At 40.7% G+C, this 241,711-nt stretch overlaps 5 protein-coding genes across 13 annotated transcripts; 1 reads left to right on the top strand and 4 right to left on the bottom strand.

Moving 5' to 3' along the window:
- Positions 1–5,128: 5,128 nt before the first annotated feature.
- On the bottom strand, positions 5,129–23,383 carry SETDB2 (SET domain bifurcated histone lysine methyltransferase 2). The gene is made up of 14 exons (XM_084226901.1): positions 23,089–23,383; positions 22,074–22,130; positions 19,655–19,777; positions 18,169–18,234; positions 17,491–17,593; positions 16,315–16,881; positions 14,716–14,835; positions 13,542–13,711; positions 12,575–12,797; positions 11,604–11,688; positions 10,548–10,641; positions 9,564–9,892; positions 8,836–8,924; positions 5,129–6,831 (listed from the first exon to the last, which is right to left on the bottom strand). The coding sequence occupies exons 1-14, from the start codon at positions 23,102–23,104 to the stop codon at positions 6,714–6,716; spliced, it is 2,160 nt and encodes a 719-aa protein (XP_084083027.1). The 5' UTR covers positions 23,105–23,383; the 3' UTR covers positions 5,129–6,713.
- A 1,559-nt stretch (positions 23,384–24,942) lies between these two features.
- Positions 24,943–84,733, top strand: CAB39L (calcium binding protein 39 like). Of its 6 annotated transcripts, none has more exons than XM_084200939.1 (10): positions 24,943–25,063; positions 41,349–41,573; positions 50,596–50,744; positions 60,986–61,150; positions 65,341–65,459; positions 69,863–70,031; positions 73,508–73,567; positions 75,094–75,159; positions 75,648–75,791; positions 82,889–84,733. In XM_084200939.1, exons 3-10 carry the CDS (start codon positions 50,643–50,645, stop codon positions 83,066–83,068), a joined length of 1,005 nt encoding a protein of 334 aa, XP_084057065.1. In that variant the 5' UTR covers positions 24,943–25,063; positions 41,349–41,573; positions 50,596–50,642; the 3' UTR covers positions 83,069–84,733. The 6 variants fall into 6 exon arrangements, with proteins under 6 accessions (XP_084057065.1, XP_084057064.1, XP_084057066.1 ...); XM_084200938.1 differs by lacking the exon at positions 24,943–25,063 and adding an exon at positions 41,007–41,135; XM_084200940.1 differs by lacking the exon at positions 24,943–25,063 and having other exon boundaries at positions 41,209–41,573; positions 50,600–50,744.
- Positions 84,734–94,256: 9,523 nt separating this feature from the next.
- CDADC1 (cytidine and dCMP deaminase domain containing 1) lies at positions 94,257–108,267 on the bottom strand (the record flags this gene model as incomplete). The annotated part of the gene is made up of 9 exons (XM_084224221.1): positions 94,257–94,648; positions 95,827–95,887; positions 96,517–96,706; positions 97,765–97,934; positions 98,941–98,990; positions 100,931–101,509; positions 102,304–102,481; positions 103,996–104,090; positions 108,111–108,267. 9 exons carry the CDS (start codon positions 108,265–108,267, stop codon positions 94,575–94,577), a joined length of 1,554 nt encoding a protein of 517 aa, XP_084080347.1. The 3' UTR covers positions 94,257–94,574.
- A 12,061-nt stretch (positions 108,268–120,328) lies between these two features.
- Positions 120,329–123,273, bottom strand: MLNR (motilin receptor; the record flags this gene model as incomplete). The annotated part of the gene is made up of 2 exons (XM_084201008.1): positions 120,329–120,636; positions 122,502–123,273. The coding sequence occupies 2 exons, from the start codon at positions 123,271–123,273 to the stop codon at positions 120,329–120,331; spliced, it is 1,080 nt and encodes a 359-aa protein (XP_084057134.1).
- A 279-nt stretch (positions 123,274–123,552) lies between these two features.
- Positions 123,553–234,225, bottom strand: FNDC3A (fibronectin type III domain containing 3A). Of its 4 annotated transcripts, none has more exons than XM_084201464.1 (26): positions 234,169–234,225; positions 217,154–217,282; positions 197,049–197,124; positions 172,945–173,021; positions 168,047–168,284; positions 165,251–165,523; positions 163,127–163,185; positions 157,423–157,580; positions 156,205–156,264; positions 152,124–152,262; positions 151,613–151,666; positions 150,888–151,012; positions 147,462–147,636; positions 146,771–146,857; positions 141,560–141,698; positions 139,809–139,877; positions 138,390–138,508; positions 136,253–136,358; positions 135,986–136,161; positions 134,818–134,931; positions 133,051–133,200; positions 132,683–132,966; positions 130,572–130,781; positions 129,167–129,333; positions 128,472–128,599; positions 123,553–125,987 (listed from the first exon to the last, which is right to left on the bottom strand). In XM_084201464.1, exons 2-26 carry the CDS (start codon positions 217,253–217,255, stop codon positions 125,673–125,675), a joined length of 3,600 nt encoding a protein of 1,199 aa, XP_084057590.1. In that variant the 5' UTR covers positions 217,256–217,282; positions 234,169–234,225; the 3' UTR covers positions 123,553–125,672. The 4 variants fall into 4 exon arrangements, with proteins under 4 accessions (XP_084057590.1, XP_084057589.1, XP_084057591.1 ...); XM_084201463.1 differs by lacking the exon at positions 234,169–234,225 and adding an exon at positions 234,015–234,098; XM_084201465.1 differs by lacking the exon at positions 234,169–234,225 and adding an exon at positions 203,206–203,293 and having other exon boundaries at positions 217,154–217,274.
- Positions 234,226–241,711: the final 7,486 nt, after the last annotated feature.

Genomic DNA, 241,711 nt, shown 5'->3' with positions numbered 1-241,711 from the left:
GCGGTATCCTGCATCCCTCCCTAGCCCTGTGCTCTCTTTTCACAGAATCACAGAACTACTGTCCAACCTGAGCCTCCCCGGGTGCAGCTTCCCGTCACTTGTTGCCAGGGGGAAGACCCCGCGCTGGCTATGCCTTCGTTTCATAGAGGGGTAGTGTGAAAAGTGCATGTTATTTGGCTCTACGCCGATATTTACTACATGTATTATGTTGTAATCGTTAGTAGCGCTGTATTAACATTTTAATACTATGGTAAATGTAGTTTTGTAGTTAAAACGTAGCTTTTGTAGTTAAAATAGAAACTATATATGTGAGATATTTTTTAAAGAGAGGAATGAGGTACTCGCACCAGATAGCAGCCACAGGACACCTCAATTTTTCAGAGAAAAAGAATTTATTGCTCTCATATCAGAAGAAATGAACTTCTTCCTGCCTCACTCAGCTCTGAAGACGCCTCAGGATTAAGAGGAAGAGTTGACGCTGACCAGACAGAATCCTTTGTTTGAATGGAATTTATGCATCATGTATGAGATGTATGAACATGCAACAGGCTGTTGCTTTTAAGGGTTAATCCTCTGTTAACGTGTGTCCTTTTTCAGGTTTATTTTGCCCAGAAAGAGGTACCCGGACTGTCCATAACTCTTTGTTTTTATTGTCTTGTATCATCCTAATCCTAATTGTCCAAATGTTTATTACTCTAATTTTATTACTATTTTTATAACCATTTTATTACTATTAAACTTTTAAAATTTTAGAAACAAGTGACTGGTGCTTTTCACAGGTAGGGTCACCTGGGGAGCCTCCTTTTCTCCAGACTAAACACCCCCAGCTTCCTTGGCAGCTCTGCACAGGACATGTGCTCCTGAGCTTTCCCCAGCTCTGCTGCCCTTCTCTGGACACACTCCAGCCCCTCCACGTCCTTCCTGATGTGATAAATGAATATGTATCATGCTAAAAATTGTAACTATATCAATATTTTAGAAAATATTTGTTAAAAAGTAATAGAGGAAAAGGATATGTAATTAGTGTCACAAAACAAATGTTTTCGGATGTTCATGAGAAAACAGGATACAGGATGGAATATTGAGATAAGCAATATCCCAAAACAGATCCCGGCCTCGGGATAATTAAGGGATCAGCCTTGAAATGGACAAAATTGGGATGATTCCAGGTATCTATGAAATAATAAGGCTTATTTTTGGAATATAATGCTGGCTTCTATAACATAAGACTTGGGGTGCATGTGCAACCTGTGGGGTTGTTTAAAGGACAGTGACGATGATGAGAAGCCTTCATCGGAAGCAATCACCAAAGAGCCAAGAAGACCCCTTAGAAACAAGCGGAGCATGGGCTGTGCAGTATCGGGATGTAGATTTCAAGAATCAAAAATAGGAGGAGATTTACAGGAAAATATTGATGAATATGTATTAGCGTACAGTATATAAGTTGTGTTTGGATTCCTTTGTTTTTTTTGGTACAGGAGGCAGGGTGAGACCCCCCCCCGCCCCGTACCCCAGTCAGATTTGCACCCCAGTCTGTTTTGCTTATGCCTTATCAGAACCTTAATCAGACTTAAATAATCACTGCCAAATTTACTTTGTACATGCTTACCTGATTGTATTAATTCTATATAAAATTGCTGCTAAATTCTAATTTTGTGGTTTATTAAATTAGACATATAGGACCTCATTCATAACACTGATTTTAGGGGCTCAAAACTGAACACAGGATTCGAGATGTGTCATCACCAGGGTTAAGTACAGGGGTACAATCACTGCCCTGGTCCTGCTGGCCACGCTTGCTGATACAGGTGTGAGAAATTAACCCCAGTTTTCAAAATTTTTAAAAGCTTAATAAGGGATAAAAGGTACAAATCAATATAAGCACTGGATGCTTGGCTATGGCCAGAGGCACATCAGCTAACCATAGTAACTCTTCTTATAAGCTTTTTCTATTGCATTGGCCAAATACATATTCATAAAGATTATACATGCTCAAACATTTCTTTGAACTCGTTTACATGTTTTGGGAATTCTTTAGCTTGGTTCAACCCCTGAGCCACCTTTTTAGAGTACATGCAGTAATTGTGGATGTGGTTTTGAGGAACGACCCTGCTCTGTGGTTTCAGCAGGTGAGAGTTACTGAAAGTCAAAGGGTCGGTTAGCAGGGATCCTCATCCCATCCATTCCTTAAATGTTATCTGATCATGCAGACGGTTTTAGCTATTTCCACAAGTACTTTAAATCAACATTAGCTATTTCACAAATATATATGAGTTATTCTCATTATTGTCAGTTAGTTACAAAAATAAAAGTATTATTATTTTACAACTACAGCTATTTCTGCAAAAGTTAACACTGTAATGCACAACACAGCATCCACTTAAATGATGTGCAAAATCCAATACATAATTAGTGAAAGCCAACAACCGCATGGTTATTTAACACCAAGATAGCAAAGGCAGAGAACAAAATACCATAAAGGAGAATTCCTTTATGGTATTCTCCATAAGTTCTCTAAGTCTAGAGTGGCATCACAAGGCCACCCTGGACTGCCTCCCTGACAGATCCTTGGAGACTGTAGCTGTGGATTTATGCAGTGCGGTGACAACCTGAGGTGGAGTTGTAAACAGGCCCTGAGAAATGTGTGAGTCATTTGGCCAGAGTAAAGCAACTGCAGCAGTATAAAGGACTGCTTGCTAAAGAACTGGGTGTGCTTTTGGCTGTTGCCACACACACAGCGCTGTTAGTTTTGCTTTGTTGATCTGTCCCCTATCATCCCTTATTAAACTCTTAAAATTTGGAAAAATGGGCTTTGTTTTTCACACAGGCCAGGATGCCACTGGCCTTCTTGGCCACCTGGGCACACTCATGTTTACCTGCTCTTGACCAACACCCCCAGATCCTTTTCTGCTGGGCATCCTTCCAGACACTCTTCCCCCAGCCTGTAGGGCTGCCTGGGGTTGTTGTGACCCAAGTGCAGGACTGGCACTTGGTCTTGTTGAACCTCCTCCAGCAAGCTCATCAGCCACATTAATAGGCATATTCTGGCCCATCAGGAGGCTACACCAAACACAACATGGAGCTTTTAAGATCTGTTCCCTTTACCAGTCAGATCAGCTTTGGCTTTTCAGCACTGCTGGCATAATTCCAGTTGGTTTCCCAAATTCCTTTGCACCTGCCCACATGCCGCATATCAGAGCTAAGATCAACCCCTGTGTCCAGGCTTGCAATTACATTATATCTATTAGCCAAATACTGCTACACAATTCCAATTCCCAGATCTATTACCTAGATTACACTCAAATGAGTCAACATGATTCAAGCACCCACAGGTGCATAATCTTAAACTAGTTAAATCTTCCTAGGAGAAGTCTGTTCTTCAACACAGGAAAAATTATCTGTGGAGAATTTCCAAAGAAAGTCCAAAACCCTTGTGAGTTCTTCCTCCAAACTGTTGTGCTATCAAACCATATAGTTCTGTGAAAGAGCTGGAAATTAATGCTCAGTGCCTTTTTGGCAGAAAAAAAAAAAAAAAAGAAATCAGTTAATAAGCTCCAGTCCAGTTTCTGTTGTACTTACACTGTAAGTGATCTTCAGCTGTCTTTGTATTTGTATGCTTATCTAACACTTATTGCTAACTAACACTTATTGCTGTGGAGCCCTTATACATACTCACATCCCTGCTGTCCCTCCATGGGGACCATTTTGCTCACTGTAAGAGCTGTGATTCACATCTCAATGCAACTAATTCCCATCAGACACTCTTCTTTTATGATGCCCCCGACAGGCTGATGAGGAGTCCCAAATGTGTCATTCCACAGGTGCTTTGAGTACTTCACTTGGAATATTTTCACCTGGTTTTCCATCAGTGCTTGTGCTCGGTGCTTCTACACACTGCTCTGCTAAAGCACGGGTGACATGAAGGGCTGTGCTCAGAAATATCCTCATCTGTGAGCCGTGACAAGCAGAGGAACAGTCATGAGAGCAGAGAGAGAGCTCAGGTGAGCATTCCTGTGGTCATTACCCGCAGAGGATACTTGCAGGTCACACTCAGCAGAGCATGTGCTAGCAATGCTACAGAAGCAGGCAGAAATCACACCTTGTAAGGTGATTTTGCTCATGGATAGTGATGATCTCTGGTTTGGAGGAGGAAAATGAAGAAGCACCAGCCTGGAGACAGACCTGATGAGCCCAGCTAGCCAAAAAGTCCTGTCTCATACACATGCCTTCTGCAACACCTACACTCAGAGCAGGCTCTCCCATAGCTGCAGACCACATGGAGCAAGTAAGTGCTGCCTCTTTTGAAACATCAGGTCTGTTTTCCTGCATTAAGAAACAGGGCTCTTCCTCACCAGCCCAGTATCATTGATTCCTACCATTGATCTGGAATATATCATCAACAGCAGTAAAATGTACCTTCTTTTCCCCTCCTCCTGATGCTTTAACAACATTCCCATCTTCCTTTCTACATTCAAGTCAAGCATAAACACAAATGTTTTCTGCATTTTCATTTGTTTGAAAGGCTAATACCACTCCTGGGTTACCACTGGGTTTTGTCACACACATTGGCATGTTTCTGGTTAATACTGAAAAATTATACCCCAAGGCATATTCCCTCTGAGCAGAGACAGATCTTCAGTGAAGCAAAAAGCAATTCAGCTGAGTGCTGTCTACAGCTCACACAGGAGCTGCAGTGACAGAGGGGCTGTTCAAGGCAAGAGTGGGTGGCTCTGACCTTCTGAAGAGGTACTGCACCAACACTGGGGTAACTCTGCTCTTCTGCATTTATCCCTGAAGATGGGTGGTGAAAGCCCACACAAACCCAGAGTGTGATGACAGGGACCAAAGCTGAGGTGAGATCTGCTTGCTGGATGTGTCCAACTCTCAAACAGAGCTGAGAGAAAGAAGATCTGAGGTTTCACTGTAAGCAGAATGGTTCACAGGTCTGTTATCTCTCTGAAAGGTCCATTTTTAACAGGCTGTAACTCCTTATGCATGATGAAACTTGAAAAATCCAAGAGTATCATGCATTGCAATACAACCCCATGACTTTTAAGCTTGAAGCATGCAAAACAAACAAACAAACAAAAAAAGCCCACTTAGGGCCACAGATACCATGTTTGTCCACAGTTACACAGCACAGATACAATCCAATTAAAACAGAACCCTAAGCCATGTGTGCATTAGACATCCACTGCCTCTTGGCCTCAGGGCTGAGAACTGGCTCCTGCTTATCTTTCATTTTGCAGTATAGGCTTGGACATAACCAGGCCACGACCTTCATTTATTCCAACCATTTCTCTGAAAACCCCCACAGGAGCAGAGTGACACGGTGAGCACTGAGGCATACAGACTTGGAATCTGGGATACCAACCACGCCATTAACACATGAATAGTGGGTGGTTCTTCCAAGACTCATTTATCAAGGAACAAAGAAAGGTGCAGGTACAAGACTCTCATGTTTACCTTCTCCAACAAAGGCAATTTGACTTCAAGCCAACCACTTTATTTCATAAATGACAGCCTGAGTGAACCTTTTTTTTTAGCTCTCATGCTAATCAGCTGGCTGTATGGCAGTGATTTCCCTGTGACCTATGATGCTCTCAGTGTTACCTCGAGGCTGAGACACACCTGATCAGCTGCAGGTTTCTAGTAAGTGACCAATGTCACACACAGTCTTGTACTATAGTGCCTCTGGATTTTGTATTGGTAACTTTAAATCATTATCATATCCTCTGCAGTAACAGAGTAAACTTTGCTATCAAACTTCTTAAGTCTTACTTTAACAACATTTTTAATGAAATCCCTTTTTTTGAAAACTTTGGCAATGGTTCTTCAAGCATCTAAATTACTCACCGGTGCCACCTCCTTGCTTGCCCAAGGCTCCAACACATTCAAAAGCCACACACCTGCACAGCTATCCCTTGCTCCATTTCAGAGCCACCTCCTGCATCTGCACACCGTGTCTCCTAACGTAGCTTGTTTCTCTCTTACCAACAAACCATGTGGTAAGCAATTCTGTGACCCACCTGTCCCATACACACTATGGCACTGAGATGAGGTACACTGGATTTCTCAAGGATTTCTTTGTGTGTCACAAACGTGGAGAGGGCTGCAATTCGATAAAAACCAGTCATTTCTCTCCTGCTGCAGCAGGACTTGTCCAGCTCATTTGTAGCACAAACAGAGCTCTGCAGAACTGTTCTGTTTAATTCTCTGTTCAGGACAATCTGTCCCACTGGGTGCAACAGGCTTAGGTGTATTTGAACAATTCCTAGTGCCCAGATGGTAGTCTTGCATTCATAATGAATTTCAGAAACCTGAGTTTTGCTAACTCAACACTGTGGAGGGGCACAGAAAGCACCAAGAAACTGTTGCTCTCGTCATTTGTGTCTCCGCTGCAGATGGCATGGAGCAGGAATTCTTCCAGTGCACTATGAACATTGCTTGTGGATTAGAAGCAGGGAGGTGGAAGACCAGGAGAACAGAAATTACCTAGGAAAGGTTTGATGCCTGTTCTTAGGACAAACAGTTCTACTTCTGTAAACTACAAAAGTGACATTTAAATGTAAATTTAAAAAATCATCAGGTGAAAGGCATTTTAGTTGAATGCAATTAGCACCACAGACTTGAGGACCGTTTGCTGAGTAGTCATCCCTTCCAGCATATAAATTCCCAGGTACAAGATGTGTTGACAGTAGGAAAGCTTTTGCCTATAAGGTTTTTTTCCTGCACTTCTGAACTCCACAGTGACAGGAAATTTCTGTCTCTGGCATGCTTCCAGCTTCATAACCATAATCCCAGGTGAGTTCAGTTCCAGCTTTCACATGTCTAAGGAATAAAATAGGTAATTTGCTTGAACTAAGTGAAACAGTACTGTGCTAACAATTTGTCACCAACAACACACATGCAAACCCAAAAATTGTAGGGGGCAGGGAGCATCACACAGGCAGCTTGTTGGGAAGGAAACAAGGCATACAAGGAGTCGCTAGCACACTCATGCTCCTTTGGCTATGGAAATTGCAAATAGGGTTGGAGTCTAAACAATGTGCTCTAACTTAGAGGGAAATTCTGGGAAACAAAAATCAAACAAAAAAACCACTACAAAACCAAAGCCAACCAAACAAAAAACCAAAACAACAACCAAACAAAAAACCCCAAAAGAAAAACTCAAAACACCTTAAAACAAAACAAAAAAGGAAATCCACGTAAGTGATACATCTAAATGAATAACACAGTTTTGTTATTTTTCCTATGTACAATGCATCACTGAAGTTTGGACAGATCTCTAGCTATATTGTTGAAGACTGTCATCTTTGGTCTGGCAGGCTACCTTTTAATGCAATTGCACTATGTGCACCAAGCCCAAAACTCAGAATTAAACACATGCCTCTCATGAATCAGCTGCTCTGGTAGTAAAATAGAAGAAATGTCGAAGGCAGGAAATTAGTTGTCCAAAATGAATGCCAAACTAAATACCTGAGATTATGATGCTGAGGAACAACTGATGGAAAATTTAAGAAAATATGAATATTGTGATGAAGAGAGTAATTCTCTGGTGTTTGTCACTGGATATGGTATAGAGGACATCCAGTGAATTCCTAGGCAGCTGATGGAGAACAAACAATGAGGACTTTTCATACAGCACATAATTACAGCCTGGGACTTGCTGACTTGAGATGGTCTAGAGGCCAGACGTGTAAAACAAATAAAAAGGTGACTGGGCAAGTTCATGGAAGGCACACAATTAAGCTCAATGATCCAGGTGAAGTCCTTAATTTAGATATGTTGTAAAAGGGTGTTGCCCAGAAAATGGAAGAGCCAGTGAGGGGAACTCTCCTTCAACAACCTTCTTCCCTAAGTGTCTTTGCTGGTCACTACTATCACTCTCCAATGGCCTCAGTCCTCACTACACTTCTTTACCAAGTACTTGAGCAAGAAAGACACGAGCTAAAACAAAATCCTATTTTGGATGCTTTTCAAAACATTGTTTTCACAGTTCTTGGAGACCTCCCAGTGCAATCCAGAGCATCTGTGTCAGTGTGGAGCAGAGCTGCAAGGCTCCACAGAAGATCAGTGTTCGGTGGAACGGGTTTGTTGGCACAAATTCTCCCCTCTCTGTTCTGTTCTCACCTAGTTCTACTGCTGACATGCATGTCAGCCAACTTCATTCATACAATTCATCTTTCCTGTCTTGGGCTGAGCTGCTGCCATACTGTGTCTCGCCTGGCACCAGCTCTCTGTACTTCTCTTTCTGTTAGACACTAAGGAAATATCTGCATCTCTTATTCTCACAACAAATTTTCACCTCTGTGTATCCTATTGTCACATGCCCAGGACATCCTGGGCTACACAAAGTCCTGCTTGTCTTGACAGCTGTGAGGAAAAGGACTGAAGCCAGCTTGTTTGGCCCACAAAATGTCTCAACCTTAATATCCTGTGGGGCTCAATCCTGCCCTATGCGAGGCAGATCTGGTGGCCATTCCTTGAAACGCAACAGTGGGATGAGTGGATCTTGGCTTTCCAAATGACCATGCTGAGTAAAACCTATTTCTCCACTGAAGAAGATTATCACTTAAGTGGACACATTAAAATTAACCTTCCCTACTTTACATTTCAGTGCAAAACTGAAGCAAAACTCATTAGTGATAACCAGTCACTGTATTTCTTCTGCTTTTAGTGAACAATAAGAAGTCATCTATACGACAGTTGTGTGCTTTTATGATCTAAGCATCTGCCCCACCCCCCAGTGTAATTATGCTACAATAAGTGAGCAGTGGATTTTTTTTCCTCCTAGTGCCTTGAATGAAAAACATTAAACTTCCAGAAATTCACCTGTTTGTGAAGAATGCCACCCACGGAAAACTTCTGTTGTGAGTTTCTACAAACACACTTTGTGCAAAGAGATTTGGGCAGCAGCTGTGCTGTAAAACAGAAATTCTGAATTAGAAACAGTCCAACACCACATCATTGGCTGAAAAACAATGTCAGATATCATTTTGTGTCAGATATCTGTCACCAGTAAAGGTAGTTTCTTCCTTTCCTTCTTGAGCCCACACGGAAAGCTCATCACCCAACGCCATTGCCAGGGCAGCAGTGCTAGGGAGCAAGGAATGGATTACATGACTGTGTGTTGGCCAAGTACAGGATGTGAAAGGTCACTCAGGTGAGCTCATGGGAGCAGAAGGAAGGTTTCTGCGAGATGCACTAATATTAACACCATATCACCTCTGCAAGGAAGGCTTAAGAACAGCTTAAACATATACAAGGTCTTTGCTGTAAGACATCCACACTAATGAAAAGAAATAAATTATTTGCAGTGTACCTGCAGATTAGTCTATGAACTATTTCTCTTAGCTGGAGGTACTTGGCAATTGAACAGCCAGTGTGATCCAACCTACTGCCCTGCCACCTGTGATGGCAGGGAGCACCACATGTGCCTCTCCTGTCATGCACCCACCACCCATACTGTTCATGTGGAAAACCTTTCTAGTCTAAGCTTAAATAAGTAAATGATGCATTTGCAGAGGCAACGAAGAGAACCCATGCAATTTAGTACTTACATTTAGAAAACGACCCACATTTCCTTCTTTTGTGGCATCCAGTACATAAACATTTTCTTCATTACTGTTCTTGGGAAGCATCCCATCACCCTCAGACTCCTCACAAAGTGCGTCTTCTTTTGGCTGCCTGCTATTTTCTTTGCAGTCAGTTTTTAGGGGTGCATTGCTGGATGGCCTCACAACACACGTGTCATCCAGCACACTGGACTTGCCACACTCAACACCCTGCAGTGACAGACTCTTTCTTTCACATCCGGCACTCTCTACACCAGCAGAGTCAGTCTGTCCAATGTCCATCAGATGTTCTTCATTCTGCTGCTGGGTGGATTCTGTCAATGGACATCTATGTTATTTCTCAATACCAGCTTAAGGCCAAAGCCTTTCCCTTGTTGGGCCCCAAACTCTTATCCACCCACTTTTCCCACATCTTCCAAAATCTAAGCTTCCTTGCTACCTACAAGTCTATAACACAATTTTTCCATGTCTCTCATCAATCCTCCTACAAATGACTGTTTCCTGATGTGATGCCTGGAGCACTTGCTCAAGGTGCCTCTGAGTGACCTTGTGTCTCACTCTTCTCAAATCCCATTCCAGACTGACTTTTCCCACATAGCCTTTTTCATCATTCTCCACCTTAATACCCAAGAGAATCACAAACTGTAATTAAGACAGAAGCAAGATGCATGTGCAAATAGCGTCAGTTTCACACTTCCTCTCCAGCTTGACGTCCCCCCACCCAGTTTCAATTTTTGTTGGCTGGAACAGGTACTGGGTGTGACACAGCAAGATCTGCAAGGCTGACTTTCCCACAACTGCACAGTACTTGAGAAGCTGCTGTCTGGACAGTTCAACATGTCTCAACATCTACGGACGACACTGTTCTACTCTAAGAACTGGCCTGCCCACATTGTCTACATTAAAGTCTATCCCCTGATGGGACACAACTGTACAAAGCATGCAGTATATAGAGCTCTGCAAACCTACTTTCTTTTCCTTTCTTTCTTCCACTGGATAGTTTTGTTTTGCTTGGCTGATGAATCTGAGAACTATCATCTTCATCTGAGCTGGCACTGTGCACCTGTGTATCAAATGAAAAGGCTGTGATGTGCTGCATGCAACTCTGGGCTAAAAGGGCACAGCAAATGGCTTTTAGAACTCCAAGGCTGAAGGTTCAAAGCTATTGTAATGCATAGCTGTGGCTGAATTTGAGAAGTTAATACATTTACTGCAAAGCAACATTTATCTTAATTTCAAATTCTCTTTCAGAAAACCAGGAAAGAGTCCTCCAGTTACTAAGACATGTAAGTAAGTGCCTAAGTCCCAATAATTTCACTAGAATTTTAAGTTGCTTAGCCAAATCCCAAACATGCTTTTTACACAGTTTCAATGAAATTACCAGATATGGCAGAATTTCTCCTCTCCCATCACAAAAAGGCAATTAGTTATGGGACCTCTAGAATGGACAGCACTACAAAATGTTTGCATGAAAATTCCACGTGCATTTCTTAAGAGCAATGAATTCAGTAAAACCTACAGCTTAAGTTTACACCAGTTTTCCTCCTTTGCACATGTTTGCAGACATCGCTTCACACTCATGAAAGGTCAGGAGTCACATTCAGGTCAGTTCTCCCAACTCTGCCACGGTATGAGAAAACTGCATAGACATTGTGAAATTCCCTTCTCTCCCTGCTGTGCCATTCTTAGGGGAGACATCACAAAAATATTATCACTCTGACCCCCTAACCCTGTACACAAGGGGTGCAGGGGGAGAATAATTACTTCAGGCTCTTGAGAAGTGTAAGTGAAGGGGGAGAAGGGAAGGCTATGAGAGTAGATAGTGCTGGTCTGGGGGAATGTGCTGAAGGACTGATGATGGAGAGGGGATGGGATGCAGCTTCCAGCTGACAGCCTAGCTCACAGTGCAACCCAATCTCATGAACAAAGGTCATTAGAACTATCTAAACATACAAGATGAAAATGTCAAAGTTAACATACATATTCAACACAGTGAAAAATCAATCTGTTAAAGCCACTTATTACCATTTTTAGCTGGTGATTGCAAAAAACAAGTGTTCTAGTTCCAGGCCTTCTCACAGCTGCATTACTTGAGTTCTTTTGATGAACCCTGCACAGAAAGGTCAAAAAGAAATGATAAAAGACAAACAGACCCATAAGTGACTCTCACAACACACATTTCTCTAACAGTCTCTAGTTCCAGCCTCTCCTCTAGAAGGAACTACACCAGAGCCTGTGGTCTGGCCTCACCCCATGTTCTGTGAGTATTCTGTTTTTAAGAATTGAGAACCTAGGCTAGGTTCTTTATTGCATTTGTAAGAAAGCAGTTGCTCAAACTTTTTTGAGAGATCAGCAGCTGCTTTTATATTCTTTTCCAGCTGTCATGCTGAGAACCAAATTGTCTGTTGCTTTACTATTATTATATCAGATTATCTCAAAATAGAGCACCTACAGAGTTTTGCCTTTTCCTACTACTACTTTCAACAGTTTTGACAGTACAGCTTTCAACTAGGAAAACATGTTCACTGCAAAAGTGAGGTGTTGTCAGACTCTTAACAGGAGAGGTTAAGGTTTCTGGCAGGAAAGGTTATGTTACAAATAACAAAAGGTTTAGAGACTGGGAGCAAAGGGCAGAACAGCTGGTGGCTGATGTATTATCAAATGCTTCAGTGTCATCAAGTATCTTTAAACAATTTATTTCAACTATACTTTATTAATTCTTTCAAATTAGCATTCCCATTAATACCCTGAACAGATCAAGTACACCCAAGAGATGAACTGAATTTCTAAAAAATGCCAAATGGTACACATAAGTAAAATTAATGTAGAAGGAAAACTCTGTCCCACTAGAAGAAATAACTGGGAATTTAAAAAGAAGTTCAGAAAGAAAAAAACCACTACCCTCATATAAGAACATACTCTAAGTGATAAAACAGAATTCCTAGTTTAGCAGAATATTAGTTTTGTTATGCTTAAGCTTACTTTGATAAACTTACAGAGTTGATTTATTTTCATTATCCACAGTCTGAGACAAAGCATCCTGATTCTCAAGAATGTCATTTTTGTCAGTCTGCACTAGTTCAATCACTGAGTCTGAACGACCAAGGTCAATTTTTCTTTTTTTGGAAGTAAAGTCATGGCCTCTATCACTCACTGCACTTTTCTCCTCCAGCTCTTGCTCAGCATCTTCCAAAACTTCAGCTCTGCTCATTAATCTGCCTGAAAGAAAAAGAAAAGTTTTCTTGGTATTTTTTTTTAATGCTTGTGTACTGAGTCACACTCACTAGCAAGCACAGGTCAAACTTATATTAACAAATAGAAGACATTACTTGGGAAAGCAAAATATGAATGCTGTCTGTAATTCTATGATGTCAATATAGGCTGAAGTACAAACTGAATTAGAGAAGGGCATGTAGTAATAAGACAAAGGACAATGGCTTTAAACTAATAGAGAGCACATCTAGATTAAATATTAGTAAGAACTTCTTCGCTGTGATGGTGGGAGGCACTGGCACAAGTTGCCCAGAGAAGCTGGGAGAGCTCCATCTCTGGAAGTGTTCAAGGTCACTCTGGGTGGGGTCCTGAGCCACCTGGTCTACTGAAAACTGTCCCTGCCCATGGCAGGAATGCAACTAGATGTTTTTAAGGTCCCTTCCAATCCAAACCGCCCTATGATTTTATGATTTTTACCAAAGGAAAATTAGCCCTGGCATAGGATGCATGGATTTGTGAGGGAAAAAGTCAGCAGTCTGAGACAGCTTTTGCTCCATTTGTTTGTCTGTCATCATCTCATAGCAGAGCTTTTCAAAATTCTTATTCATATTGATCATAATGCAAGTTAAGATCACATTGACACACTTCTCTTTCAACCCTGTATTTCCCTGCTCTCAAAAAAATTCCAGGACACACACCATGGGAGAGGAAGAATTATGCTACATGTCTTCACAGGTCCCCTCCTGCTACCTGAGTAAGTACAAACAAATGTCCCCTTGTCGATGTCATCAAGGCAGCGGACACCCCAGCCCTTCTTCTCCGTGTTGAACACTTGCAGCCTGACTTGAATGCCATGCTGTACAACTCTGTTCTGACACATCAGCTTGTCACACCTGCACAACACACTACACTCATAAATCCTGTCAAGAGAAGACAAAAAAAAGCACAACATAAATGGATGCATTAGCACAACGAAGTTCCTGTTATTAATTCCCCTTCTAAGCATCAACAAGGCAGTGGACTGAAATATAAAGACTCTGGCTAAAACTGGTTGTGCAGCAATGCTCTGAAGCTTGTGACTTTATTGACTGTTGGGTCATTAATTTTAAGAGTCTGGCTGTCAGATTTTGGCATAAGTATACATAAGATTACATACATTTTGGCATAAGAAAAACAAATGCTATATTTTTGTTTTATGGGAGTAAATCACACAGAAACAGAAATCCCTAAGAAGCACCTAATTCTATACTGGAACTGATTTTAGCAAGACAGCATATGTCTGGACTTCATTGTAGCTGTCCATGCTAATGAAGCATTTCCAAAAGGACTCATAATTGTGGTTTTTTTGCATCTGCTTTGGGTTCTTTGACAACTTTAATTCTGCATGTCAGCCAAAACCTAACATCACACAGAGGACTGAAAGGGGCTCCTCAAGCCGGTAGATTCAAGCCTTTGGCTATTGCAGAAAGCTACCTTGCATAATTCCTCTCCTAGACACCTGAAGTAACTGGCATCTTCTCCAAGCCACTTATTAATCCACATGAGCTGAATAAGAGAAAGGGCAAACACTTGAAGCATTGGATGGCTTTTGGACATTCTTGGAAGAGTCACTCATAACCAAGTCTGGCAAAAGCAGCTGGCTGATGCATCTTTAGGATTCTGGTCACTCTTCACACTTCTCCTGGACCTTGACCTAAGCTGTGAAAACTGTAGGATCTGCAATACAAAAGTTTTTTTTTTCCTCCTTTTATTCAAGTCACATTAATTATTTTTTGTCATCTTGATCTATCACTAAAATTGTGACAAAAATAAAGGTTTCAGTAATCCAAAAACTCCAGTTATTTTAATTCTGTGGCACTTAGACTGAACTATTAACTGCTGTTTTATTTGTATGCCCTTATTTTACTCCTGTAGTCTTTCTTACCCACTAGGAACAGGTCCCTCCAGTCTTTTGTAACGGTACCCACGGGATCTTTTACTACTCGGAGACGGAGAAATTTTACTACAGCCTCTTGCCGTTAGCTGTAGACATGCACATTTTGACCTAAAAATAAGAGTAAAACATCTCAGAATGAATTTGAAGCAGTATAAATCAATCATAAATCTAGGTAATTTGAAATGCACTTGACTATACACATCCATAAATATACCTGTATTCCCCCTCCCTGCTCCATTTACTTCACAAAGCTGTTTCAGGCACCTTTTTCCTTAGTCTCTTGGCTGGTTACCTGTACTTTAAAACAACCATGTTCTCTCCACCCCAACCCCATTCTTCTGCCAAGCTCCTTAAATGGCACATGCAAACAGCTGAAGTACAACAGAAACTTATTACAGGCAGGACACTGTCAAATGGATCGAATGAATAAAAATCATCTCTTCTGGCACAGCATCCCAGCCTGGTTGCCACTACTCGGTTATGTTCCTCCCTCCCTAACCCCCAGGAAGTGAAGAATTTTACACTGTGGAAGATTCAAGCAACAGTGCTTGTCCTCACCATTGTATGTCATGACAACTTCAAAGAGTCACAGTGACTGTGCAAATCCTAAACCCCAAAATTGCACATCAAAAGCATCTCAATTCTTGTGGGACTTTAGTGCAAAGAAGTGGCATGCTGCGTGCTTGTCTTTCTCACCACTCAGCTGAAACTAAATTACTAAAATTAAGTTTCATTGTACCAGGCTGTGATTTCAAGCTTTTGCTGGGTCATGAGCAACTATGTTGCACAGCAGCATATGCAACTGCCCGAGCTGTCAATAATACAAAATGGATGCAACACTAAATAATGCCTACAGAGAGAAATCAGACAAACATCCTTCAAGAAAGTAGACAAAAATACCACCAAACTTGCATATGGTAACTGTGGCAGGTTTCCACAGTGTCTGTAGCTCAGAATTACTGGGATTTAGAAAAAGATGACAATGAGCAAGAGTATTGGAACTGCTGAGACCACAAATGTATTCTGTAACCACTGAGTTTTGTAGTTTCTGTTTAGACAAGGGGAAGGATGACATGTAGAGGTTGGGAACAGGGATGTTTCTTCATCTGCCCTCAGTAACCCTCTAAGTTCCAAATGATCTGATCTCTCAAGGCTGTCCCATCCCATCTACAGGATGCCATTTAACAGTAGGAACTGCAGCAGAAATTGTCAGGCAGGATCCTTCCCTGCCTGCCATGAAAACAAGCCTGCCTCTGTTGGCACAAGACTCCCTTCCCTACTCTTTTTCCAAAGCCAAGATATCTGCTTGTCAGCTCCACCTGGAGAAGAAGTACTGCCAGTTTGGAAGAACGGAAAAGGAACACAATAATCCGCCTATTGATTGCTTCCTTCCCTACAACAGAGGGTGGACCAGTGGGAGCACCCAAGCTCTGGAGAAAAGAAAGACACAGTGGTGTCAGCCAACACAAAGCATGGCACAAGATATTCCAGCAGTGCTGGTCTTGTTCGGTACTGCGCCTTCACACTCCACCACCTTGCTATTGAGGCATCATGTGTCACTGCCCAAGATGAGATCTTTCTACCTACCTATCGATGCAGCCATCTGTGCAGTCACAGGAATCAACAAACAGGCTGGAGAGATTGTTGAGATAATATCCACGTGGCCACGACGACTTCCGATACTTGAAATAAGGCAATCTTGCGTGGTCGAGATTGTTACAGAAGGAGATGGGCACAGACTCGGCTCCGTCGCTAATATCGAACTCAAACACCAGGGGCTCGGGATTCATGGTGTTCCTGCCCAACAGCACATAGGTGTTGAAGGAGAAATGATCAACAAATAAGAAATTGCACTCTGTTTCAAACAAGTAGTTTCGCACATCTCGAAAGCTTCTCAGACTCCGACCACAAGGAGCTTTGTAATTCACATCCAGTGGTTTCGAAAGGCAGTCTGCTTTTGCATGGCGTCTTTGGAAGTCAAACAGGATTGGGATCTTCAGAGGATTTTCACCCTTGTAGGAACCCACTGCTCTGTTGGCAAGACATGCACTAGAGCACTTGTGGTTCTGATACTGCACATTTAAAGGTAAACCTTGAATTTTGCTAGATGCTTCTTTACTCCCTGAGCAGGTTCTTTCCACATCCTCTTTTTTGCTATTTGAAGAGGAAAAAAAAAAAAAGAAAGAACAGCACCATCTTAGACAACCAGTACTGTGTTCAGTTTTTTAGCAGTTCAGTATTTTTAGCCCCATTGCTAGAAGGCCTAAGGTTTCCCATGGCGTAGTTTTCCTGACAACATATAAAGACATATTTAGTTGCATTGAAAAAAAAAAGCTTCTTCCCAGAACTTACATGCTAAAACACAGCAAGGAAATTTAAAAAAAAAGGAATAACGTATATACCCCTGTCTTTCAAATCAGTACCTGAGGCTAAATACTACACACAGAAAGACTAAGTTATACACCTGACAATCTGCACACTAAAGAAGGTCTGAGAACTGATGCTGAAATCCTAACCCTAATAACACTCATGAACCTTTATTCACAACCATGCCCTATTCTGCAATGTTTTCATGTGGGAAATTAGACAAGTCTATCCAAAACCTCAGGTTTTCCGCACAGGTCAAGTTAAAAACATTTTCACTTTGAAAACTCGCAGGATTCAAATTGGGTTTAAAACACTGACTTTAGAAATACAAATTTTAGAACTCTCTCAACTGTACTAGAGAATATGTTGAATAAGGAATTGAAAGAAGGCACTGACCTGTCAGAAGCTTCTACAGTGTCTGCAGCATTGTCATCTGGAAGAAGAGGCTGCATTTTGAGTTTGGTTTCCTGTGCACTATCTCCATTCAACTCATCACTTACTGAAAAAAATTGAATGTGAGCGAACTCTTAATCAATCCAGATTTCAATTTATGATTGAATTTACTTTAGTTACTAAAGCGATAATTAACAAAACACAATACAAACAAGGCATTGCTATGAACTACAGCTAACAAAAAGCTTGTTAGCAAGTGTGCTACTGAAAAATCTTCCATGTCATTTTCAAAGTGACCAGAAAGAACATGTACAAGAAACACATTTACAGATCTCCTTCCATTGTTAGAGATAAAAGGATGCCAAACTATTACAGCCAGTGGAGCCATGCACAGGATAACTGCTCACAGACAGCTTGGGTTCATAAGGGCTTACTAGTTCAAATTCTCTTCCCGTAGTACAAGTATTATATGTATACACACAAACCACAAAAATACAAACCCAGGTGAGAGTTCACAGTTCAGTATTTGAGGAAATTAATAATTAGGCTTTCCTAATTGTAATGCTAATGGCCTTCTCAGATCTATTTTATTGATTTCAAAGAAGGGAATTGAGCTTCTAGTGAGTAAAACAAGACAAATTAAATCCACATACCAAACAAACACAATGGAAATGCACATACCATTTGCCAAGGTTAAGAGATCACCTAGATTAGCTTCATTCACCAGTGCCCAAGCCTGCCAGCATTCTATGCAAAAAAAACCAAACCAAAACAGATACTAAGTTGCATTTAAGTGATGACAATAGGCAAAACAAGTCTTAAATCCTCCACAGACACTTGTTTCTCCTCACTTGCTCACCTACAGCATATCAAGACTGATACTACTAGAAATGTGCTGCACCACAGACCTGAGCAGACACATCCAGGAATTACAAAATTGTTACAGCTCACAGCACTAGTTGTGAATTGGCACTGAATATCCATTAGCTTTTGGAAAGCTGCTGGAATGTTTCCAAACACACAAACTGGTGGCCTACAGTGGCAGCAGTATATATCAAGACAGTTTAGTGTAAGCTTTTACCTTGGTCATCAGACTGATCATCTTCAGGCTAGGAAGTGCTGGAACTTGGCATACGAAATTAATGCTACTTCTAAATTGGTGGAAATGGGCTTCAGATAGAAGAATGCAAGAGACCTGTTCTGTCTCAACCTCTTACCCCATGCAAAAAATATTACAAGCTGGCAGACAACTCTCAGCAAAATCCACCTTAATATTTTAGCTTGAAACCTTTATAGAACAAAGCACTGAAAAATTCAAACTGAACTTTATCACAGATTCATTGCATCATCTGGAGATTCAAGTTCAACTTTTATCTCTGCACTGCTTTGATATTTTGTTGTAACAGTCAAGATGTGGGAGCTCAAAAACACAAAAAATTGCACTTCCAGTTTAGAGGAAGTGTTATATATATAATGCAGAGTGTGTGCCTATATTAGTTTAAAAGCATCTTACATGACTGTACGTTTTCTTGCACAAAAAACCCCAATAAGATCCACTGATTACATTTATAGGGGTGACTTAACAAAAAGAAGCAATTTTACTCAATTAAATAAACCAGTAAAAATAAATCTGCTTATTGCTCCAAGCTGATCAGAATTATGATTTTAGTGTATTTTGATGTAGATAGGGGAAGCTTATTTCCTTGAAAATCAGGAACAATCTGAAATGCATTAGTGTCACATTTTTCTACTATTGTTTCATGTTATAATGGTGTCTCTGACAAAAAAAACCAAAAACCTGAGGTGATTATTATCCTACCCCAAAAGCACTCAATTCACTGACAACAGCTTGAAAGGCTAAAACTTCTGATGATAAATGAAACACAAAGCACTGCGATATTTCATTACTTCTCAAAAATGAATATTTCAGTTCCATGTGCTTATGAGCCATTCATTGTTGAAAAAGTATACAGGCAAAACAAGGAAATAGCCAATTGTACCTGAAATTACTTTTCTTTTTTAAAAAAGAAAAGTCATCTTAAAACCACCAACAGCTAAGTTATTAAAATTCAGAGATATCTGGATTATGGCAGATATCACACAGACCTCCACAATGCAGCCTGCAGCTACTCTGCAGTACAGTTTAACTACCACAAGGATTTCAAACCTTGGTTTGTTGCAGTTCCATTCTTGATCTTTTCCTTTAGCAAGGACAGCACATTTTGCAGCTGCTCAAATATGACATCCACTCTTCCACCTCCCAATTGCGCCCAAAATGTCTTCACATCACCTGCAATACAAATTACCATTTACAGCTCCTGAGAAGTCTAAAAACATGCCTAACTCCTAGTGGAGTATTCAAAGGCTCCCACTCATTTAATCTGGAATCACTTCTGAAAAAACAATTAGTACAGCAGGATTCATTAAACCTCCAGAAGTTTATTCCTAAACCTAATCAAGAAAGTGAAACAGAAGTCAAGTGATGAACTGGAGTGGCTTCCAATGGTGCACAATGCTCCTTCAAGCAACTTTTTAAGCAGGTCACAAAGGGAGCTGTGGAAGCCTTTCTTCAAACACCAGCAAATGAGTCCCACTAAAAATTAATCACTGAAACTCACAAAAGCAAAACAGGAGAATATTTTCAACTGAATGAACTGAATACTTTACTTGACAAAAGACACTGGGATTTTTTTTTTATATCTCTAACCTCTCTTAGCTGCATAGGCTGACTATCCTGTCCCATCATTAGTTATGGTATGTTTTTTCAGGGAAAAAACTTTCAAAATATTTTCAGATAAAAGCAGTTTGATGAACTGTGCTCAGCAAGGGGTATCAGTTGAAATAACTAACACATCCCATATATCATGCTTCCTTCCTCTACTAGAAATATTTATAAAAAACATTTTGTTTAAAGAAATGTTTTTTAAGCTACTGGTTTAGAACCTCTTCTCTTTCAAAGCTATGTACCTTTGAGGTGCTAAGCCCATTCATGAAGGCTCTTGTTAAAACTGTAGCTGTGCATCTTTGTCAAGGGCTGTGAAAAGGAAATATGTTTCAGTGTGTCAAAAGATGATGGCAGAAGAAAGAACAAGCTCTTTCTCAGTTAATGTTGCTCTTCTTCAATGACCAAGCACAAAAGCATAAGCAAATCTGTTTTCCTACTCAATTTCTAGAGGCAGAGTCCACTGTCACCACACTAGGTTTTACATTCCACTTTCAGAAAGCAAATCTCTGGCAAACATCCTGGGATGACACCTTCCCAGCAGTCAAGAAATACTGCATTCCTGTCAGGCTCACAAAAAAATATTCCTTCATTTTTTGACTTAGTAGAGAATGACTTCTGTTGCCCAGGGTACCAGAAGCCCAGTGATGCTATGGCAGTGTGGTTACCCTCAAAAGTCCCATGACAGCAGTGAAAGAAGTAACAATCTTTTGTCACAACAGCCTCTGCTGCTCATGTCACCAGCAGCTAAATGCATAATACTTAATATCAACAGGCAATGATAAAAGTACTTTTCTCTTGTGAAATAGCTTGATTTGGCACTAACTCTCAACAAAATTCAATGACCTCTTCTATTAGCAGAAATTTTTTTAAAACATGTGGAAAGCTTGAAGTCCAATTACAGAAAAAGTCACAACAATTTTTGGAAACCTACACTACTGGTCCAAGGCATACCACCTGCCCTGTGCCATTCCCACCCTTTTGCTGTACACGACAGTATCACAAATTTAAAATAACAAAAAGTATATTTAATATTTGTGTTTAAAAATAAAAATTTAAAAATACATTCAATTGAAAATATGTATTTTGAACTTCTAGTAATAAGTTTCTCCACTGCAGATTAAAACTGCTGGTCCTTATTCATTACATGTTTTCAGCTATTTCCATACATTGACTAAATCTAGATTGCACTGGTGGATGGATTAATTCAGAGGATGGGTAACAGAATAGTTTCTTGTTTCTGGGTCCTCAGCTATAATAATGTGTAGGCCATAGGGAAATAAAACAGTCACCTTGGAAATGCCTCCCCAGTTCTCATGCTGAAGTGCCCCAAAACTCTGGCAGCAAAAGCTTTGTTTTGCATGGAGAAGCAAATATTGCATTTTTGTTCATAGTATAATTTTCATTTCAAAAAAGACAGCTGTCCACACCACTAATCTCTCCAGTGCTCATGCTGCTATCACCAACCACAGCCAGAAGGACAGGGAATGAGCAGACACCAGATACATCTACCTTGTCAGCATTCAGAACCATCTCTCCAGCTGATGGATCAGGGTGTGCACTGGCATCTGGCTGCAGGAATCTTCTTTTCCCTTTATAGAATCCTTGTGACCACATATCTCTTTTTTTCCCAGCATTGTGCAGGGGAATGATGCTACAGCAAGCAACAAGCAGCCAAGGTCAGGGCTACTTACTCCAGCCACAAGATAAACAAACTGGGTGCATGTTTCCTGTAGCACTGCTTACAAACTTCTTACACCATAAAAGACAAAACTGTTGTCTTCCAGTAGTAATTTTCATATCAGAAGTAGTGCCAAATATACATTCCTTTTCTCTTTCCCTCCATAAATCCAAAATATACTACCTTCAGCGCTCTCCTCCCTGGAACTGGTAAGGTTCTCCTCTTCGAAGTCACACAGCACTGCAAGAGATGCAGAATGGACAAGTGAGTAAGAGATGGGGTAAGAAATTCAAAACAGTTGCACTTACTCAGCTTTTCAAAATTTATTCTGGTAAATACTACAGTGGGCATCAGTGGAGGACCACTGTGTGAGAATATGTTGTGTTGAAATAGTCACTCCCCTTTCAAACAGTCATCCCACGCCTTGTCATGATCTAGCTGAGGAGCACTCAAACAAGCAATGTGAGGAAATTTTTTTACTTAGGTCATTTCTCACTGTCCTTCAAGCATGAAGCTGTCACAAGATGACCCAAACTTTCCAGCATATTCAGATGAGCCTACGCAACCGCCCTGCCCATTAACTCACGGTTGGTTTTTTTTATTTTCTAAATTGATGTGCTCACTACAGAAGTACTATAACTAAATCAATTTATTTAGGGGAAAAAAAGGAAAGCTGTTTTTAGGTAAATAAATTACTGAATCTGTTTCTTGACAAATGGAAGATACCCTTCACTGCAAGAATACTAAGTAAGAGAGCACTCTTCAACCACATTGAAGATTCCAAATTTTTATCTCTATGAATCAAATAGGTTAGAATCAAATAGGTTAGAAAAGACCTCTGAGATCGTCCAGGCCAACCTATGACCGAGCTGCAGGATGCCAATTGGACCACGGCACTGAGTGCCACATCCTGTCTTCCCTTAAACACCTTCAGGAACGGTGACTCCACCACCTCCGTGGGCAGCCCATAATGACACAGACAGCGTAAAACGTGCCTTATTTACGTTAGCTGCTTCATCTTTTCTATGCTGTAACTGAAAAAAAAAATCAACCCCAAACCTTGCCATTCATTCTGGATACTTCATTTGGTTGAACGGGAAAATGGGTTAAGACAGTTGACTCCTAAAAATGTTTCTTACAAGACTAATGGCTGCCCAAAACATGCATATATATGTATAAATTTTTTAAAAAGGCTTACTGCTTTTCTCTTCCATTCTCCGGGGGTGCTGCTCGGAGAGCTGTCACCCGCGCTGCGGCGGCGCCGAGCCCGGCTCAGGTCGGGGTCTCGCTGCGCTCCGCCACGGCTGCAGGGCCCGCGCCGAGGGCCGGCGGGCAGGGGCCGGGGTGCCGCTCGGGCTGCGAGGCTGGCATGGGGCGTGCCTGCGGCCAGGGCTCGGGCCCCAGGTCACTCCCGCACCCCTGGGGGCCTCGTCCAGGCCCCAGCCGGCTTCTTCTGCGGCTGCCGCTTCTTCCCTTCTTCCCTTCCTCCTCCTCCAACGCTGCCCCCGCGCTGCCCACCGCCAGGGGGCGCAACGCCCCCGGGAGAACCTGGATGCGGGCGGCCCCACATAAGGCGGGGCCACGCGCGCACCGCCTCTCCCTCTCTTTCCATTGGTTGCGGCGGCAGGAGGGGCGGCAGCACCGGCCAATGGAGAAGCAGGGAGGGCGGGGAGGGGGCGGGGCCGCGAGGCGGCGGAGAGGCGGCGCAGGCGGGGCGGGGGCACGGCCGAGGGACTGGAGGTGCGTCCGCCATCTTGGAGGGGGCGGGGCGGGGGGCGGGCTGTCCGCGGGGCTGTGGGGGCGCCGGCGCCATCTTGGGGCCGGGAGGAGAGCGGGGCGAGCGTTCGTCTGCGGTCTGCTCGTTAATGTACCGTAAATTAAAGCGTTCGGTACGTGAGCGAATTGCGTAACATCGCTGCTGGCCTCTGCTCTTCTTCCTTGCTAGCTGCCCTGCTGCCGTATGGAGCGCTAAATTGTCGCTGCCCTTTTCTGTTCGAAATGCGGAAATAAAGTTTTATATCTCCCTTTAAAATTTTCAGCTGCGTTGCCTTTGCGAGTGTTGGTGTTGTGGCTATGTAAAGATGTTTTTCACAGGGGCAAAAATCTCTTCTTAAAAAGCAGGGAGGGTGCTTTTTTGTCGCTTCTTTTTTGCCGCCACTTTAAAACTGTAGAAATAAACCTGCTTAAATAATTGCGAAAATACTTCCCATCTTGTAGATATTGCCGATCTCGTGGCGGGCGGTAGGAATGTGATTATTGTGGGGACAGGAATGCTCTGTTTATGTGACATGGAGCGCTCATCTGACCCAAGATCCTCCAGAAGATTTTGATGTCCAGCATCTGCTTTGGGCTTGTATAAAACCTTTTAAATGTTCACACAGACGTGCCTACATCTGTGGCTGAAGTTCAGCCCATGAGAGCTGCCCAGCTCCCCAGGTAGGAACGAGACAATCACACACAGCAGCATTGCTGGGAAGAGGGTGGCTCAGCACTCCTGATGTGCTGGCAAATCTCTCAATAAAATAGTAATGCATTAGGTTTTTAAAAAGAGACTTCTCCCTTGTAATTGTTCATTTTAAAATTGAGCACAGGCTTTTCTTGCTCCTGGAATATTCTGCCTTATGAGATGCTGCTTGCAGATTAATCTCGCTTTGCTGAATTATTAATACATGTGCTCGTGAATGCTGAATGTTAGGGAACACTTGTGCCTTTACAATTGTATATACGGAATAAACCAAATTCAGAGAAGATGGAGCCCTGTGCTGGAAGAATCTGAAAGAACATGACTGCCCGCCTTGGACAAATTTTGAATTTTATTAATATATTAGAAAGTACAAATAGATTTTGCTTGCTATTTGAAGCAAAAAGAATGGTAAATACATTTTTCTTAAAACTAAATTAAAGACTTAAAATTAATGAGGCACTTCTGAAATATGCCTGAGTTCCCTTCATTTTGCTTTTAGCCTGGAACTGTAAGATAGGCTTTCTGCAACATAGCAGCAAACTCTGCCAGTGAACCAGTAAGCTCAGTCCTTCCCAAACTTGTTAGGTGGCAGAAGCTCACAAGCGATGCTGAGCTGACGTCCCAGCAACCTGCCTGCAGCTCTCCAGCAGCAGTGTGAGCTTCCTGGGGCTCTGCAGTCTGGACCTGGACTGACTACCTGTACCCAGAGGTGAGGGCAGCGCTCCCACGGGGTGACAGCCAAAGGACCCACTGTCCTGGAGAATGGTGCTGTTGACTGAGTTGCTGAATTAAGCTTTCATTACATAGGTCTGGTCATATGTAGAGAGTTAAAATGACCAATCGCATGGACAGGCAGAGTGCAAGTAGCTCTATGGAGTGGGAGGAGGTGAGCCTGGTCTCAAAGGAATTAATCTAGTTCTCTTCTCCAGGGATGTTTTTTTCACTGTGAATGCAGTGGGGATTTGGGCTTTTCCTCGTATGACCAGATAGATTTGGGCGAGGTAGAGACACACCCGTCAAACTCCAGCAAACAGCAAAGCAGTCAAAGCCATAGACTTTGGAAAGCCATGGGCATTCAGAAAATGGGGTTTTTTTGTGGTTTTTTTTTTTTTTTTTTTTTTTTCATTCTGATAGAGCTTTCTGTTCTTTTCTGATAGGGTTGGCTCTTTGTTTTATTGACTTTAAGTGTCATCATATCCATTGAATACTTCTGCCAGCTCCCGCTCTGTCACATTCTCCCTGTTATCCTTGGTGATTTAACTTGCTCCCTTATAGATAAATGTCTGCACTTCATCCTTTCAAAATGCAACTCTAATATAATCTTCTCTTTTATTACGTTGATTAGTTTCTGTGGTTTATATGTAGTCTCTTGTTGTTCACAAGTCTGTCTTCAGTAAGGTAACAGAACAGGGAACAGGCAATTCACTGCAAATCATAGATCATTCCTACTTTACAAACAAAATGGTTTTAGTGAGGCAGCCTTTGGTTTATCTTAGAAATTTTGCTGCAACACATCATTATCTGTGAAGACACAGGCTAATATTCCCTGTAGGTATGTTGCTCACTAATTGAGTATTTACTGGTCCTCAGTATGTTTTGTTACTATGTTTTGTAGTTCTTTTGCTATTATAGATATGGTAGAAGGTTATTCAAATATTTTTTTCCCCAGGTATTAAATGAAAGAAAGAGGAGATTTTGGGTCTCTGAGAAGCCTGTAAATTTATTTTCTTCTACCTCTGGTGTAAGCATGTTTGCATTCTTGGCAACTAAAAGTCTAACAAATTGTCTGTTTGAGAAGTGGAGGTTCTAAAATCATAGGCTGTTGTAGTCCTCAGGGAATCTTAAAACACAGGCAGAGACTGGCTAGGAAAAGGAAAGGAAAAATTTGTGTCACTGTTTTAACAATAGACTTCTTTCATGTTGAGGACCTAGATGTCTGTTAATTACTAACTGGTTTGAGGGGTTTGGAATCTGGCCCAAAATGCTGAAACTCTTAACCATCCACTGGCTGGCATTTTCTCCAAGGTCTGTATTTGGAAACTGGTAGTGCAGTGAATTTAATCTGTTTAGTAGAGGTGTTTTCAGTTTCAGCCATATTTCTGTCTTCCAGTCTCGGTGTTCATTGCCAGCAAAGATTCCAGGCAACTGTGTGAGCACAGAGAGCAAGGACTGCTTTGGATGTTAGGTTATGTCAGACCGAGCTGAGCAGCATGTGTTGCCTTTGCTGTGCCACAGCATCACCACACTGATCAAGACCTAAGGCTCTGCCCTCTAATTTTGGGTGATGTGAGTGAATTAACAAGATCTGAAAGCCTGTGATTACAAGTGCACTTGAAAGGGCCTGAGATTTCTGGAAACCAGGCAGTAGATGTATATGATGAAAGGAATCCAAAATAAATGGATGCCTAAAACTCTTTTAATCTTCATTTTTCCATGTGAACACAGCAATATATTTGTCTGAAATAAATTTTCACTGGTACTTTCTGAAGTGAGGCTTGTGGTTGTAAAGTATTCTGACCCTTCTGATGGCTCTTTGTGGGTTTGCCTGCAGGGTAAAGTATGCACACAAACTATTTTCATTACATGAATGCGTAGGAGACATTAAGCAATCTGCAAGAATTAATGAATTTGTGGTGTTCCCACTCTGAAAAGATGATCTCTGGGGACCCCTACAACTTCATTTTGACTTTTAAATCCAAGTGTGGAGGCAGCTGCCCTTGTGATGCCAGCTGATAGAAGGTTGATGGGCTGGTGCTGGTCCTGGTAGCTGCTGTGCAAAGGCAAGAGAGGCAGTGCCTGGTGAAGAATTGGACTTGAACTAATAAAAGCCATCAAAAGGAGACACAAGGCAACAACCTGAAGTCATTATTGTGTGTGGCGAAACAACCTTTTTCAAATAAAACTGAAACATGTAAGGTTTCAAATGTACTAAAGGGAATTTGACTAAAACCTAAAAAGGGCAGATATGTGTTGTGGTGTGGAGGCTCAACAACAGAGCTCTTCATAAGAATATTCTGGACAAAACAGTCCTTAGTCACAGTTTCCTGTGGGGAAATTAATTTAGTTGAAGAAAATTCTAATTTTTTAGTTGATTTTTTTCCTTAACCCAGTTCAATGTGCTGCATCAGTGCTTGGTTTGGCTTAACTTTGTAGAGGTGTGAAACCAACAGTAAGGGGTGAGGAACAGGAGCAGCAAGAATGGGAGGGAGTATTGTCCTATTTATATTTATTTCATTTGGGTTTGTTTATAAGTGTTTTGAAGGGTCAGGGAAGCCACAGTCCCCTGAACGTTTAAAATTGGCACTGTCAAAGAAAGAAACAGTCCAGATGTTCCTGGACTTCTTGGACTGCCCTGTTCCTTTGTGTCATTACTCATGGGACTGGTTGGGGTTCAAAAAAAAATACAAAAAACCCCAACCAAAGAAAACAAAACAAAACAGAACAAAAAAACCACCAAAAAAACCCCAAAAGAAAAACCAAATCAAACAACAACAAAAACCAAACAGAAAACTCCAGCAAAACAAACAAACAAACCCCAAAAGAACCAACCAAATAAAAAAAAAAAACCAAACCAAACAAAGAAAAACCCCCAGAGAACCCACAAAAACTTATTTGGCTCAGCTATATTTAACTGAATAATTTTTCCCATCTCATTTGCTGTGCAGCCACTTGGTATTTGTGCTTTACTCAGGGAATTGGAGGTGGTCTGGGTGCAAAATGAGCATCTAGAAATCAATGGATTGCTTTCTAATTTTATTGTTGGTGTCATTTATCTCAATTTAAAATGTTTGAGCCAACTACTTTTACAGTATGAGGAAAGTGGTGGTATGGGCAGAATACTTACCATATCTAGGTTATTTTGGATGGTCTTATCACTCAGCAGAGCCTCGACCTCTCTGTGTTCTCAGTCGTGCTGGATCAAAATCCCCTCCTGCCTTTTTTTGCAGACAGTGCAGTCAAATGGGTTTCTCTTGTAAGTGCTTGGCTTTAACTTTGTTGTTACCTTTTTTCCCTGTAAAATTCTTGAATGACTAGAACCAAAGAAGCTGTGTTAAAAATATGGTTGACATTCTTTCACTAAGTGAACCATGGGCCCAAATCTTTGTAACCCTTTCTTCTTAAGAAAAAAAAAAGCCCTTTTTCTGAAGACGTGTTCCTCAAGTGATTCCAGTGTATGAATTTGGCATTCCTCTCACAGAAGTGGATACATATACTATTTGTTACAAAGTAATCACAATTTAGATTACATTCAGGCTGGTATAAAATAAAAAAAAGCTTTAATAAGATTAAATGCTTCTCGACACATAAATTTAATGTGCATTAAAAAAAATAAGCCCACCAAACACCGCTGTTTATCACAGTAATTTATGTGGAATTGGTTTCTGTCCAGTTTGTGATGAACTAGTTAGTTGAGAAGTTTTTTGGTAGCATAATTTGCCTTCACCTAAACTGAAGAATTGTTTTTAAGAACGAAATTATTTTGTTAACAAATTCATAGCAAGGTGTTACAACCCTTGCATTGACAGATCAGATGTGTGGTTGCAACCTGGGTGTAGAAATCAGCAGAAAGGGACAGGATTTTTTTAAAAACTGTTTTGCCTGACAGATATTGTAGAAATATTTTAAAATTGCACACCCCTACTAAGACTTTTGTAATTGGATGGATTATTTTTTCCTTTGTTCTTTTAATATTGTCCGTATTGATAGAGGTAGTTCAAAAATTTCACACAATTTACATTTAGAACGTCCTCCACACTTCTCCTCACTTGTCCAAAAGCTGCACTTTTAGGGGAGGTAAGAGGGGGTTTGTTTTCTTCTGGCTGTTACATTTTCATGGTGCCCAGCAGGCTGATCTGCCTCCCTCTGCAGTCATGTCATTCCTAGAACTGATGCAAGGGAGGTGATTGCAGTAAGGGCTAGAATTCTCATTTTGACAGCAAGGTGTCCTTAGAGCAACTTGATAAACTGTGAAACAACATTTTAAAATTATTTTACAACATGAGTTAAAAACACCCTTTCTGATATCACAGTAATGTTTGTACCTTGCTTTTCCTGCTGCAAGAGACAATAATTAAGATGGAAGAAAGTACTGCTGCATAACTGGGTTTTGAAATGTGGAGACAGCTTATCTTTGGGTGGTCTCTCTTAAAGATACTGTGTCAATGTGGCACAAAGACACTTGTACAAATTGATACATACAAATTTATTGCAGCAAAAAATGCAGTTTGTTTGCTCTTGAGTGTGGGAAGGAAGTTGTGTGCGGCTTTGTAAGTCCAGGCACTGGATACTGCTGAATGTAGAGAGATTAATATTATGTGGGAAGGGCTCCTGTCTAGCAGCTGTAGTGTCCTGAGCATTCAGCTCTTTGTTTTGCCTATTTTCATATGTCAGCAGGGAGGCATGGCTGTATCAGCTTTCCCTCTTCAAGTGTACCTTTTAATTGTGTACTCTCACTTTCTGCAGTTCACTGGCAGTCAGACAGTTCTTTTTCACTTCTGCAAATAAGCAAAACTTATTTTGGACTACCAGTTCATGGTGGTCATTCACTCCCTGTTGTTTATGGCTACAAGAGAAGCTGTCTGCAATATATGATTAATTTGTTGTTAGAAATAAGCACCAAATTGAACCTTATAGAGTGGGTGCAGGACTGCATGCTGGTTGTAGTCCTCTGTTAGGGCACATATTGTGTATACCATATAGTCCCTGGGAAAAATCTGTGGGGGGAGGGGTAATTTTTTTTTTTTTTTTACAAATTAGTTTAAGTAAATGAGCCAAAAAAGGCTGAATCTTCTAAATAAAAGCTTATTACTTAGGAATTGTGTTGACCTTTGGTCCTACTTATCTGCAGACCATTAATAGGGCTTGTCTTTTACATTACAATCCATGTTTAGGTCTGTATCTGCTTGCAACATCTGTACTGCTCTGTTTGCAAGCATCACACACAGCCTTGGGCAAAATATGGAAGTAAAAGATAAAGTGCTCTAGGTTGAAGGCAGTTTGAATGAGGACAGGATCGAATGTACTCTGAGGTCAAGCTGGCTTGGTGGTCTTTAGGTTGTGTGTTGGTTGGAAAAGTTTTTCCCTTCAAGAAAGCAGCATTAATGAGAGGAGATACACTCCTCTACAATTCTTCAGTGTTCCACCCTTTTGTCAGGGAAGGGAAGATGCTAGCAGAGGATTTGCTGAGATATTCTTAAGCTATTCTGGTTGCTCGGGCAGCAGTTAAGTGCTAGTTAAAAATGCACAGCGATGTCATCCATTGTTTTTCCTCCCTTGCTGAACTCTCTCCACACTGTAAACTGTTTCCTCACCAGGGTTCCTAATGTTCAGCACAGGTCATCAGGCCATGGGAGAAGACTGCTGCAAAAACTTGAGGGACTCAGCAAATCTCCTCTGTGTGATGTGATGTGATGTGATGTGATGTGATGTGATGTGATGTGATGTGATGTGATGTGATGTGATGTGATGTGCTGCTACATCACTGATACACTCCTAGCCCTGCCTACAAGAGTGTCCCCCAAAGCTGGGGTGCACCTGGGGATGTGGGAACATGATGGCTCTCTGGAATAGGTGCAAATACAAAAAGATGGTTTCAGCAAAGGGAGAGTCACATCTTGATTTAGAAGTGGTTCCAAGGCAGCAGCCAATACATAGGAATTAGTACAAGTAACTTTTATAGAGATGATTACAGAAAACTCACTGGATTTTCTTTAGGATTTAAGGCTAATAAGAAGTTTAAAAATACCAAGAGCAAAAAGAACAGTGACATTTGTCTGATGGCTGTGCTAAAGTTGCCAGCAATGATGCTGAAAATACAGAACTGTTCCATATTTCTGTAGTGAGAATGAAGATAAATATTGCAAATAATCTCATAACTGTGAACAAATGCATCATATTCCAGCAGTAAGTAAAGACTGAAAGAACACTTATGAAAATTTATGGAGGCTGAGAGGTTTTTTTTTAATGTCTAATGTAAAACTCCAAAATTTTAAGGATTGTCATGAAGTAAAATATTCAACATCGTTAATAGGAAACATATTATAAAATGTCTAGTATTTCTGATTATGGGTTTGATGTATTCTGGCTAAGAAACTCAATCTTGAAAATACTACTGTCAATAAGAATATTTTAATTTATATATAATTTTTTGACGTTCAGTAATTGGATGTTTGTTTGCAAAAAATAAATAAATAAAATCCCCAAATGAACACACAGTTGAAAGGAAATGCACAATCCTTTCTGACAGTTTTATCTAGGCCACACAGAGTAGAAAGATGATAAGTGATGGCATAGCCTCATGTATTTGATTGAATCAAAGAGCATCTTGGCTGACTCTTTCAAAAGATGGACTCAAAGATTTTTGAAGTTAATAACCATGGGAAGAGGCTGGATATGCCTTAAAAGATGAGGAACAGTATCTGAAAATACTTAAATGTGTCAAGACTCATGGGCAACAGGCAGTGGACAAGTGGACTGCACTCCCTGTAGATAAGTGATAGCCAAGAGCTGACAGGAGTTGAAAACACTGAATGCAGAGTGGGAGATTTCTTTTGCAGTATTAATGATCTTGCTTCCATAATACAATCAGGTTTGATTTCAAGACATTTTTTAATTGAAGTCAGTACTGGTTGTAGGTGTCAGAAAACTATGTGTACACTTCATGAAGGTGGTGATGAAGAAGTAAATTCTGAGTTTGTTGAAGTGATTTAGACACATACCTATGCATGAATAAAATGAAGAGCCTTCAAAGAGCACGTTTGGGAACACAAGAATCATGGCTTCAGGGAGCAGAAAGTAAAGCAGAATATGAAGTTTCAGAAAATGAAAAAAACCCAAAACATTGAAAGTGGTAACCAGTTAACTGTTGCACTGTGCTATTAATGGGTTTCACAGATTCTTCAGCACTTGAAATTAGTGTTAAAATACAAAATCTTTTAAAAAGCTGCTCTTGTTTAAGAAGCTGTTAAGCTTTGGGGAACCAGAGTTAATATTTGAATTTTTTGAACTCCTTTGCTGATAGTAACAACATTCATTTATTGTTTTGATAAGGACAAAAAAATCTATTTCAAACTTATTTTAAATCCAAATAAGGTCTTATTTTGTAAGTGTAGGAATCATATAGAACTGTCTTTAGTTTTGAAAGAAAAGCCAGTCTGTGTAAATTGTCACAGTGTCATACTATTTATTACTTTTGAACTTCTATGTCATCTGTTTTTAGTTTGTTTTTTTTTTTAATTGAAAAAACATGAAAATAGGTAATGTTGTTGTTGGGCTAAATGACAAGGTATTAAATAGCTTATGTTCACATCTTTGGTTACCTGGCTGCAATGCAGCTCTCTGGATACAGGCCTTTGTGTGCTGAAATATTTCAATGGAAGTTCTTATGCTTGTGAAAGTAATTTCATCCCATGATGACAGCTAGGGGAGACTGTCTTGCTGTGGTCATGGAAAGCTGAACTGATTCGACTCTTGCTGGGTGACCTTCTCACGGCGTTCTGCCTGCTCTCAGAAAACAAGCCATTTCTTTTCAGGGGTACTTGGGTGGAAACTCCAAAATTTGCCACAATGCCAGACATAATTTTATGTCCTTATGAGCATTGCAGTTCTGAAAGAAACAGTTTTGAGGCTTTTCTGTCTGAATTGTGCTATTGGGCCTAGAGCTGTCATAGATTCAAGGTGCTGCATGCAAATATATTAGAAAACATGTTCTGCAGGTGATCAGGCTCAGATAGCATCTAGCTAAAAATATTTTTTTGCAAAGATAATAGATAACTTCTCATGTCTGGGCTGCTACAGCTTGAGACTCTTTTTTCATTTGAGAGGCGTACACCTTACTTATTTTCAGTGCTAAACATGACTTTTAGAAGTGGACAGTAGCAGTCTTTTACCCTTCAGAAATGTAGATTTTGATGGCAGATAAATTTATTTTGTGAATGCACACTGCCAAAGCCCATGCAGAGAAGAAAATTATCAATTGCTTCTGTGGGAAGGGAACAGGTATGTGAGAAAGCCTGAGAAAGTCGATTTCTTAAACTATTTTCAGAGGGTGTGACAAAGTTTGTGAGTTTAGGTCTGTGTGCTGTGTGATGTTGAAGCTGCCATATTTCATTAGGAGATGTCTTGAGGAGTGATGTTTGCCAAGAAGATTTCTGTGAGTATATTTGACCTGTTACAATCTATATATCTAGAGCTTGCCATTTATGTCATGTGCTGAGTGGTTTTCTCCCAGGTATCCAGAGCCTGTGAGAGATCTCCACTGTTGAGGCTACACAGAAATGGAGTTGAATCAAAGCACACCCAGGTGCCAGAGCTGCTCTCCGTCCAGAACAGAAATTGTCTAGAAGATGAATACACTGCTCATGTTGGTCCTTGTTCAGAACAGACTTGGCTAAAAAATGCCAGTCTGCAGCATGCCTGCTGCCATTTAAGGACTTCAGGGCATAACCCTGGTTTATTAATTAAAACAAAAGGAACTCAACTCTTAATTGGACACTTTGTAGTTGTATGTGTCTGACATAATAATTAATTTGTAATGTCAGTTGTTGGGCAACAGGGATGGGGGGAACAGCAGATGGATTTTTAGTGGTGTGGGAATGTGCATGGACACGTTTTCCCCACTGGGGACTTCAAAGAATACCCTACAGGTTAATTTGCTCAATATAGTCAATTTTTGGCCAGAATGTACTACAGAGGTCTTTAGGAAGGCACTGGAGGTTCCTTCCTGGGACCAGAAAAATATGTTACTAAAATGTGAGACAGGGGCTTTGTGACTACAGGAACTGTTCACCACCTAACAGGAAGATAACATTAAAGTGATGGTAAAATACTTACTGTGGGACAGAGAAGTGCAAACACCCTTTGTTTCATCAACTGGCCATGTATCTGTCACATGAAGGCAAATATGTTTGCAATCTGACAAGCGATGAATATACTTAATTGTTTGTCAGGAGGAATGACTTTGGGGTACTTGTGAAGACAATCTCTCCTTGTGCAGCTTGAGCTTGATGAGTTCTCAAGGTTCCCTATCCTTTTCCAATATGTTAAATTGATGTTGTTGCAAGACAAAACTGGTGAAGAACAAAATGTGAGAAGATGTGGGTTTTCTTTCTCCAGGGGAGCAGTGTTGGCACAAGAGATTTTCTTGTGTGACTTTAGGCAAGTCAATTTAGGGCAACACTTGCTTAAGTATTACAGTTGTTTTTCAAGAATTATAGTAATGCTTGGCTTGACTTTCATTATTTGACACTGGGAAAAAACTGTAGTTCTTCATCTAAGAGTAGCAGTTTAGACTTTTAGCCTAGTATTGTTCTGGTTTTGTTTTGACTGTTCTGCTTGAGTAGAATTCTTAACCTGTGTGAGAAGAGACTCAGAAGTTTATTGTGTCTGTGGGCATGGTTTCTGGAGATCTGAATCACACAAACTTCAGGACTGTTATTCCAGCCTGCAGGAAAAGGACACAAGTAAGCTGGGTTCTGTCTGCTGTGTTTGTTTGGGTTCCATCACTGCAGTGTCAAAGCACCTTATGGTGTTGAATGCATAAATTTTCCAGTGGGGAGACTAAGTGGCTTTTCCAAGATCACATAGTGTGACATGAATAGGAGCTGACATTTCTTAGATCTGAACTCATCTTATTCATGGATATAATACCATGCCTCTGTATGGGACTTTCTGGTAGTACTTGTTCTCTTGTCTTGGGGTGACCACTTGAAAAATACAATGGTTCTGCAGGTAAATCCTGGCTTTGCTGCCCTGAAGAAGGAACTAACTGGAATGCAATAAATTGATGCTGGAGATTGTCTTGTTTGGTCCCTCATACACAGGAAATAGCAGTCTCTGAGCTGTCTTGGCCGCTCAGTCTTGACAGTCAGAAGCAATCTTGAGCAATCTGTTGTATCTGAGTATGCAGAAGGGATTTAAGAATCCCCCTAGAAGGGGAACAGTGCTCCTTTGGGATCTTTAAAGTGAAAGGTGTGTAACTATCCTTCATGGTGATTTTGGATGATGCTTCAGGAAACCTCAAAGGTGCTGATTGCCAGAAGCAGAAGAAGAGTAGAGTAGCCCTTCCTATGGCATATGTTTCTTTTTCTACTTTGCTCTTGGTGTCAGCCCCTCTTAGAGGTAGGATTTAATGGAGCTTTGTCTGATCCAGAATGATGATTCCTATCTCCTGGTATTCTTTAACAGTATATTTTGGAGTGCACACCTTTGGGTGTTTGCTTGATGTCACCTCATTTTCCTCATACTGAATTGGGTGTTTCAGTGAGCGCCTCACAGGAGCATTTAACTTGTGTTTTAAATTTAGCTTAATTTTGTTTGTCTGCAAGTCATCTGGAAAGCATCTGATGAAAGATGCTTTAGCCTTCTGTAGTAGTGGTCAGTAGAGGAAAAGTCTTAAATCCCAAACTGCCTTCCAGCTTGTCAGAAACATTCATACATTGTGTTTCAAGAAATTATAGACATCAAAGGGAAGTTGATCTGCCCAGCATTTTCACAGCATATCACCATTGCTGAGGTAAATATGCAATAACTTTCAGCTTTCAGCTTCAAGCACTCTTAGGAAGATTAAAGCTCTGTTGTCTTTAACCAGCAAGGAAGTTGTAGGGAACTTCTATAGAGCTTTTTGGTTAGTGAGCCTGGTGGCAGGGAATGTCTTAACCTGCAGTACTCTGCTCTGCCTAACATTAAGAAAAGTGCTTGGTGAAGTTATGTGGAGATCAGTAACTAAATTCAATACTTTCAAGGAGACTAAACACTATTAATATTGTTTGACTGTTTCAGAAAGCGGAGATCACAGATAAATGCTTTTATACACTTAAAATTCAATTCCATGAAGAAAAGTGTGTTTTTAGTGTGCTGCTATAGAAACTGCAAGATTGGCACACATGTGATGAGCAGTTTTAGGTCTTCAGCAAAGCTCTTTTTGTTGCACCTCTTGAAATGGTCTTTTCTCTTCCCATTTTTAATTCTGTGAATGGACCTTAAGGAAACAAACAAACAAACAAACATGGCCACTAAGGTGATTGACTGTACAGAACTGAGATGGAAGCAGTTTGGAGAGGTGAAAGCTTTAATTATTTTAAAAATACCTGCTTGGCTCTTCAGGCAGTCACTGATTTTGGGGGGCTAGTTTCTGTTTGCATGAGTCTGCAGGTAAAAAGCCTGATGTGGTCATCAGGCTGTGTTCCTCCACTCATAAAAGTGGGAGTGCAGCTATGGTTCTTATTTGTGTTTTATGTTGGGACACAGTAGATAAGGGACACAATTAACATTTTATAAGTGACTTTAGGGCAGACATAAAATTTTAATATTTTATATTTTTCAGCCGTTGGGCTGTAGTAACCTTCTGTTTAGACGCAATGCACTTGGGAGTGGGAATGCTCAAGGAAAGGGATTAATTTTAGTTGACTTTCTCTAATGATGGAACTGGATGCCTTTAAAATGACTAAACTTTTAAATACACTGGCCTGTAGATAAAGTTTAAATAACAAAAGTTTCTGGTTGAAAGGCCAGTGTCAGTGCTTGGTTTCTGGAGTGATTGCACACATGAATAACACATTCAGTAAAATCTCATGAGCAGTTTATAAGAGCTGTTGCAGGTCTTAAAAACCCCCCAAACCTCAGCTAAACCAAACATCATCTTAGCAACTGTATTTGCATTAAACAAATCAGGAGGGAAAAGCCGTATGTCCTTAAAAGCGCTAGAGGGAGCTAGGAGGAAGAAGAGGGGAACATAATTGTTGAAGACATGTCTGCATTTTTAGGAGTAGCTTATATAAAGCATCCATTTAAATTCTTCCACTCACTTCAGCTAAAATGCAGCTACAGGTCAGCCACTGCATCTTGGTGCTCTCTGTTTTCCACACTTCACTGAAGAAATATCAATTTTCTAGTCCTGGGAGAGGCCAGAAGCTTTGCTGCTTTTTACATGGCTGTAGGGAAAACCACCTGCTCCTCCATAGTCTGTATCCCTTCTTTTTTGCCTTATTTTTTATTTGGATGAGCAGCCAAATGTTAATTTGGCTTTTGGTGCTTGTAGCTGTTTTGGGGGGACTGGTACACAGGCTCAGTTCCAAGCTTGTGTCCCTCTGAGATTACACAGAGAGAGAAAGTGTGTGTGTTATGTGTCTGTATTTGGGATCTACTCCATGAAGAAAAATTCATTTGCATTAATCTGAAGTGGCCACAGTGCTCTTGCAGGGATTCTGAAGAAATTGAGTATCTGTGGACTCACAGAATAACACAGAAATATGAAGTTACTGTAAAGCATCTTATTTATGAGGTTTTAGAAGTGTTGTTGGGCACTTTTTATATTGCTCTGCCGTAAAGCTAAATGCTTTGAGTTAAAGTGTAACAGCTTTACGATATAGATTATATAATTAACTTGTTTTTAGTTCCCCTCCACCCCAATAAACTGCCAAACTATCAAAATGTTGATATCTTGGGATTTGTAAGAATAGCATGAAATCCTGTGGGGGATGTTCTTTAGTTTCCAGGTTTTAGAGGGTGGGGGAATCTTTTTAGTATGCTAAAGCTTCTCCTCTTGATATTCAGCATTGCACAACTAAACCTGTTGCTGTGGAGAACTGAATTTTGATGGCCTGGGGCATTGAGCAATTTGGGGGGAAGGAAGGATGTTGTTGTTATTATTATTAGAGGCTGCTTAGGACTTTGGAATGCTGGAAGTAATCTCAGAGAAGGTAGACAGACTGGAAATGGATGATTAAATAAGCAAAATTAATATATATATGCCATGTGTTTATCATCTGCTGCCGCAATTTATGGCAATTTCACTCACTGTTGAAGTTCCCTAATTTCTCTTTTCCACATTAGAAAATAAAGGGTAAGGGCAGGAAAAATCAATTGGGGGTTTTCTTCCTTTGGTCTGATGGAATGATTTTAAGTTATAAAATCAAGGACGAACATTTCTCAAATGTATTTTAACCATGCCTTAGCCTGAGGATTCTGCCCTCTTTAAAGGAAGCAAATATAATGAAATTTAAATATGTGGAAGCTGAAGTACTTTAGCAGTGCAGAGATTTTTTTTTTTCCATGTACTTTAGGACTGTAAAGATTTATGGTCTATTTATAATTACATCATTCTAGATTTTAGATGGCTACAAATTAAGAATTGAAGAAAACATATTTTGGAAATATTTAATAACCTCTTGGCAACAAAAACCCCCAACAAACAGATAAGAACGCAAGTAATTATGGCTTAATTCCTATTGAATGGTTCAGGGCCTTTTCCTGTCATCTGAGAATTAACTCTACTTAAGATGAAGCAGAATATTGTAATAGCAGAGAATCTTTTTTTCCCCTGCCCCCTTAGCTACCTTGTTTTGTGCAGTTTCTTGTACTGCAATGCAGGGATGGAGGCAGGTGGATTTCTTGCTCTCTAGCTCTCCAGAGGGCTCCTATTAAAGCCCTAAAAGATTTCCTCAGGTAGAAGATGGGAAAAGTTGAACTGTAATATTGAGTGCAAATTCAATTTATTGTTCTGAATCAGGAAAACGGGCATATTTAGTCTGAAACAAAGGATAGTTACTTTGTAGATAAATTTCTTATACTTCCAAAAAGCTGGGATACTCAGAATGGTCTGTGAATATTTTATGGAGTGCAGTGATACACAAACTATCCCCACTGGGGTGCAACTAAAACATATTTGTTGTGATATTTCAATCTTTTTTTGTGATAGTTTGGTTTCAGGATAACATCTACCACTGTTGAACTCCACGGTACAACAAAAAGTTGGGGTTCTACCTGTTGAAGCGATGGTGGATTTACAATAGCAAAGATCAAATTTTTCTTGGGACAGGTAGAGGAAAAAAGTTTTTCTCTTAAAAACACACAGGGGAAGCAGTGATGCACTTGGATTGTTGTGCTGCCTTAGGAAAAGCCAGCACTGTCAGCAGTAGCCCGAGGGTAGAGTGTTTATCATTTGACTTCCGCTGTTTATCCAAAGGCCGAGGTATCCAATAAAAAAGAAAGGGCCGATGCCAGAGTGGGTGTAAGGTGCCACAAGGCCCAGCTCCCCTTCCCTTCCCCACCCAGCTGGCACAGAGCAGGGCATCCATGACAAGGTGCCCAGTGCCAGTTTTTCTCCCCGAGTCCTTCATGCCACGACACATGTGTGCAGGTTGTTCGTGTGCCTCCTGAGCTTCGTGGGTGGCTCATCCTGTTCAGAGCTTGGCATCCACAGTGTCCCTTGCTGAGCTCTCTGTGGAGGTGGCCTGGAGAGGAAAACTGGTCAGTGGTGGCTGATGTGTAGCCTTTAATTTGGTGCTGGAAGAATATTTCACAAGGGGTTTGGAGCAGAAATTGCCACTTGGTGTCACTTGTTGCAGTGCTTTCTGGTGCAGCGGGAGCAGCACTAATTAATGCCTGTCCCAGTGCTGTTCAGGGCAGTCCAAAAACACGGGGCTGCAGTATCTTGATGATCTATTAGGTGAAGTGTGAGCAGAAATGGTGACGTGCTTTACTGATAAGTTGAGAGTACAAATCTGCTGATCTAAGGTTGGCTTGGTGCCTCCTGTTCAAAGGCAGGAGCAAATGCAGGGAGGTTAAGGGAGCAGGGGTGGCTCCTGCCTCTCTGAGCCCAGGAGTGACAGGCGAGTGGCTCTTCAAAGGGAGGATTTGGGATACTCCTATGTGCTTCAGTTCAGAGCTGGCATTGCAAGCAAAGGCTGGTAGCCCTTTAAAAGGTGCCTGTTTCATCTGTATTCCTCAGAAATTAGGTTTCTCGTGCACTTTTGGCTGCCTGTAATGTAGAGCTGTGAATAGCTGCTGCAGGTGAGCCTTAAATCAAGCTCTGATGCAACTGTAGCGCTGCTAACTCTGAGATCAGCTCCCCAAGCAAATGTAGCATAGCAAATGATTTTTAATAATGTAGGACTTTGGCTAGGCTATGCCCTGAGGAAGAAGTGATGGGAGGTAAACTTTTCCCCCCAAGCTGGAGAGCTTGGCAGGAAGACATGCTGGGCACACATCCCAGCTGGGACTCGGCCAAGATCCAGATGAAGATACATTTTAAATCCCACCTTGAAGAGCCTGTAGTAAAGCATCCTTCTTTCCCTGCTCTTAACAGCTGGGGGCAGAGGGGACAGCACTTGCCATTCCCTTTGGGAATGTGTGGCGCTTGCCAAACAATAGTTGCCGAGAGAGAAAAATGAATCACTAAAAATTCCTTTAATTACATTTTCCTGTATTTGTACGCTTGATAATAGCTGGTAGCACTTGTTTCAGAATACTTTATGCTTTTTTCCCCATCACATTAGCCTTTGAAAAAATACTTTGGGCTAATGCTTTTCTTCATCAGGATTTAAATTTTGCTCAGAATATACTGCAGATGGGTGGGTTTTTTTATCCCCTCAAGTATTATTGTGGAAAAGTATTTGGATCTTTGTGTAATATTATATAGTCAGGCAGGAAGCAGCTTATCTGCAGCTTTTCTGGACAGGACTTTATCGAAAGATGTGGTGTGTGAGCATGTTGATTTTTTTTATTATCTTGTAACAACAACTCGCTGTTGGGCTCCCTTATTTGCATTCCTAGCAGGACGGCAAGGTGAATAATTTAATTCCAGCAGTTTACGCCACGTGATGGTGCGAGGACCCGTCAGCGATGCCTCCCCCTGCACCGACAGACTTTGGAGAGGAATGGAAACTTACAGAAGTGATGCGAAATTGTCGCATGTCCTCCCTTAACCCAGGGGAAATCTCTCGGCGGAGCGATCACTTCATCCTTTGCTTTTCCGCGCGTTCCTCTGACGTGGAGTTTGGGGGGTGTGTGTGTGTGAGCCTGTGAGCAAGACGTGCGAGGGAGTGGGAAGCGGGGAGGGCAGTGGGGGGAAAACGCACACCCAGGCACAGAGCTCGTCGGAGCAGGAACAGCGAGGAGCCGGGAGTCCAGCCGCAGGCAGCGGGGAGTGGAAATTTACAGCTGCTTGTGAGCGCCTGTGCATGTCCAAGTGATCCTTTCTGCTCACGCTTTTCCAGAGGCTGACGGCCGCTCGGCAGGAGAGGAGCGGGAGGCCGAATCGCGGGATCCCCGGGCTCCGCCACTTGTCGGCGATCGGCGGGGGGAATAAAGCGGGATTAAATGGAAGATCACTGAAGGCGGCTGCTGGCGGCGCGGGCTGCAGGGAGGCGGCAGAGCTGTCTTCAGCACCTGGCCATGGGGCTGCGCTCGGCTGCCTAGGAGCCCCCAGCTTCCCACTCACGGTAAGTGTCAGCCGAGGTGATGTCCTCCGAGCCACGGAAAGTTGAGGGATTTAACGAAACTTTTTTTTTTTCCAGCTAGCACCAGCCTTTTGGTAACAAACCGCTCGCCTGCTTGTTCTCGATAGTTGGGCTGGTAGCTTTTTATAGCTTTGTAAACTGTGTTACCAGGAGTGGCTCTTTAACGCAGGCAACCCTAAACAATGCTCCTCCTGTTACATAAGGCGCTGGCTCTGCGACCAAGCACTCCGTGTCCATGGAATATCTCTGGAAATGGCTTTATTTACAGTGTGGTTTCCAAAAATAAAATATCTGCAATATATCATTTCTCCTGCTCCTCTCCGCGGGCTGCCTGCAGCTGCGGGCTGGCTCTTGGGATGCAGAGGAATGAGAGCGTGGCCACTTGCATAAGGCAGGGGGAAGGAAGGAGATGAAGGGAGGATGAGCGCGCGTGTGAACTGCCTCGAGGAACGGCCGATGGAAATGTCCCAGCTCCTCGTTTGCAGCCCATAGGTCCTGTCCGCTTCAAATGCTGATTCTGTGCCGTGGGCGATTCATAAAGTCTTTGTCAGGCAGAACTACAATGGAGCTTAAGGGAAGTTGGGGTCTTTCTTAAAAGCAAAGGCTCTTTCTTGGGCTAATATTATGAGTGAAGTGAAATTACTGCTATAGAAAATTATTTTAATCCATTACGAAGCTATTGAAAGTAACACAGCAGACTTGCTACGGATTTGACCAAATGAATGCTGTGTAGAGAGGTAAGTTTTGTAATATTGGACCAAATACAAAAATAGTATCCATGTTCCTCACTAATGAATTTAGAGGAAGTCCTATTCCCTCTTGGCTGCTGCCTGTGTTATTTAAATTATGTTACCCGTTTCCATTATTTCTACAGACACTATTCCTACTAGAAATGGATATTTAACTTGGTTTTCCTTTTACTTAAGTAAATGAAAAGCTGTTAAGGGCTCTTCTGTGAGAATTGTGTGTACTTCAGAGACGTTTGTTAAGAGAGCTCTCTCTGCATGACTGAGTTTGTGGGAGTTTTGCTATGGACTACAGTTAGGCATGGAATTGAATTCTTAATCTTTTAGGCTTTAAAGGTCTCTGTGGTTGCAAATGCAAATTGGGATTCCAAATATTTTTGACTCATCAATCCTGCAAATTTGGTGGCTGTAAAACCTCTGGTTTTGTATATTTCTAGTTTGTTTGAATGTGAAGTGATAACCTACCACTTCTAGCTAGTTCATCAGCATGACTGGGAGAGCCTATGTAATCCTGAGATACAGATAAATGATGGTGATGTGAGTGGGGTGCCACAGGTGCCATTTCTGCATGGGTGAGAATCTGAATGTTACCTGGCATTGCAGTGTGCAAATGCTGTTTTGTAATAAAATAATAATAAAAAATATAATATAATATAATATAATATAATATAATATAATATAATATAATATAATATAATATAATATAATATAATATAATATAATATAATATAATATAATATAATATAATATAATATAATATAATATAATATAATATAATATAATATAATATAATATAATATAATATAATATAATATAATATAATATAATATAATATAATATAATATAATATAATATATGTGAAAACACAAGACTTCCAATAGAAGGACACAAGGTAGCAAAATGTCCTTAACTTCAATTCTGTTCTCTGTACCCTACTCATGATAGATTTAGATTAGGTATTGAAAAGGAATTTTTTATGGTGAGGGTGGTGAGACTGGCACAGGATGCTGAGAGAAACTGTGAATGCTCCATCCCTGGAAATGTTCTAGGCCAGGTTGGATGGGGCTCTTTGCAGCCTGGTCTAGTGGAAGGTGTCCTTGCCCATGGCAGGGGGCTTGGAACCAGATGATCTTTATGGTTCCTTCCAACACAAACTATTCTATGATTAGTATTTTGTTTGTATTGCCACACATTTATACCCCCTTTATGATCATCACTGCCTCATTCTGGGTATGATTGGTGAACATCTGAGCTGTAGCATCTGGTCCAGCAGCCCTACCCTCCTCCCATGCCCTTCTTTCCCTCTTGTGCTGGTACAGCCCTAGACTGTATCTGGGCAGAACTGGACTGGAAACCTGTGTGACCTTTTTTTTTCCCCAGCAGGCTATTTCTTGTTAACCTGGGTCACTTCCCTGACCTGGCTCTCCATGTGGCCCTGGAACAGCTGAATGGCTCCCACAGAGGCTGTAGGGATGTGATTACATGTGGAGCAGGGTGTCACCATCATAGAACAAAGCATCTATCAAAATAGATTGCCTCAGTGGCCAGATTGCTTTTTGGTGTTTCATTTTATCCCCTGTGTTTGCTGAAAAAACTGTACATATAGGTTTTTTTTCCCTTGTTTTTTACTAAAGTGGCATTCAAGCACTCAGGTAAAAAGAGTTAACAATTTTTTCAAGTGCTTCCATAGAGCTACACCATAGCACTTGAGTGGAGCAGCACCGTGAGTGCCTTCAGTTTCGTAACAGTATTGAACAATGCTGTGATATTATTATTCTCATTCTGTAGAGGTGATCAGATTAAGGGCAGAGCTGCCTACTTCTTTTCCATGTCTGATCTTCAGGATGCTTACCATCTGCTAAAAAAGTGGCATTTGTGGTGATGGTAGGCATTACTGTGATGTTTTGTGTGTTCAGGTGAAGTTTCAGCTAATATCCATCTGCATTTCAGGTAATTCAACAAGTAGGCAACATCAAAGCTTATGATGAGTAAATTCTTGAGTTTTTGGAAAAATCAAGCTGCCAAACAGAGATGGCATTCATTCACCCTAACCATAAAACGGTCCCATCTTCTGTTAATCTTTTGTCTCATTTGCAGTGCACCTTCCAAAATCTGCAACTCATTGAGAATTTGCAGAGTAGTTGCTTGTTCCATAGCCTGGATTCCTTCTGCATATCAAGTAAAATGTGGATTGTGTGAGGGGACTGCACTGGGGAGGGTGAAAGGACAAACTGGGCTTCTTGAGCGCTCACCACACATGGGGGCTTCCATCTCCTGGTTTGAGGACTTTGCTCTGTCATTGCAACAGCTTTCCCAAATATGGCAGGAGGGAGAAATGAGGGCTTCTTCCATTATGTGGAGACTGAATTAGACAAAATGATGAAGAAAGTGTGCTAACTCGGGACCAGCACCTTTGTGGGTCATAGGCACACTGCAGTGACTGGGAAATGAAGCTCTTTCTTTCCATTCAACTCTCACACAATATGAGTTATTGAAGTGGATTGATTCTTTTCAATAACTTGATGAAGGTTGGGAGCTAAGGCAAGACAAATGTCTGATACTCCATGGGAAGGAAATTTTTTTTCTCGTGTATTTTTGAAGACCAAATATTTTGTCCAGAGGAGATCTGCAAAGAGTGCATGGATGGGCTCACGTGCTCTCTTCCATTCTTGCATTTGTGGACAGGAAGAAGCCTTTGTTACTGAGCTGCTTCACTGAATCTCTTCATAGTGGGATGGGCTGCTGAGCAGAGTGGTGTTGCTGGGTGCATTTTTCTTTCATTGTGCTTACAAATTCAGTTGCGCTATGATATTTTGAGGAAGCATTTGACTTAAAAGCAGAGAAATTGTGGAGAGTGCCTACAATCAGAACTAGATCTCTTTCTGTACTTTATAGCTGTGCTAAATTTTTTTTAGTACATTCTCTTTATGAGCAGATAAACTGGCAGAAGAGATATTTTGAAGCCTGATAAAGTGTCGGCTTTGTTGTCACATGATCTAGGTTGCATTCCTGACACAGCCACTGGTTTTTTTGTATGTGGCCTTGGGTAAGTCCTGTCATCTCTCTGTGTTTCAGCTTCTCCCTTTGCAGAGGAGACAGAATAAAAGTATGTAGATAGGTTTTTCGAAATTGTGTTTTCCATCTTTGTTGAATGTGTGTAGAGTGGGAGACCTCTGAGAGACTGTATGCCCTGAATATGAAGGGATGTTAACTTTGACAAGCTACTGAATACCCTAAAAGTCATGTCTTGTAAACCAGCTCTGGATTCAATTCACTGTTTTGGTCTGTGTGGTCTTTTTTTTTCCTTTTTTTTTCCTGACTTGAACAGAAACAGGCTGACATTTAGAAAGTGGTTCATTATTGTTTCATTTTGGTGTTTCTATGGCTTATCTAACATAAAATCAGCGCCATTTTTTTCTCCCAAACAAAGATGGAATGGTATTCCATGAGAGTATTTTTGTAAAAGTAGAGTTTCTAAAATGTGCTGGACACTGCAAGTCTGGTGTCTGAAATGTCATGTTCACACTGATGGAAACAGCAGGCTTAGGAAACTTCATTTCCTCCTACAGCACTGCCAAGGCATTTTCCTCATGACTGGGAGAGACAGTCTCTGAGACCAGGAGAGCTGGTCTGGTAAGATACAACTGTTTCTTTCCTTGGTCTCATAAGCTCCTCTCAAGAGCACCAGTGAAATAACATCATCAAAACTAAATGTTTCACAAGTTGGCTGGTTCTCCATTATGAGTTCAGGAGTGTCCACAATCCATTTTTGATGTTATGAAAACATATGTTGAATAACCATTAGATGGAAAAAAAATTCCTAGAAAGTGGGAAAGAAAGGGGTTCATTCAGCCCTGTCTCTTGCTGCCAGACAGCAGTGTCAAAAATTTATGAACAGATGCTCTGTAGTGTGCCTGGTAGATTAGGTCATTTCAAAACCTCAAAGCTCCAATGGGTGGAAACCTTTACATTTCCAGCTGAAGTTTATACATCAGCAGTTTTTAGCCATTTGCTTCTGCATAAATAAAGTGTTATTGTTATTTAAGCTGAAAGACCTTTTTCAGCTTTCCTGTATTTTTATTCTAAAGTTATGAAGGTGAGAACTTTTAGCCTCCATGGCATGCTGGTCTTCCCATTTTTCTGGCCATCCAGTGTGCTTCTCTCCACCCACTCTAACCTCTGTTGATTCTACTTGACTCTGGGTCTACAGTGTTCTGTATGAAGGTCTATCAACACTGTGTACAAAGGCACAGATGCCCTTTCCTTTCTACTGACCATTATTTTTGTGATTCGTCACAGATTTGCATCTTTCTCTCATCTGTAAAATACTTGTGTGTTTGTATCTGTCACCAGCTGCTTGTTTTCATCATTTCTCATGGTAAGTCCTCAGCTTGAAGCAGATATTCTTAGAATGGTTTGGGTTGGAAGGAACCTTTAAAGGTCATCTAGTTCAATTCCCTCTATCATGGAAGTCTTCAACTAGATCAGGTGGCTCAGAGTCCTGTCCAATTTGATCTTGAATGTTTCTGGGGATCTGGAACATCTACAAACTGTGTCTCATCTACCCTTCAGTATTATCTGACACTTTCTACTCTTAACTTTTATCCCATTTTTATTACCTTTGTTCTTGACTCCATCCAGTTTTCCAGGTAATGATACTCCTGTCCTGTTATGTGTTGATAATATCTTTTTATTTTCAGTCACCACAATTTTTGGATAGGCTCTTAATTCCTATGCCTCTCTAAATATGATACCATCCACAGATTGCTCTTGCTTTCTCAGTCAGATGACACAATAATTTTCTTCTTCAACTAATTTTTTGGTGCATTTTCATGTTTCATACATGGATTCTACTCTGTTTTCTCTGTTTAAAATATATTTAGAAGGGATTGTAGTATGACCTAACTTTGGTGAGCCTGTGTTGCATTTTTTTTCAGTTGTCATTCTTCTTAGTTTTTCAGTTATTTTTAGACTGAAGTTATGTGGTCACACTGTCCATTTCTCATCCCTGTTCCTTTCTCATGGTAACTTTTGAACTTACTGTGAAATTTCAAGCAACCTTGACAGAGGACTAGATAGATGCCTGGAAAAAAACAAGTTCCAAAAAACATACCAAAAAAAAGTTATGTAAATAATAAGGCTTCTAAACCAAATTATTCCCTCTACTGAACAGAAGACTTTCCAAGAAAAAGCTTAGAGAGCAGAGAGCTGGTACAGAGAGGAAGACAGGACAGAAATGCCCAGCTGCGATAAAAGCTTCTTTAATAAGAGCTTGTGCTTTCTTTGATTCTGGAAGCTCCAGTCATGGGGAGCAAAGCTGGAGGAGAGGAGTCCTTGTTTTGCCACTTGCCTTATTGGATAGCCAGCCATGAGACTAAGGAATACAGCTCCCAAATCTCAGCAGAGTGACTTTACCCCCATGTGCTTCTGCCTGTAGTTGTGAACAGCACATGTACCCCTAGAAGACTCCTGCATGGGCAACCAAAAGGTTCTGCAGCTGCCAGTATGTATTTTCTGAAGTGATGGATCATCTTTTGCCAGGTTAAAAACTGTATCCTGAGAAGGGATAAATCCAGAAGTGTTATTTCATGCACATCTGTGGCTCTTCTCCCTTGACTTTGTATCTAAAACTTTGTATCTAATGAAGTAACGCAGAGACTTGGCTCTTGTTCAACAGAGCGATGAATTAAAGAGTTTCTTGAGTCTCTTCCTGCCCTATTATTGGTGCTTTTGTTGTTGTGATTAAGCTGCTGGTAGGTTATGTAGTGGGGAAAAATGGTGTTTTATCACTGAGCAGTGTTCTTGTGATTTGCTGGTGAGACTGGAACCATGCAGTGGAAAAGTCCTGGTTCTATGGCAAAATTAGTGATTATTTGAAATACAGACACATTATTCTAGACAGCCATGTAAGTTATTTTTTAAGAGGAAATAATAGTTTATTGTCAGCATTTCTGTTAGAAATGTGAACTTCATTTTAAAAAAACCTCAGAACCTCCAGCTCATGAGTACTTAATTAAAAAAATCAATTTATCTCCCCCTTTTCTTTTCTTTGTGCAAAGACTTCTGAGAGGAAAAGATGAAGGGATGACTTTAGCAATCTGAGTATACCCACCCCACCCTGGATGAAAAGAATTCTTTTCTGAAATGCAACTCGCCTGTTAAGCTCCTGATTTCAGACTCTCTGTCTCTTGCATCATCACATCCTCATGCCATGCCTTCAGGATAATAAAAACATGCAGAATCAGGTCCTTCTCAAAGTGTATTGTGAATTATTAATCTTCTATTTGCACCACATTTGGGATTACGGAGTGCTTGGCGCTTGCTAGCAGCATCTAAACAACTTTATTGTGTAATACTGGTTTCACAGTCTTTGCCAGTGCTGGTGTGTGCCCCAAAAGGTGACTTGTGGGTGCACCTTGCACCTTGTCAGGCTGAGGTGGGACTCTGCTCTGGTGACTGGTGCTGCCAAAACTTGCACCTCTGAGCTGCATGGGAGCAGAACTCTGCAGCTGGGAGCTCAGCTGAGGAGTGAAGGTCGTGTAGCTAAAACTGGAGAAATAAAAATGAGTTTGAACTGGACCATGAGGAGCTTGAAAATGAGAACTCGAAAGTGGTGAGGTTTCAGGCACTGAATGTGAAAATATCCCTGTAAAACTGACCTAGCAACAAATGAGAAGCTATATACAAATTCACCTATTTTGGACACTGTAAAAGAACTTTTGGTTTAAATAAGACATTCAAAAATATTTCCTGTGTGTCATAGAAACTCTTCTTGTAAAGATACTCTGCAGAAGTGTTTTGAAATGATTTTAAATAAGATATTACGATAAAGTCTGTATAGATTTTGCTTCTAAACTTTGAATTCATTTTGTACTTGGCTGTTTTATATGGTTACTATTTATAGTTCCAGTAGAATGTATGCCTAATCTGGGTATTAATTCCATAGGTTATTTGGGGATTAGTAACACATGGATGTATGGCTCAAATGGGATCATATTTCCTGATGGACTCTGTAGTGTGCCCACAGTAACAATGAAGCATGACAGGAGTTGGTTCTTTGGGACCACTGGGTTTTCTTTACACTGTGTGTATTGTGCTTCTTTAGTTCTCTTGTTTGAAACCTCTCATATAAAGCTTTTTTTAACAGCAAATATTTGTTGGAGAATAATGGGGTTAAAGTGGTTTGTGTGTGTATTTATGTTTTCACAACTGATTTTACAAATGTGTGTGTGGAGGAATTGTGATGTTTTTCTTTTGTTGTGGAAGGAGATGAAAGTTTGAGATTATTTTTTGCTTTTTGTTCTTTTTTCCCCCCCTTTTTACCTCTTTTTTATTGTGCAAACTGGAATGCAGTCCAGAACAGTGCTGAGCTTCTAACCAGACCATATTCCCATCTGTAGTCGGTCATTGACTTCAATAGATCTTTGTATTGACCCTCAGCAAAACCCATAAGAATTCACAGCCTAAGCAGAAACTGAGCTACTTGGTTTCTTTCATATATAAATACAGTGATGTAGTATTTGCCTTTCTAACCATACAGAAGAAGAATGTTTCAAATTAAACAAACAATCCATTTTCATTAAAATGCTCAGTCTGTCATTTAAATGTAATGAATGTGTTGGTGTTTATATTTGGGCCTGATCCTCTGTTCCTTATTTAACTCAGGCAATGTTCTACACCAGTGAGATCTGACCCACGGATTCTTGAAGTCTGTCAGGCTTAGGGGATAGCTTAAACCATTTCCTCTCAATGTCCCCTAGGCTGACAAGGCAGAGCAACAGAAGAAGAAGGAGATGGCAGAGAGGCTGGGGCTCCATTTTGCAATGCTTTAAGCAAAAGGTGCTTTTGGAGTGCTGGCACCTGCAGTTGGTTTTCTGCACTGTGATGGAGCTGGTGAAGTCTGACAGAAACCCAAATGTGAAATCTAGTGGAGCCTGCCAGATGTGCAGTGTCCAAAATACATTGGACATGGGCATGGACTTGCTGGAGTACTGACCTGTAGGTCAGAGCTTCCTGCAGGAAGCATCCAGCTCCTGTGCAGGTGCTGGGTAGTTGCTTTTCATGTTCTAATGGTGTCTTGTGAATCCTCAATGAAATTGCAAGAACTACACATGAGAACTTTCACCGCTCCACTGGGTGGCTGAAGCAAAATGTAGTGCCTGAGGTGCAACATTATCTTGTTCATAGTGTCTATGTGTGTTTTTATTACGTTTTGGTACAAACCCTAAAAGCTGTTTTTGCTTGCTGTTTCATTTAAGGCAGTCCTCTTCTATCCTGAAGGAAGAAATCCAGGTGAAGGAAGACCATGCCTTTGTTTAGTAAATCGCACAAAAATCCTGCTGAGATTGTGAAAGTTCTGAAAGAAAACATGGCCATATTGGAGAAACAAGAAAAAAAGACAGACAAGGTATGAGGTAATGTTGTAGAAGACCAATAAGGTTTTTATGCTGGGAGAACAGCAGAATAAAGGGAATAACATGTTTGGTCACTGCCCTGACTCTGCGAGTGCTTGCCTGTGGATGTAGTTGTGTGTTTGAATGGTTCTGCTGAAATCAGGGGGCTTTTGCATAAATAAAATTCATAAAGTCTGGGGCTCAGACTGAAAATGCTGAGATCCAGGAGCCTCAGCCAAAACAAAGGGTGATCTCCCACTACTTTAAACAGTGATGAATCTAGCAAAACAGCTTGGAAGGCTATGTGAAAACTATTGTACTGTTAATGGTGTTAACAGAATAACAAATGGGGTTGCCAATTGATGTGTAGGTACCCACAGAGAAAAACTCTACTTCTGATGCACACTGTTTCCAAAAACCAGGAAAGCTGTATGTGTCCAGATGTGTATGAAAGAGATCTCACTCTGTTCATCCTTTCTAATATTCTGGGTGCCAGTGCTTCCTAAAAGAGCTGTGTTACTCATTTTCTATTTATAGTGCTACGCTTTTGCTAATATTACTGCTCTCTTCTAATTCCATGACACAGAGTCGAGTTACTTTTGCTGCTTTTCCAGTGACCACTTGGTAGGTCAACGCAACACACAAAATCCTCCCAGTTAGGAATTTGAGCTTGTATAAATTTTTTTAAATTTTTTTTTTAATTTTTATTTTTTGCATCTGAGACTGGCCCTCTACACTATTGCTGGAGTAGAAATATATGGTTTTAGTTAACAAATTGACTTTAAGTTAGACAACAGACTAACTTTAAGTTAAAAGTGATTGTCAGTGGAAGCAGAAATAGCTGATAAGGAACACTAATACATTTGCCATGGGGCTGATGTTTGCATGTGAGCATGTTGTGCTTCCCCCACCTTGTGCAGGAAGTTGTATGAAAACAAACCCAACCCAAAAAGTAGGCATGGAGCCCTTTGCACCCTTAGTGGAATCCTCTTGAAACTTTTTGGTTCAAAGCAAGTAGCTCAGAGTGCGTTAATTACGTAAGGTAAGTCACATGGATTTCTGGGAGTCCTCTGGTATTTGATGTTTCATTCTGAAATACCTTCAGTAACCTGAGGATGGAGAGAATTTGTCTCTGAACTAAAACATAAAATAAGTAACTAAATAAATCAACAGAATCTGTTCTGCCCTGCTGAATTCATCCTTTGGAGCCTGATTAAAGAAGACTTTCAAAGCAGAAGTTCCATACTTGGATTTCTTTTTGATCTGCTTTGCAGAGTGACTCCTCAGGGTTGTGGTTTTGAGAATTTTTGGCTTTGAGCTGGTTTGTATATTTGGGTGTCAGTGACAAGGAGAAATTCAGACTTAGAAAATTGAGTGCTCAATGTAAATTTTTCGTGAAAGTCAGAACAGCTGGTGTGTGCTTTCCTCACAGAGCAAAAGATACAGAATGTTTCCCTGGCGTATTAGATTGGAAACATCAATGGTGCCTATCAGGAAGAGACTGAATTTCACTTGGTTTTTGTGTACCTCATTGCTATGGGGTAGAGGCTGTTCCTGGGCTGAATGGGGGTGGTCAGGGGAGAGGAGAGAGAGAGACAAGGCAGTCCCTTAACAGCAATGCAGAAGGTGAGGAAAGCCTTTTTTGCATTGGTTTAAGCTTATGTGGCCTGTTGACTCAGGGCTTTGTACTGTAATGTCAAGGAAGCACATAGTGTCCTTTTCCTTGCAGAAGGAAAGGTTAGAGACTCCTTGGCAGTTCTGCCTTTCATCTAAAGTGTTCCACTGAGCTGTCCTGAAATAAATACCTGTTAAAGAAAATAGCTAAATTTATTCTCCTGAGTTTATGGAAGTAAATCATTAGGACTATCTTTACTACTGAGATGGTGATAAACTTTAAATACTGGCAGGAAAAATAGCTCTTGCAAAACCACCCAGCCCAATCCCACCTGCTGCTATCCATTCAGGTTTGTGAACTTAGTAATGCCATTTCTAAGTGTTGTTTGCAGTTTGAGTTGGAGAAGAAAAGACAATGGGAAGACTTTCAGTGGCCCAAAGGTTTTCAAAATATACTCAGTCATGCTAATGAGTAATGTCTTTTCATGAGAATGATTGGAGGAATGTAACTGAAAACAAAAGCAAAGAGAAACAAAGCACAGTGCTGTACTCTGTGCTCTTGTAAACCTAGCAAGGTTTTTAACTTTATCTCCAATTTGATTTCTGGAGGGAGGAGAAATTTGCAAACTTTCATAAAGCGCCTAGAGGTTTAGCTACTGCAAGAGCCACAGACCCTGGATGTCTGAGAGCTGGGTTTGGACCCTGTAGCCCTGTGACCTGAGAAGTTTGTGACTCAGGGCGGTCCAATTTTTCAGATTTCTAGCTCCTAGTCTACTGTAAGAACTAAAAGAGTATTGTTATGCCTCACCACAAAACCAAGGTTCCCAGCACTTCCAGGGTACAACTTCAGAGCATCCCTGATTTTGTGTGCAGAGTAGTTTCCAACTAGGACTTGCTTCAGATGCTTAAACAAGAAGATTTATCCTGTGACAATTAAGCTGTTATTGTAGTACAGCCAATGTGGTGTGTGGGTTGAGACAGCCAAAAGCTGCTAATACAGGCAGAATTGGCAGAGAAGTGGGACAAAGCCTGAATTAACTGCAGGGCTGGCAGAGAACCTCCTTTCCTTTCCAGCTGAGAAATCGTATGAGGTGAAGATGCTGTGGGCAGCCAGGAGGGCACAAGGTCAGACAGAGAGGGGCTTGATGCTTCTAATACAACTTTGTGCAACTTTCAGCAGGAACCATCCATGTCTTAGATGGGATGTTTTTAAATAATGCAGAAAGGATCATTCTTGCCAAGCTGTGCAGTGCACAGGTACAGGGAACTTTGCAGCAGAGCAGTTAAGCCTTCTCAGGTAATGGGAAGAGGGTGGAGGATATAACTTGATAAACAGCATGCAGAGAAGCCAGTTGAAAGTGCAAAGGAAATTATACATCTTTTCTGAGGCATTTACACATGCACACATAATATACAGAGGTTTGCACTCTTCCTTCATGATGCTTTTTGTTACTCATGGAATAGTACCCATTCAAGCTTTAGCTAAACTCTAGTGACTGCACTAGCATCTGTCTCCTTAGATAAGGATTGAATTCGACCCACTTTCTCCACGTGTCTAATTTTTTTTAAGCTATTAATGTGTGTTGTGTTGCCATAGTGCTTTCTGATGCTTTTTAAACACTCCCAACTTAAAAACAGGCCAAGTTTTGATGTTTGGTTCTTACTTTTTTATGTGGGCTTTCTTGTTTGTTTGCTTGCATGGATATATGCGTGCTTAAAGTGTTGCCATTTTCTCAGCTACATTTTGATGGTTGATAGACCACAGGCTGAGAAGTGCCAGCACATCTGGCTCCTTTTCTTCTGAAGTGCTCTTTCTAATACCTTGCTTTTACAAATTTTTAAAAAATAATATCTATTTTGAAGGGATTTCAGCACTGGCATATTTAATGCAATAATTGTGAGGTTAAGTAGGGTAAGACAGAGCTGATAAAGTGGACTAAAATGTTCTTTATCAACAATCCTCCTCTTTTCCAACATCTGAAATGAAATAAGGTGTGCTTTGAACATATACAATTGCTGACATCCTGTTTGGGCTTTGATGTGGAGAAGAACAATTAATTAAGTTTTATTGCAGTATTGTATAAATGTCATTACAATTTAATGTCACTTATGTAGAACCAATCAGTCATTGATTTTAATGAGAAATGTCCACTCTGGAACAACGTAGAAAAGCAGGAAAGTATTTAAATACATAGGAAAGAAAGCCTTCAGAGCTTAGGCTCTCTTCCTTCTTTCTGATACAAACTCCTATAGCATTTGGAGGATGCATGTAAATAGGGATGAAGAGAAGAGAAGACATGATACCGAGAGGTCATAGCTGTTGAACCTGAGGAAGAGTGGACAGCATGTGACACCCTGGTCACACTGCTTCATTTATTACTGCTGCGTCGCCGTGTCTTTGTTGATGGATCCTGTAAAGGAACATTGATAGAAAGGGTGCCTGACCAACCTCAGAAAAAAAGGGGTGTGACATCCTGACTTCTCAAAGCCTTGTGTTCAGCTGCTGAGCCCAGCCAGCACGAAGCAGTGTGGGTGGCATCCAGTTTGTCACTGAAGGACGTCCTTGAGCGCGTCGCCCTCCCGCTGCTAACCAAACACCTTGGGGTGCGGCAGCCTGACTCAGTGCCATCTCTGGTGCCTACAGGTTTGGTAACATTTTCTGAACCTGCCCTGCAGCAAAAGCCTTCCAAGTGTCACAGGCTTTTAATTTAGTGCAGCAAACGGATCTGAGGTTGGTTGAAACTTGGTCTAATCTTTGCATGTGGTCTAGATGGGCTGAAAGATTTGCAGTTTCTGGTATAGCTGATCCAAGACAAGGGTTTATTGTGGAAAATGAACCCACATGCATTAGAGCAGCTTCAGAGCACTGTGCTGAGTGCTTTCCTGTCAGGGCAGAACTGCAGGCTGCAGTGCCTTTAGTCAGTGCTCAGAAGCATAGTGAAGTGAGATGTAAAAATAACCTGCAGTGTCGCGCTTCTGCCCCTTTCACTTAAATCTCTCTAACAAGACTGCTCCTTCAGGTAGGTCACTGCAATCTGTCCTCTCTTTCATCTCCACGTGCTGTAACAAATTTGGTGCTGTTCAGGAGAGCAGCATTTTATTAAGGTTACAATTAAAAGGCTTCAAGATAACTGGAACAAATACTTCTATCAATAAATCCTGCTTTTTTACATAGCAACAAGGAAGCCATTCCTGGCTGCTGTTCACCTTGCTGGCTGCTGTGCTGGTAGAGCTCTGGGGACTGCTGTGTGAGATGAGGTGCACGCGAGGGCTCTGTGTGCATTTGCATGGAAGAACACTTGCGTGACTGCCGGGAACGGGAATACCCATGGATGCGATCCTGCGGCTGCCAGAGCCAGTTGCAAAATTGCTTTCCATTTCATTGCTGCACACTGAAACCAAGAGAATGAGATAAGAAGGGTTTGGCACCCCTTCCCCCTAGCTCTGCGTGTCCTGGGGTTTTGTGGAGCGTTTCATGTTTCAGCTTCCCTGTTCTGCTAAGGCCTGTTATTGCTCTTGAGGTGGGAGAAACTCCAGATACTATCAGGTTCTGGTGCCAAGAGTTTAAACCTGTCTCTTCTGGTTGCTTTTATTTTTTAAGGACCTTCAGAACCTTTAGTTCTGTTTTAAGTGCAGCCTTAACAGTGGGAAAGGAATTTATGTCCAGGTGGGGCAAACCTGTCTTGTCCATTTGATCATACATCCTTTAAAAAGGCGTTTCCCTGCCGTGCTTGCTTGCCCAAATTGTCTTTGCCAGCTTCCTTGAGTACAGGTCCATAATGTTTCGCTAACAGACGTCAGGCCTCCTGATCCAAAACACCCACAGTTTGTCCCTGTGGATCCATTCAGCATGAAATTTCATCAAGAATAAGTCAGCTGGGGTGATCCTGAAGTTGCTTGATTCAGATTCTGCTAATGGCTTTTCTTGGGAATCCTTACAGTCACATGTAAGGATTGAGAGCTGCATTGGCACTGCTTTTTAGGAGAAAAAATGGTTTGAATCACACAGTGGGAATATTTTTAAACCAGATAAGACCAAATCAAGGAGCTTTATGCTTTTACTTGAAATGTATAGCATGGAGTACTGGCAGATCACTGAATCACACATTGGAGTATTTAACATCGCACTGGCAGGCATCTCTGTGTGTTACTGTCTGCTGCTGTGCAAGAGAGAAACAGTTTATAGGGAGATTTTGGACCTGGAAATGTGCTAGGTACACAAACAGAACCTGTATGTGCCTATTTGCCATATTCTTGTGGCTCTCCCCTCCACAGCCTATCTCACGCTTGAAGATCAATCAGTCTTTCAGGGAAGATTTTTTTCATAAAGAATTTCAGGGAATCAGTTTTCCCTAAGCTCCTTTCTTTGTGTTATGTTCCCGTTATGTCAACAGTGACAAAACTTTGATCTGTGAGGAAAATAAACTGAGACAACAATCTTCAACTTATAAAATTTCCCCCTCTGGTTGAGGCTGTTGGTAGGTTTAAAAAGACACATAAATACTGACAAAAAATCAGCTTTACGAGGAGGGGATGTTGAACATGTTTATAATTTAACACAGAGAAGTTGTGCAGGCTTATCTCTACTGTCTGTTTTCCATCTCCAAGGCTCTTGTAGATCATCTAGTCCAGTAGGGTTGGCAGAGTAACCCAAGGACTGTTAGATTTCAACACTTACACAAAATCCTGTCTTTCAAAATGGACCCAAAAACCTCTTGTGGGTTGATGGCCATTATAAATACACTCTGTGGGTGCAGAGTCAGTTCTTGTTGGAAAGAGACTCGTTGGAAAGACCAGAAACTTGCCTTAGGAGGTTGACATCCTGACATCTGTGTGGGGACAGCAGTGCAAACACTAAACTCGAGTGTGTGCTGGGAATCAGCTTGCATTTCATTCTCACTTTTTTGTCCTCACCTGCAATTTTGACTGTCCAAAGTTCAGCATATCCCACTTTAGGCACTAGTATGTCTATATATAAACTGTTCTGTTTAGGATTGTGTGTTTGGTTTTCTCCTTTCCTCCTTTTTTCCTCTCTATTCACAACAGCCTCTCTAAATATAATGGCATAAATTCAGTCATGATGGAGAGGACTTGTACCTAAGGGATTAAAGGAAAATCTGCTGGAAATAAGATTGTGCTTAATTGCAAGAGCGAGGCAAATGGCTGAAATGCTTTGATATTTCATGAAATTGTTTCTCTTGCACTGTTACTTCTGCTGGAGTGATGGTTGCAGCACTTTGCTATTGTTGCTCTTGCCACTGATGGAAAATAAAAAGTAGCAGAGAAGTCAGAATTAGGGGTTTCTAGCGAATCCTTTTTAATTTTTTTTTGTCACTGAAATTCTGTTTGCGACACAGCTGGGGGGAGGATGTCTTGCTGAAGCTTTTTGTTGGCTTTTGCTATTTTTCCTAAAGAGGCTCAGGACTGGTCTGACTTCTTATGCAGATATGTCTCTGTCATCTTGTATTTTCCATGTATTTGAGTGAATAAATGTGCTTTGTTGTTTGTTTTGGACACTTGTTGGGTCTTTGGATCTTGGAATGTCTTTTTTCTCTGAGTATTAAGAAAGTTTCCATCCCAGGAACAGTGCTTATGTACTTAAAGTATTATTCTAAAATTGCTGTGAGATTAAGTGGAAATGTCAAAACGGAGGCTGTTAATTTAAGAATCTGTGTTAGGGATTATGGTTTTCCTCCAGATATATTGTGAGGGATATCCACTGAGGAGCAGTCCTTAGATTTGACCCTGAATAACTTTTGGTAGAGAGTTGCACTTCAAAACACAGACCATGGAGAGGCTGTGAAGGGGGAGGAAATGACACATGAAATGTAAATTGCATGTGGAAAAGCTGAGGAGATGAGGAGCGGATGGGATGGCAGGTGATTAGAGAAACAAAGCTGTGGGGGCCACTTCTGCCCACCAGCACCAGTATTCTATGTTTCATTTTCTCACATTGCACTTTTTGGCCTCCTTTTTGAGAATGAAACCTAAAGCTGAGTCCTGCAGACCTTTTTTCTACATATCAGAAACAACTATTTACACTTGAAAGCAAAGTTATTAATGTTTTTTTTAACTACAGAATGCCAGAGATATTCCCACCCAGCCCAGCAGAAAGGGTGGAAAGCCAAAAATGTATGGACTTTGCCTTTGAAATGAAAATATTTCCCTAGCTCTTATAAAGATTTAGAGCTTTAGTTTGTAAGACAGAGCCCCTGTTGTTAATCCCATCTGTACTCTGTGGGATATCTCAAGTGACACACGACTAACATTTGAGGTAAAAATAGGCTCTTTTGCTGAGTGATGGTAAAGGAACATCAAGATTTCTGCTGTTACAAGCTATCACACAGTCATGCTCATTTACACACTGCTCATGCTGACCTATCTCAACCAGCAGAAAACTGCAAGTAGGTACAAAGGGGCTGTGCAAAATCAATGCTTAAATCTTCCAGGTAGCTGCAATGTAAAAGTGGCTTTTTACTGTGGTTGGTTTTGGATTTGGTTTTTTTTAAGACTTCTAGTTTTTTGTATCATTTTTATTCACTAATGTGAATAAAATCTGTGAATGAAAGTGTTGGGAGATCAGCAGCAGGTGGGAGATGCCTCTTCAGAGCACTGTGGGGTTATGTTATGCAGATTGATGGGGTAGTATTTGAAAGCATGAGGTTTTTCCTTTCAGTGTGTGTGAGAGATATATAGAAATTATTGATGTGGCTTTGAACATCCATTAATTTCCAGTTAGCTTTTACAAATCACTCTTGGGTTTTCTGTGTTTGTCTTGATTTTTTTTTTTCACTTGCTATGCTAACGAAAGGCTAACTTCAAGTTAAGGTTTTTCAAAGATGTGAAATTCTATCTTCAGCATCCTGCCTGGCAGTTTGCTCTCATTCTCAGCTTTGCATTCAGACCTGTTCCTTACTTCCTTCTCACTCCCTGCCAAAGAGTCCAATTGGCCTTGCTGCAGGTCATGTGTGCATTAAATATAACCCGACCCAGAAGGAGCCATTGCCTCCGTAGCCCCGTGGCTGGAGCAGGTGGGATTTACAGCACACACATCCACATGAAAATAAAAAAGACTCCTTTCCTCCACAGAGTCTTTATTTGTTCAAAGTGGAGCATAGCTGTGAGGAGAGTGTGAGCCAGAGCTGCCATGCTGTAGCCAGTGGCCCTTTTCCTTGGGAATAGGTATTATCACTCACATCTGATTTTAACCTGCTGACTGCATGGATGCTGAGATATTACCTGTTTACAGACATGTCTCTTTCCTTTCCCTGTTGTAATCCTGCTGGTCAAGGCTCTTTGTAAGGTAATTCTGATTCAACCTCTACATTAAGTACCTGAAACATTGCACAGGATTAGTATACTTTAGGTGGGAGCAAAAGATGTGGAAGATCTATTTTACTTCACTTGGTGGCAGCTGTGGAGCTTTACTGAAGCAAATAGTTTAATTTAAATTTCTCAGCCTGGGACTGAAGTGCCTGTGTGCTCAGTGAGCAAATCCCTTGTGGAAGATGCTGGCTCAAACCACACCTGATGAGGAGAAATAGGGGGTGGCAATGCAAAGCTGTCAAGCTTGGCTGGGGTAGAGTTAATTATTTTCCTGGTTGCTGGTAAAGTCCTGTGTTTGGAATTTCGGATAAGAATGAAGTTGATAACGCTCTGATGTTTTAGGTGTTGCTGAGTAGTGCTTGCACTAAGTCAGGCCTTTCCTGCTCTTCAGCCCACCCCACCAGCGAGTGGGGCTGGGGGGCACAAGGAGCTGGGAGGGGACAGAGCTGGGACAGCTGACCCCAGTGGGCCAAAGGGATATTCCATGTCAATGGCATTATGCCCAGTAGCTGAGCTGGGGGGAAGGCTGGCCAGGGCTGCTGCTCAGGAACTGGCTGGACACTGGGTGCCAGCAATGGCATTGTGCATCACTTGGTGTTTGTTGTTGCTATTGTTGTTGTTATTGCTGCTGTTTCTTCCTTCCTTTCCTATCCTGTTATGCTGTCTTTATCTCAACCTAAAAATTTATTTCCTCCCCCCAGTTCCTTTCCCCATCCTACTGAGAGGGAGTGAGCAAGTGGCTGTGTGGTGTTCAGCTGCCTGCTGGGTTAAGCAGTGCCACAGGGCTCTGAGGATTTATTTGGGCTCCCAGCAGAGGAGCTGGGACAGCCCATCAGGAAGCACTGGATGGGGAGGCAGCCCAGCAGCCACCCCTCTGGTGGGAGCAGCCCCCTGGCTTGGCACCTTCATCTGGCACCTCTTGCCGCACGTGTGCCATGGAACCCACTGGGACAGGGGGAGCAACAGTGAAATTGCTGCTGCCTCTGCAGGGCTGTGCCTGCCTCCCAGCCTGTTAAAGGCTCTCACTGGTGCTGGTTGGTAATTGATCTCATGGCCCTGTTTTGTACCCGTGGTGTGTAAATGGTGGGATGTCATGTATAAATTGGATTTATCTTGTGTAAGGCCTGCAGGGTACAGTATGCATGCTCCAGCCTCCATGATTACCTAAAATGATGATATAATTTTGCAATAGATAGTGATCATTGTAAGTACATTTAGAAACATTTGTTTTGAAATGCATGCCTTTTAAAAGAACACTCTTTTTTTTCCCTGTTTAATTGTTTTAATACAAAACCCATTATCTGCTGGCAAAAAGGCTTCGGAGGAAGTGTCAAAGTCTCTGCAAGCAATGAAAGAAATTCTGTGTGGGACCACAGACAAAGAGCCACCCACAGAAATTGTGGCCCAGCTGGCACAAGAGCTCTACAACAGTGGCCTTCTAGTGACACTCATTGCCAACCTGCAGCTGATTGATTTTGAGGTAGGTCGGCATCCATAAACTTTTTTCAGCTCCTTGGTCTTGGTGTTGTCAGTGACTAGAGCCATATTTTTCTGAAGTCTAAATAACTTCATTGCATTCAAAACTGTTTTCCACAGGCTGAAGAAAGTTGCTGCTCTAGATTGGCTGGTGTCCTGAAGGACACTGGCAGTAAATCTGATTTTTTCAATTAAAACAAAAATATAAAGAAATATTTCCATTCGTATGCAAACAAGATAGGACACGGTGCTGGGAATACTGTCTAGGACCAGCCCTGTAAACTGCAGGGATGATCTTTGGGATGGTGCTACTAGAGCTGTCTCTGAAGAGTGTCCAAGTTAGAGAGGGTTCAGGGACATGGAATAAAAATAATTGGAAGCATGAAGAATTTCATGTGACAAAGACTGAAAGAATTAAAATGGTTTAGTTGAGAGGAAAGGAAATGAAAAACATGTTAAAAACAGACAGCAGGTCACAAGGTAATTTGGGTGTCCCCCACTTAACTGTTTCAATGGAAAGAATAAAGGAATATAATATTTTTTTCACAGTAGGAAGATTAAAATGAATGTATATTATTTAATTTTTATATATTTAAATATGAAATTATATATTCTGTGGAACTTCTTTCCAGCTTTGTTGTTAAACCAAAAACGTAGTAAACAACTGCTATGACAACTAAACTTGCTTGTAAGTGAGGAGAAGAAGGATTATAGTAGCAAAGATTGCAGTAATTCAGGGTAAATATCAATCCTGCTAATTTACTGTTGACTTGTAGGGATGAGACTAAACTCTGTCACTGTCAGGTCATTGTCATTCCTGTGGTTTGCAGTCAGCTGGGAGCGTGCCCCAGGGACTGCTGTTATGAGTTCCATGATTTCTGTGGCTCCTGGAGCTGGTGATTCCTCACAAGTGTCTGACCACCAGAGGGAAGTCCCCAGCGCCCAGGAGCCTCTGAGGCCTGGAACAGGAGCAGTGCCCAATGAACAGGCACCTGCTGGAGAGAAAAATCCGTTTCTCCAAGAGATCTGATGCTCTCAGAGACACCTTTTGTGGGAGTCATGTGTAAAAGTTATTGAAAAGGAAGAAAATGGGTGATTTCATTTTTCCCACTCCACCCCCTACCACCAGTAAATCCAGGATCAAGGACTGATTTATTTATTTTGTATTAATTTTTGAAAATGGAATATATCAGTTTTTGAAAATTTTTAGTGGAATTCTCTCACTCTGCCTGGGGTCTTAAGTTCAGGAGGTTTTTTTTAATGCTTTGTCTTCTGTGTGCCTCCTCTGGTTACTGTTAAATGTCTAATTACAAAAATACTCAAAACCCAACAACCTGAGCCCTTAAAATACCCTTTAAGAGAAATGGAGAAGGGGGGAGGAGAAGATACTGTAAGCACAAGAAGGGAGGCTTCTGCATTTTTTTAGTTACATGACAGTCTGTATTGCTTTTGCCAGAAAAAAGTTCTGTATCAACATATTGAACATACAGTCTTTAAAAGCAAGCACTAGATGAAATACCTAATCTGTTGCTGAATAACTGTTATTACAAATAATTCTTATTGCAAAATATATTTTTTATTAATTGCAAAAGCTTTCCAATCATTTAGCCAGGTTGTTATACATGTTCTTTGGACAAAACACTAGAAACCAAACGTCACTGAACAAGAGGACAGTAAGAGCATGTGCTGCTTTGTCTTCATGTCTTCCCACTGACTTCTCCAGTTTATCAACTTTTCTGCTTCCATTTTGTTATACTGCTGGCTACAGCTGGTATTTAAGTTCCTTCACTGAACGAGCAATTTCATTGCACTATAACATGCAAGTTAATTTTTGATCCGTATGTAATGGTAAAAAGCAAATCATAAACTACTGAAAATCTGATTTCTGAAGGCAATAATGTTACTTTGCTTTGTCCTGACTCCCTGTGTCCTCCTCACCAACCCTGCTGCCCACTTTGATCCCAGTTTTTCACAGCTGAACTTCCCTTTGAAGATGTGTTTTCAAAGACTGTGTAGGGGAGACTTCCATCACACGTCCATCACACATCACAGAAGACACAGGTTTATTGCTTCTGCCACTCAACAAACAAGATATAATTTCAGTGATGATATTGTTTTGAGGCATTAAAGTCAGGTTTGGGCAGGAGCCCAGAATCAAGATCTGGGCTTTTCAGAAATTTAAAATAGGAAATTTATTTTTGAACTTTAAAGAACTGAGGCAAATGTGCAAAGAGAAGAAATCAACTAAAAAAGTAGATATTACTGTGTGTAAACCTAAAGGTTCACAAACTGTAAAGCCCCTAAAATAGGCAGTAAATAACTACAAGCCTAGGACTGGTGATTTTATAATCTTTTCCCTACTTTGCCTTGAAACAGGGGCTAAATTATGGTATAGGTATTATACATTTTTTTATTTAAATAATGCATCCTTGGCAGGTTTTTTTGTTCTTGTCTAGCCATTTTGTCTTCATGCCTCCTTATCTTGGGCTTCAGTGGCCATATGCATTTCATTATAAGGCAAAATTCAGTTGCAGATCCAAGTAAGGAGCGTTTCAAAAGTGCTCCTACAATTTTAATATATGTCAGGTGGTGAGGGAAATCTGCCATGGTTCCCTTCTCTTTGCCTTCATTCCCTCCTGGAGAACCCATGGAGATCAACTCTGGCTTTCCCTATCACTGATCTCTAAAAAATGAGCTATAATTGGATGCACATATCTCTATATGTCTGTATCTACCTCCTCTCTGCTCATGGATATTATGCTGCAAGGCACTCAGTATTAAGTAACTAATAGAAAATTTGGCATAGCAGAGAGGATCACCCAATTTCTGGCCATCTTTACCTCACCCTTTCAACAGCTCTGCTCTGTCTAAATTGTTTTCATCTTGGAGTAACTGCTGAAGACTGTGGGGATCACAGGATTCCAAGCATATGATATGGGCGTTGTAAAGATAAGGGAGAATGGGATGACTTTATACAGAATTAGCCTATTTGAAATTGTGTCCAAGGGTCAAAAAAGTGTTGCAGATAAAGGCAGATGAACTGGCCTGCGCTGATTTGATTCTTCTGTTTAATTCCCAGAGTCTCCAAGTCTCCAAGCCAGCTGGGCTAGAACAAGTAGGAAGGCAGAATATTTTGTGTTTCTCAGCACTGATTTATTTGTAGAGGTGAAACCAGGGAATTTTCCTCTGTGTGAAACTATCTGCTCCTTGGCTTCAAACATTCAGTAATTCCTCTGCCAAGGAATGTTTGTCCTCCCAAGACAGATCAATCAGCATGTGCAGATTATGAGTGACCTTTTGCTTTAGCTTGCCCTGTGCATAGTGACCCACTGTTGACTCAGTGCCTTGGTTACTGGTCCTTAGTGCAGCCATCTCCCACCTCCCTTAACTTCACATCAATTTGTCTGCTGTGCCAGGGGAGAAGGTGGTGGAGGAGGATGTGGATTTCTAATGCAAGATGCATTGGTGAACCCTCTGACTGAACAGAGCATGATTTGGAAAGACCTTCTGGAAAGGTGTTTGCACAGGGAAGCATTTGAAGACAAACTGTGACTGTGTAGATGGGTGCATACAGCACAACATCAGGACAAAGAGAAGGACTTTAGTTTTGACTAAAGCAGGGACATGTACACGATGCAGCCGTTTCATTGGTAGTAGCTATTTCATTTTCCATGGTAAATAATGGGCACAGTTTAAATTTAACCCTGATTTTCAGAAATGCAATCACACTTGGAGTTGTTTGCACTGGACTGATAAAAAGCTTTAGCTTCTGAAGCGTAGGCAGTGTGGCAGTGGTTTGGTACCAGCTCTGTTACTCACATTTGGAGGCTATCGGAGCACCAGCACACACGGCAGCAGCAGACTTGGCTCAGGGTAGGGGCTTGCTTTTATGGTGCTTTAGTGTTGCTATTTGAAATAGCCAGAGACTTGGGTGGCAGTGTAAGAGGAATGCATATCTTCATTAAGGGAAAAAAAGGTGCAAATGGGAGAGGGGAAGTCGGGAGCCTTCAGAGCCTCGAAGGAGGAAGCCTTCTAGTGGCATTGGAGAAATAGCAAATATGAGGCAGAGACAGGAGGGAAAAAAAGGCTGACCTGTTCTGATTTCAGTTTCATTTGTACTTTAAATCAGTGTTATAGTAAATGGTCGTTTGCTCATGTGTTTCTAAGCAAAGATATATTTTGCTTCTTTAACAGGGCAAGAAGGATGTTTCCCAGATATTCAACAACATCTTGAGAAGACAAATTGGCACGCGCAGCCCTACTGTGGAATACATTAGTGCCCATCCACATATCCTGTTCATGCTTCTAAAAGGGTAGGTGCTTTAATTTGAGTTTCATTAAAGAGCATTGCCTGGAACATGCTGGCATTGCAGTTGATCCACTTTCTCACTTTTAGTTAAAAAAAAAAAAGGATTTTCAGATTTTGTTCCAGCTTTCTTACTTCATTTTTTGCCTATTGACTTTCTTTCTATGGAACTCTATACTTTTTAATGATCAGATTATTTCATTTGGCTGCTATTTCTCCACCAAACCTCTTGTTGAAATAATTATGTGCTGGTTTTTTTTGACTGCTCCCCATGTGATGTGGACTTCATTTCTCACCATGAACCCTTGTGTAGCATTGTTGGTGACTGCTCTGGTTCATTTAGACCTTTTTGCATTGCAGGAGTTACCAATAGTAGTGTCTGTAAATAACTGGAGTCAAACTGGAGCATTGAGTGGTAGGACAGAGAGAAGAAAAAATGCATTAAAAGAGTAGTTGTGCCTGTGGGACAGACTTCTCCAACACTTGTGGCCACTAGTGAACTTCAGCTTTAAATTCTTTCTGTAATTAACTCCACAACTTTCAGCATTAATTTTTTTTTTGTCTTTTAAACCTCAGGACAGTAATGATAATTCTCTCCATCATTATTACAAACTGTTTTTAATTTCCTATGTATATACAATAATTTTCTTCCCTTTTCTCTGTCTTTGCTTTTTCAGTTTTTCACTCATTTTGATCTTGCACATTGAGCATGTATCACTACCATATGTCTGGGCTTTATTTAAAGATAAAAAATATTTTTGGATTACGTCCCAGATTTTCTTTGGCATCTGCAGCAACCAAGAATATTAAGAAGATAGTAAAGTTTTTATGCAGATATGCTTCTGACAGACATTTTACAGTAAGTGACCTGAGCTGGTGGATGAATTTAAATAGCATCACTTAGATGCTTTTTTTTGAGAATCTTGCTGCATGAAGCAGCGTGCCTGTGGTCCTCAGGCTCCTTGTTCATGATGTCTTGACCAGCCCTCTGCAGCACTGCACTGGCTCAGAACTGCCATTTCTGGAATATCCTGTTAAAAAGCGCAGTTGAATCCATCAGTAGAAGCCCAGAGTCAGTCCTGCCCAGCCTGAGCAGCTGCTGCAGAACAGTGTAATGATGTCAGACATGATGATGCTGGGACTGTCTAAAAATGAGACCCAAAATCTGTGCCTGCAGCCAGGGCAGGGCCCTGAACACACAGACTGCTGTGTGCCCACAGCGTGGGCAGTGTGTGCAGTCAGCTGCAGGACTGGGAAACAAGCACCTTGTGTTAGACACCACCTCGTGAAAATGTGACTTGAGGACACATCTTCTTACTTATTTAATGCTGAATGAGTTATTTTTAATCCTATATAGGTATGTATTTATATAATGCTGTAGGAAATATAGGAAATCCAACTCTGCTAAAGGAAAGTGGGTTTGGCTGACTTGTGCCATTCTGTGTTTGTTACACGACATCATGACATTACCTGGAGAGAAAAAAATCACCTCTACCATGACCGTAAAAGAAATGGCCCAAGACTGTTGTACTTCCACTGGATGCAAAATTTCCTCTCTCCCCCCTGTCAGCCCCCAAAAGCAAGAGGTTGCTTTTTTGTGGCTTAATGTGAGCTCTGTTGGGTGGGAAGGATCTTCAATCAGAGCTCCCGCCCAGTGTTTCCTGTCTCATGCTGCAGTGGAACTGCCAACTTGAGATAACAGTTCCTACCTTTTAGGCTTCGTTTCAGTTGTTGCCTGCTTCCTTCCAGCTTCTCAGCTTCAGAAAACACACAGCACATAGTTAGGTTTTTTTTCCTTTCTTTCATTTGTGTAGCTTATTTGACTTTGCTGCTGCACTTGCTTTAAGGATTGCTTTGCACTTGCTTTAATAGCATCTTATGTTCTGTGTGCAGGCTTTGTGTGTAGGATTTCAGATGAGTGCAGCACTTGGTGTACATAGACATCCAGTTGTATCTGGGCCAATTTTTTGCTCTGGTAGGCTGAGGCCTATTGCCTTAGCCCAGAAATAACTTTGGTCCTTTGCAATTTAAAATATTTTCCCTCTAGGACAGTGACTGCTAAGGACTTAGTTTATGGCACTTGTATTTTTCCTCTCAAGGGACACCTTTAGAAGCTTCTTTGTGAATATATATCTATATATCTCTGTCTCATGCCACATGCTATCCCTACCCTAGACACTGCCTCAGCCTGTGTTGTGATGACCTCTTCATATCACAGCTCAGTTAAAGCTGCAATGGTCTATTGGCTGAGGTTGTAGAATTCCCCTTGAGTTTATCCAAGGATAAACTCAGGCTAAACAAGTAATGTAAAGTCAGATCAGAATACATCTGCTTAAGACCTTGTGTCTCCCAGGCTTGACGCCTTCCAAATCTCCTCCTGTGCTCCTCACCTTGCACCATCTTCTGCACTAACCATGGAAGAATGATTCCCTTTACACAGAAATGCATTTCTGCTCTCAGTCTTGCCTCTTTCAAACTTCACAATGAGTATTTTGAAATGCTGCAAATCCATTGTTTCATTTTCTAGTTCTCTCCAGTATTCACTGTGTGGGAGTTTCTTTAGGTTGCAAGTTCATCCAAACAGAGAAGAACTCAGTTGTTTTTTTTTTCTGCTGTGGAAATGCATCAGCATAGAGCACTAATTGCTCATTAGAAGTGATTTTGAATCACATTTCTATCATTCCTGCCTGGTAGCTTTGCATGTAAGTGTGGGTGCAAAGGACATGCTAGCTATGACTGGGCAGCCTGTAAACTTCTTCCAGGCACCAGACCCAACTTCCCTCACTTGTGTGAACAGCCAAAGGTCCATAACTCACTTCCAGATAATGGAGCATTTGACTAAGAATGATTCTGTTGATACTTAATGTTTTTAAAAGTTATTGTGCTGGAAACAATGTAATTTGCTTTTATTCCAACCAAAATATTCATTAGCCAACTATTAAATATTTTCCTGGCTGCACTCCTAGGAGCAGCTCTGCCTCATTTTCCTTAAAAATTAGTATTCCTGTTAATGGAGTTGATTCCTCAATGGGCAACATCAGTAAATTTTTGCTCTCTGAAGAGTTAGAAATTCAAGTTTGCAAATGCTTCCCCAGACCAAAACAAATAGGGGCTTGAGTGCCTGCATTTCCTTGAGGGTGGGAAGCTTCATTTGCCTGTTTGGAATAGCAATCCATTTTCATTAAGCCAACTATTGTTGACAGCAGGTTGAAGTATGCAGCTCTGGTATGCTTGCAGAACACAACTGTTCTTTTAAACTGCATGCTAGGGGTAAATTTGAGGGCCCACTCACTTACAGCACAGATGGCATTTTGTGTTTTTCTTCCTTTTTTAAAAAAAATGTATTTCTTTTGGCCTAGTGATAGGAATTAATTTTGCAAAGGAAAAACAATGCTGATAAGCTCTGGGTGATAATACACAGTTCTGATATAGTATAACCAGTTTATTGAAACAGAGAGTGCTTTCTGTTCCCTTGGACTTTACCACTTTCACATGATTTCTGGCAGACTGCTGGAAAAAAATTCATTTTAAATCCTTCTTGACTGCTGGATTTCATCTTTTTTGTTTTTTAATGTGTTTCTAACTGTTTTGTTTCAGATTAATTTCAGCTTTAAAGAAATCAAGACTTTATAGAAATTGAAGATGATCTGAATTTCCTCCCCCCTCCCTCCCTCCCTCCCTCCCTCCCTTCCTTTCCCAGGGTGAGATGTGTGCTGGCTCCTGGCTATTGCAGTGCCTCATGTGCCATAGCAGGATTGTAATTTGAGGAATGGATGCTTGTGTCCTATCACAGCCAGAGCCTCTGCAGAAGAGACATTGAGCAGAACTCCTCCTAAACTGAAGAAAAAAACCAAAAAAATTCAGAGCTACAGAAAGCTCAATCCTGTGTAGACTGCCTGGAGAGACTCTTCCTACCTTCCTCATTAATACTGCAGAGTGATGTCCTCTGGAAGAGGAGTGGGAGGTGATGGATGGTCATGAGGTGTTACAGTTTTCTTGGATAAACTGAGGAGCTCAGAATTGAATCTGAAAAGGGAGGTTATTATATTGTACAAGCTGTGCTTTCTCACAAATCCAAAAGGGTGAAGGATTTCTGTTGAAATGTTGCACACTCCCCACGGTCTTTCCACAGAGAGGGGGTGTAGTGCAAATTTACACCAAAATGTGTTTTGGCTTGGGAAGAGAGAGGTTTGCAATGAAAAATTCTGGCAGCCTTGTCTGTGTCTGCTCCTGAGCTTTGGGATGAGGTCCTGCAGCTGGGTACAGCACTGCAGCTGGGAGCTGCCCTCAGTGTGGGGTGTCCCACCTGGCAGGTGTTCCTGTGATACAAAGTTCCCTGTTGCTAGAAAGGTGCCTGTTTGTCTTCTTTCTCCTGTGTTTTGATGTTTTCTGTTTCTCTTTATTCTCCAGATATGAATCCCCAAACATTGCCTTACGTTGTGGAATTATGCTGAGAGAGTGTATCCGCCATGAACCCTTGGCCAAAATCATACTATTTTCAGAACAGTTCAGAGACTTTTTTAAATATGTGGAAATGTCAACATTTGATATTGCTTCTGATGCCTTTGCTACATTCAAGGTAAATTATTCAGTACATGCATCATAGTTTGTGTCAAAAGCAGCGCTCCATCAGAAGTCATCACTGAGCACTGTGTTGCTTTGAACTGGTGGCTTTTTATTGTTCAGTAAAGGATATAATTAATTAACCCTTGGTCTGATTGTAGCAGGATTCACAACAGCAATCAACTCTGCAAAGAATCTTTAGAGAAATGTAAATCTGTATTTAACAAACACTCTTCACCTTGACAACTCGCAGTCTTTCATGCTCCCATTCAAAACTCAAATAATCATGTATTATCTACAGTTCTTGTAAAATGCAAACCTTCTTCTCTCCCTACCTTCCCCCATGACAAACCCACAGCCCATCATGACCACATGAGTGAATAGAAGGCATCATTTAAAACTAACATTTGAAATAATTGTAATTTTTGCTGTCCCTTCTTAGCTCAGCAGTCAAGTATAGATTAATGCCAAGCCTGCTGATAATTTTACAGTGTATTCATAGTCTTATTTTTGTGAGCCATGGTTCAGTGTAAGGACTCTAGTGCTAAAAGCTAAGCAAGTGGAAGCACTGCATAGGCTCTGTAGAGTGTAGAGTAGAGAGTACTGTGTAGAGATTAAAAATAAGGTTGGGTGAAGATGCCAAACTACTTGGAGTTTGTATGTGACCATGATCCTTCCCACCAGGTGCTAGTACAGTCTCTGAGCAAAAAAAACCAAAATAAATTTGATGCCTGTGAACTTCACATACAGGGAAGATTAATTTATTTCTGAAAAACAGTTTAAGAAAGCTGAGGGAAAATCTTTTTAGTTAAAGACTCTTCTAAATATAGATCCAACTCCTTTTTTTCTTCTATAGCTGAGCTCCCTGCTGTCATAGAAACACATTGTTTATTCTTTCCTTTCAAAGCTAATTAGAAACATGATTAGATAGACCTCAGGAGTAATTGTAAGGAATGTTAGAGCTCAGCTCAGTGATTCTACATACACTGAAGCCTGGCTTTTTGCTGGTGTTTACTAACCTACTGAATGAGATAAAGATTTGCATAATGGAGATAATATTGCATTCTTCAGTAATGACTTGAGCAAGATTAGCAATTCAAATCACCCCTTAATCAATTGCAGAATCTTTCCATTATTTAAGTTTCGCTGTTGTGGTGTCCATTAGGTAAAGGTTATGCAATTCAAAGTAGCACAGAAACACAGACAAGGTATAAAAATGCAACATAACTAAGGTATTTAAATCTTCTGTTTCTGGCATGAAACATTTTACCCTATGCTCAGAAGAATATTTGTTTCTGGTCAGAAAAAGTGCTCATGAACTCAGTTCCCAGCTTGACAGAAGAGAATTGCATCTTGTCCCCAGGTCCTGCTTAAGCAGGACAGCAGAGTGTGCTGGTGGTGATGGACAGTCTTCACCCCAGCCAGGAGGCAGGATGGGGATAAGGGTCAGTTAAGCTGTGGCAGGGACTGGTGACTGCTACAATCCTCCCAAAAAGAAGAGAGATTGATGTTGTTCATAGGTCTACAGCTGTAGAATGTACTTCTGTCCCCTGTGAACTGAGTGTATTTTTAGCAGGATTTAAAAATAGGATTCTACATCCTCACATGCACTGGAAAGAGAGGAGTATGAGGGCAGTTCATCCTCAGACAAAGGACAGAATTCACTTTTAAAATGCTTGGGGGAAATGTTTAAACAGCATTTTTAGGTTTTTTTGAAATTGCCTCTTAGCACCTGATACATGGTCAGTTCTGGAAAGAAACCAGCTGCTCATTTAATCTCCTGTTTGTCAGTTACTCTGAATAGCTGGAACAGCAAGAGGTGATGTGGAAGTGACTGAAATATGGAGCTACCTCATTTCTAATACTGGGAAAAGAAGTGCTGTGATTGTTTGCTGGATTACTGAACTCACGTTTTCATTTCTGGTCTCTCCATGTTGGGTTTGCAGTTGCCACCGCGGTGTCTGGTTCAGAGCTGAAAGCCTTGGGTAGTCTCTGCACCAGAGGAGAGCTCAATTAAATGTGCATTAAAGTCTGAAGATATTTATAGTAGGGAAGCACTGGAATTATGATCTGGAGATGTACTTCTTAATTAAAGTTATCCAGGTGCACTGCAGAGAGGAAACAGAGCTGTTAAAAATGCAGAGGAAGATGGCTGGTATTTCAAGGTATAAGCTGTCTGTGGAGGGTGCAAGCAGCAGTTGGAATGTGCTGGCTGAATGCTGCTGCTCCACGCTTCCTCGTATTTCCTGTGAAAAACCCATTTTGGATTATGTTTCATTTGTGCCCCCTATTGAAGGACTTGTACTTGCCTCCAAGTGCCCTGCATAAAAGCTCCTGAATCATGTGTTTCACTCAGCCTTTAAAACTGCTGTCACTGCAGTCCTGCTGAATGAAGGGATGTATTTAAAACAGGCACTGGATTTTGTAGTGCTCTGCTTTCCTCTTATAATTGATGGTAAAAATAAATTAAAGGATTAGTATGTAAAGAATGTCTTTTATTTGTGAGGATGTGTCTGTGCATCTGCTTGAGCTCCTCATCAGCTTCAGCCTCTGCCTGGGCAGGGAAGCCAAGAAAAAGATTATAAAAAAGAGCATTGATTCGCTGAAAAATACCAATTTGAATGGACTTCATCAGGCATTTATTGAGATCAATGTTGTATTTTAAAAGATGCAGTAAGATAAAAATCATACTTAAATGCCTCACACTGGCCACTCATTTCATAGCTATTCATCCAGTAAAAAGACACAGTTTCTTCTGGAGCTGAACATTTGCATCTCTGTCACTGAACACCAGCATCACCATTCTGTGGGAGAGGTTCTTCTAATTTCAATTTGAATTAGTTAGCCTTCTGGAATGGGAGGCAGTCTGTCCAGCTGTCTGGAAGGTCTGCTGCTGCTTTGTGTCAGAAAGCCATTCCTGGGCAGAAAAAGCTCTACAGAATAGACTCATCCCACTTACCTTCCAGGGAAAGAAGTGGAGGTGGAGGGATCCTGGACGGCTTAGCTTAAGTTGCTGCCTAGCTTTCATTATTAAATAGCTATGTGTATGTACAGTGGTTGAATTCCAATTTTCCTTGTATTCTTGGAGATGAGCAGGCTTAGCATCATCCCCAGCTCTGGGGTAGCATGTAGGTCACTTTGGCTTGGAGACCATAGCTCATCCTCCATAAAGGGCTAGTTTTCTTTCTTCCTTCCTTCCTTTTGCCCATCCCTGTTTGATGTGAGTACTGTGCACTATGATCTATCAACAACAAGAAAAGGTGGGAGGGAAACAGCAATAAAAAGTATTAGAATAGGTCTACCTTGATTCTGTTAGCATTACATTAACTGAGTTCTCCCTAAAGTCCTACTAACCACTTAATGAATGCAGTGTTATCTATAGAAATCATGTTGTAAATGCTTTCTGGTCAAAACTGCTGAAATACATTTGAGAATCAAGGGACAATCACAGGCACTTGGTCTCTCAGGTAACCTTTCTCTGTTCTTCCCCAGGACCTGCTAACACGACACAAATTGTTGGTGGCAGAATTTCTGGAACAAAATTACGATGTAGTAAGTATCAGTGCTGAAAGGCTTTATAAAAAATCTATTTAAGCTTGGCTGCAGAAAAAAAATTGCACAGGGGGTTTCGTGCTCTGCATAAACTCCTCACATAGAACTGCAAAACCAAACACTGGTTTGTGCTGGAGCAGAATCCATGCCTGGCATGTGAAATGCAGATACCCCCTGTGCACACAGCTGGGGACACAGCCAAGGTCTCGGGAGAACTCAGAGGTTAAGAGCAAGTTTTATTCCTCACCGTGTGCATCAGATCTCCTCAAGTGTGAATGGAACTGAAACTTGCAAACAGATCATGGGAGAAAACTTTTGCATGGTTTTAAACAATTTTGTGATACCCCAGCACCGACAGGGCCATACAGGTGTTATTTATTCTTCTTTGGGACAGAAGAGTTACTGAAACAAGTTTTAGCATTACTGGAATTGTACCTGAATGAGAGACTGGGGTCTGAGTATTCCTATTATCTTCCTAAGGCAATTAGTCCCTTGGTTAGTTGCTATTTTTCACTTTGATTTTTTGGCTCCCTTTTGGACCAAATGTGGGTCAGAAAAATTCCATTGGATTCAACTAAAATTGGATTGATACAGGTCACGGGATTAGACTGTGGGTCATGTTTTTGTGTTACCTGAGGTATTCTTTATTTCACTGCCAAAATGAAAAGACAAATTTCTTTCATTCTGGTTACCATGAAGGTTAAATAAAGAGCAGGCTTATTACTGCTGAGTCACTAATGCAGCTTAGCTGGAGCAAAATAAGTGTCTCTGCTAATCTTTTCTCTTAATACTGGAGCACTGCACTGGAACAGTCCCCATTCTACATTTATTTGACATTTTGCATTTTTAAGTATCAATTGCCTACGTGAGTTGGTTTTTGGTTTTGGGTTTTTTTGTGACTATTGGACAGCAATGTTGAATTTTTCCTGCTTGTTTGGTAGGTAGTCTGAACATATTGCAGCCTTGTCTCTCAGTCTTCCTGACCACAAGATCCCCTTGATCCATCCCTGCAAAATCCAGCACACACTTTGCTCCTAGTGACCCTTGCTGGGCAAAGAGGTTTAACAAGTGACGGTGCTGAAGTCAGACGAGGTGGCGCCTCACAAAAGGAGCATTTGGGAATCCCCATCACCATTTTGGGGTGTTGCATTGAGTCACACAGCCAGGCATGACCAGGACATGAGTGAGTGGACGTTATGTGCTGGACCCACATGTCCTGGCAGCAGTCATCCTTCTGTAAGAGAAGGCTGTCCAGGCACTGGCTTACTTCTGTCCCAGTTGGCTCACACCAGCCCCTGTTCCATCCAGCCCATATGTGGTATTCCCCCTCTGCAGCACTTGGAAGAGGAGTGTTCCTGGGCATTAGTTAATTCCCTGTGTGATAACCAGCCAAGAGAAAACCACAAGAGCTGGGCTTGGCATTGCACTGAAGTGTTAGAGGGTGGCACTGCTGCAGCAGTGAGAAGGGCTAAGAGAAGGAAGGATGGACATTAATCTGATGCATTTGTGTTTTCTTGTTACTCTAGATCTTTGAGGACTATGAAAAACTCCTTCATTCTGAGAATTATGTAACGAAGAGACAATCTTTGAAGGTAAAATCTCTCAGCACTTTCCTCCTAAATTTGTACTCTGTGTTATGCAGAATATCAAGGTGCATGTATGGCAGTGGAGCAGCCATTTTTCTATCAGCAGAAGAACTAAGGGCTTGTGGTGCTCTTCCTGAAAGGCACAGGAGCTCACTGTGTCTTTTCTTTCCTGGACCTCTGGGGAAGCACTGGGCCATTTCTATGGAACAAGTGCTGTCACTTCTCTGAGCTCAGATCTGTGTTTTGATTCAGAACGTGTGTTACAGTGAGCTTGGCAGTAATGTGGCAGTCTCTGCCTGGGGCACCAAGACATGGCCTGCGCATGGAAGCAGGGGGCGTGTGAATGTAACATGGCAATTGAATGAAGGTGTCTTTATCTACACTTGCTTTTGTCCCAGCTACTCACACCAGCCCCCATTACACCCAGCCCATATGCAGGATCTCCATCTGCAGTATTTAGGAGATGGGCATTCTTTTTCTAATTTTGCTTACAGCTTCTGGGTGAATTGATTCTGGACCGACACAACTTCGCCATCATGACGAAATACATCAGCAAACCAGAAAACCTGAAGCTGATGATGAACTTGCTGCGAGATAAAAGTCCCAACATTCAGTTTGAAGCATTCCATGTGTTCAAGGTGAGCCAGTATGAGTTGTAGAGGGGGCAGACATTCTCTTCTCCTCATAAAAATGTGTTTCAAAGTGGACCAGAAGAAGTCCAGAAAATTAAGGCAAAGGTTGAGATTTACAGTCATCTGCAGTATTTGAGAGTGTCTTAGCTGAAAAGGGCTTTCGGGTGAGACCTAAAGCAGCAACATTTTGGTTTGAGCTGGGGGTAGTCAGTCAAGTAGACATGAGCTACAGGTAACAAAATACACAATTTCTAGGCAGTGTCCAGGGGACCTTCTCCCCCCTCCTGGATCATTTTACCATGTGATTCTGGGTAAAGATAAAAAAAAGGTCTTAAAACTCTACCTTAGATTAAAAATAGGTGGTGTTGGTGCTGGGCATCAGTGCAAGCACAATATGCTTTTAAAGGTATTAAAAAGGTTTGGTAAATCTGAGCTTGAAATGAGTTTTATCCTTCCATCATTTTGTGGTGACATTAATGCAGAATTAAAAAAATACCAGGCCCAACAAGTGTCCCTTTTTTCATGATGATCAATGTTAATAAGTTAGAAGTTTACAATTTTCCTATCAAAAGAGTTCTCTGCTCTGGAACAGAGGGTAAGTCAGATTGTTATGAAAAACTAACTCTAATTTGGAATGAACATGTTAATTTCAAACTGTAAATAGAGTTGTTAATGATTATCAGAAGAGGAATTTTGGGCCTCTAAGGATATCCCTTCCCTAAGCTGGCTAAGAAAGATACCAGATAACACCAAATGACTGTAGAAAGAGGTTACAACACCCTCCAGAAATTCAGGGTGACTTGTTAAATTTTGTACTTTTGCCATTGGGAAAAAAGCTTTCAGATCTTCAGTGTGGAAACTTAGAGAATGTGCAGCTTCTCCAAAAAGCTTTTAATTTCGTAAAAGAAAAAAAAAAGCTTCAAGGAGGATTAAAAGAAAATTCCTTTCGTGAAATAAGCAGCTTGGTAAGCTGTTCTCTTGCTGACTTCCTCCAGTCAACTGAACCACTGTGAGTAACTTGTACTCCTCCTCCTTATCAGGAGGTGTGTGGCTCCAAGATAAGCAAGCAGTCTGGCTCCAGACATTTGCAGCCTTTGAGATGCCAGTGGAGAGAAGGTATCAGAGGATTTGGATTTCTTAGCCACTCTGTGAATAAATGCAAGATTTCTATTTATGAAAGACATGAGCTGCTGTTCCTGAATTCCTGAATTAATGATAGGCAAGGACCAGGCCTTGGGAGTGGCTGATTTCACTTTTTTAGGAGACATTTAAAAGGACTTGGAATAATGTAAAAGGATCCCAGTGTGCAACCATGTCACACATTGCTGTTCCTCCCATTCTGCCTTCCCATTCCTCCCTTCCAGTATGTTGCATCCCATTTCCAGTTAGAGTGGGGATGTTGCAGGCTCATCCTTGCTTGACCACTTGCAGTTGCTGCCACGTGGACATAATGCTTGGACCTTGGAGCATCAGCAGAACAAACCATGGGCAACAGTGGTGTTGTGTCTCTTCAGTTCAAAGGGCCAAACTCTGTCCTCAGACACCTCTGTGGGTCTTTTCCAGTGGTGCCAGTCAGCAGCACTTCAGCAGGGCCAAGGCATTCCCATGGCATTCCTCACACTGCCTCTCATGCACAGGGCTGCAGGGGAGCTGCAGACTCAGACCAGAGCCTGATCAGCTGGAAATTGCTCACTCACAACCTCCACTAGCACACTACAGAGTAACTGTAGAGGTGCAGCAGCTCCCCTTTTAGGATCCTCCCCACTGAGGATCTGGGTTCCCTGGGTGTAGCAGCATCCAGGTCCTCCCCAGGGGGAAGGGTCTTTATAGGGTTTGTTACAGGAAATTGCATTGTGAATTAGCTTTGTAGAGAGGGTCAGAGAAGCTCTTTTCCCTCTGATTTCACTTGTTAAATTGAGTTCTCACTTCTTGAGAGCCACTGAAATCCTTACGTATTTAAGAGACTGGCTGTTTGTGCCCAGCTCTGCAGTCCTTGCCTTCTGTTTCTGGGTTTGTGTCCCTCAGCCCAGTTCTCTTGTCAGCTGTAATATTCCATGTTAATGTAACTGGGAGAGGAATCTTGTGCTCAGCTTTTAATCTCATAAATTTTGAACTGTGCTTGCATTTTAAATTATGCTTGCAAAATACCTATGCAGTCCTGGCTGAAATTACAGTAGACTAACCTCAGTGATTTGGAATCAAAGGTCTGCTGAGAAGTGGATACTTGCTGCTCTGTCTGAGCTGCCAAAAGATTTGGGTTTAAATTACCTGATTTAGATGTTTCACCAGTTAGACACAGTTGAAATGAAAAAGTGTTTGTTTTGTAAGCATCCAGATTCCAATGCTCCCGTGCCCCTGCTGACCCAAAAAAAGGCTTATGACTCTTACTGCCTGAGGCAATTTCTAATTATTGGAGATTTGAAATGGTAAGGTAGAGATGAAAGTGATGAGCACTTCTAGTGCAAATTTATTTTGGAGGAACATTTTGTGATTGAAAATATCAATACCCCCAAGCTCTGAGAAAATTTAATTCACCCAACTTACTGTGAGTGGGAAAATGAAGACAGAGTGCCCACTTGCAGTGCCTTTTTCCATTCTCCTTTTAGGAGATGGTTGATCTTCCTCCTAACTCCAGCCCCTTCTCTTCCTTTTTTCTTCTAAAAAAAGATGGATCTTCTGCCTTGCAGCACCATCCTAAATGCCTGCAGCTGCTTTGTAAAACTGGATGTCCCAGGCAACGTATGCATAAGGATTACCCAGTATTTAATCATGAGGAAAAGCTAACAGACCTCACCCCTTCCCTCCTCCTTCATAAATAATCCGAGGGGATCACTTGGAGTTGTGGGCTTTGAGTCACTGGCTCTTCTCTGCAGTGATTTCAGTGGAGAATCTCAAGTGTACACACTTTGGGCATCAAATACTGGGAGGGGCTCTCCAGCTCCTCTGGTGGGTTTGTGTTGTGTTCCATTAGTGAAGGCTCCTTCGAGCCTCCTGTATCTTTCAGACCTATGTGAACATGGTGCAGGGATTCCTCTGACCTCACATATTCAAAGACAAAGGATAGGAACAGCTCTCTTGGATTTCACATAAACAATTTGCTGATTTTGAGGAAAACACCCTGTAGCCGTGAGCTGGGATTATGTGACTTTCTTGCTCTTAAGGGGACATTTAGCAAGATATATTTTACTGTTTAAATCTAAAAATAGAATGGGTACACTGTGTTTTGTGACCTCAGTTTCATTTTTCCATTCTTGTTCATGCACATTACGAGCTACCTCCTGCAGCTTGCTCTGCAAACAGCCTCACATAATTTGACCATACTGACAGTTTGCTCTTGGTACGAAGCTGAGGCCGTGTTTGTGGGGATGTGTCCTCTCTGTTTCTCAGCTGGATAATCTAAAAGACAAGGATTATTATGTGAAGCACTGTGCTATAAGCAGCATGAACCCTATGTGTTCTGTGTGTGCAGTGTCCTGACAGTGACATTGTGCATTGACCCCAGAGCAAGTCCTAAAATATTCAGTCCAGGGCATCCTGTAATTGCTCTTGCTCTGCTCTTGCCCCAGAAGGTTGTAATGCCTGGTTATTAATTGAAAGGAAATAAGGTCAAATTCTCTAATCAAGTAATTTTGATGTTTGCTTGAAGAAATACGTTAAGACTTTTAGTGGAGAAGGTAACAACTATTGCACTTTAGACAATTTTGAAGCTTTTAGAGTTGATTTTCATTCTAGGTCTTTTGCAAAAACTCGTGAAATTGAGCTTTCTCTGTTTTGAGACAACTATATTTAGAATTGGAATTTTTATATGGGTACTGTCTTTATTTTGGGTCTCCGTCTCTCTCATCTATCTGAATTTAGTGCTCTAGAGCATATATCTCTTCGTAATAAAACCATGGGTCAAACCAAGTTCTCTGTGGTTCAATCCAACTTCATTTTATTTGAAATGTTCCAGATATCATTAATAATGTTTCTGGTTTTAGGGATTGATCTCATTCTCTATGCCAATACAGAGTTCTGAATGATGGGGACCCTTTCTGACATGAAGTCTCACGGTGGTCCTGCTCCTGGGCTCTGTGAAACTGGTCAGTTGATACTGACAGAATTGATTTTGTTTGCTCAGCCAAAGTATTGAATAACATTTCAGGAATTTTCTGGTCCTTGAACATTCTCTCTTTACGAGTCCCTGTTGACACTGAGCAAGACTGGCAGTTGAGATGATCTTTGTTTGAATGTTCACTTTGCCAGTTTTGCAAGGGGGAGATTGTAATCTATAAATAGTTGAGCAGGAAGATAAACAGGATGTGATGGCTTCTATGAAACGAAGTTCTTTATTATTTGCTATGGTAATACCAGGGGTAGGTCCAATATGAAATGCTATTTACTAGGTTTACCACCAACCTTCCAGTTCTGTTTGCAGAGTGGAGAGCTTTTACAGCAAGAATTATTTAGATTTCTTCATTTTGAGAGTCACCCTTCAGATAAATATTGGGGAGGCCTAATATTCATTGAAGGAAGATGTTCAGCACTTCAAGGTCAGGCCTTCTTTGATGGCTTCTCTTTGCATTGTCATCAGATGATTTCTGAACATGTGGGTCTTGCCATTGTATCTGATGGCTTCTTCTCCTCATCAGAAAGGGTGAACTGAACTCCAAAATTAAAAATTCTTATGAAGATCTGTAAATCCCTGCCTGTAGGCTTACATCCTGCTTTTCCCCACGGCAGCTCATCCAGATGACGGGGGGCTTATCATATTCCAAATCCTGGAAGTATCCAGCTTCCATCAGCATGATCATCTGTTGTAGGTCAGCACACAGGGAGCTGCTCCAGCTGAGAACATGAAGTGCTGCAGCCTCATCCAGAGCCACATGTCCACACTCAGGAGATCTCAAGATTCGTGCAGATAAAGCACAGAGTGGAAAGCTGTGAAGGACGCTCATATTTACATCCCCAAACCCTTTTTCTCCCAGTCTAAGGTGAACCAATGCATCAATAGCAGTGTATCAAAGTCATTTGCAAAGGAGGAGATGCTGCTTTCAGATGCTGCAGCTGTTGAGAGTGCCCAGGTGTAGTGAGAGCTGTCACCTGGCCATCCCACCGCAGGCAGGTGTGTCCCTGGTAGGAGGCTGCCCTGCAAGTACTTTGGGCGTGGTGCAGGAAAGGGGCTGCTCAAAAGGGATCAATCCTTGGGGGCTGTTAGTGCTGCACTTGAGAAGTTTTAGGTGCAAGTGGGAATAAAAAGGAATCATTTAAGATGATAGCTCAGGGTAATTAGAGAAGGGCAAGGTGGAGGCCTTTGTGAATAACTGGAGATAGTGTATTGTCACTGGGACCATGGTCTGGACACCAGATCAAGTAAAACTTTGTAATACACTTGGGATGGGTTCACCCACCATAGCAGAGGTTGCAGCTCTTCCCGCACAGCAGAGGGCAAAGTACCTTGCAGCAGGGGCTTCTAGGAGAAGCCTGAGGAGGAGAGATCCAGAGTAGACAAAAGCACAGACACAGATTAAGACTATTCCAGCACCAGGATGCCAGGGTTTAAGAGCAGGTGCTTTGTCTCACCTCTGTGAAAATAAAAAGTACTTCTAGCTTCCTGTTTGGGCAGAAGTGCTCAGTAGGCTGCTGTTGGTATGTGTTGAACCCCACTCCTTCCACATGTTCACTTGATGTGGCACTTTCCCCACCACTTGCATAACATCCTCTGATTTTGGAGAATGAAGCCTAATGGTGGGTACAGCCTGAGCCCTGCCCCAGCCTGAGCCCTGCCCTGGCCTTTACCAGGTGTTGTCTTAGGCACAGCCCCTCAGGACAGAGTGTGCATGATTCTCATCAGGTAGCACAGCTCCTCCCAGAGCAGCTGGACATGGCCCAAGTTTTCCCGTGGGCACAACCTCAGGGGAGACAAAAGGACCTGCAGAAGAGCCCCAGACCAGGAGCCAGCGGTGCTGCCTGTGCTCGGCAGGACAACATGCCATTCTGTACTGTCAGCAGATGTTTGTTTTCATTCTGCTTTGGACAGGCTTGGAGGGAAACTGGACGCTTTCCAGCTCTGTCCATCCTTAATTTCTTCTCATGGGGTAGAGAATAACTGGAGTTATTTCTGTCGTTGCACAAGCGCTCGGGCGGTGTTTGTTGCCCAGCCATGGTAACCTCGGTGCGAGCCAGATGTGGGAGCTGCTCCCGGGGTGGCCGGGCTGCGCTGCACGTGTGCTCCCACCGCAAGCCCCGCGCCCCATCTGCCATCCTGACCGACATCCAGGAAAGAGAGCTCCATCTCTGTGGCATCCCGGGGTCCCTGAAAGAGCCTTTCACCGCTGGCCTTTGCAACCAGCCTTAGGTTTGCACTTAACCCAGAGGAAATGGTAAAGGAACAGCGTTGTGGCATGAGGGGTCATGTTCAGAGCTGGAAAACTGCAGCTTTAGTGATTACAGGGGGAAAAATCAGAGCATTGAAGAAGGCCAGAAAGCTCACAGTGCTGGGCTGGCTGTGCCAGTATCTGAGTCTCGCCTCACCTTCCTGCATTGCCACCCTCCTCTGGTCAGCAAGGGCTGCAAAGGTGCTGGGCACACCACAATCCTCCTGCTCCTGCTGCTGTAAGTTTCCATGCTCCCATGAATGGATTAGGCAGAGGGAAGTGAGGCCTCTGACATATTTTCCAAACCAAAACAAAGCTGGCAAGTCTAATTTTAGGCCTGGTTTAATACGGAAATGATATCAATACTGACACAAAGCTTTTCCGTTCTCCTGATAATTAATTTCTGTGTATTTGTCTTGTGGGTGGGAAGAGGCTGAGAATTGATAGTTCCCTCTCAACAGCTGGATTTACAGTCAAAAGTTTTTATCACCACAGAGCAAGTGAAAGGAAAGTGATACCACATGCAGGCTAAGTTTTCCTTCAGTTTGCTGTCGAGCCAACATGTTTGAACTCGTGTCTGACTGCCCTGGGACAAGGTGTGTAGCAGTAGAGTACCTGCCTGCCAGCCTCCAGCCGACTTGTTAGAAAGTAACTGGTGGGGATGTTGTGACTGATGTTCCTCTATCTCTCTCTCTCTGTCCCCACCCCCTTGCTGTCTCTCTGTGCCTGATTTTGTTTGCATGTTAGGTTTTTGTGGCCAGTCCAAACAAAACACAGCCTATTGTGGAGATCCTGTTGAAAAACCAACCCAAGCTAATTGAGTTTCTGAGCAATTTCCAGAAAGAAAGGACGGACGACGAACAATTCACTGATGAGAAGAACTACTTGATTAAGCAAATCCGAGACTTGAAAAAGCCAACGGCATGAAGAAGACCTCTTGTTTTCCACTGTAGGCATTAATCTCAGTTGTTAAGTTCCTCTGTGTCCCTTAAACACCACAATAGTGCTTGAGAAGGCACAGCAAGTGCCTGGTTTTTATTTTGTCTTTGTTCCTAGATGTCAAGAGTATAGGGGTTTTACATGAGAACTAAAAAACCAAAAATCTAGAATAATATATTATTTTTAATCAAGATTATAATTATTTATGTCAGTTTAGAATCTCTCTGTAATAGAAGCTGGTTTGACAGATTTTTTTTGTGCTCAAGAAGAATGAACCTCTTTGCTTAACTTTATCAGCAAACTCAAGCACTGGCAAGTGCACAGAGCAGGTCTTCTGAGGACTGTGACATTGTTCCTTCACACGTGTAGTTGTGACTTGGTTCTAGCGCTGCACACACACAAGACTGTGAAAGAGTACATTGGTCTCTGGAGTTAGCTGCACTTATAGGTCAGGTTCTTTAGTCAAAACTATGGAAGATGAAAAAGCAGTAAAGGTCACGTTTTTGCTTCATTTTGTTTTCTTTCATCCTTTCTCCCCGCCCAGATCAGAGGTTTTCTATTCAGTGCTAGGGAATGGACGGATATATCAGCCATCTGAGCTGTTTCTGCCTAACACCCTTTCCTTGTGTGTGATCTATCTTGTGCTAGAGCACAGGCTTTTCCTACCAGCTCCCTGCTGTCTCATGAGGAGTAGACCCATGGACACGGTGCTCACGTGCCCTGTAATGGGAAAAGGCAAGAGCAATGCCCCTCCATCAAAGGCCATGCTGTATTGCTGATAAAGTGATCCTACACCTACAGAAACCATCCATGGTCAAGGATATTGGGTAGTAGCCAGAGCTACTTGGCTGAATTGTGACAAGAGCTGAGCCTCAGCATCAGAGTGAGAGGAGGGTCCTTAGAGTCTTTCCATATGAATTCCAGTCCTGGCTGTGCGAGGTGGGGTTGAGCTAAGTTCGGCAAGGGAATCATGAAAAGGCCTCAGCCAGATCTGCTGTGTGGGCTGAGGTCCCTGAGCCTGCAGGTGCTGCCACGGCTGAGCATTCACTGGATACTGAGCCTGGGAGGCCACTGAGCAGCAACAGGTACCAAAGGCCACCTACAGTTTGGCAGTTTCTGCTCTTGTTCATCCTGACCTGAATTCAGGTTCTGTGCTAAAGTTGTGGAGAGGAGGTTGTTGCACCATAAATGTTTTGAGTTTAATAAGCTCTATGGTACAGACAGTGTTTCCCTGGTGTGTTTGAAAAGTTTTTGGGGTCTTTTGTTTTCTAACAGGAAAATGTTATTCTGATGCTTTAGTAGGAAGCGGAGTCTGAGAGCAGAGAGTGGAAATTTCTTGAATTTTTCTGGACAGCCTAAGTTCTGAGTTTTCCTACTTGTTGTAAGAAAGTTCTCTAGCTAAAACTCTATCTAATGCTTCAGGTAACAGGTGACACTGAATTGTAAAAACAGAACAAGCCCTTTTCTTTCATTAGACTGTTGTATATTGAGGTGACTGATACTTTAATTTATGTGCTTTAGAAAAGGGAAGAAACAGAACTGATTGTGGTCTTGCCTTTGTTCAGATGTCAGATACACACAACAAATGTACATCTTAGTTGCCTGGAATTAAAAAAAAAAATTACAAGCTATTAAAGGCATGTTTACTGATCACTCCTTATTTCTGTCTCTGGGTTTTTTTCTCTCTTGCCTTTCTGGATAGCCAGATTCCATACAGTGCTAAATTCCTCCTCTCCTTTGCCAGCTTGTTTCAGCAGATGGAGAGGGATGAGCACTGCCTTCGAAGCCAATGCTCTCTGAAGCATCACGTCTGCAGCCCTGGCTGGCAGGGGTCTGGCAACTCCAGCCCCAGCCTGGCTTAGCTTGGCCATGAGCCTCACCCCTACCCTGCAGGTGATGTTTGCTGGCAGTGGTCACTTGCAGATTGATAAGAGAGTGTCTCCGGAATTGCAGTCCGCAGAGCCAGTCATTTCAGTCTGATCCTCTGAGATTTGGAGCCTGAATCCAAAGGGTGCTTGGCTGTGTTCTGAGCTCCTGGGGTGGGGCTGGTCTCCAGGGCTGGATTAACACAGAGACACGTGTCCATTGCCTCAGCCTCTGGAGTCACATGAGAACATTGGGCTTCCAGCCCGTGCTAGGAAAAAGTGTCTCATGGTGTGTTGCTGGGGAATGCCTGCCCTTGACAAAGTGAGCGTGACCCACACAGAGGTGCCCAGAGAATCGTGAGGGGTCACACTGGGAGTGCTTTGTCTGCACACAGAGGAGCACTTGAAGAGATCTAAACCTGTTGCTAACTCGAGGAGCGAGGTTCCACCCTGGTGTCTGCATAGGCAGAGAGGGGTCAGGCCAACAGGGAACAGTGATGGGCCCTGGCCCTGCAAAGGAAGCCTCTTCAAGGGCAAGGAGTCTTTGGACCACATGAGAAAGTAAGTGGTAAGGAGGACTTGTGAAAAAAGGGATCTCTGTGTGCGTGTCTGCAACGGGAAGGGGAAGAAGAGGTCTTACAGGTAAAATGACACATGCCAGGGCCCTTGCAGCTTGTCTTACCAGAAGCTGGTCCTGCAGTAGATCGCACAACACATCTCAAAGTAGAGTCTTCCCTAAGCTCAACTTGCTTAGATCTTTGAAAGAATAAAAAGCATAAAAATTGGTGAAGATGAAATTAAGCACCATAGTAATATTTCACAGCAGGTGAAAGTAACATCCCAAAGTAAACGAAAATGAGGTCTTTTCTAATGTGACTTTGAAATAATGACAGAACTCCCAATTTCCTTTGGTGAATTCAGTCAAGATGGTTCTTCTGCCTTAGGGAGTGCTCCCACCAGGAACTCACAATTTATCTGAAATTACTATCTGAGGGAGCTGTGTGATTGGAGGACGTGGTTCATCAGAGTGAAGGCAGGAAAGAAGATTATAAACTGGAAAGATAAAGAAGCTGGAGGAAGCCTTTCCATTCCATTCTGCACACAGCATTCAGGGGGTTTGGATAGCATGAATAAATCCCTGCCAGCATACGATGTAGGATGCTGCAATGTCAAACCTTATTTGATACAGCAGAGTGCCAGGAATCTTTGAACCATAAGCTTCTGTCATGGGATTTGGGTGGCTTGTGCTGAAATCAGGAAAATCTGATTAGAAGCAGCCACAGGCTCACCCGAGTGTCCTGGTGTGTACAACAGCAGGTGTGAACCCGGGAGAGGCCAAGGACTCTGGCCTTCCACAAATGTGGGCGTTAAGACCACTTGAGCCTCTTAATCTGCATTCTCCAGAGACAAGATCAGATGAGAAGGAAAGAATGACTTGGGCCTCTGCTGTTATCTAATGATAACAGCATTCACGAAAGGGAGAAGAGATCCAGATCCCATTTCTTCTCTAGCATGTGCTTTGCTCTTGCTTGTGAAATTGGAGCAGGGCTAAGAGAACCCAGGCCTCTTTCCAAGGGGTGCAGTGGTGTCTGGTCAGTAGAGAAGCTTTTTCACTGGGCCAACAAATGCTTCATTTCTCTTTCTGAAGTAGAAAGACTTCAACATTTTGGCAGAAAGCACCTTCCTGCAGAACATCTTATGCCTGGCAGTGAAAGTTGAGGCAGAGAGGATACAGGTTTTGGTCTCTGTGACATAAAAGGAATTGTATGTAACTCTCCCACTCCTTGACTAAGTGTTCTTGCATAAAGATGCAGGTCTCCATGGACTGAGTTTAAGGTGTCTGAGAGCCTCCAGTGGGAGTTTCAGACCCATGATGAGAGGCAATCCTGCGAGCAAGAGCTGCTGTGGCCTGGGGAAGAGAAGGAGCTGAAGTCCCTGCCCTTCCTGCCCATGCTGAAGAGAAGCCTTGCCTCCAGCAAATCCCCCAACGCCTCAGGGTCTGATGTGTAAGGCCACAAGGTACCAGCAGCCCAAGCCAGCTCTGAGCATAGTTGGTGCTGGGCAGGAAACATGGGATCAAGCTAAGGAGAAACCCAAAACAAGGTTAGCAGTTTTGGCCATGCAGTTCAGCTCTAAGCTAAGCGTCTCACAAGGCTGTGACTTGGCGCAGCTCCCCCAGGAACCCCAGGGAGAGGCAGGCGGTGAGCCCAACCCTCCTGACTCATGGTCCTGCTCCACAGTGCCTGCCTTGAGCTGGCCTCTCTTTCCAGGAATGTGAGAGGAGGAAAAACAACCAAACAACCCACCCCCTTCCTATGGCATTGCTTGAGAGGGGCTTTCCAAAGCCACAGTAAAAATTACCTTTCCCACCTCAGGCTCTGTCACATTGAGCAGCAGCATGGGGACAGCCTGTGCCAGGGGTGCAGTGCCAGCCATGGCCCAGCTATGGCAAGCAGCTCCCCCCCCAGCTCAGTAATGACAGAGCACTGGGGACAGGGACGGGTGGGGTGCCAGCATATCCTGTGAGACAGCAGTGTGCCTTGCACTGTCACCACTGCTACAAGAGCCCCATGGCTGTTTCTGTCGCCCTATGGGCACTGGCAGCAGCTGGGAGGGCTTTGCTGCTGAGCATTGGCCCAGGAAAGCCCCATGCTGCCCTTGCTGTCTGTGAGACTGCAGAGCCCTGCTGTGGCGCGGCACATCAGGCATGGCCAGGTGTCCCACACCGTCTCAACCTCCTGCCTCCCTTGGTGTACCAATTTTGCAAGTGATGGTAGTGATGCCCACAGGACCATGGGATATGGTGTGCTTTTCTTCAGAGCCACTCTCTCCGCCAAGCACAGATTTGGGAATGGAATTTCCAAATGTCATTGTCCCATGGCCAAAATGTAACCTGTGTATTTTAACTGCCACACTGTGCCAGCAGACACCTCCAGCATGTTGAGCTTTGACAAGTAATTGGACACAACCAGCATCTGACTACCAAGGTGACAGGCAGGAGCAGTTTTTTGGTTGCACGACAGACACCAGCCCAGCCATGGCATCATAGCCCAGCTCCTCCATAAAGAAACAAAACCCACCCAAATCCTCAAAGCAGCTCTCCAGGGAAGAGCTACCAGTATGCCAGTGAATAGAGTTATTTCTTCTGAGTGCATGGAGAAGACAGCACCTTGTCTTTGGGGCCATGAAGCGCCTTACTCAACTCTTACGAATAGAGGCCCTTTACTTCTAAATTGCTGGGTACGTTGTCTCTGCTGGCGCTCAGCTTTGGCAATGCCCTTCAACTCCCTTGTAGAACAGCTGGCTTGACAAGCATTTGGAGCAGATTTAAAAATACCCTTGTCAAAGCAGAGCCCGCTGCATCTGTTTGCGCAAACATGCAGTCAGGGCTGGCTTTTCGGCACACCCCGGCACAGCCCTGCCCCGGCAGCCAGCAGGGAACAAACAAACCCGGCCTTTGCTCAGGCAGATGGTCAGATGCCCAACAGGCTCTGTGTGCCTGGGACAAGCGGGAGCCTGCTAGGAGCAGGGCTCTCGAAATCCCATGGGGGAAGTGGAGAAAGGCATCTCCTCCCCATTTGAAAGCTGGGTGTGGGGGAAAATTTATATTCACAGATGAACTTGCCTTGTGCCCCAAGGAACGTCAAGGGCAGAGCCACAATTAGCGCATAGCACAGAGCAGGTTCTTGCTGTGGGCTGACAGCCTTCCTGTCGAAGGCTCAAAGGAAAGTGACACTGGGGACTAGCAGGCAAGAAAGCAGGACATCCCAGGGGACAGCAGGCATTGCAGAGGGAGGAGAGACATATGTTCATTCCAACAAAAGACCCAGCTCTCCTGCTAATACATACCACTTCTAGCCATGCAGTTAAGCTCCTCTGTTTCCTGCTGGCTTTTGTTTTCTCTAGCTAAATCTGTCTTGCCCCACAATAGGAATGAAAGACTAAGTGAAGGTGAATGCACTGGCATTCACATTATCTTACATAGGTCTTTCAGGTAGTTCTGAAATAACATTGGGGAGGAGGAAATGTGTCTGTGCTGGCATTTGTGTGACATGTCTCAGACGCATGGCTCTTGTTGAAGTTATTGTCCAAATGCTTCATGGTTTCCCCACATTTCTTCAACCCCTTGTTTTTCCTCCAAGTTAGAAATTTAGCTGCCCTGGTGGAAAATTTACTGGCAAAGCAGTGAGATGACCTCACTGGAGCCAAAGTACAGATGGTTGAGCAACAAGGGCAAAGGAGGAAAAAGTCAGGCTTAGTTTTTAATATATCTGTCTTGTGCCACTGAGGAACACGGTGAAGCTGGAACAGACCCCATCCCTCCAACAATGATCCTGTAGTTACAGGAAGCCACCCAGTCCTGAGGCAGAGCCTGGCTTCCTGGGAAATCAAAGTGGAAACTTTCCTGTACAAACAGCTGATACTTGGGGTGCAGAAGATAAACGTCACACCGCAAAATACCCCAGGGAAAAAACCATGCTCAGCATTTTCCTCTACATGTCTGTTCCCAGCCCAAGCAGGGTGAAGTCTGTGCTGCTGCACATCAAGTGAGAAGGCCCTTTATCTACACACCAGATGTGCCAGCCACAATTTTCCCTCTTTCCATTTATGAGCTTTGAGCTGCCTTGAGTGTTCTGATATTTATAATGACCGTCAGCACACCTTTGTCTTCTTTTGTCTGCAGCAGCAGGACTCTCTGGGTACTGGTCACAATCACAGAATCATGGAGTGGTTGGGGTTGGAAGGGACGTATGGAGACCACCCTGTCCAACCCCTCTGCTAAAGCAGAAACAGGTTGCAGAGGATTGCACCAAGGTGGGTTTTGACTGTCTCCAGGAAAGCAGACTCCACAGCCTATCTGGGCAGTCTGTTCAGTGCTCTGTCACCCATGCAATAGAGTATACTTTCCTCATATTCAGAGGGAACTCCCTGTGCTCCGTGTGGACCCATTGCTCCTGTCCCTGGGATCCACTGGAAAGAGGGTGGCCTCACTATCTTTACACACCCAGCCCTAAGACATTTGTTGCACTAATATAATATGTATAAATAATACAATACAAATTTTGTGTGCAGACGAGAGCTGGAGCAGCTCTTCAGCGGCACCGGCACGCCGCGAGAGCCAGCATCCCTGTGGAGCCCGGCAGTCCCTGGGTCCCGCTCCCCGGGCGGCCTCCCCAGACATTTCCCTGCCACCAGCGCCCTCTCCCGGCCTTCCTTCGCCGGCTGGCGGGGGCGGCCGTGCTGGGGAAATTAATTTATTGCCAATCAAATCTGAGCAGGGTAACGAGAAAAAAACACTTCTTAGAACAACTTCCCCTTACTCCTCTCTTCTTCCCGGGCTCAACTTCACTCCCGAATTTTCTACCTTCTCCCCTCCAGCAGCACAGGAGGAAGAGGAATGGGAACTGTGGTCAGTCACCACGCTTTTGCCTTTGCCGCTCCTTCGTCCTCAGGGAGGGGACTCCTCACACTCTTCCCGTTTCCCCGTGGGGTCCCTCCCACGGGCGAGAGTCCTCCATGAACTTCAACATGCATCCTTCCCTGGGCTGCCGTTTTTCATGAACTGCTCCATTGTGGGTCACAAGTCCTGCCAGCAAACCTGCTCCAGAGGGGCTCCTCTCTCCACTGACTTCCCACAGATGCTGCCAGGAGCCCCCTCCAGCACGGGCTTCCCACGGGGTCACAGCCTCCTTTGGCATGCACCTGCACCAGCATGGAGTTCTCCCTGGGCTGCAGGGGGACACAGGCTGCCCTATGGAGACCTCCCTGGGCTGCAGGGGGACACAGGCTGCCCTATGGACCTCCCTGGGCTGCAGGGGGACACAGGCTGCCCTATGGACCTCCCTGGGCTGCAGGGGGACACAGGCTGCCCCATGGATCTCCCTGGGCTGCAGGGGGACACAGGCTGCCCTATGGATCTCCCTGGGCTGCAGAGGGACACAGGCTGCCCTATGAACCTCCCTGGGCTGCAGGGGGACACAGGCTGCCCTATGGACCTGCCTGGGCTGCAGGGGCTCAGCTGCCTCCCCATGGTCTGCACCAGGGGCTGCAGGGCAATCTCTGCTCCAGCGCCCAGAGCACGTCCTGCCCCACCTTCTGCACTGACCTCAGTGTCTGCAGAGTTGCTCCTCTCACATATTCCCACTCCTCTCTCTGGCTGCAATGCTGCAGCTTTTCCCCACTTCTTGAATCTATTATCCCACTGGCACCATCAGGGTAGCTGCTGGGCTTGGCCTTGGCCAGAGCTTCATCCATCCTGGAGCTGGCTGGCATTGGATCTGTAAGATATGGGCAAAACTTCTGGAAGCATCTCACAGAACCAACCCCAGAAGCAACCCACTACCAAAACCTTGCCACACTAACCCAAAACAACAGTAACCCAGGTCTATTTGAAATCAGCATGTACTATTAGCCTTCTTTGCTTTCCTATTCTCCAAGCAATGTCACTTACTGGATCCAAGAAATTAAAGCCAGATATTTGGAATCTGGTTTGCAGGCACAATGGCTGAAACAAAAAACCTATTTCGAGGACTACAAAGCTTTTCAGTAGTCCCCACATTAAACATGGCTCTGGAAATCTTCTCCCTTTGCCAGCCTGGCTGTGTCTCACTGACTGCTCACTGTGGTCTACACTGACATTTCAGTTCAAGAGCACTTCTGAAAGGCATCTCCCATCTGTCCCCACACACTGTATGTGGCTCTGCCACATGAGCCAGTCTTGGAGGGCATTGAGTGGACTCCTTTCAGCTTAACAGGAAAACTAATAGTAGGAATAGCTGTAATACACTCCGGCTATCGGGCCCTCAGTTCAAATGCCTGGGCTGGAACCAGGCAGATGTGAGACCCCCGGTGGGCCAGAACTCCAGCATCACCCACTTGATGGTTCAGCCCCACCGCCCTACAGCCGCACTGGGGACGGGCACCGTCCTTGGCCCCCGTCACCGCAGCAATCCCACTCTGCTCTGCAGGGACTGGGAACTGGGGTCCCTGGGTATGCCCATACAGGCAATCCAGGGCAGCAAGGCAGGAGGTGAGGCAGGGACCAGTTTTACTGTTGGATGGTCAAAGCTTCATCCACTTTGATCCTCTCCAACCAAGGAACAGGCCGTGGAGGTGGCAGCTTGCAGTGCTCCCTAATGCAGTTCCCATTCTGCCAAGGAAAAGGAGATTAATCCTTACAGGCCAAGGAAGGGGATCCCAGCCCTTTCCCGGGGCTGGCAGGAGGCACAGTCTCATGTTGAGACAAATTCTTCAGGCAGAGCAGAGGAAGGCCTGTAAGGAGTGTGAGCATTCCAAAGCACTCTGTAATGTTCCTAATAACCCAAAGCACTTAAAAACACACTTCAGTACTTACTGTCAGACTAATTTATTAGCAGGAAGCATGTTTTGCTGTAAGGCAGACAGTTAACAGAGAATTTCTGTAATTCTCAGTCAGAAGGCCAAATTATTACTGATAGTTAATACCTGCAATTAAAATGATCGTTCTGAAATGAATGAATCTTAAAATGCATATGGAAATTTCATACACTGTATAAAATATATAACTTTTACATTTCTTGAGTAAATACCTTGCAGCTTTTATGTAAGAAACAAACATCGTAGAGTTGATTTGCAAAATAAGCACTGAAGGAGATGTCCAGTATTCTGTGGCTCTCCCTGCTAAGCAGACAAGCAGAGCAGCACCTACAGAGTCCAGAGGTTGAGAGGAACCCCATTTGCATTCCTCCTGTTGGTTAAGATAAAGTCCCTACTTCGTAATTCCAGTAAAAATTAAGGTAGGGTTATACCGACAATCAGAGCCTACAGAAATTTCTGAGCCTCTGGAAGAATCTGTAGAATGAAATAAGACAGAAATAAAGCCAGGCTTCCAAGTCTTCAACCTTACAAGGGATTCCAAGTTTCACAGAAAGTTTTGTAAAAAAATCTTTGTTTGAAAAAAACTAATTAAAAGTAAAGGTAGAATCTTAACTCCTCCTGAAGTGGAGACTAGCAGCAGCATTCACTGCAGTGTAATTATTTCATGTGTTTTGTAGTTATTTCATGTGATATTTGACCTAATTTACTTCTCTGTGTACCCAGGCCACCTATGATGTTTAAGGGACTTTTCAATTTCAGCTGTTTCTATGAAGATACAGATTTTACTGATTTTGATACCAGCAAACTGATCACTATAAAACTTGAAGGGCCCTTAAATCTGGCCCTGTTTTTTTTTCCTTGCTTCTACTTCAAGTAGATGTGCATTGCCAATGGATTATGGAAACAAGAAGGTTTCAGTAGGTGGACTATGGCACACTTTTTATTCTAATTTGGACAGTATACACTATCCAGTCACAGTTCTGCTATCCAGTTCCAAGCTTCCCCAAAACCTAAGAAACAGAAAGAACCTGCAGATGCATCTTAAGACATGATTCCCCTTCCAGGACTTTAAGAAGAGCAGCAAAGACAAGATGCATGAAAGAACTAGGAAAGGGCTGTTTACATATCCTACCAGCAAGAACAGAAAAAGATTTAAGGCATTTGCACTGGAGAGCTCAGCAGAGGGAGTGAACAGAAAGTCTTGGGACATCTGCTAAAACAAAGAGTTAGAGGTCAGATTCAAAGCAGGAAACAGATGGGAATCAAAAGATTCTGGGTACAACTCTATGTTCTGGTTATGCATTACTTGGCCCTTCAAAACTAGCAACACTAGACTGCAGTGACTGTTTCAATGTCACCCTTGTAGTGTAGTCATCCAAGAGACAGGCACCTAAAAAGACCTGCGCTATTCCACTGGTACAGATCATCCTATCTAAGAAACAACACGACACTGGTGGTTTATTAGCTTCTGTAGTCCTAGGAGCCTGTCAGTGAAGATTAACAAAACCTCAGTACTAGCAATCTTCACAGGCATGCAGGTACCAGTGAGATGCATACAGCGAAATGCTTTTATACCTGCCTCCAGAAACTGAGAAAAAAGCAAAGCTAATCTTTGTCTTCATTAATTCAGATGGACTGCATGTGAGGAAGCACACAGAGCAGCAAGGCAAGTACCACAAAATTAAACAGCTCTGCTGCTATGATAGGAGTGTGTATGAGAGACAAGATTGGTCTCCAAACCATTTAGCTAGCAATGACTGCTATCCCAATGGTTTTGTGCCCATTATACTGAGAAGCAGACTGAAAAGCAAAAGCTGCTTTCAAGAACAGAGATAGTTGCTGGTGATTATTTACCTACTATTTCCTAGAAGATTCCCTTGATGATTGTATTTAAAGAAGTACGGCCTATTTCTGCCATTTTCTAGCCCAGAAATTATAAATCCATTCCCTCAATCCATACCACAAGCAAATAAGACACCATTTTATTATTACTCTGATCTACCACCAATGAACTTTCAGTATATTTTTTTAACGTGTTAAAAATGATCAGCCACCCAGTTACTTTCACAGAAAATACAAGCAGCATTTTTTCGCCAGGAGCTTCTAAATTAAAAAGACCTTCAGGTAACGCTGCAAAACATTTAAGACATCATAAATAAACTTATTCTAAAATTCACTTTCCAAACAATAAATAAAACTCTTCCTTATCTGAAAGTGCAAACAGGCTGTATTATAAAAAGTACGAAGCAAGACTGCAGGAAGTGCTTAATTTTTCAGTAATGACCGAGACACAGTTTCTTGCTTTGGTGCTGCTGGTCATCCAGCGATTTTGTTTTCTGGACCCCATCTAAAGAAAAAAACATGCATGGAGCATTAATACAATAGTAAGAATAGCTTAATACTCAACATGGACAGGGTCACTGGAATAACACTGGGGTGGGGAACAGGGGGGAGATTGTATTCTTCCCCTTACAAAGGAACATGCAATAATCATAACCAATAGGAATACACCAAGGAAAGAGAGGAACTTAAACCAGTGCAGTGTTGAAAATGCAGGCAAATCACATTAAAGAAATCTGTTAGAGAAATGAGCCCGGTTAAAAGTTGTCAAACAAAGTACCCCAGGATTAATCTTTCTTCAGCTGGGTCTAAAAACCATTAAGAGAGAGAGGGACAAAAAAGCCCTAACATTTTGCAGTGATCACTAATGCCATAAACACTACTCTTAGCCCATCGCTCCCCCCCTTCCCCCAGCCCACAAGCTAACAACTTCTCCACTAAACTTATTTCAATACAAGTAGGAATTTGCTCAGAGTATGTGGCTATTTGTGTGCCACAAAAACTACCTTCAGTCTGTCTTATGCTCCTAACATGGTACTCAATGCATCTTTACACTGTGTCTTCATGCTTGAAGCACAAAAATTATTTAGCTGCCATTTTCCATGTTGTTTTCCACTCTGGATAAGTAACATTTCAAGGATTGATAGCTGACAGTAGATGCCTATGATGGGTCTCTTTGGTAGCACAAAAAGGCTTCAAAGTAAGATTTATCTAAACTCTGTTTTGAAAAGATGACAGCTCCCTTGCTAAAGGGGTGAGTGTCAACAAGGATTTTGTGACTCAAAGAAGCCCAGTCCAATTTATCTTGAAAAATAATAGTACTCTTTATAGAACACAATCTAAAAAGTCTTTCTAGAACAAAATTTAAAACATGATAAAGCAGTCTAAAATTATCTCCATACCAAACAGCATGTTACTGACCTTCACAGTAGCATTGCTAGATTTTGCAATGTGTGTCAATGCCAAGCATTTTGTTACAAGTTAGTTCACTTATTACAGTTACTTATTACTACAACAGAGAGCTCATCTATTCAAAAACCTCAGAAAACGTTTCATAGCAAAATTTGACTCACTGAAATCAAGACTAATTAAGACAAAACAATCTCAGAGGGAATCAGGTTGGTTTAAAATGAGATCTCACTTATTGATTGCAGTCATAAAATGAATTAATGAAAAAATACTTACTTTCCCTGGCTGTAGGGTCATGGAATTCAAGTGCATTAGTGTGCAAAGGACTTAACTGCCACTGGTAAAAAAAGAAGAAAATGTTTACTTATTCCAGAAGACAGAATAAGGAGCCAAGTGAGACAGGAAAAGTACCCTAGAGGCATTCAGTGAGAGGCATGACTTGTGAGGTGGGAAATCAAGGACTACCTCTTGAACACTCTTGCTTTGAGGACAAATAACTATTACAGGCATGCAGATGTTAATTCCCTTGAAACTGCTCACACCAACAGTGCTGCAGTCTGTCATGGAGTGCCCTGACTGCAGGTGCACTAGGCCACATTCAAAATACACTGCAGCTCCTTTGGGAGCTGCTGGAAGGGCCAACAAAATCACACAGTGACCTACAAAATCAGTTGTCATGCTGTGACAGGGGAGGCTTGGATAGAACTTCATCATGTGAAGAGACCACCTCCAACAACAGCAAGTTCATGGGAAATCCTCCATGTAGATAAACAGAGGGTCTTGGCCCCATCCTCTGGCACATGACACAGCACTGCTCCCCAGAACTGTGACAGAGCAATCTCTCAATTCCACTCACTTGACTAAACAGCACAGCACTCTTCTACGCTGGCTGCAGATGACTGCTCACTCTACTCTCCCATCAATGCTGTCCCCAATTTTTAGAATACAGTACATTTAGACACTTACTGTAAATTTGCTTACACCTTCAAGTTCACCGAACTTCATATAAGATATATCTGCCTTCTTTTTTCCAGCATCATCATCTCCTGCATAAATCTGCTTGATACCAGCTCCTTTAATTAAAGGGACACATTCATCACATGGACATTTTGTTACAAATATCATGCTTCTCTCATCTGGCTTTATTTCTCGACACCTACAAGTAGTCAGAAAACAGAATTTTCAGTTTTTGTCTTGGTCGTTTTCAATTGTTACAAATTTGATACCTCAAAAAGTAAGCAAAGAAGTGTTATTTACTCTCAGGAGAAACTTATTCCTAATTAAGTGCACAAGTACACAATGGAATCTGGTTTGGTATCACTATCTGTGAACAACACCCATCCCATGTCTCCACACCTATTATTGTTGGAAGCTTCACCAACTGCCACACTTCCTCATTTTGGATTATAGCATGGTTTAGCAAGAACCAGAGCCAGTGGCTTTTATCTGAAGGATAACTGAAGGAGCCAATATCCTTTAAAACCCAATTTCATATAAGAAATCTCAGGAAACCCCAGGAGATGACTGTGCCAATATACATCCAGCTTCTACATCACAGGCATAAAAAAGACTGTGATTGCAAGCCACAGTTCATCACAGTGACATCATACATTGTCCTAGTTTGGCCTGGAATACACGTAATTTCTTCTCAGCAGCTGGTGCAGTGCTGTCCCTTGGATTTAGTATGAGAATAATGTTGAAAACAGACTGATGTTTTAGTTGTTGCTAAGTAATGCTTACTCTGAATCAAGTGCTTTGATTCATATTCTGGCAGTGAGGAGCTGCACAAGAAGCAGGAACGGTGACCCAAACTGGACCAAAGGATATTCCATGATAGAGAATGTCACTCCCAGTATATCAACTGGGGGAGTTACCTAGAAGGGACATTGATCAGAGTTTGGTGATAGGGTAGGGCATTGATCAGTGGAAGGTGAGCAATTGTATTGTGCATTACTTGTTTTTACATTGGGTTTTATTCTTATTATCATCTACTATTATTAATAAATTTTAATTTGGTTCAATTATTAAACTGTTTTTGTCTCAACCTACAAGTTTTATTTTTGATTCTTCTCCCCATTCCACAGGGGCAGGAGGGTGAGCAAGAGGCTGCCTGGTGTGTATCTTCTGCACTGGGCTTAAACCACAACATGCATTTATTGTGGAATTGTTTCCAAACCATCTCATTCTTGTCTGTGGTAAAAATAAACCCATTACCTGAACGTCAGGGCGTTCTGCTCTGCATGGATAATGTATCTGAACTTTCTGATTTCCCGATCTTTCTGCTTATCATCCATGTGGGGAAAATCAGCATATTCAGATCCAACAGGAAAGGCATTGTAACCACAGCCTACAAAATACATTGCTCCTGTTCCATCACAGCCTCTCTGCAACAGCAAACAAAGCATCAAATTTGGATGGTATTTCAACTGAGTTCTAAGCCAAAGTACAATGGAATGTATACTTTTGCATGATCAGACAGCTCAGCTCTTGCCAACTGCTCCATGCCTGTCTGAAGCTTTTCCACTGAGCCCTGTAGGAGCTGCACAGGTAAAGTGTAACACCTCTGTTACCTGCACCAGGCTTTTGAGGCTTTCCTTTTGGCAAGTAATACTGACAGCAAGGACAAGAAGTCTGAAGGATTTAGTCCTTAACAATGTACATGATTAAATACAGCTGGAGTTCATCCCTGATGTGCCAGAGAAGGTGTTTTGCCGGTCTTTTAACAGACTCAGTAACCAGGGGGCTGATAGGAGGCAATTGGTCATTGAAGAAAAAGAAACAAAATAGCCATAAGCAACTGATGATTGAAGTGTTAACAACAAATTAAGAGTATGTTGCACCTTCATGAAGAATGAGGCCTCCTGGGATTGGCAACATGCATAAACAGAGATACAAAGAACAAATTTTTTCTGTTTGGATGGGAAAAAGCACTGTAACAGTATTCATAGAAAAACACAGCTTTGATCTAAAAAGGAATGTGCTAACGCCCATACAGCATTTAACTGCAACACATATCCTCAGGAGACTGTCAGGCTATAATTGCACTGAGACCTCTCCTAAAAAGAGCTGCTAAGAGGGGCTGTGCAGGGCACATGCTGCCTGATCAGCAGCTGTGGCAACACCTTGTAGCCAGGATACCTGGAATAACTGACAATGACTGGGGAAGCAGGCACACTGAAAATCCCGGAAGAGACACTGTTGTAGTTACTAAAATAATTTATACTTCTCCTTCATCTTAAAGCATAACAATAAACCAGTCATTAACTTAGTTACTAAAGCTCTGCGTGTGTGCATGAAAAACGGAAGTGTATAAACCTAAAGGAAAATAATAAGTGCAAATCCAGTGTATGAATTGTGAGCGCAAGAAAAAGTAACTTTTTCAATACTTACTGATTTTTCCTCTGCCCAAATAATAGCTCCAACTCCCGTTTTATGATCCTCTAAAACACATAACATTTTAGGAGTAAATAACAAATAAAGCACTTCTGAGTTACCTATACATAAACATACGACATCCTAGAGAAAGGAGTAACATTTATTGTTGCTTTGTGAACAGGAGGAAAGAAATGCAGAAAGATAAAAAGCTTGTAAATCATATGAGTCCACTGTAAAAGCTGGGTGTACTCTTACTGCAAGGCAGTCATTCTAAGATTCTGCTGTGTACATTTGTTCACAAGTGAAATGAAGCAACCAACACATGGATAAGAAAATGCATGCCAAGAATATGTGTGGACAGGTTCACCAATGTGAGACAGCTAACTGATAGAAACCTTCTTGTTTACTACTTAATTTAATGACTTAATTTCTGCTATTCTTGAAGTTTACGCTTTTGTGATCTGAAGTCATATAAAAATTAGTCCTATTTTATACCAAATTTAGAGACAAAATATTAACAATTGGATTTTGGGGGTGTAGTCTATCACCACCATAGGAAAACTGGTACAGAGCTTTCCTTATGTGACTTGGATGGTTTTTACAGCACTTGAAAATCTTCCCCAGTAGTTACTGATGAGAATCTTGAGCATATCAAAGAGAAAAACATTTCAGGCTTCCATTGATTAATATTGCAGAACACCCTGTTTCCATGAATCATTTCCATCATCCTTAGTATCACTACCATATGCAGTAACTCAAAGAGGGTCTTTCCTGCCAAAGATGTACTTTATCAAAGCTGTCTTCATCTATATTCTGCATATTTATTAGACACTGATGAAGAGATGATGATAATGACTGATTAAACCAGCATAGAAAACATCCTATATTCTTGCTCCCTTTAAATCCACCTATATAATAGTGTAAAGCACCCAAATATGTGTGTGAGCTGCTATTTATTTTCATTTCATTGCAGTGCAATAAAAGCTGGCTCAAACCCCAGACCTGAGTCCAGGCTGAATACTACAGCTAAACCTGAATTTTACTGCCCCAAGAGTACTCAAGCTTGGTCATTCCATCTTGTTTTGTATAACAGAAGCTGTACAAAGAACTCATAACTGGTTCAAAGAAACTTCTGAATTACATCTAAAAAATGTCATTTCTGCAATTTCTGGAGACAAAATTTGCTGAGGGTACCTGACTGAATAAGCTGGGTTTGGATGGGTGTGTGGGGGGATTAGTTTTGGTTTAAGCTTTGTACATGTACTATTTGTTTGCTTACAATGGTTTAGAAAAAGCAACTATCATATCTAGAGTACAAAAACATCTCTATGGAGTACCATCAAGTTTTAAGTTTTCTGTTCTCTGGAAGAACTTATCACTTTCCTGCATTGGTAGCCAGAGAGAATAAAGAAGCTAACAGAAGTCATCTCTATCAAGAGAGAATCAATAACTATCTTTCCTCCTCAGAAGCCTGGACATAAAACTCCAGCATCTGTGCAAAGAAAACCCCACCAGACATATAAGCACTTCCACTAACAACATTAGGACTAGGAGACTTAATATAATGGTACTTAATGTCCTACTGAAGGATATTATTTCACTGCTTTTTTCTGAAGTGTACATAATCTGCTTCAAATATTGACATTTATTTGGTAACAGAAGCATCTTGTGAGACTTCAGTAAAAAGAGCCTCAGAGCAGCTTGAAGAATTTAAATGTCATTCTGTTCTATTTTGAGTTGGGCGTTGGACACACCGGCAGGGCAGGGTTTGCCAGCACTGTATGTGAAACACCTGCACTGATTTCCTCACGGAAAGCTTTCACAAACAACACTGTGTGCCCCTGTGGAGTCTTTACTATTATTGTTGCATTCATTTCACACGTGTAGGAATGGTACTGAGCATTCCTTGCTCAAGGAAGTATTTGGAAGAATAAGACTGAAATTAGGAACTTGCTCTACTGATGAGACCCCTACTGATTGTTCCTGTGCTCTGGTAATGACTCACCTGTCCGATAGGCAAGTAGTCTGGCTTGTATCATACAGTGCCTTGCCACGTCCTGGGGCAAACACTGATCGTCTCCTTCATTTGTTCGTTGGGATCCACTCCTGTAAAACCCAAAGCATCCAAAGACAGGCACGCTGGCAGCCACTGACGCCAAGACCAAGACAAGATCTTTCATATTCTGTCTAAGGTTGCTGAAGTATGGGTTTTCACAGAGGTTCTCCAGTCCCATTGTCATCAATATTTGCTTGTGCATTTCCTCATTTGAAATTAGAAATAAACTTTCATACTCTTTTATTCTCTCTTGCCTACAGGCAGTATAAAAGTCAGTGTTATAGTCAGGCTGTGATTTTGCTATTTTCTGAATAAAATCAAACTTAGTGGAAGTTTCTTCAATAAACTGTACCATGTAGCACACCAAAGGCTGAAGCAACACACACACACGAGCACGGCTGTTTGACTTCAGTCTTTCCACTGCTTTGGCATCCAGCTTTGCATCCTCAGTGCTCATTGGATTGGATACCTCATTCTGCAAGCTGATTTCAGGATCTGCAGGCCAGTAAGAAATCCTGTTGACCCCGGCTGGAAGAGAAGATAATGCAGCAGAAGGAACCATGCAAGTGCAGAGGAACATACAGCTCATATTCAACACACTATTGTCTAACCCTGGTTTTGCTTCTCTAAGGCCCCAAGTCCTCCCTAAGGGGTGTCTAGACAACAAAAATGCTGGCAGATACAAGTATCAAGGGTTATCCAACTTGATAATCAGACTACAGATAAAAAATTGAGTTACCCAAGTTCTCAGATCTTTGTGACTGCCTAATTTTGCATCTTACATCCAACAGATACATTAAATAGTTAGCACTGATAGACATTGCTACTGAGATTAAAAATCAATATTTGCAGAAGGGCTGTACCAGCAGATCCCATTTCTGGAAGTGAATGATCTGGTTTGTCTTCCTATCTCATGGGTAAAGGAAACCCTGAAGTACTTCCTGTGATTTCTGCATAAAAACCCACTCTTCCCTGGTGTCAGGGACAAGCAAAGGGAAAGCAAGGAAAAATACATCCATCTAGGCCTTGTCATTAGGCTTAGGGTTGCTCTGGCAGAGTGCAAAAGGACAGTCAGAACCTCAGCAGTGCGTCCCAGCCAAGAGACAAGCACCACCAGTAATAAGTAATAAGCAGCAAACCCCAGTTTCTTGACCATCAGCTCCAAGAAATGCGCATTCATTTTTTCCTTATGGTAAACATCAATGCAGGCTACAAATCAGGGATTGGCATTCACAACTGGGACAGTCCAAAGAGAAAATAGGCTTTCTGTTTTCAATCACAAGTGTAACATCTACTCCTACTCTACTACAGTCATTGCTTACCATTTACAATCATTTTTAAACAAGTTGAACATGGTTTTCTAGAAAAATAAAGATCACAATTTTTAAGTCTTGATCCATGTTTAATGAGTGCAATCTGGCCAGCATGCAAGTCTGTACTGGAGCAATGAAGACCAATAATCTTCATATTTTTCACCACAACCAGACCACTCTTCTTCACCTACAGAAAAAGGCATTATTATTATTATTTTACTTTTTTTCAACATTGATTCCATAAAGATGTTGCACCTCTTCCTTGGATAACAGTAACCGACCAGCAGTAGAGCACAGAGCTCTTCAGTACAAATGAATTCATTAAGCAATCTGCACTTTCTTGAGCATTTTTCTTGTTGCTTTGCTTTCACATGTGACTGTTAATATCAGGCTGCAGTGTCTCTGTCAAACTCCAAAGAGGGACTTGTCACAAATTTCTGATTTTTTCTGGTCATTTCTTTACCCGTAACAGAATGCAGAAGCAGCATAGAAAATTCTGTCAATTATAGCTGAAACCTTCTCTGAATCAACCTGCATATGGAAATGCTCATGAATTTAACTTCTGTCTTAAGCCTGACCATCCTGGGAGCCAATAGCTTCTCAAGCTTTATTTCTGTCTCTTCATTTATGTAATGAATCCTGGTTCTAAAGAATCTTCCATGGAAGAAGCCTGCGTACCACAGACAAGAACTATTACATCTGGATTCCCACATATTTTGAAAAAACTGGATACAAACTAGTTTGATGAAGCTGGTGAAACAGATCTCTTTATGCAATCCAGCTGCTACTGAACATTGTTGCCTTAGATCTGCAAATTATTCAGCTGCTTTTTAGTTACAGGAATGAGACTTTACTAAAGCCCTATGCACAAGCCAAGTGCCATTTCTAACTCAATGACTAAATTTCAAACTGCTTTTGAAGGCTATAGGTGCTGCTCATCTATCCCTCCTTCAGATCTAGCCTGGGACATACCCAGCTCTGAAAATCAGGCCTTATCACTCAGGTTATTTTCCTATCTTTTTTTGCCCTGGCTGATCCATGTGCTATGGATCTTAGCACATGGGTATGCTCTGCACAATGCAGTTATCATTTTAAGAGCCCAGTAACAACTCTGATCACAACAGGAAACATCCTGTTCCAGGTCAGTCTGAAAACGCCTCTTGACTTTGAAGAGTAACTGGTTACAGTTTAGAAGACCCACTCTCAAGGGCAGTTTCTTTTCCTTGTCACTAAAGTAGTTACCTACAAGTTCTTGACCAGCAGACATTTCAAGTACTTGTGCACACCTCCACTGCATAAGAGAACTGCTCATCTACAGTCATGAACATTGTAACTCTAAAAGAGTCTCTCTACACCAACAGCCACACTGACTTTACCCACACTGACAGGGTACATACCACACCTCCTTTGTCGTGCTCTTTAAAACACCTGCTATTTTTTAGTGCTTGCTTCACCTCATGGGGTATCTATCTTGCCTTTCAAAGTTTTTCAGAAAGAGCATGCTGTTTAGCCATTTTGCTGTTTTTCTCCCACTACTGGATTTTTTTTTTTACTTCTACAAAATATTTGAAAAAAGTTTATTACATTTGGTTGGGTTTTTTTTTTTCATCTGGACTATGTGTCATCTAAAGAACAGTTGCATTAAATTCACTGAAGGAGCTCTTCAGAAAGACCAATTAACAATAATCACAGACATTTTACCTGGGATTTTTTCTGCTGCTCAGGTGAGGGAAAGAGCTCCATCCAGAGACTTAATAAAGTAAAAAGATTGACCTTAGAAAGTCTTGGCATTTGACCTGTTTTGAAGAAAAAAAAGATAAATATTTATAAAGAAACTCTGTTGGGGTCTCTAGCTTGTCAGAGTGACCCTGCGAAAAGTTGAAAATCTCTTTTCCCAGCCCGGCGCTTGAAGGAGGAGTCATGGCTCTTCATTTCTCGGTTTCAAGGTTGTTTATTGTCTCTTATCTATAAAATTCCTTCTCCTGACCTGCCAAGGTCCGCTCAGCAGGACAGACAGAGGCACTCTGACTGCCCCCGGGGTGGTGTTATGTCTTTATACTAAAAACTATGTATACAATGTTTACAGTAACTTTCCAGTACCTATCACCTATGTTAGACAGTGAGCTTCTACTCTAAACCAATCTAAAAGTGCCAACATCACAGCAGAAGATAGGGGCCAAGAAGAAGAAGAAGAAGAAAAGCTGGACATGCCCAGATCCCTCCATCTTGCCCCCCTGAATCCCCATTCTAAAAACCCCCAAATCTACTTTTTCACCTCGTGATAAATTCACTATCATTCTAATTAATTTGTCATGGCTTGCAGATCTTCATCTAAGGTTGGTAACTTGCTCCATGGGTCATAATCAAAACCACAGGCATTTTGGGCTCTGTGCCAGGGTCCCTGAGACCCCTGGCAGGGGTCTTGGCTGCTCAGGACAGCCAGAGGGATGTCCTAGGTCTTGACAAAACTCCATGTTGCTGAACATTATTTTTCAAGTCTTTTATACCACAGCTGCTATAGAAGCTGGTTCTGCTCTTTCAGCAGCTACATCCACACCATCCTTTTCTGGGCAGTCATTGCCAACTCAGGATGCTCACATCTAGATGCAGAGACCAGATCTGTGCAACAAGAGGAACTGGTGAAACTTTCACTGAAATTCAGTGAGTTAGTTTGACTAAGAGGAGTACAGCAGAAATCACAGATCAGATCATCAGACCCCACACAACTTAATGTGCTCAAATGATTCACAGATGCTTAGAGAAATCTGAAACAAGTTCTAATTCAGCTTCAGGCTCACCACAGAAGAGGGCAAAAATATCCAGGCACAAACATCATGATCTTACACTGATACCCGAGTGAGAGTGGACAAGCCATTGTGAAACCTTCCAGTTACATCGGTTCTGGAGATCCTGCTTCTGGATTCTTACAGTCTGCTTAGATTTTGGCTAGGTTTTTTTAAAAAAAATTTAAACCTTTTGCTCAGGCTGTTACTTCTGACAAAATATCCAAATGCAAAAATCCCTTCTCAGAGCACCACCTTATGCTGTGCTTCTACTCAAAATCTGGAAGTTGTCCTCTGAGGACCAGAACAACTCAGCATTACTGAGTGCCCCACAAAGGAAAAAGGAGGAAGCACTGTGCTGCTCGGTAAAGCTTGCACAGTTCCAGATGTAAAGCTATCTTGCCTCACACTTGGCAAGAACTTTATTAAGTCTTGGAAGTATCTCCAGTCCCCATTTCAGGGGTGCTTACAGAGAGCTGTAATGAACACATACTCCTCTGTGGGTCTCACACGTGCTGTCTGACAATAGCATTATTTCTATCTTTTCCCACAAATTTTACAGTTTTTGCAAAGGAGGTAATGGCAGCAGCAAGAATGGAACAGAAGAGAGAAAAACATTGTTTAAGTAGGTCTAACAGCTTGGAAGAGATATAATCAGATACTAAGATTACCTAGCTGAGGGAGGGGTTAGTTTAATGGCATGTCTGTGAACCCAAACAATTAGGACAACAGATAAACATATGCAATCCATGACTGAAACACCATTTTCAGACTGTATTTTAGCAGTTTTTTTCACAGGTAAGTGTGGTTTGGAAAGCAAATATGGGCCTGTCAGCAGCACTGATGCCACATTGTCCACTGTTCCTTAGGCTGCCCAGCTCTCATTGTCCAGTTCCTTAGGCTACTCCACTTGGCACAAGCACTGCAAGGGGCACCTGTTCAGCACAGTCAGATATATGTGCTAGAAATGGCAAGCAGCACACACCAAGATCTGTTGTCACTTGTACTAAAAGCAAACAGTAAAATAAAGTCTACAAGCCACACCTAAAGAAGAATCTATTTTGTTAAATGGGCACTTGAGTTCATTCTCATTACAGCCCCTGTTTACTCCTGTCATAGCACACACATATACAGTTCCCAAGTGGCAAGTTAAAACAAACAGTGCAATTTATACCAATGCACACACACACCTTTGTGTTTTCTAGAATGGCCTACAATGTGGCACACAGAGTAGACTTAAAAAGTTTTAATTACTCTTTGTTTTCTTGCACCTAACCCAAATGTGACCTGTCAAACGCATGGGAAACAAACTGAAGAACATCCTGACATGAATTTATAATGAGAAGCAGGAAAATATTCTGAAGAAGGAAAGATCTTCAGTTACAGTTATCATATCTGTGTGTTTGCATCTTCACTCCCTTAGATAGTTAAACACTCCCTTAGGTTCAACAGGGTGAAGAGAAGGCTGGTTAAAATGGACTGGAAAAAAGGCAGAAGATGCCTTACAGAATTAAAAGCAACTACAGAAGACTGGGGAAATAAAGGAATCAGGCTTGCTGCTACTGAAAGCAAAGCCACATATAAAAGGAGTGCTATTTCCAGGTGCATCAGGCCCACTTCACACAAAGATATGATTTTATTCCTCCTGGATCTTATTCCTCCAAGACCCTTATGGATCTTGCTTCAGTGAGGCGAGCCATGCTCCAGGGAAAGTGTGTGTGGAAGCTGGAGCCAAAAACCCTGCTGCACCTGGAAGCAAACAGGAGCAGGGCACAGCCTACCCAGATATGGATCAGATCCAGGATTATGTCCTGCCTATAACACAGGAGTTCCTAGTCCAATGTCTGAAAGGCTTCTCACAAGTGCTTGACACCAAGGAGGAAGCTACCAGTGACATGACTCTGCTGCCTGGGAAAAGGAAACATCCCATTTTCAGCTTTAATAAATTTTGTTTGCTTGGAAACTGGATTTCCACAAAACTGGGATGAAACAAAACTCATATATCCACCCAGGAGAGCTGGCTGCCCTGCCATGGTGCTCAGTCTGAGAACCATGCATACATCACATCTATGTGCACACACCACTCCCCTGGGACACAGCAGTGGGATCTGTGGAATCTACCAGCATCTGTTTCTCCTGGGCACCCCCAGCCCTGTGAGAAAGTTGCTCTCTACCAAACCCATACCATGGGGCTGCTGTGGGGTTAGTTAGAACACCCCTCAGAAGGCAATCATTTTCCTGCACATTGCATTGTATGCACATTAAATATACCTGGTATAGGGCAAGAAATTGCTGTAATGGGGCGGAAGGGGGGAGCAAAATACAAGCTTATGTTATCAAAAGGCCCTCATGGAGAAGGGTGTTGTCAAGAATGAGTGGGGGAGGATGGAGGAGATATATTATATATATATATATATATTTAATTTAGATATATGCTTAAAGATACTACACACAGAAGCATATATACTTAATGTATATATACACAGACTGTTTATATAGCATATATGTACACACAATGTATGTAGTATCAAGGGTGTATATAAATATATAAAGTATCTTATGTATTAGGCATATGCTACCAATATTTATATATATGTTTATATATGAAAGTATAGGTACATAATAAGTATACAGATCCTTTATATATACACACACACATACATATATATACACATATGTGGATATATGTATGTTTATCTATATGTACACTTTACTGCACTGTCTGTGACGGTCAGGAGCACTCTGTGAAGCATCACCGGCAGAGGGGGAAGGCGCGGGCTCTCTGAACAGCCCCGGGATGAGGCGAAAAGTGTCCCCTGAACAGAGGACGGACCAGGCAGGCCCTGGGAGGAGCCGGTGGGTGAGGCGAGACCCGCGAGGGGCCGGTCAGCGCACACCTCCCTTACACCCGTCCGGCCCGGCCCAGCCTGGCCCGGTCCAGCCCGGCGTCAGCGCGGCGGGGCCGCAGTTCCCTCACGGCGGGCCAGGCCCTGGCCCGCCCTCCCTCCCTCCCACCCCCGCAGCCCGGCTCACCGGTCATACTGTCGGTCTGCGTGCTCGCCGCTTTCACCCGCGGCCCCGCCGCCTCCTCCGCGCCGTGCATGGGTGCCGTTGCCGAGCCGTGCCGGTGCCGTGCCGGAGCCCCGCCGCCGCCGGCCCCGCACCTCCTCCAGGGCGGCACCGCCCCCATGGCCGCCCCCGGGGCCGGGCCGGTCGCACGGCAACGGCCGCTGACGGGCGGGCGCCTCGGCCAATGAAAAGCGCGAACGGCGCGGAGGGCGGGGCTCAGGGGGGCGGGGCGGTGGCTCCCAGCGGGACCCGCGCTCCGTAGCGGGAAGTTAACGGGGACACGGGGACACGGGACACGGGACAGGGGGTGTTGGAAGCGACCCGCAAGGATCAACCAGTCAGCTTCTGGCTCGGCACGGAACCACCCCCAAGATTGACACCATGCGCCCGAGAGCACTGTCCAAACGCTTCTCGAGCTCTGTCAAGTTCCAGGGTTCACCCGCCGTGTGGGTGAAGAACCTTTTCCTGATATCCAACCTAAACCTCCCCTGACACAACTTCAGGCCATTGCCTCGGGTCCCGTCACCAGTCACCACAGGGAAGGGATCAGCGGCTGCCTCCCCTCTTCCCCTCACCAGTAGCTGTAACTGCGATGAGGGCTCCCCTCAGCCTCCTCCGGGCTGTGCAGACCCAGTGAGCTCAGCCGCTCCTCACACGGCTTCCCCTCTGGGCCCGTCACCGCATTCGTAGCTCTCTTTTGGGCACTCTCTAATAGAACCACAGAAGAAGACTCTCGGAATATTCTGAGTTGGACGGGATCTACCAGGATCAAGTCCAACACTTGCTTGAATGGGATGGCAGGAAGTTACTTTCTGCTACAGGCGGCTCAGCTGCAAATGGTGCAGGGGAGCAAAGAGCAGAGCCTCTGCTCCTGTGCTGTGCTTGGGGAGGGACCTGGGGGCTCTGCTCTGACACATCATTCAGCTTTCACCAGAGGTGGCTAGTGGGACCAACCTTCATTAAAAAGCTCTGCTGGGCATCTGTATAAACCAAAGCACCTGCTTGTGACCTCTGGGCTTTTTGATCAGAGCCTCAGGGGTGGTGTTTAATGTCCCTACCATTTTTTTTTAAAATATCAGGGTATGTAAAAGCTTCTCTGTGGATACAGTTTTGGAGGTATATCCATAAACTGCTGTCATGTATAAAACCACAAATAATTATTCAGTCAGTGACAAAAAATCCCATCTTGAAGAGTTTCAGAAGTCTTAGACTATCTAGACTGAAAAGACTAAGGATTAGAAGAACTAAAAATTAATAAAAGAATTCCTGAGGATTTAGGTCAGGAATTCCTGACCTAAAGCAATATAGAATTTTTTGAGTCTCAAATCAAATAAATTGAAGCTTAAAAACTGGATAAGAGCATGAATTAGGTTATAAATAGTTTCTTCCTAAAGATGCTTTTGTTTCCTATATGGCCTAAAATTAATTTATTTGCTGTACATGCATTGCATGACTCTCTCAGATGAATCTTCTGTCTGGAAAAATTCCCTTCTAGACATCCTCTTTATGAAAGACTGCAAAAATTATTTGTGCATTTTCATGTACCAATCCCTCAAATGTGACCGGACCATTGCTGAATTCTGTGTTAAAATAGACTGCATCAAGGAGAAGGGTAACACCTTTCAGTACGTTTTTCTCCTGGTATCCCAAAACCAAACCAAGACTTGCCAGAAGTCTCTCTGCTCTGTTACATCTAGAAGTAATTTTTTTCCTCCTGTGTTAGAGAAACTTCTTTTGTTCACAAGTAGCTTGCTGATTCAGACACGGTATTTGACTTGTGTGCTCTAGGGTTTCTGTTCAGAGCTGGGCATCGAGGTAGGCTGTTCGAGGGTCAGTAAGCCTGAAGTCAGTGGAAATCAAATTTACAACAACATTCATCTGTAACTTGCAGTCACCTCTTTGTGGTGGAGTTGTCTTCATAAGAGGGGAAGCAGCATGAAAGGAGGGAAGGAAGGAGGGAAGGAAGGAAGGAAGGAAGGAAGGAGGGAAGGAAGGAGGGAAGGAAGGAAGGAAGGAAGGAAGGAAGGAAGGAAGGAAGGAAGGAAGGAAGGAAGGAAGGAAGGAAGGAAGGAAGGAAGGAAGGAAGGAAGGAAGGAAGGAAGGAAGGAAGAAAGAAAGAAAGAAAGAAAGAAAGAAAGAAAGAAAGAAAGAAAGAAAGAAAGAAAGAAAGAAAGAAAGAAAGAAAGAAAGAAAGAAAGAAAGAAAGAAAGAAAGAAAGAAAGAAAGAAAGAAAGAAAGAAAGAAAGAAAAGAAAGAAAAGAAAGAAAGAAAGAAAGAAAGAAAGAAAGAAAGAAAGAAAGAAAGAAAAGAAAGAAAAGAAAGAAAAGAAAGAAAGAAAAAAAGAAAGAAAGAAAGAAAGAAAGAAAGAAAGAAAGAAAGAAAGAAAGAAAGAAAGAAAGAAAGAAAGAAAGAAAGAAAGAAAGAAAGAAAGAAAGAAAGAAAGAAAGAAAGAAAGAAAGAAAGAAAGAAAGAAAGAAAAAGAAAGAGAAAGGTCCCATTTTACAAAGGCTTTTTATCTAATTATGATTTGAATGTGAAAGCTCCTAGTGACTGGATTGGGACTAAAGGATTTGCTGCTTCTGTTTGCCTTCCACCAACAGCTGCAGGTAAAAGCTAGAGGGCAGCAGACAACAACATCCCTGTGGAGCATGAAGTGGGTGCTCAATCACTCCAGAACCAAGAGAAATCATGCCATTCCCCAAAATTTGTTGGAAGGAGAATGGCACTAATCCTACTGCAGAAATCATCCCTGCCCAGGGACTAAGTGGGCTTCTTTTGGCAAGATTACAGTGGAGAAGAGGATGGTAGTAATGAGGAAAAGTGGGTCTTAGTCTTGCTGTTCTTTTATATACAAATCAGGGCAATTCAGCCTTTCCAGTTAACCAGCATGTTGCTCTCTGAGCTTCAATTTTTATAATTTACACGTTGGCAAGAATTTCTGGATGGGCCTTTTCTCCTTGAAAGAGACCTGCTGAAAAAACCTACTGCTTCTCTCAACAGCTGCAGTTTGTTCCTGCATCTGTGTCACACAAACCCAATTCATTCAAGTGATTGATTGCTTAACACCCCTTTCCCCTCACCCCTTTTCTCTTTACTTAGCAGACCTGTTAGCTTGGATGTCCCGTTTGGAGTGTCCCAGAAGGCTCTCATTGCTGATATGTTGTGTTTTGATCTGACAGATGGGAGAAAGCAAAAGCTCTCTCTGCCGTAATGCCCTTTGGAAGTTGTCATACCCCTTGTGTTCTCATACCTCTGGTATGTTCCCATTTCTGCAGGTACCTTCTGATGCACAGCTATGAAGCTGTGTGATCATCTTGGCTGATGACTTTCAGGATTTTAACCTTTGCAATAATTTAATAGGTATAGCAGCAGTGCTCACTGTTTAAATTTACTGAGATGTTTTGCTCAGCTTTTATGGTGCTTCTTGTACCACTGTTAGTACATTTTTACACCCTCATCTTCTTGGTATCGGTGAACTGAAAATCTCATTCCTCATCACCATCTCTTTTGGGGTTGATTTGCTGAGCAAACTTATTCCTGCATTGCAGTTTCCTACTTTGCAGTATTTTTCTGCACCTGTGCACTGTAGGTTTTAGATCCTGGATTCAGGTTTCAGATCCTGGATCCAGGTTTCCTGCACTACCATCAACTCTCTTAAGGTAGATGACTTCACACCTACCTCAAAATTCTAGCTGGATTATAATGATAAACAGTGAAGCTGTTAATCTGTTTAAAGACTAGTAAGAGGAACTTGTAGTGCTTATTCTTGGGGATTTGGATCTTTATTAATCTCTGGAAGTTCTACAGTTCTACTTCGACCTTTGTTTTGCCTTCTGGATTTAAAAAACAAACCCTGTCCTCTTAGAAAGTTTTATCTGTGAGCTGTTAAGCATCTGTAACAGCTAGGCCCATCAGTTCATGTAGGAAATATCTGGTATTTGTTACTACCATGCAAATACAACAAGGTGCTCTTTTTATCTCCTAACACCCCTTGTATAAGTGACCTTGGAAGAGACATGCTTGCTTTGCAAAGCAGCGTGCTGAGTACACACAGTGGAAAGGGAAATAGCTGGAGTGTGGGGTGGCAGGAGCACGATTTGTGATGGCTGTGCTGCTGAGCAGGGAAACCTGCCCTGAGCAGGAGCCCCTCCAAGAGCCTCTGTCTTTATCACTCACTGCCTTTTCCACTGTTTTGTAAAACAGCAAGATTAAGAATCATGTAAAGTCAGTTTGACAACAGTGAAGGCAGCATCTGTCAACTCTATGTCATGAAGGCAAAAAAAAAGGTTTTGCAAATTCTCTGCCTGTCTCCTGCTGTAGACGTTGTAGACCCCAGTCCCTGCTTTGTGAGGGGGAGTGCAGTGTCCTGCCATGTTGGTGGTGCATGACACCACTGAGACTTTTTTTATGAGCAGCTTTTTCCTCACTGGTCACTGAAAGCAGCCAGTGATGCCTCTTTCTTCCTTCCTCCAAGCAGGGCCAGGCTTGTGCAGCCAGCCTGGAAGTGATTGCTTCTGCAGTTAGCTACAGATACTTGGAGTCAAACACTGTCCTGCTGATACCTAAGGCACAGCAAAAGTGTTTTTTGGGGTGGTGAGTGAACATCTTTTGGCTGTGCCAGGGTTGCTCCCAAATGGCACCAAGCACCATCAGGATCCTTTGTAGCTCAGCATTCCCTTTGAGTTTGCTCCACTGACTTCAACATGACTGTGAGGTCCTGTTCACTCCACACCACCCTGCCCTGTGGGTCTGTGCCCAAACTCATTCATGGTCCAGCTTCTCTGAACACAGGTGTGGGATTTTGCTCCCTGTCATTTGTGCAATAAAGCTCGGTTTTAAAGGTTCTGTTGAGTAAATATCCCAAAGACTGCCCAGCACAAAGCCAGCACCCTTTCTGCTCTTCCAGTCTGCAAGCTCACAGAGGCAGTTTCTTCTAAGGTTGTCTTTTTTGATGACCATCAGTTGTAATGCAGTGATGTGTGCTGTCAAATGGTCTAACTTGGATATTTCTCCCTTTATGTAACAGAAATTATCTGTTAATTTTTTTCTTAGTGGCATGCGTTTCCTTTGACAGCCTTGTCCCATGTTTGGTTTACAAGGACGCAAGAAATCAATTTTGTTTCTTTATTTAGAAATAAATGCATTATTCCCAGAGCCCAGACTAAAATATAATACATTCAACTTTTCCACATAGAGGCATATTACTCCTCACACACGCTGCAGTTCACAAAGCAAGAGGTGTCTGAGAAGAAGGAAACCAAATGAAAGTGAGGACTCTGGCTATTACAAGCTCCTGATGAGCTGTAGTTTCTCATCAACAGCTGTAAAATGGACTGAAGCCCAAATCAGTTAGTGAAGGGAAAATACATAAGGGGGGAAGTGTTTATGGAAAAGAAATGGATCTGGGCGGATCCCATATGTGTGGTAGGGGGTTCTGTTCCATGGGACCAACTCCTGCTGCTTTTCTGTGTTTTTCTTTGCCTTTCTCAAGCTTGTCTCAGCCAGGACTATTTTCAGCCATGTCCATCCCTTCCCTGCTTGTTTCTAGTCCCCAGGCTCTGCAGGAGAGATCTCCCTTCACAACAGGCAGCATGGGAAGGAACAAACATTTCTTTGTTATGAGTCTGTCCCTTCTGCATCTTTGTGGTAACTTCTCAGGGGCCAGAAAACTGGCCTGCCACTCTGTGGGAGCAGCTTCCCTTGTCTCAGCTGCCTTACCTCACAGGCTTGCTCTGGAGGAGCAGAATGCTGTGGGCAGGTGGATGAGATGATTCCCTGGCACAGATATGGTTTGTCCAGGTCGGTCCAGCAGGCTCTGCTGAGCTCTGTTGAAGTCTGTAAAAAGGAAATGCCTACAAGCCTCAAATGAAGTCCGGGGCTGGGAATGCTGCCTGACTTGGCAAAACTGAAACCCTTGAATAAGAGAATGTTCCCTGTGCTGCGCTCAGCTGCTGCAGGACAGGGGGAAACAGCCTCTCTCCACATTCTTCTTCTGTGGTGGTGGACAGCTTGTGCTTCCACAGTTGTTCAAAACACAACTTGTCTTTGGGGTGTATTTGCGCAGCACAGACAAAAAGCAGACCTATACTCAAATTAGGGAACTGATTTCCTTGTTAAGATGGGGAAAATTTGTTGCACAGGAGCCACACATTTGTTGGGCATATGCTTCCCTTTATAATCAGTTTAGCTGCAAGCTGGGCAGTGGTGGTATCCTTGATTTATAGCAGACACCAGGTAATTTTTGTTGCTTTCAAGGTTTCCTGACATTGCTTTGCAACCTCTGCAAAGCTTCAGAGTGCAGAAACATTACACAGAATTACACAGAGTACTCTGAGCTGAAAGGCACCCACAAGGATCGTCGAGTCTAACCCTTAAGGAAATGGCCAAAACTGGGATTGAACCCACTTGCAGAGTCCTGTTGTGTTTGGATACCCCTGATACAGCAACAGTCTTATGGAACTATCACAGGCTCTGTGAGATGACACCACAGCTGAGTTTCTGAGAGCACTGACACAGAGCTGACTTGCTTTTGCTGTGGTGAAATGCTGCTCCTTGTCACACAGGATGATGGTAAATAAGTTCTGGAGGGGGGAAAAGGTTATTTTTATTCTTTCTCTGCCTTTTCTCTCTTACTCTGGCCAGGGTAACTGTCACCTCTGATACAGCAACTGCATCAACCTCTGCAGGGATTTGAGTGCCTCACGTTGCAACAACACACTGGTGGTGGTTCTTCATTCCAGGTAAATACACCCTCCCATCTGGCTTCCATTCCTGTCACTTCATACTGGTTTTAGTGATTGCCACTGGTTTAGTGGTGCATCTAAAACCGTCTCAGGCTGGTTCACTGTGCTGAATTTGGGCTCTTTGCTAAGGACAGTGATATTTGATGGAGTCTCAGGTTTAGGACACCTGACTTCAGCCCACACTGAAGGTTGACCTTGTGGATACATGCCTGGTTGCCTGCAGGGTACATACTGGTGTTGAGGGAAAACACTCTGAATTTCCTCTCCTGCCCTGCCTGTGGGCCCCAGGACAGTGTCCATGAGGGGCTATGGGGAGCGATGGGACCTGTGCAAGGGCTTTATGTGGCCTTCATATCTTGGGAAAAAATTGACCCAGCCCTTCTTAAGGGTTAATCTTTTTTTAAGATTAGCTCACACAGAAGTGCTGTTAAAACTTTAAACAACTTCAATGTGAGCTCATGCAGGCTCATGGCTGACAGGGACAGGCTGTGGTCAAAGCATCTGGCTCTATGCCAATTCCTGGCAGCCTGGATGAGCCCCTTGGCAGAGATATTTGTCACACACAGCTTCTGAAAGAGAAATAAATGAATCTGTCTGGTGAGTTCTGGCTGGGAGAAGGAAAGGGAAAAGAAGGGAAAGCAGACAGCATTATCTGTGCTCTGCAGCGGGGGAAGGAAGATGAAGTCCAAAAGTGGAGATAGAAGGAGCAGGGACTCATCTTTGAAAAGGGGCAGCATGCAAATGGGGGTGATCTGAGGGGAAGATGAGGCAAGTGAGAGGCAGGACAGAGCTGTCAGTCCCACTGTCCTCTCTGAGGACATATGCCACCCCTATCCTGGGTATATACCCTTGGAGTTCTGCTGTACCAGGGGACCTGGAAGCCCCCAGCCCCTGGGAAGGAGATTCAGATGATGTGTGGGGCAGCTCTGATCCTGGCTTTGGGGCTGAGGACATGGACTCTTGGATGTGTGCAGCCCCATGAAAAACAAAGCAGGGTTGCTGTTTAGAGCTGCTGCAGGAGGAGATTCCACCCTCATCTCTGTTAGGTGCTTCCCAACCTGGACAGCCATTTTCTGATCCAAAACTGGCTTTCTTAAACACTCTGGAAACCTTAGGCTTTGGTGGCATGCTTGAATATGTGTATGGCCCACAGAAGCACTGGATGATATCTACCTTAACATTTTGGGTCACCAGAGTAGGGTTCCCACAGTAGGGACACTGAGCAGAAGACAGCACTGCTTTTGCTTCCCAGTGTTTTGAGGCTCAGTTTGAGCTTCCATCAGTGACGTCTGGGCAGGCACCAGAGATCTTTGGTCCCTTGATATTCACCCAAATGTTGCAAGCCTTCATCTGCCTTGTCATGAGAAGCACCAAGCCTGTCTCAGCAGTAAACAACAATGCAACAACTGGACTTGAGCCTGTGGAAAATGCTGTGCTTTGCCTGATGGGAAAATCTTTTAACATCTGCTGGTACCAAGTGCATAAGTGGTTAAATTTTGTGTCTGCCCCCCAACTCCTCAAATGCAAACCTTTTTCCCACTTGCAGTGTTTCCCCCCAGTTTTCTTCTGAGTTCCAGGAAATCCCCACCAAAGCTCAAGTGCAGCATCACAGGTGACCAGGAGCATATAGCAACAGAAAACCAGTTTGTAAATAGTTCCCTAAAGCAGTGAAATATACTTTTGCATACTAATTTTATCATAGAATTGGCCTATTTTGGCAATGTTAAGCCTGCTTCTAAATCAAATAGGAAGTTGCACCCCAGGGATGCTGGGGCTTGTTCCCATCAGACTCAATTGATCCAAGGCCAAGACCATGTTTGTTGGTTTAGCTAATTCGGAGCAGTTTGGGCCATTTTATACTTATTTGCTTTCCCTCTTACTTTGTATAATCCCTTCGTTTGATTGCTGAGACAGCCTAAGGCTTTGTGTTTCCTGTGGGAGTGATGCAGCACAGTGACAAATGGAATTTTAAGGGGATGATTGTGGAAGGAAACGTGTCCCTGCACCTCTCTGTTTGCCAGGCCAACTGCTTGGAGACAGCATCACTCCAGCAAGTACAAGAGCAGCTTTAAACTTGAGAGGTCTTTGTTCACCTGAGTGCAGCAAACCAACCTTCCTTCCTTCCTTCCTTCCTTCCTTCCTTCCTTCCTTCCTTCCTTCCTTCCTTCCTTCCTTCCTTCCTTCCTTCCTTCCTTCCTTCCTTCCTTCCTTCCTTCCTTCCTTCCTTCCTTCCTTCCTTCCTTCCTTCCTTCCTTCCTTCCTTCCTTCCTTCCTTCCTTCCTTCCTTCCTTCCTTCCTTCCTTCCTTCCTTCCTTCCTTCCTTCCTTCCTTCCTTCCTCCCTCCCTCCCTCCCTCCCTCCCTCCCTCCCTCCCTCCCTCCCTCCCTCCCTCCCTCCCTCCCTCCCTCTCTGCCTATCAACTATGACCCGTGGGAAGTATTTCTTTCCTCCCTGTTAAGAAAAACCTGTTCATGTGTTTAGAAATGAATGGGTTTAGGTTCTGTCAAATTGCTGATTTTCTTTCCTGTGATTTTCAACACAACTACATGCATGCTTTAAAAAGAGACTATCTCACCATGTTTCCCTTTTTATCATCTGGTCTATGTGTTTTTCTTTTACATCCCTGCCCCATTTTTTCTCTCCTTTTAGTCCATTTTCTCTTGTATTTTAGAGGCTTCATGGTATGGAAACTACTTCTGAAATACTTAGAGATAGCCTGCCGGCACCTGGACTCAGAGTTCCGGGAAAGTGCTATTTTATTTACAACATCCCTGCTTACACAATCCAGTACTGAATGCCAGAGACAGCAGTGCCAGGCCTGGTTAAGTCTAAACACCCCAAACTTCATCTATTTCCTAAGCCTTTGTTCTGGTGGGGAGGGAGCATTAACAACAAGGCACTGCAAGCTCACAGGTGGGATTTTGCTGTCTCTGTTATTCTACTAAGCAATTGCAAGTAGAATCTAAAGCAAGGGGGATACCTTTTAACAGGGATACAAATGACTTTCCCAGAAAACCTGACCATTTCAATGGAGTCTGACAGTGGGAGCAGAAGCCTGCTGCTGCAGCATCTGAGGCTGGGCAGGAGCAGCCCAAGCCTGGAGCTCCCTGCAGAAATGCAGTCACTCCCTGAGCAGCTTGGGAGCAGCAAGCTGGACTCTTGGCTGAGAGGGACCCACCTTGCACACAGAGCAGAGCAGTGCCAGGGCTGTCTGTGGCAGGGAGGGCATCCTAGGAAAAGGGGCTCAGGGCAGCAGCCCACCAGGGCATTTCCCTCCTTCCTCCACTCATCTTGTGCTTCAGGTACCTATACAATTGCTTTTGGGGAAATTTCTGATGAGCAAGTGTTTCGCTCCCAGTGAAATTTAGCAGCAATTGATAAAGGAAAAAGGCATTATCAGGAGACAGCAGGCATGCAGAAGCAGCTCCACAGCCACATAACTATGTGATAAAGCTATTTTCCCCCCTTTGGTCTACATACATGTACAAAGATTACTGCTCATAATAACTTGTCCAAACTCCCCAAAAATAACAGCTGTTTTTTTATGATAACTGAACATCTTAATGACACTCCCCAGCAAAAGCAACCTAACCCAAGCCTTGCAGACAACTGCTCTTCACCAGTATGAAGCTGACAGAAAAGAAATCTTTATGTGTATGCAGTGAGATAATTTTTTTTCTGTCTTCAGATTTTTTTAGTTTTTATTCAGTGACTCAGAGTTACAGATGCTTTAGTGGAGAACTGGTCATATTTTTAAAACTTGGAGAAGACTTGGGTTCAACTCTGCTGCCCTGAGATCTCTGAGCTAGCTGTTGAATTCTGTTGAATTTATCTGGACAGGCTGGATTGACGGGCTGAGACAATTGTATGAGACTCAGTAAGGCCGAGTGCTGGGTCCTGTACTTTGGCCACACCAGCCCCAGCCCAGCACTACAGGCTTAGGGAAGAGTGGCTGCAAAGTGGCCCAGCAGAAAATGACCTGGGGGTGCTGGTTGATAGTAGGTGATCATGAGCCAGAGTGTGCCCAGGTGGCCAAGAAGGCCAGTGACATCCTGGCCTGCATCAGCCATAATCTGTCCAGCAGGGCAAGGATTGTGCTCCTGTACCCAGCACTGGTGAAGCCACACCTCAAATCCTGTGCCCAGTTCCATGCCCTTCACAACAAGAAGGACATTGAGGGGCTGGAGCATGTCCAGAGAAGGGCAGTGGAGCTGGTAAAGGCTCTGGAGCACAACTTGGGAGTGGCTGAGGGAGATGGGAGTGTTTATCCTATACAAAAGGAGGCTCAGAGGGGACAGTATCACTCTACAACTGCCTGAAAGGAGAATTTAACAGAGAACTAAGGGCAGGCATGGACAGTGATGGCAAGCACCAGTGATGCTTCTGTAAGTGCAGTGCCACATCATTGATTTTGGTCCAGATTTACACCACTAGAGCAAATAAAGTAACAAGTAAAATGTACAGAGGCAATGATGCTCCACAGAAAACACTGCTGCAGCTTCTTCTAGTTTTTCCTCACAACTAGCCTCCTTCCTAAGTTGCACAGTTGAAATTTCCATTTAAAATCTTTTGGAGCAGAATAAGTGAGTTGGTTTTTGACTTGCAGTGCAGTGTTATGCAGCATGAAGTCTTGGGCATAGTCCAGCACATTCAGTGATAGGTCTTGTTTGTGGCAAGGTGGGTTAACTTGATGTAATATTTGCACATGCAGTACACAATGTGGAGACACATCGCTACCAATTACCAAACATTGCTTATCTATCCAAAGGAAGTGATCTGGGATATCTCAAGTTTTACAACAAGTTGTTAATTTAAAAGTAAAAGACCTTATTTGATCCTGTGGGATCAAACAGGGTTAAGCCCAGAGACTGCTGTGTGCAGCAGATGCTTTCCTAAGGGAAATTAGTGAAACTGCCCAGGAAAGTCTCCTTCATGATTACAAGACCAGGTGCTAAAAGCATACGCCTCTTCTTCCAGGGCTGATTTTTTTTTTTTTTGCATCCATCTCCTTGCAAGACTGTTTTGTAAAATCTCGTTTATGAGAAAACCATTTTAAAATGGTGAAGGCTGTCTGGGAATTTTACCCATTACAGCTCCCAAGAAGTGTTCCTTTGCAGATCTTGGTGTTTTGATTTTTAGAAAATACTAGAAATGGCACAGAGCACGTGCAATGAACACTATGTAATAAAGCAAACCTGTGGTTTTACTGGCAATTTACTCCAGCTTTTCCTATTGACTTACCATCTTTCACGAGCTGCACATCATTCTCCCTACTTCATGGTGCCTGCTTGCTCTGTTATCAAAAATATAGGTATCCCAAAATACAGACAGCTATGAAACACCACATGCCCCAACAAATGTCCATCCTTTTGTGACTCTCCTGTGAGAAGGATGTTCCCTTCCTTAGGCAAGAATGCCTGAAGAAGCGCGGGGTGCAGTCTCAGAAGCTGGTGGTGTACTCGTGCCTTGTGCTGGTCTCTGTGCAGCCCCCAGCGTCTTTAGTCACGGTGAAAGCCCTTTCTGCAGCTCGGCGTGGCAGCAGCAGCTTGCAGGCTGCTGCCCTGTACTTCTTGGAAACGAGGTTGTAGAGGACAGGGTTGATGGATGCGCTCAGGTAGAAAAGCTGCAGGGCGAATATATTAAAGTACTGGGAGAACAGCATTGTCCTCATGTCCCGGGTGTTGATAAATATGATCCTGCCAATGTGGAAAGGCAACCAGCAAATTACAAAGGCCAGAACCACCACAGCTATAAGACAAAATAACACATGCGGCAGTTAAGGAGTGAGTTAACTTTTCAACCATCCAGTAAACTAAATTTCACGGGGCTGATTTTGCAGGTTCTCCTAACTGATACAAATGATATATAGAAATAATGGCATTAAATAGTTGGAAAAACCATGAAAATGGGAATAGCATCAAGTCTGACTGTTAAGTCTTTGAAGTAAAAGGTAACTGATAAAATTTTAAGCTAAACTGTGAGATGAGGTTTGCTGAGAAAAATGTGAACAGTGGAGTAACATCTGTATAATGACATCAGGCACTACAGAAATCCCCCCTGGCTATGTCTGTAACACCACAGATGAGACAGGAAAACAAAAGTCAGAATGAGGAGTTTTTGTGGAAGCTCCACAGCAGCTCCATTTGCTGCAGAGCTGTTGTTTAACTTGTCTGCATCACCAAAAAAGACCCGGGCTGCACCTCAGTCACCCAAGCTCCCACAGAATTCGCTCTGTTGTGACGAGATTGTATCTAACATGAAAGACTTTATAGTGTAGTTGAGCTATTGATTTTTTTCCACTAGAGCTTTTTCATGCATCCCCAGATCATTACTGCTGGAGACAGCTACTTGTCTAGATGGATCTCTAGCCTGAATCACTTCAGCTGTTCGCCTGGTCCTGTGTGGCATTTTAGCACAATGAGAACAAATACAAACCCTCTTGCAACGGCAACACAGCAGGAGCAGATGAGGAACAATTACCTAAGTGTATTACTGTATCCATGCTTTTAATTATTTTTGTTTATAAATGCACATAATCATTTTGTTTATAAATGCACACAATCAACTAAAACAATCATTTGCAGACCATCCTCCGTGTTCCTCACAGCTTAAATAAAAGGGATGCAGCCATAGAAAGTTTTCTTCTGACAAACACCACACACCTAGTGCTGCTGGATCTTTGAGATTAGGGGGTACTGGTCTCATTCAGTGGGTTCTGAGATCATGAATATGGGTGTTTCTGTTGGAAAACCTTGTCCCTACTTCAGTGTAAGTACCTTCCCCAAATAAGTTGGCGAAATTCTCTCAGGCTTATTCGTTTCTCTCCTTTGTGCTACGCTATTTCCATCCAGCTGATTACACTCTCAGTAAAAGAAGTCTCCCATGTTACACATGTAAAACCTACATTAAAGGTAGGCAATAATAATAATTGGGGAATTTTGTTTTATGTTCCTCAGTCTATAGCTGGATTTCTTTTTTCTTTCCCTTCAGATTGGCCACTACTTACAAACATTAAAGCCCCAAAGCAGATTAAGATCTCTAACTTTCCAGAGTCTGATGCTGGGTTACTGAATGTATGACTAAGAAAATGAACTATAATTATCAGCATCCTACACCTGTAGAAAGTGCTTTGGTATTATGGGATTTGTCTCCAAACAGCTCGTAGGGGCTAAGTTGCTGTTTTTCAGCCTCCTTGGGCAACCAGTGGATTTACTCCTTGGAGAGCTACAAATGACCACTTAGAATTTAGTTTCAGAAGCAGAGATTTTCTATGCAGAGGTGTTGCTCCCAACTGGAAGAAACTGCTGATGTTACCACAGCTTTTCTGAAATTGCAGGCTACCTTGTACTTGATTCTGCCTGGTGAAATTCAGGAAACGGCTATTTCTATGGAAGGCAGTTGTGCCGCTGGATGTGCAATGCCACGCGGGTGAAGCCTCAGTTGGGAGGGAGTGAAAATCCCGGCCGTGGCAGTGCCCGGGAGCGTGGCTGGGATGTCCCCCTGTGCTATTCCCTATCCTGAACAGGAGCTGCGGGTACTTCAGCCCTGCCATGGCCCCCTAGCCCCGATCCTTGCCCCAGCCATAGCCCGGGGGCGATGGCAGCGGGACTCACCCAAGATCCTGACAGTCTGGCGGTGCCCCTTCTCCCGGAGGAGCGAGCTGGGGCCCCGCAGGCGGGTGTTGCTCCGCCACAGCTGGCGGCCAATGCAGCCGTAGAGGACGGTGAGGCAGGTGACGGGCAGCACGAAGTAGCAGGTGGTGACCCAGAACATGGTGGCCAGCAGGCCGGACTGCAGCGCCTGCGGGGTGGGCTTGCACTCGCGGCTGAAGTCAGTGTGGTTGTCGGGCTGCTCCACGCCGACCAGGAAGAAGAAGGGGCTGGCGGAGAGCAAGGCAAAGGCCCAAAGGACGCCGATGGTGGCTTTCACCCGGCGCTTGGTGACGACCACCTTGGCCTTGAGGGGGAAGCAGATGGCGAGGTAGCGCTCCACGGTGAGGGCGGTGATGTGGAGGATGGTGCAGTAGGTGCAGCCCTCGCTCAGGTAGTGCGAGAGGCGGCACAGCAGCTGCCCGAAGATCCAGGGTCGGGAGCGCCAGAGGCGGTAGAGGTCGAAGGGCAGCCCCATGAGAATGAGCAGGTCCGAGACGGCCATGCTGCCCAGGTAGAGGTTGGTGGTGGTCTTCATGTCGCGGTAGCTGCGGATGACCAGCACCGTCAGGACGTTGCCCGCCACGCCGACCACGAAGAGCCCCAGGCAGACGGCCGTGATGGGAACGAGCACCCACATGGGCAGCGCCAGGCACAGCCGCTCGTCGCAGGGCGGCCACGGCCACGGCCACTCGGGCTCGCCCTCGCTGCCGTTCCCGCCGCCGCCGCGCCGCATCCCGCCGGCGGCCGCGCCGTGCCCGGGGCAGCGCCGCTCCTTCCTCCGGCCCGCCCCGCCCCGCCCGCGCAGGTACCGCGCCCCCGCCCCGCCCCGCGGGCCCGGCCGGCGCGCAGGGAGCCAGGGAGGGGAGGAGGAGAGAGGGGAGAGGGGCGGCGGCGGTGCGCGCACAGGACTGACCACCAGCAGCGAAAAAGAAGGTACTTTTATTGTCCACAGACTCTTAAAGGTACTTTGCTACATCGTTTTATGTATTTTCTATCAGACTATACAGGTTCGTCTTCATGGAGCCCGACGTTGTACAACCGTAAAGTGATATGTTTGGTAGTGTATCTATAGCGTTTTAAAAACTTTAGAGTTTCTCTTTTTCTTTTATTTATTTATTTTTGGAATGTACAGTATATGAGGTAAAATTAAGATTACATTAAAAACTGTCTTCAATGCAGTAATATGCACTGAGGCTCAAATGGCAAATACACTATTAAATGACTATCAAAAATAGGAGCTCATTTGAATTTTACTATGAAAAACGTAAGTCGCTGCAGGTTGCCTGCAGTAACAAATCTTACCGTTTTAGACATTCAACCATAAGAAATCTCTGGGCTGTGACACGCAACCTCATTTGCACTGCCAAACATGGCACTTTTAAGAAGGTTCTAGAAAACATCAGTTATCGCGGTATCCTGCGGGAAGGTATCAGCCTATACGTACAAATGACAAATTAGAAATAAAATGTAAACATACAGTACATTTTAAAGACAGATCGTTCTTGCCACGTGGAGGCCAAGTTCTTTGCCATTTCTTCTTTTTTTTTTTCTTTAAAAAAAACGAAACTCAGCAACATTATTCTACAGCACAGATCATTGGACGTATAAACAATTACAATACATGCCCGTTCTAATATAAGAGAAATTCTTCAGAGATCTTCAAAGCACAAGACAGAGGTTCCTTTTTTTATTATTATTAAGACTGACAGAAGTGTTTAATACTATTAAAAATGCTAAACTGAACACAACTAGAAGTCATTAATGATCCACTATCTTGTAACTCAAATAAATTAAAAGTAGCTAATTACAAAGTGTATAACAAATAACATAAGTGTGATGAGACAAGGATTTTTTTTTAAAGATAGTTTCACTACAAGCTTTGTGTCACTGGCAATCATTGACATCTAGCAAGATGTTCAATGGGATACTTGTTAAAATTCAGTCTGGTCATTCAAGAACTCACAAATGCAAGCTCACAAAACATTGATGAGTTATGCAATTGCAAAGTGCTCTAATGCAACATTAACTACATGCAATCAACAATTTGGTACAGTATCCAAAGAGACATTACATTAAACATTAGGATCTCAAGAAAAAAGCAGCTTTAAGTTTTCTGGTGCAAATTACTACACTTCGTCTTCTGATTTGGTGCCCCAAAGAAAGAAAGAAGAAAAGAAAGAAAGGAAGGGGGAAAAAAGAGAAAGAAAAATAGAAACAAAACAAACAAAAAAAGGCAGTGCTAATTTCTGGTGGATATGGCAAGTGAATGTTGGGGAAACAGCAAAAATTCAATAATGAATTTTATCTCAAAATTCTGTTACTAGCCAAAATCAGAGGGCACAGACATCTGTATAAACTGCATCCAATCAAAGGTCAACTTTGGAAATGTGTTTTTCAATTTAAATAACAAATCTAAGAAGGTCTCTCACACTCTCCCGTCTATATTCAGAAGTAAAAGAGGCATTTTTTTAAGTAAACACCAAATCCTGGGGGTAAGATAAACCACCTGTGCCATCTCCTTGTAGTCTTTCGAAAACATCTACTTGCAGTGAAGAACTCCACATTTATCAGATAAGAAGCTTCCTTCATGCATACTCTTCCATCCAGTTTATTATTTGCTGCCTGAGAAAAGCCCCTTCTGTTTTTCAGCGTAAATCCTGCTTCCCAAATAATTAAGACAAATGAGGAGGTAGAAATACAGCGCTAAATTGCTTTCACAGCATCAGATTAATATTGTGTACAGCACAAGTTTGTTAGTGTAAGTTTTAAATGCGATCTACACATTCTTCCCTGTTATGTTAGCAACCCTTAGAAGTGTGGGCCAGGAAGTCACCTTTACACTTGCGTTTACTGGTCAAACCCTTTTCCTTAAACACTGCGTGCCTGCCCCATATCGAGTTTGTACTGCATGAAGGCATATAAAGAAAAGATTATATTTCTGTGGCTTGCATTTTAATAACATGTGTCAGCCTATACCTACGAGTAAGCATTTTAAAGTGGCTGAGAAAGTTGGCATCAGTCCCAATGCCGGTGCTAAATGCCTGGTTTTGTAAAAGCAAGAGAACAGAATTACTTTTAGATTATGAGAAAGTAAAATGTAATGGGCAGCATTATAAAATAGAACTCTTTTCTTCACTTTATGACGAAGTACTGAATGATAACAGCAATCAGAATGGAAAAGATAGCAAAAAGTGCAAGGATGACAGCAGCACACACTTGGTCGCTCTGTGACCATTGTGTCCTTGTGGTTTGCACAGTGTCCTTGTTGGTGCTTGCCGGTGGCTCAGTCCTCTGAGAGATGAATAGCACTGGGGCGCTGTAGGGGCCCACCAGGTCCTGGTGACCCGTGGCCTCTTGGCACTGGCGAATGGCACATGCGCGGAATCGGTATTCACAGTTCAGCTGGAGGCCTGTGTATCGGAACGACCAGTCTGGGCCCTTGTAAATCTGGAAATAAGGGCAGAAAAGGGATACTTCGAGTAAGAAAGTACTATATACACACATGTATCTTAGTATGCTTCTGTTTATGGTGAAGGTAACTAAAAAGAATGACAACTCACCAGTGTTTTCACCAATGCAAAGAAGAATGGACAAAAAGCTCAAACACACAATTTAAATACCTGATAAAGTCTCCAGTTATTTTGATGAGACACAAGAACTACGCTTGGTTGTCTGGAATGATGAGTACCCACCAAATAAGCTCTGTCACAAGCCCCAGCCTTCAGGTGTTTTAGTGACCACTCACAATGTGATGCAATATTGTATCATGGGATTTTAGGCAGTTAACTCGATGTCAAGCCAATTCATTAAGTCTAATCCAATCCAATGTACTTTGTTGTAGTTATCTGTATTTAAAATATTATGATTTATCCCAATAAACACTGGAAAGCCACAGAGTCCTCTTTGTGATTCCTAATTTCATCATATTCCCAAGACAGAGATAACTTGTGAGGGTGCTCTTCAGAGGTGTCTCAGTTGGCAGGTTAACATGAGTTCACAATGCTTCAGCATGGAGTCCCTATTTCAGTGAAATCTGAACTCCAGTTTCTCAAATGAATTAAATCTGCAGCTATGTAAAGGTTCCGTGAAAGCTAACAAAACCTCACAGGGGTGCAGTTATAGGTACTTCAATAGGTAGGGAGGTATTAAGTGAGTAGCACAGTGCAATTTGATTTCTCTCTTTAAACCCCTTCACCCTCCCACCTCCAAATACCTGGATTTGCTTTATTTAACTGGTAGCACAATACAGAAATACCACATCTCGGGAGCTTTCCCTACAGTTACCATACTGTTAGACAGTATCCTGAAAATGCGCACTAGAAAAGTAAAGAAACAGGAAATCCCTTCTGATTCTGCTGTTCTAAGAGCTCTTGCTGTGCCTGAGGCAACTCTTAAGAGTCCTGTGACAAGCTGAGTTTTACTGGAATCTACAACCTAGAGACTTTCTCTCTGAGGCAGGACAGGCCATCAGAAGTGCAGCTTCCTCAAAATTTTGCTAATTTGGATCATGCATTTGGGAGTGAGCAAACAGGCCACTGACACACACCCGACTCCAGCTCCAGCTATACCACCTAGCAGGGGTTACCATCCTCAGCTGCTTGTCCCCAGTGCCTTGCCAGAAGTTGCCTTCCCTTCCAGTGTGTTTCCTGGGGTATTTATATGGTTGCTTCCTAACCCCTTTAAGATCTTTGACTGATGTATACAGCTCAAACAGCACATTAACTTATTTTGTCTGTAGCATCGAGGGAGCAATGACATGAGCAATTTGGATGACAGATTAGTAAGAAGGAGGAGAGGAGAGTGAAGTTTTGGCAGTGAAATAGCAGGGAACAGCTTAGAGCAGACTTCCAGGCAGTTTATTTTTTGTCCATGTCAAATAAAATTGCCACCATCATGTCTAAGTGTATTAAAGGCTGTTTTCATCCTGTTTACTTCTTGACTGTTCCAATTTTAATTTCTGCAAATTAGTCTTTCCATTTTATTCTAATTTACTACGATAGACTGCTCTGCAGAGGCAAAAACAATCACACACCTCAGTCTATTTTGTTATTACCATACTCAAAGAACCAACTTTATTTTCTTGCCCAAGTCATTTGGCAACACACACTGATAATCAAAGCGTGATTTAACTCTGTGTCTAAAAGCAACACAGACCACACCTTAGGTACCTAATGTTGCACTTACAATGTTGAAGTTACAAAAAACACTATCCACATGGCAAGACATCTCAGTTTATGGTTCATCTTTTACTGAAAAATTTAACAAATGGCCATAACAAACACAGTGCTACACTAGAAGTTATGAAAATATTAAGGCCTAATCTACCAAAGCACAGGTGAAACTTATTTAATATTGAACTAAAATAAAATTATAATATACTACAATTAACTGTTTCTGTCCTGGAAGGAAAGTTCCTTCGCTTAATAATATGAAACAGTTTTCAAGCCAAATTTCATGTCAAATATCAGGCAGTTTATAAACTGTGAAGCAAAAAAACCAACTGGGAAGCAAAATTAGCATTGAATGCAGGATAATTTGTACCTTGGCATTTTGAACTGCTTCTTTGCTCTTAGTGTTAAGAGAACCCTTTGCCCCTTTTCTCCCCAGTCTCAATTCTGTACTATTAGGTAAAAGATTTTTGTCCGTTGTTCCATTAGTGGATGGCTTCCTCACCACTTGATGCGTCAAGCTGTATTTAGTGAACATCAGTGTAACCTAGAGAGGCTGCAATTTAGTGCAGAATCTCCTTCTGAAATGAAGGAGATGGGTTTAGGAGATAGAACCTTATATTATTTAGTAATAAAAAGTTAACATGGTGACTAAAACCATCCTGGAACACAATAAACTTTACTAAATCTAATCTCAACTAGTTTTACTAAACTAGTTACCACAAAGAATAGTCAAAACTACAATAACTTAAACACATCATACCTGCTTGAATTCTGAGTCTTTTCCCACCATGACCTGAAGACAGTAGATAACTGGATCACCCTTCATGGGCTGCAGAACCTCCCATGTGATTTCACAAGTGTGATCGTTTATTCTCTCTATCCTTGGTGCTGAAGGAAGGAAGGAAGCATAAAAGTAACAGCTAGCTCTGCTTTCCCCATCACATAATGTCATATTCTAATACCTTTAAAATTACATATTCTACCTCCTATTTTATCTCAGAGAAACAAAAGATTCAGAGTCAAATTCATTCTTTCTCCAGTGTTTTCTGGAGCAACAACTAATAATTCATATAGGCCTCTCTTCCTGGTTTAGGTATCATCCAAGAGAAAGCAAATAAAATTCAGTAACTGTAAGTGTGCATCATAGACCAGAAAAAACCCAAACAATGCTTAAAATTATTCCAATCATGCTAGAAAGCATTTTCACCCTAACTTGCCACTCTACTGATAAGCAGGAGAACCAAGTACAAACTTCTTAGGAAAAAGAATGCATAAACCCCAAGTTTTCCATTTTTGGAGTGAATATTTTTGGTAACTACATGAAAGGAGCCTTCTCCCACTATCCCCACCTGCCCTTGAAAAGGGCTTAATATTCTCAATATCCCAAATACAACATAATACCAAAATCAACGTGCTATCCTCCCACCCCTCAAATGAAAAAAGAAGCACTCTTACCTTTCAAGGCAGCTGGAACAGATTTGGGAGTAGTGAAAATATATTCTTGAGAAAGGGGACCTTCACCAGCTTCATTACATGCCTGAATACAAAATTTGTATGATGTTGACTCACTGAGTCTTTGAACTTTATATGTATGACATGGTCCTCTGTATAAGGATACAAACCTGAAAATGGAACGAGCAGTTTATTTTGAACACAGACAAGAACTTCCAAAGCAGTATTGGCTTGAAATCTGTTCCCATAATTTCCTAGAATCTAATGAAAAGCCCAGAAACACTTATTTCAGAGTTAAACAGTGTTCTGGCTGCTATAAAACAATAAGCTCATTTTCCATGGGCAAGTTTTTATTTCTCATGTCTTTGAAATAAAAATCTCTTGCACAAATAACAGTACAGATTCTCTCTTTCCAAAAATGTTCCTAAGCATTTTAAGAAACTATTTTGCATTTGAAACAATAAGAAAAGACAGCAGTTGTGTCTCTCAATGAACTACATTTTTTTTTTTTTTTTGCTTGGGCATCTACTCCTCCAACATCTTTAGCTTTTCAAAATTAGGTAACTAGATTTTAGCTTTTTGCCCCTTTGCAACTCTCCCTTACTACACCTAAAAAATGTGCCATGGATCCAGTTGCTTTTGTACATCATTGTTGGAGATAGTCTCATGCAGACCTGCACAGGAGGGCAGAGTCACACTTGTAGTGCACACCAAATCTGTTTCTGGAAGTTTTGTACCCTGGCCACTGTCCTTCATGTGGCAATTCTTGCACAAACTGATCATGGCAACTCTTGTTTGATTTTCAGTCTGGGTGTCCCCAGGACACAGCACAAAAACTTCTCTCTTCCTGCAGGGGCTGTCATCTAGCTTTTTCTTGTCTTTTAAAATTAAAACAGATGGTACCTGCACATGATCTAGTCTTTAGGAATGGCAATGAATTTCCTTCCACTTAAACAGTCTAATTTATTTTCCTCCTTACAGCATAGCAATTTCACATAGTGGATCTCTTTTATCTTTTTGTCAAGCTAAAGCTGCTCATCAGACATGGAAAACTTTGAGCAGTACTGCTTATTTTACCATTCGGGCAAGGGTTCTTGCTGCACCACCTCAGCTGATATTCTATTTAACATTGGACAAGGAATCCCTCAAAATAAATTATATTAATTTCCACTAAAATAATTGCATATAAGGCAACAGGGAGTAAAGCATTCATCCCTTTCAATATTAAGTATATAAAATGTACTTCTCAGCACAGAACACTAGAGCCCTTCTTGCCTTGTCTGAAGAGATGATCTCCGGCATCTGCTATAAATTCACCAAAGCATAAAGGGATTTTGCCCTTTGCTGCCATCTCCCAAGCATCAGACCACAGTGACACTGGGCAGATTAAAGCAATGCCAAAACCAACCTTCCATTCTTATCCTCCATCTGAAGGTGGTACTGGATGGAGTCAGTTAGTGCTTTTGCAGTTCCCTCTCCCCACTTCAGCTTGAGAGTCTGAGAACTGTATGCAGCACATTCCAGGCGAGGTGGATCCGGGGGGAGAGGCTTTGTTTTCAGTTTTATGGTGTGGCTGAAAGGACCCGCTCCAAGACTATTTAGGGCTTGAATTCGTACCCTAGCATTTGGAAAAAGAGAGAATAAATTAACTTGAAATTAGATTCTAAAAATAACTGTCATTAAATAGAGAATAATGGTACTATCTGCAATAAAGACTTTTATCAATATTATGCTTTGATAGACTGTCAAGAATATGCAGGTGCATCACTTTCCATGCATTTTAAGGAGCTGGCTTGATTAGAAATAAAAAATATTCAAAGTAAAGTCACATTAGTGAAAAGATGCAAAAGCTCTGGGAGTTATTTCAAGAGTGGTCCATCTTTCTGACTGTGCAGGCCTTGAATCAAAATTTTGATAGCCACACTGCAGTGATGAGGAAAAGTAAAAAATCCCACCCCAAAGAGGGGAAACCATATCTGTGACTGCTTTATCAGGTGAGTTCAAGGATGACTAGCAGACATTTTTATGGACTTTTCTGAGCAGATCCTATTTGTGTGAAAATAAAGTGATGGTACCCAGCAACCTCTCTTGCTGTTTCCACCAGTAACACATCTATTGGCACTTGCAAACACAAGCCCTCCTGGGTCTGCCTGTAAAGTGAGAGGGGGAAACCAGAAGTCGCCAAAGGACACAAAGCTGAGGAAGTTGGAGAACTTGATATTCAGGGATAAAGGTAGGGTTTTGTTTTTTTCTTCTTTGATACTCCAAGGATGACAATGTACATTAGATTTGTAAGTAAAAATTAAAAGACTTAGCTAAGAAATTTATTTCTGAAAAGGAAAAAGCAGAAAACAGAGGCTCTTTACATATTTCACAGGTAGCCACAGGGAGCAAAATGTGTCTAATTTAATTTTGCAGACTTAACATTTGCTTGTCCAAAATAGTATCTAGGTAACTGGAAAAAAGTAATCACACTAATTAAATTCTGAAACAGTCAACCACACAACTGCAAAATGCGGAAACACAAATGTGTATGCAGGCTAAAGAATAAATATTTCTCCTTCACTGCAGTAATTTTTAACATTATGCTAATTTATTACAGCCCAGAACTAAGGTTAATACATGCAATTTTTCATTTGCACAAGGAGTTGACAGTGTATTCTATAAAAAAAGTATGTGGGCAGAAGTATAGACCTATCTCTGCAATGGGAATGACTCTTTTTTTTTCAGTCTACTGACACACAGAGCAACAGCTCTTCAGATTGCCAGCATTATTGTTAAATAATTATAAGGCACACAGAAACACTGTATTCTCACATAAAGCCATAAAACAGTAATTAAGGATTCAGAAAACTGCATAGCCACATGATATCCTAATTATACTGAAATCAGAGTGTATTAAAAGTCTGACTTCAGTGGGACTGCCATTCTCCTTTTACACCAAGGACATGTTTGTGTAGTGCCTTCAGGAAAAACTACTGATTTTTGCATTTATATTTTTCAGTAACTCTTGAACAGAACATAAGGGATGATTTCAGCAATCATCCCTTGATGATTCTTCAAAAGAGATGCATAGCTGGCTGATTTTTCAAACTGATACTGTTCATGCTGACTTCTACCCTTTCTGCAGATAAGGCGCTGCAAGTTGCCATGAGCTGTCATTAGATCAGATTGGGCATAGTCCTTCCTTGGATGGATTTTACCTTTTCAAACAGAGAAGCAACCAGTCCAAAATCAGTTATGAATCTGAATATGTGATGTGAATTCAGTTAAACTGAGACATTAACCATACAGATACAACAATACTGCAATAAACTAACATAAGTTATTTGTTGGAAAAAAATAAAAATAGCACGTCTATTTATGATGATCATCATTGCAAAACTTCCTTTTGCTCCATGGCTGTGCACTAATGTGTCTCTGAGAGCAATAATGAAGACAATAAAAAAACCTAAGGAAACAAAGCATGTGTTCTTGTGGAAGAAATAGTAGGCTGTGAAGTAGCTCTGCATCACATACCTGTAGGTAGTATCTGGCTGTAAACCATCTATAAAATAGGTCAGATCCTTCCCAACAGTTATTGGCTGCTTATCTCCAAAGTCTATGCTGTAGCCAAGGATTTCAGATCCATGGTCACAAGGTTCTTCCCAGCTTATAGCAAGGCATGTGGAAGGAGAATAGTGTGGACTTTCAACTTCATCTTCACTTAGTCCACGAAGACAGGTCACAACTGCAGGTACAGAGGCTGGAGTCATACATGCCACTACTTCACTGAAAGGGCCTGCACCTGCAACATTCACTGCCTGCAATTCCAAAGTAGACCATGTTTTTATGGCAGAGTCAATTCTTGTTTCCAGATTTCATTAACAACAGTTTTACATCTTTACCTGAACCCTGCAATAGTATATAGTGGCAGGCAAAAGCCCTTTCACTTCACAGCTGAGCCCAGGCCCACAATAGGAGATTTGCATGCATCCTTCCACACCGCCCCACTCCAGTCGATACTCCGTGACATCAGCTCCATTACTCACTGGTACCTTTAAAATGGATAGCAATAATTAGAAGCTAAATATACTGACAAAAGAGAAAAAAAATCAACAAAACTCACCACTTCTATATTTTTTTTTTGTTCCAGAGGAGTCTTACCCTCCCATTTCTTTGCTGATTTTTAATTTTGTACAATACAAATAACAGGCAGAATCTGATACAAACTTCAGGAAGTTCAACTCAGACAATTGCAAACACAAGTCCTGGACTGCTACAAAAAAGTACAGGCTTAGGAGCAACCTTTACCAAAAAAAAACCCCTGTGTGTCCTGGAGAGAAAGTTGAATAAGAATCAGCACTGTGTGTCTGATGAAGGTTAACTACATATTGGTTGTATTAGCAAATGAGCAGCAAGAAGGGTAAAAGGAATAATGATTCCCCCCTACTCAGTACTTTTGAGGTTGCATCTCCAGTACTATGTCCTGTCTTGGGATCCCCAAAAGAGATGGACATTGACATCATGGAGTAGGTCCAGTGGAGGGTCATGAAGCAGGAGTACAACACACAACAAAACAGTTAAGTTTATTTGATAGCCAGGTGATCCACCTAAGGGAAGATCTTATTGCTGCCTTAAATTACTTACTGGGAGGGTATAAACATTATTATGAAAGTCTTTTGTGAAGGTAGCACAGTGCTAAGGCAAGAGCCATGACTTGCATTAAAAGGTATTTTGACTAGACATAAACAAAAAACAAAAATCCTACAGAATGAGAGTTTACCCAGACAGTTTTACTAGGCTGAAACATCTTCATTCTTGGAGATAAATAAAAATTTCACTGGGAAAGGCCCTAAGAAACTTAACCTATTTGAATGGAAGGTTGAACTGAATTACGTTTAGAGGTCAACTCGTGCCTTAATTACTGTGTGACTCTGTAAAACAGACACCTAACATCACTCAAATTAACTCTACCTGAATGTCTTATGGTATTTTTTAAAAAAGGCTTTGCCTTGTAGATATTTAAGGAGAGCTCCTCTGACATTCCTCCAGTAGGAAGCATAAACACTCCTTTCCAAGTAAAACAGTTTAATTTTTTTTTCTGTACAGTTCTCTAACTCAGATACTTCACTACATCTTTCAGCCACTAAAAAGCTGTGTTTAAAGAGTATTCTCAGATAGATTCTATCTTTTTACAAGCTTAATTTTTATCTATTGCATTTTTTTAATCAGATATCTAAATACTGTGGGTTTATAGGAAGTCTGTGAGGCTTTTGCTACATTATTACTGATGTAATTATACAAAAGTAAATCAGATTATAAAACCAAGAAGTGCACAATAATCTATTGTATTATGTGGATACATTGTCTCCGAGGAACTGTAACTATGTTAAAGAAAAATTTTAAGAGAGACTGCATCACTCAGAAACGCAGAGCAGCAGCTGTGGCAAAACTTTTAAACAAAAGAACACAGTAAGATCCAGTACCTGCAGCCTGCCAACTCACTGCTGCCTTACAATGGCATGATGAATGACTAAAGTTTTACCTATTGGATAATCAGGTAAGTTTGCTTAGAAATAGAGTGATTAAAATACAGTATTAGACTTTTCAAGCTGAACTTAAAAATGCTGAAGACCATTACATTAAGACAGGTGTTAGCATGGCATACTTACCTCCCATGACACCTGAGCACAGGCAGCAGATCTGCACGCCACTTGAGGGGGCTTGCACTGATCTGGGGGTCCAGGTGCTGTAGTTATTTCACATTTTTCTGAGTAAGGTCCAAACTGTTAAAAAGGGAGTTGATACAACTACATTGTAAAAATGAAATTACTACTTTAAAAAAAAACAGTTTACCACAGTAGGGACATGTAACTGCAACCTGAAACACTGCATTACTTCTTTATAAAATAAATTTCTGTGGATTCAGGATTTATTTCAGTATCTGGCTATTCTCCAGAACAGCTATAAATTTTTTTTCACTCCAGCAAATGCAATGTGAATAAATTTGACACTTCAAACTCTTGGGAAAACCAGGAAAGTACTATCCAAAGCCTTATTCTGAAGCTCCATGATGGCTGCAATGGAACATAAACGAAATGGTACTGCCTATTTATACCTATGTAAAAGAAATAAAGGATTCAAGAACTGCTGAACAATGAGCCATTCTTTGCAGGGTGGAGAGAAGATAGAAGTTAGGACAGTCCTTTAAAGGCTTAAGCTGCAGACCTCTCCACAAAGTGTCAACTCACCCTGACAGTTTGCAATGAAGTGTACATTACTGAACAAATCAGGACATTGGGTACAAAACTAAAAAGCTTGTTCTACAGCAACAATTGATTTGAACACACTTAATACTCCAAAAAGGGAAAATATCTTGTATCTGATAGAACATGTACTCAGAAGTTGAACTAAATATAAAAATAGAGAGTCAGGAAACACTAATTATTATGTTCTGAACATCCACAGCTGTAAAAATAAAGGTCAATCAATTTACAAAGCTGTAGACAAAAAATAATTTGTTACCTTACTTCACATGAAAATAGTGAAGTTGTAACAGTGTTTTAATAAAGTACTTAGCATTTTCTAATAATTTCCTAATATTATTGTTCAGATAGACATAATTAGCTATTTTCTCTTCCCTTCATCTAAAAATCCCCTTAATTATAAACTGATGTTTAACTGTCTGTTCCCACACAACAATAAGCTATATAACCCAAATGACTCTACATTCGGAAATCCTAATTTTAAAATTACTGCAAAATGCTTCATTTGAAATAAAAAATCCTTAATAGTGATTGCAGTCTCAGTAATGAATTTCATTTCAGACTGCCTCCTTACCCCAGCCTTGTTAGCTGCTCTCAGTCTGAAGCTGTACATCCTCCCTGGAAGAAGGCTGCCCACTGTGCATTCAACATCAGAACCCTGGTAAACCTCTCTGTGTTCATCGCTTTCTGCCTGAAACATTTCCAGACCATAACAGGTAATGGGTGAACCACCATCTACCTGAGGCGGTCCTAGAAATAAGAAAGAAAGAAAAACTCATTTAATTTTAACATGTAATACATGTGGATCCCTTACAATCTCTAACACTTGCAATAAAATTACCCCAACGCAGCTGAATTTCTCTTGCCCTTGGTCTACCCTGTAGCCTTGGAGGCTGGCATGGACCAGGAACCACTGCTGGTGTCTGCACCAGTAAGGAATCAGTTACCTAAAAAAGAAAGATAGATTAATGAAGTTATCCAGACCAAACCAAGAACTATCAGTTATGGCATAAGTAAAGGCAAACACCTGAGTCAGAAACAAGATCATCCCCTTTTTTAATGACATCTTCAAATATGTGAAGATATTGAAGTGATTTGGTATGTATTTCTCATAATATAAACCATTTCAAAATAATCACACAATATGCAAAATTTGCTTTTGTATTTTGGTACAGAGGCAATGAGTAGAATTAAAAACAGTGGTAAATTATCAGTACAAACCTAGTACAGATGCTTGAAACATGACTTTTTTTAATGCAAACTCAATCTATTTTGCATAAGACTACAGTTTAATGAGTTTTAAACCCTTAGTCTAAGTGTTGTATACCTTTCATGGAAAAACCTCTCAGAAAACAAAAGCGGGCAGAAGTGTCAATCAGAAGAGAGTAAAAAAAAAAGAGATTTCAATTTTTCACTGCTTAGCAATATCTAATGAGCAACAAGTTTCCACCTCTGATTTGAAGTTTGGGCAAAAATTACCTAAGAACATAACAACGCATGCAGCAGATGGCATTGACTGTTCTGGATGCAGGCAGAAGTGAGGAGAGACAATGAGAGGTTATTAGCTTCAGCTTGATACAGAATGAATAGGAAGTTGGAAAGCCTTTAGGTTTACAGAAGAAATCAATCTCACAATCTCACTTCACAACTGGTTTCTATGTGTGTTCAAGAAAGAGTGGAGTGGATGATCTGGTGCTTTTTAGCTCCTTTGAATATACTGTTGCACTGAACAACTGCTGCTACTTTAAAGTTTTACATATATTAATGAGAAATTGCAGAAAAGTTAATTACATCTTTCTTCACAGATCTTCTGTTGATTTCTGACACCTTCAGAAAGTATAAGGACTTTCTGTAAATTATGTTGTCTTTGGTACTCAAGGTTAATTCTAAAATCATGGGGTTGGGCTGTAGGGAAGTACAGAACGAAAGGCAGAACAAAAGTCTCCACAGACTTGTGGACTGGTGACTGGGAAAGCACTGCAAGCCAAGCCAGCACTGAAGGAGTCTGGATTTATTCTTGAGGCAAGGTAATTGTAGTCAAGGTTATCTTTGCAGGAGACATACTATGTGAAGGAGGGCAGGGCTGGGTAGAAATCACACACACCAGGAATGGCTTTAAGGCTTTTGTGAGAGCAGCTTGACAGGAAAGCCCTGCTGGAAGTCTGCAGAGAGCCAGGGCTGGCTTTGTTACACTTGTTGCTGAGAAGGGAGAGGAAATACAGCAAGACATTTTGGCACTGGCAGCTGAACTACACCACAGAATTGACAGTGCATGTGTGTGTGTGTGTGTAAAGAAGCACAGTATGGCACAACAAATTGTTTGTAAATACTGAAAAACAGGGCAATGTAAACATTTTAATTGTGCTTGAGAGAGCACGGGCAGCATAACCCTGTAAAGCTTGAGTGAAGACTTCTTCCCCTGCCTGCTGGGGTAACTTGGCTACTCAGACAAGGTACTCCCCTGACTAGAGGAAATACATTAAATTCATAAAATCACAGAATCTTCTGAGCTGGAAGGAATCTACAAGGGTCATCAAAGTCCAGCTCCTGGCTCCAAGACAGTGACAAGAAGCACACTATGTGAGAAACCACCGTCCAAATGCTTTGTGAACTCTGTTATGCTTGGTGCTGTGACCAATTCCATCATTCCTTTTCAAGTACCCTTCTTAAACTGCTGTATTGGGTAAGGCCTTAATAAATGACATTGTATAAACATGTCACATAGGAAAAGTATCTGTTTCTGTAAATAAGACTATCATGTCAAACAAAATATCATATCAGAAAAGAATATTCAGATATTTTTCTTTAACAAATGAGCAGAATCTCGAACCACTGTGCAGCAGTACTGGAACTTCTCTGAGGTTCTAATTATGGCTATTTTGCTAGGCACTTCTGCACAATATTTGCTTAAATACCTACTGGACCAGATTTTCTTGCAGAGAGAAATTTTATTTAATAAAAATATTAGCTGATATTACCGTGCTTTGTCCTCCTTCCCCAACGCAATATACACGTAACCGGTAGGAAGAGCCCGGATTTAGTCGGTCACACACATGTTCCCTAGCGGCTCCGCTGTATATTGTATCCCACTTGTTTCCTGAAAGGTTAGGAATAAGTGTGCAATGAACCAAAGTGTAATTTGCCACACTTCAGTACCAGCCACAGCAGGTATCCTAATTTCACACTAAAATAAGCATGTGCCTGATGTTCATTAAAAAAAATAGAAATTGAGACTGCTTTGAATTTCCTGGAAGATCCTATAATTTCATAAAGATCGTTTCCTAGGTGTAGATCTGCTGAAGTGAAATAGCTTCCTCATTTGGGATTTACCTTAACTAGAAAAGAACTTACTGGGTCAGCAAGCACATTCAACATCACAACCAAATAAAAAGGAAAGATTTTACAAAAGTAAATTTTTTTATGGAAAACAAGCTTCAAATTACATTATCATTTTGCAGGCTATAACAACAGTTTACAATGGTTGAAGTTTGTTCCTGTGTTCCTCAATGGCCCAGAACCACGTGAAATTCTGATTCCATTATTTGCTACTCATAAATCAGAAACTCTTGAGCATTCTGTCTTTCTTTTTAAGATATTAAGCAGGGAACCTGGGGACTTTTAATTAAATCTCCAACAACTCAATATGCCACAGAATTTAGAAAGCTGGGAATGAAACGTAATGCACAGCTCACTAAATCTGCCTTAAAGGCTTGGGTGCATCATTCCAAAGTGGCTTAATGTGGACATGTGACAGAGAGAGGAAAGCAATAGACTAACAGCCTGACAGGGCTCCCATCATATCTGGGGGCAGTGCTCTGTCTTAAGCTGACACAACACTGAAGAAGTTCAAGTTAATTTTTGATGTGACTGTGTTTCTGAACTCAATAAGGCTACTTAACTAGATTTTTAAATAATTTAGCAAGATAGGTTTATGTCCAATTTAGAAATACTGTCAGTTTCCTTTCTATATGAAAGAACAGAAAAGCAAATAGCAGAAAGTTACTCCAGCTGCATCATTGTTCTCTTTTAATAGTGATAAATGGAGTACAAGCTTTTCTTTCATCTACCACGCAGACAACAAAGCTACATGTCCTTGTCTTCTTGCCCTACAACGTCTGAAATGTGTCATTTCATTTCCAAAACCGAACAGACCTAATTAATAAGTTAAACAAAAAGCATCTCTTACGTCACAGAACTTTGCGGCGTCTTTCTTTTCCAAATCAGAGAAAAAGAATTTCTTGTGTACAAGCATCAACATGCCTCTATTTTCTTTCTGATGTCAATCCCTGGCAATAACTTTCCCAGTCATAGTACACATTTTATTCTTCCCACATGCACACAGAGACAGAAAAAAACCCCCACACAAATGAATGCCAATGTATGATCCTAATACTTACCACTTAAGCCTTCAGACATTTCCACAACATATGTATGTATTGCTGCTCCCCCATTGTCTTTTGGTGGATCTATAAAAAACAGCAATATTCCAACTAAGTGAGGTAAGTTAAATGGCTTTATAGCTTTTGGGGAGGATTTCCCAATGGCAAAATCAACAGACAGCTGGAGATGGGTGCTTATTCAGATAGAGAGTGTACTAGTCCAGGGCAGCAGCAAATCATTCCAAGTCCTGCTGTGTGAAAGCCAGCTCTCAGCCCTTCTGAACACTCTACACAGAGAAGGGACATGGGAATCACCCCTGGGAGATGCCACAACAAACATTTCAGTCTCAAGTGCCAGAGTATGGATTCAGGAACACAGACTCTAATGGTCCTGTAATTTGGACTGCAGACAGGAAAAACTATCATATGGATTTGTATGTAAAAATATTTTGAAATTATTTAAGGAAAGAATTTAAAAAACCTAAATATTTTGGGACAGAAGAGAATGGTCAAGAGCTCTACACTGAAGACTTAACTTCTAATATATCACTGGAAATTAAGTGCACTATCCTCCCTGGTGCAGTATTCATGTACAGGATACAAATCTACTGACCTTTCTTTCACGTATAATCCTAATACTGTTTCTCAAAGATGACTTAGAAAACAGCAAAATGAAAGTAATGTGAAACAACATTTTGAACAAATATAAAGACAGCATTATACTTCAACACAGAAGGGTATTCCTGCCTAAATATCACATTATGCTTGTGCTGGATGAAATGATGTTGGCTCTTAGGCAAGAGTAATGTATCATAAAATACATATTATGTTATGTTTACGTATTAGGTTATGTATCATAAAATGCCAGCTAAATAAAATGAGACTTAGATGGCAGATAGCACTTTTTTGGTTGGAAGGAAATTATTCCAAATGGAAAATAAAATTGTCACAACAATTACCACATAGAAAGAGCATCACTGCTCCAAATAAAGACAATTAACAGTTTTATAGATAAACTGATATTTTAGGTAGCTTTTGATATACAAATCAGGTATTTTCAATAACTTCATACATTATGCATCGTACATAAAAGATCAAGCATCAGGTCCTGATGTAGCAAAGCGCTCTGGGAAGATATAAGGCTGGACCTGCTGAGTACTATTTGTACTCTACAAGTAAATTTCTTATTACTGATGCTAAAGAATTAAACACATTTTTAAATGGAAATAGGTAAGAAGTGACAATAAATGTAATATTTTACTGTTTGATTTTCTGCTAAAGTACTGCATAGCACAGTACTGTTTAACCTTCTCCTATTTTACAGCATAAGGCTAAAAATTCCTCAGCTTAAGGAAAAGTTTCTCAACATCCTTATAAAATTTTATCTCTCAAAACCAAATAGTTTGAATATACAAGTTCAACTTCAATCTTCTCTTCAAATAAGAATCCAGAATGTCATGCACCTACTTTTTGTGCCAGAAAAACAGAACTTCTTAGTACATCAATTAACCACACTTTAAATGTTGTAGTCCCCTGCAATAACAGTCCCTATCACAATTAGTACATTATTCTTCCCATATAATTAGCTGTACTGCCACACTGAGTATTTTGAGTCAGTATTTTTCAATATAAAGGGATCATAATGGCTCAGTTGACTAAAGTGTTATTAAATTAAAACCTGACCTTCTGTGTAAGAAATATTTTATATATATAATATATATTAAAAATACAGAAGAAATATTCTAATTAGAGCTGGAAAACATTCTTACCCCAGATTATTTTAAAACTCTGTGCATGAATTTTTCCTTTCACTGTGGGTTTTGAAGGTACTCCAGGTTTGTCTGGACAAGTAACGTACTCCACTGTCTCACTTGGACTGCTTTTCCCTTCTGAGTTATAAGCAATGACCTGCAAATATATGTGAAATACTATAAACATATCGGATAGAGGTAGGCTATTCACTGTTTATGGTAAGGACAAATTCATTTATATTGTATATATAGACAGACATATAATAAATTAACACAAAACCTAAAGTTATTATATACATTCATTTTACATTTTCCTTAGTCCCGTAGTTAGACAATCACTATACTGAAAATATAAATGCATGCAAATTGCCAGAAAAAACCAAATCCTTAAAAAAGGATTCTAGTGTAGCACCTTCTTTTACATAAATACTGAGATAGAAAATGTATTTATATGGGTAAGTTGTATTAACAACAGCAAAGGGATTTTATAAACTCTTCAGTCCCAAGGATCATTGTGGCAAAGGTTGTCATGAAAGTCACGTGAAGGACAAGGAATTTTATTTGTCAAGGGTAAACCGTGTTTAACCAGCCTGAGTGCTTCCATGATGAAACAACTTGCTTAACAAATGGGGGCGAGCTGGGGACATCATCTAACCTAATTTTAGTTTGATCTCCACAACATCTACGTAGACAAGCTGGTTAAGATAGAACAGATGGACCACAAGATGGCTGTAGAAAACCTGACAGAATGCCAGGCTCAAAGGGTGGCTAATGGTTTGAAGAAAAATTAGCAGCTGCTCATGAGTGGATTTCCTCAGCAGCCAATCCAATGTCAGATTCTATTCATTATCTTTAGAAGTGATCTGATGACAGGAGTGAGTAATGCTCCCAGATTTGCATATAGCACCAAACTAGGAGAAGACAAACATATGCTGGAGGGAAGAGCCATCATACAGACTTTGACAGGCTGAAATATTGCATGAACAAGAACTGTTTGAGCTTTGGACAAAGATACAGTCTTGTACCTGGGATGGAATAATCCCAGCACCAGTTCAGTCTGGGGTCTGACTCTACCCAGCTTTTCTTTTTTCAGTTCTGCTGAGAAGGACATTGGCATTTGAGTAGGAGCAAGCCAAATTAATCAGCAAAGCACCTTGGCCGCAGCAAAACCATATTGTTTCATGGGCTGCATTAGCAAGAATTCACCCAGCAGAACAAAGGATTTAATTATGTCACTTTACTCAGCACTTTTAAAACCATGCTTGGAAAACTGTGTCCAGTTTTGGTCCTCCCAGTTCAAGAGACAATGGGAAACTGGAAAGAGTTCAGAAGAGGGCCAGCATGATGATCAGAGGATTAGAGAACCTGACATTGGAAAAAAGCTTTATTTTATTCTGCCTGCGTAAAAAGAGGTTTCATTGGGAAGGATCTAATCACAGCCTTCCAACATCTAAGAGGCAGTTACAGAAGAGATGAAGACATTGCCTTCCAAAGGATCTGTAATGACAGGACAAGAGCCAGCAGACACAAAGTGTGTTAGAGGAAATTCTAGCTGGATATAAGAAAAGAAAATTAATTACCATTAGAACAGACAGCCCAAAGTGGTTGAATCATCCTTGCTGGAGTACTGAAATCTCAGCTCAACAGGGCTGGGACAGGGTTTAACTGCCTAATATAAGGCCTGGCTTTCTACACAAATTTGACCCAGATGATCACTAAGAGTCCCTTCTAACCTAGACTTTTCTGTGATTCTAGGAAAACAAATTCTTGCTACTCTTCACTTTGTAGTTTAGTTTAGTAAAAAGTTAAATCACCTAGGAAAAAATTAAAAAAGGAAAAAAAGAAAGAGGTTTTTTCAGCTTTTATATCTGTTTTAAAAATGAGCAGAATCTAAATGATAGCAGTGATGTTAGTAGACTGAGAAGAGGAAATGCAAGCTAACATGTCTCTCAGACATTAAGTCTCCCAATATAGTTTACAGGATTAATAATCATCTGGTTGTCTTTGTGCCCTCACAAATCAAGTTAAACAGGCAGTTAGCATTTACGTATTATAATAAGGTTTCCAATGGTTATAAAGCTTCTTTCAAAAGCCTTAAGGAATATTACTACTAATTAAGTCTTTCCCCTGTATAATAAAAATTAAAGACCTGATCAACATAACATTTGCTTCTCCTTTATGCTCCATGAATGCGTGAACAGACTTCTGTTTATTGTTTTGCTAATAAAAATAGGGCATAAACATTGGAGTTTATTTTAATGAGAAACTTAGGATGTTTAAGTAACTATACATTTACTAGTAACGAATCATGTGTCGTATTACTTTCAAAGGAAGACTCTGTTCATGTCCTGCAAAAGCTAGTTTCAAGAGAATTAGCTATTCTTTACTTCATGTGTAGCCGTAATAGTGCTAGAAACATACTGTATATTTTAAATTATTTAAATACTAAGTTATGCAAAAATCCCAACAAAATCATATTCAGAACTGCAAAATATCATCTGAAAAGGAGTACTTACATGCTTCAGTGTTAACTCAAAATAAATCAATCAATGCTTAAACTATTGCCATTCATATTGCAAAGAGAAGCTGTTCTTCAACAGTTCCCAATTCTTCCTTAAGTATTTTACTTAGTATTCTTCCTTAGTATTCCAACAGCTATCAATATTTTTCACTTGCAGACAGATGAGGTTATTCTGACCATGCCTCAAGTTGCACCAGAGGAAGGGTAAATTGAATATTAGGAAAAATTCCTTCACAGAAAGAGCAGTCAAGCATTGGCAAGGCTGCCCAGGGAAGCGGTTGAGTCACTGCCCCTGGAGATATTTCAAAGATGTGCAGATATGTTGCTTAGGGACACGGTTTAGTGCTGGGTTAAAAGTTGGACTTGTTCTTATAGGTCTTTTCCAACCTAAATGATTCTGTGATTCATACTGTCAGACATGTCTTTAGCTTTGTTCCAAAACCCAAGCAACTATAGAGTAACTCAGAACATAGAATAGCCCAGGCTGGAAGGCCGAAAGATCATCTGGTCCAACCCTTCAGGGCAAAGTGAGCCTAGATGAGATTATCTAACACCCTCTCCAGTCATATCTTGGAATCACCCAGTGATGGGGACTCCACCACATCTCTGGGGAGGTTGTTCCAGTGATTACTTGATCTCACTGTGGAAAATTTCTTTCCTATACCAAGATGAAACCCCTTCCAGTGCACCTTGCAACTTTTGCCCCTTGTCATCTCAAGATGGCTCCCTGTGAAAGGAGAACCTCCCTCCCCTCTGTAGTCAGGCTTTAAGTACTGGCAAACTGTGACAAAGTCCCTCTCAGCCTTCTCCAATGAGAAAATATGTAATTCCTTTGGATTTTCATTATAGGGCAGGTTCTCCAGACATTTTATAATTTTTGTGACTCTCCTTTGGACCAACTCCTACTCTGCCTGTCTTTTGTGAATTGTGTGGATCAGAACTGGACATAGTTCTCCAGGTGTGATCTGACACAAGCTGAATACAGGGAAGATCTCTTATCTCTGCTAGCAATGCCACTGCTGAGTCAGCCCAGGATCCAGTTTGCCTGATGGTCCCTTTCAGCAAGGTTGCTCCTAGCCTATAGTGGGCTCCTTCCTTATTCTAACACCGGTGCAGAACTTGGCACTTGTCTTTGTTAAACTTCATACTATTTTTGCTACCTCGCTCTTCTAGCCTGTCCAGGTGCTTCTGTAAGACAGCTTTGCCTGCTGATGTGTTCATGTGACCACCCCATGTGGTGTCAACAGCAAACTTGGTGAGGGTGCTTTCAATCCTATCCTCAAGATCAGTTGTGAAAGTGAACAGCATGGGGCCTCCTATCCCTAGGAGCTCCTAATTCAGACAGGCTGCCAGCCTAACTAGAAACCATTGATCACCACCTGTGATCAATGTGAGTGTGGCCTGTTGGCCAGTTTTCTACTCATCTCACATACCACCTATCCAGTTTTTGTCTTGCCAGTTTGGCCACGGAGAAGGCTGTGAGAAACTGCTGAATGCTTGCTGAAGTTCAGGTAAAGAATATCCACTCATCTCCTTGGATTGACTGAAGTGTTACCTTGAGGTAGGACATGATCAGCCTAGTCAGCCATCATTTACTTTTGGGGTAGGCTATTCCCAACTGCCTGCTTTGTTTGGTTTGTAGTATTTCCTAGGAAGACTTTTCCATTTATTTTCCAGGAACTGAAGTAAGATTAACGGGTCTGTAGTTCCCTGGGTCCTGTTTTGGGCCCCTCTTGTAGATGGGGGAGGTATTACATTCGCCCTCTTCCAGACGTGAGGGATATCCCTTGATCTGCATCACTTTTCAAATGTTACACATAGGGGTCTTGCAGCAATGTCAGCTACTTCTCTTAACATCCAGAAGTGGACTGAGCCCTTCCAAGAGACCAAACCCAGCCTTGTCACAGCTACCTTATCCTGTGATCTGGGGTCCAGTTACGCTGGTAAGGCAGAGGCAAAGAAGGTACTGAGAACTTCTGCTTTTTTGGCATTATTAGTAACTTGCCTCTTTGCCCTGTTTAGGAATGGCCTCTGTATGTATTCCCTGTTCTTCTACTTCTCACATATCTGAAAAAGCATTTTATGTCATTTGTGTTATCTTTGGCCAATTTCAGTTCTAGTTGATCCTAAGCCTTCTTTACCTCCACTCTGCCTGTCCTGGCAAAGTTCTTGTAGTCCTTGGTGGCTATTTGATCATCTTCCCAGGGCCAGTATGCTTCCTTCTACCTTTTAACCACACCCAAAAGCTCACACTTTGGCCAGGCTTCATCCTGAACTAAAAGTTCAGCCCTCAAGCTTACTAGAACAGGCTCAGCACCATGGTAATATGGATGACTTCCTAACATTTTTTTTTAAATCAAGGCTGCTCCTTACCCAAACACCCTCATTGTGTTTACTAGCAAAGAACCCGTAGCTACACTAAGTAATATCACCCATGTATATGAAACCAACCAGCCAAATAAAAAACCCTGGCTGTTAAGAACATGTACTTTTGACCTGGAATTTCAAGATACCTGCAACTGTGTTATACCCTTGCAGAGGTTCTTATTGCTTCTGCAGAAACAATAATGCAGGTGCTCAGCCGAGTTTTCAGAGATTGAAATTGTAAGAAACTAGCATCAAATTCTGTTTTCCTTAAAAAAGGCCCTCCCCACTTCTGAGTCAATCTCAAACTAGTCTGGTGCCCAAACATATGAAAAAAATCTTACCCTAAATTTATATTTTGTACTACGCCTCAAATTCTTCACCGTGTAGGTAAGATCGTCACCATCATATTTTGGCTTGAAACCATATCCCTGCAGAATTAAATAGGATTATTTGAAACATTATCTTTGCACACCAGAGGATCTAACATACTTCATACGAATAAATTCCTGTTTCAAACTGCAATTATTATGCTTCTCTGACAAAATAATAAGTGCACCTTCATTGTGTAAACACACTTTTTTTAAAAGAGGTGTGAATTCATAAACCATTTTCCAATCAGGAGAGGGGAAAAGGTCAGTAAGAAAGACATATACAGTGCCACTGGAAATTTTACCTAACACTTTCAAAGGGATAGAACAGTACTGATTTTAAAACAAATGTTGTTAGTCTGAAATGACATCTAAAGGGACTATACTTCATGATGCAATTGCTTTGATCCAGCTCTTACAAGGCTTAACTTGCACACACAAATTCACAAAGTTATAACCAATTTAAGTCTTTGCAGAAATGGGGCTTAATAACACTAAACACAATTAAAAGAAGAAACCTAGGTGGCCAGGTCACAGCAATGACAAGTCATTAGCTTAATTTCAGAAAATACAATTCCTCATAGAATATTCTAGCAAAAGTAATCATTGCTACACTAATACAATAATGTATCAAACATAGTGAGAATAAGTATTCTAAACTTACTGAGTTCTCATCCTCCATCTCTAATATATATGAGATTCCTTCATCTGATGGTGTTCCTGAGGGTTTTGTCCACTGAAGGGATAACCAAGTAACTCCAGCATTAATCAGCAAAGGACTTGCTGGTGTAGTTGGGGCAGTGCCTGAGGTATGATACAGGACTTCTTCACTAAAATCACTGTTTAAAACAGACAGTATGTAAACTAACTAGACACAATAATTAATAGCTAAAAATCAAAATTCTTACTAAACATAGCTATGACAGTTTCTTGGAGATATGAACAATGGAAATTGCAAGCTCTTGCATGCAAACAACTTAACTTGCCCATGAGTCTGTCAGTAACAAAATATCTGAACAAGGTTAACATGTTCATAATTGAAAGATTCCTTTGTATGATACAATTAAAATGTTTTGCTAACCAAAACATTTTGCTTTTTCATATTAACTCAGTATTCTAAAACACTAAAGCTCTATTTGCAATAACATACTAATACCACAGTGTCCTTCCTTTTTAAAGTGAAAACATGAAGGCATAAAAACATTCAGGCAAGACTTCAAAACAAACTTTGCTTATGTGTTCTGAGCTTACTTTGAAGTACTGGTTTCTCTACAGATCCAGAAAATAGAATAGTCTCATGATTCAGTGGTGAGCTACTTTAAGAATTGACAAAATGTAAGTCTTATTGCAGAAAAAGAAGTAGAGTGTATTCCAGTAAATATCCTAACACAACTGTTACCCTTATCTGATTTAGATTTCACACCTTGTGGTGAAAACACAAATTACATATAAAGAGCTACTATGAAACAGGGGGATGCAAAAGTCAGTGAACAGGGAGTATACTTGCACAGATAGCCTGACATGCGTCCAGTTAAGACTAAAAAGGCCCACCTGCTCTCAGCTGGCTTTGCTGCTTCACATCAGATCTGAAGAATCACAAGCCTACAGCCAGTCTAGTTTTTTTAACCATATGAAACTAATTAAAAAGACGTAATTTTAATCAAAAAGTTAAGGATTACCTAAGTGACCATCAGAAAGCCCTGAAAATAAAACCCTCTCTATAGCTTAAACAAAGATAACAGTAAAATATCTCGTGTGCTTTGAACTCCACTTGCCTGAAAAGTCTCAATAAAAAGATAACTCAATTTCACTTTCTCTCTTACTCAACCTATATTATAGTGATGCACATGTTACCATTTTGGTCCGCATTGAGGTATTTTTTAGCATTTAAAGGAAAAAATCATACACACAACACATTATCAAGAGTGTTGCTAGCATAGAAAAAAACATATTGTCTGTGAGGGCTGCCAAAGAGATGTGCAGCAAGAAAGGAAAAAGTAAAAAACAAGAGAAGCCTTCCAAATTTGTGGAATAGTAATTTATTTTCTTGTAAGAAGTCACAAACAACAAAATTTCTAGAATGGAAATCAAGTGATACCTACAATATATTTACTAAAAAAAATTTAACATTTTATAGGGAGCCTGAAGAAAGCATGAAGAGAGGTTAGATACAAGTAGCATGTCCAACTCTTTTCAAAACAAACTACTGAAGGAGTAACCTTACAAGTAGATATAAGGTAAAAAACCCCAGATCTTAAAAAGATTTCATCTCTAAACTTGCTTGAACCATTCTAAAATACACTGAAATAAACTAAGAGTTCCAGCCATAGCGATATTTGAACGACTATTAAACAATTCCCTCAGAAGTACAGTATTATTTCTGAAAATAGATTTTATTTTTCCAGTTTTCTTTAACCATTGTTTCATGTAGGTTAGAATTAAATTTATATTTAATTAAATAGAATTAAATTATTAACTTAGAGATAAAATATCTGTTCTTCTTGGTAAAACTATTTAGACAAAATTCTGTCTCCAGATGCCTAATGTTCTCAACACTCTTCATAAGGGAAAAACAGGCACTCTACACTAATAAATATTATTTCAAGAGACTTCTTAATTAAATAATACCATAAAGACAATAAAGCACATCTTCACAAGGCTATGAAATACTGATTTAAAAATCTATTCAGCGTGATTAGTTTAAGAAGGGTACTTAACCGATCAGTGTCTTCAAAGCTGACGCTGGAGGAACCTGTAATATGTGCAGCTATTCCTAGAGGGTACAGCTACTCAGATGTAAAAGGGGAACAGGAAGAGAGCCCAAGCACTGGACCCTGCTAAACTGCCAGCTCCCCTTCCTGTCTTTATTTTTAACAGTTTCAACTGAATCTCAACAAGACAAAGTCCAGGGGCAATTCAAGAGAATAATTAATTCCAGGAACATCATCCAGAAGGTAGTAATGTAATAAAGACTATTGGAGCACACCAAAAGTCATTCTAGTCCACTACAGTGTCCTCTGACAGTAGCACAACGCAGGTACTTAAGAAAAGACACAGGAACAGGCATCATATGCAATGCATTCCCTGAGTACTCTCCAAAGCCTCCCAATACACGCTTCAGATCTCCTGAGCCAGCTGTATTTTTCACATACTTAATAGTCTGCAGCAGATTCCTTCTGCCCAGCATGAATTATGACCCTGGGTCTGGCTCCCTACTCTTTACACTGTTCTTTAACATTGGCCAAGCAGGCACTGTTCCTTCAACCACCTCCTGCTGCCAGATAAAGGACACACAACACATATCCTCTATTTCATGCCATAAAAACACCACTTTAGTGAGCTGCAGCACAATGTTCATAATATCTGAATTAGAAAAACAGACATAAAAAGCAATTTTATGTTAATGGTGAGGAAAGCTCCATTTTTATGCCCCACACAAGCTCAAGGTCCAAGTATTACTAGGTAGCATGGACACCAGGAGTCTGCTGTAGAGGAGATGAGCTCTGACAGTGTGATTGTTAGCCAGATGCATCTGCTTTGTCTGATGACCAAGAAGCCCACTCAAGAACTAATGCACCCAGTAGTGCAAGCATAACTTCACAAAACATTTTTTTTCCAAGTTCTTACTTATATTCTCCACTGAAATCACATGTCATTAATTCAAAAATTCAAAACAAAGTTTGGTGCTCTATAACATCTGAAAAGTAGTAGTTAAAAGCATGCACCACATATCCTAAGCAGTGATAATAAGGGCTAGACCTTCCAAATAATTCCTTGATATGGTAATGTCATATTCCCTCTATTTCCCAGCGTAACTGGAGACTAACAGACAGATGAAGGGATAATATCCCAACAGCACAAAGGCTATCTGCAAAAAGAATAATCCAATCACATACTGTGAGTTAACTAAGCAGTTGGACTAGATTATTACTCTAGGTCCCTTCCAACTGAAATATTATATATTTTATATTCCTTTTCAGACTATTTCCACAAAAGACCTTTTTCTTTAAATGCCACCACATGTTTTTCTTACAGTAGCAGACACATGGATGCATATGCTTTCCATATTTAGGTATGTAATAGCATTTACCTCATTCCCATGTCATTTTTGGCTGCTAGCCTAAAGGTGTACCCCATTGCTGGTGATAGTTTAGTGATCCTGTACTGCTTCTGTTGACCGTAATAACACTGGCAAAACTCTCCATTTCCTTTTCCCTAAAAAGTAATAAGTTAATCATATTATTAACCTTATTACATATGCATCCATCAATTAAAGTACACACAAACATGAAGTAAAATCATTTTCTGAAATTAAATATAACTCAAGAATCTCCATTTGGTGAGGCAGTAGCATATGAAACTTTGTATTAAATTAGCAGCTTTTTTCCTTCCTTTCTATTTCCCAGCTCCCTGGGGTTGAAAGAATAAAAGCCTGCACCTCTACCATCTCAGGATAGCTGTCCAGGTAGGGACTGCAAGATCATTGCAGGGCCATAGTTGATCCACCCACTTATTAAAAAAGAAAGACTGCTACAGGAAAATGACCCTTCCATGTCAGCTCTTGAACGTGGTATTGGACTATGGGAAAAAGCCACTATTAAGAGTGGCAGAATAATGCAATTAAAATCCTTTTATTTTATATCCCCCCAAAAAACCACAGAGCAGTAACTGTACTTTAATAATTGCTTCAAGAATTACATTATTGTCACGTGCCTCTAATCAAAAATCTTAATTTTGACATAACTTAATGTGCACAGTCACATACAGCTACTTAAAAAACAGAAGACTAAAAATACAATAGAATAACTTGCTTACTTCATCCCATTCTAAAAGGTAACTGTGGATTTTGGAACCATTATCACAAGATGCCTGTAAGAGGAAAACAGGAAAATTAGAATTCTAACTGGATACAAGACCACTTAAAAAATGCATGTATGGGCCTAACCACAAGAAGAACAGCGGAAGACAAGTAATGCTCCCCTTATATAATTGTTTCACTTGCCAAGCCACTCCTAGTTTAGCCACCATACAATGAATTCTTGTTCCATGTTTATGGGTTTTTTTTTTAATTTAGCCCTTGAAACGCATTGGGTACTGAACTCAATAATTTTACCTTGAAAGATTCCTTGCTTTTCTGTGAATCCTTCTCTTTTTACTCAAGCCCACATTTAACCCAGTAAATCCATTTCCAACCAGGGAACTGTGACTCAAATTAGTAGGCTTGACAAAAATTTTCAGTTTCAATAAACTGGTATTTTATTGATAAATCCACAACAATTCTGAAGAGTTTAAAATACTTCTTTTAAAGGCTGTAAGCAAACCTTACCTTCCACTGAAGAGTAAGAGAATTTTTGGTCCGATTAGTTATCCTGGGCAGATTTGGAGCATCAGGTTCACAACTCGCCGTGGTAAAACTCTCTGTTTCTGAAGGGCTCCCCTTCACACAGTTGCATTCTACTTGGACTCTAAAGTGGAAGAGAGTCAGTAACATTTTGCTTCAAAATCTGTATAGTTTCCAAAGAAAACCAAGCATTTGGAATTAAGTTGCTGCCTTGCTGCTTCATTATAAAATATCACTGTTATAAATAAATAACTGGGGAAAACATCTTGGTCAATAAAAGCAATAAGAAAGAAAAGTCCTTTACTTCGGATGTACATCATTACCATTGGTCAGCTTTAGTCTCACAATTATATTTGAAATATGCCTGTTATTAGCTGTACTTTGGTTGAAAAATAATGGTAGCATTTTGCAGGCTCATTATCTGTTGTAGATATATAAACTTATATTATGAATAATTCTTCTGTAAGTGCTTTCGTCAGATGAGCATACCTAAGCTGTTGATGTATTTTCAGAGTATCCTCTGCACTCAAATGAGTGTCCTGCTGAGTGTGTTCACCTTGTCATTCCCTTTAGTAAGGCTATGCATTAGCTCTTCACATACTTCAAAAGAGTGAATTTTGCTTCTGTCTCAAAGAGAAATGGCTTGTTTTTCAAAAGGCTTGTCTCCAAAAGGAAATACATGATAATCATCTGGTCTCCCCCTGTCCCCCAAGCTGTGTAGCTATGCCTTGCCTCTTCTTTGGGTCAATGGCATTTACTTTCTTCTTATTTATCTGTTCCTTTGAAAAAAAAAACCCAAAACCAAAACTCCCCCCAAAAAAACCCTTTCCTTGGTTACCAATATAAAATCTGAGTTGCTAGCTTAAGAAGATACAAAAATCCTGATAAATTTTTGATGCATGAACAACAAATCACAGGAAATTTGGCTTTATAGATTTCACAAAGAGAGAGAAGACATTCAAACAGTGACTAAAGTTGAACACAAAGTTGTTTGTGCTTGCATACAATTGCAAATATGTAATATATCAGTTATCTTGGTGGTTGAGTCATTCCAGTCTTCACTGATTATCTGCAGTGCTCATACTGGCAGAATTCTGTTTAGGAAGAGCTTGGATAGCCAAGCCACTGATTCCCATGTACTGCCTACAACAATCAGAAGTAAGCAAGAAATAATATGAATGTACCCTGATAGAAGGACTTAGAAAAAAAATAATTCTAGGCACTGATCCTTATGCTACATGAATATTCTACTTCAACCTTGATGGATAAAATATACCTAAAAATACTAAAATAGGAACAAAATCACAGGTAAACATTTTCACAGGAAAGAGCTTAGAGCCAGCTTACCATTCATCCTTCTCCTGACCTTGTGCTTCAGGCAATACAGGGGCTCAAATTAAACGAGGGCTTTGATAAGAACAGACCAACCCTCATTTGCTTTAAGTTTGACAACCAAGACAATACTCTGGAAAACAGCTCTGGGAGGTGTAGACCCCTTCACACCAAAGGCTGGGAACCTAGCTCTCCCACCTGAGCAAATGTCAAGGCAAATCCTACCCTAAGCTTGAAGGAGGCAGAACATTGCTAATTGGGACCCATTCCCTGACACACTTCTGTTCCCTGTGCTTCCAACCAGTTGCCTCTAAATTGCTTCCCTTGCTCAGTACACAGGGATTTTGGGGTCCTGCCTCAAGAAAGACAGGACATTCAGTCACGCCTAAGAAGGTACTCTACACTTGCCACTATCTCCTGAAAGGGCACTTCTTTTAAGGAGGCCTTCATTTCTGCCTTCACAATGTTATTTCTTTGTAAACTGCTGTATTCACACTATTTTTTTTTAAACCAAGAATCACAGAGTTGTTTGGGTTGGAAGAGACATTTAAAGGTCAACTTGTCCAAACTCCCCTGCAATAAACAGAGACATCTTTAACTAGATCAGGCTGCTTAGAGCCCTGCCCAACCTCTCCCTGAATGGTTTCCAGGGATGGGACATGCACCATCTCTCTGGGCAAGCTGTTCCAGTATTTTAATGCCCTCAGAGCAAAATATTTCTTCTACATATCTAGTCTAAACCTACCCTCTTTTAGCTCTAAACCAATATCTCTTGTGCTATCACAACAGGTCCTACTAAAAAGTCTGTCTCCATCTTTCTTACAGGCCCCCTTTAAGTACTAAGTTTTCTCCAGGCTGAACAACTTTTGTGGTCCTCCTCCAGAGCTACTCTAACAGGTGATCATCCTTCTCATGTTGGGGATCCCAGAGCTGAACACAGGACTCTGGGTGGGGTCTCACCAGAGCAGAGCAGAAGGGCAGAACCACCTCCCTCACTCAGCCTTTGATGCTGCCCAGGACACAACTGGCTTTTTCGGCTGCAAGTGCATATTGTCAGGTCAGGCCCAGCTCTCCAGCCACCAGGACCACCACATCCTTCTTGGCAGGGCTGCTCTCAATTCCTTCATCCTGCAGCCTGTGTTGATACCAGGGCTGCCTGGACCCAAGGGCAGCAGCTTGCACTTGGCCTTGTTGAACCTCCTGAGGTTCCCACGGCCTCACCGCTCAAGCTTGTCCAGGTCTCTCTGGATGGCATCCCATCCTCCAGGTGTGTCAACTGCACCACTTGGTGGCTGACACTGCAACTGCTTGGTACTTTCTGCTGGAAGCTCACTCGATCCCACTGCCTATGTCACTGATGAAGATATTTGACAGTACCAGTCCAAGACGGGCCCCTGTGGGACACCACTTGCCACTAATCTGGACATTGAACCATTGACTACTATTCTGTGAATGTGACTGACCAAACAATTCCTCATCCACCAAGAAGGATACTGTGAGGGAATATCTCAAAGATCTTATGGAAGTCCAATCAGCTAAGATCTGCAGTCTCCTTGTCCACTGAATACAAGTCACTTGTTCATAGGTCACTTGGTTCTTCAGGCAGGACTTGCATTTCGTGAAGCTATGCTGGCTGTCCTGAATCACCTCCTTGTCCTTCATTTGCCTTATCATGGCTTTTAGAAAGATCTGTTCCATGATTTTCCCATGCACAGAAGTGAGGCTGACAGGTTGGTGGCTCCCACAGTCTTCCTTCCTAACCTTTAAAAAGTTGGTGCAGTGTTTTCCTTTTTCCGGTCACACTTCACCTGGTTGCCATGACTTTTCAAATACGATGGAGAGCAGCTTCGCAACTTCATTAGCTAAGTCCCTCAGGACTCTGGGATGAATCTTCTCTGATGCAGACTTATATCCAGGTTCCTCAGATGGTCTCAAACCCGATCTTCTCTCACTGTGGGAGGGACTTTCCTCCCTCAGTCCTTGTCCTGTAGCCCATCCACTGGAGAGTTGTGAGAAGTTGCCAGTGAAGACTAAGGCAAAAAGGTTGTTAAGTAGCTCAGTCTTTTCCTCATTCATAGTTACCAGTTTTCCAGTTGTGTTCGTTTGGGAGGATACACTTTCTCTGACCTTTGTTTTTGGCTGACAAAGCTATAGAAGCCTTTAGTCTTTGCATCCCTTGCCAAGTTCAGCCCCAGATGACCCTCTAATATTTAAAAAAAAGAGGGAAGAATGACACCTAACCACATCTTCCTAATCCTATGCTATTTCTTCTGACCTACTGAAGCAGTCAATTCTGCTAGAAGGGTAGAATTACACTGAGCTGGGGGCACATTTTGTCATGCATATGGGGTCAGGTTCACTGATCTACAGGAGCCAAGCAGAAGTAGCATGATATGACCTTCAGGTGGCCAAGCAGGGAGCATCTTCCAGCGCAAGGTATTTTCCCGTGCTGCTTGTGGAAAATTGAAAAGCAGCATCTGTGCCTGGCTCCAAGGACAGAAAAAGGCAACTGTGCTAGCATAAAGGAAAGACCCTGAGTGGAGGATGAATGTGCACCAATTTGTCTTATGTTGTCCCAAATGGACTGAGTGGTCAGCTAAGTCAAAAATGTTGACTGTGACTCAAAAGAGGGTGAGAAGTGGTTAACACCATCTCTGAAGACTTAGGCAAATACATAATGAAACTTTTAAAACATTTCCACTGAATTTATATGAAGAGAAAGTGAGATACTCACTTTGCATGGTAATCAGTTGCTGGCCTGAGATCATTTACAGTAACTTTATTTTCTTCTCCACTAGAAAGAAATACAAGTTTGTTTTAAAGACTGTTTCATTTATAAAAAAATACATTTATCATTTAACACACGTTCTATGAAATGTATTTGCTAAGAGTTTGTCTTTTGCTAAATACAGCAATGTGTAAATGCATTTATCTCTGAATTTTAGGGGTTTCATGTGTTGTTCCTGTTCTTTTGCCCTGGTGGTTTCGGGGCACTTTTTTGTTTGCCGCTTTCTAAAGAGTAGCAATTATTTTATTCTTTACTTAGTAAGACAAGCTACATGTGCATGCATGTATGTTACTACTCAAAAAAACCCCATTGAAGTACTGGAGCATACAGCAACTCAGTCCAGCCTTGCAAAAACCATTATCTAAAACTGTACCTGACTGCACATACCTACTTGTCAGAGCCTAGGAAACAGAAAAGGCACCAAAAGAACATCTGTTAGTCTGCTTTTGCTGACATCAGCTTATCTTAGCAGAGGTCATTTCTCTCCTGCTGGTTTCTTGGATAGGGATACTTAACTTTCAATTGCATGAAACTCATGGAAGGTGACTAAGATAAACTAGCTAGATACAAAGGTTTGTAACTGTTAGAGAACTCTATACCCTTAATTCTATATTTTACTGTCATATTTCTCCAAATTGCAAAAAACTGACTGAAAACTATTGTGTTAGGAATGAAACAATTGAAGAGTTTTGTTTGCTTTGCTGCTGCTATGAGTTGTGCTCTGTGTGAATTTGCCTTTTTTTTATCATAAGACTGTCTCCGACCAAGATCAATTTTAATGAAGGGAGGGATAACCTTAATGGGAGGAGGAGCATGTGCTGACATAAAAAGTAATAAATACAATTTATGTTTCTCACTACTTGTATGTCTCACTATGTGATAACTCATGGGTGTCGAGTGCAGCTGGTTGAAATACAGCAAAGAGGTATTAAAATATGCCTCCAACATGCAAGAACAAAATCTTTACATTCCAGTTGATGGCAGAGACTTCAGTAATAAAATGAAATGAATTCTACTGAAAAAAAAAGGGTAGCTAATTTCAAAACAGAAGTTACACAAAACTCCTGATTATTTAAGTTTCTGGACAACAAGCAGATTTTTAATGAGGTTTTAAGCCACATATTTCAATGCAGCAGTGACTAAATAAAATTAGCCAACACCTACATGTACACAGTTTTGTACTTTCCATCTTTTCCAGTACTTGAAATCATCACTTCATAAGTATAAACCTCTGGTATGTCATTCTTGTCTGTGTCTTCTCCGGTATCATTGGATGGAGGGGACCACATCAGCAGTGCTGTTCTTGCCTGAATATCTGATACCTACAGAAACACAAAGTTTTGAGATCTCTGCCATTTAAATTCTATTGTATCCAAATGTTACTTTGCAACAAATGATCAAAGAAGAGAAAGCAAAACCACATACTATTAGCAAATCAGAGTATTCACACTGGTACACTAGCTACTAACTAGATTTTACAGATGAAATCAGGTTGGAAATGCAAGGAGAAAAATGCGATGTCAGGCAGGGGGTTGCGGGCAGAGACACCTGTCGGTACATAACGCCACCCAGTGGGCTGCTGAAACATGGACCAGAGCGTTGGCCAGGCACAGGGACGGCAAAGCACATCCCGGACAGCAGGCACTCCATTAAACCATGCTTCTGGCACCTTTTTCTTGGAAGCCACTGGTACTATGACTTTTTTAACACCTTCTTGTTATGAAATACAGGGAGATGAAAGCATGTTCACAAGGTCTATGTACATACACATAGAGATTTCTGCGGTCATGTTTGCCTGAGCACCCTACCCACTGCAAAAAGGCTTGGATAAGAACAGTTGGTGTGACAGAAATAGGAGTATAACCAGTGTGTGTGACTTCCAACTATCTAACAAGTGGTCCCAGCAGACTAATCATGCTAAAGGGCAGTAACCCTCAGGTGAGTTAAATGGAAACAGAGAATCACAAGGTGCTCCTGAAACACAGAAGTCATCAGCTGTAGAAGTGTAGAGGCAGCATGAAAACTGGTAATGGGGGAGGCGGGCAAGAGATGCTGGAGTGGAACAGAGTGAAGATCAAAATCTGGCCTAACAGTGTGAGAAATTGCCCTGCCAACCACTGCTGTCTCCATTCAGGCCCGATGGATGCTGGGCACCCCAGCTAGTGCAACAGCAATTTGGGGCACAGCAGGCATGGGTTCACAGCTCAGGTGAGTGCATGTGACCTGGTAGAGAGCCTTCTCAAAGGCCTGTGGATTAGCAGACTGAAGGGAACGAGAGATTCTAGGGAACAATGCAGTCACACACAAAGCTATTGAAGCAGCCACGTCTTCCAAAGGAGATACATGACTAGGGGCACCCACACTCCCAAAGGAGTGGGCACTGTCTGAAACCCGTATGTGCTGCAAGGGGCTGAGGATGCTCATATGCTTCAAGGTAAGTGCACAGCTGCATGCAGGTTTAGGATCTGTTATAGAAGAATGCTTAGAAACTTGTGGCTGTTCATAAGTATTGCATATCTGCTATTGTGGTTTATATGTTGCACCCACCTACCGTTTCCAATAATTTATAAGAGAACTCAAAACACATTTCATTACATGAAATGACTAGTTTTACAATATGATCGTAGTGTATGTCTATTTTGGGAATAATTGCTTTTGAAAATCTATTACCAGAGTATCAGAATCAAAAAGCTATCTTCACAACTGGTGCCCTCAAATTGCTATAATCTACTAAAACTAAAAAACTGAATAGGTCGGCTTCAAGAATGAAGCAGAGAGGACATGACTTATTGACAGCAAACAGAAAGGAAGAAAAATCACACTATGTGAGCCTCAATGTCCTGATAGCAGGACATGATATCCGAGAAGGGATCAAATGTTGGTATGACTGAACACTGAAGTTTCTCTTGAAAATCTGGTAAGAAAAATTCCACTACTATCTTGATGCAATCACCAACTAGATTAACACTATCCATAAACACTGCAGTAAAATTCTAGCATTTCTGAAGTCTCAGGAGTTGTGGGAAGCATCTGATAAAGTTACCTCCTGGACAATCTTTACCTCACCCTCTGGAGTTCCAGCAAGTGGCAGGAGATCCTGAAGGAAAAAAATACAGGTTCCCCAAGGACCTTCAGGACTATTAGATCTATTTTAAGATGATCTGTTCCTAGGTTTAGCTACTTTTAACAGTTGAATTTTTTCTCCTAGTGTCCAGGCAGTGTCTCTCTTACTACCAGCTAAGCCTACTAGTCCTAGCCACCATGGAATTGAACAAAAAATCTCTTCCCTTCCTTTTGCAGTTGTTTCTCATGCATTTGAAGACTGTTAGCATTTGAGTTTTCTCTCACCTATAAAATCTCATAATTCTCACTGTTCTCCTTATCTCCTACTGATTCATTTTCTTTAGTGCTTTGCCCAGAACACCCCATCTAAAACTTTGCTAAGGCCAAACTGCCACCCAACATATTACATTTCCTTCATGCATAGGATATTTTCTACCTCTGTGAGACATAAGGAAATATAAGTGTTTTTGAAGAGCCAAGATTTAAGATCAGAAAAATCCACTACTATTATGTACCGTGAGACACTTGGGAGTGGCTTTTTCAAAAAACTTGGCATTACTGATTACTTTGTATGCTTACGCAAACAGCTGCAATGGATTCTGGTTGCAACTCTGAACACTTTGTGCTTCTGCAAAGCAGAGTGTAATACTTGGGTCAGGCTCTAGCACTGTGGAAACAAGACTTGAGCACATCTTCATTAGCAATCCAGTTCACCAAAGTAAATCTCCTCATTAAATATGTTACACGTGCCATTTGGGTCAAACAAAAGAGCACTTTTAGCATGTGCAATCTGGATTGCGTTCACAGTAACCCAAGATACTTAATGGTGAGTGAGGTGCATCACATGCCAGAAGTCTGCAAACACAGAACCAGAAAAAATGATGTTCTCCAAAGGGATTTACATTCTCAGCTTTTATTGCCTCTTATTAAATATTCAGCCTTCTGCATCATTCCTCATTTGGCTTTTGCCGTTTCAAGTCTTCTTTTCTGCTTTGTTATTTGGTTAAGAGACATGACAGCTGGTGAAGACTTTGCTCAAACACCGAGGTGCAATCTGCAGAACCACTCCAATTTACATCTGTGTATAAATAATTCAAGACCCCCAAGCAAAAGGCTCATGTGGTGTCAGTATCATGAAATCAACTTGACTTAACACTGCCATGTATGAAAGGATGAGGGATCCATATGGGGAAAAGTTCAAGGAAGTCAGAACCCAACCGGAGTTTGGAGATAGCAAAATTGATGCATCCCATACTGCGTAGAACTGAAAGGTATTTGTGAATGAAAGATCATGACAGAGACCACCACCTGATTTAGATGTGCATGCCCTGGACCCGGGCATTGAGACATGGGACAGCTCATGGTCATAGCCTTCAGCACTGCTCCTGGCTTTCTGGAGTAGGACATGATGCAATGCACACTGTACTGGACAGCACCCTGTATGGTCATCTGATTGTATAGTCACCACCACAGCCAGTACTGCCCATGCTGGCATGGTTCACCCAGGGAACACAGTACTGATGATCCATCAGAACCCACAATCCTCATAGTAAGTGCTTCAACCAAAACATTAATAATAAACCTGCAGGAATATTTCTGATGAAATATTTCTGATGAAATATGAAGCAAAGAGAAGGTGTGAAAAAAACAGCATCCTGGTTCATTTGAGGGAAAGTGAGGAAACCATTTCCTTGATGAAACTGCAGGAGGGTGGCTTGAGATCCTGCAAGGCCCAAGTAGGTTACGTAGACACCTATTACATCACACCACACTCCCCCAAGCTGCACCATCAGCTAGACTTCTACCCTCTCACAGCCCTGACAGTCCCTTGCCTTCATAAAGCATAAGCCTCTCCAAGCCTGGCTTTCTGCCTTGTGTACGCCCTGAATCTGCAGCAGAGTACCACAGCCTGTGCCTGTGATGCCTTTGGAGGCCTGCAGAGATCACTCGTGGCACACAGCCATGTGCAACGATGTTCAAGCAAGAACACGGTAGGGAGAGGAACTAGGGGCGCTTGTCTAAAATGCATGGGACGTCGAGGGTTGAGGGCAGAAGGAAGTGAAAGAAAACATTATAGTACTGGCACTGCACTGCTTCTTCCTATGTCATCAGCAACACAGCACAAGAACACACCTGTTGATCTGTTCTTTTCACAGTCTCATTCAGAGAGAGTTCAGAGCTCTCCTTGGCAATGCAGTCATTGCTAACATCCCAATTTCAGACAGCTCCCATCTCCATGCTGCTTAGCCACCAATGACACAGGAGCACTAAAGACATGTCAACCCACCCTGATACTTGGACACAGCAGGACACCAGGTGTTCAGGACTTCCTCTATGCAATCCCTGCTCAGTGCTTGGACAACCACAGAATCACAGAGAGAATGGCTGAAGTTGAAAGGGACCCCTGGAGGTCATCTGGTCCAACTCCCTTGTTAAAGCAGGGCCATGTAAAGCCAGCTGCCCGGAACTATGTCCAGACAGCATTTCAGTATCTCCAAAGAGGGAGTCTCCATAAACTCTCTGGCCAAGTTGTGCCAGAGCTGACATCCTCACAGTACGAAAATGTTTCCTGATGTTCAGAGGGAACCTCCTATGTGTTTCAGTTTAGGCCCTTTGCCTCTGGTTCTGATGCTGGGCACACTGAAAAGAGCCTGGCTCCATCCTCTGCGCACTTGCCTTGCAGATATCTATATACATTGATAAGATCTGAGCCTTCACTTCTCCAGGCTAAACAGCCCCAGCTCTCTTGGCCTCTCCTCATCAGGCTGTAAAGAAACATATGAAAGAAGAATCAAGACTAGGGCACTAAACTGGGGTGAGGTTGCCTGGAAAGTGAAGGGAGGAAGGTAGGTAGCGGATGATTGGAGGAAGAAGCTGACTGACTGGACAAACCCATGGCAAGCTCTTCCTGGAGTTTCAGTTGTATGGACTAGGCTACAACAGGGAATACAGACTGATTTCACTCAGGCAAGATGGTGGATTCATGATTGTGGTGAAGATTTTTGGAAAAGATGTGCAAATCTTCACAGCGAGGTTGGGAACAGGGAAAGTCCAGACAATGAAAGAGAAAAAACCACTGGCCTGCTCAAAAATTCAAGAAACTACTGACTTTGGCAACAATGCTTTCAAGAGTGTCTACACAAAAATATGCATCAGTTTTATAAACTGAAAAGATGTTGCTAAATTTTCAAGCAGGTAGACAGAAGTCCATGGCTGACAGTCACCTTCTGTGGTGAATTGTATGCCTCTCTTCTCTGAAGCTGCCAAAAACTCTTAAAAGAGAAATAGGTCATATTTTTTCTCTGCTTTGCAAATAAGGTTTTACAAAACCTCATTTTTGGTGATGTTTCCAAAACCTTGCCAGGTATCTCTCATGCCTAGAGATATGTGGTGTGTAAAATTGCTTCCTGAACAGTTAAGACTAAACAAAGTTGCAGGAAATTGAGAACAGATTCTGCAGTATAATATTATGTTAAGCATCATATTCCATTAAGCAGCATCATTATGCTACTGGCAATGTTACAATCTCTCTCCATGTTTTTAAAATAATTCTGCTAATACTGAGATTCACAGAATAGCTAGGAAGGATTCTGCAGTATATGTATCAACACAATTTTAGTTTAACAAATGTTAATACACTAAAAATTGCTCTGGTTGTTTACAGTACAGCGACTAGAAGTTAAGTGAATTGGCTTTAGTACAGAAAATTAAAGACTGTTTAAACTTAAGAGAAAGAAACAGAGGTGTGACTGTGTAAAACAGCAACAGATATATTCTGATTTTATGGAAAGCTTTTGTTACTTACCACTGGCTTGGCTATATTAGAAAGAAGTGCTTCCAGTGCTTTTGTTTCTTCATCCTTTTCTTAAAAAACAAAATCAAAGCAAAAGAGAAGTACCCATGAATATTGTGCAGTAACTTTACAGTGAAATAGCTCTTCAAATTCAACAGCTGCACACAAAAGAAAGCATTTATAAAGTAGAACATCTTGCTAACTTGCATTCACCTAGGACAACATGAAACCAAAAAAGCTTCTGAAGAAGTTGTTAATATAAAACTATTTCTAAAGCCCTTCTGTGCTTTATGGAATACAGAAAGCCAGGTAATAATTTAATAATGTATAACTTTAAACCAACTGCTGCTCTGGAGAACTTAAGATCTTGGATATTTCCCACAGATTTCTCTTTGGATGTAGATGCAGTCAGGTTACAGTAGTTTTAATATGCTATTGCTCATCAGCTGGTAGCCTACTGGCAACACTGCTGGCCTTCCTCAATAGCAAGGGAAATAATCTAAGGTGTTTTCTGCCAGCTGAAGGTATAGACGAGCTTTATAAAGGATTTATAGTTTACAGAAAGCATTTAATCTGCTTTTCTCACATATTTATCTTTTATTATCTCAACAGTGTAAGTGAACAGGCTACTCAGTTTTGAAGGTGTGGCCAGGCATTTTTAATTCATTTAACCTGCCTTAAACTAAACATAAAAGAAAAACAAAGCCTGACAAAATTCTTCAAAAAACATAGATAAAATCTATTTACAACTCTGTTTCTAAGATGGTTTATGCTGTTGAAACAAATAAAATGCTTTTCTGACTTGTATGAAAACTTTAAGTCACCACCTTCTGTTTGACAAGTCTAAGTCTCAGTAAATGATTTTCCCCAATGTCTCCAAAAATAATTTTGAGAAGTGGACGTTCCCATTTTTCATATAACATACTTCGAAGGAAACATCACCATAATTTCTGTAATGTGTAAACAACTGCACATTTCATCACTTGTGCCCTCTTTAAGTTAGCTCACAGATAAACACCAACAAACAGAAAGTAAACTGAAGCCAAACAGAAAGCAAACTGCTATCCTGGAACAATAGTAACAAATATTCAGGTTTGAAGCAACAGTTCCCAACTTCTGATTTTCGGTTGTATCTCAAATGTGACCTTTAGTACTAAGCTTGCACAGGATATCATCTACACATGTTTTTAAACAGCTCTCATAGGTTGAGATTTCATGGAATTAATTAGATGTACTTTCTTCACAATTCATTTCGTGTTTCAGCAATCTAACGTAAATTGGCCCAAAATTATTATCTCAAAGCAAACTTTAGAGAAATGAGAAAAATCATGGTTTATTTCCCTTAGCATCATGAATTCCAGCTCCTTATTCTGAGAACACTGCTCCTGGCTGATCACAAGTCTTTGATGTTATGTTCACAATCTGAAGGACTATGGCAGAGACCTCAAAGTTGCATAGTGACACATCATTAGCTCTGACGATGACTGTATGACTGAGTGAATTCAATCCATCTATGAGATCACAAGCTTTCCAGTGAAATAAAGATATTAATAATAAGCACACTCCCTATAGTAGTGTCTTAGAAAACATGAACTCACAGGAAGTAATGTGAGGACCAGCCTTTTTCTACAAGGGCCTTTCAAGAGCGAGTAGGTAGGGATAGATCAATTTTATGTAACAGCAGTATCTCTTTTACAAAATATTCTTTGTCAAGTTGGATGTATATTTTCTGATTCAGACACCCTATTCTCTCCATGTTTTCTACAATATCCAACAGGCCATTAATATTCAGTGATTCCTTAAAATGCAAGCACTCTGAACAAAGCAGAGATTTTTCTTTAAACAGTGTCATGAAGTGTGACTCATAATATTTCCTCATATTTACATGGAAACTTCCATACCAGTAGTTTTTGTTTTCTTAGGCTCACATTCCCATGCGATGAGCAGACTGATCACCCTTAACTCCGCTGTATGTAAGTCAGGGCACTTAGAGGCTGCTACTCAACTTCAAGACTGTCAAAGTGTGGTGTTCTATTTACAAAAGTTATGTTCAGCCACAACAACAACAACAACAACAACAACAACAATAATAATAAATGATTATTTGTCTTGTCCGGTATTTTTGATAACACCTACCTTCTACTTCTGTGTCTGTCTGAGAATTGCTTTTTCCTTTACCCAAGGACTTGCATTTGGTAGAACCTGCGCTTATTCCAGCTGCATCCTGTCCTTTTGTAAGTCCATTAGGTTCACTTGTAGGAGAAGGACATTTCTGAGGAGATGATGGAGGACTGTTTAACTTATCCTTCTGAGTTCCGTGTCGATCTTTTAACTTTTTTTGTAACCTTTCATATGTTTTACTAGACCTTTCGTCTCTAAAGTTGGATCTTCCATGAGCAGGCAGAGTATCTAAATGAAGGAAAGAAAAACAAACCATAAAGAACCAAATCTAATTTTAAAATCTACCTAAAAATGCTATGTAAGTTAAATGTGCACCAGCGTGTAAAATGATATCTCTACTCCTATTTGAAAACTGAAGTGTCCAGCAGGTAAACTGATACACATTAAATGGACTTCAACAATATGTTAGGGAAGAGAGTGTAATCTTTCCCTCCCCCATATTTTCTCCACTTAAAAATTATTCTTGAAATGTTTCTATGATCTTCCTTGAGCTGTGAGGTACAGGATGAAGTGATACAGAAAAAATGTGCCACTTTACTACACTGGAGGAGGTTTGATCTAATGTTGAATAAAAAAATCCATTAAGTTTGGAATGCATCTAGAGCTCTAATACTTTAATGATGCTTCAGCAGGAATCAACAGGGAAAACACCCATAAAAGCATAGAAACATAGAACCTGTGTTCTATGGGGCAGTGGAAAGACACTAGAACACTGAAGACAGCTTGGCCAGGCCTTATAACAGTAACCCCAGGCATTGCTGCAGTAGCACCAAAGTCTCATCTCTAAGTCAGAATTTTCCAACTCAGTCTGGTACTGAGTTGGAAAAAACTCAGTACCAGACTACCGACAGCATTAAACTGAACTGCTGAACTCCTCTGTCCAGTTCTAACATTTGTATTCATTTCACCTTTATATTTAGAAACACTTTACTGACTCAAGATTTTATATGCCAAGTCTTTCCTCAGTGTAACCATGCCTATGATAAATGCTGAAAGCTTAAAAAAAAAACATCCTTCAAAATCACCATAGAATTTGCTCATTTTCAGGTAAGTTGGATAAGTCAGTCTGAAGAATATATTATTTGTTATTCCTTAAGAGATAAGAAGTACTGAAAATAACTTCAAATAAGAACTTTGTTGCAAGGATAAAAAGAAAAAAAAAATTAGAGAACTTCTCAATTTCTGTTGTTTTTTTAAGTCACCTTAATTCACAGAAAGTTTGACAGAGGACTTTAGATAAGCTGTATCTGTTTAGAAATGTGATTTTTCACTACCTTCAGAGAGTTCAGTGCTTGTATCAGGGAACTACTGTGCTCTATGAGGATCTGGTTGTTTTCTGTGGGGTTTTTTTTTTGCTGTTTTTTTTTTTTTTTCCCTTATATTTAGATCCCTGAAATAGGAGCCAAACTGTGGGTTTTGACTTTTGAAAGCTACAGCCAAAGTAAGAGATCCAAAATTAAATATGAAATCTGTAGCAAATAAATAACAAATTACAGTATTAATACTTTACTTTTCTAAAGCCAAAGGCATTTTATATATACACTGAAAATAAAGCAAAGAATCCCATTGTATCAATTTTTTTACATTAGCAGTTTAGCAAATTATCACTGAATTCATATTTAAAGTGATATAACCTGGCAGCAGAAATCTAAAAAAATATTATTCCATTAAGAAGCATCATTTTATGTGTTTAATTATCATATCCCAATTTCTTAATTTAGCAAACTAAAAGCAAACAACTGCCATCTACAAGAAATCAGGAAATTAATAAAACTACAAATAAGCTTCCAAAGAGCATCTAGTAATGTACTATTATCGAAGTAGTGCAAAAAGAAATAAAGTACAACATAAGAATACAGAAACACTAAGAGTTCCAGGAAGATCAAGACATTGGTATATTTTTATCTGACCACTTTTCTCATCCTAACTATTTAAGCTCAGCAAATTGATTAAGGACATTTTGAGGTTATTTTAGTAGTATCATAGAACGTTGAAAAATTGTGTTTAACCTCTCTCCTCATAGCTTCTAGCTTTCTCTAAAAACAGAAACCTAGAACTGCTCTCAAAGTCTTTCAGGGTTGGCACCTGCCTTATCTAAAGAAAAGCAAGTCTACCAGAAATGTAAATTTTAATCTAACTAACCAGCCCCCGAGTTAGAACACAAATACACTTTGCCTCCAAACCACAGTAAAGGCAGATGTCAACCAAAGACGGCTTTAACCACTTTAACCACCACCAAAGATGGCTTTAACCACTTTATTAAATTTAGGTTAGTAGCACCTCATTAGTCCAACTGGACTTCAAAGGCACATTCAATTAAATGCATACAGTTTTATGAAAAATTGACCACATTTTTCCTTAATACTAAGAATTCCTATTTCATGCTTCAAACATGATGCTTGCAAGACATGAGATCTCAGAACAGTGCTCAGGCATGGATTTAAATGCTGAATCACTAGAAACACTTTCTGCTTCACTTTCCTGGGAAAATATGCAACTTATACATGTAAGAAGTAATCTCTAAGTTTAGTGGATCACTGAAAAGACAACGAAATAAATTAAAAGAACTTCTGGCATAATAAGCTTCAGCCAAATCAAGGCTGGTATCCGCATACTTTTTTTTTGCTTATGACTCCCATTGAAGCTGTAAGTCTTGCTTAACAAAGCCCACACAACAACATAAGAGATGCTGGAAATGAGCAGAACATTATTGCCTTTGACAAAACTTGCAATATTTGATGAGCTACTTACCCACATCCCCATAGACTTGTGAAGTGTGATACTGTGGAATGTACTGCGTTGCCATGTCACCGGCTCCAGTCACAGGTGAGTATATGTGACGGGGTGGAGGGGGTATCATGGCTGCAAGAGGAAGGAAGCCAGGCAGTGGGGGATGTGGAGGCCTGTGTATCACTGTGTGACCACCAGGATGAAATTCTGGAGCCTGGGGAACCACCACAACCCTTCGAACACCGTTATCCTCAATAACCTGTATAGTGAGAGACACCACGCACCAAAAGAGAAATGACAGTCTGAAAAATATGCTTCTATAGATCCTTAAACAAAATCAGGAATAGTAAACCTTTTAAAGCAGATGAAAAAAAAACAGGAAATAGCAAGAGGAAAAAAAAAGGGACATTAAAGAGTTAAAGAGTTATTATGTTAAACGTATTAACTGCAGCAATGCCATTAATATCTCAATGTGGTGGGGAAGAAAACTTAAAAACCAATCTGACTGTAAGAGTACCTAACCAACAACAGGGTATATTTATGGCATGAGCCAAGCTTCTCCTATGGGTCCCATTTCCATTCTCATTCTGCCTCATTCCTCATACACTGCCTGTATGCTACACTGCTGTAGGATTTGTTCTACAGCCTAACAACTAGATTGGCTCCCTAGAAATGAACTGGTGAACTGACAGACCTCACTCTGCGTCAATAGTGAGAGAAGAGCTAAGAAGTGTCTGGTTTTTGCTCTGTCCCCAACTCAGCCCACCAACACTAACCCAGGAGACACCAGCCATAGTGGCCCTGCAGCAACCACCATCTGCATCAAGCTGTTAGCAAACAAACTACCAGGATGGTAGTCAGCCTTCTCAAAACTCCTTCACAAATCAAGCAGTTCTAAAATTTTTTTCCTTCTCCTCCCCATATCCTTCTACCTGTAAAGAGGTCTTGAATCCTGAAGGAAGCCACATGGTACTCAGAAAACAGGGGCCTTTGTGGCAGCCACTGGCAGACTGTAGTGCAAGGGATTGTGAAAAATTAGCAAATGAGAGATATGACAGCAGCCTTTGTGTGAGATACCCAAGTGTGGCCCTTAGCAATGCTGGCAGAAATTCCAAGCAATGGAAGTAGCATGTGCAATCCCATGGTGAGAATCTGTAAGACACATGGAACTGAGATGTGCTGAGCATGGTACTTGTAGCACATCTGGGCTGCGCAGCATGTGGGGCTTTGGCAGAGAGCAGGCACAAGTGCACAAACTGTACCAAGTATTGAAGCAGAAAATGTTCAGTCAATGAGGGTGGGTCACCAACTAGACCAGGAACAAGGGTCTACCCCTGAAGCACCTCACGTCATTACCCTCCTAAATGTTTGTAAATTCACAAAAATACGTGACTGTTGGTGACACCTAGAGATGATCTTGGCATATTTTGACTTGTGTGTATCATGGTGTCAGTAAGTTTAATGTATGGGATGCCAACAAATAAACTGTTCTTCACGTCCTAGTAAAATGCTATAAAATAAAGTCACAGCAGAAACTGCAATAGAAGGTTTTAGATGGAATATTTATCCAGAAAAGGGGGAGAAGAATGGAGTATCATGACTACATTCAATAGCAGGGGACAAAGCAACCCTATGGCATAAGGGTTCACTGACATTTGAAATGAGATGGGGACATGTACACATACACCAATAAACATCCTGGTGCAACAGGAACAGATCAATAGAACAAAACACTTAGTGCCAAGCTGCTTTCAGCTCCACTGTTTAAGGTTAATGGAATCATGCTTGGCTAGATTTAGCCCTGTACCCTAGAGTGAATGCTTCCATCAAGTCCGTGACAGAAAGCTGCTTGGAGGATCATTGGTTTTACCATGTCCCCATTAGGGGTTGATGGGCATCTGGTACATCTGGAACACAGCTTCTGATTCTGTTTTCTCTGCCAGCAATCTAATTTGTACAGCCCCAAATTATCCTGCTAGCTGAACCAATGCAAGGTAAGTGAGATTGGTACAGGAAATTGTTTCAAAACTTCACCACTGTGCTGAGAGAAACAGTGCTGTAGATAGAGCTGCATGCTTCTGCTACTGTAGGATATGCATATGCAACAACATTCAGAAGACACAGAAGTGTGTACACAATATAGCTGACCCCACTTTACTTAATAGGTAGTTGGAAATTAATGTTACCTAAGTGAACACAGCTTTGAAAAATATGCATATCATATGACTTTAAGAAATGGGTTATTTTCAGTACACAGAAATTGTTCCTTCTTGGGAAGGAGTAATTAAAGACAATACAATTCAAATCTGTGTAACCATAGCTGTGTGGTATTCTAAAGGCAGAATATATTAGCAGTAAATACAACTAGAACTTCTCCTGTCCAATGAAATTTTCTAAACACTGAAATGCAGTTTTAATTATTTAAGTCCCTTTTGGTTACAAAACCCCCAAAATACTGCAACTTATTATGATTTTATGAGTAGACTCAGATTATGTAGGAAGCAGCTCCCATTAAAAAGCAAACGAGCTGCTTAGTTTACAACTTGTTTCCTCGGGCCTGCTAATAGCCTAAGTAACTTAGAAACAGTCACCCAATCCATAACAGCAGGGAACTTATGCTTAACAAGCCTGTAACTGTGCTTCCAGATCTAACATCTGCTTAATGGTAGGCCTCTAGCAGACAACCACATGGATAAAAAAACTCCAAAAAGCAGCCAGAGCACCATGCTAAGTCTATAATTTTAAGTTTAAAAAGTAAACAAGCTCTCTATTATCCCAGCTGTGCTAGCAAAATGTGGTTCTGGCACAGGTCTGTTTGGTTGGGTGAACCAACCAAACATCACTGGAAAACTCACTGCAGACAGTGAATATAGATGGCTTAAGAGAAGATGAATAAAGATGGGCTTTCTTTCAGTTTTACAACTACAGTTCCAAAAGAAGAGGAAGGGAAATCAGCTGATGAATTGCTTTTTAGTTATGTGATATAAGAAAAATAAATCTTTTATTCAGTGGTTATCCCCAACTTCTAACAGAGGACAGTACACTGCATCATTGCCAAACAGGAACTGAAGCAAGCAGAGGCATAACAGAACTAAAAGAAAATGGAGAGACAAAAGATGGTTATGTTGAAGTTCTTCCAGGCTGACAGCTTAGGATATTTAGCTGGTTTCCAATTCAACACAAAATATAGCTGCAGCTGCTGACCTTTAAAACTACACCTGAAGAAACCATAGGACTGCAATAGGTCTGGGAAAACTCTGAGCTCTAAAATGTTAGACTTTCCTGTTTTGCAAGACTGCTATCAAATCTTCTGGCTTGTAAGAGGAACTCCCATCATAAACCTCAAAGTCTGGTATGTTTTGTCAGTAATAAACACTTCAGAAGGTTTATAAAATACAGGTTGTCCTGGACTACAGCACTTCTACTCAGATGAAAACAGCAGATGAGCTCATTCCACCTGCACTCTGAGCTGGATAGATGTGAGGCTCCTTCAGCTCAAAGGTCAGAGTGCTGTGCTAAAACAACACCGGCTTGGTCTAGCAAACTCCAGTGAAAGGCTAATGAATGGGCCTCAGCAAGGCCCAGCCCTTCAGCATCTTTGATTCAAATTGCACTCAAAGGAAGGATAAATTAATTCAAAAAGTATTTTTCAGATTGGTACATGTTATACAACTTTAAAAATATGTACTTCATCAAATGAAAACAAGTAAGAAATATAGTAAAATTCCAATTTTCACTTGGCTCTAAACTTCTTCCAGTTCTTTAAAAATAAATTATAACAGGAAACAGGCCTTTTTACTACAACCTGAAGATATATGGACTTTTAGTCATTTTTATAAGTCATTTTTCTTCTTGCTTGGGAACTCAGCTACAAAGGATGCATAGAATCAACTTAACAGTCAACTTCCAAGAGATGAAAGATAAAATCAGAGTAGTAGTCTGTCTATCCTAACAGCTTTTTATTTTGCTAGAGGACAATTTTTCAATGTTGTTTAAATAATTTGTCCAACATCTCCTGACACCGTGGGTTTTGTTGTACTTTATGCATTGTAGTCCATTCTCAGTGTACCCCACTGGATGTACACTAAGTCAGAGGTAGACTAGTCATGACAACAGAATGTCTTGAGAGAGACTTGCATTCTGGGGAGTGGCATTCCACTGCTCTAACTTCCAGATCTGACCTACTAAGCCCTAGACTTGTTCTACAGACAAGGGAAAGAAAGAGGCACCATCTAAAAGGCCACACATCTCATTATAATTCACATGTCAGAAATAGCCAAGAGAAATCATCCTTTTAATCTGTTTTAAAGGATGTCCAGGTTATCTAGCTCACATTTAATTTCCAGGCATCTAAATTAGGAATCACACAGCAGTGAAAAAATGAGAGCCCCATTTTAAGATAAGTGGTGGAAACACTTATTATACGATAACCTGGTCCCAATGGACAGCTGACATTTTTTTCCATGTTGTTTGCTGTACTTTTTCAACTGACCTGTTTTTCTCCTTATCAACAGGGAACTTCCCAGACATGAACTATGTACATGTATAAATTATATATTATATATATATTGCTGCCAAGAGAAAATATCCACTAACACAGGAACTAGTACAGGTCCTGCACAAGCAGATATTTGGGTCATGGCTGTATTTTTTATTCAGATGGCATCTAGTACATTAGGATTCTTAGCTCAGCAAGGAACTGTGCTTGCTACTGTCATGTACATAGTTAATATATAACTGAACAGGCACAGACAGCATGAGAAGTCTCCCATCTCAGAAATACTAAGAGACATCTTATCTCCTTGCTTGATCACAGTGACTGAAATCTAACAAATTATTGTATTGAATTAGCAATTATGGATCCAGTTCCAAAAGTTGCATGAAAATAAATAAATTAAGAAGCAAGTGAAGTGACATACCTGTGGGGCATATCCAGGAGGCACATAAATAGTAGGCACTGAACCATTTGGGGACATCATTGGAACCTGAGCAGGACCTAAGTGGGTTACAGAAATATTCAGTACAGCACCACTTAATAATTTGAGAAAGCTGAAAGAACATACTGAGCTGCAAAGTCTCTGTGAAAAATATACAAGATAATATGGATATACAAAGGCAATGAACTGTACATATAAAATTATAGCAAAAGGCACTCTTCGAAATCTAAAAAATAGTTGAACAAAACCAGAAACAAGCAAAAAAAAAAAAATCCCCAGCAGATATTTCTCCCATCTCTGTCAATAAGCTCAGAGAAGAGTTCACGTAAAAACTCAACAGACGACAAATCAAAAGAAATGCCCCAAAGATGAAAAGACAATAGTAGAGACTATAAAACAGAAACAAACAAAAATATTTGAAACAAGCTGCTGAAACCAGATCATATTCATTACTTACAAAATGGCTGGTTTTTACTATGGTCTTATCAACTAAATTAGTGTCAGTACCACAGCAACGGGAGGTGGTAAGCGAGACATGAACTTAAGGTGCCAGGGAAAAGCCAGTGTATTCACCAACTAGTAAGTCTGCTCCAGCTAGTGGGAAAAGTCAGGACACCATGGTGATCCTTGTACCATGCAAACCATAAAAAAAGCAGTTTACACACACTTAGATAAATATAACACAATGGGAATGTATTAAGGTGGCATTTGTAGATTGTATTGCAGTATTGCCTAGAAAATCAGATATCTTCAAGAAGCACAGGGATGCTGTCACATACTTGGATTTTCAAAAAGCTTTTGACAATGTCTCTCCAAGAGTCTTAAAGAAGTAACGCTACCTATGGTTAAAAAGGGAAAAGGTCTTTCCATTAATAACTGATTGGAGAACAGGAAACTAAGAGAAGTAAATTATCAGCTTTCAAAGTTCTTCAAGTGACCAAGAAGAGAGTACCACAGGTACCCAAAGAATCTGTTCTGGGTATTAGACAAAGCTTCCAGAAAATAAAATGAACAGCAAGGTGATAAATTGTTGCTATGTTCTCAGAGAGCTGTAAAGGATCTCACAGTACTCACTGATCAGATGACAAAAACCGAGAAGGAATAATGTTATTAAGTGCAAAGTGATGCATCTGAATAAAACCAGAAGTGTTTCTTTACAGCGATAAGCCATAAATCAGATGTAAACAAACGTATAATGCAGCTGCTACACGGATTTCTAAAGAAATACCAGCAAAGGGTTGTTTAGTGGTATTCGCAGAAAGAAAGAGAACATCAGAAAATCATTACCAACAGAACAGGGAACAAGCAGAAAACATCATTATGCTGTGCTATAAATCCACGCTGTACCTCAAATCCTTAAGCAATGTGTTTGACGCCACCTTTTAAGAAGAACACACAGGACTAGAAAAGGACAAAAAATTTGTTTCCAGTGGCTTTCCGCCTGTTTATCAGGAAATATTCAAGAGACCAGGAATTCAGGATTCCTCGACCAGAAGATGGTTAAAGGGCTGGCAGCAGAGAAACAGTAAAAGACCTATTAAAAAAAAAACCTAAAAATTGAAAGACAGATAATTTATAGTTTTTCATTTGCAAGAACCAGAGATAGTAAACTAATTCACCAGGTAAGTTTTAAAACATGTATGGGATTTTTTTATAAAATGCACAGCTAAATTGTGTAACTCCTTCCTTTAAGAACAGTGTAGAAACCGAAGATTAGGTTCAGTTTGGGAGAAGTAACTCATTAAGAGCTGTAAAAAATATAAGTACTACTTTTGTATAATGAACAAGGAAGTTTCTTCTGTGCGCCTGCCCTATCCTTAGTCCACTTTAGCATTTGATACTGGCCTCTACCAGAGTGAGCACATTGATACAAGCTCAAGAGGGATATCCTTACGTTACTGTGTTTTAAATACACAAGGGAACCAACACTGAATTTTAATAATGAAAGAAATACTGAAACACAATATAATTTAAACAAGTTTTGTGACGAGACAAAACGTTGGAATTCAGACACTGTAGGCCACATTCTGCAAATTTCCAATTCAGTATATAGAAGATATCAGAAGTACCAATCCAACTTAGCGGTCTCAGTAATACTTCAGAAAGGGCATTCATATCCCCACCTAATGTTTTTTAAAACTCTGTTAGGATCTGCAAATGGAAAATACTAAGTAAATGCAAGATACAGTAAATAAGATTAGCATACCTCACTCTGATACATATGGACTTAACAGAAAAATAAAAGTACCTCTGTCTGAAAGCAGAGCAGGGGAAAGCAATGAAAAGCGCTCCTTAGAAAAGCAGCATGCAATCCAACTTGATTGCATGTATTATAGGAACTTCTTTAGAATAAGACACAGAAGTTTGCAAACATGCTACCTAAAAAGAATCACAGCTTTATTATCAACAAAATGCTAACTCACAACAGGAGGAGGGGGTGAAGAGACTTTTTAAGAACAAGGTCTTTAATGAATTATTCACTGAACTGTGCGACAATGAAGAATATAAAGACTACATAAGCTATAAATGGAGAACTGAACATTCTTCCAGTGTTTTTCCTCATCTGAAACTCAACAATGTTTCAGCAAAAGTTTCTCAATTTAAAACTATGTAATTTCCAAGTAAATGCAAAATTAAGACCACATTTACTTGAACTTCTTACAGAACACCATGTCCTTGGAGGATGACGAAACTCACATAGGCAAGCGGTTTCTTTGATAACTGGTGATTATCTGGCTTTTTTGTTTTGTTTTGCTTTAAGCATCTAGAGAATATTGTTTAACAACCTTTTTAAGGTTTACTTATTTAGCACTTTAATCTCTCTAACAAACACAGAGCAGTTATCTCCCATCCAGTACAAAGGTTGATCCATGAAGCCATTTTCAGTATGCCATAGCAGTCACATAAAGGCATAAACTGAGTGTATGAGCCTAATAAAGTATTGCAGTGTTAGAATAGAGTCAAATCAGTAATTTTAAAATTTGCATCCCATCTTTTGCACTTTAAAGTACCAGAATTAATGAAAACATGTTTGAATATTCAGGAACTCTAATTTACTTCTGATTAGATTTCCAAGTGTCTGTGAAATGAAATTTCTAGGTGGATATCCAAGAAAATAAGCATGGGACAAAATGTCTGCAGACTTCACAGGTGTTTTGAATGAACATTGTGTTTCACAGCAAGATTACTGATTTCTTGAGAGGAAGCATATTACAACCTGCAAAATTTTATCTGAGGATAAAATTATAATATGCTATAAAACCATATATTTTTTTCTTCGCTATTGTGAAGATCTCAGCTCTCTTGTGGTGTAATCCACTATAAGACGAAGTTTCATGGTTTTAGGTATTGGCGGACTGCTGCATGACAAAACCAGTGTGTTTTACCATGAGCTGAGAGTCATCATAAAGTATCAGCAAACAACAGCATCGGGAACTCATGTTAAGGAAACGTCTAATTTTCCATTGCACATAAATAGAACTGGTTTAATACAAATCATTGCATAATGAATGTTGATGACTTCATTGTTGGTAAGGGGAGGTCTCAAATCTTTGATACATTTTCAGGTATACAAGCTCTCTTACACAGTAAGTGGAAAAGAAACATTATGGGAGTGGAAACAAGCACATAAATGGTTTACTTTATTAATGAAATATGTCTCATCAAACTCACTAAGGGTTGATTTAATGGAACTGAACCCAAGACACAGATGTTTCACCCCACTCTCAATTTATTATTGTCCTAAAATCCCACCAAGGAGGAGTACCTCCTTCCCCTAGTAGTAGCTGATGAACTTTTCCAACGTGTCTATTTGAGCAGACTATAAAAACCTCATTATGCTCATTACAGACACCATAAACATGCAGCAAAATTATCAGCACTGCATCATTGCTAGGATCGTGACAAGCTGATCTAAACATAGTAGCACCTGAAAACCTGAGGATATCGCCACCGCTCGCCAAGCACATACACCATTTCTTTTTATTTCAACCACTTCATTTTAAGTGGCTCATAAAAGCCCAGGCAAAGGCGGACACACCGGATTCCCAGCGCCGGGCAGGGAATGCTCTTCCGGGGCACTCAGCGCCCGGCCCTGCGCTTCAGCACCCGGGCTCCTACGGCCTCCCAGAGCTGGGCGTCCTGCTCCCCTCACGGCTCCGGGGCCACCGCGGCCCCGGGGACCGCAGCCACCCCCCCCTCCGAGAGCGCACTACCGACAGAGGGGCCTAGCAGCGCTCCGACTCCTGCCCCACAGATTTTTATCTTTTTTTTCTAGCCATTGCAGCTCTCCCCCATCCGCCACTGCCGCACAACCGCGGAGGCCGCCGGCCCGCAGGTGTCGTGTTTCACCGCGGCGGCCGAATCGGGCAGGCGGGAGTCCTTACCGCTCATGTCGGGCCAGGCCGGGCCAGGCCGGGCCGGGCGGGCGGGCGGCTGCTCCCGGCGCGCCGCGGCAGCGGGGCGGGGCGGGGCGGGGCGGGGCGGGGAGGCTCCCTCAGGTGCGCGGCCGGGCCCGCTCCGCTCCGCCCCGCCCCGCGGCCTCTCCGCGCCCTGCGCCCCGCCCGCGCCGCCGCTTCAAGGGCCAGCGCCCCCGCCGAGAACCACCTCCTCTGCCATCCCGCGGGGCTCCCCGCTCCGCTTCGTACTGTGATCTACCGACTGTCACTGCCTGCCGTGATCCGAGTCATTTAGCTGAAAGCTTTTACGTTAATTAGCATAATTAAGTGCTAAAGAATTACTTAGGCCCAGTCCTTCCAGAGGATTTTCCTTGAGCTGACCTGCTAATCAGTTTACACTTAAGAAAGGGGGTGCACAAACAGATCTGGTTGCAAACAAACACTTTCTGGCCCAGCGTTTGGAGAGCTGCAATGACTTTGATAGTAATCTATGTGGATACTGCGGCTCATGAACACTGCTATACTTAGCATTAGTCTAATGTGAACGGTGATGAATCACTGCTATCCCCAGGAGGAAATAGCATTCAGGATTTACTGCAGCACATTAGGTTAACTATGGCTCTATAACCGAACACCCACACTTTGACATCACACAGGCGATGATATGCATCACTGACGCAAGCACTGACAGGATCAAACACAAAGGCCACAGCAGCAGAAACAATAGAGCGCCAGCTGACGTAGCAGCACACCCCTCTAACACTGATGGGCTGCAGTAAATCAATAGTCCCAGATGCCACAAACAGTTGCACCACTCTATCTTTTACATAAGGACTAAGACTTCAAAGTTTTATTTTGAGTTCCCAACAGCTACAACTAATTAAAAAAATCCAGCAATAACAACCACCACCAATTGGTCTACATTTGTCTTGTAAGTCGCGCCTGGAAAACGCTTCCAAATTAATACTTTAAGTTAACTTCAATATCTTTACACATACTAGGTGCAATGCAATAAAAGCAAGTAATAAGAAAACAAGAAAGCAAGTACAGAACTTACTGTTTGGCCTAAGCTGGAGAAGAAGCACAAGAAGGAACTGGGATCACTGCAAGGACACAGGTGATCAGAAGACTTCTGCTGGCAGTGCTCTCAATTTAATGTATCCCTTATGCTATAAATTCATCCTGACAAAACAATCCCTTCCCTTCCCCCATCCATCTGTCTACTTTTGCCATCAAGGCTGGGGAACAGCAGCTGACAAAGCCTCAACATCAATTGAAATGTATTAACTGACTAGGGGAAAAAAAAAAAGGAAACCTATCAGTAGACAGCAGGCTGGCAAACAAAAGGAAAAACGGAAGGTAAAACATTATCATAGTTCCTTTCAAAAGTGGGGGAAGGGGGGGAGCATCAGTTTCTTTCACAGAGACTTTGGAATAATGGATAAAAGAGCAGAAAGCTATGAAGCCTAACTAGAGTATTTCTAAAGATTACATCCTAATGAGAGCCTGATCTTTCCCATGAAACCACATATACATATTCACAAGAAAATCTCTTCTCAGGCAAAGTGCAGAGATGACAGGTTCCTATAGCACTTTATCACTAATGCAGCTATCAGTTTTCTTTTATAATGGCCTGATATACTTTCAAAGGGAAAAGGTGACAATGGTTTCTATGTTCAAATGTTAAAAGTACTTTTATTTCACCTGTTTCTAAACAATGACCATGATGCAATTTTGCAATTAAAAAAAGACGGGAAGTCCATGCCTTTGAATAGCACAGACTTCATAAGACAAAGTTACACTTGGGAATTTGCAAAAGAATGATTGTAGTCGTTTGAGATACTACAATAATAAGACTTTTTATACCTACTTTCTGAAGCAACTGTGTGCCACAGTGAAGAATTCTACTTCACTAAGAAAAAGTAACATTGATTCAAAGATGTTAATGTGGAAATACAACATACACTTTGTACTGTGCAGCACAGGCTGTTAAATTACTCTGTTTATTCTGCCAGCTTAGGGCAATGATTTAGCAACTATATGGAAGAGTTACGTCAAAAAATTGTTCACTCCCTCACAGAGTTCCAATTTAAATATTGGGTGAACCATAAATCACTGGGAGTCAAACGTGATATACCATAAAGAGAGGCTTTGATAAAAATGTTATTATTCTTAGCAGGAAAAATAATCTGCACTCATTCTAATCTAACTGCACTGCATATAGCTTAGCTTCTTCTTCAAGGACAGCCTAATTTCCTAGCACTGATGCTGAGCAGTACAGATCTGCAACTTTTTCAGACTAAAATTTAGTACTTGTACATGCTGCTTAATCATGTAGCACTTGACGCACAACATTCAGAATAATCTACAATTTATTCATCTAACAGTTGCTACCACTAGAATTGGTGTTTTTCTAATCAGGTGGGTTGGGTTTTTTTTTCCCCATAGAGCACTGCAGACGAGGAAGTTAAAAAGTTAAGCACTGCTACTGACAGCTGCTTGTGGTTAAGAGTGAAAAGCACAAGTGAGTCTCAACAGTTGGCAGTTCTTGGTGTGTAGACTGTGTCTTCTACAAAAGACTGTGTTGATCCAGAGAAGACAGATCTTGGAAGGAACAAGCATTAACTTCAACTTCCTCCCCCTGCCTGCCTGATTGTGCTAAGAATAGTATTACATAGTATAATTACTTGTAAAAGCCTTTTCATCATCCTGGTATTCAACTTTTCACACTAATGAGGTTTTTTATTTACTTACCTGGCTTGAGACTAGAATGCAGAATTATCTGGCACATTCTGCTGTCTCAGCTGGCACCCAAAGAAGTCTCCTTTCCTATGTGCAAATTTCTTAACATTACTCCTTCCCAAATTATTATGCACACACTCATACACACACACATCTATGTATATATATATATACACACACACATATACATAAAATTACTTGAATATGACTTACTGAATATTACTTATACAAATCTTATGTAGTGATTGAGAAAATCAACAGCAAATGCTGGAACAATTTTACCAGATTCTGAGGTAAGGTATTTTAAAATTATGGACAAGAGAGAAGAATCCATGGATATAAAACAAAAAAAATAATCCGTTTGTGCAAACTGGGATTAATACATCATATACAGTATGAGAAAACACAGCAAAAAGTCATTTCAGAAATAGCTGTCAAGAAGAAATTCAGTGCTCAACTCAAACTTTTATTTCTATCCAAGGCAGACATCTCTAAAGACATACTACTCTGAACCTCCGGAATCTACTAATAACAAGTACTTTAATTTGAAAATCTTTGGCTTGTCAAGGTTTCAATCTAATTATATACATACAATGCACATTCATATTGCCCATTTAAAATAAAAGCACAGCAGAACAAAAATTATTATTACAAACAGCTGAAATCCTCCTAATATATAAAATAAATACAAAACACATCTTTCTTTAAAGAGACTAGTTTGGGAGTTACTCTAGTGTTATCATTCACGATAACTCTAGTTGAGTTATCATTCTAGAGTATATCTAGAAGATATACAACTAAGTTAGTAGGATGTGGAGTATTTCAGCTTTCCAGAAATCCCATAATCCTGGATTCTACGTGATTTAGCAGAAGAGGGAAAAATAGGTAAATCTAGAAAAACATTGGCTCCACCAATAGAGATCAAGGGTGCAAAACCAGGGCTAAATATTTTTCTCAGTATAAGGTAAAAAGTTAATGTCAACTGCTGATTTTTAGAAACCCTCCCACCCAACAGCTCTCACTGAAATTTTACTCTCAGATGTGGTTCTTTAATTAGGTGAGTCTGCTGTTCTGATCAGGTAAAAATATTATTTGTAACAATCCGAAGCAATGGAAAGAGTTTGGTCCTACAGGCCAACCTCTCTTCACACTCACTGCATACAATTATTTTTATGTCTCCATCTGAGGTGTTCACTTGAGTCCACCAACAAAGTTTCTTGTAACACTGCAGTTCCACAAACAAATGTTCAGATGTAGATTTCTTAACCATGAAATAGATTTTGAAGTAACACTTTATTACAGAGTTTTGTTTCAAATAATGAGTGGAGAAAACAATCCATGAAGCTGACAATTCAAAATATGACATTTGTGATGAGAAATCATTCTGTCATGCCACAAACTGTAGGGAACAAGACCCAGGCAAATGATACAGAATCATATGGCAAAAGAGAGACTTAAGACCAAACTGAAAACATCTGATGTCATACGCCTTACACTTTGCAGCATCTAAAGCAAACACTTGGCTTCGGCAGCCTGATTCACTGACTGCCTCCAGAGGACAAGTCTCTGCTTCTGCACATTCACCACAGCTTGCTCCTCTTTAGTAGAGTGCTGTGAACACCAAATGAAGAAATAATGCGGGTCACTTCTGCTGGAGATGGACCACTAGAAACTGGAATGGAACACACTTAACTCATTTAATCCAAGAGCTTCTAAGTGGAAAATTCAGAGCCAGCCTTTAAAACAGGAAGAAGAACCCAGGACTTCACTTAAATCAGAGAGGAATCCCCATTACATCAACAGAAAAAGGCAGCTTGCTTTCACATGTATTTTCACTCTATCTAGAATCTTTGTTTTGAGGAGAAGATGCCCACCTCCACAAGACAACAAAAGAAAAGACCAACTCAGAATTTCCCAGAGCCTCATGGCTAATGGGCACTGCTGGAATCAGGGAGCTACAGGTTTAGATTTTGTGGTACTTGCAGAGCTGATTTTTGTTTTTTTTGGTGTTGTTGTTTGTTGTGGGCAAGTGCTTTATACAATTTCCTGCTGCAGATACTGTTTGCATTTCAGAATAAACTTAATATAGCCCAAGTAGACAAGCAGCCTTTCTTTTTGAAGAGATAGAAAGGCATCATTTATATACTGTTTCTATACTGTCTCTGCCTTTGATGTCTGTCTCCTGATTGTCCTCTGCAGTCTCATGTTTTGTAGCATTAGAAGCATGTAGGGAATTCCATGGTCAAAACAGGAGAAGCAATAGATTCAGCATGCTTGCTAGGATTAAATCATTATTTAGTGGGTGACCTGGGCTGCATCTGAGACTTCAGCAGCTAAATCTAAGTTACAACTAAGGTGGAATCCAAGCATCTTAAACACAACCCCTTGCAATCACAATTTTTCCCACAGACATATTTTTCTCTGTCTTTTCTCTAGTAACAAGCCTATAAATGCAGATACAATAGGGGATGCTCTGAAGACAGTGGAAATAAAAGTTTGCCTGAAAAATTACTGATTCTGAACACTGTGATCATTGCAACTGACATGATAAGTACTTAAACATTTAGATTAAGATTTCTGATTCTGCTAATGACTTAAGGTCCACTTACAAGAATTTTCATGCCCAAAAAGCTTTGCAGAAATTTGATCCCAAATTAATTAACCCCAAACCAGGATATGCATAAAAAAAGCTAAGTCTGACTGACACAATATTGTCAGTCAGACTTAGCAACACAGAAAGGTGCCATGCTTGCTGCAAACATCTGCAGCCTCTTCTGCAGTGAAATGCTTCTACTATTGCACAAATCCCTTAACACTATCAGCCAATTTGCACTGCAAACCTCACCGTTTACTGCTCAAAGTGATGTGAAAGTGGTCTTCAGGGTCTGCAATCTAACTAATAAAGACTATAAAATCTGTGTATTTTAAACTTCTTTTGGAATTTGAAGTTTAAAATTTGCTCTTTTTGGTGTTTTATGTGACAGACTCCTTGATTCTGCACAATGAACTCTTTACAGGTCACTTATACAAGGCATTCTTTTCTACAAATCTCAAGTAAGTTACCACATACAGGAAGTATGTGAGCTCAAATACTAAGAGCATCTATAGCAAAGGCTTCTCTTGATAAAAAACTATCAGCAATGTTAATAAACATGCATTACCAGAAAGAAAGTATCTGGGAAAGCAGTAAGGTGGGACGAGAACAAAGACAAGCCTATACCACTGCAATGTTCTCTTCAAATTCAATTTGCTTTGTAACCAAATACGTTTTGGAAAGTAACATACCCACTGCTTTGGCATCCAAAATGAACCTGGAGCCAGAAACAACTGTGTAGGCAATCTACTTACCTGTGCCAAACAAGAGGCCAGGGATGAAACAAATAACTTGGCTCAAACATATAAGGTTGTCATTCCAAACCAGAAGAAAGGAAAAACGACACATGCATACAGTGGAGTTCCTTACCATACATTATGTATGGATCAATATATCCCTCCATGAAGGAGCTGAGACAAGAAAATTGCTAAATAGCTGCAAAGTAAATGTGCCCTTTGTGCAGAAATCTTTTTATTGCTTCACTATTGTCTGGATGCAGGAGATGAAAATTTTCTGTTGTTGAACCATGAGGGCTCAAGGCCTGAAAAACACTTCATGAATCAAGTCTATTCACCTGCAATTGCAATTTCATTCCTCTCACCTATTATCATACATCAAGATCCACCATGAATGGATTCTATGTAGAAGCATAAAGACCAATAGCAAAGCAGTTCTTTTATCCATACGTCTCTCCCTGCTGGACTGCTTTTCTAGAGCACCACTCTCCTATGTAGCCAAGATTCTAGTGATTATATAAAACTATTTCACAGCCATTTGATAGCCAACTGGACTCTAGACTAGCTCTGGCATTAATTTTTTTTTTTAACTCCCTGTTGTTTTCTACCAAAAGTAATTTTTAGCCAAGCAAATCAAGCTTTTCTACTTTCTTTTTATATTTTCTCCTGAATATCCTAACATTTCCTATTCACAACACCTGGAGTCAGCTTCATTTCATCTTTTGCAAACATGAGTTATCAAATTACAGTTAAAATCTCAGCAGAATCCTGTAAACATCCCAAGCTATACTACCAACAACTGTCCTGATGCATTTTATGATCACACTAAGCTTAGATAATATTTATCTTGTGAGTCAAACAGATAGCTTGCCTGCTTCTTCCTCCTCCTTATCAAGTTTCAAGTGAGATACCCATCCATAATTTATTAATCTTATGCACAACCTTGCATCGTATATAACTGCATTTCACCCAGTTCAGGGTACTATTCAAACAACACTCCTTTGGACAACTACTGCATGTTCTTGTTTTACCACTTCTGGAATACAGATCTCCTGTGCCACTAGAGTCATCTGGATGATCAGCTGGCTGAAATACCAGATATTTCTAGAATGTCTTGTTAGCTAAAAGACACCTGAGTGCATTGATTACTGAGTGATTAAGGAGGAATATATTTACATCCTAGGCTGGCTGTGCATCATGCTTTAGCATTCAATCCTTTCCTATTTCATGCACAATTTAGAACTTTAAAAAAAAAAAGGTTACACTGAGTCTGCTGAAGTTCTTTGGAAATAGGGATCAAAAACATTCTCTGCCATGCTTTCAAGGGAACAGGCAACATGCAGGTATCTGGCCTCAAGCCTCCATCACATATCTGCAATTTGTTACACCTGCATTTTCTAGTCCTGTCTGCTTCCCACTGGCCCTGATATCCACCAAAACTATATCCTAAATAGATGTAACCTTACCCAAGATTAAGCCTCTTTTTCTCTGTGGAATGTTCCCAGGCACCTCAGACCTTTTTTCCATCTCTCTGAAGCTGCACAGAAATGTTTACTGTACTACTTGCCCAGACCCAGCAGCACAGTAGCACCATACAAGAAGATGATCCAGCAACGTATATTTATGTGCTTCTGAGAAGAACTCCAAACCAAATACCCTTCTGTTTAACTACTGTCACCAACATGAGACTAGATTCTTTCCCATCAAAAATAATGGATCTGTTTTTCAGTTGAGAGGACAAGGCTCAGTAATGAAAAAAAAAAATGACAACACACTGAAATTCTATGAACATAATGCACAATTGGAAAGGTATTGTAGAGAAATCAGTGCTCTGTATGGCATTTGAAAGACCTGACAGAGGATGAACAAAGAAAGCTGTGTGGGCATAATAACAATCTGCTATGTGTCATATCTTTGCTGGAAAGTGATACAAGGAAATTCTGAAGTGTATATAGCTGCAATTAAAAGAAAAGACAGGGTATATTTTCAAGGTACATTTTCCTCCTGTTCATGCAATTTTCCTTTTCATAAGCATTAAAAGGGTGTAGTAAGCATAAAACAGTATCTTTTACAAATATTTTATTGAAAATGCTACATACATATCATGTCAGATTTACAACCTGTGTAGAAATGCACTAAGACACATAGGCCACAAGTGAAAAAGTGATCAAACCATCAACAATTAATCTCAAAACCCTCATGCTTGACAGTGCTCTTGTGTCCATTTGTAGTATAAATCAGGGAAATGAATGGAAGTTAGTCTCACACCAGCCTGTCCTCTTGCACCTCTGATCAATATTTGTTGATACTCACTCTTATTTTTCAGTTCTCTTAGCAGGTGATTTTTAAAACTCATTCATGTTGGAAGAACTTTAACAACTGGTTCCAGTTGTTTAGACTGCCCTTGTACCTTACTAAATATTTTCACTCATTAATGCATTCCATAGCCACCAGACGCTCCCCAAAACTGCACCACCAGCAGTGTCAAACTCTAATGGGAGATAGTCACTCTGCTTTTGACCCCAATTCAGAAAAAAATTCTCTTTCAGAAAAAACACTGTTCAGCTTCTCAAATTCCCAAACTCACCTTGGGCTTTATTTAGGTATTCCAAGGATCTGTCTGCAAGTTTTATTTGTATGTGCTATCACTTGAAAAATAAGAGTAAAAAGTCAGATAAGATTTCAGATTTAACTGAATTTTAAATCTAGGTAAGAGTCAAAGTGTCTTTTTTTTCTTTTTTGTACATCTAAAAGAATCTGATCCACAATCTTTGCCTGATCACAAAACAGGAAACAAAATACAAAGTATATGGAAAGCATAACAAAAAGAATAAACGCATACTTAAGTATGTGTCATATAATTTTCCAAATCCACCTGCTGCTTAAGAGCTTTACTGAGAGGTCCCTTCGCTGCATATAGAGAAAGAGTTAACTCTGTCCACGCAGAGTGGTGCCTTTCAGAGTACAAACTCTTCAAGTCTAAAGCAGCTGAGGATGCAATACAATAACACTTCACTTAAATGCTATCTTTCAAGAGACAACTTGTTGGCAAAACAGAGAAGAAAAGAAAGGCTGACCATTCTCTGTATATTAACTCCTTTTAAGAATTAATGAACAATAATATTTACTACTGGTTTGTCATTTATAGTTCTTACTGCAGTTCTTTCTTCAGCTGCCTTGAAAGGCACATCCATCCAACCTCTGAACTATAAAGATCATCCAAGGGAAACACATTATACACAGTATTTATGAAAATGGCCCATATACAGAGCATCACAGCAAAAGGGTAAGTGAAACCATTGAGGAATGGTCTACTGGAATAACAAATGGAGAACAAGCAAAGGAGATAAACCATATCCTCACTGAATGGCTGATTAATCCAAAGGGAAGGAAGTGTCATAAGATTCTCTAGAAGCTCCAGTACCATTAACCTGAGACCCATTTACCAATTACTGGATGCTATATAGTGACTTGAAAAAATCTGAAGCTCTTTGAATGATGTCCTAGAGCACATGCCCTAGACAACTGAGTTTTCTAGGACAACTAGAAAGCCCTTTGTAGTGTGAGAAAGAGCTTCTCTCTGCCATAAAGAAACAAGAACAGCAGTATGGGTAGCCGTCACTTCCAGTGAATTTGGCCATTCCAACTTTGAAACCTCTTCTGATTACACAGTTTCTTAATGGCTTTAAGTGGCTGAACTTACTTGTAACCAGTCTTTAACTCACATTACACAGGAGCTGTTTATATTTGTGCACAGCTAGCCTATGTGTAATGACCTTGGTTATCTTCTGTTTCTTCTTCCTTTCCCTCATTTGGATATTTCCAAGTTTATTTGGATAATAAACTGCTTTAGATGTAAAACAGATTGCTGCATGTCTGCAAAAGGAAGAAGGGGAACTTATATTACCATGATTTTAAATCAAGTTGAAGAGTGACATGATCATGTAAGTCATGCAAGCTGACAAAAACTCAGTCATTTCACAGACAGTCAAAAAAAGACAGCTATTAATTTACTATTAATAACACATGCACAGCCACATCTATCAAGCTATGTGCTGCTGATTCATCTATTACTACAAAAAAAAACCCAAAAAACAAACCACAACCAAAACTAAAAAAGCAAAACCAAGAACAGAGTTAAAAATCCCTGGATTCCAAATTGCAGCATTTTGTTAGATACTATATTCTTGCAAGAACAAGCAACACATTAGCCTTGCACAGGTGAAAATGAAGGAAAGGGAGACTAGCCTCCTGGGTACCCAACAACATTTGGCATCAGAGAAGGTACCGAGGCAGAGCAATGCCAGCTTGTAAGCTTGTTGGCATGGTTTTGACAGTCTGAGCATGTATGAGGAACTGGCTTTGTTTTGAGGAAATCTGGAAAAACAATAGCCATGAGAGCTGCTCCACAACTGTTCTGAAGACTGTTTTCCTTCTCAATGTGTCTGCAACCCTTCACAACTACCAAGGGCCTGACAGTGGCAAGATAAGGCAGCCATGACTACAAGTGGGCAAGAGTAAACCAAAATCAATTCAAAGCTATTTCTTACTAACAGTAATTCTGTGATAGAAGTCTGAATAGTTTAACAGCTACAACTATATTTCAAGAATTCAGCAATACAACTTGAATTGCACAGGGTGGAACTATAAGGAACTCTCCTGAAGTCTCATCTAACAATGCACAGCATTTTCCAACAGATGACACACCAGGCTGTATTCGTAGTGTACATAGTTGCAAAAGAGGATCCAGCAAAAGTCCTTTATGCACAAAGTTCTAGCCTTTCCATTTTCACGAAACCCAGTACAAAGTCCATTTATAAACACTGTTTGAGTTTCTACAAAATAAAAGCAAGCACCATTTGTTTTAAAATAATCAGATAATGAAATTAAGGAACTTCTTCCACTCTTTAATGTTAGCAATTTTCATGAATTTTTATTATTTTAGTTACTCAGATTGCATCCAATTAAGATAAAGAAAAGTTTAAGCTATCAGTTTAAGTTATGCTAAATGTTTGTACATTAAGTGAAAATACTAAGTAAAATGCTCACAGCTCTAATTTTTTTTAATTCAAACCATTTACATTAGACAAATTTTCTACTTCGAGAAAATTACTAGCTACTTCTACTTACTCTTACAAGAAGAGATCCTACCAGTTTTTCCCCTTCTTTTCCCCCTAAAAAGCAAGTAATATAGGGCTATTTCTTTCCCATCAATAACATAGTCGGAGAAGAAATCAGATTAACTGATTGCAGTGCCCTGGGAATATTATAATATTGCCAGACACAAACCTGTCAAGCCTAACATGCTTCATACAAGGCTCATCCAACTGATTCCAGACTGAGGCAACAACAGCACCTGAATCTCAACAGCTTGAGTTAATACTTCACAGCCTTGGGGGCTAGACATGTCTGACTAGAGTAATGGAAACCAAGTTTTAGGGGCATTCTCCAGATGCAACTTAGGGCTGTATATTCATTCCCAACATGCATCTCCAAGAACCAGTACCATCCTTGTAAAATGTGGTGTTAGATGCTCATGGAAATGGATGAGCTCAAACAGTTCAGGTGCTTGAGGACAAAGACATTCACTGAGGGTACAATTGTGAATCAACACACCTAAATGAGGCACTTTCAGGATGTAGCCTTATTTATTTCAGCTTATAATAGCCAGGCTTTAGTTACAAAATGGAGACATCTCATTTAGGTATCTAAAATTATATGTCTGCACGCAAGTTAGGACTTTGAACTCCCATTATAGCAAGTGGAGCCTACTCGGTACAGACAGTGGAGCCTGGAGAGCTATTGAGTGCAAACTGATGTCAGCTGAAAAGCACTGAGTGCACTATACCTAGTGACTAAATCTTCACTAGTTTCAATGGGAGCTTAGATCCAAGGCCACATATAGAAACACACATTTAGACACCTAAAATTAGATGACTTCAGTATGCAGCTGAAGCACTGATATTTCAAACAAAATGTCTCCAGAACATTCCTACAGTCAGGCTGAGCTTGCAGTGTGGAGATTGCAGCGTAGTCAAAAAAGGAATAAATGAGAAGATTAACTGATCTGAATATACTGGAAAATCAAACAGGAAAGGGAGAACCTGACTGACCACTTTACAATGAATATAGTACTTTATGAACTTACATATCAGAATGCATAAAATAAGATAGAACAAAAGTTAAAAAAATATCTATTAGAAGAATGAGAAATAACCAAAGCAAAAAATATTAGAAATGTTTTGTCCATATAAAGATATTGACTCTCTTTAACACATTTTAAACAGAAATCAATGGCAGAAAACTATGTTTTTCCTAAGACACACTACAATCAACATCATGAGAGATATGAATTAATGCATTCCCTTTTTTCCTTTAATTTGCTACTGCAGAAGAGGATAAGTCTAGTTCGCTTTTCAATCAAACTTTTACCAAATTCAATTTGTTCTGGGAATAAAATGTTTTAGAAGTCTAGTATTTATAACACCAACAAAGTAGGCATAACAGTAATGTGAGCTGCTCTGGCAGAAAAGCAGCATGATAAAGTAAGTTTTTCCAATAACAGCTTCTTGTGTCATTCCTGCCTGCTTCTTTAATGGCTCGATGAGACTGGGACTACAAAGACCTGGCCAGTCATCAGAATTAATGGAGGACAAGGTCAGGCAGTTCCCAGAGAAGGCTGAGGGAGCTCTGTTAAGAGGTTAATTCTCATGTTCACTCTCAGAGCAGAGAGAGGCCTATCTAAAGAACAGAGTTCTGGATTGCTGTGTTTTATTCTTGTCCAGAGAATGACCTTGTTTTGCACTATTTTGTCATTTTCATTGAGTTAGCACAACAAATTTGAAAGATGGTCGTGACTCTAGAAGACTGCCTCTGCCCTACTGCAAGAGAGCCTACAGAATAAAGGAGATGTATCTGAACCCGGCTTTAATTCAGCAGTTGTACTAGAAGAGCTGCAGCAGCAGGGCTCACAGACAAGTTTTACCTGCCAATAGTACTTGACTTACGAACGGAACTTGTGCTATGTGTCAAAGCCAACACATGAACATTCTACACGCACTGCAGTGAGGGCTTAAATACATCATCATTTCTTTAACTTACCAGAAGGGCATTTGCCATATCTCAATCCAATTTTTAGGCTAACCTACCAGTAAAAGGTAGAATAGTTAAGTCTTCAACAATATTTGCAAGGGCATTCATGCACACTGTTTATCAATCTAAGCTATAAAAAGAGCAGCTCCTACTTACAATTATTTTGGAATGAGACACCTCCAAATCAAGCTGCTACAACCACGCTTTGCGACCACTTTCCCTCATCATCTTGTTTCAATACAAAATGGAATGATGTCTCCTCTGCAGTCTATACTCCCACATAGCTGGCCAACACTAATATTATTTTTTGTTTGAGTGCAGATATCTAGAAATAGAAAAACCTTAATTTTTAAAAGAATTGTTTTTATTGAAGGTCATTCCCAAAAAGAGGTGCTTTAGAGTCAGCTCTGACCCTCTGCACAGACATCCTTAACCAAGAATTAATTAGCTGCAAATCACTGTAGCTTGCTCTGACCCTGTATTTCCAGTTGATTTGTCCTAGCTTCCCTCAATGCCTTTTATAAAGGCCCTCTAAATACTTCCAGTGGAAATCTTAAAATTATTATGTAGAAAAGGAAGTTAATCTAAGTATCTATATCCAGTTTCAGCCTTACATAATATCTTTAGTCTTCTACATAGAAGGAATGGAGATGACAACTGAAATAATTTACCATTTATGGTGAGGTTGTTTTGAGGGGGGTTTTAGATTTTTTTTTAAATTAACTCCTTACATTTATTTTCAGGAGGCTACTGTGGAGAAAAGTTGCAAATCATCATTAAAGATGAAAAGGAAAGCAAATAAACTTACACATGTTTTCATGCAGCATTTCAGTATTTAGAAATGAGAAACACATAAATGGAAACAAAGATGAAAAATTAGCTTCTTCTCAGGCTACAAAAAGAAAAAGAGCAACCAGAGCAGCTTCTCTGTCTGGCTTCAGTAAGCTGTTCTTAATGGAAGCAGGAAAACCAATGCACTAGATCTGGGTTTACTTGTAAGGGATCCATTATTCAGGCTATTAAGCTACCTAGAAGACTAGATATGCTCTAGGAGAGAACTCTTTTTAATAGTGTTTTATTGCTTTTGCTAGTTTGTTCCATTACTAGAGAGCTGTGTATTTAAATGAACGTTCTTTTATTGCTAAACTTTGCCCAGTGCTAATGTGGATACCAAATAATTTCACAAACAAGATATGGTATTTCTAGAGGTGATGTCACCCTTTAAGTCTGTAAATGTGACCACTGCTGCAGTGCCAGGTATCTTCGTGCATTATAAAATCACCACAGAATGACAGCACAGACTTCCTCCACTTACCACAGTGGTTTAGGATTTGACAATAAGCTATAGTGGTCTTGTGAAGGAAGCATCTCCCAATGACCATTAGCAACTAACAAAGTCCCTTTCTCAGGGGTCTGTGGCAACTCATACAGAATTTCTGACAGGTCTTTAACCACTTCCAATGTTAAAATAAAACTCAACACCAAAGCACAAGATGATATTTGAACAAGATAAATGTAGGGGGTTTTGCTTCAAATGTACTTAAATAGCAGTTACTTTCAGATTTCAAGATGCTCATTCTGGCTGCTGTAACAGTATCTGTAAACAATCAAAACCACACCAAGCCTGACAGCAGAAAAGAGCAGAAAATAGATTAAAAGCTGCCCTGCAGAAAACTTGGGGATACTGGTGGATGTAAAACTAGACACAAGCTGGCAATGTGTACTCGCAGCCCAGACAGCCAGCTGTATCTTGGGCTGCACCAAAGGCAGCATGTCCAGCAGGGAGAGGGAGGTGATTCTCCTCCCACTTGGAGTCCTGGACTCCTCAAGACAGACATGGACTTGAAGAGGGTCCAGAGGAGGCCAAAAAAATGGTCATAAGGTTGGAGCGTTTCTCCTGTGAAGACAGGCTGAGAGAGTTGGGACTGTTCAGCCTAAAGAAGAGAAAATGCTGGGGGATACCTTATTGCAGCCTTTGATTATATAAAGGGGTTTATAAAATACATGGAGAAAGACTTTTTATCAGAGCGTATTGTTACAGGTCAAGAGGCAGCATTTTAAACTGAAAGAGAGGAGGGTTAGATTGGATATAAGAAAGAAATTTTCATGAAGGTGGTGAGGCACTGTCAGGGATTGCCCAGAGAAGTTGTGGCTACTCCATCCCTGGAACTGTTCCAGGCCAGACAGGACAGGGCTCTCAGCCTGGTCTAGTGGAAGGCGTCCCTCCCTATGGCAGAGGAGTTGGAAGTAGATGACCACTGAAGGTCTCTTCCAACCCAAACCATTCTATGATTCTGTACCAGTTTTATTCACAAAATATTCTGGGTAATGGACAGGTTTGGTTTTGCAAAGCTCAAGCTGATCTTAGAATAAACTGAAGTTTGTGTTTCACTACTGTAGTCTCAGAATTGATGTGTCTTCTTTTCCTATTGAATTCCTTGAAAACACTTTTGAGAAGAATTTTATTTCTTATTTCAAAGAGAAAAAATTAGATTAAGCTTGCTTAACTTTTATCCCAGAGCCTAACCTTAATACTGATACTTCATTTAATTTCAAAGCATGAAGCATTTATGACTCATTCTAATTTACATAAGTCTTCTTATTCTATTATGAAAATGGCAATTTTCCTTTGCAGAGACATATAGAACATGGTCTCTCTTATTGTGTCAAGTAACATTTAATAGCCTTTAGCTGTAACTTGGGACTGTTACAAAATGTCCTCAAGATGAGTCATCTTCATTCATTTATTCTGCAATAGGAAGAATTCATGAATGAGTGATCTGCAGTAATTCACTTCTACAAAGAGAACCCATTCATACATTTCAAACCTGGTTTTCTGAATCACTGTAATGTAGCTGATTACTTCATATTAACAGAAGAAAATTTTGGCTTAAGGAAAGCTTCCACAGAAGTCTAGTATATGAGAAATTTCTAGTATATGAGAAAATTTTAATATATTTAAAAGACCTCTTTTGAAAATAAACATTTTGGTTTAACACACGATTACACAGACAGATAAGTTCCTATCTATCTAGCAAGGCATGCATGGTATTTTTGTAAAGTTAGAGACTGACAAATGGTTTAAATTGAAGCTGCATCAAGGGGGAGCATGAGTTGTCACTATCAGACAAATCACTAGGCAGGCAAAGAAAATATTTTATAATATCTGAAAAATATGGCCATTGGCATACAGAAGTGCTCAATCAAAGCTGTATTTAAGTCAGACAACAGAAACCCAACTATGATCCAAGACTCCTAACTACAGAAATACAAAGCAACCATGCTTCTTATTCTACAGAAATAACGAATAAAATACACGTTATTTTAATTCATTAAAAGGTCACCAGAATAGAGGAATGGAATTCACTAAGGATCAAGGCTCCCTTAACCATTACTGCTCTCCTGCCATCCTTAGGAGATTTCAAACCAGGAATTATTCTTAAGAGTCTTTTCACTCAATATTATTCACTCAATATTCCACTATCATGGAAGAGAACCACAGTAAGAAGCTGCTTCTCATTTAATGTAGTTCCAAACCAGTCAAAGCTTTACAGACCACCTGTGAGAGCAGACATGTGGTAAGTCAGTACAAAGACCTGCATGCAAATGCAGCATTTTCTTCAGAAGCGTAGTTCACAGAAAATGCATAGTGTGCTTCTCCATTAATTAGTGCTTTAAGTTTTCATTACCTCATTTACTCAAGGACGGCTCTAAACATTCACTTTATTCACACCTTACCTTTCTCCTGAGAGAAACTAACTCTCATCATTTTTAGGTTGAGAAATTTTACACTATGTCCAGTGTTGCCAAAGTAAGGACAGTCTTCTTTAAGAATAGAATAGATGACAAGAACAGCATGAAGATTGACAGAGAATCTGAATGCTTCCAACAGGCATATATTTGATAACAAAAACCACACTTAACATTATGGTTAGATTTATTAACAATCCACATTGACTTCAGCAGACAGCACAACATCAAGGTGAATTGACCAGCAATAAAGCCAAGAGAGATTTAGAATTATCCAAGGAAGCGTGACTTACCAAATCATTCAAACTAATGTATCTGGCTACCTGCACTGCTATCTAGGATCCATAAACTTCTTGCTACTTCTCAACTTCCACTCTTTCATTTTAGTACTATAGTTACATAATTTTAATTTTTTATATCATACATCACTGAAAAAACTGCATATGTGTTCTTTGCATAGGCTTTTAAGTCAGAGAATTTAAGAGACTTTTAAGTCAGAGTCATCTTCATGCTTGCTCTCTAAATATAAACATCTTTGTACATTTATCCAAACCATTCTCATTATATATTTCCACATCTATAACTATGATTTCACCTAACAACTGAGTGCATACAGTGAAGAAAAAATCAAGGAACTGATGTGAGTTTGCTTTCTTTCTTACTTTCAAGACAATGTGATAGACTCTTGCAGCTGTAACCCATTTTGCAGACTAATAACGCATTTTGTAGACAAGTCAAGGGCAAACCATGTTTGAGGAGTTGTGGCAGAACAAAAAAGGACCAATACCAAATTGCTCTCTATGGTTTATACCATCTAAAATAGTTTGTTTTATACAAATCTCTGCACAGAAAACCAAACAGTAGACACTTCTCATGCAATACATATAATGAAAAAGGAACAGCATCAATTACTACAGGAATTTCTTCTTTAAGGAAGATAGACCAAACAACCCAAAAGGTAGAAAGATCCATTGGCACAGCACTCAAAAACACAATAATGTCTCAGAAGTGGCAAGAATAGACCAGAAAAGCAATATTCAAAAGATCAGGTGCAACTCAGGTTCTGTATGAATATTACTGAGTTCACAGATATGAAAAATATCTTTATGACCCCCATTTTACTACCAACTATAATCCACAATTTCATCTTCAGGAAGGGGGAAAGACAAGAAGAATATCTATGTAATGGGAGGTTTGCAAAAGCTGTGGTACTGATTTGGGATGCAGTTTTCCAGATTGCAGTGCCACTTTTCAGCAAAGCGGTAAAGACTGTACCTCAGCTTACACTTAGTGAGTCCCAGAAAAAATCATCTAGTAACTTGCTCATGCTCCTTTTCACATATAAAGGATGAAGAAATCCACAGCTGAATCAAATCACAATAGCAAGCTGTCTGCTCCAAAAGCAAGAGGCACCAGGCAAGGATAAAAGTTATACCATGGAAGGTTAGAACCACATCTGTAAGGATATGATGTTAATATTTTTGCAGTTCATTAAACAATTTCTGCTTTGAAGACAATCATGCCAAGAAAGTGTCAATTTATTCTCCACCAATAAGACCATTTGGTAAATCAAAAATTAGAACCAAACATGCAACACATGCCACTTCACTTAGTATTTTGTGCAATAGAAGCAAAATGTATCTCATCTGTTCTTTGACTTGAATTGCAAGACAAAAATAATTTTATTTCCCTCAGTACTGTCAAGTAATTATTACATATCATTTTTCAAGTATAGAATGGTGAGCTGCAACACTGATCCATTGGTGGCTCAAAGGATGCATGAATACCATGCAATCTGCACAAAGTCTTGAAATATGGTGCTAACAGACAAGTAAACTTTAAGAACTGTCAATATAAACTTAATTACTATCTAAGGCCTCCTTTGAATCAGTTGTTTTGTAGCCAAAGGACCTGCCTATGACACTGGAAAGCAGACCTTTCAGCTCTTCTCAGACTGGAGAGAAGAGGGAAAGGAATTGGAAAATACTTGCTTCAAATTCCCAGAACAGTACCTGTTGGAGCTGGGCCAACATCCAGGGGGGAAAAAGAAAAAAAAAACGGATGGATTCACTGGCCCAGATGATGACGAGCAAAAATGTGACCGCAAAGCTGAATCTGTGGATACTCTCTTACAAGGCAGTAAAATGGTATTCTGTGAAGCAGCAATAGCTGATTGCTCATTTCTCACAGCACCTTCTAGATCTGCTCAACTGGTAGCTCTGGCCATTCAGAATAGAAAAAAACATCCAAACTGACCACTGGGTAAGCAGATGCTATGCTTAGATGAAAGATTTGTATTTTGAAGCTGCACTTGCTAGAACTCAGAAATAATGCCATTTGGCTCCTAGAGATAATGAGAAACTAGGTGGGATAACTGACAGGGAAACAACGTTCACATTATAGTAAAGAATTTAAAAAAAAACTAAACTCAAGCCATATTAACAGTTTGAGCTTTTAATTTGCGTTCTGTGAAATAAATGAGCTTAGTCAAAAGTTGCTCCAACAGCCTTTCCATGCTTGCTCTGCAATCTGAAAATGTTCCTCCCTTTTCCTCCCCACGAAATTTAATTTCATCTAATATAATGTAAGAAAAAGTACTTGGTTTATGGCAGTGAAATCTAAATCCCAATGATCCTTAGCACATAATCTTTTAGGTCTTTAAACAGCTCTTGTATTTAAAATAAATTCTGTCATTCTTTTACTTTCAGCACAAATTGCCTTTTATTAATCCTGATTCAGACTCAGAAAATATGAAAATAAATTTATGAACTTTACCTGTAATGCACTGAAACTGTCCATCTTCTCTTCTTATTGTAAATGCTTCCCCTGGATTAACTTGCACAAGAATAACCTTAAAAATAAAAGAGTGTTTACAACCATTACATGGGAATATGTCACAGAAGTCTGGTATGTGCAAAAAAAATTTTTTTTACTGAGAAAAAAGCAGGTTTTTTTTTTTCTGGTTAGTAAATACATTATTTTTCACTTCACACTTCTTGCTGTCTTCATCCCACAGAGAAATAGATAAGAGCAAGAACAAGCACAGATATTTTTAAACAAACATTTTTCAAAGAATGAAGGAGAGAATACAACTAAGTAAAACAGTACCTGCACAAATTTTATTTTCTCAACTGCTTGGTATAATTAAAAAACTATTTGTACAGCTTAAATTATTTCAACAAATTGCATTAACTTCAACATTAATCAAACCATTACATAAACTTTCAGAAGGAAGTCTAGAATTCCCAGTGCTTGACATCAACCACTTGACAGTTTTCAACACAAGAAAATACTGTGTCATGTCCTTCTTTATATGATCCAAACATATTTGTACATTCATTAACAATGAAAAAAATTAGAAGTCATGACAAAGTAAGTGTACCAGATGCCCAGCATGAAACAGTATGCATAATTTTATTTGTGGAAAGCCGGTTATCCCGATTTTGTAAACCCAAGCAATGCAGAAATGATAGCAAAGCACACAGCAGCCAAAATAAACAGAGAAAGTCTGTACCAAAGCAGAAGCCTGTCACCATTTTAGATTTCTGTACTTTTATTTGAAACCTGCCCTTCTGTGAGGAAAGAAGTTTGTTAACATGAAAAACCTAGCTAAAATTATGAACAAAAGAGGAAAAAAAAACTTTTAAAAGTAGAAAAGCAGGTCTATTTTATAATTTCCTTTCTGGACAGAACGTTCTTCGGTCTTGCTTGCACACGTCTAAATAGAGCCTATGTCCTCCTCCCTCTACAAATCAGTAGGAAAGAAATTTTTAGAAACACAACTCCTGAGTATTATGGCCAAAAATTTACTTTGTTAAATTGCTAAAAGAAAAGAAAATCTTTCATGTTTACAAAAACACAACCAACCAACCAAAATCCCCAGAATTGGAAACTTGAGTGCTACTCATTTTAGGAATACCAGAGACAAAGGAAAGGATAAGAAAATGGCAGAAATCCTATGAATTCCCCCCTTTCTGGTGAAGCAATTTCACAAATTAAAGAAAATATGGCAAGTTCTAACACTAACATATTGATGAGATATGACAGACATTCACATTTTCAAGCTTGTGCTGTGTTAGTCAACACTGATTAGCTCAGCTTTGAGCAAGCAGTTTAAAAATACTATCTTGTTTCACATGTTTTTTCTAGAAGCTTTGGCTGTTCGAGAAAAAATAATGAACTGTATCAATATTTACATTTTTATCAAGCTATTACATCTTCCAGATCTTCTGAAGTGTGGCTCAATGTAAAATTCAGTTAGCATTCATAATATAATCTAAACAAGATTATTTTAGTAATGAATTTCAAAGAAGACTTAAAGCTTTGTCTTCAGAAAATACTGTATTGCCAGAGTTTATTTTGAAGTGTTTGAAGGTAGCATTTTAACAACTGGCTACCATCACCTTCAGAATGTGATGAAGAAGAGAAATATGAATAGATGAGTTCTTACAATTTCTTTTTTGGACTCCCCAAGCAGGCATAACTTTTTCAAGACATATTTCATTGAAATACTCTTCCCTCTGCTACAATTGAAAATTTTATCTCGACGTTTAGACTGGTATAAAAGTACCTAAAAGCTTCATGGTACATGAGAATGTCTCTCCATCTGTTATGTGTGGGCTGGATAGCTACATTTGCCCATCTCTTTTGGCTGATTTAGGTGCCCAAACTCCTGGGAGGAGCCATTCTGGCTACAGCTGACATGTCAATCTGTACCATTCTCCACTCAATATTCCTGGTTACCATCATATGAACTGTGAGAAGCAGAAATGCTTTATGGTGATGCCTGGCCCTTGATTCCTGCTTTTAAAGTAACAGGGAACGTGGGTTGACTGTATTCCCAGTTGTCCCTATTTACCCTGTGTGAGTGCCTGAAGTTGGAAATCTGGGTAATAATGCTGTTGTAGGAACTTGCTGGCTTTTCTTCCCCAGACTTCTTGCTGCGGGCCATCCAAACCTGAGGTCCAGCTGGCAGAGAGGATTTGAGCATGGAAGCACGCACACTGGCCCAAGTGCAGCAAGTGGGCCCTGTGCCTCCTGGTTCTGTGTTAAATCAGCTTCTGTGTGAGCATCTTAGTTGCTCACTTCACAGCTGCTCTGAGAAGCTAAAGGCTCAGCATGGCAGCCAAGGTACAACAGCGAGACAGGCACTGCTCAGGAGCAGCAACAGGTCAAATGATGGAGTCCAGCACCATTCTGACAATCAGGATGCCATTGGATTTTCACATCTCTGATGACATCCAATTGCCAATTCAAAGGGTGGGAAGACTCACCAACTTCATGCAATTTAATTAGATCTCAGTTCCCAGAAACAGGAAACAGAATGTCTTTTGTCAATGGACAATTAGCCTACCTGATGCCTGATTGTATTTCACTGACTCCCACTTTTAGCCTTACTTTTATGTAGTGCATTCACATTTTTATTTTACAACTATTACAAAGTAGGCTGTGTCTCCTGCCAAGTGTGCCAAAAGAGATTCTGAATCAGGGTTGAAATTCCAGAAGTTGCAAGAATTGTTGGCTTCAACAGTCTTTGTGTTGGGGCAGTGTATGACCAAAAGGGGTTTCTGGACCAACCTGATCACAGTTGAACCCCGTGGAGTGCTCACAGCTTTGAGAAGGGCATTTCTGACACTCTGCACCTCAGCAGACATGATTTGAAATAAGAAAAATTAAAGCTATGCATGGAGAGAGATTGGTACCTTTCTGGTCAGAAGAGATAGTACATAAGACTGACAGTTAATCACAGGAATTCCCCCTTATCTAATTGAAGTCTGCAGTACATAATAAAGGATGCAAGAAAATTTCTCTAAAGGAAAATGTAACATGGATTTCACATAGCATCATGTTCTAGGTTAAAGAAAAAAGAAAAAGGAGAACAATAAATCAATGAGTTGCTTATTTATAACTCCTTCATCTCATTTGAGGTGCTCTTGTGCAGGCTTGCACACCCCATCAGCCAACATGTTACTTCATGCACCCTGACATCAGTACTTCTGAAAACCAGGGCCTGAGTCTTTCACACTGAATATTTTGGACCTTGACCTCCTTCCTCTTCTGGGCAAAACATTCAAATTGGCTTGAACTAAGAGAAAAGCTTCGTAAAAATCTGATGGTCCAGCCTCTCTTCCTGGACCTCAATCTTTTTGTGACAAATTCTGTTGCTTTACTCAGAGCACCCAAAGTTCTGCTACCCAAAGGCTGACATGCATTCTACCCTTTGCCTGCTCCTCTAAGGTAACTATGATACTCAGATAAAAACCTCATTTGTGATGAGTCAGTCTCAGTGGGAGGCACCTTTAGCATGGGCACTTTTCAAGGGCTATTTCTCTTACTAAACTGACAAAACACTAATTGGGAACTTCACAATCTTAACAAAATAATGTGAACTTTGGATACTGAAGCCTTGATACAAGTTCTAGAATCATACAAGCACTTATAAAGCACAACCATCTATAATGGAACCTAATAAAATTTAAAAGTGTAATTTCTGAATGCTATCAGAATTTGACAATGTATTTTTGTCTCAAATCATGTTAAGGCATTGCCATTAAGAAATAGGAGTATTAGATCAACTAGTTCTATGTCATTTCCATTGTGACTATAAATTGTTTCCTTTAAACGGTTGTTTAATGATGATCCACATGACCAATACAGTTCCTGATGAATAACAATACAAAATCTCTTTCCAGAGATTAGCATACAAGTTGACAATACAAGAGTACAGATACACACTTATGTTAAAAGCAGTTCTTGCATAAATAAAAAAGTGGCCACTGAACGGCTGAAGTTTGAAATACCTGAAACATCAGTTGTCAAAACTGTTAGTTTTAGAAGTGTTCACACTTTTCAATGGTACTTAATTTTTTTTTATATAGACTACTTTAAAAAATAAATCCAAACCAAATGAGCAACACAGTAAGCTTTGTAATAGTTTAATTTAATTGCCCGGATTGGCACAGACCTCCTAACAAAAAGCCTTCTAACAAAACTAATAATTGCCACGTATTAGAAAGGTCAGTGTGTATTTCCTGAAACTGCTGTTTGAACTCAGGCAGAAGCTGAAGCCAAGCAAGAACACAGGAAATGACCTGATGGTCTGGGTCAGCAGCCCATCTAGCCAAGCCCTCTGACTCTCTGACTCTAATATATCAACTGAGATGCTGTTTAAGGAGAGTGTGTGAGCCAGGCCACTTTGGACAGTCCATCCCTCTTACTGTCCATATGTTTGCCTAAACTCTTTGAGTTCACCTACAATGTGAACTGCCTCCACAACCTCCTACGGCAGTAAGTTCCGGAAATTTTCTTTTTAGACATTTTTAAACTGTCTCCTACTAATCACATATTCCCTAGCTTCTCTGCTATGGGATTTGCTGAAAAACAGTTCTGAATAAATTTCATCCACATCCTTAAATATTTTTTAAGTCTTGGCAATTCCCATCTCCTTGTACCCAGTGTGCAAACCAAGGGGTTTTAATATTCCTGACCTCTCCTGGGAGAACTGCTACATTACCTTGACGACATCAGTGCTACCTAAAGCCACGTTTACATTAGCAAAGTAAGCAATATTTGGGAACATTCCCAGATGCTGCAACAGACACCTGCAATAATGAACATGCTATAGTAGTCCTGAGCATAACACAGATCCATACAGATCTGAAAACTGTTCTTGAGACCACTCTTACCAGTCAGTTTGCAAGAAAAGATTTACTAAAACTGACTTGTTTGACGACACTCAGTCGTCTCAGTCTCAGTCTCAGACTCACTCAGGAGTCTCAGTCTCCATGAACATTCAGAGCACATTTAAAGTACTAATATGTAAACAATTACAGTCAGTATCCTGAAGAAGCACTACAATATTATGCCTTTTTAAAGGACTAAATAAGGGACATGCTCTAGAGTGGTTTTGAAAATCTATTCTTCACCTTAAATCACAATTTGAGCTGGGCAGATGTGGCAAATAGATTTTTAGAATACAATAATTCTCTCCCTAAAGAATTCCAAATTGAATATAATTTTATTGCAACTCAAGTAGTATAATCACATCCTACAGAGATATGTAACACTGACTTGCACATACTCCCATTAACAGATTATAATTATTTTAAAACTATTATATCTTAAGATCTCATATAGGATTTATTACTACATCAGTTTGAGCAGGATGGAAAGTATTTAGATCTTGCATCTAAAGAATCAATGGAAGTACAAATGTTCGAAGAGAAGAATGCTCAATGTTACTTTTTTTATTCAGTAAAACTCTTCACTGTCTGCAACAGAAAATACAGGATGTTTCTGCAGATTGAAGCAGGAAAGGAGTTTAATGTTTTTTTCAAGTCTTCAGCTTGCTTCTAACAAAAAGGAAATGAATTTGGTAAAAATGGCTGGAGTCATAAAGAAACCCCTGTAAGAATGCAAGTAACAGAAGGTGGAAGAGAAAGCTGTGCAGGGCAGAGCTGCAGCCACCTTGACTCAGCAAGCTGCTCCAAAGAAAAGAAAAAACTTAAGGCCAAATGTTAACACTTACCTCCATAAAGGTCTAGAAGTAATTTTTATGAGCAAGAAGCAGAGGCTGCAGAAGCCAAAATAAGATCCTTCGAGGCATTTCACCCTGCCAATATGGTCATGGCAGTGTCTTTCAAAAGCAAAACAGCAATAATACAAAATACAGCTGATTTGTATTTTACTAATCTTTGTCACTATGTATACAGAATACTTTCATAAGCACTCTAAGATTTAGCTCGTGCTGGATGAATACACAGTTAACTTATTTCTTCATTGGAGCACAGTAAGGGCAGAATGGAATTTAAAATACAGAGTTAGCTAATCTTGTTTTGGATATGTTTGTTTGCACAATAATTAAGGCCAAAAAGCCCATTAACTCGATTGAAATAATGATTCAAACCAACCCTTCATTCTGTAAGATACGCACTTCTACAAGCTTCTCTACTTGAACGTCCATCCTCCTAACAGAAGTAGTGATGTACCAGGAGACTGACAGGTTTCAAAATAATTTCAGCCTGACAGAAAAGAAAGGCAGCATTAGACTTGTGGCACCATCACTAACGTGTATTTACATTGCAACATGAAGGAAAAAGCTTCCCTGGTACTTTCAGTGGAAAAAAAAGTGACTAACTATAAATAGCCTTGCACAATTAATAACTGGTCTCTGTCAGGTGGTTAGTAAGAAAGATGGAAACACAAACCTATGGACAACATTGTGAAATACTAATATCAAAATTGGATTAATTCTGAAAAGGACCCTAGATGAGGTGAAAGACTTGCAGAGCAGAAAAACAAAAACAGATTAGGACTAATCCCTAAGCATTAACATCTTCACTGTTATAAGGCAACATCTTTCCATAGCAGAAACTGTAAATACAATTAGAAGTCCAAACTATTTCTGTCCCGGTGAAAGAAAAAAAAAAAAAAAGCTGATAAGTAAATAATGAAATAAATCAAAGAGCTCTAAAAGCTAACTTCAAAAGATCTCACAGCAAGTTTGACACATTTCTCTTTTGCTCACTATTATATGTGCAAAAGCAGGTCTCAAATAAAATTTAAAAGGCTAAAGACCAAAGCTTCCTCCTCAAATAAACCCACACTATACTAGTACCTCAAAATTATTTTGCCATTTCTATCAATTACATACATGCATGGAGCTATAAGGCAAAAGAAATTTTATTTGATAAAAAATCTACATATTCAAAATATTAATAATACTCTTAATTTATTGTTTAGGTTCTAAAAATTTGAATTTAGTCTAAAATAAAAAATACCAAAACCCACAAAAACCCCACAACAAAACAACTCAACACCCCCCCAAAAAATGATTGTGTTTAGAAGTATACTACTCTTTTCCACAGACACAAAACAAAACAAATTCAGAATTAAGACATTTGTTAACCTTCTCCTTCACACTGCTCTATAAAGTTATGAGGATCTTCCTAATTCTGAGAATTTTTTGCAGATCAGATTTGAGTAGGGTTTATGGAAGGGATTACCCTTACCAAATCATAATGATCTTAAATAATACACATTTTAGAGCCAATGTTCAAATAATACCTGTATTTCTGACAGGACGGGGCTGACTGAAACAGTTTCTGATTCTTCTAAGCACAAATATCAAGAGAATCAAGTCAGATACAATAAAACTTTGTTTGCAAGTTTGGTATTTACAGCCAAATTTTCAAATCTTTCCTAGCCCTTAACAATTTGTCTCGTCAAAATAAATGCTTTTAAAGCATTAAAAGATTCTCTATCAGTAAAAGACGTTATTAGCTACTGACTGTAAAACATCATTTTAAAAAAATTTGCTTTCCTAATAATTATAGGTTTATTCCAAAACAGCTAAGTGTTAGCTGAAAAACTGAAACTATAATTTTAGAGTTACTGGGATATGGGAGAAAAGTTTTTGTATCTGCAATAAAGAAAAATAAATAATCAAGCTTGTTCTGTCTCCAGAATATCTTGGCTCTCAAATACATCTTTCAGTATCAAGGACTATCAGCTTCCTGAAGGGGAAAAGAAAAAGGTTAATTTTTAAAATCCTGACTTAGACTAAAGAAATCAAAATACATTAAACATTTGTGTCATGTGTGAAGTTGTGGGATAAGCCCACATGAGAACTGTTCTCTCCATAGGTTAGCACTGGCTACAGCCACAAAGGCAAGAAAACAAAAGGAACCAGACTGAATTTCAGTGTAAAAGTGCATTTTGAATGCTTCTTTTTCCCAGCCACCCATTACATCGCTCTGAAGGGGAAAGGAACTGAAAGAGTTACTTTGTATCTTCCTCTAAAAGAAGTTAGATATGCTTTGTGAATTTACATATTTTTCCAGAATGAGTGAAATCTGGGACAAATTTTCCAACCAAGCAAAAAGCCTCTGAACATATATAACTAGAATGCTAATAGATATACCACTAAATATATCATAAACAAACAAACAAAGCAATCCTTTAGAAACAAAGCCAATTCCTAGCCTCACATGCACATTAAAATACCAAAAAATGCAGGAAGTAAGATGTGAAGGAAAAAGTGGAAGGGGGAGGGAAGCTAGAACATGGTACAATAATTTTAGTCATTATTAATATTAAATATATAACATGAAGAAGTAAGAGTATGTTACATTACAAACTGTGGTTAAAGCAGACTTAAATGTAACTATATAGTAAGAGACTGCTCCTATACAACAAGGAAGATTACAAGTTGAAGCAAAACAATATTACTAAAAAGCAGAGCTTTGTTTTTAGCTCATTCTGGTTTTGGGGAATGTGTGTGCTTTTTGGGTTATGGGGAGTTTTTGGGGCTTTTTCTACAAACAAACTTCCAAAAAAGCAAGAGGGTAAAGTGTTCCAAAATGTTTGCTTGGACGTTCAAAACCATAATTTAACAATAACAGAATCACAAACCATTTCTATACTAGCAGAAACAATACTATTTTCTGAGATGTTTTTCTAGGAAAGAGAAGAGTGTTTCAGGCTTGGTGTTTTTTTTTTGTTTTGTTTTGTTTATTATTAATCTTAAAACATCTATATTTAGCATTATATGGTTATAGGTGCTGAGTCAGTAGCAAAAGATTGTCAGCAATTACAAATAATGGAAAGACTTCACCAAAATCATATTTCTAAATGCACAGCTAAAACAAATCAACAGGGGAAAAAAAAAAGACAGCAGTGGTTTGTCTAAAAATACTGCAACTGAAATTAGCTCAGCAGTACTCATGAGAAGATTTTTACCCAAAGTACAAAGGTAGATTAATTCTTGAATATTTTTCAAATTTAGGAAAACATCATAGCTAATACTCTTGGTCATTCTGACTTTAAAAAATTTTAAAACACTGAACCTGTTAAGAAGGTGGTACAGCCAAGCTCTTTGTAAGATGTGCACTGTATCTTTAACAATCTGTCTGCAACAAGATTATAAAAGGGTGTATTTCTAGAAAAGACACAACTTCCAGGCAGAGCCACATTTATGCTCTGTCATTAGGGCACGTATTCAGAACAATTACATTTTTCTCCACTAATAGTTGCAATCAAGATGTTAATTAGTGACATGCTTTATCTCATAACCCATTTCAAAAGCCTTAGCACTTGGACTTACTGTTGCTCGCATCCTTTTATTTCTCTCATTCAACTGGTGCTAGCACAGTGACAAAGGATGAAGGAAGATTCAACAGGCACCACTCCGGCTGCTCCAATCTGTTCCATTCACTCAGTACTGAGGTAATCTTCGGGGATGTGTGGAACACTGCCCCCCCTCCTGTGAACAGGGCACCTAAACCTGAACGCCACGCAGGAGGATCTCCCTTCACCTTCCTCTATAGCTGTGCATCCACCAAGCATGTGGAGGCAGGATGTGAAAGGTAGGGATCAATTAACAATATAGTCAGCAATACCTACCTCAAGCCTTCCTTCCTATCAAATTAGCCAACGTACAGTGAGCTTCCTGCTGTACATGAATGTATCATGTCACCATAGCAACTAAATCAACAAATAGCTGCTGCAGCATCTGCTTCTGGATCATCTAACGTCAGTCAACAGAAGGTTCGGGTTTAAGAGAACAAAGCTTCCAAATATATGCTGTTTTATAACTGCATTTTTAATTTAGCCTCCTGATTCCCAGATAGGCTATACTAACTCAGGATGAACCAACTTCTGACTTTTTAATCTGTGATACAGTTTATGACTTCATTTCTCAAGTAAGCCAGAAAGAAGAGAGGAAAAAAATACTCTGTAAAAGAATAAAAAGAAGCAGCAAAGAAATAATCAACTGGATTCTAATGCACTCCCTCAAACACTGTGCTACTTTATACCATGCATTTACTAAGAGACACGAAAAGAAGGAAGTACATTTCTGAAGTTTGCTTTACAATTTACATATGTCTGCCCTAAATAATACTACAGACAGAAATACCTTTTATTAAATATTAATACTAAAGACATTTCAGACAGCTAACAAATATGGTTTCCCTCTATTAGTCTCCACTTCAGAGCAGAACTGAAAACATGCAGTATTGTTTTCTGGCAACCTCACATCTGTGGTTTTTAATCCCAACAACAGCAGGGGACCACTGGCACACCCTCACCTGAAGAAAGACAGTTACACAGAGAAAAACACACACCCCTCTCTTCTTGTGAGAAATTACTTCAAATACCACTTGTGCAACACTGGTTTAAGTCCTAACCCATAGGCAGACAAGATATAGAAAACTGCTTTGAAATTGTCTCGGTATTCAGAATGCAACAACATGAGATTACAGATTAAATGTCATCAAAGGTATAAAAAATTCTAACATTACTAACATTTATTATCTTCAAATGTAATAAGTAAGCATACAAAGACACAGACACTTTAATGTAAAAGGACTCAAAGCTACAGCCTACTTAGAAAGAAAAAAGTAACTTTCCTTTCTTTTAACTTCAAGTCATATTCCTAACATTTGATCAGCATGAAATTATTTACCAAGTAAAAGCTTTCTAGGCAAAAAGTACCGGTTATTCATATCCAGTATAATTTTATTATTAAAAACACCTACTTTTAGTTTTCAAAGCAGATGTTTTTCCACCCATTTTTTGTTGCAATGAAAATCATTACATCTAGGTTGGCTCCACAGAGTGTGGTCCAGTGAGCAAGGAAAACTAGATGCAGACTCAAGATACGAACACTGCTGTGGCTCCCATACTGACTTACTGTGATTTGTGCTTGTGTCACCTCACCTATGCCAGAGTTCCCATTTGTAGGGGTAGTTCAACAGTATTTATAAGTTCCTACATGCTACTGGATCAAAAAATACTGCAAGACTTGAGTGTTTTTATTCATTAGAAGCACAGAAATTGCCAGATGGAATCACATCTGTGGTCAAGCTAAGGTGATGTCAGTTACAAACACAGCACAAGTTGTTTTTCCATTGACAGTATGTTCAAAATCTGCTGCTTATATCATAACAAGGCTAATGAGGCTATGAACTACTCTTTTCCATAATCAAGCCCACTATCACTTAAAAAACATATTAAATGGAAAAATGCAAAAGATGTAACAGGCCTTACACAGAGTATATGATTATTAAATAGGAACTCCTGACATCAGTAATAAAAGCTAAATTAAAACAGAACCTTAAATTGTTTTAAATTGCCAAAGGCTTATGAATTTTGGTCATAAGTGAATTTTGGTCATAAAGTGTTACTTCCAAGTACTTCTTACTTGAAGTCATCTTTCAAAAGACCTTTCTGCCTCCCATCTTCTTTTAAACTTAATAAAAGCTTCCTCTCTCCACATGTACATTGGCTATTAACCAATAAAGAATTTTGAAAACTTTAGATTAAGCTTTGTACCACACCAATTCACAGCAGATTCAGCACACAACATTTTCATATTATCTATAAGGAAATATTAGAATTTTCTTTTTTACTTTAAATGATCTTCTGGTTTTAGTATCAATGACAGACAAAACCAGGCTTCCCATCATTATTTATAGAAGTGCCCTATAGACTTTGATCTTTGTCCAAGTAATGTGATGCAACACTCTTAAACACCAAAGTCCTAAATCTATTTCCCACTGTACTTTTTTAAGCAACTTCTGGTTTACAGGTTTCCCATGACTAGACAATTCTCTACCCTAGCATCTGCTAGCACTGACTATAAGGATTTAACTGCTCTAGATACAGAGTTTACAACTTTTTTCATGAGGAAGAGTAAAGATATGGGCAGTAAAGGGCATCAACAAATCTTGGATTTCAGCATGAAAGAGGAAAGCCATACAAAATTAATTGTTATATAAAATTGTTGCAATAGTAATTTACATGCTTGGGATTTTGAAAAAAAAATACAATCCAAACTATTTCAGCTTACACAGACAGTAGCTGTATATCTGGAAAAAAAATGAGTGAAAGAAGCCATTTTTCCAGTGACATGCTTCTAAGGCCTGTATTTTCAGAGGACAGACCAAGCAATTCTGCATCATTTTTCTAAAAGACAGCTAACAGATAATAAAATCAGTAAGCATTTAATCTTTAACCATTGCTACAAGATACTGTCAACACCACTGATCGCGCTAAGACGACAGAATATCCCTAGGAACAACTGGAAACAGGGAGATTGGAAGGATGCTGAGACTGTTCACTGGCACTGGCATTCAAAAACTATAGATGTCAATAAGCTTTCATTGCTCTTTGTAGAAAGGCAGGCTGGAAAGATCCAAGAATTGGGGATTTTTTTCCCCTAGAAAACAAATTCATTCATGAAAAGTTTTTAAAATTCATACTGTGCTTGTGCTTCCCCCCTTTTCATGTAGAAGATGATTGGTTAAAAAAGCTGACTACTGCGAAGGGGAAGCAAAGATGATTTCTAGCCTTGTTTTGTAAAAATACGAAGTTTTTTCAGAAGAACCAGTAAAAGATAAATGTTAAATTCTACATTGAATGTCAGTGATAAACGTTCAAGACTTGTCAGTGTCCACATATAACAATGCCAATCAGTGAACATTCCACAAGTGTGTCTCATTCTTCAGTATTAAGAAATAATTACAATTTTGATCTACTTGCTTCTTCTCTGTCTCTTTCACATTCTCAGTTCTCACAGCTTGCCTAAGCAAAGTTTTATTTGCCTCATTTACAGCAAATCCAATCTGTCTCATTAGCATTTACAGTCTGTAGATAGCAGATAGCAGATAGTGAACAGAAAATTTGCTCTTTAAAATAATACCACTATTATATTTTTAAATCAGCAAAAGTATAAACATAAGGAAAATAGCAGAGTTTCAAGGAATGTGGATAATACAACAGACAAACATTTGGGCTTCAAAGTTTTAAGCTAATCCATGTTTACAGGGAATTAGAAGGAAGCAGTGTTAGGGCAGTCACTGAACTCTGGAACTTTCTGAGGCAACTGGTCTCGGCCCGTGGTTAGACACCTCAACCTCTAAAAATAAAAACTGTAACACTTCAATCACATCATTCTCATTTCATGATTTGCTCTTTGAAGCCCCTAGGAATTCAGTTTCACGATGCTAAGCGGAAGTGCATGAGAAACAGAGCTCACACTGCACAGCAAATGGGTAGCAAGGGCTAACTAAGGTTTCAGCTAATACTTCACAGGGGCTAGTCCCCTCACAAGGCATCTTCCCTGATCAATCTGCCTATTTGCAACAGTCCAAATGTATTATGGACTAGAAGAGAATTTTATATTTCCCAACATTGCTTCTGACAGCTCAGAATCCTGTTTGCTGATATAGCAAGTTAAAAGTCCACAATATTTAAGACTGATGGATGTGTTTAATTTTTTTACCCTAAATACAGTATATAAAAGGAAGCACCAAAGGAAGAACAGTGTTTTCTAGCTATTAAAAATAGCATTTACTTAAAAAAAATTTCAAATGTTGAGAAATTCAGTATCACTTCCAAAGAAGCCTTTTTAACCCTGAAAAAGTACCCTATATACCCAGTTTTGTGTAAATATGGGCACCACCGTATATCAAAACACTGTGACAATACAAACTTGAGCTGGAAGAGAAATTAAAAGATATATCTCAATTAGATCAGATTGGAATGACTTAGTCAGGAACCAAGGACTTGGTGGAAAAAAATCTCTACAACCCCAATCCTTTCCATATTTTATCCTCTACTTCAAAAAGAGAAGGAGAAAAAACAAAGCCAACTGCTATTTTTTGCTATAGAATGTAAACTACAGTCTGAGTCTGTTTCTAGATAATATCATTCTGCCTGCTCTAGAAAGTATATAATTCTGTAACATACAGAGAGCTCATAGACTTTACCCACTTATGGCAAAGTCTCAATCTCTGGGGAATAGAATATGACAGACTACTTTAGTGGGAAGGGATCTATGATGATCATCCAACTGCCTGACTGATTGTGGGCTGACTAAGTTGATATTAAGGGCATTGTCCAAATGCCTCTTAAAAATACTGATAGGTTTGGGACTTTAACTACAACTCTAGAAAGCCTGCTCCAGCATTTGACCACCATCTCAGTAAAGAAATGCTTCCTAGGGAAAAAACAGGTTTCAGCTAGCAGAGGGTGTACCTCAGATAACTTATTTGCCAAGAGTGTTATTGTCACGTACTTTAAGAGTGGATTTGAGGAAACAAAGGTAAGCACTTGGAATCTGGCATTCAGGTCATGGCTTACTCAGCATTAAGTGTCTCCTGTCACAGAGGAGGGGAGAGATGGGGCCATGCCTGGGTCACAGACACTGTTCAGGCATAACTATACCCTTACAAAGCTTATTGACTGATGAGCACACAGACCCAGGTATCAGACCCATTTGCAACAGACTGCACAGAAAAACCAAGCTACTTCAATGCTTACAGCTCCAGGCAATTTGCACCTTCTCACCTCATAAAAAAAGAGAGAGAGAACAAAAAAGTACAGATCTTTAGTCACCTTCATACACCATGAAAGGCATCATCTTCTGGACATACTTATTTCTCCCCATTGACTGTATTAGCAACGTATGGTGACTAACTGACTTCAAATTCAATTTTCATGTGTCATCCAATTCTCCCAAATGTCAGTTTCTGAACAGTTTAATTCAACAGGGGCTGAATGCCTCAAGTATCTTGGGAGGAATCCACTGTATCAGAGACCAAAATTAATCTAGGATTCATATCATGCACATGAAAACAGACATTTTAGAGAGAAAGGATGATTACTGAAAAGTTTTATGAGGATGCTTCATTCCACGAATTTTCATACCAAACAGAAATGGAAAAGGCTATGAATTACACAGCCTTCACTCTTGTTTCTACATTTATTTTCAAACAGAAATATTAAAAAAATCACATCTGAATGGTAGTATAAATTGTGCAATAAATCTGGTGCTGCTTTCTTCTCAACAAAAGCAGCATAGTATTCATACACTACATCAAAGAATTTTGAATCCTCACTTTCTGCTGAGAATGATGGCTTCTTCTAGGAAATTTAAAGCAAGCTTTCAATGCACCTGCAATCAAGGATACAGTTTAAATAGACTAGGAAAAAATCTGATCTCTAAGGCAAAAAAAAAAAAAATTTACACTCAACTAAGAAAAACTTCACCCTTCCTAACTAAAAAACATGATTAAGTCAGATAGAGGAAGTCTCTACTAACCTTGAGTCATCAAGACTTACGTAGTTTTAGCTTTTCTTTGCGATGTTTTGGGTTTTTTTTAATCATAGCCAACAAGCAGTTAAAAACTTCCATGGAAAAGGTTTTTCTGTATATGGAATGTCTCATATAAGTTTGATTATGTATTTTGCAGTGATGGTTGCTACACAAAAGTACTAATCAATCCTGGGGAAAAATACAGCTTGATAATGAGGTTCCATAAGCTGGCACTGAAGCATTGCATGCCTGAAAGTTCCAACGGTTCCACTGAACACCACTTCTGCTGCGCTTCAGTGCTGTGAAGTCACTGAACAATGGAAGAATAATTGTCAGCTAAAACAAACTTCAATGAACCTCCAAAATGAGAAATTAGACATATCTGCTAATTCAATAGAGCCAAAGGGGAAGTACAAAAAAAAAAAAAAAAAACCACAACAAAAGGCAAAAAGGACAGAAGCAACCATGCCCATACTCTGTTCTGTGAAATCAAAGCACAGATAAAAGAAAGGCAAAGACCACAATATGGAAAGTGATGGAAAGTGAGAACAGTTATAACACTATATGTTGTTAAACAACTTTTAACACAGATTTTTTTTTTCTTGTTGAGGAAAAAGATCATGAAACATATTGCAGTTCTAGGCTTGATTTTCAGCAGCAAGATGAAACCAAAGCAAGCTGGAACTTGATAATGTACCATATGGTTTTCAGAAGCAGAAGTGCCAGAACAAAAACCTAGGAAACTCATTTAGCAATCTAGTCTAGATTTATATTTCCCAGCACCATCTCCACCATTATATTTTGCTGAAATGTAATACGTAAATAATCTGAAAGCCAGAAAAGGGGATTACTTAATTTGTTTTATAGCCATCTATTACTCTGCTGACTCAAGGCATCCTCCTATGACAACAAGTTAATGATAACAACTTTAATGTCAGAAGTTTAAATATTTAAAGAAGAAATTGGTTTTAGGAACACTAACTTGTAGATTTGATGTTAAATACCTACTTAAACCCACACACAATATACACACACACTACTCATATATACATACAGAGTGGGATTTTTGGAAAACTCACTAAAACATCTAAATTTCTCAATAAAATTTGGAGGATAAGCATCCAACCTCCCAAGCTAGAAGTGTTACTCTACCCCTGTACCTTGCCAAGAAACAAAGTCAACTAAAGGTCAAACACTACGTCCCATTCCCCAGAGAAAAAGAAATGGTTAATAAGTACTGGGCTACTTTGAGAGTGCAATCTATATTTTCTGGTAATAAAGGACACATAGGTCATACAGGAATGTCTCACTTTGCAACTGCTAGCTTTAGTGGGAAGGTACTGAGAGGGTCCAGAACTCCTTGGCTGCTGTACACTTGTGTCAGCAATTTACTGATTTGTTTTGGAATAGCACCGGGTGCTGTAGCAACTTTCCAAAACAATTTAACATAAGTGTGTTAAAGTAGTTTGAACTCTTGCCTCTTCTTTTCCTCTCTTTCCACCAAATCAGGACTCACATAACCAAGCACATCCTTCCTGTCCAGCCTCAGCAATAATCACTAAAGCATCACTGCACTAGTTACCCTTATGTGAAAAATCCTCAAGCACTTCTGTCCTCATTCCATGTCTTCCCAGTTGGTTTCTATCAACTCTTATAGATCTGCTCCATTCTCCATCCTCAACCTTACTCACCATCAAGACCATAAGAAGTACATTATCCCCTCATTCTGAACACAGTGATAGGAAGGTAGGAAGGTAAAATCAAGCAGTACTTCTGTGCTTAACAGAGGAGGAGGAGCCAGCAGGCTTGGTCTCTGCTTTTTCTTTTCACTGGTTTTATCCTATGAAAGTAAGAGTAGTCCCTTGCTCTGTGGGACAGAGAACCAGGCAATCTCCCACAACAGCACTGAGTGACATACAAACAACGCAGTTTAAGTTCCCCATGTTTTCTGACTGAACACACACACTCCTCTAACTTTGTGGATTGTTTTGTTTTAAATCATGGTGGAAAGTTACAGCTTTAACCTGATCAGACACTTCCGCTGTTTGAAGCATATGACCTTTCATCTTAACGTGTTCAAATATTTGTACTGCTATTTCACATTTACACTGCTAGCAGAACTTCAAGTATTTGAAATAGATTATCATTTTGAAGATATGAAGTGTTCCAGAAAAATACGGAATGGTCTGTTTCCATCTGGTAACTCAGTTATGCAGTATAAACAATCTAAGTCACCATAATTACAAGAGTTAATTCTGGTAAAATGTAAGAAGGGGTAAATTGATTTAAAAAATCCTCAGATGTTTTACAGCTGAATAAAAACTTTCAAGTTTAGTATAGAGTTAGCTAGTCTAACATAGAAAATACCAACATGGAAGCAAAATAGTTAAATAAGGAATCTCCTACTGGTTTTCAGAAGCAAAGTACTTAAATAACCAATTTTCTACTGGTTTTCAATACCTTTTCAGTCAGGACTGACCAAAACTAATTAGTTCGGCTACAGACCAACTTATACGCTATGAATACAGAAGAGAATATCCATTTCTTTACATGGACAATACAGGTCTGAATTTTGATTGCAGGAATACAAATTTTGCTAGCTCTACAGGTTAAGTTATATTTTATGCAATCCAACACCAATGCTGTTACGAAAGGAACTGGAGAAGTACTTTTCGTACACCAAGGAAGTAACCACTACAAAATGTGTGTACTGTAGCTAAATAGAAAGACTTACAGAAAAATGAGTCACTCCACCATAAAGGCAAAAGTCCTCTTCCTTCTTATAGTTTCAAAGTTCAAGGAAAAACAAAGGAATACAATGAACTAATATTAGAGTTTAAAATATTTAAAAAAAAAGACCAAACACTACAGTGTTTTGTAATTGAATACATCAGACTTTCAGATGCAGTATCTACCCCTTTCATAAGCACCATATAAAACAAACATACATGATTTTAAGACTGTTTTATATAAATAAGCAACTGCCTGACCTTTCTGTGGCCTAAGTCTTAACTGGGCAACCTTGACACACAACACAGTCCCTGCCATTCTGGATTTCCCATAGTTCAGATATACAAAGTATTTTCTACCTACTCATGGCTTTCAAATCACCAGATGCAAAAAGGGTTTCCATGGAAGTTTCCTGCCACTGAACAAATGCACTTGCTGACTCTTTATGAATCTTCTAACAAATGCAAAGGACAGAGAACGAAAGTCGCAACTTTCATTCAACATTGTGAAACACGAACAGGAGACAATGTTGTGGTGCTAAACTGCCAGTTATCATGAAATGGGGAAAGAAAAGAAAATTACTTTCTTTATTGATGACTAATGCCCAATGAAAATTCTCTTTTTTAAAATACATGTGATTACTACCAGTCCCAGTTAAGACCGTAGTCGTAATGAGCTGCCTTTTGTTTCAAATGAAAAAGGACAACAACAGCATATATGTTGTTTTTTTCATTAGAAGACTAACATAAACTCCCACAGATTCATTTCTTTGAAGAAATACTTTGCTTGTTTTCCAGTTTCAGTCTTTCTTGGTCAGAGAAAGAGACAGCATTTTAAAGAAAACATATATCCAAAACAACATTTAAACTCACATATGACTCAAAATCTTTCATGATTACAGTGTAAGGTTAACAGAACAGTCTGAGAGTCTTATCTTTATGGAAGGCAGAACAAGTAACTCGGTATCAACTGTGTTTGAAAGGTCATGGTGAACAGGGGAAGATCCCAAGGACTAGAAGAAAGCAAACGTCAGTGCTATCTTCAAAAAAGGACAAGGAGGAGGACCCAGGCAGATAGAAACTGGTCAAGATCACCGTTAGCTCTGGGAAGATGAGCGGACAAAGCTTTCTAGAAGCAACTTCCAAATGCATTAAAGACAAAAAGGTGATTTGGGGCAGTCACTAAGGATTCACAAAGGGTAAATCACGCCAGACTGACCGGAATGACCTTCTAGAGTGAAATTACTAGCTTGGTGAATGAGGGGAGAGCATAGCTAATGTTTACAATGATTTCAGCAAAGCTTTTGACACTTGTGAATAACACAGAAACTGATGAAACACAGACAGAGCATAGGCACCAAGGTAGACTGAAAACTGGACCAAATGCCGGTCTTGAAATGTTGTGATCAGCAGTGCAAAGTCTAGCAGGCAGCCATCCACTGGTCACCTACTGCAGTGGCTGACACTGGGGCAGACAAGGACTATAATCTTCTTTAAAGATCTGGATGATGGGAAAAGTACATCATGAACAAGTGACACAAATCTGAGTGAAGCAGCTGATGCACTAGATGGTTGCAGTGACATCAAGAAATACAAATTCAACAGGTGTCCAGGCAGACACTAACATAAAAAAGCAAGTCCCACCATTCAAGCTACCCTGTTGTAAGCAAATATCAGTCTGGAGATCATAGTTATTAGCACATGTTGTGCCCCAGCTACTATGTTCTACCATAGGGAAAGGTTTATTCACCTTAACATCATGCAGTAATATAAATATATAACTTCTAAACTAAGACACAATCATGGCTTGACAACTTAGCAGCTATTTGGTCCCATTCTTCCATGAAGAAGTTCTTCCACAACACAGGTTTTCTGCTTCATACGTCTTACAAATCTTATCTCTGCACCAGTTCTGCCTTCACCTCAATCTCTAACACATGCGTATACCTAAAGCACAAATATCCTCCAGATGAAGGATTATTATCTTTTACAATATCAACATGTCAGTGATGTTTTGGAAGGAAAAAAAAAAAGTACTGATGTTTCCTTACCTGTTGTGCTCCATCCCCGCTAACAATAGGGGAAGTCAGAAGAGGGATTTCACTACTTATTATTGAAGTGGTATCCAGTAACGGTGGATGTTCTGCCATCATTGATGGTACACTAATTCACAAGATCACCTGCAAAGGAAAGTTACTCAGATGGTGAAACTATATCAATATTTCTGAATAATTATCCTTAAAACTTGTCTCACTTTAGAAATAACAACAAGAACAACAAAAGAAGATTATGAAATTACACACCGTAAGAAAGTATGTTTCCACAACAAGCAGCAATCACACAAGCCTGAAGACGAGTTTTTGTCAGCTGGTAGAAGCCTTAGTTATATGCAGAGGGCGGTTTACACCCCCTCTAGCGGCTGAACCTCAGAAGATGATAGATCACTACCCTGGAGCTAACAAACCTGAATCTTTAAACTTTGTGACAAACCAAGGCTTCAGTAAACTGGCACTGCTGACAAAATGCCTACAGAGGTAAAAAGAAAAAAGAAAAGAAAAGAAACACCGCATTTGCTTTAGAACCTACATGTATAGTGTCCCTGTTTATGTGACTGGTAAAAAAACAAGATATACTAACAGGGACACTTACTTTTTTTTTCTTTTTTAATAATCAACCCACTTTTCCTATTATTATAATGGATAAATACTTTAGGGACAACTCATTACTAGGAAATGTCCTAGTGAGGCACAAATAAATGAATAATAATAATAATAAATTATTATTAATTCTGCACAATCTGACATATCTTCATTTTATAATTTATTAGATCCAGAAATAAAACTGTCTTACTTTGATAACCAGTGGGCCTTTAATCAGCGGCTAAAACTTGGGGAGGAAGGGAAGAGATAATGCCCACACACAAAATTGTAATCCCCATAACCATACTACAAAAAAGCCCTCACTTGCGCACATTGAAAAGTTACAAGAAACCTGATAACAAGAAAAAAAGCCACAGAGGCGAGAGGCCCATGAAAGCAGTGATACACTTTAACTGAGGAATATCACATAACAAGGTTACAGAAAGCAGGATTCAGCTGAACATTCCTTTCAATTATATTAACAAGTCACAAGGAACATGTTTTCTGATATTTTACATCTTAATGCTATATGAAGACTGGATGGAAGAATTAAGACCAAAAAAAGCTGAAGATTACCATTTTTCCATGTTGGAAATAAGTACTGCAAGTCTAAGAAGCTGCTTTTCAAATTGCATTTAATTTTATTAAAAAAATATCACTAAATTACATTGGTTTACTGTACTGGTCTTAACTCAATCCCAGCTAGACCTAGTACACTTAGCTTCTGAAATAAAAAAGAATTAGATCAACAAGAATTGAGAACTGATATTTCTTAACAAAACAGAAAGACAGATGGAAAGAATTCACTAGGGGTGAATGGCACATTCAGAATTCCCACAAGTTAATCACATTTTGCATCTGGAAACAGTGCTTTACATCAAACATAGACATAAGGACTAGGCTGAGAAGAAGCTTGTACAGTATTTCTAAAGCAGAATTGCCTCTCTTAGCCAGTACTTACAGTAGCCTGGTAAAAAAAAGTAAATACAATTTTAGAGTTATACAGCCTGACAGCCAGCATTGTTACAGGCTTTTATAAGTTTTGTCTTGGTATCATCTAGCTACTGAAACTCCCTTCAAAGACTTCCAAACTTCTAGTTCAGATATACTGTCTACTCATAAACAGAGACATTTACTAGTTACAGCATTAACTTCAAATGAAAAAAATACCTGATGGTAATGGAAAAATGGAAGGAGTGATAATGGAATAAAGTCGGCTTAACGGCACTAACTTCAGTACCAAGCTCTAGAGATATTTGGTTAATCAGTACCGCTTACTGCTCAAAGGCATCGTCTAAAACTTCATCCCACCCAATGGACTGCTTTCACTTGATTGCCCCTCTAGGGTGGATGTTGTAGCTCTGCTGTGGGTTGAAATCTGCAGTACAGTGCTCTCAGTACAAGAGGAATCCCACACTAACAAAGCACTACAGGTCTCTTGTACAGAATTTTTTCCTGCTATCCAGCCTAAACTTCTCCTGGTGCAACCTGAGGACATTTCCTCTTGTGCTATCACCTGTTACCTGGGAGAAGAGACTGATCCCAACCTGGCTCCACCCTCCTTTCAGGCAGTTGTAGAGAGTGATAATGACTCCCCTGAGCCTCCTCTTCTCCAGACTAAACACCCCCAACTCTCTTAGCAGACCCTTCCCCAGCTCCCTGCCCTTCTCTGAACATGCTCCAGCACCTCAGAGTCCTTGTAGTGAGGGACCAAGAACTGGTTGAGGTGTGCCCTCACCAGTGCCAAGTACAGGGGGACAATCCCTGCCCTGGTTCTGCTGGCCACATTGCTGATACAGGCCAGGATGCCATTGGCCTTGGCCACCTGGGCACACACTGGCTCATGCTCAGTTGCTGTTGACCAGCACCCTCAGGTTCTCTTCCACTAGGCAGCTTTCTATTTTCCTGCACTGCTGTTTAATGATTTGATTTGTATGAAATGAGGTTCCCACAGGCACCCAGGTGCTTAGGTCAACACTCCACTTTCAGTACCCAGTCTTTAGTGCCTTAACTGGGACATAGCTAAATTCCATGTCTGAATTCAAGCATTTGATTTATTCTGGAGACAGAACACACTGCTCATTGACAAACCCTGACAGGAGGTACTATGTAGAATGATATTCCTGACACCCTCTACAACAATAAAAGTGCTACCTGTCAGACTGTGTAACCAATCTAGGAAAAAAAATGTTTCCTTGACAATACAATATTAGATTTCTCTGCAATGTCACTGAACTAGTCTCAAAGACTAAAGGTTTAAACTTCACACCAATGTGGGTCTATACTACACGTTCATCAAAAGCCTTTCCCCCATCAGCAGTTGGGAGGCAGCAATCCGTACAAGTCAGTGCACATAATACGGTCGCACAGTTAAGATGTGGCATGTTCACCCACTGCAGGTGCCTTTTTGTTTTGCTGTGAGGACAAAGAAAGATACCAATTTGAAAAGACAGAATGTGTGGTAGGAGGAGAAGTCAGCTAAAATGGATTAAAGGTTGGCGTCAAGACAAACAGAAGTGCTCAATAAACATGTCTTGGAAATAAATTATATCACATTCAATGCAAGGACCTCAAGTGTGTGCAGAGTCTTTAGATCAGCAGATCCCAGTAGCTTGCTTCAAGACCTCTTGACAACATTTACCTAGACCTTTGAAAAAGACTTGCAAAAAACCTGGGTCCTAGGAAAGTCTCAGAGGTCTGGAAGAAAAGTAGTTTGCATTAAATACTGTGTTGGAAAAGGGACAATCTAGTCCCATTAGCAAACAATAATCTGAGACCAACACTGGATGCTATTTGTAAAGAACTAAAATACAATTAAGATTGACTGAAAAAAACCTTGTCCAATTAACTTCATACAAACTTTCTGGTGATGGATATTGCTGAAAAAGGTACTAATAAGTGGACTGGAAAAACAACCTTAAAATCCTACTTGGCATTAGAGAGCATTTCTCTTCAATAGAAAGACAGAACAGATGGATTAAAATAGAATGGACAGTCCTTAAACATTAACAGTAAATACAGAATTGTTGAGCCATGTGAGTTTCCAATAGCAAGGGAAGGTATCAGTTCTTGGCTTCTCATTACAAAACATGTTTTTAACTTGCCTCTCAAAAAAAAATAAAAAAAAGGAAGTCAAAAGGAAGTCTGGAAATGACAAGCAATGACAGTGATAAGAGACTGAGTTATTTCAGTCAACTAAAATGCCATGAATAGCTTAAAAAGTTAGGCATAGTAAAAAGTATTAATGCATAAAGGTAAAGATGCTCTTTCTAAAACTAAAAAGAATGAACACAATCCTGTGAAGGGTTGATTTCGACAAGGACAGAATAATAAAAGTGGACAGTCAAACACAAGCTTGCCAAAAGGCTTTATCAGTTATATCAACAGGTCTACCTCCCTTAGCAACATGGAGGGGAGGATGTTTTTCCTGCCTCTGGCTACAAATACCTACCATCTCTACTGGAATAACTTCACAAGCTTTGTCTCCAATTTTCTGACTTGAAATTGCTGCTAACTGTTCCAAGTGTGAGCAACAACTTCTTGAACATGTTGTTCCATACTGAAAATACTGAAAGCAGAGTATGTGCATACTGCAATTTCAGCCTTAATCCTCATAAAGCTGCCCCAGATGATGTAACTGTCCTCCAACTCCATCTAGTTTCTGGATATACTCAGGACTTAATGAGAGCTCAAGAAAAACAACTTGCATTTGGACAACAGGTAAGGTTCAGCCTGCAGAACCACTACAAACAACTCATTAGCCTATCATCAGATTTCCTGCACTATTGAAAACTTTGATGCAGCAGCCTTCAGAAGGTGTAAAGTAACATGTGGGATGAACCAAAGGATTTATTTAAGGCCTACTCACTGCACCATTCTTGTGGACATTACAAGGGACCAGACTAGGAAGAGGACACATTAGATGAATAGAGAGATAATTCTCAGTTGCTAAGCACAGAAGCAGTTGAGAAGTAATTTGCTACTGGTGGAGCATTAAATGCATGCTTATTTACAAATCTACACTCTTTCATGCACAGCAACAACTGCTGCATGAACAAGTATTTCACTTCTTGTCTTGCTACTGCATATACTGAACCAGTAGCAGACATTCAAAGTCAATTCAGGACTGCAAACTCAGTCTACACTGAATCTGCCCTGAGTCTGTTCTACAATGCAAGGAAAGTATAGGGTCTCTTGAGATTAAAACCAATATGACTTACATTGTAAGTGGGGCTATTGCCCACTACCCCCACCTGAACTGCTATTTGAAAATATCTTGAAAGAGTTTTCTGAAGCCTGTCAAAGCCGAAACAAACTAAGGGTATCTAAATTTACTGGATGTGATTTGTTTATACTCCAGGACTTATGCCTGAGGAACCTTTAAGGAATGAATTACACTAACAAGGCAAAAGGCTAAAATGATGTCAAAGCTCGCAAACTGTGTTCCACTCCATAGTTCAGTAAGCAAGTTTGCCTTCCTGAACTGTAACGACAATTTAACTCAATCCTTAAATGCCTTCAGATTTGGTCCCTTATAGTTCCTGTGGCATTACCCTCAAATTGTAAAGCACAATACAACACTGCTTTTCACAGTCAGTTGTTCACTGAGGGTTAAGGAGTGTTGTAAGGCTGAGATCACTGGGCAGTACATTCAGTGCATTTCCTCTGCACATGCAAAGGATCAGCATTTCTCTAAGAGACTAGCAGCTGATCTCAAGGATAGTCTCTGAAAAACACATCAGCATTGTATCAGCTGGATCACCAAGGTAAAACATGAGACAGCAGCACATGTCCTGCAGCAAGGAAGGCATACGAGGCTGTATTAGCAGAGTAGTACAGCCAACGGGCTGAGGGAGGTGATTATTCCCTGCTATTCAGTGGTAATAGGCTGGAATCTGGAATACTACATTCCGTTTTCTCTTCTCAGCCACCTCCTCCTCCTCCCAGTGTAAGAGAAATGCCATAAAGACTGTTTCTGGGCTTAGGCCCATGAAAGACAGGGAGAAGCTAAGAGCACTAGAGTAGCCAGGGGTCACCTGCTAGCTGGATACCACTGCCTGAAGGATGCTGGTTAAGAGCCTTAAATCAAACTCTTCCTGGAGGGGTGCTGCAAAAGCACAAGTGTTTGGACGATGCTCTCAGACACAAGGCATGACTCCTGAGGAGTCCTGAGCAGTGCCAGGAGCTGGACTCTATGATCATGCCAGGTCCCTTCCAACTCACCATATTCTGTGATTCTGTGATGGGCATGCACTGCAGTATTGGAAATTTTGTCTGATCATAAAGATAAAAAAAAAAAAAAGATACCTTGACAATGAGAGTGGTGTAGCACTGGCATACCTTGCCCTGAGAGGCTGCAAAATTCTTAATCACCAGCACAAGACACCCCAGCACAAGACAAACTCTTGGCATATGAGAAGAAAATATTTTTTGTCACTGAAAAAAAACCCCTTTTAAACACTGGTTTTCATCTCTATCATATAATTTTTCTTCCATATGCTTTATTGTATAAATATATCAATAAAGCAGCATATGCATATAATTTAAAAGATTACATATATTGGAGGTGCATGCTTAATACATTCTTTACTTACAGGGTGCATGACCAAAACATTTGGAGACCAGTGCTGTAGAAAATCAAAACCTGACCATGTAAGGTCCTAACAAAGGGCTGGAAAAGGCAATCTCCAAAGACCCTGTCAAGCAGAATTGTCCTATGAATTCCAGAATATTAATCAAACAAAATGCAACACATAATGCCAAAGTTGAATGATTCACAGTAGGTCAGAACCCAGAGAGAGGACCACAGCTTGACTCCAAGCTCCTAAAAGCTATCAGATCCTCAATTCAAATTTCAAAGCAACAATGACAATGATAATCAAAACTCAATCTTGGACACCTAAGGCTCAAACTTTGGAAGACATACGCATAACTCTGTCCATAATAGAACTGCTTTATAATCTGGCCTTTCTCCTAAAAGAGGAAGGCTGCATTAGAGGAAAGTTACAAATTAAAAAATTACACTTTCACATGGACATCCTTCACAAACAAGCTTTCCAGTTCAGCTGGGATATAGGCACTACCATGATAAATGTAATTATAGCTAGTAACAGTGCTGTGTACAAGAAAAACATAGGGACCATTCCCTTCCTAGAGATTCACTGCTTCTGGTTATTGAGTTTGATACAAAATATAATTAATTGATTTATTCACAACTAGAGGACTTATAAGGCCACTCTCCACAGTGGAATCACTGTTGCCTAGTGAAGGAGAAACTTGCATTCCTGTTTTTTCCTCAGTTTTCATGATTTACAGAGTACTGCTTCTCTACCGACCTACATATCATCACAATGCTTACAGCAACTTAATACTCTTTCACATCCTAATTCTTTCAAATCTAGTGAACAACAGACACAAACTTTCATTATTCCAGGGAGCTGCTCAGAAGAGCTGCGAATTCTACACAACACAAGGACACAAGTTTAAGCAGGGACAAGACAAAAGCACCTAACACAAAAGAGTGCAGTGTAAGAAACTGGCTTAATGAAATTAATACTAAATGTTTCCAAACTGCACGTTGCTCTTACAGAAGTAACAAACTCAGGGCTTTTTCACAATTTGTCAGTACTGCAGTTTCATACATGCTTCAAGCAGTATCATATTACAGCTGCCAATTCCAGGCTGCCGTAAGGTGTGCTTTCCCAGTGGGTTCAGCACAGCAGAGCAGGTGTGCATTCCTTCTTCACCTGCGTCTTCATGCAGCTACACTCCCCCAGGAACCACAGGCAGGGAGCATCCTCCAGTCCAGATAACTTCCAGTAAGAAATAAAAGCTTCTCTGAATAGGTGACAACACTTAGGTTTTGCCAAAGACCAAGGAATGATTTTACAGAACCTAAAGAACCATAAAACCATCACACCAATGCATTACATCCTAATGCATTAAATGCTTTAATTCTGCCTTCTCCAACATGGAGACAGCAGATGCACTTGAAAAACAAACATCTTTCAAATGGCTGAAGCAAAAAAGCCAATTCCTTCCAGTTCAGAACTTATGAGAAAAGAGTGGACAAATAGAAGTGCCCAAGACGTACAAACATGCTAAAATGAGGAAAATTCTAGAATATTCCAATGCAGCCCTAGGGTGAAGAGGAACGAACAAAGAATATACAACAGATGTTAGTAATATCACTTAATGCACTACTGGAAAAAGCTCAGATTGAGTGATGCAGCTGGTGTAGAAACGTATTAGAATATAATTACCCAGAGATCCATAAGGTTGTAGCTGAACTATTAAAGTTATGAAGCATGCTGAAGAGTTTTGTGTTTGTTTTTAAGAATCAGAACTGAGCAGAAGGATTTTAATTTCTCTCCCTCCCTGTACATTTACCACATTTTCCAGTCAAAGAGTCTCAGATGTGGCAATTACAATACAGCAACTTTAAAAGTTCTCAACTAAATATTTCAATTAATATGCAATTTATTTAAAATATACACTTTGTTCCTGATAAAGTATTTTTCCTGTTTCAAAAATGTTTTCCTGGAACACTTGATAAAATAGTTTCCAATGGAACAGAGGAGGGTTATTTTTTTCTTAGAAGAAGGGTGTTGTGAGGAACATTTTTCTTTAATTTGTCAACCTCTTTTTAAGTACAGTGAAAGTGAAATGGCTTCAGTGCTGGTCATAATACTAGAATCATAGACAGGCAATACAGGAAAATTATAAAAATAATATTGTTTCATGAAGTAAATCAACAAAGTAAAGTCTGACAGTCACTTAAGAGTGAAGATACGCTAAAGGTTTTAAGAAGCACTGGAAGTTCCTATCCAAAAAAAAAAGAAAAATCTACAATATCTACTCTACCATTAATATGGAAATACTTCAAGTGTTGTCACAGATGCTCACTCAACATAATTCTCAAAGACTGAGAAACACAATCCACAACTCTGTTCATACATTATGTTCATATGTTACCACCAGAAGATGAACACTGAAAGACATAAAATTAATGCAGTACTCTTCTGAAGGAAACACTGACTGCTGAGCAAATGCAAGCACATGTCAACAGCCAAACAGATCTGTCTCACGCCCAATAGTCACCCTCGATCTACTCGGAGCAAGAATGGCCAAGCCTCACAACAGCAAACCTTAGCATTGAAGGTGTTTAGTGTGCTATAGTAAATTAATACTTATGTCAGGTTACCTTCATACTCCAGACTATAAACTGCAATGATTTAGGAGCAGTTTCAAACGCAGTTCATGCATTCATGCCATGGGTACTATAACCTATATAAGAATGCATAGAAGATAATTGGAAATACCCCAGCTGTTCAAGTTTAATGCATTTGTATTCATAAGCCAGCAGTTTTTGAATCTGAGCCAAAGAGGCTAAGTTTTTAATAGTAGCTGATGTAGGAAACTAAACTTTTGAAGGTGAAGACTACATAGAGGAAAACTAGACAGTTATAAACCAGTCATCCATAAAGGCACAATATGTTCATGGACACTGACTAGCTCAGCTTACCCAGCACAAGTGCTGAACGCTTGACTGTACACAGCAAGACCAGTGCAACCGAAACTACTTCAAAACACCACATTCTGGTTTCAAATGTTGTTGTTATTATTATGTTATTTAAAAAACATCCACTATCCTTATCTGGATGAAGTATGTGTAACTTGAAGCTGTTGCCTATGAAGAATTCTGTACTTCCCCACTTATTTGCCTGTTCCTCTTACACCTTCAAAGAAGTCTAAGCTTTTAGTAAGGGGTAAGTGCAAACCTTACACAAATTGGAATTATCTGTTAATTTTATCTGGAACTACTTTGATAGCATGCACTTTACAATCAAAGAGCAAACTGTCAGCAGCCAGGTGCAAACCCATACCTAGTCTTTAGCAGGCATATAAATCCAATGCACTGACACACACAAGGGGCAATACTGTGACCTCCTTTGTCTTGGAGAACATCTTCCATTTAGATACTCATGGGAATCATCCCCAAAAAGAAATGAGGAGAATGAACTGCATACTGTATTTTTTCCACCACTTGTAAAAAATCAGCAATGCAATTCCACTTTATTTATGCTACACTGATCTAAACTATGTTTTGTTTTACACTCTTCTAACTCTCAAGAATTTCCTTAAACCCTCCTAGTTTTACTTTTATACCAGCAAAATTAGATTCTTCTAAGCTTCTGCCAGACTGGATTTCCTTCAGTTTGTTTTCTGAAAATCACATGGCTTCAAAACCAACTTGGCCTTTCCCACTTAACTGTTACTTTTGCCTTCATTTCTGTTTAATAACATGCCTAGTTTTTCAGAAAACAAGCAAATTCAATGCCAAGAATCAAGCTACTTCCTCATTTGTCATTGACTCCCTTTTCTCAGAGCCTGTGAGTAGCAACGAGAAATTTCCAAAATAATTTTTCACATGATACCTTTAAGGCAAACTAAAAATATGGATATATTTTTATTAATAAAACAGTAAGACCTGCAACTGGTCAGTGAAATAAATTTATTGCAGAGACAGCTGCTGGTGTTGGAGCTACAAAGAGTGCATGACTCAAGCAGAATGAGAAGCTTTTAAAGAACTCTTATGAAACAGCTTTTTCCTGCTCATTCTGAAAAATGAAAACTGCGCTATCCAAATGTAAGGTGACGTAGGATCAATGAGGCTACAAGTCTAAGAGACTTTAAAACTTCTCTCCACTGATTATTTTGGAAAAGCTGTAGATCTCTGCTTCCATAAGGAACAGGACAATAACAGAACATGATAAATCAAGGCAGACATATGAAATCTACTTCCCAAGAGTAAAAATTCACCAGAAAATGTGTTCTGAGGCCTAACAATCACATTTGAAGGGCATTCTAGTATCAAGAATTTAAACTCCTCTACATCAGTTCTGCTAAATCGTTCTAGCAGATCCCACTTGCACCACTGCAAGCAACTGGTCAACAAAATGAGTTAAACTGTAGGACAGATGCAGTTTAAAATTAATCCTATAAGAATTGGTCAGTTTTAACACAGAAGCTTCCTGATTGACTTTCCACAAAAAATGTGCAAATATACAAGTTAATGTGAAATTTAAGAATAAAGAGAGAGGAAGTGCTTGTATCCCAAAGGAAAAAAAACCCACAGCGGTCAATCAGGATCTCAGCTGAATGCAACTCTTGAAGTCTGAATGTGCTACTCATTCAAGAGTTCTGCAACAGAGGAGTATCTGCAACTACTGAAGGGGAAGACCAGCAAAACAAGAGCAGATTTCTCAGGTGATATTAGCAACCTCTTCTCCCAAGTTCCACACCATCCTCCTAGAAAAGTTTTAGTTAATCAAAACACCATGGGACCAACTAGTTTGATTGCCCAATCAAGTCAAGAGGACAAAGCTTAGCTTCCTCTTTTACATAAGAAGTTGAAATGTTTAATAGGTGTCAATTTGTTACCAACAATACAGTCACAAAGTCAGAAACTGATTTGTTTTGAGCTGTACTTGCCATGATGTACATACTTAAATGCACTGGGGTACTTTATTTATGGTAACTTATCCTCACCATTGAAATGCCACCACTGAGCGGACTGTACAGATAAACTAATATTCTTAAATGGGGGCAGCCAAGTTATTAGCAAGCCTGAACAGATTAAAACAAAATACATTTCAGCTGCATCTATGATTAATCACTTCCAACAGTCAGTGCTCACTTCCACAGCTTCTTTTAGTCCTAACTTGGTACTTCATTTCAGTACATTCAATCCACTTTCATAGTAGACTAAATGGGTAAATACTGGTCTTACAGTGCCGTCCTCCCAATTTATTTTTAATAGACTCTACAGGATTTGCAGAGGCATGGTAACTCTTATGTTTTATGACATTTATTCTTACTGTAGAAAGTCTCCTAACAGGCTATCAATATGTATTTTGACATACTACTGCATAGTTATAGTCACAGCTCTCTCTCATTGCCAGGACACTGCAAATCACCAAAGTTTGTGCTGAACCTTCTTATCCATTCAATATCTGCTTACAGATTAGTTTCCAGATACCTGCACACTTTTTGCAGACCATTACTACTTGATTTGTTATCCCTACCTAAAATGTGTTCCTCTGCCACAGAGTGACTTGCTATTCTGTTGTCTCCATTTCCTTCTGTGAAGTTATCTAGTAGATAAAAGTTCTTCCAGTTAAAAGGACAACAAACTACAAAAAACCAAAACCTTGCAGTTTAAAAACTGGAACTTAGAGAAGAAGGATTTATTTTATAATCAAAGGAGTAAGACCTGGTATGAGTATGCTACATTAGTGAGGGGAAATGAGACAACAGCTGGGCAAGCTTGTGGGATCCTGTATACCACAGACATTGGGTCTATACACTGGGGAAACTCAACCCCATTTACAAGGGACTATTTACACTTTGAACTACGGGGTTTTTTTACTTTTTACTGCTGGTAAGAGTAAAGCTCAAGGCTTGCTAAGTTCTTTTTCACTTCAAGTTATTCAAAATCAAAAGCAAATAAGAACTGAGCTTCATAGATTTAAATTCAACCAAGGTACAAAAAACTCAAAGCAGATTCAAAAAGAACTGTTATGCAGAAGGTAAAGTTAACAATCATGCCCTGCATATTCCTTTTCACTTCCAGTTACAGAATAAAGTTACTACCTATCCATACCTGTCACAGTATAAATCCTTTCGGACCTTGTTGAAGACATTTATTACATCTTAGAAAGTGCTGCACTCTTCTTAATGGCTAATAAAAAATACTTCTACTGGTTAAACTGGGATTGCAAACTTGTAGATAATTTAATTTTTGACAACTTGCTATGTCCCAAGTCATTAAATATATAGTGATGTACAATATTTTCTACTGTCTACAAATGCAGAATTTTGCAGAGTATCTTCTCATGCGTCCTAAATGCTTTGGAACAACTCTGGCAGCAAAACTGGGGGGAGGTACACCATAGGTGAATTCAGCACTCCTGATAACTTCTGTGGACTGGTGTAGGGGTGGTGTTTGATGCCCGAGGTACTAAACCAAAAGAGAAGATACCAATGTCAGCCTAAGCGATGTTTTGACAGCAGAACAGCATGAGCAGAAGCTCCACATATCCTGAAAAAGTAAAAACTTAAAGGGAGACAAAAATATAAATTCTGTTAAGAACACTGGTAGATATATTGGTAGGTCTGATGAGACTGAGGCCAACAAATGTGCTTGCCTAGACATAAACAGTGAAAATTTACTTGGAGCCATGAACAAAGAGGGCTAAGCAGGTCCACTCTAACTCAGTTTGAAATGTGCTGTGAAGACATCACAAATGAGCATGGTGCTGAAGTTTTAATAAAGTATTTAGAAAATAAAAGGATATTTCATTCTTGAGCTACTGAAATTCTGAATACAAAAGCTTTCTAAAATAATACGTCCAAGAAGAGTAATAACACAGTGCTCTACACAACTGTGCCACCAAACTGAAGACCAACAGTTTCTGCAGCATGTGGTGTAACCAAAAGAGATTATCAATACAACCAAGAAAAAGTGCATAACCTAACAAATGAGTACATCAAGAGCCCACCATGAAAGGAACAGCTAAAAATTCTATTTCACTATTGACAAAAGAGCATAGCAAATGCTATTTTAATTTACATTTCATTAAAGTCATCTAGGACAGGTAAGCAAAAGTCTGCAGATTTTCAGTGGTTACAGGCACAAGAGTGTGTCAGCAGCTGGAATAGGACCAGATTTCTGGGGGGCAAACAAAATTACTTCGAAAATATTTGTTCTGTCTGAAACCAAAAGCAAATTAATTGGAACAATTAAAGATGACAACCTACAAGGAACATGTAGTAGTATTAAGTGTTACAGACATTTCCTAAACATCCTGCTACCTCATCAGCCCTACAAAATACAGACCTGAGGATGACAGTCCAAAATACTACTGGACATAAACACAACCATTAAACTTCATGAATAGAGAAGATTAAGAAAAAGGCTGATAGTGTTTTTCTACTGACATCAAGTGAACACCAGCATTAAGAAAGCTCAAAGTTTACTGTATATGGCAAAGAACAAGCAAAAAAACAGTCATTTCTGTAGCTCGGGAAACATTGGCCCCATGAGCAAAATAAACATTGTTCATGTTTGCTGAACAGAAAAAGCAGTGTACTCATTCCCAACTATTATTGCTTTCCTGAGATACAGACAGTATCTTTTAGTTAAGCTAAAAACTTGACAGCCCAAGTCAAATCCATTTTTGCTGAGATCTGGTCCTACAGGAGAAACATCAGCTCTCAATTCAACTCACGCACTCTAAATTGTAGTTGAATTGAAGTTGAATTTTACTACAAATTGCCTGGGAATTTCCCCAAGCCAACAGTCTTAAAGAAATCAATGATAAAATATAGAAGTGTTATTGACACCTGTAACGGAGAGAATCCAATTCACACCCTAGATAACAGGAATGCATTGATGGAACATGACACTATCTGTAGACATTTTAGCAGAGATTGAACTAGAAATCCCACAACAATTAGACAGTGGAGGTGAAAAAAAGATACAAAGTTGCTAGAAGAAGATAAGAATTCATGAGGTTCCAGAAGGCACTGACAAGGAGCATCAATGGTGCAAACAACACTGTCTAGGAAGTAGGCCTGCATCCTCACAAAAACTGTCTTTTCTGGTATCTGTCTGTCTGGGAATGAACAAGACTGAATGTTTGCCAGTTCAACCCCCCGCCAAAAAGGGGGACAGGGCTGGGTTACAGGATTTGCCGCTGACAGAGCCATCAAAAGATAATCAGAACAGCAGCACACAACACCTTCCCAGCACTCAGTATTCCTAGAGACCAACACATGTACAACAGCATACACTATTGCAGAAGTGACCTGCCAGCAAGGGAAATTGTGGCATTGTCTAAAAGCATTTAGATGTTAAAACCATCTAGGAGAAAGTACTGACAAGGATGAAAATTTGAACTCCTCGTGAAGTCAGGTTTTAAGAGTTTTTCTCAAGTCCTAAGACAGAACACTGCAGAAACATGTTCAATTAAGCAGTTAAAGCTGCAATAACCATTCTAAAGGATCTCTTTGAGATCTTCAGCCAAAATAATCATCAGCATAACACTGACTTAGCTGATGGAGGTCCAAAGTCAAGTAAAATTAAATGGCCACGAGGCAAATGTTAACAAAGAAAAGCATCCCAAGATGCCCAGGACTAACAGCCCAAAGCAAATGAGTTACTAGTCCAAATCATAATCCAAGTTTCTGCTGCTCCATTACATCACTGCCTATAAAAATCTAAAGCTTTTAAGTTCACAAACTAGTAGAAACTTCCACTTGAAAAAGGTAGAAATGCCATTAAAGGACTGAAGTTGGGTAACTAGTGCTGGGTGTAATGACCTGACCCTCATGAAACTCATACACTCAGAGCTTGTCATACAGCAAAAAGCCTCAGAAGAGCTCCATTTGCCCTGAGAAAAAACTGAGACACTCACCTAATTCTGCTGTAATATTATCATCTACAGCAGTCAGCCTGTGACTCTGCCCAAAGCCGATTGCTCACCCCCTGACCAAGTGAGCTAAGCAACAGATCACTGAGTCCTGGCCTTTCTGAGGACAAGGATCTCTGTCTCTCTTAACCAGGGCTTCATCTGCTAAAAATCAGTGTCCAGTGCCCCTGTGGAATTCATACAGCACATCAACTTCCTCCCCCAAAGTCACCAGAAAAGTCATTCTGGTGAATGATTTTGAATTAATGTAGTTTGCACAAACAACTCCCAGATTCAATATATGTGTGACAAGATAACTTGCGTACACAGAGCGAATCTAGATTAGATGCCATGTTTTCAAACTTGACCAGCACTCTTCTTGTACCCTCATGCTTAGCAGAAACACTGGCTGTCAAGAACTCCATCCAATTTGCCAACACTGAGTGCTGGAGATACTCAGCTACTTCCGACTTTCACATGTGCGTACAGCTTTCTCCCTACCTGATAGCTTGCTACTTCCCCGTTCATCATGTGATTAAATTTCATAATTATTTGAGATCATTTCCTTAAAAAACAAAAAGAGGCAGAAAAAAATGTAACTCATCATCCTCTCTGAATTTTAAGGACCACTGATTTGCTGTGACTCATACTATTTCACAACACAGAAAATAAACACATCTACGGATGCAGATTCACATCAGTTACATTTCTACACTGTATAAAGCAGAAAGTTTCCCATTGCCATAACAACAAAATAGCTTCTTAAAAGCAGAAAGCTTAGCAGGACTGGCTCCTACAGCTTCTAAGACAGAAGCTGCCAAGTACTCAGCAGCAAAAAATTTAGAGATTTTAAGTCTCCTTGAAAATTTAAGGCATTTCTAATCAGGTATGTATTTGATCAAATGCCGACTGAAATTCTAAAAACAAAGAACATTTCACAGATATTACTTCGTAACGCGAAATGTTCTAGAACAACACTTGACACGCAAGGTGGCTAATAAAATGCCTTTGACAGGGTTAAACAAATGACTAACACGTCTTGAGGTGCCATTTATAACATTTTCTCCTACCAAATACATTTCCTCTTGTTTCTGCTGCTTAATTTCTTTACTTCGCACAATAAAAATCAGCTGAAAAGTTTCATTTTTGCTTTTAGTTGGTTTCACTTTCTAAGTTGCCTGGAAGCAACGAAAAGTTTCTGTTTAGCTTGGGCGATATTCAGGGAGCGGGGAATCGAGAGCAAATCTGGCTGAAAGAATACCGCCTCTGCTAGGAGTCGGCAAGATTATTATTACCGTGTTTTCGGGAAGACTGTTTTATCTACATAGAGACGCTCAATCCCTTTAGCTGGGCGTTATGAGGGAACCTTTACGTCTTAGGCGGAGAGGAACCACAACAATAACAACAACAACAACGAGAAAGAGGTGTCGAGCACCACCACTGCCTTCTCCTCCCCGCCTGTCACAGCCGGCTCAGCTGTTCTGGTCGCGCTCCGCATCTGCTTCTTTCTCCGGCTCAACCACCGCCTCCTCCCGCGGCCGCCGCGCCGCAGCCCGGCGCTGACAGCGGGCGGATCCCCGCGCCCCGGCCGGCAGAGGCACCTCCGAGCCGCGGAGGGGAGGGAGACACAAAGTTTCTTTCGCGGGGCTCCGTCGGAGGTGCCGGCTCCCGGTCCTGCCCGGCGGGGAGCGCCGCTCCTCAGGCACCGGGGCAGGCAGCGGCGCTGCCCCCGTCCCCTCGCACCCCTCTCGCCGCCCCGCGGAGGGGAAGGCGGCGGTTCGCCATCAGCGCCTACTCACCGCCATGGCCCCGCGGCTCTCCCGGCTAACGGTCCGCGCTCCGCCGCCAGCGGGCAGCGGCGCCGAGGCGGGGAGCGCCAGGGGGAGTTCCCGATGGCGCAGCTCGGGCAGGGGCGGCGCTTCCCCCACCCCTTTGCCCGCCCACTCGAGGTACCTGCCCTCCGGCCGCCGCCGCTCCGCCGCCTCTTCCTGCCCTCCCCGCAGCTGTCACTGCCCCCCGCTCCCGCCGCCGCCCCCGCCCCGCCGCCTCAGTGCTGCCCGCCGCCTCGCCCGGCGGAGCGCCGCCGCCATCTTTGGGGAGAGCTGGGGGGACCGCGAGGGGGCAGTTGGCTCTGGCGCGCAGTGCGCCTGCGCGGAGTCGTCCCGTGCGGGTGGGCGGGGGCGTCGGCCGGAGAGAGGGGCGGGGGCGTTGCGTATGGGCGGGGCTTGTCCCTAACGGGGGCGTGGTCTGTGGGAGGGCGTGGCCGGCGGGGGCGCGAGGGGGGCCGTGGGGTCCGTGGGGTCGGGGCCGGGGTCGGTGTCGGGGTCGGGGTTGGGGTTGGTCGTACCGGGGCCTTGACCTCGGTCTGTACTGGAGTCTGGGGTCAGGGCTTGCTTGTGTAAGCCCTGCTTACAAATAACAAAAACGTCTCTACATTATCAGCCCTGTGTTCAGCACAAACCCAAAACACAGCCCCATACCAGCCACTGTTTAGAAATGTAACTCTATCCCAGCCACACCCAGCACATATTCCACCCCTCATTCCGTGCTATTTACACCATGGCCAGACCCCACACACTATTCCATACAACTAGCCACCATCCTACTTCCCATAGTTTGATACAATATGCAGATGTCATTCTATTAGTCGATGGACCACCCTTCCAAAATGAAAGTCATGGACTACATGAACTCCTTTGAGTTCATGTAGTCCATGACTTTGTGTTCCCTCAGTTATGGCAGTCACTTGGGATGGCAGAAGAGTGTTTACTGGAGATACTGGGCACCAAAGCCACCTCGCTGGTCCACTTGCACTGCTTCTTGTAAGGCTTCTTCTCCATTGTTCTATGTGGTTTTTGCAGTAATAATTCCTGCAATATGCAACTCAAGCCATGGGGTTTGCCTAGGCTGGGCTCTTGCTGGGGTGGAGTGAAGGGTAGGAAGGGTTGTCTGTTTCCTATACAGACATTATCGCAGTGAAAGTCAAAGGGTGGAGTCTCAGCAGGGCAGGACTGTGGGCACCTGAGGTGTCCCCTGCCAGCTGCCCAAGCATGTTGTGTCCAACTTCAGAGAGGAAAGGGGAAGAAATGTGCTTTTCCAGGCACTTGTGCAGGGAGGAACTATCTTCCCTCAACACCTGCAATGATCAGCTGATGTCCTGAATGCTAATTTGTGATTATCCTTTGCTTAATGTTTGCCCTTTCTGTTGTTGTAGATCAAAATTATTTTACTACAGTGTTTGGCTCAATGACCTTCTGCAGCAGTGGACCAAACTGAATGAGGTTTTTTATAAAGTGGTTTTGTTAATTTGCCTTAAATTAAGCTCTTTGTTATTAACTTCCTATCTTCCTATTTCTCTTGCATTTCAGCAGTGTTCATATAATTTTGATAGCTTCACGTCAGGCAGAAAGTAGCTCCTATCAACAAAGGATGCACCAACCAATGTTTGGTCATCACCTGGTTCCTCCCTTTCCCAAATGCAGATTTTTAATGGTGAATAGCATACTAGGCTGTGATATCTCACATCTCAAAAACTAGGGAGACTTGGGACTGATCAATATTTGGATGAGCTACCTCGTTAGATACTGCGGAAAATGCTGCTGGTGATTCATTCAGCGGCATTCTTCTGTCTATGAGTCAGGGCTGAACAAATGCCACTGCACAGCATTAGTGGGTCCTACCATTCAGGGGCATCCACTGGAGATTTTTGCCAGTTACAGCTGTTGGAAGATCACTGATTTTCCTGCCTTATTCCAGTTTCAGTATGGCTTTCCAGAATTGGCTCGCAGTTGTGGCGGAATACAGCAAAAGGTTTCCACAGGTCCTTTTGTCAGGCACCACTCAATGGTGGCAGCAGTGGCCATGGGCATCACTGTAGGCAGCAACAGATCCTGGCTCTGTGTCAGTGTCCAGTTTGAGCTGATGATGCAGCACTGATTATACGTGCCCCACTGCTGAGAGCCCTGGGAGGGAACGTCCTTCATTCCTCCTCCTGGCTTCCCAGCCATTCATCCCTTCATTCCTCCTCCTGGCTTCCCAGGGCTGCTTCCCCCACACTTCCCTTGCAGGTAAAATCAAGAAATCTGTGCAGTGTTTTGGGTGTATGGGTGCAGACACAGAGCTTGGACAGGGGATAGATGAGAGTGTTTAGGGCTCTTCTTCCCATCCAAACGCTGGTCCTGATGGTGTGTAAGTTTGCACTACATGGCACAGTCCTTCACCTTTTCTTTCCTTTTTAGCTCACAGGTATATAAATAAGTGTATATGAAATTCCATGTTCTGCTGGAAACCTGGTTAAAGTCATCTAGAAACCATTCTGAATAATATTAAAAGTGAGTGGAAGGCATTGGGAACCAGTATAAGAATCTCTTTGTCTCTTGTTAGGCACTTGTGAATAAATGGATTTTTCTAAACCAAAACTAAACTAGATTGGAATTATTTACAAACCTAAGTTTCCTATATGGTTCTCAGGTACTTCTAGATGACTGACCAAATGCTCTTGCTTTCGTTCACTCCAGAACTTCCCAGAAGGACTCATTCAAGACAGAATTTCTCACAGTAATGTACCAGATACACATCCAAGTGCTAATGATGTATTGTATTGTAGCTAAATCCAGCAGGGGAGAGGTGAGGAGACAAATACAAAAATGTATTGCAGAGTACCCTCTTAACATACAGCTGTATGTATTGTAATGCCCTCCTTCTCTGGCTCTCGCTTTTTCAGTCAAACCAAGTTACTGTCTCCAGACAACTGAGAAGAATTGGTGCTGCAACAGGCATTATTTCAGGTTTGCATTGAGTTGTATTTATCCAGCAATACAGGTAGCAATCTTGTGCTGAGACCAGAACTGAGCAACTCATGATGGTTTCAAGACCTACATCACTTGATCCAATCCTCCAATTCTCTCCATCCTTGCAAGGAACCTCATCCATGGAAACATTTAAGTCTAGTTTGCATGGAGCTCTAATAAGCCTGATCTATTTGAAGATGTCCCTGCTCATTGCGGGGGAGTGGACTAGATCTTTTAAGATTCCTTCAAAACCAACCTATTCTATGGAGGATTCAATAGTTAAATGGAGAAAACCTCCACTTCTAAAGTTAAAATAATGAAGCTTAAGTTGGAGAGTTCAGCAAGTTTCTCACACAGGCCATGAGCCTTCATAGTGAACAGCCATTTTCATACTTCAGCTGAATTTGTAATCACCTGCAGCAACTCTGCAAGGAAGGACAGTGGTGACCTCTCTCAGTAGAGGCAGCTCTGCTGCTGTCACAGATTCCTGAGCCTGTAAGGGCAGTGGTAGCCAGATGTAGATCAGCAGACTTGCAGTGAGACGTCACAGAGTCTTTAAGAACAGGTCTGTCCTCTAAACTTCACCTGAAAACATTAGTGGGAACATTTACCCTGATCTCACAGGCCAGAGAACAGCAGTTTGGATGGACTGTGCGCTAGGACAGCCATGAGTTCTGTAGCACTGCTGTCTTCTACCAGACAACTAGCGTCAGTGTAATACACAACAATTAAAGAAATTCAGCTGGTGCTTCTTCTCTAAAACAAGTAACTAATGTATGACTATCACTACCTGAAAGTAAACTTGCTGTAGATAGTAGCAAGGTAAATGAGGTTTAATTTTGATGTGTTGGCAAAAAAGTTGGAGAAAATTTTATTATCACAAAATTGAGTTACCGATTCCTCTGTGTCATTGGGCATACTGTGTCTTCACCTGAGCTGCATAGCGTTCTTTTATTTGTCCAGATTGCTTTCAAAGAGGCTGCCAATCAGTATAAACTCTTTGCTGGTTTCTGATTTGTATGAAAGGTTTTGAACTGTAAAAAATCCAACTTCAATATCAGAGTTTTTTATCTAAATAAAAGTTTGCTGACAGCAGTTTAATGCTAAGCATGATTCACCTCAATGGTAAAATAAGTGTTTGTGGGGAAAAGGGAATCTCAGATTTAATTGAAGTGATCAGCTGTGTTTTTTACACAATTTGGTGAATTAGTAGAACTCAAAACATTGAGGAATGGCATATAATAGGATGTTTATCATGTCTATAACTGGTTTTTGACACTCGTTATAGAATAAGTCTTGTATGATATATTTTACCCTGCTTTTTTCAAAACACTGATGGACACAAATCCACAACTCATAGTCTTCTTCACCTGCTTTTCAGGACATGGATGATGAAGTAAATAATTCTATGGCAGGATTGAACAAGCTGAAACTTTAAAATGATGATACCAAAATGAAAGGGAGGATTAAATGGATGAAAAATACTAATTCCATCAGAGGTATCAAAATTCAACCAACTCCACATTACAGAAGTAACTCCAACACAGAATCAGGAATTTGAGGGAAATTGCATTTTCTTAACTTCAGGGGTTAGCTGGAATCTGCCATTTCCCTCCTACTGATTAATTTCATTTTCTGGAAGAAATTCCCTTGATTTCAATGGGATTACTCTTAGAACTGGTGTTGAAAAACAAGAATAGGTATGGAAATTGCACACTTAAGGTGTTCAAGTGCTAAACCAAACCAAATTCTTTAAGAAAAATGAATGAGTCAAAATTTTTTAATCTTAGTACAATGATTTAGACTTCAAAAACATTCACTGCAGCACCTATGACAGAGCAACTTAATTGTGTGGCACTTGTTTTTCTGGTATGTATATTTGCCAACAGGGAAAGCAAAATACATACACACAAAGATGAAATACATGGTTTAGAACTCAAATTAATTTATCTTACTTTATTAAAATGGAAAAAAATACATAGTGTAAACCTACTTGTTATAATATTACTTTTCAAACTCGAATCAAAAAACTAAAATTCAAACAGTGAAAAATGCCTTATGGTTATGTAGACCTTGGCATTCTTGCAACCGATCATTTTGTACATTGCAAATCTTTATTTGTTGAAATAAACCACTTAGTTGAACTGTGATTTTCCCATCATGAATTAAAGCTGTTTTCTTAATATTTTTTGCCTTGAAGTGATATTTAAAACAATGATTGTGGGCACCAACAAAGCAATATTTATTGTCCTCATCACTTTTAGTAAACATTGATGTTTGTTTTGGCTTTATGAACCGAGGTATTTCTGAACTGTCTTTAGTGACCTCCTAGTTAACAGTTGGCCTGTGATAAATAAAGTTGAATAATCAGCCAGTCCTGGTTGTAATCAAATTGTTTACCAGAAGCATACTTTGAGTTTGTGCTTCTGCTTCCTGTTGGTTGGAAATAAATTTGTAGCTTTTCTTTTCAAACTGTGGTGAAAAGTTAGACATTAAAGCTCCATTGTATGGAAACAAAGACTTAGAAAACTCAGGTGCAGAATTCAAGTGGATATGTTACTGAACTACATTTATTTAGGACCTTTTTCCTTCTTGAATATTCAGGAATTTCTTACAAAAGTTCAGATTTTTCCAGGAGATTTGCTCTTGGGATAAATAATAGCTTTCATCTGATGGACCACAGAGAGTCAAATGTGAATTTCTTTCTTTTGGTGAAGAGCTGTATCTGGCAGAGTTTAGGAGGGACTGATTGTGCTTAGGACTTTTGACCTGGCTGAGTAAGGAGGAAGTTATCTGTCCTATTTGAGCAGCTATGCCCCTATGCCCCCTAAAATGCACAAGATTTCCATTATCTCATCCTAAAATGCTGGATTTGGGGGTTGTGCTGTGACTCTTTTTTTCCCAGCCCTTTGAAATACCAGACTCATGTTGTGCTAGAAAATAAAGTTGAAGAAAGTTTTCATCAACCTCTTCACATAAGAGTGTATTTCAAGCTTGTTCAATACAAGATCTTGCAGTGCAAGTCCTTGTCTGGCAAGATAACAGCCTGAGTTCAATGTGCTCAGGGAATACTAATTAGTCTCTTCATTCAGATTTTCCTGGTTTGGTTTTTTTGTTTGTTTGGTTTTTCCCCAAGAAGTCTGAATATTTAGCATGTCACCAACATTCTTTGTGGTTTTCCAGAAGAATTTAACTGCTTCATGGTGGCTTGGAGGTTCCTCTCCTATTTATTTCAAGTATTTTTCTTTGAAATGAAGGATCCAGATGATGTGAAAGCATAATCTGTGTGTTTAGAAAAATGCTGTTCACACCTAAAAACTCCGTGACAGTGGAAATCAAGTATACTTTACCAGCTTCAGAATAATGAAGCCGTTGAAAAATCTTCAAACTAGGATGAGTACAAAGAACAGTCTTGAAAAGCTCAAGTCATGGTTGATGAGGTGTCTCAGAGATGTTAGCAGTGTCAAGCAACTGGCAATTGGTTCCTGGGACCCGAAATAGTTAAGACAGCTCAGCGCTACGAGCAGTAGAAATTGTCCATATTGTTATTGGAATTGCAGTTTCCTCCTTTTTAATCATCATGTGTTGTAAGTGAATTTGTTTTAGCCCCCAGAAAAAAAGTCTTGCTTTTATGTGGTCTCTGTTCATTTGGGAAGAATGGTAGTGGTTAATGTGCACACAGCTTCTCAGCAAACTGAAATATTTAGCTGGTTACTTGGGTAATGCAATTGCATTGGCTACAGAAAAGTTTGCAGCATGGCAGGATAAAAAAGGGGAATAACCTTGCCATGAAGGGCTATTAAAAAGAGACACCACCCCTGGCTTAGGAGTCTTTGAGACACTAATTTCTAAAGGATGGGAAAATATTGGTAAGTATTGCTGTGCAGCTGCCGATTGCATTGCTGTTGGCCATTGCTGGAGGCAGGGCTGCAGCCAGGCTTTTACAAAGAGCTGCTATTTGGTCTGATCTACTGTGCCTTTTCATCTACATCTGCTTTTATATTTTTTTATGTGCAAAATGATTGTAAGAAAAAGTAGGCTATCAAGAAATGAAATTACACTGTATTAAACTCTAAGGAAAAACTATCCCCTGAAATGAGAGGCCCCAGCCAAGGTTTTGTCCAGTGTAGTTGGTGATGAACATTAGTGTATCTGAGGCATGGGCAGAAAACATAAGTACCTGCTATAATCTTAGATTCTTGCCAGGAAAATTTGTTTAATTAAATGAAATCCCTCTGTTTACCTTGAAGCATCTCTTTTGTTCCAGCTGATTTTGTTTTATCTCTATAAACTATTTTATTCTGCTTTAATTTTCTCCCAAGCAGCCTGTAATCTTTCCATGCACTTCAAGGAGAGACAGTAGGTAGTTAAAACTTGTCTGTGTCTGATTTGGAAGGCTACTGCAGACACTTCTGTGCAAAACTAAGACTCCACTGAGTCTCCGCTGTAGAAGTTTGCAGCTTCTGTTTATTTTTGCATGTTTTCACAAATAGGCAACTGACAAGTGGTTCCTAATAAAATACTAAGGATAATAAACAAAAAAAGAATATAAACAAACAGTCTGAGCTTCTATTTGATATTTTTTTTACTTCAGTGTTCTTTGAATCCAAGCAATGGATATGTTCAGTGATGGTAACTCAAGCAGATTTCTTGTATGCAGGCTTTCCAAATGATAACAGCCCTAGAATTCTTGGATCTGTCTTTGG

Source organism: Fringilla coelebs (assembly GCF_963513975.1).
Source record: "Fringilla coelebs genome assembly, chromosome: 2".
Taxonomy (NCBI): Eukaryota; Metazoa; Chordata; class Aves; order Passeriformes; family Fringillidae; genus Fringilla; species Fringilla coelebs.
This window is presented reverse-complemented; position numbering and strand designations above follow the sequence as displayed.

Excerpts from the sequence above, each read along its gene's own strand:
- SETDB2 (XM_084226901.1), bottom strand. Across the intron at positions 10,642-11,603 it reads GCAATCACCAGCTAAAAATG|GTGCACAGTGCCAGCTCAGA; the intron begins GTAATAAGTGGC and ends TTTGATACACAG. Across the intron at positions 8,925-9,563 it reads ATGTGGGTCGTTTTCTAAAT|CACAGCTGCTGCCCAAATCT; the intron begins GTAAGTACTAAA and ends TCTGTTTTACAG.
- CAB39L (XM_084200939.1), top strand. The coding sequence starts at position 50,643 with ATGCCTTTGTTTAGTAAATCGCACAAAAATCCTGCTGAGATTGTGAAA. Across the intron at positions 50,745-60,985 it reads AAGAAAAAAAGACAGACAAG|GCTTCGGAGGAAGTGTCAAA; the intron begins GTATGAGGTAAT and ends GCTGGCAAAAAG. Across the intron at positions 75,792-82,888 it reads AAGCATTCCATGTGTTCAAG|GTTTTTGTGGCCAGTCCAAA; the intron begins GTGAGCCAGTAT and ends TTTGCATGTTAG.
- FNDC3A (XM_084201464.1), bottom strand. The coding sequence starts at position 217,255 with ATGATGGCAGAACATCCACCGTTACTGGATACCACTTCAATAATAAGT. Across the intron at positions 173,022-197,048 it reads ACAGTTTCAGTGCATTACAG|GTCCTGCTCAGGTTCCAATG; the intron begins GTAAAGTTCATA and ends TAACCCACTTAG. Across the intron at positions 147,637-150,887 it reads AAAAATGACATGGGAATGAG|TGATTTTAGTGAAGAAGTCC; the intron begins GTAAATGCTATT and ends TGTTTTAAACAG.